Source organism: Dicentrarchus labrax, unplaced genomic scaffold (genome assembly GCF_905237075.1).
Source record: "Dicentrarchus labrax unplaced genomic scaffold, dlabrax2021, whole genome shotgun sequence".
In the NCBI taxonomy this organism is placed as follows: domain Eukaryota; kingdom Metazoa; phylum Chordata; class Actinopteri; family Moronidae; genus Dicentrarchus; species Dicentrarchus labrax.
The window spans coordinates 13,528,785-13,810,509 of NW_026136720.1; the positions used below are offsets into that span (position 1 = coordinate 13,528,785).

General features: G+C 40.5%; 4 protein-coding genes and 1 long non-coding RNA gene across 7 annotated transcripts; 4 read left to right on the forward strand and 1 right to left on the reverse strand.

The window, feature by feature from the left end:
* The first annotated feature begins 45,227 nt into the window (after positions 1–45,227).
* roraa (RAR-related orphan receptor A, paralog a) lies at positions 45,228–225,770 on the forward strand. 2 transcript variants are annotated; one of them, XM_051381895.1, is made up of 11 exons: positions 45,228–45,712; positions 164,177–164,206; positions 210,473–210,558; positions 212,079–212,220; positions 214,619–215,014; positions 215,647–215,768; positions 215,874–216,006; positions 217,027–217,134; positions 218,118–218,228; positions 218,427–218,539; positions 218,950–225,770. In XM_051381895.1, exons 1-11 carry the CDS (start codon positions 45,559–45,561, stop codon positions 219,112–219,114), a joined length of 1,560 nt encoding a protein of 519 aa, XP_051237855.1. In that variant the 5' UTR covers positions 45,228–45,558; the 3' UTR covers positions 219,115–225,770. The 2 variants fall into 2 exon arrangements, with proteins under 2 accessions (XP_051237855.1, XP_051237856.1); XM_051381896.1 differs by lacking the exons at positions 45,228–45,712; positions 164,177–164,206 and adding an exon at positions 178,162–178,327.
* Positions 46,226–52,284, forward strand: LOC127352981 (uncharacterized). The gene is made up of 3 exons (XR_007881217.1): positions 46,226–46,690; positions 51,740–51,873; positions 51,957–52,284. It is a non-coding gene; the product is annotated as an uncharacterized LOC127352981 (long non-coding RNA).
* A 594-nt stretch (positions 225,771–226,364) lies between the features above and the next one.
* On the forward strand, positions 226,365–237,279 carry ice2 (interactor of little elongator complex ELL subunit 2). Of its 2 annotated transcripts, none has more exons than XM_051382096.1 (15): positions 226,365–226,528; positions 229,344–229,445; positions 229,572–229,935; positions 230,019–230,138; positions 230,229–230,363; positions 230,573–230,689; positions 230,981–231,140; positions 231,567–231,748; positions 231,843–232,671; positions 232,771–232,940; positions 233,050–233,179; positions 234,490–234,574; positions 234,814–234,864; positions 235,454–235,688; positions 236,817–237,279. In XM_051382096.1, exons 1-15 carry the CDS (start codon positions 226,515–226,517, stop codon positions 236,970–236,972), a joined length of 2,850 nt encoding a protein of 949 aa, XP_051238056.1. In that variant the 5' UTR covers positions 226,365–226,514; the 3' UTR covers positions 236,973–237,279. The 2 variants fall into 2 exon arrangements, with proteins under 2 accessions (XP_051238056.1, XP_051238057.1); XM_051382097.1 differs by having other exon boundaries at positions 236,820–237,279.
* Positions 237,280–237,442: 163 nt separating this feature from the next.
* On the forward strand, positions 237,443–243,157 carry LOC127353106 (annexin A2). Its single transcript, XM_051382098.1, has 13 exons — positions 237,443–237,590; positions 238,274–238,331; positions 238,445–238,538; positions 240,409–240,503; positions 240,619–240,732; positions 240,914–241,004; positions 241,261–241,340; positions 241,428–241,487; positions 241,864–241,957; positions 242,080–242,175; positions 242,377–242,435; positions 242,698–242,820; positions 242,916–243,157. The coding sequence occupies exons 2-13, from the start codon at positions 238,284–238,286 to the stop codon at positions 242,973–242,975; spliced, it is 1,014 nt and encodes a 337-aa protein (XP_051238058.1). The 5' UTR covers positions 237,443–237,590; positions 238,274–238,283; the 3' UTR covers positions 242,976–243,157.
* A 29,255-nt stretch (positions 243,158–272,412) lies between these two features.
* On the reverse strand, positions 272,413–275,839 carry foxb1a (forkhead box B1a). The gene has a single exon (XM_051381710.1). The coding sequence runs from the start codon at positions 275,451–275,453 to the stop codon at positions 274,512–274,514; it is 942 nt and encodes a 313-aa protein (XP_051237670.1). The 5' UTR covers positions 275,454–275,839; the 3' UTR covers positions 272,413–274,511.
* Positions 275,840–281,725: the final 5,886 nt, after the last annotated feature.

The window sequence follows — 281,725 nt, forward strand, 5'->3', positions numbered from 1 at the left end:
TTTATGTAGTTACTCAGTGCTTTGTGAAAGATGGGAGAGTGTGGGGGTTGTCCAAACTAACAGCCATGAAAGAATTGACATTTTATCAGTTTTGTTTGAGTGCAAAAGGTTTGTTAAGTTAGGTTGTCAGGCCAGGTGTAGCTTCAAACCCACACTTCAAGACCAAGACCAAGGAGCAGTATCTTTGGCTAGCTTTGGGCCATGGCAACTTTACTCAACAAGTCTTCTCCGCTGAGATGCTGGATGTCACTGCTTCAATTGACCAACAGAGGTAAGAATTGCTTTTTTGTGTCACCTTGAATATCTTGAGTCACTGTTTTAATTTTGTCTTGTGGGTGTTTTTAGTGTGTTTTGGTGTTCGTTAGCGCAGCAGTGCTGCTAGGTAACTTCTTGCTAGCAGGAAATGCTACATGCTAACCGCCCATTTGTGTTTATCAAGCTGCTGTCTTTAAGTTTGTGTCAAATATTTGCTTGTTGTTGTGTTTGGTTTCTCTCTGGTTTCTCTCTGGTTTTGTGGTTGTTTATGCTTTTATGTTGTTGAATTATGTAGTGGTGAAATATACTCATCTTCCACTATTTTGGGTGTGATGGGCTGAATCACTTGAAGTTGAAGTGATTTTGTGTTTTTACTTTAATGTTAGTAAATAGTAACATGTTGTGTTGTCTTCAGGGATTTCTTTTTCGTACACAGCTCATTCACGTTTAATTTTCTGTAATATTTTTTTTGGCATATGTGGGTACTTTAGTCACTTACATTTTCATCACAAACTTTTTAATTTTGGGTCACCCTGCTGTGCTATTCTTCATTTCACACCTTTCACAATATCGAAGCTCTTGTGATGGAGTTTATGTTGCTGCTACAATCATTGTCAGATACTCATTATTTAAATTAGAGCTTGAGCTAATGATTCATGAAGTGGTTAATCATTTTAAATTTCAAAATAGTGAAAAAAAAAAAGTCCATCAGAATTTCCCAGTCCAAGTGGCATCTTACAATTGCTTGTTTATAACTATAATATACAATGATATAAAACTGAAAAGAGAAACAGTAAAATGCTCGCATTTGAGATATTACAACCAGCGAAGGGTTGACATTTTCCATTAATTTGAATGAGTAATCAATTATAAAAATGGTTTTTGATTAATTTTCTGTCAAATAATGAGCAACAGTTCAACCATAACAATTAATCAACTAATTGTTTCAGCGCTACTTGATGCACCCCAGCCTGCTCCTGCATTTTAAGCAGATTCCTGCGTTTGCTTTTTATCCATTTAAATGTACTTGATTCCCTACAATGATGATGCTTTGTTGGGAGATTGCCGTATGGTTGGCAATGCCCTGAGTGTCCCACAGATACATATGTAAAATATGCATAACAGTAGCTGGCGTCATCCTCTGTATTTAATGTCTCTGCTGTGCTGAGCCTGTTGTATGCTTATGGGGGAGGAATGAGGTCAGAGCCTAGATGGTAACATAAACTCTGTACATAGTCTCTATTCACATAATTACAAATCTGTTCCATATGATTTGCCTGACTGACTATGCTGTCATTTTGGTGGCCTCATTTAAGTTGTCAACATGAAGAGGTTTTTTTTTTTTGCTTTTGGTTATTGAATATTTTTTTTAATTTGAAAAACCTGACCTACCTGTCAAATATACCATTGTTTTTAGCTGGGTGAACAGAAAAGCGTATTACCTAATCATAATTACTTATTGTTTGAGTTCCTTATCTATATTAGATCTTATCTATAGTAACTTTATGATGTTTGATCGCTGTGGCATGTATTTATAGCCAGTATTTTGCAACAGTGGACTAGCAGTGAAAAGTATGAACCAAAAGATATCTAAAGCAGCTGTGGCTGTAGACTGATAGGGGTACAACAAAGCCCCCATACAACATAGTCTCCCTCACCACACTGTTTCTGTGAAGTGTTGGATAATTATTCGCTTCATTTGCTGTTCTGCCCCACTGTCACAATGAACAATGGAAAAAAAATGTTGTTTTGATTAGCAATGCAGACATCCTAATCTGCTGGAAGCATAGTGAATCACTACTTTGCCTCTCTGATCAAAACCATAATTGATTCAATTGCTGAATCATTGCCCCTAGTTTCTCTCTGAGAGCTACAATACTGCATGTTTTCCGCAGCTGGGCATCCTTTTGCTTCATGCAGTGAGTTGAAAGCGAGAGTTTCAAAGGCCACAAAGCTCAGATCTCAGCAGGGCACATGTTTCTCACCATGTGAGGCTGCATGTGTTTGTACACATGTCAGTACAGTGCAGAAAAAGGGCAAGTGTGTGTTTGGGGGTCATGTATTTCCAGGGTCCTATGTTCCCCAGAGTTATATAGCACACAATGGGAACTTTACATAGGGTCCTATGCACATATTTTGGAGTTCTGACACAGATTAACTGGATTTACTAAACTCTGATGCTAACAAATCTGTTATCACTACTCTCCCTTTATTATAAGAAAAGTGTACAAAACATTCAGCTAGATGCTTGTAAAACTTCTCTGTGAGTGTTTAAGATGGGCGCAAAGAAAACGTGATTGGGGACATCCCTACCTTAAAATAATATTAAATCCCTGGTACACATTAGGCAGATATTGTTGTTACTTTGTTAAATTAAAACTTGAAAAGAAAACAAATGCTCCCTGGACTGAAATCATTACTGTAGTTGCCTCTCAAATCTGTTCAGTTGAATGTTTTCAGGGTTTTATGACAAGCATCAGCTGATGACATTTTGGATCTTTTCATTGAAGACATTTGGCATGTCACAGTGGAAAAATCACAGGTGTTAATGAAAAATGAAAGATGGCTGAGTTCAGTGGAGCTGCTTCAGTTTCAGGGTGCTGGTGTTGTGCATATTGGCTCACTGGGACAGTTGAGTGGAACGGAGCCACCGTTACTTTACACACCTGTGTTTTTTGTGCTAAGTCAAAGTGTCTGCCGTGAAAGAGGCCTAATCAGCTTACAGTTGTTAAAGTGCCGCGACTCTCATCAGTCTAAGGAAACAAACTTTGTCAGCATCAGGCGCACTGTGAGAGCCTCAGCTGTACTTAGACTAACTGTGTCTGTCTGCCATTCTGTGCTAAGCAGGTTGTGGGTTTTTTTGCTGAAAACAGCTGTCTGTTGGAGCTGAAAACAATGCTATGAGAGTGAACCATAACAGTAAAATTATGGGGGGGGGAAATGAGCTGAGAACTACAAGCTATAAAGCCCTGTAAAGCCGAGTGAATCTGCAGATTCGGATGATAATTCTCTATAGCTCATCACTGCTAACAGCCCCTTTCACATTGTTTTCCATTAATATTTGCTGCATATTATTGTAAAAATCTTATAGCCTTTTTAAATCAATTAAAGTCGACCATATATTTTTTATTTAAGTTCAAATGGACAAAAGGATAAACCATATGGGGATGAGCTAATGGGAGGGGGACACATTGGCTGGTGTGGATCTCATAGTTTCTTAGAAAAAACTTAAATGAGCATTCGTAAATACAAAACTGTCTGCTGGTGTTATCTGATATAAGTCATCCTATTAGGGTGAAACCTCCTGCAGCAAGCCTTTTGTGAAGGGGATGTAATTTTAACTTTACCACATTAATGTTCTGTGCTGTAGGTGAACATGGTCCTTAACTGAGGCTCACATTAACATTAAGTGACATGAATGAGTATTGCTTTCAGTACTGAACTTGAAAGAGTTCAATACTGAATATATCTGGTCTCACTTGTGTCTGATTGGTCCTTATCAGCTACACACCCACACTGCCACCTCCTTGTTCTCCCAGGGTCAAAGACACATTGTCACAGTTTCCATGTCCGGTTTTAGTGAAGTCAGAGTGTAGCCTGCGGCCCCGCAGCCTTTTAGTTCTTCAAAAAGGAAATGACCTGCATCGTTGCCACATCAGGCCCACTTGTAACACACTCTCTTTTGGTCCAAGAAAATCTGTATGTAAAGTATTTGGCTCAGAATAGCAAATGACCCCCAATTTGGCTCAGAATGTTCCATTACACATTGCTACCGGTAATTACCTATGTTGTTAGTTACGTTTGAGTACATTTGACTGATCCTGAACCAAGCTAAAAGTAGAGTCTGATGCTTATTGATGAGAAACATTATTGCTCCACCAACTGCTGTATAGATTAAGTGATTTACTGAATTTAAATGTATTTGAAATGTATTGGTTTATTTTTTTTGGCACTCATTGTGATGAATTTAATAACCTAGACTCTATGTTGAGCTAATTATCTCAATTAATATTATTTAGCTTCTGGCAATGAGTTCATTGTCAATATAGTCACCTCTTAGCAGAACCTACTGTGAACATCAGTACAATGTGAGCAGGGAGTATGAACTTCAACAGCAGCTTGATGTATGTTGCCATCTGCTGGTGATACTACCTCAACTCAGTCTGGACCAAAACCAATTTGTCTTTGTGGAAACCTGGTGCACAAGGCACATATGATGGGGTCTTAAATATACTCTAACTGCCCAGTAAACATATTTTAAAAGGCTTAAATATTATAAAGTTCCTAAGTTTGCCTTTTTTTAATTTCTCTTCCACACAAAACCAACCCCATGTACAGGCACATCTGCTCTTGCACATATACAAACAAAGGCACAAACACATAGGCAGGAATGGACATGCAGCTGCCTTCCCACTGCACACAAATGCACCAACCAACCAGGGATCTCTTTATTGATGTGTGCAAATAAATAAAGGAAAACTGAGGAATGCTTGACTCCGTTGATTTACCCTATGCACCTCAAATATCTCTTTATTCTCACCCACAGCAATTATTTACAAGTGTTTACTCCACAACATGAAGTATAGTCTCGGCAAAGAGACACTTGTTTACACCCAATCATAGGGACTGGTCTCATGAATGTTAGGATACACTGTGTGAGACCCTTTCTCTCACCATGCTATTTTTAGTAGACACCAATGCCTTCCGGCAAAAATCACATGAATATGGATAGTGTGCTCGGCTGTACAGAGTGGTTTGCAGCGAGAGAGCAATGATTCAGACTGACAGCCTGAACGTACTCTGTGTGTGTTCAATAAATACTGGACCAGTGCTAGAGTATCATGAGGCTTTCAAGGAATAAAAAACACAAGATTTACCGGATACTAAACATGTTCTTTTTAAGAGGATACATGTCATTGTTTAATTTCTTTTATTACTGATTTAAAAATGACACTTGTCTTACTTGTGGTTTATGTTACTAGTTTTCTTGCACCAGTACCCAGTCAAAGACTATGAACTCACTTAAGTCTTAATTACTGAAAAGGTTTCAAATATAAAAATACGAAAATCACATTTAGTAGCACAAAAGACAACCACAACCACATAAAACATAAAATTCCTCAGTTGGTACCACATTAGGGTTTTGCAGCTTCCTGCAATATTTTTATCCTCCTCTAAAGCACATAATTCTTGTGATCATTAAAGCTTGTAAAAATAGCACCACCACACAATGAAAGTAATAGATTCATGATGCAGAAATGTATTATAAAAAAACGAAAACAATTGAACACTAATTTGCAATTAATTATTTAACATGGGAAGTAAGCACTAAAATATTGATTGCATTTTACTATAAAATACTACTACGTATTCTTAATTAATGTTTTTTGTTTTTCCTGTGAGCTTATTTTCTTCATACCAGAAATCCAATCATTCATTATTTGTAAAAATAGCAGAGTGCTTGACTTTTTACTTTGCACCAGTCCTAAATGTATCTGGTTTACTTCCCATCACTCTTGTGCCAACTAACATGTTCTAGCTTCCTGTCCTTGACCTGTGCATAGTTTGCAAGTCAATATTATTCAAAGGCTGTCTATGGTTATGCCTTTAAATAGGCCAATTTAGGCTTGGAGCACATGCATCTTGGAAGACAGGTTTATTTTGGTGTAACTCAATTTTTCTCAAGTCTCCTTGGCCGTCGGGATATATCCTTGAGAAAGAGGCCACAGGCATCTGTACTTTTCTAAACATCTAAAATCAAGTGGTACTCAGTGTAGCAAAAAACCCACAGTGTCTTCCTTTAATAGATTACAGGTCCTGCAAGTTTAGCAGTGTCCAGCAGAGAGTGCCCTGACTCTGTTTAACACTGGATTGCTTAGCACCAACCACTGGCTCAAACTAGCAAGGCACATCCTGCATTTCACAAGTTAGTGGATCAGATATCTGTAGTGAATTATTTGTATTATGAGCATGTATGCAGTAAGAGAAGAGAAATGAAATATGAGAGGCAGTTTGCTTATTGATGCACTGCAAGTACTTGTTGTGTGTCTAATTATGTTTTTCACACCTAGACTACATGTGTGCTCAGGGGAATACAGTATTCACTTAGCAAATCTAAATGATTCATTTGTCATGCAGTTTAAAGCCCAAGGCTATGGTAAATCATTTGCCCAAAACATTTTACAGAAATCAGTATCATGGCTCTGCTGGTTAATAATGTTTCAATTCCACTGATTAGCATTGACTTCACCTAGGGAACACTAAAGTGTCTCCTAAAGCCGCAATACTTTTCTTTTCTTGTCTTTTCTTTTCTCTTCTCTTCTTTTTATTTTATTCTCTTCTCCTCTTCTCTCCTCCTCTCCCCTCCCCTTTCCTCTCTTCTCCTCTCCTCTCCAGCATTCCTACTTCTTATCTCCTTTATTCTTATCAGCCTTGCTCTCTTCAGCTGTCCTCTCCCCATGGAGTGGTCTTGTTCTCCTCACTTGCAGATGATGTGGTTTGGAGGGCTGGAGCTGATGCAAAGTGACGTGTCTCCCCATCACAGGAGTGGCGCTGAGGCTGGGCCTCACTTCCCCCGCACTGGGCTGTTTTTGTTCGCCGCAGCTCATGCGGATAATTTGCCGGGATGCAGTGGAGGGCTGTCACAAGGACTTGGCTCAAGGGGTGTGGGAAAATAGCAGAAGCGTCTTCCATGCTCAAACCCTGCCTTAATGATGAGCATTAAATATGAACATCTTCTTTGTGTAAGCGATGCATTAGGCGCCCTACATGTCCCTCTCCTTGCTTTTGCTTTTTCTCTCTTTTGGCCCCTTCTTTCCCTCCCTGATTCTTCCCAGCCTTGTCTAGAGTCTTGTTTGAGAATCAGTTGAATAATCCGACTGACAAGCAGCCTTTAGGTCATGGCATCTCTGTTCAGAAAATATTCTCAATTCTTTGTGAAAGCAAAGCACAAACACAGCTCTGTGCGACTGAGCTAATGTTCCTCTACGAATGCAACTGGAATGACTAGGGAAACAACAGTGGCTTTGTCTTGGCATCCTTTACCATTCTCTTTACAGTATCTACTCGAAGGCTTTGAATGTGATTGCCTGATGTATTGTATTGCACTGTAACTCTGCTGTGTTTCGCGAGTACATAGAACAAGTCTATCTTCGTAGCACTGCTCCTATTGTCGGACCAGACCAAATGATAAATTAACAAGCAGAAAGCTCCTTCATACCTTACTGATCAGAGACAGCAGTCCCAGTTCAGTTGAACAAGTCTATGTAGAATTACAATGACAGTTACAGATAAAGTGATCTCAGGGAACTAAGGAAGAAAACACACCACCCTCCCTTAAAATAGACCTCCCTGGGTACTGAAGCAAAGGACAGAGTGACATTGTGAATGCTAACATCTGTGCAGAACCTTGCAGTACCAAATGCCCCAACCCCAAGTTTGAGCAGACTCTACCGTCATCCTCTAAGGAGCAGCCATTTTGGAAGGCTCTCCCGGCACAGATGTTGCATATTAAAATGTAGGGCTGTTTAAGCAGAGGAAATGCTGTGGAGAGAGGGGGCTGCTCCTCTGTGGGCCTCACCTGCGCCTTCATCCGAGAAGCCAATCCAAGAGAGGGTACTGTCTAACCAACCAAAAACAAAGTGACATTCAAGATAAAGTCACCCTGCCACCTCTTTGACCCTGGGAGTCTGTGGACAAATTATTTCACACATGAACATACCTTGTTTACAAGACAATTGGCTCACGTGCTGATTTCAAGAAAATAATTGCTCTTAGATGCACTTGTAAACCTCAGCCATATGTATTGCCACAGCTTGTATAAAGAGTAATAACTGTATTAGTCAACCACATAAAGAGTCAGTTCTCTCACCCTGGCTGACCAGTGCTTGCGTAAACAGACAACCAACACTTGCCCTACAACGTCTCTCATAAAAAAACAAACATTGTCCACAAGATGGAGATATTCACCAGTTTAATGCTGAGCTCCCACCTGGCTCCACATGAAACAGACAGAAAGAGGGGAGAGAGAGCCTGAGTGAGTGAGAGAGACACAGAGGGAGAGGGAGAGATGCACTACATGGCGTGTGACAGATTGTGTTTGCATGAGGCAGTATGTGATGCCTGTATAATGTTTGAGTGTCTCTCTTTGTTTATGTGTACAGTGTATGTGTCTGAGTGGGTGTGTGTTTTTGAACAGTACAGCGCTCTTTGGCTGAGGTGCTGAGGGGGCAGAGTGTGCTAACAGAGAGGTTGTGAGTGGTCCCTGAGCTTATTGGCGGTGGTCCCAGGGGCCCAGAGCAGAGGAGAGGTCAAAGCAGGTCGGCTGTCCTGTGTGTTGCCGGGCCCCGCGGCCCACTGTGTGCTGGGGAGGGTTCAGGTGTGTGTCGACCTCTTGCTCCAGCGGGCTGTAAGTAAAGAGACTGGGGTCTGCTGTTCTTATCCAGGAGGCAAGCTGCTGCTGCATGAGGCCTGACCCGGACCTAGAGAGGCCTTTATCCTCTTCATCCCACCTTTACCTCCACCTTTAGAGCCTGTGGAGGGTTCAGCAAATCCACAGTCACCACCAAACTTCAGCATAAAAAAAACAACCAATAAATGAATGGCAGTGCTTGTAAAAATGCTCCAACACTAGTACTACTAAGATTACCAGTTATAGACAATATAGAAATAAATATTCATATATATTTTACATTGGTTGGAATATGTAACAATATTTAGTAAAAAAAAAAATTCAATTCTTGAAATTTAGTGCCAAATACTCACATGAAAATATATTTGTGCTGATGTGATTAGCAAATTAGTTGATTATAGGATTGACAGAAAAAGATATAATTTTGATAGTTGGCTAATTGTATTTATAAGGGAAAAAATGGTTAACATAATCTTGTTTAAACTTTGTGATGATTTACTTTTCTCTCTGTTTTATACGATATTATTATACGAGATATTTAGTTATGAATCAATAAATCAGAACTTTATCAAGAAAATAATCATGCAGTTGCACCCATAATGAATGTTATATGAATATTCACTTACAAATAAGCCAATAGACATGCTTCATTAGTCTGCGGTATCACTGGATTGAAATCACTGGATTCTCTTTTAAATTGGATACAAACAGAGAAACAATTGTTCTCTTACAGCATAAAGTGCAGTACATTTTGATGCTTTATGTCATACTATGATGAAAATAGAGGAGCCATTAAAAAATGAAAGAAAGACTGAATGTCAAAGATACCAATCAAATTCATTCTTGTCAGTGAACACTAAGCTCCAAAACATCATTAAAGAGGCTAGCTTGATCGCCAAGAATATCTTTGCAAAAAAGGCCATTTCTCTCATGCAGCATAATGATGAAAAGCCATCGTAATGATGCTACAACTTTGCTACTGCATATTCTTTTATGTGGGGTGCAGTCATATTTTCTCCTCTCTGTCATTGTGTCTTTATATGAGTCATTCAAGGATGCCAAGTAGCTAATCCAGAGAACTGTCAGAATAGCTTCTATGGACAGTTGAGGGCACACACCTTGTCGATGGGTGCATTAATTAAGACGGTTGCTTGAAACCACTAGCAATTAATGTACTGTATCAACAAGCACAGTGCACCACAATAGTGAATGGTAGCCAAATGGTATTACTGCAATGGCACCTGGTCCTCAATAGGCATTGTTTGGCTACCTTTTGTGCCCATGTAGTGTGACATATTGCCCTCAAGCATTGACCATCTGACCAGGGAGAGGGCTTAAACGCTAGGCTAATAATAGGAGAGCATAGCCAGGCAAAGGGTTCTAGTAATTATGCCCCACTGTGGGACATGATGGGTGAAAATAGGAGAGGATAGGGCTAAGAGAGAGAAGACAATAGTGATGAAAAAAACATTGCAAGTGAGAGCATCAGTTGAGTTGGTATTGCACACCCCAACTCAAGAAACAACCACTTTTTCTGATGCAAGAGGAAGACAGTCAGAACAATTAGGAGGAGGTTAGACTTAGAGGTTAAGATGGCAAGGACAGTCCAAGTAACTGAACTGGATCAACACACCTCAGCCTGATGTGGGAGAGTAGGGGTTCCTGGTCAGTGCGGCATACATGTTCAAATCAGGCATTAAACGTGCTAGGCCATTTCCAGGATCTGAAGCCAAGGTCTTGGCAAGAGGCTGTCTCTCTGGGTTACACAGACCTGCCCTTGAACTCAGTTCCCAGGGAATAGACTCATTCTCTCTTGAAAAGTGGAGAAAGGAAGCTATTATCTGACACAGCCTGTGGAGGAGACGCTGGGCGATGATAGAGAACTCAGCCAGGAAAATGAGGCCGAAGCAGACCACCAGACCAAAGTTTGTTTGCACAGTGACTTTCATATTGTTTGTGTTTGTGTGCATGTTTGTCCGTGCACGCTCTGCTGTGCATGTGCACTTGTGTGTGTGTGCTTAATTTGCAGTATCACAGTGTATGTGAGCCCCTCACTGTGAGCAAAGGAAGGATGCAATTTACATTTTCGTGCACATGTACAGGAGTAGCAACAAATAAAAACCCGTGCCTAAAAATAAAATGACTTGAGAATTAATTAAAGTCAGAGAGTGTGCAGCAACAAACAGATGTGTCCTATTTAGGGCTAATATCAACTTTAGCTAACTAGTGTAGGGAACTTGTGATTGATGGCGTCTGTCACTGTTACAGCTCCAACATGCCTTAAACCTATCCAGCGGTTGCACAGCACCCAGATACACAATGCCTGATCTTTTATTCCTTTATTCAAATCCCATCGATTGAATAGAGTGATCAGAGGCGTTGCCCTCTCTGGAAGAGCTTAATCTCTCCCTGACACATGGAAGACTTGCTGGACTTTGATGATGCAGCCGCATATCCTTTTGGGCTTTCAAACAACTCTGCGTGCGCCGCTACCTCCGTCAGCTGTCTGGAGAACAATCATTCAGTACAAAGCACTGTCAAGGCTTCAGCAAGCAGAAGCTTCACCCCGCCAGCCTCTAATTCACCCCCCTGCTCCTCACCCGGCTGCAATGCACTGTGGGATTGGATAACCAAATCCCAGATGCAATTAGTGGTGCTTTCAGAGGCCATGGTTTAAGCAATATGCTGGAATACTCCATTGTGCCCCCGTGCACTGGTTACTGGCAAATTGGAGTTTCATCAGATCCACTGTGCTAAAGACATTTACAAAAAGCTAAAATCATGGTGGACAATTCACTTTGTTACACTCATGGCGCTAAACAAGAGCAGTCCCGAGGATTTTTAATTGATGGGTCTATTGTTTCTTTGTACTCACTAAGGATAACATAATTACCCTGTTCATTATCCCTCTGCGGTTATGTTAAAGAGTTTATCTGAGCCAGTGCAAATGGTTCTACAGCTTGCTACTCCTTCTTCACTTGATGTTTTTATGGTATGGGGTCTATTGCATGTATGTTTTATGGCATCTTAAGGCATTCGTCTTGAAAGAGTTAGTTGGGCACAATGACATTCGGTCGATACCGAACGAACAGACGATGATATATTTATCCCTCAAATAATCCTCAGGTCTGACTACTTCTCCATTAAAATGATAGATTTGACTTGAATAACACCCACACAGCAACGGATGTCAGAGCTGAAAAATGAGCCCGTGTTGTCACAGCAGGGATAGAATGTCATCTGTGTATCAAATGTGATCATCTTCATGGGCTTGCGGTTTGTGTGGAGCAGTATGTGCTGTCTGGTAATGTCTTGTGACAGCCACACAGAACCCATCCCTCACGGTGTTCCCAGATCTACCTGGGAAATGACCATCCCCATCAGACCGGGCCTGTCATCTACTACATGTCAATGTAAGGCAGCCTTACATGGTCAGATAGGCTGTGTGTGTAAACAAAGGCACAAACATTCCTTGGCTTGTATGCTCATACACATGAAGTGTGCACTCAAAAACAAATGCATGAGCAAGTGTGCAAGCATATATGGGCTTTTACAAACACAAATAGATGCACAAAGGCACGCAAAATAAGTCAAAACAATACCAACAGAGTGTTGCACAGCTGGGACATAAATGTCCATATTTAATAAACCAAAACTATTTAAATTGCTCATATAACATCCAACTAAATGTAAAAATGCTAAAAAGTTATTTAAAGCGCTATAGAACTGTGTGAATGTGCCTCAGTGTGTTAGATGACTCCTTTTCTCAGCTCGTACTAGTAGCTGTTAAATAAATACATATTAATAAATGATAAGACAAATGCCATAAAAAATCTAAATGTTACTGTTAACTACTGTTTCTTAGTGCCATAACTGATTTGTTCATGAATTTTGAAAACTCCCATGTAGTTTCCATTAACAGTGGTCCTTTTTTTAGAGTTTAATATGATCATTAATAAGTAACTACATTTTACAGTGACTGCGTTCATTTGCATTTGTGCAAGCAAAGTTTTTAAACTGCTAAATTCTGATAATTTCGGTGGTCATTTATCACATCCGCCATTATCATTACTTTTTGCACAGCTGTTGACTGATATAATTCTAGTGTCTATTAATTATTAATCAGAACCCAAATTAAAAAAAAATCCAAACCCACAATCAGAAAAATGGAAAATGAACAATTTTGTAAGTTATTAAAGTCTAATAAACAAAACACCTAAATGGCAGGGCAGTTCATAATATGTGATTACTCTGCTGTCTGTTTAGTGTTAATTGCTGGTTTATATGTAATATATACCAGACAGCCAAGGGCTTTAGATGATCATGATTGTATCTGAACAATAAACTATCACAGGTCAAAGAACCATCGCTCTCAAATACCTGGTGAATGTTATAATAATGTTCAACTGAAAACTAGAAATCCTATTTTCTGTAATGCAACAGGGGGTTGTTATCTTGAAGTCATAATTGTAGGTTGTTTGTCCAGCTTTTGTCATTTTTTTCTGCCGAGGTTTATTTTCTGATAACACATCTCTGAAGCTTCTTCATTTGTTCTATAACAAAAGAATGTTTTTAAGCTATTAAAAGAGCAACAAAGGCCACTTTGCTATTCCCCACCAGACAAATGACACAAAATTGGATGTGCAAAAATTCGTATTCATCTTGCTGTTTGGATTTTGCACTGCTGATCATATTTAAACAGGGCTTTGAACAATCTGCACTTTTTTCTGTCAAATAACTTTTGCGCATTGTGTTGGATCATGCGAAACTAAAACCCCATCCTATGATTGTGTGCTGTCTACTTGGGTTGAGGGGCTTTACAAAATAAACTAGCTCCTTTTGGTTGCATTAGGAGACAGAAACTTTGCTGACTTGCACACTTTCGAAGAGAATTCTACATTTGTATGGCTGAATCGATACAATTAAAATTGCCTTTTGCGTTAAGCAGTTCGCCTTCCAGCTCAAAGTGGGGACCTCAGCAAAGTTGTTGTTTTCTCAGTCTACACCATTTACCTCAATTCTATCATCACTGACAACCTGCTTGCAAACTTCAAGGCCAAGTGTGCATAAAACAAATCATTTCTGGGTGTCAGCAGATAATGTGGGGTAGTGATGCAAATCTGTTTACCACTTTTCTTCCAATACATTAAAGGTGCTTTTGTGTTGCGTGCTTTGACGGCATGTCATAGAGCAAAGAATATGTGTGTGTGATGTGTGCGTGTTTGTGTGAGAGAGACAGAAAGGCAGAGAGGGTGATTAAGTGGGAGCTTGTTTATATGCGTTTGCTTTAAGTGTGAGCAGGTGGATTTTGAGGAAACATCTGCTTCCTTTAAGTGGTTTTGAAGTTTATCTGCATCACATTTCAGACTGTGAAGTGAATATTGGGACTAATTATGATTAGTCTTAATATTGTGTGTATAGTGCTACAGAATATAAAGAATGTCATTACCCTTTTGATTCCATGTCTTCACTCATTATAAATGCACCGTCGGTTGAGGATTTGTCACTGTTGCAGCTTTGACTTGCTTTTTTTTTGCAAATTGCTAGGTTGGGTGATTGTAGCATGGATCTTTTTAATTTTGTTTTGATGTAAGTTCAGACAACAACACAGGAAAGTTGTAACAAAGCTTGGCTTGTGGTGCAGCGTCTCTTGCTGACACTGTTTATCTTTTCAGAGCCTTAGTTCACCCTCATGTTCAGCAGCCCACTCTTTAATTATGATTAGGCTGTTCACAGTTCTCACCCTCCTCATCGCTCAATTACAGCACAATATTGATTTGTTCCTGGAGAAACCATCAAGGATGCCCAGCCAGGAAATCACTGATATGCTCTCTAATATGATAAATGTGTTTTAATCCAACGTTACATTAAAATGCCATCTTACACTGCTATTAGTCACTAAATTAATGATCAGAATTAACTAGTTTGGCAGTTGGAACGAGACTGGCCCTTGATCCCCTGTTGTTGGTCATTTTGTTCTAAAACTTTGTCTTCATATCTAGTGAACCCATTTCTTTAAATGGAACTTATGGTAAAACAACAATTTATCTTCACCCATAACAGAGGGATCTTTTGTTGCTTTGAGTTTAAACACCCTCCCTGAGGTACACATACAGTATAAATAGGATCCTAGAGTGTACTACATTTAACTGCAGTCAGTTGGTTATAGATATCTGCAGTGGCACCTTAACTTGAGTGTATCATATAGACAGAGTACACAGGCTTGCAGGCTAGCCCGGCCACAGAAAGAGAGCATGTGGCAGTGTCAGCAGCCTAGTGCGGCATGGCCAGGTTTCCTGGGGCGAGGGCTGTGCTATGCTCCATACGGAGGGCCTGTGCTGGGAGCCCGGGGGCCATGCAGTCCCAGGTCAGCAGATGGGCCTGTGATTATTATTTCCAGGCCTGTCTTACCTGACCACTTCCTCACTCCGTGAACAGCTGTTTCACTCGCTTCACTGAGACGCTACATGAACAGCCATTTTTCTTCTGTTCTTTACTTTGTACATAGTATAAATCTTTACTGTGACCCTGCTCTGGGCTCCATCCACCTGTGTCTTACCTCGGGCAAAAGCTCCCCTGGAGGATTGTTTTTCTTTTTTTCCTGGTCTTTACCAACCCGGGGAAAAAAAAGACTATTAGGATTGTTTTCCAGACAATGGAACACAAGAGTAAACTTATCTTAATTTTTTACCACCAGAGCCTGCTGTCTGTCTGTGGCTTTGGCACAATGTTGCTAAAAGAAATAAGAGGCATTTTAATGACATCCCATCATCCACATCTGCGCCAGTGACTTTTTATACTGTTTGGGTTGATATTGAACATTTATGGTGACAATCATGAGGATTGTTGAGATTTGACATAGAAATTTTTTATTTTGTTTGCTCTTGACAATGTGTAATGTCAATGTGCAATATGTCATTCTAATCTTTCAGAATAAGGATGATGTGTCACAAGTTGTAAGAACATGCCATTTCTCTTAGACTTTGTCAGGTTTAGCAATCACATATTGCAGACTATGGTGCTTTTGGATGAATACCCTCTTTAGTCAACCAATTCATCACACTGCAGGGAATATTGTTCTACAGCACCTGGTGTTCGGACTATTTCTGTGCTCTAAACACTGTTGGTACAAACCATTTGTTCTCCATCCAACAATGCTTGCAAAGCCTCATTACTGCTCCATTATTCTTGGAAGATTTTGCTCCCATCTTAAATATTATTGTTATAGAACAAATGATTATGGTTATTTTCAATATGCATTCTGTTTGGAAGTTCAAAAAGGGTAATTCACTTTCACCATTATTTAACATTATTTCTGAGTGGATGTTGGACGGAAAAGTAATTGTCCATGAACAAGGAGTTAGGGACAGCTACAGTTCTAAAGGATCATAAACTTGAAATGGCTTTTCATGAAATATTTTCTGAACTTTTTGAGCAGAATGTAATATTGGACATCTCAGGCTTTGATTCAATATAAAAACAGACACAAACAGCCTTTGGTCTGAGAGAACAACATCAAAAGTTATATCTACATTGCTCTGCAATCCAAGAGAGAATTATTTTCACTGAGAACAAATGGTTTTAGTAAGTAGTTTAAAAGCAACAAAAACAAACTGGAGGGAAACATTTAACCAGGAACACAAAGAGAACTGCTGAAGCAGTTTTAAGCCCCTCAAATCATTCAACATAGATTCGAGCGCTGAATGAAAGAGAGAATCTGGCTTATTTATTGATGAAAATGAAATGGCTGAGAAAGGGGATTTCTTTGAAATGCGCAACATAAAATAATAGATTTTCTCAACTGTATAAATTCTAAATCCAAAGAGATAGGGGGAGGAGGCAGAGAACATTTTGACTATACTAACTCTGCCTGCACTCTCATGAAAAAAACGCTCCTTGTTAGAAAGATAGGGAATACACCTGTAAGGTCAGGTGGCTGGCTTTCAACATAAGGCCCCAGCCACTGAGCTGTTGATCAGACACCTCTTTTCACACAGCTGGTACTTTTAGATTCCCAGCCCCTCCCTCAAATCCCACAGTGTGCTCTCAAGGAAATGTGTGGAAATGAATTATGGAAATTTCTGATGGGAAACTTGGTGCATTAGTGTTTCATTTAGCTTGCTCGTATCCTGAAGCGCTGCTCCAACCTACGAGGGACAGAGCTGGAAATATAACTCTCAGCGGCAGGGAAGCCCACAGGGGTGCGTCTCCCAGTCAGGGCACGGGCCAGTCGATTTATCTGCCAGTGGCCTGGGCCTGTCTGATACAAGCTCTCTCACAGGTGGATTTATCACCGTTGCCTGGAGCTGCAGGCCTACAAACTCAATACAGGCCTCCATTTTTTATACTGGCTAAGCACAGCAACCTCTGCTAACTCTCCTCAACCTCTGAAACTCAGGATGCACTGCTCTAGACATGTTTTATTTGTGTCAGTGTTCCATTTTGAAGCTTGTTCAGAAACGTTAATGGGAAGAAATACTTGTTTTTTGGTATTATATATTTATTAGTGCACATCTCGAGGGTTGAGAACCAGAGGGGCGTAAGTGACATTTGACCAGCTTTACAGGAGAGCCAAAACAAAATTAATAACTCTTGATTGGTTTAGAATTCACATGTGCCCTTTGTCCTTAGAAAGAGCTCATCAAGAGCTTTCATTTGACATGTATAACTTATTTTTGCCCAAAATGTCACTTACACCCCTCTGGTTCCCACTTTGCAAATTAATTTGACAGATCTTTGCCTTTTATTAATTTACCAGTCTATGCTCTCTCCTGGTTATACTAAATAACGAGATTGGTCTCTTAGCATACATCAAACTAGGGCTGTGATGGTTGGTAGTTCACTGACGAACCAACACTGAATGTCTGAGATTATCTAATATTGATCAAATTTTCCATGTGCAGTGATGATGATAATGAGCTCGACCCTGCTGTAGACATCACACGACAGCAGTATTGTGGTCCTGTGGCTATTATCACAGCCCTAAATAAAATGTTCTTTAAATTGTAAAAAGAACTTACCTTAAATGTTCTTTCGTTTGTACCTTTTTTTTCTTTTTTTTTGACTTTTTATGGATTTATTTGATATCTTATACCTGAGACATGACAGTAAATGAAGGGAAAAAGAAATGAGGAATGACATGCAGCCACGTCACCCAGGACGTTGCTGTTGTTAGTGCTTTAACCCCTAGGCCACCAGGGTGACCGTCTTTGTACCATTTTTATCAATTTATTTTTTAATTAAACTTCAAATAATAAATAATAAAAAAAACCACCATATCGTTAAAAAAGCCATACTATTGCATTTAGTTGATATTCCCTCATTACAATGAACATGTGAAGTTTATTCCCCTCTTTTGCTTGGCTGAAGTTGTGCCACCATTTAGCACTGTGCAGGTAGTGTACGCTGAGCTTGTTTATAGACTTTTTGAGGTTCTTACCTCATAAGGTGTTAACTAAAAGTTTCAGTTTTAGAAACTAATAGTGTGTTGAGCGTTCTTTGTAGAGTTTGTAATTGTATTGATTCCAGGTCTGTGTATTTGTGATTAATATGTATTACTTTTTCAGTAAGTAAATTACAATAAACCAACCAACCCTTGTGTATTTTCCATCATGAGAGTTGCACAAATGAGAAATAAATGAGGACAATTAAAGTACTCCTTACATAATTAAATATGCAAAAAAAGTTAACTACAAAAACAAAGCTATAACAGCCTGTTTCACCAATTTGCTTGTCTCCTGATACTGCAGGCTGTCATGAGACAAACATTCCAGTACCTAAAGGAATTGCAGAACAGCAGCAGCAAGACAGGCAAGCATTATTTATCTTGACTAAACTAACCTTTAATGGATGACCATTTTCATGGAATAATAGGAAAGATGTCAACATGTTCCCTCCATGACCAAGGTATTTGTGAGTAAGCACAGGGGATCCTGCTTTATGTAGTATCTCGGCACAATGGCAACACTGTGGACCACTGCAACCTGTTGCTCTTGTCATGACGTTAGACAGTAAACAAGCGTGTGCTTTTTGGTGCTTGCAGATCTTGGTGGATCAAGAAGGACATGCACATGCACAGTCTCTATCAGTTTGTTCATAAATCTATCACTTCCTGTGCAACACTACAATTTTGTGCATCTGTTCTTCAGTACACCATTCTCATTTTATTTAATATTTAAATATTGCTTAACTGAGATTAAAGCCTAAAATAAATTAATTTAATCATACACTGGAGCACAAAAGGTTAATATACCTGAACTTTACTCCTGTGAGTAAGCTACACATTACATTTATCCCTTAGTAGCTTAGAAATATGACAATTTACAGCTAAGACACAATATCCTGTGTCCTATGTCTCAGTTACTGAGTAAAGTCTGCAAGTGAAGACGACTCTGTACTTTTTCAACAAGCATTACCATATACCACTGAGGGCTCTGTTGTGCCCCTTATGTAAGTGTAAAAGAGGAGAGGAGAGAATGAATTTGCCACAGGTGTGAGTTTTCCCAGAGAGGTTTGGAAATTTAAGACCACATAGACGGTGTGTGTGTAAGAAACCCCTGTGTGGACAGACCACTCTGAGGCATCACTAGCAGCACTTGCAGGTTTGTTGAGAGACACAGGACTACAAGAAATTGACAGAAGCAGTTTTTTTTTTTAAATGCTTTAATCTGTAAACATTGGTAACATTGGTAAAGAAATACAGTACACAACACCTTCAGCATTGTACTGCTCAGGGCTTATAATTTTACCATTTAAATTTTTACTTTGCTGATGTCATCAAGGTATTGTGACTAAAGTCGTTATCTGATCATCTGATGGGCTGGCTAAATCAGCAGATACAGTTTGCCTATCACTGCAGAGGGGAGGTTTGTTGAAAATGCCTCTTAAAAAAGCAATGAACATTTTATAAAGGTTTTACTGTGGTAAATGGGTATCCTCACTCCATATTCTGTAGGGTGCTCTGTAGGATTTTAAATCACACAGGAGATTCACCTCTTATGAGCATTTAAATTCTTTCCTTCAGCACTGTGCATTACAATTATTTTATGGACTTCTCAGTGTTATATTATTACCCAGTGAGGGCAGGACCTCTCTGTCTGCAGTAAAACTTCAAAGGTCGAAATCGATTGCTGTAGTGTTAAATAGACGGTATAACTAGTATAAAAGCTTTATGGCCATGCCAGTTATTCATCTTTTCATATTAAGGGCCTCATATAAAAAGGAACTCATAACCTTGACCTTACTCCTGCTAATGCTGCATATGGGTGAGTTTTAGTCTCCTGAAACTTTAGAATTTGCGTTTGCTGTAGTCTTTACAGCAACACTATATTCTCAACTGTTCACATAAATGCACCGTCAGCTTGATTCTGATAACAAATATCTGTTTTCAGAAACACATTGTAGTAACCAACTGGTCCCCATGTAGGAGGTAAACCCTTCGGCCAGCGGCAAGCTGGTCCCAGCCTGCTGGCAGCAGCAACAGCGTGCCCACTTCATGCTTGAGCCACACCTCCACTCACAGTCCGTCACGCCAGCCTGCAGTGCATACCTGGCAAACGCTACAGCGGCTTGCCAAGGAAGATTTATACCTGGTGTTTGACCTACTTGAGTTTGCATCTATATTAGTGAAGGAAAGGGCTTGGTTGTGGGGGAGAGAAAGGTCACAGAGATCCCAGGTCTTCCTCTGATGCATCAGGATGATGGAACTGGCTAATTTAATGAGCAACAGTTGTCCCCTTGGCTGCTACAGATGGTGCACTGCAGCTCAGCTCAAAGCCGTCTGGAAACATAGCCTTCACAGCACACATATCATCCACTAACATAGGCTGGCTCTAATACTGTACAGGTGCAAAGTGAATTTACTCCAAATTGGTTTCAAGCTAAAACAAAAGAGTAGAGTTTATTTTACTATTATATGTTTAAGATTAATGTTTATAAAATTCTTTCTTTTTGTTCAAAACAACAACAACAAAAAAAGCTTAACACAACATCTGCTTCTGATTTGCTTGCTAGTGTTATCAATATTTCCCTCAGCTTCCCCTTTAACCCCTTAGACAGCCACGCCACATATGTAACTTTAAACAAAGAAAGACGGCTGTCAATATCACAGAGTATATTCTGTGTGTTCAAACACATCAGTGAAACTATGTACTCTATGTGATACCCATGAATTCTATTACATATTTACAAAAATACATTTTCAATAAGACATATGCTTTTGATTCAACATGACACATCTGGTGACTTTTTGATTTTGACTGGAATTTAGAATGCAGCTCTGTTGATTTCAAAATTGCTTGTCCACATAACAGCTTATAGTTTGAATTTCCAAAAGGAGGAAAGAGGAAAAAGAAGAAATTCCATTAACTGATGAAAGTTCTTTGGGTTCGGTGGCTGCTGAACTTAATGGTCTCAAGTCCCAAAAATGATTTCTAATATTCTGGCCTTGCCTTTATGCTGCCATAAAGAAAAAATGAGAAGAAAAATATCTTTCTCATTGCAGTTGCACCTAAGAAATATACTGCATTTAATTATTTGAGACATAATTGCTTTCCCATGTGCTCCTCTTGGATGTATGTGTATATTCATACAGAAATAGATTTCACATCGGATGTAAACCAGTCATACCAGGATATATGTTAAGATAAAAGCTGCATGCTTTGCAGGTGCTGGCACATTTTTGTTCCATTTCTTGTTGCTTTAAAATAAAATTGTGTCTAAGAACAGGTTAGTGTTTGAAAAAGGCCATACCATTTTTTGTGTAAACAAATTGACAGTATTTTCTGCCCTTTGTACATTGTTGGAAACATTTAGCATTTTGAAATGAAAACTAACTTTGTGCTCCAGGTCAGAACAAGTGCATAGCACTTTATAGCAGTAACACATCACCAACTGTATCACAGATTTTTGTGAAACTGTATCATATTTATGAAGAAATGTTTTATGGTTTTCCCTCTGATGTCCTCCGGCTGCTCTGCCTCAACTCTCTGTGATTTACAGCTTCCTGACAGTAAAATAGCTGCTGTAAAATGTTTCTGCTGTTAGCTAGTTAGCTTAGATGTACAGCCTGGGTGTCCAGAGCACCGGGGCAGTGATGTAGACCCCTGTGACGAGGACGTTTTCAGGCTTTGGATGGGGTGGGGGAGGGAAATGCTGACAGAAAGTGGTGGTGTTATGCCAGAACCAGAGCTGGACAAGCGGGCAATGTGACTGGGCTCAGCAGCCTCTATGGACATAGCTAATAGCAGAGGTAAAGAGACCTAAGAGGACAATAGAGGCAGCTAAGAAGAGAAAATGAGAGTGAATCTGCTGGACAAGAGTAAATCTGGACTGGCTAGCGAGAGCTTCGTGAAATGAAAGGCTGCAGACAGACGCTGAGTGGGCCTTTTTGCTGTTGGACAAGGATGTAATATTAGCTGGCATGCTACGTCTTGTGTTGTTGTGCTTGCTTGATGTATGGCCATGTTAGCATGGTTGTCGACCCGCTAGTTTTTGATCTTAAGTAATGCAATCGTAACAAATGCACGTGTATTTACAACAGTAGTATTGCATTTGGGGCGCCAAATTAAAACAAAAAAACAAATCTTACATAATGTTGCTTTAAAGTTATGATTATTAAAGTTAGAAGTTGTATGTGTGTATTTAAATCCAATTATAAATAGATTTTCTGATGTCAAAATTTGTCGAGGCAAAAGGTAAAACATTATAGTGAACAGTAAAATTAAAATAAATTACATTTGTAGAAGTACATTTTTAACTGCAACTGGGAAATTGTGTGACCTTAGAATCAGGATTTTTCTTCATTTTAAAGTGTTTACTTTCTTTCCTGTATATTACATTAATCCTCACTGAAAAGTTCATGGCACAGAATGTTTTTCAAATAGTTTTAGCTGCCACAACAACAGCAGTATTGTTTTTTTCAATGGTAACATTAAAACACTACAGGTAAGTCACCTGGCACTAAACCTAAAATAATTTGATGTCTGTGGAATGAGACGCAAGAGAAATGTGTTGGTGCGCTGGGTAATTTGCATGATAGAATAACCTTCCTTGTGTTTGGTAGGAAAAAAGAGCTAATGTATTCAGTGTATTTGTGGTCATGCTCTTCAGTTTTTTATCACCTAGAGACTAGCATTAAATCACCTCACTGGGGGAATGAGTCGCAGGAAAGGAAAAAAAATGAAGCAGCTTCTGGATCTAATGAATTCCTGGGAGAATAAACACGCCTTTGAATAAAGCCCTAATCACGAATTAAGTGGTTGTTGCCATCGTACCTTTGTAGAACATACCCACAGACACGGACCTATGAATGTGTGTGTTCAAATTATTTCCTCAGCTCCAGCAACAATGAAAAAAAGATAAGAGGTAAGCTACCCAGTCCTCAGCCAGTCCGTGCTTAAAGATAGGGCAGGGCTCATTTCCAAACTAATCCCTTGTTTCAATCCCCGCTTCATTTGCTCTGTGCAGACCGCAGCTTCGAGGGTCAAACTAAAATAACAGGGAAGCTGTCCATGCCGCACGAAGGTCACCTCTGGCTTTCTCTCTTTGCAGTTTAGATCCTCCAAATAAGCATTGTGATATAGCATTATGATAAATTACCTGATATACAGTATGAAAATAGGCTCACTACGAACCGCCTGTTAATAACTGAGTTTTTTTTTCTGTATCAATATTGGCCCAAAGACTTGCCTCATTGAACAAGGTAGAGCCACCAGTAGAACAAAGACTGGAGTAAGTTTTTCTCAGTGAATAATCCCACTGAGCCTTCTTTGAAGGAGTTCTTACACCAGGAAGGTGGATAGGGCAGATTTTAATCAATACAGGAAAACAAGGAGCTCAGGGGACGTGAGGAGCCTACCAGTCAGGATGAAGATTAAACACCTCTGTCTAAAACACACTCAGCTCATGTCAGAAAGCCCGGGTAACTTCAAATCCATCTATCAAAATGGTATCAAACTGTGTTTTTCTAACAAAGCAATGTTATATGACATGTATTCTCCCCTACAGCTGTAGGTGAGCAAGTGGATCATAAATCATAGCAGACAAAGCTCAGCTTGACCTCTAAACGGTTGTATATCAGGCTATTCTGATTCAGTGTGGATGTCTTTTGGCCTCAATAGGTACACTTACTTTATTTGAGCTTTGAACAATGCAGACTTAATCCCAGAGGGTTTGATTCTGCATAACAAACAATCTCTGGTTTTGTCCAATGTCTCTTTCTGTACTTTGCTGAAAAGTCATAGTGTGCTGCACTATTTCTCTAGTCCTACAGTGTACGTAATAGTTATTTTTTGTATTTAAATGAGCTCATGGCAGATTTTTTTAACAAACTAAGCTTTCAATGCAATATTTCTATTAGTTAGTGCTGGGTTATATATTGGATGAACCTGTATACCGCCATTTCCTGTATGATATGAATTTTTCATATACGACCATAACGGTGCACAGTTGAACCAACCAGTGTAACTTATTTGTGTCTTAATTGGGCAATAGAACATCTGAGAAATATTATATATATATAGAAATATATGCTATTATAGTGTAGTATTTTATGCCAGTTTATATGTATATGTTTTTGTAGATGGCACAATATAAATAGATAACATTCTGCAAAACACATGACTGTTTTTATATTCCATGTACTTCTCCTGACAGTTTCCACTATAAACCTATATAAAGGCCCAGTCATGCAAACAAAACTGTACCAAACAAGCAAAAAAATAAATGAAAATAAAAATACCATGGAACTGTCAGAATATATAAAACAAATTTTTGTTCATACTGCCCAGCACTGCTTTGAGTTATGCTCAATATGCTAAAATAGCCAGAGTGGATGCATTCATCAGACTGAAAAACAGCATTCTTGGGGAATATAGGGCTATCTCAGATGCAGTGATGGAGGTTGCTGTTTTGAGGGACTTTGCCCAAGCACAGTGTTTTTCTTTTGTGTTAATTAGACACTCCCAGTCATGTTGGCTGCGAGGCTGGTTTTGCAGTGAAATAATGTCTTTGATTAAAAGACCCAGCACTCATGAGAAGGCCTGTGTGATAAAGCCACGCTCAGTCGGGGGACCCCCAGCTCTCTAAAAGCAAACTCCCCCCCCCTTTTCACCTCTTTCCCCAGACGAGAAAAAGGAAAGAACAGAGTTGCCTGAAGTGGCCATGCTGCTCATTTCATAAGCAGCCTCACCACTTTGACTCATTTAAGAAGATGAAAGACAGTTACTGTAATATTTGAAGCACTGGCCACAGCAGCTGAACAACATGAGAGCGCTTCAGAGAGACGTTTGAGTGTGTTTTATGAGCTACACTGTATAAGAGTTTGCTGGCTGGAGCATGAAATGCTGCACAATGAGAGAAGCTAAGGCTGTCACAGACCCATCTTAGGCTGAGAAGACTTGGGCCTCTTCTCAGAACTGTAGGTCACAGTCAGAGGGCCCGGCTGAATAATTGATCAATGAATGTGCAGTGAAAACAGAAACACAGCTTAGCACTATATTTCCCCTCTCCCCCTGTAATGTGCATTGAATCCCACAGATCCATCAACTACATGCAAAGCTTCGCTGAGCTGAAAGGCCTCCAAGTTCACTTCAATTATTCAGCATCCCTCCAAGATTATGAATTATTGAGCTAAAAGTATGTTCCATATACAGCCATGTACTGTAGCTTGCTGTAGACAGCACCCAGTCCGTAGATGTGTGGGAGATCTGTGTTGGTGTGAAACAGCGGACAGACAGGAACTATTAAAGCTTTGGATGGCCACAACTGTAGATGATAGCCTAAACCTCTAATACCGTATTTAGCTGGCTGAATTAAAGAATGATTAAATCAATAAGACTGTTTGCAGTGTCAACCATTACAGTCTAATGGGGGGACCAAGCATGAGGAAGCACCACACCTTCCAATTTATTTAATTAGGTAAGCAGTATCCAGAGTGGTAGATTCATAAGTAGACTCATTTTTCCCTCCACACCTTGTCAAAGTTCTGGGCTCATGAGTCTGTGTTCTCTTCAGGGCTGAGAGGAAAGTTGTGTAGTTTTAGCTGCCATCTGCTGACAGCTTGCACAGCCAGCTTCGGTCCAATCACCCTCTCTGATGGTATGAATTGTGCCCAGGCCTCTGATGAAGAGTTGGGTTCGCTTTTCTTGGCTTGAGTGGAGGAGGAAACAGATGATACAATTAATTATCAATAGGTCCCTCAGTAAATCAAAGCCATTTTGGCAGCCTATGACAAAAAACCCACTGAACTGCCTGCGAGTCTTCGCCATCTCTTCATTGCCCATTCTCAACAACTGCTCTCTGGCCGCCTGCCTCCAGTACAATCCACAAGGTGTTTGAATAGATTGTTCAAATATTTTTACTGTTGATTCTTTCTCCCTTGTTTTTGAATATGAAGGCAGGTTTGTCTGTGGAAGAGTGGAGAACCACTTGACTGAGTGCATTCAACTCTCCTGCCCATCACCCAGGCTCTAATGAGCATTGGCTGTGGCCGAGGCAGGGAGGCTGATAGTAGCTCATTATCTCCCTGCCCATGCTGGCCTCTGTATTCCTGTTTGTGGTGACTCTCTTCTTTTCTTATTGTAGGGTAAACATTTACCCAGCGGAGACGGGCCTTGACCATTAGGCGCTGGGGAGCTGTGGTAATGGAAAGAGGACCCACTGGAGTTCTGCCCACCACCCTCCTTAACAGAATAACTCACTCACGCTCACTTTGGCATGAACCTTTTATTGGAATTTACAACTGTCTGGGGAGTATTCCTCTGCAGAGGTTGAACTATGGCTTTGGCCTTACAAAGGAAAGGCCATTAAGTGGCATTTTTACAAGCCCAAGAAAGCTAGATGGACTTCATGGACAAGCCATGCATTTTTAAACTGCCAAGAAAAAACGTGTTCACAGTGTTGTTAAACATAAAGCAGCAACCACCTTTGCCACAGAGATGTTGGTGGTCGTTAGTGATGACATTATAGAGGTTTTATTGTGAAAAAGATCCCCTGATTATGTTTCATGCACACAGTCTTGGTGAAAGCTGACAGACAGGTGATTAAAAAAAGGGCTCAGTTGTATGTATTGGTGTTGATATGTGTCATCGTTTCTCCTGCGGTTTAAGACAATATGAACATGGTGCTAACTGGTAAGCAAGTAACCGTTTTATAGATGAAGATTGTGTTTTCATCGGCTCCCCTGCTGTGTGTTGGAAAAGCAACACATGTGATAGTGATGGAGTGTGTGCAGTCCTTCATCCTTATATTAGGGACTCTAGGGGGAGGAGAGGGGTGAGCTCTCTAGGGTAAGAGAGGCTCATTAGGCAGCCACTGCCTCCCCATAACCCAGCTGGGTCTGAGTGCCAGCAGATTGGGCAGCCATCTCTCTCTTCATCTCTCTCCTCTCTCCCTCTTTATCCATCCACTTTACACACACTGAGCTGCCTTTTTTTGAGATTCACAACTGATTTGTGCAATCATACACTGACTTGGTTAATTACGTGTAAACATACGTATATGATGGATAGCATAATTCATCGTTAAATGATCAGTTAATGAGGAGGGAAAAAAAGATAATGTTCTGCTTCTGGAGAAGTCTTGTCTGCCTCCAAACACTCACGTTGAATTCATTATATCTTTTCGTAAGACATCCAAATACAGTTTTTATGATTGCGCATAAAATGTAATATTTAGACTGTGTCTTAAGTTCTTTTTGCTCCTCTTCACACGCACCATTAGGAGGCAGTCACTTTCAGGGCAAGTGTAAGGAATGATTTCTCAAGAAACCACTGGTCACATGCTTGTTAGTGCGCTGATGAGCCACTTTTCCTCCCTTCATGTTCTGGTAATTATACACTCAATTAGCAGCCTCTTTGTGTCTGTTGCCTTAAAGCTAATATTTTATTATTGATGCCCTTGCTATTACAGCTTAGGTGCACAAGCTTATTGAACTGTGTTGTGCTGAGTGAATTACAATAGTCTGAAATTAGACGTTTTGTCATCTGGTAGACTGTCCTTCATCCAGAAGGTCTGAGTTCAGACCCTATGACAGAATACATCCATCCTTTTGAAGTGTCCTTGAGCAAATGTGTGAATCTTTACCAACCCCAGCCCCGCTGTTCTGTTGCTGACCCTGTACCTTGACCACTCCACAGGGGGGAGGCAAGCAAACAGATGAACTTCCAATCTCACAAGACAATACAGTTTAATCTTACTGAATAGATGTGAAAACAGTAAAAACACTGTTATTTCATTTGTAGCCTTCAAAGAACCTTAACCAGGAATTATGCTTTATGCAGCAGTGGTAATGCTTGGGGGGTCTGCTCAAATTAATGCCTTCCACTTTCCAAGGCTGTGGACAGCCTGTCTTCAAATTTAGGCTGCTAAGCGGGAGAGTCAAATTGGAATTCCGATTCTATTAAGAAGTCATGCCCAGCAGCAAATAATGCCAAATGGGCCCAGTGCAATGGGAAAGAAGACCATTATAGAGGAAAAATATTAAAGCACTGCTGATCTATTTGGTGAAGATAAACTTAGCATATGTCTCCCAGTGCTGTCTGGCCAAGGCCTGCAACAATGAAGACGTCTCTTTTGGAACTTGATTAAAAAGACACGTTAAGATCAAAGTCAAACGGCTCCCGAGCGCTGCAGATGTGATGAAATCTTTTGCAGCGAGAAAAGAATAATACATTTCTTTGATAATAGCTGTGCAACATGAGACAATGCATAGTCTGTTTCAGCAGTTTTATAATTAACAAGACACTGGAATGGAAATATGGCCTGTTGTTGTATCTAAGTAGAGAGAATACAAGACACTATCTGGACACATTGTTAGTGTTGTGTAGCATCATGCTATATGTTCAAGGGAGACACAGAGAAGCCATCATATTACCACCTGCAAGGAGATGCCCACACATCCCAATGCGTCTATTATGTTCCCTATATGCAGCTCTTGTCTGTCGATTTCTCATTTAAAGCTGTTTGGCTCCTGACAGTTCATCAGGTTCTCATCTCCGGGCCAGGGATGAGCCATCATCAGACCACATCAGGCATGGAGAGGCAATCACAGCTGGGCCTTTTTTAGTCATGGTGTGTTCTCCCAATGACAAGCCCACTGGCTGTGTGTTGGTTCTGGGCACATTTGTCTGCCTTCCTCAACTGTGGAACTTCTCCGAGGTACACAGATAGAGACGAGTGGAGACAGAGAGCGAGTCAGACACATCAGGGTCATTCATCTGTAACAGTAACCAAGCAGTGTATCACACCAGCCCACTACACTATCAGCATGCGCCATGCTGAGAGATATACCTGAGGACTGTCATACTGTCTGCAAAGCAGCCCAGCACCAGGACCCACAGATGGCTCATTCTGAGTAGACGCAGACTGGTCTATCATTGCCTTGTCAGAGAGATATGCCACAGCTACAGTTTGTTGCGCCACAGATCTGGTCAATCATGTAGAGCGCTGAAAAGATGCACAGGATGGCTAATCATTTGGCCTGTGAATATGTGGGATGCAGAGAATGATTTATACTGTGACATACAGTATTTCTATAGGCATTTTCTCCTGCATTTGGGTAGTTCCAGATAACTTTTATCCTATGGAAACCATTCAATTTATGTTGAATGTATAACTGGTAGTGAGAAGAAATACAGAAATGGAGCTGTTAGAAAGGCCTTTTTTTGTGTTTTTCATGGAGGAAAGGTTTCGGGCACTGATTTTAATATTGAACTGTCATTCCAGTTGAGATCTGACAACATGTTTGTGTGTTGTATATGCACCCAAAGAAAAAGTCAGCTGCCGTATGAACTTGGAGGCCTGAAGTTTCTGACCAAAAATGTAAATGGTGTCACTGTATGCACTGAATTCAGTTTATAGTTTATAGTTTAGTAGACCAGCATTGGTCTTTTAATTATGAGAAACCGGTTAAGATATCATCCTTACACAGATATAAACATGTCAATAAAATATTTTTAGTGCTTTATTCTCTTTTGATCATCGACAGAAATTCGAATGCATGGTGTATATCAGTAGATTCTGCGGTGAAAAGGTTTTTACTATTTCTATTACCACAAGGTTTATCATTTCTTTTCCTTGTAATAGAAGAATTCAGCTAGAGCTGAGTCAAAGAGGGAGGCTGTAGCTGGCAGCTACGTCTTTTTGCTGGCAGACCATTCTATCCGGGGCACCACGGGTGTAAAGGAATATTCTTTCAACTGGCTTATTCATGGCAACAGGAATATACGTTTGCAGGGTATCAAAGGTTTGTGTAGACAGCTAAAGCCAAAGTAAGATTTTTAGCACAGTATGGCGGATAGCCAGGTCACTCTGTGAGCATGTAAACACAGTTTTTATGTATTGGGTGGTCTATGTTGTACAGATCAGCCCCCCAACTCCATTACTGGTGCTATAAGAAGATGGTGATTTACCTGCTCAGGCAGAGGGAAGGAGCAGATATGAGGAAGAGATACGAATGTTGTCTGCTCTAGTATCAAGTCCTAATGTGACCTGGTTATTGTAAATTGGGGAAAATTACATGTTGTTTATTGCAATGGGAATATAATGAATTGTGATTATCTGTTGCTATCAAGTATTTGTATAATGTTGCATTTGGGGTTTTAGGCAAATTAGGGTTTCAAAAGATAGGCTTTTTTTTCTTTCTGCTTACTATATTTACTGTTCTATTCTTTTAGGGCAATTGCACCGACTATCACAGTATTTATTTTGCTGAAGACTTCTGGTAGCATCAACATGTATTGTACTGCTGAAAAATTAAAATGAAAGAGTTACAGACTGAAGCAAAAGTATTCAACAGAAATCCTGGGCTTACTGTGTTTGTTACTGTAGCTGTGTCTCTATTAGTTGAGTTTAAGGGACATAAAAAGATTAAATGTATGGATTGTGTATGGAATTGTATATAGTATTGAAAATAAAGGAAATCCATATGCAACAGTATGGTTGTCTCTCTTTCTACATATTATAATTAAAATAACTATAATCATATAATAAAAAAAGTATAAAATCATAATTTCAAAATTAGAGACTAGACTATTTGTCAACAGAAAATATTGTTACGTAAATGTATTTAGTTTCATACATTGTTAGTGTGTTTTCTTTCAGGTTATTAATTTGATGGCGGGGTGCTCTGGAGCTTGTCTGGCATCACTTTATTATGACCCTAACCTTATCATACCTGCAGGGAAAAATCTGAAAAAAAATGAAAAATCTGAATTTAATTGGTCAGTGATATAGTCTTGTAACATTGCTATTACATCCACCCATTGTCATTGCGTCTCCGATCGCATAAAAGCCGGCAACGGTAACTTGAACACTAAATAGGATCATTTCTGAACAGAGAGACAGTTCCAAACGGAGTTCCACTTTCAGAAGCCACCCATTACTTGTGGAGTGACTTCTTTGTGTAGCTACCTGGGCTCCGGGTTTATTTTTACCCTCCCTACGTCCCTCCTCATTCTTTAGCAGCTTCAGGAGATGGCGTTAGTTTGGCTTCATCTCTGACAAAAGATAAATGAGCTCTGGGTCTGTGGTGATCCACTATGGCTGCCAGGGGGTTCCAAAATAGCAAACTATTTTTCATATGGAGCGAAGTGATATGGAGTGCGATGCAGCAGGCGCTAACATTTACCATATCATAGTATGCGGGAATACATTTCATTCTTTCTTTTTTCTTACTTTTACTTTCAACTTTCTGTTTATATTGGAGGGGTGAGAACTGTGGCAATTAAAATTGATCAAGTATGTGCTGAGAGCAAGCTCACGTTGTTTTTTAGAGGGATCGTGGTTTAAAAAAAGGAAAATCATCACTAAAGAAACAAATTAAGTGATTATCTAGGAAGAAATGATTCAGCATTGTTTAAAGTATTTTTAAATATATATTTCAAATACAAAAAGTCATTCTTTCCTCTGGTCTCAGCATTCATGTGATATTCTCTTTCTCCTACGCTTGTAACAATGTGTAGTAATTAGGGTGGATTTGCAGAGCAGCGCAGTTGCTTTGATAGAATCTCAAAATTGGTCATTAATCACCTTCTCACCACGAGGCAGAAAAACAACAGTGATGTGTTTTCACAGGAAAAAATGTCCTGTGTCAACAGGAGATCCACCAGCGCTCGCTATCAGCTGAAAGAAACTTTCCCATTTAAATGAGGAGCTACAGAGCTTCCGAGGCTCTTTGAAGAGATGTGCTTGGCACAAACAAGAGCGGCAGCCTCTCCTGTGTTTTTAACAGCCGAAACATCGCTGACACCTGATGGGTGATCAAACACAAGCCATCTCTCCCTGAATCCTCATGGGGGCTCATCTTTGTACTCCTCTCTCTACAGATAAACCTGCAGACCACGCTGCTGGGACACCCCTCCACTCAATATTTACTAAAGGCTCGATCACCTGACTGGATGCACTGTATTTGTAAAGGCAAATACATTTGTTGGTTTTGCAGCATTTGCACTCTGACTACAAGCCTGTCAGTGCTTTGGATATAACGCCACCCACAATGATTCAAGTCCCGCTATAGATTTCCCCCCTCCAATATTCTGAAGGGATGAGTTGCCGGCTAAATCACCTCTGGGTAGAAACAAGCCTTGATGCCTCAGGGGAACAGAGAGGGTTTGTGGGATGAACTCTTAGTGGTGCTCATAGAGAGGTCAAAGTTATCCCTGCTAGTGGGACTCAAATTTTTCCTTCCTCATCCATGTCTCAGTCCTCCTTAATGATCCATCCGTGGTGTGGTGTGTGCATACTCGTTAGAGCTTTATTAGCATGAGTATTACAGGACCGGGCGATCAGACGAAGTCAGACTGGCCACACAGGAGATGTGCTCTGTGAGAACCTTTCCTTGTCACTGAGGTGAGATGATTTATGATTTATTTTCCAATAAGTCCCAGCCTGCTCTGTGCACTGGGCCCTCCTGTCAACAAACGCAGAGCACGACTATCCCTCTACACCTTCCCTCCCACATCTAAAGTAGAAGCTTCTCCAGTGCTTCCTTCCTCTGTTGAGCCAATTTAGGAAGGGCTTCCATGGTTATTAATACAGCTTATTTGTACATGTGCATGTTTGGTAATTGGAACAAGGGAAGGGATGGTGGCGAGATTAAAAAGCCATGAATGACAGAGCTCCAGTGGTGTTGGATTCAGGTGGAGGCTGGCAGGCTCTGCACACCTGGGCCTCTAGGCAGATGGTGAGGGTTGAGGGTTACATAACACCAGGCTAAGCCATATGTCTCCCAACCACACAGAACCTTTAGGAAGCCCATAGTTCGCCTCCGAATGCAGTCCATGTGAGACCAGAGGGCAAATGTGTTCTGCTCCCTGATCCCAGACCAGGTGTTGAGCGAGTTGCTTCTCTGTGCTTCTGTTGTAAACATTGGCAGCAAAACAGCTAATTATTGGATGGTGGTGCATAATAAAGGTAATGATCATGAGTAAAAGACACTGCCAGGTCTAATGTCCAGAGGACAGTTTCATTGTAAATAGTGGTCTAGTAAAAAGAGCTTGATTACATTATGCTGAGGATATACAGTAGCTCAGGTCTGATACTGTTATTGTTTCAATAAAACCCAAATTCATGGAAATTGATCTGGGTAGTATTTTAGTCAGGGCTAATTCCAGTTAATGTACGTGCCTTTTTAACATTCAGTGCTATTTACAAAAAGAAAAAGAAAGGCTTAAGAGGTCTGTTTGAAAAAAACTTAAAGCAATCTCCTGGCTTCTCCGTACCTTATTCTCAACTAATTATCCATGGTAGATTTCCTCATTGTGATACAACTGCTTGACAATACAAGGCTTAAAAATACAAACGCAGAGTGCAAGTGCACCATATCTCACACACAAACACTTTCAGAGTGACATTTGAGACATTTTAGGATAGTTATAATGCAGAAATGAAGCATCCAGAGGAGATTAGCGAGCTAAATGGGAAACAATAGACGCTGCAGCGGGACAGGAGGATATGATTCTTCATTGTGTTAATCACAGCGGAACAGCCCTGTCGTCTTCACCAAACAATGCCATGGTGATGCTAATGGCACTGCCAACCATGACTAAGAGTGCACTCCAAATGATTGATAGCCAGAATTATATCAAGGTGACTTTCAGTCAGCTCCATCAGTTTGTTTAGTTTGATCGATAATAACCAACGCATCTTAACATAGACATGCTTGCCACACAAACTCATTCATCAGCTTCTGGTAATTATCTTACACTTTAATTTGAGTTTTACAGAGAGAAATATTTCATCCTTGTCTGTCAGAGGCATGTTAGATAAAATATCTGCAGCTGGGAGAGCCATATGAAAAGGCATTTTATTTGGTGTTTTAATCTACAGTAATACTGTCTGTTTCTCCAACGCAACAGTTTGTCATGAGTATTCCCAGTCCGATCTCCAAAGGGGAACACTGGAGCTGGTCTCGTCCACTCTTAATGTGGATGTATGAGCGGGTCAGGCCAGCTGCAGAGACGAGAGCAAAGTCTCTGTCCACTTGGCCCACTGCCCCTGCCTGCGCACACAGCGCAGTGTGCCCACAGGCTTCAACAACAACACACAAAGAGTGCCCCATGTGCTACATCACAAATGAAAGATCAAACATCAATGTTCACCATAGGCTCTCAGAGCAAGCTGTTAATCACAGTGAATTTAATGTGTTCCAGTTGAGAGATCACCCCGAGAGTACTGCACTTAAACTGTCTCTTTTCAGTGAAGAGTTTTAGTTGTTTGTTTTTTTTAATGTCTCCACATAATAGTGTGTACATTATTGCACTGCCACAGTAGAATTGGATGAAATGGCACATAATGGCTTTCTTTTATGTTGTGGGACTCTCCCCTGCGTTATGTTGTAGTTGCACTGTGTACATTTTGGTTAATAAAGAAAAAGTCCCATGACACACATTCTGCAAAAATAATACAATGTGGAAATTTCATATTAAATTTTTCAAGGAAAAAGAGTAGGTTTTAATGCAAATAACTAATGCCTCTTATCACCCTTTGTCGAACCTGAGCATTTGCCAAGATGCCCACAACGGAGAGTTCAGATATCAAATATGAAAAGACAGGGCAAATCCCAGAACGTGGCAACAAATAGCCCAATGGCAGTGACTCACCTCTTTGAGAGGCTTATGCAAACCCAGGGGGAAGGTGATGGATTTTTTCCCTTACCTACAGTGAGCGGAGCAGATGCTGGAGAAAGATTCTGGATGTCACGAGAAGTAAAATATGAGTGCCGGTGTGTGTGTATGTGTGTGTACATGAAACACTAGTTCGCAGAGTTCTGGAGTTTCAATAACTTCTGAAATACTTGGAGGGTAAAAAAAGGATAGGAGACAAAGAGATTACACACCATCATGGCATGAGGAGCTGCTCCCCAAATCTTTCAAGTTAAATTTGTGGGCTTGAAGTTATATTTATTGACACACTGGAGACAAAAGGAATTTGCAACTGCATGTAGATAAATTGAACAGAATGTTATATTGAAAACTGGCATTATACAATGATGTCCAGGTGAAATACTGGGAAAGGAAAAGCTATGGAAATATGTAATATGTAACATAATAAAATTACAAAAATAATCTAATCAATTAATGATGAATTACGTGGTACAAATAACAAATATTTTGCAAGGAATAATACTGTGGTTAATTACTTTTTTTATTAGTGATAATCAGCCTGGTTATTATTACAACTTGTTCACCTTATCTGAGAATATTACTAATTTAAATATATTGTAATATACTGATTTGCTCATTGTGAATGCAGAAATGCTTTGTGTCTTGGCGCATAAGTTGAAGTGAGCTTGATTAACTCGCCCTGTGCATTTTTTTTTTTGTAAAACACTTAACTTTTCTATTCATATCTAACAATTTTTCAGCTCTGTTAATGCAGGCATTGTTTATTTTGAAAAGGTCATTAGAGTTGTGAAGAGAAGCGGGCTGTGTAGAAATGATTTGATTGAGGTAGTAGAGGTGGCTCTGGCACAGTGAGTTATGGACACCCAACAGAGAGGAGCCTCTTCATTAGTGGAGTGATTAAAATTGATGGGAACCTATGGAGCTCCAGCTCCCCTGAACTCCCTGGAGCATAGCTCTCATTCTGCGCTCATTTATTTGGGACTTTGTGTTGATCAATAAAAGGTGCCTGCTGCTCACTATGGGGTCTGGCTGGGGAAAAAACCCACCTAGGAAAAAGAGAAGAGACTTGTTTTGTTGTTGAAGACAAACATTACCGAACAATTCAGGCTTTAGAAAACCTTGGGGAAAACGACAGCTTTGGCTGTTGTCTCTATGTAATTTTCTTTACAGGCTGTCTATTTTAGTCTTGGTGAATTTTAGACTGACGTCTAGCAACCCACAGTTTCCAAAACATAGTTTCCAAAACTCCAAGTTTGGTCACACTTTAACCTGAATAAACACATTTTAAAGAGAATGACAACACCGTGATTCATTAATTAAGCTTGTAAACAAAACACTTTATGGGTGCATTCCTTCATTAAGGACTTACATTAAGGCATTGTATTGATTGAATATTCGTTCGTCACCAGGTGTGTGACACTGTCCTCATGATTGCTCTTTAATTACATGATGGTGTTGATCATCAAGGATGTGGACAATGAAAATCACAGCAAATTAGCTTTTGCGTTGAAGTTGTTTTTACTCAGTTTCTGATTAGATGACACACATGTAAATCCCAATTCTTTGAATTATTAGGAATATATCTCTTTTAAGATGATTATATCTTGGTCTGTTGTGAAATTAAATTACCAAAGTAAATCAGTGCTTTTCTCTAAATTACAAAAGATTTACACAGAAAACATCATATTGATTCATGGCATATTAATTAAAGTTTGCGCAGCCTCTGCGGACAGAGTGATGCACTTGAAACCATAGTGGCTAAAAGGAACAGGAATTAATATCTGTGTGTTGGACCAGAGCCAGATAATGGGCAGAGATGCTGAACAGAGTCCAGATTCTCTTTGTCTGTGTCCAGCACTGCTCATTAGAGTGGCGCTGTGCAGCTCATGGCCCATCGCTCCCCACTGCTATGCGGGGCCTTGCCCAAACAAACACAGATGATGTGAATCACATGTCAGTTTATTGCAGGAAATAAGAGTTTCTGCAGTGTTCAGGGTTTGCAACACAATATACTAGGGAGCTATGACTTAGGTTCAGCAAAGGTTATTTATATTTATTGAATTTTCTTATCAGCACTGTTGTGTGTTCAAAACTAACATTGTTATCTGATTAATTTCAGTTCTTCTAAGATTCATTTTGAGTGTTCAATATGTTGATTCTAATTAGGGATTCAGTGATCTGATACACTTGATTGCTATCTGCACCAATACTGACCTTATGAAATGGATCAGATAATAACCAGACATGACCGATCTACATTAAATACTCTTTCTTAATCACTGTCATTTCAAAGGTGGAACAATATAATGTAATAAACGTCCTAAAACAAGATAATTAAAATTTGCACAAGCCTAAAATTAATGTTGGTATATTAAGGTCTGAAGTTATAGTAAAAGAAATTGTCTGTTTGCCTTACACATAGAAGAATGATCCCAGTCAGTTCTGCACAATGAGGGATACAGATTTGATGTATCAGATTAGTACTCTTCAACAGCGAGTGTAAATGAGGGGTCGGTGAATCACTAATTGGAATTAATGTTGATATTACATTCCACAATACATACTATATCAATTATTATTTCAAGCTGTGCAAAGTAATGTACAGATAGTACTTTGTTTGTGATGGACTTACCCATCACTCCACATCTGTTGGCTCTATTAGACCCCAGTCATGCATTGTATATATTGATTATTTATTTTATACTAAAACAAGATTCATGTCTACATTCACATGTTAAAAATACAGCAGCATCTTAGACAACAACCTAACAACCCAACAACCCGTGTTTAGTGACAAAAAACATATATAGTATACAGTATACAGTATATAGTGCACACTATATTCAAGTAAACATGCTGTGATTTGTACCTTGTCTACTGAAACAAAAGTATTATAATTTAACCAGAAACCATCAGGGATCAGTCAAGAGCCAGACACATGATATAGACTTTTTCCAGATATATTGGTATCAGACACATTTAATGTGGCTAACAAGAAATTGCAGTACGGGAATGCTAGATATATGTTTGAGGTCATTTAGAAATAGTCACGCATTACATAATTTTCACTGACAAGCTTATTTTTCAACAGTGAAATGTCCTGCCCATTAGACATTAGCCTTTTAACCTTTCAAATAACATCAGCCTCAAAAATCCAGTATCCAGTTGGGCTATGGAGCTATCCAGACCCAGAATTCTATTGTTCACATTAATGCTCCACAAAGACAGACCTTACCAAAGACCACAACCTACACTATTACTACAACATTAATAACAATCCAAAATGAACTTAGGCTACGAATCACACCATTTTAAAATATCTATTCGAATATAGCCATGTTTTTTCGAATATACATCAACAAAGCTATGTATTATGGGCTATTGTAGTTCTTGAACAAGAATTATGGTATTCACAATGTTTTTAATCAATAGATTATTAACATCAGTGCATGTAGCATTTCCTTTCAGGCTACTTTTTCTCATGGATTAGCAAAAGTAGGATATTCAAGTTGAAGGTTTTGCTGAGCGAGGATGAGGAGATGGAGGAGATGATATAAGATGGCTATGGTTTTTTTCAGAACAGCTTCATCAATCCTGTATACAATATCTAATTTGCTCTTTGACTACCTTTTACCTGCAGCTGTATGAGCTTCATTTAAGTTTTACAGCCTGACACTGAAAGTGAGCCCAATGTACTCCATGTACACTGAACAAATAATTCCACCGAATTAACTCACATTTTTAGTGAAGAAATACAGAGTTATTATGATTATTATTACAAATCTTTCGATTTTGGGGAAGCACTGCTCAGAGAAAAACATATCGGATAATTAAACTTGGGTCCTAGGGTGTATTAAAGTTAGTTTTGAGGTAACTAGATACTATCTGAAGTGATTTCAGCTTGGTCTGGAGTTTTTTTTTAGTGTGCCTGCAACCTTTGATTGTGCTTTATTACAACTAATGAGGCAATTGGGTCCTGCCCTTGTATAAGTTTGTTTTAATGATTTTTTTTTTTTTTCACAGTGTGGGTTAACTCTGAGGTTTAAGCATTTGAACTCCAATCTTGGCAAAATTGTAAATTTGACATTTGTACACACTTTCAGATCTGGTCGAAAATGATGAAATAAACATTTGCCACTCAAAAGCTAATGATATCTAAATTGTGAATAGAATTTAACAGAATTAAAATGACTTCTTTTGACTTGAGCCCTATGATTTCTCTGTGTGGACATTTCACCCTCCCTTGCCCAGCGGATCCAGAGAGAGGCAGGCTTTGAGGAAAGTCTTTTTGTGTTAAAGCCTTTGAATATCTATTCTTTATGATCTCTATTCCCTCTGCTGAAGTTCAGAGTGTGCGTGAGCGGAGGAAGGGGAAGGGTGGAATCATAACACTGATGATGAGATGACACCGAACATACTTTGGAGAGCATTTTTGATTCTTTACACATTTTCCTAAACTCAGACAAATATATCCAGAAGCTATCACTGTATTCCATAAGCTGGTTCGATGAATAATGGTTGTTATGACAGGGAGCAGTGTCAATCAGACATGATAGCTTGAAGAAGTAAAATAAACATGAAACAAGGCGAATAAAAAGAGAGTTATATAAAGCTCTCCTTGATGTTCAGCATCGTACCTCTTTACCCCTAGTGTGTCTGTTCTATAATGGCACAAAGTAGGGATAGGTTGGTGCTGTCTTTTTCATCTCTCTGCCTTTTGTTAGTATGTTGAGAGAGGCAAAGAGAGAGGGAGAGTGAGGAAGGAGGAAGAAGAGGAGGGTGCTGGGGATTGGACCCAGTCCCTGCACACCCAATTAAAGGAATCTTCTGCTCAAAGACAGTCTGGCAACATGTGTTCTGACATTTGTCTTCCTGAGTGTTGTGATTTACGGTACCATGGAGCTAAAGGCTAAATTAGCAGCCGCCCAACTTCAGAGATGGAACAGTAATGTCGGATGGGCGAGAATTGTCAGATAGGATCAGGCAGTCAGTGTGCTACTGTCTTGTTTTCATCATCACATGCAGCAGTATAGTCTGGCGACCATGGCGCTTTGTTGACTGACGAGTCAAAATAATGTTTGCTGTAACATAAGATCTGCAAATTATATTCTGTGCAGTTGTTAACAGCATGTTAATCAACACCACATCAAGAAAAAGACTAAACATATTCATTTGCATATTTATCATATCTACCATGTTAAATATAACACATTTCTGGATTAATCGTAACATTAATATGACCTATATGGCCGCTATATCTCTCAACTGCTGTGCCATTATTTTGAAATTAGAGATACAATCAGAATTCATTTAAGTGATTATACATACACAACCATTTTCAGCATATTGTAGGTTTTATGGTTAATATTTGTAATGACCAGTGGACCCCCACTCGTCAGTAGTGTCAGGTGAACTTACTTGTGTGGCTACTGTTATTTACATGTATACATGCATACTGATATGGGTTCCTACTGTATGAAATACTCTCTCCTGGATTGTTTTTTTCCTGCGAACATTTAAAACATAAACTCTAATCGAAATCCTTCTTCCCCAGACACTGCTTTGATCTCTTCCTGTGGGACCTGTTTGTGCCACACAGCATTCTCTGATAAGCCTTAGAACCGGGCAGCCATTACACTAGTAATTACACAAATACAAAACCTTGACCTTGCACTTGATTTACCTGACTCTGTGCTTAGCCTCAGAGTTAAACTTCTGTAGGCGTTGGGCGCATAAACTAAAACAGACACAGTGATACACAATCTTGTACGCACAAATAAAAAACTAAAAGAAGGAAGCCTTATGCTAAATGCACAGACAGTAGAGTTTCTGTGGAGTTGCAGGATGTGCCATCCCAGCAGCCGGTATAGAGGTGTGATCTCACAAGGTGAGTGGATGCTGGAGGAGAAGGCTGCCTTGCGGTCAGCAGGGAGGCAGCGGGCCTCAGGGAAAAGCTCTTAACTTCTGTCAGGCACAAATAACCACGCCATTTTTCACCTCCTGATTTTTAACTGAGAAAATCACTCCGGTCCCCAGTCATATGAACTCTACGCACACGCCATGAGTCAATTCTAGCTCTGACAGCAAGGAGTTCACTCTAACCCGCCAATCTTTAGTTTTTCTGTGTTGCAGGGCCTTTTTTCTTTCACACTTTGGTGTTTTTAAATAATGGGCATAATATACCCATCTTAAACTATAGACTGTATGTATGCATTACTCTCTAATTATAGTATCTATGGGGATGAGTATAGTGTGACAACTCTGGCTGTCTTGAATTCATGCTTTTGTGACCAAGAGGCTACAGCATTACTATTTATGAAAAATAAATATAAATTGTCTGTTACCTCAGAAGCATCTTTTTTAAAATTCTCAGGTTGAAGATAGTTCTGAAATTACTGAACAGCATGAAATACATAATTGTTATCAATGTAAATTTCAATGTTCGTTGTAGCTTTTGATAAGGGTAAAGGCAGAACACTCTTTATTCCTACATCTTTGTTAAAATTACATTGAACAAATGAGTAGAAAAGGCAGATTTAAATAGTGTATTACATTCAATCACATGAATGCGTTCATTATTTAGCTTGCAAAGGAATTCCTCTTTACAGAAATAACACATAATGTGTGCAAAGGAATTCCTCTTAATAACACAATGTGTTCACATACTATGAGTGTGGACACAGTGATCTACTGTGGTCAAGCTGCTGCTAGGTGGTGCTATTGGTAGCACTGTCTTTGAGGGAGAGACTGCACACTTAGAGTGAAGCAACACTGTATTTACCAAAATCATGTAAAACCATCTAGTAAGTAGCTATCCTGCAGTTCAGTTTTTATATTCCAATGCATTACATGTAAATACTGTACAATATACAGTACTCACACACGTTTGCTGAAACAACGCCAACCAGCTGCCTTCCAGGTCTTCACGCCTGAGACACTGATTCCTAAAGTGAAAATATATAAGAGAGGGTGCCCCCGTACTTGAGTATATTGCCATACATCACATCATTTAACACTTTGAACTGTCAGAAATGTGTCACTCTGTCTCTCTCTTGATACCTTCATCTGTCAGAGTGAAATCATAAATACAATCATTTCCCCAATGTTGGCTCTTTATTCTGTCAACCGTTTCAAAATGTGACTGTGCCTCTTCATTTCCGACGCATGAATAAGTGAAAGGCCATTAATATGTCTCTTTCATTACACTCTGGCACTCTGCACTGCATGAGCATGCAAAGAACTGTGTTGGCTGGGCTTGGGTTCTGATGTCCGATTTGTAAGGCAACAAAGATATGTCACTATGTCCGCATGAAAAAAATTTGTCATTCTGAGAATTCATATTTTTGTTCCTGCTGTTTAAAGAGACAGCTAGTGGAGTGCAAGGAGACGAGTAAATGTCATAAATTTCATAGATCTGCTTTAAATTATGAGTAAAATGTTTGCTCTCGTCTGAATGAATGACTTTTCTGTAAACACAGCTGAACTTATATAGAAAATGTATAAATTATTAAAAATTCATACATGTAAACTTCTGTGCCTGATAGTGAGTTTTAAACAAACATTTTCCCAAAATGAACTGTACAAACATTGTGAATACCGGCCAAATGGGTCAAACTTATTTTCTGTGTGTTTTGTTTAAAGATCACCCTGTAGTCTCATTTCCCCCCCTCCTCTTTTCTATCGCCACTCCCAAGACAAGATTAGAGGGGAAACTCATCAGTCTCCTTGGCTGTTGTCTGATAAACTTTTTATTTGAAGGGTGTCCTGTCTGGTGTCTCTGGTGTCTTCCTCCAGTGCACTCCTGATTTGAAATATAGCCTTACATAATGAGGGAGAAAAATAGAGCGGTGTTGCACCCCTGAGCCGGTGTCAGCTTAATCAATCATTTTTAAACACAGGCAGGCATGCTTACTCTACTCGCTTCACATCCACCACATCCTTCCCCTGTTCAACAATGTGACAGCAGCATAATTCATTTTAACTCAAAAATTAAACAGGCAGCATCAAACTTGTCCCGGGATCCTTTTGTTTTAAACACAGCACAGTGTGTTGGTCTGAGTGTGTTTATGTTGCTTTTGTTAGTGCATATATAAACATTACAATAAAAAATTAATTTCTAATGCTTATCTAACGAAATGCGTACACACATGTAAGGAGTGTTTAGATAAGTCAATGTACATTTTAGAGTTACAAGTATTGGTGTCATACCAGACATGCAGACATGTGCTGCTTTGTGTGTTTGTATTTTTCAGAGATAAAATTGTGAGTCTGCTTGCAAATCTCTAGTTTCTCAGCTTGGATGCTGAACATGCAACAGGCGTGGAATGGTAGTGTAGGGTTCACACGGTCAAATTGCAGTGGGTCAGGAGGTCAGGGAAATTTGGAGGGAGCTAAAGCTGAGCAGAAGGAATGGAACTTGGCCTCTTCGCTTGGCAGTGAGAGATTCCTTCTGGCTTTCTGTCAAAAAGTTGTCCTTCAGTGCAGCACAGCTCCAATAGTTATATCATTCTACATATATATCTTGCTACATGCAAGGAGTGCAGCACCTGAAACATGAAAACATGTGACTAAAGTTAACTTAAAATACTACCTGTTTCTTGTTCTTTTTTAAAATTACAATTTAGCATATTCAGTATTTTTACATAGATTAAACATCTCACTTTAATGTGGTCATGTTTTTGAATCATCCACACCTGCACATGCTCAGTGAAGCTGAAATGAGTTGACTTAATTACTAGACAGCAGCATTGTAAACCAATGTACTTGCATCTCTCACCTTCTGTCTCAGTGTCATTGTTTGACACTATTAACTTGAATGTAAATTGTGTCACTTCACTAATGTGAAGTGTTTATCAAGCTTGAAAACAAACAAATAAATGAAAGGTTAACACCAATTACAAAAGCTGCACTTAACTTTAGTAATTATTTTCACTTTGCCAACCAACTACATAGCTAATCCGACACTAAGCAGAGGAGATCAAATCTAAGACACTGGATCCAAATAAAGGACAAGATGAGCAGTTACCACAGCTTTTAAACAAACAAACAAAAAATATTGGCACAATGCTAAAATGCTAAATACAAAATACATTAAATTTCTGCCAATTTACAGTATGTTCTATGCGGGATGTGGATGCAGTCAAACACATTAACATTTATGTATATAGTTTTGGCCATGTTTAGTCCATGAAAGAAATGGTACGGTAATATAGAATTAAACCACATTAGTTGCAGACATGTGAGCTTTGAAAGAGACAACTGCAACCAGATGGTGTGTAGCATCCTTTCTGTATTTTAAAATATATTAAATTAAGTATGGAGTTTGTTTACCTTTAAAGGAAGGCATAGGCCTACTGGTTTCAATCAGTGATCATCAAGAGGGACAGACTTGTTAAGAGGATGTTGGTAATTCTCATTAAGACAATCCTTGAACATTTGGATACAACCTTGCATAATCAGCCTAATTAATATTAGTTTACACATTGTATAGAGATATATAGGCCTAGTATTTAAAGAGATAACACCTCTCCTCTATGCTTTGATCACTTTGTAAATTCATTAGTTTTGGGGCATAGTGATTTATTTTCCTAAATTCCGGACCTCCCTATCAGCAGTCTGGCTCTGTCAGGAGAGGGCAGGACCATGTCAAAGTCCACGTGCACCGCTTTGAAGAGGCGGGGTTCCGCCTCAGCTTGCCCGCTGATCACATGCAGAAAGCATGGTGTTTGTAATTGCTGCGCAACAAGCTGCGCGCGGACGCCGGTTGCCGGAGTGACGTTTGATGCCAGCTGTATCTCATTCTCTTCAAACTGCATGTCAATCTTTAACTTTGATCAGGCAGAGCGGAGACACGCAGGTTATTCCGCGAGCAAAGGGAAGAGTCGTCTCATGTGCTAGAGCAGACTACTCAGAAATGCAGTGCGCTCCTCCCACAGGACGGTGGAGACGACGACGATGATGATGATGATGATGATAATGGTGGTGATGATGATGATGAAAATAATGTAGAGCGCTCTGTTGAATTCTTAGACGTGAAAGTTGAGTTGTTTTGCTGTCGGGAGTAGCCCCACAGACCGCTATATGCTGCAGCCAGGAATGGCATCCACAGTGAATGAATTAGCAGTAAATAATCCCTGTACCTCTGCAGCCTTTGACTCTGAACTTGCAACCATAAAGAAAAACGCTATTGTGTCGTGTGAATAGAATATGATGCGAGTGATAGTGGCTATATTTAGCTGGATGTGATTTGCAGGTTGTGAATAAATCAAAACAACAACCACAAGAACTGCAGTTGACTTGCAAATCATATTCATGTTTTGCAGTTTAATAGCCCAATAATATGGTTTAGATGCATGTTATCATGGTGTATTTTCACCATTTTGGCCAGTTTTCAGTTTTAGCACAATCTGCCCAACATGTAAAAAAGATAATACATGGATGTACACAAGTGCCGAGCAAGGTCAGACAAATAAAATATTTCCATTCCCATGTAAAACTGCGCAGGGTCGATCTGCATGGATTACTTTCAGGCCTACATCTATTCTTCGGCTATTGACAACCTCTCCCTTTTCAGTGTGCATGACTGGAGCTCTCACTAGCGCTGCTAGTGGACAATCAAACCTACACACCCACCTCCAGACACACTCGCATTTCTCATTTCTTACTTCTAGTCTAAATTAGATAGCAAGACGTAGTGTCGGAGCTCACAGATCGCATTAGAATTAGTTTCAAGTACTAGCGGTAGTTAAACAGTAAACCTTGAAATTCAACATGGAGTCCCCTCCAGATCCAGCGAGCGACCCGGGCAACAGCGCCTCGGAGCCGGCTACCCCGGTCAGGGAAACCCCGGTAAACCTGGAGTCGCTCCGGAAAGCGGACCATCCAGCCCCGGTTCGAAGGCAGACCTGTTCAAGCACCAACAGAGGTAAGCGGACCCTATTTCGCTTTTTACTGTGTGGGGAATGGAGACCGATCGAGGGTTTTTTTAATCAAACTTCCAAATGAATTAAATCGTTTCTCCAATAAATAACAGCACGCTGTCTAAATTCACCCAACCACACATAGACAGGGCTGTTTTATTTAGTATCACCGCGGCTTTTTCTCTCTTTTTTTGCCCGTTCGCTTGTAATTAGTGCCTCGGTGTGTGTTTGCTGGTGTTCGGGCTCCACTGACAGCTCAAATCATAGGGGGGTGATACGGTCACAGATGTCACATTTACTCCGGCTGCAAGATAAATCAATTACCCAGCAACTTGAAACTGACCAACGGGAGCTTCTCTTCGTGCCAAAACAGGCCAACCTGTCCGCTCAAACGCGATATTGTCAAAGTGTCAAAAGTGAACTTTTGGAGACTGGGGGGGCTAGTTTATCGATCAGAACCCCTTTCTCCATTTGAGAGGACGTGTCCTCCACTATTACAGACACAGCGCACAGCGATTTTCTAACATCTTTTCCAGCTCACAATTTTTTTATTCCTGTGGGCAAAAAGACGCCCCAGCAGCTGGAATTTGTTTAGCTCTCAAACACTGTTGCAAGTATGGAGGCGGTTTGCATGCCTTTTTTATTTTTTATTTTTGCGACTAAACCTCCACATGATCACACAATAAATAAAAAAAACTGAAACAGGCCTATATGATCAATTAGCCCCGTTGGAAGTCTGTCTGTGTTGCTGCTGAGGACCAGTTCATTTTACATGATTTATCCACCACGTCCCGTCCATGTTGTACAGTACAGACAGTATTTAACCACACCCCCTCTCGGCTGTCTCCAGTGCAGGCTAACCGGGCTCATCCAAGTTCAAAGAAATAGTGATTTTCTCTGCTGATTCTCGTCAGGCAGAGAGTTGGTGCATACACACGACACTCAGGCAAACGGCGTATATTTGACAATTAATTCATTGCACGGTGGGTTTTCTTTTTTTTGTGTGTGTGTGCGCACTCTTCCTGTGCGCAAGGGTATATTTAGAGTGTGATATGGTGAATGTGGAATGTAAGCTGGTTATGTAACAGGTTTAGCCATAAACAGAGGCGCGCAACTGAGAGCAGAAATCATCATCGCAGATCTTTTTCACTTTATATACAAGAGCTCACCCACTCCCCATGATCACCACGGTTGTTTAATTAAAAAAAAACCCACAACCAGTGCACTTCAGCGGGTATTTATACTCCACTGAAGGGAAAACTGTGTGACTTTGTGGGTTGGCACAGCCGGAGCACTTATGTAATAGCGGGGCAAAGACAGGTAGTAGTTGGGAAGCTTCGTGGATTGATTTCTTTTTTTTCGCAAGTCTGACTTTGAGACACTCCTAACCTGCTGACCCATATTCACCCCACCCTTTTATGCACAGGATTAAAGTGCGTCTGGGAAAGAGAAAGACAGGAAAAAGAACGCCTTCGGTCTGTTATGTAATGCTGAATGGATGAAAAAAAAACTTGTTCAGTGGGAGAACCTCTGCAGCTTTAAAGGAGTTTCCCTGCACTGTAACTTTATTTTGACCCTTTTCAAAGAATAAGAACGATTATTTGAGAGTGTTAGCAGCAGGAGGCTTGAAGAAAAAGTTTTGAGAACTTTTTAAGAACTTAGATTTTGTACTGCAAGTCATCATTTGTCTGAAATGGGTTGTGAATAGATTCCTAAATTCTTTCATTGTCTCATGTGTAGTTTATATCTCAATGTGCATTAGCCGTTTCGTCGTTTTAAAAAGACTGTGGTAACAACAGGACATTCATTTTTATCTTTCAGAAACATTAAGAACTGTAGCTTTAATGTGCAGTTATAACTTAAAATGTAGGAGTGTGTTTACAAGGCATTATAAAACTGCCACAGTCAGCCTATATTTTCTTTCAAGGACGCTTAACTGGGTTCACCAAGCAGATTCTTTATAAATGTCATAATGTACAAATATTCAGAACATTCCCCATGCAGGAAAGCGGAGGAAAAGTTTTGCTGCCATAAAGAAATGACGACTTAATTGTTTTATTTAATAAAGCATCGACGTGAAAGTGCAAGTGTTCTGTTAATAAGTAACTGTGGTTGTTTTATTTGCGTCGGCACAGTTCAGTGCAGGATTACTCAAAAAATAAAACAATAAAAAAAAACGGCTCACTGTAGTGTTAGACATTTTTTAGGATTACAGTTCTACGCTCAGACTCTGACTTTTCAGGCCAGCCGCAGAAACCAACATCTGAAAGGCAGCAGACACTTGCTCAAGCGAAGTTTCCTCTCTTTACACCAGCTGTATTAGACTTTCTGAGGATGCACATTTCTTATCCTGCATGCAGAGCGTTTACTGTTTTAACCCTGAGTGCTAATACCTTTTAAGTAGAAAGGGCTTACTTCAGCAGAAGCTCTGCTGTAAGACTTGAGTGGGTCAGAGAACAGGCCTTGGAGGGCTGTGGATATCATTACTGGAAAGAAGAAAGGGTGTTATTTTCATATTGCAAGATCCCTCCGTTCGCAAATTTGGAAACAATCAATATTAATGGCTTGGTTATGTAAGGTCATGGTCTGCAGAGGCCTGAAACCTCGCAATTGCACAGGGAAGCTTTGAAGCCGCAGATCTGATAAGAGCTCTAGTGTCCTGGATCCTCTGTTAACATGACTTTGTTTGAGTGTCAAAAGAGTGTGTGTGTGTGTGTGTGTGTGTGTACAGTACGTGTGTGTTGCCTTACTGTAGTAGTAGATTTCACTAAATGACACGGACTACTATATGCTTGTGTTCTTACGGCGCACAAATGCTTGTCATTGTCGTTTACACTGACAGTGAGTCATCTGAACATCATTTTGCCTTCATTGGGGAGAAAGAGGTGGATGCTACTCATGAAAGACAAAAAAAACATATGTTGCTTTTGACATTGTGAAAGTTCTCACCAGGTAATGTGCACTGTGGTTTCCTACAGTGGAGAATATTAGAGTGCGTCTTGCTTATTAGCTTGCCTCAGTGTCATATCAAAATTGAATCTCCTTTGATCTTTTCATACAAAATACCAAGTATTGTTTTGTTGTTAAATGTTGGTTTCATTTTGAGAAGCAAATCTTACCTGATGCTGCAGTTTTTGTTGCTAATCCAAACTGAAAAGGAAAAGTATAAAAATATTCAGTCTTCTCTTAATGAACACGTAACCAGACTTTCATCCAGCAGTTTTATTTTTGGGCAGCGGAATGAGAGCTCTCGGCTAGAGTGGCAGCATTTATTTAGTTGTTGTTGACACAAGACGGATGAGGTGCCGAGACGCAGAGGCTTTTAAATAAAGGTTTTACACGAAATCTCAGAAAGCCAGGAGTTGGCATTGGTTTTGCACGCCACTCGAGTGGACAGCGACATTGTTGGGGCTGTGGCATTCTCAAATTCAATGAATTAGGGCTCTCTGCCCGCTGGAGAGCATGAAGATACAGGTATAGGCTTATAGCTGAGCCTTCAGCTCGGACAGATCCGGCAGAGGAACTCCATTAGGTGTTTCTTTTTTTCTGGCTGGCTGCCTGTAACATAATATTGAGTTTCAGTCCTCCTGCGTTTTCAATTCTTATGTCTGGGTGAGCTGATAATATCATGAACTGTTTTATTGGTACCTGTCAGACAGTTAACATTGTTAAATGTTAACAATCAGCCTATTTGAAGTCAAAACTGAGTATTTGATTTATTCACATAAAGTTCTCCTCAGAACATGAGCCAATTCAACTGAAAAAGATGAGGAGTATTTCTTCGATGTTACGCTGAACTGTTGCATAGGCGGTGACATCTGCTCCTAGCTTAGACTTTGGCACCGATACCTTTGTTATGAGCTTCAAAGGTCAAATTACATTCGAGCAGCAGCATGCTTATCTAAAGAGGATGTACCTGTGAAATGTCAACATAACATCAGGATTAGTAGTTTAATGCGCACTGATTGAGATTTCGTCATATCAGGTGTGATGCTCTTTCTTTCTCGCCGTCAGTTAAAAAATAATAAGTAAAAAATTGTATAAAATAATGAGACATGGTTTCGGCTCAAATTGTCCTACTTACGTATAAAGCGCTGTGAATTGCTCTTTAGTTTTTAGGTCCCATGAAATGAAAAATCCTGCTTCTCTTTTCCTTACCCCATTTCCCTCTGTGGATTGTTTTGTTCTCTATTGTCATTTGCCAAAAATGTTAAAAGCGTGTTTGGTTATTTTTATATCATAAACCAGTTCATTGCCAGTAAAGTTTCAATAAAATGTGATCATTGATTTTACACATACAGTCAATAAGTTTACCTTTGTAATAAAGATAATTAGCAGTAGTAGAATAATACAGACCAGAAACCTTGTTTCCATTTCCGAAAGTGTATCAGTTGTGATATAAATGACTCAAATTAACTTGTTAAGTTGTACCTCATGATTTTAAGTCCTGTCTTAATACCCTGCTTTTGGGGAAGATTACACTGACAAAGGCAATTTATGGGCCCTATTAAATCAAATAGTTTTCGTGCTTTTTAAATAGCAGACATTTTAAGCGTTTTAGCTCCGCTAGTTCAGCTATAGTGCGAGGACGGTTAACCACGTTGGTTTAGTTTGGTATATCTGTGTGGCATCTAGGGGGCACTAAGAGTTTTAAGATATTTTTTTGTAATTTTCATTGGAGCATTTAATCAGCCGTATCTACGAACTGGAGGGCTTTCAAATCATGCAGTAACCTGTGATTGTTTTCTGTATTTGATATGAGGGAAGCTGAATGAAAGGACTCCTGTGGATTGTACTGTAGGAAACTGCCTTGTACACACACTGCTGGTTCTCCCCAGCCAGTGAAAATTTACACACACTGGCAGGACGTTGCTAGCTGTTAACTGGCATACCATAGCCTGAGTTCTCAGCCCATCACGCTTTCTGTAAGTCTAAACACGAGAGCCAATAGCTTCGAAGTTCACCATGCTCAAATATGTATGCATTTATATCAATTATCAATGTATCATCATTTCATTGCTTCATTTAAATTCTGTGTCACCTAATATAATGCAGAAAACGTGATTTAACAAGGTTGAGTCCCTGTGCTTTCAATCAATACAGGAATTTTAATTATAGTACAATGATTGTACAAGTTGTTAATTGGTGCTGACATATTACCAAACAGTGTATTACACAGCTCAGGATGCACACTGTAGATGCAAATGTATTCCACAGATGTTTTGGTTTAGCTGGATTTTTTTTAACCTGTAAATCGGCTTTTAAGTTCATCTGGGGTATATTGTAGGCAATGCAATGCAATGCAAGCCCTAACAGGCCCCTATATTAATTAAAAAAAGTTTGGAAATGTCAAACTTACCCTAGACCAAATCTGAAAGTTTTATTCTTGTGGGACAATTTATTTTGGAGTTTAAATCACCAGTGGCTTAACTGGGGCTGGCGAGGAAGTTTCAACTGGTGACAGACACCAGATTTGATGTGAAATCTCCAGTGGTGAATGATAGCTCAGATCTATGGCCCATTTACAGAAGTTTGTATCTTAGATAGAAAAGTCTGAATAGTAATGACCGGAAATACTCCAGATGCATTATTGGAGGGCGTTAAAGGCATCTAAATTTAATGTGGTACACTGTGACCTAAGTACTGGTGCCGCTTGGCTCCGTGCTGCTCGGCGCTTCTCTGATATGAAATGGGCCCCTTAGAAGAGGACTGGAGGGAGAGAGGTGGTGAGAGGGGTCTAGAGGATCACTCAGAGGAATTCTTATGTCACATCTATGGCCAAGCCTTTTACATCTCTACCAGTGTGGAGGGTGCAAAGCTCCCAAGCAGGTAGGTAAGCCCCTCGCACTGAAAATCCCAGTACTCAGTCAGGAACTTTGACCAGCAGTATCTTTGAAACCATCATTCCTGTGCTTCTGAACACAATCATGTTAGACATACTGTACATTCACCTCATGTGTGTCATGTCATGTGAACCTAAAGCCGTTGGGTGTCAACATGCTTAGAGAAAAAAAATATTTTTTTTACCACAGAGGCTTTAGTGCTTCATGCAGGCTGGAGAGCACTGACATGTGTTTAACACTTGAGAGAAAAATCAGGATGATCTCCCGGCAACGGAGGTTCTCCCAGACGTTATGTGCATGTGCACGCTTTAAAACAGGAAGAGGTACGGTTGTAAAATCTAAAGTATGTTATTCAAACGGCACACCTCGAGAGCCTCTTAACGGTTATTTATCTTGCTTTCTGTAGGCTAAACGGCCCTCACGGCACCTCTTAAGGACTCTGTTTAGTGGTGGACTACGACATCTGACTGAAGATGAAAGAGATGAGAAAGATGAAAATGGAAATGTGTGTTGCATATTGTAGCTGTCTAGCATAGATGAAGAACAGTAGGAAGGCAGAAGAATCCATGTGCTTTCTCCTTTGTTTAGAGTGATAATAATGTAATGCTGTGTGCAAGTGTATATTCTCAGGATGTATTAAATGTAATCAGAACAGTCTAGACTAGAGATGGTGGTCTCAGGATTTGCTGAAGCTATTGGTCTCTTGTTTCAAATACATCAGTCTGGATGTTTTATCTTGTGTCTACATCATTATTTTACCACATGTGAAGTTATTGTTATTCGTTTCCTCAATTCCCTCTTCAACTTTTACAAATAATTTATAAATAATATAGTTGCAGGAGCAGAACACTTTTTCTGGTGCCTGTACTTTTTGATTTTCCTTTGGTTCTATCACACAGGATAAGGTAATAATACCAAGGAAAGCAAGGCATGCATATCACATGCTCCGCTGCAATTTTCATTACATGAGTAATGCTAGAGTATTACTCAACAAAGTTTATTTGTCACCTGAAATAAACAAAAAACTTTTGGAGACAAGCGAGATAAAATAATTTCAAAATCAGTGTCATTTCTGTTGGCTTGATTATTTATATTGGAATAACAAGCGCAACTTAATCTCATAAATAAAAAAGGGAGAGATACAGATCCGTCCCCTCCAGGTACAGCCGCCACTTAATCGAATTAGCTCCACTCTCAGGCTTGACGGGCTCTTCAAACACCCCTGGTGACTTCTGAGTGCCGATTACAATCAGCTACTATTTTCAGCCTTTGATTAAAATCTGGTGAGGTTGGACAGAATTTTTTTGAGCGCAGAACCAACTAATTATTAACATCGCAGCCCATCTCTCTCTTTTTTTTGCCAGTTACAGAGGGCCAGTGGGCTGGAGTAGTTAAACAATACCCATAAGTATTAATCATGTTGAATCTATTAGCTTCTTCTTATTGAAACATCTCACACTAGTCAGTTTGTTGTCCAAACACAGATATTTGTACTGACCTTTGAGTCATTGGCTTGAATTTTTGTGAAATCAAAGAAACTTTTGTATTTGTTTCTAGAGTAACATTTTGTCTGAGTCTGATAAATCCTAACACTATAATCTTTGTTAAATAATCTAGCTGTTAATACAGATTTCCTCATCTGGCAGACAACAATGATGAACACAACTCTTTACTCATAAAATAATAGAAGATGATCACAATTGTTCATGCCTCACACAGTATGTCATAGAATCATTGTAATGTGCTTGTCAAAGACAATTCGGCTCTTTTGTTACTTTCAAAAGGCAGCTTTTGAATATGAATAAGTCACTGATGAATATTTGGTTCTCGCGTGTCTGTGGATTGATTGCTTTAGGAGGCGTACTAAGACGGAGTGTGGCACGATGGGACTCGATCAATGCAGCAATGCTGCTGCTGTGCTGCTTTCTGACAGTGATTGAAAGACAAAGTTACTCTTCACCATGTATGATACATGAATCCTGCTCTCATTAACTGACAAATATCATCTGATCAATCAATATTTGCAGCTTTATTTAACTAATGCCATACTTAAGAGGCAATAATTAACGCCATGCTGGGTTGTTAAAAGCCTATTTTTATGTGACAGACAGAAATAGACATACAGAAATAGGAAGATGAAGGCCTTTGGTTGATGTTGATAGTGGCGTATCGTGCAGACCTTCCTTAAACACTGCACTATGAACTTATGAAGAACTTATCTTATAACAATTCCTGTTGCTTTCAAGTTATATTAATTTACAAAACTTTTTTTTGTTGAATCTTCTTAGCCATTATGAATGACTAAAAAGTATTTGGGTTATTGCTAGATTAAGGACAGTATTTAAATGGAAGTTCAGAAATATCTACATTTTGAATTACTGTTGACATAAAACCAACCTTCATAAACTTCTTTTCTCTACATAAACTATTTTTATTCAACCTTTGTTGAGGTTATACGTTTGTTTGAGTAATTGAAATATAGTATGAAACAGTTTAACTGAGGGAATATTCATTCGATGTCATCTTCTGTTAAACAAGTGTGGCTTGTGATGCTCATTAATTTCTGCTTGCTCCACTTACAGTGTTTGGGCTCTCTTTGCTGGCTCAGTGCCACAGCGTCTTCTGAAAGAGCCACTTCATCTCTGTCAGGGGCAGGTGGAAATTTGCTGCACACTTCTAATTGGACAAAGTGCCTTTCAAACTCTGAGCCATCATACACAGATCAGATTATCATACAGACCAGGTGTCAACAGAGGTTTTTCACCTCCCTCTTCCCTTCCTGCTCTCTTCTGCATCTTTTGGTCGACTTTCAGATTTTCTCTGTGCTGTGTCGCTTTTTAACGCTTAGTGGCCCAAGGCATAGTGAGCTTTGTTTTATAGATTAATTACAAGAAAGTATTTTGACTTTGGAGCTCTTATTGTATACTGTAGAGCAACATTCAGACAAAAAACGTCTTCTAAAACTGGGAGAGATCAAAGTTATTTTCAAGTGATTTACCAAGTTGCCTGCTCAAACATCCTAAGTTTAAAGCAATACTTTGGTCATCTTTAGTCTCAACTATAGAAACATTTTCAACAGCCAGAAGGAGAATGTGAGGCTGCAGGCTAGCTCACAGGGGGCTTTAAGGTCTGCAGTGAAGCTCTGGGCCAGACCTCACGCGCTTGTAAAAGTAATCTGTGAAATCTGCAGATCAATTCTTCATATAACAGGTAACCAGTGAAAAGAGCAGAGCTCAAGTGATGTTATTTTGTCTGTTTGAATCACTTAGAAGCATAACTGCTAAATTTTGAAGGAAAAAATAAAAAAATGTTGGTCAAAATGCTTCAGGCCAGTAGAGTATATAAAACTTTGTATAAGAGACGCACTTTAATCAATGGCCTTTAAGGGTGCTGTATATCTGTGTATTGTCAGTTCAAGAGTAGAAGGAAATATTTTTTTTTTGTTGATATGAAAAATATGAGCCTGTAAATGGAAAATAAGATGGGGCATAAAATTGAACCTTGAAGAGCAGCCCAGGTAATGTGTGTTGAAAGATGGGAAATAAGTATGTAAGAGGTTCTGTACACGCTGAACAGATTACATTAGGTGTTGTTTTTCTTTACGTGACCCAGTATTTTACTCTGTCAATTTCAGCTGCGTTGAGCGCCAGAGTCTACAATAAGATCTAAAAGGATGAACATTGAACAAATCTGATTTTTTTTATTTTAATAATGACACCTGGGCTGTTGCTCCTCTGGCTCAGGTTAGCAGTGGAGCACGGATGTGGAAGCAAAACTTGAGGAATTATTTGAAGAATTAAGTGGCAAAACAGCAGTATCTCATTTTTATCACAGTATCCTTTGATAGTGGAAAGGCTAAACCAGTTGCATATAGTGATAAATACATTATCACTACTCCTTTCACATCAGGCAAACATGGCAACATTTTGGCATACTCAATTGCTTATCTTGTCTGCACGTCGTCAGCGCAGATGTATTACCCTGTGCTGATTTGATTCTGGGCAAAGGGAAGTGGACAGGAGAGATTGATGGTGGTGTCCCCAGTCAGACAGATAACACCTGATTCTGCCTGCAGGGGGTTGGTCTAGCACACTCCTCCCCTGCACCTCAGATGCGTCGAAGGCTGTGCTGAGGAGGTGAACCGTTCCTTCACTCAATGCAAATTCAGGGCCACATTCGGAGATGATCCCAGGACGATTGAGCCAATGTGGCCCCGAGCACTCTGCACCACATGATCCATGCATCAGCCACACCTGGGAGAAACCCACACAGGCATGGGGGTCATTTGTTTAACACAGGTGCATCATGTATCTCAACGCACTCAAACAAGCGCGAACACACACGCACGTACCCACACGCTTGAACAGACGCACACATGCCTGAATGCACACATACACGCAGATACACAAGTGTTAATGAAATGCTGTCTACATGGTCCAAAAATGTCTGCAGTGTTGCACCTTTTGTTATGACCTGTTGTTTCTGTCACGTTTTACGTTTTTGGAAGACAAAATAGGGAATATACTTTAGAAATTTGGTACTTTAAGAAACTGTGTTCAAAGGACTGTGATGTACTATATGTAGTTTTGGGTGTGTTGCATTTTTTAAATGTAATTACTAATATACTGCTTCAATATTTGGTATCAGCAGATATTGTAGTATTTACATGTCATACTGGATTCATATTTTGAATAAGCTTATGCTTTCTTCCCAGTGATTAATAGTCAATTCACAAAAAATAAGTCAGCCACAATTTAATAATGGATGAATTCAGTCATTTATCAAGCAAAATCCCAAACTTTTCAAATATAAGGAGTTGCTGTTTTTGTCTGTTTTTTATCTTTGGAAATTTGCATATCTTTGGGTTTTGGTCTGTTGCTTGAACAAAACAAGCAAATTGAAGACACGTTAGGCTCTGGGAAAATTGTATGCCCCCCCCCACTACTTTCTGACATTTATAGACAAAATAATCAAATAACCAAAAAAGTAATTTAAAGATGAATTGATAATGAAAATAATCATTAGTTGCAGCTTTAGTATAATTTAAAGAGTAGAATAAAAACTATAAAAAGTAAAATGCTCTTCATATTGGCATAATGCTGGATTGTTCTCTGCTCTGGCTGCGCCATATGGACACAGAGGGCATTTAGAAAAGACTTTGCTCTTTTTGCTTTAAAAGCTCTTCTGGTGCTATTACATAATTTATTATGATTTACCAACCATCTCTAACATCTAAGTGTCTTATGATCCCCAGGAATCAAAGTATGCTTCCATCCTCAAACAGACATACAGTGTAGCAAAACAAATTTTCTTTTTTTTAATTCAATAACAAGGTGTGCAGCACAGGTTCTCAGTGTGTGAAGCAGATGGTGAAAGGCTAGTGTATAATAGATCTCAATATTAACTGTAGCACATGCTGGGAGTGTTGGTGGATGGCACACAGCAGAGTAAAAGAGAAGCAATGACCTTCTGTCCCATCATTTACCCCCTCGTGCCCCCCATACCGCTCTCAAATTACTTTGTTTTAGCCAATTAAAGCAGCCGGCTGAGCATCAAGCAGGCTGCCATTTTTCGCTCACCTGGACCCATGTGACATTATCGCTCTGTCATCGGGAGAGATGGCCGTAAGTGGGAATCCTCGGCGTGGCACCGTGCCACCTTAGACCCCACTGTGCTCACTGAGATTAATGCAATGATTCTCCCTCCATCTTGCAAGAATCTCAGTTAGCTCTCTCACCTGTTCGCGGTGATAGCGCTGCACACAGCTCCTCACTGCATGAAGCAATAAGCAAATGACTGCGGTGGTTATAACACGCTCCAAAGCAGACTACAGATATACATCTAGTGATATTTCCTGTATTACCCCTGGTACCAAAAAAACGATCAGTTTCTGAATGTGCAAAGAATCTATTGTCCTTAAGTTGCCTTGTTGCTGATCAAGATAGCATATGCTGAGAAATGGTTCTCCATCCAAATCCTTTAATGGCTCAATAATAGAAAGAAAGACGGCAGACACAACAATACCATGGCACGGGATGAGTGAAAGACCGGAGTGTGTGGTGTTTAACAGCCATACGAGCACAGATTATGTGCTTGAAGGGGCTGAATTGAGTGCCAGCAGTGACAGTTGGGCTGGGAATTGAGTGTGCCTGGGACGTGCGGCTTGACTCCGCTCGGAAACACCACTGGGTCCAGGGCTCATCTCTGTAGTCCTCTTCCTCCCTCTTCCCGTACAGGCATTGTGGCCTGCCGTTTGCTCCGCTTCACCAGGGGAATGGACGGGCCCCTGCTCCCGCTTGATGAGCACTCACTAATGGCTGCTTCTTTGAAAGCTGACGGGCTCATTTGAGGAGTGTCTTTTACTTCCCTCCAGCTTGCCTTGGCTGGGCATTCGTCAGGCTGCCTGGCTTTGCTGTCCTGCCCACACGATGGTGTGCCAAGGGGCTGAAACGTCTGTCATTTGTTTTACTTTCAAATAAAAGTTGATGATTTACCAATAAAAAGTAAAAATAGTCTTTTGATGATGTCTGGAGGCATATGGAGAAAGTGTTGCAATGGCGACATTTTCAGCACTTTGTCAGAAATAACAAAAGGCGAAAGAGATTTGTCTTTTTGCTTTTGTGTATCTCCTCTGATAAAGAATTGTGTGGCCATAGTTTTGTGTAAAGTGACCAAGTACGCATTGAAAGTGTGTTAGATATTAAATATGGTTGAGGCGGCATTACATTAATGTCAACAAGCTTCTTTAACATCTGATTCTGTATCAGTTGTGATGGCTTGCCAGAATGCACTATGATGTCATGAAAGGAAGCAGAAACAATTAAATCCCCCTCGTTCATGTTTTATTTAAAAAAAGGTATTTTTACTGTTCGACTTCACAAAAAGAACTCCAGCAGCAGTCTTGAAGATATGTATTCTTAACGCAACTTAAAACTGGGAGGTCTTTAATAACAAAATAAGCAGCTGTGTTTGAAAGTGGGCCCCTTGACAGTTTCCATACTTATCACAGGCTGTTAGTCTTCTATAGTTCAGAAATATACACAAACCCAGCAAGTATGACAAAAGCATCTACCGTAAGAAGAGAGGGAACCAACTGCAGTCTTAAAAGTGAGGAGTAGGCTGGTATTTTTATGAAGACACTTAACTGTGGATGATATGTCATACCACTTCTCTTGATGGATCAGTAAAGCTGCCAGTAGTCTGGTTGCTTATCTTACTGCTACCCTTGACCACTGGCCTGTCTTTTCACCCCAGAGGGAGCCATTGGTCCTGTTGCCCTCCTCCTCATTGGCGTACCAGTCTCCAGCTTCTGGAGACTCCATTAGGAAGTTGGAGTCGTCCTTGGAAATCACCTTTCTGTAACTTCTACTGTCTCCACTCTCTCTAGCCCTCTCCCTCTCCCACTCTAGTTCATGTACACTCTTTTTTTTTCCCCCACTTGAAACTAGGGTGAAGGTCAGAATGGCGAATTTGATATAAGAGCTGACGTGCTTCCGTGGAGCACCTTGTCAACTCAAAACAATAGGTTTGCAGGAGCTGTTATGCCGAATAAAGAATGTTCGCATATTCCCAGAGAAATGTCCTCCGCTAGACATTCCCAATAGAGATGAGAACATTTGTCTGCATACATTTTTACCGGTGCTGGCCCAGTAGAAATTGGAGGTTGAAGCAAAATGAATTAATTTAACATGTGAGCAAATAAGTTATTTCACTTGGGAGATTGAAAAAGTCATCCAATTTGCATTTTGGAACCTTTATCCTTGTGATATTTGATTTGGTCATTAAATGCTCAAATGGTCTGCACTGGTCCATCTTATTCAGCTTTGTGTTGATGTAAATTAAAGCTCCTGTTCAAACCCAACATATAATGTTGTAGCTTTATTAGGCTGCACATAATGTCTGTGAAGAAGTAACAGATGTTAGCAGTTGCATAATGGCAAGAGAAAAAGCAGCTGGCTGTGGTGCTGTACAGCGGTGTGATCAAATACTTTAATTTGATCTGACCTCTTTGTCTCAGTGGTATCTCTGAGCTGCCTCTTGGTAGGAGCTTACAAAACAGTGTCGTCAAACAGGTCAGGATGAATAGAGACAAGAGCCAGTCAGGTCCAGTGTGCAGTTGAATATACTGCACACTGGAGCTGACTGTATCATTAGTGAGGACATGACAATAAATTAAGTTTAAGTAAGGTTTTTTTCCATAAATGGCCATTTATTATATTTCTGAACACGGTATTGATGTATCCTGTAAAGTAATAAAAAGATAACCCTGATTAGGAAAACGTGTAAAAAATGGACTGATGGATGTTAATATAGCTGCTTTATTCATTTCCATTGTCACAGATCTCTCACCAACCAGTTGTCACAGGCAGTTTCATCTCAAATTAAATTCATTTGGATATGACATTTTAATTGGAACACCATTCCCATTAATTGAACAAATTAGAGAAAGTCTGCTGGGGGAAAGGTAATCTCTGGGAGAGATGATTTGGAATTCACAATTTAGAATTAAAAATCAGCTGCTCGGCTTTGTTTGTGTGGCAGCCAGTTTGCGGCAGTGCGCACAGGCAGCGCCAGTGCTTGAGGTCTCGGCGGCACTCAGGGCTCACATTGTCTTCATTAAACGCGATTAAGGAATAGGTCAATTTAGTCTGCTTGGCTGGTTGGAGCCGTGCATTTCCTCCTATGAAATGTCTTTGTCTTTGTCTGCCCAGGCTCTGCGGGCTCGAGCAGTCACTCGAGCAGCAAATATGATCCGTCACTATTTTATGCATGTTTACATGTTTGATTGAACGTCTTAGTGAGTCATGGCAGTATAGTTTTAAATGTTGTCATTTAGTTTTTTATGGGTGTGTGAATGTGTGTGCGTACACATGTGTTTGGCTTTCATGCCTCTGTGCTCTGTTTCAGCACGCATGCTGCCTGGCTGCTGATGAGTTGCTTTCTGATTAGCAATGAAAAGCGCTGTTCACCCCGCAGCTTGAACTACTGTAAGCAATTAATTACGCTAATAAAAATCACCTTAAAATTTGCGTGGTTGATTTCATAAACATATGTTGATACAGAAATGGTCCCCCAAATCAAACATGGGGTTTTTGGAATGTTTAAGGATGACTAATTGTTCATTTTATTAGTGGCTAAATAGAGGGTTTTTTTTTTTTTTTGCCCCTGTTGTTTTTTTTGTTTGAGAGGATTCACTGTTGCTTTTAGGAAGTTCAGGTGCCACAAGTGTGTGTGTGTGTGTGTGTGTGTGTTTACAGTCTCTCCACATTCATTTCTGTTTAGAATAGAGCCTGTGTTGATGCAGTGTTTTGAAAGTGCCTTCCAGAGAGAACATTGACACTGACTATATACAAAATGTGTTGCAAATTTCATTTTAGGGTGGCCACCTGTCAATTTTGGTAGACTGGCAAGTTGGCCAGGAAGTCCTGGTGCCAGGAGGAGCCAGGTGTAGATAAATGTTGCACATATGTCATCAGATTATAAAGGAAATTGTCTATTCATCCTGCATATGCAGGACAAAATGCTTACTTCTAACAAATTATTGCTACATTATTCTCTAATTTTATGTACATTGTTCTGCAGTATCAAACGAGATATGTGTGTTACGTACTGCATGTACAAAAAAAGAGAAATCTCTGTTGCCCTTTTGCTAATATTTGTACTACAACTTTGCAAAAGGCGCCTTTTGAAATTTCAGCTCATTGTACTTCACCCTATTCAGATCATGTGGTTTCTCAGATACCACATTGTTATGTGTCAACAGACCCTACAAGCACCTGTGACTATGGAACTGGATGCTGAACCTTGAAAATGAAAATCAAAGCACAGTTTATTCTGACTGAAACAGTATTTCAACAAATGTTCCTAAATTGAAACACGCTTTCCTCTGATACGAATAAGGTAAGGAATATAGAAAAATAATATCTTGGACTGTCAGGATGTACAGTCGTGGTCATGTAAAGTGGTTGAGAGCCCTAATTAGAGCTCTCTATAGGAAAAATGTAGAGGGAAAGCAGAGGATAGGGTGTAAGGAGGAAAGAGAGAGAGCCAGACAGAGGGGGCTCCTAGATAGTGGGGCCAGGGGGAAAAAGTTCCCCCATGCTTGTCAGAGTTTGAGCAAGTTCAGAATTGATGGAGCCCACAGGCAGCACTGCTAATTTTAGTTGAAATCACCTAAGTGGTTTGGCTAATTTATCCAGGCTCCTCGGCCTCAGCCCGTGGTTTCTGGCTCTCCCCTGCCTCCCCCTCCCTGCCAGATATATCCACAAAGCGTGAAGGTACCAGGAGGTGACAGTGGGAACAGAAGGGTATTTTGTGCCCAGCTGATTTGTGGAGCACTGGGTGGTTTCAACCTGTGTCATACATTTGGATATTGTTTGACCCTTAACGACAGCCCAGGTTCAACCATCTATTTCATAAAATGATTTATACCACTCTGTATTTAATCAAAAAAATGAAATTACATTTTAATTTTAAACCATATGAAGAAAAATAGATGCAATCACTGATATATCTGGTATCTCCTAATGATGTTTTATATTTCACATTCCCGATATTTCTGGATTTAAATATCAGGAGATGACAATCATTTTAAATCTTTTTGAGAGGATGTAGCCAGCCAAGTCTGATTTTGTGTAATGATGGTCTGCCAGCTGGATATGCTGAACATGTTGAAGCTCAACAAGCATCATTGCCGGCTTTTGATTGTTTATTAACAAATCAGACGGTCCCATCCTTTGGTTTGGGATTCAAAACTAAACTTAAAATTGTCATGAAGGCACAATGTCAGCATAGATAAAATGAATATCTTGCTTTGCAGGAATTCAAATTCTGTTATATTCTTAAGCTTGTAGGCTAGAATTCAAATTGCAAGTTATGGCTGCGTCTGGGATCCTGGATGTGACTGTTAAGGTTATTTGATTTTAGACATTTGCATGATGAAACCGGAGCAGGTTGTCTAAACAAGTGAAATATCATAGTGACTGAAGTACATCAAAACCGTCAGACGTTGTGAGTTTCTTGAGTGTGAAGCAGCATGGATATGCATGCCAAGATGTTGCTTGTGTTTATCTGTTGCTCGACTCAAGGGTTTGTAGGGAGTAATTAGTGTCATACTTGCTCAGTGGGTCCTGTTCACTTTAAAAAATCAATGAAATGGCTCACTGTTCATTATTAAGTGACAGCTCATAATTGAGAATTTAATGATGTTAAATTACAGCAAGTTTGTTATGTATTTAATAAGTAGTAACAACAAATGGTATCTTGTTAGGGAGTTTGTTAGACAAGAAGCTTTCATATATAAAAAAAAGAATCTTGCAACTTGGTCACACCTGATGTGACTTCACACTAAGTCATAACAATAAAGGTTCAGTTCCTCATACAGTCAATGTTAAATACCATCTGTACTTGAATTATTAACCTAATCTATTTTTATAATATGGAATATGTCAAATATCATATGAGAAACCTTGTAAGGTTTTTTTTAAACCAGATTGTGTTAGCAGCATGAAAGAAACACTGAATAGCTCACCAGGCCTGTGCAGTCATCCATTCATGAATCAATCATTTTGAAAGAAAAGTGCAGCCAAAACTGGGAAGGCAAGGGGATGTGGCAGCTTTGGTTTAATGTTACCTTTGATGAAAAACACTCAAATTAATCTAATAAAAAAACTTTCAAAGACATTATGAAAAGCCCTCCTGTTTTCTCAATATTTAATTTGCAGACAAATTAAATATTAATTGATTTCTGGTCTTTGTAAGGAACAAGTTAACCCCAGGTTCATATTCATCACAAAAAAAGCACTGGGGCTGTCTTGTATTTTCTTTGGTATGGGAGCGTTACAGAATATGGCATGTATGATTAGTTTGATTTATGTGAGATGATATGCATTTCATTAACTGGAACTGAGTAACAGATGATGACAAAAGACAGATAAACGGATGAAGATAATGTTTCAGTGTTATAAAACCATTAGGTTATATCACCAGCTAGATAAATGTTTATTTAATTTCTTCCTTTTTTTAAAAAGAAATATTTGAATATAAACTGTTTGTGTTTCCACATAGAGTGCAGTTTCTTGAAAAAATTATTTTCAGAGCAGTGAGCAAGAGGAGATGTTTGCAGTCTTGTGTGCGAGCCAGCAGTTTTTGGCAGATGAATGTAGGGGTTTTATGTGCCAAGCACCTGGTCAAACTGCAAACAATGAGGGGCTTATGGATTCTCTTTATCCAACGACTGAGATGATACCTACAATGTTAGAGCTCTTATGGGCCCTTTTAAGAAATGCTGATGCACAATAATGCTCAGCACGTCTGGATGCTATAGAAATGTTTCTATGCTTTATATACTGTATCTAGTTGGGAACTCCAGAAGCTATACAGCATTAACATATTAATGTTTTTTCATCTTACAAGGAGCATACTTTTGATGTATGTTATTTACATTTACTCACTGCCATCTAAACAAAGAAAACAGCCTTCAAAGCTTGTCAAGCTAGTTAACACAAAGGTGAAGCATCATCTCTTTTTATACAAAAATGTGAATGAAGAATTTATGAGTTAAAAATATGATCTTCTTAATGAGCTGATGCAATGGTGATATTGAATATAGGCAGCTTCGAAATATCTGCTGAACTGAGTTTCAGTGTGGAGGGTCTTGCTTGAGTCTTTAGCAGTGATCTAATAATGAGTTCCACAGATGGGTTTGTTGGCTGAAGCTCTGCTGAGTCCACCGTGTATGCGGTAGAGAGTGTCAAAGTGTCTCCTGTGCAGGATCATCTCCAGGTTTGGGGAATGGATGGTGTCTGCCAGACATGCTGGCAGTCAGTGGGCCTTCTCTCCTGCACTACCTGGGCTGGAGCTCAGCCAGGGTTAATTATAGGGGAGCTCCAGAGTCTTGTGTCACTAAGGATGCTAGACAGAATATTGTCATACTGCCATGTCCTATACAGAAAAGACAAGAGTAAGAGCACACCTGCTCAGCCAGAGTTTCTGCAGCATTTCTCCCTTCCACAGTCATCTCACTCCAGGTCTGAACTGAACAGTTGCCAAGAGTCAAATGGCTAGAAAGATTTGTGTTTGGTGGATAAATGAGTAAAAACACCATAATACATTAACTGGTAAATCATATTATAATCATTTGAAAGGATTACTGGTGTGTATTTTGATCCAGTGTGTATCATTTAGGAGGATCTATTGGCAAAAATGGAATATATTATTCATATGTGTTAATTTGTATGTTTTTATTAGTGTATACTATTAGTAAAAACCTGAATATTTAAGGAATTGTTGTGTTTTTGTTACCTTAGCAAGGACAAACCAAACACTGGTCTTAGATAGAGGCAGATTTCCTTCTGCACCATAAAACGCACCGTTATCAGAATAAAATAATGGATTTCTCATGCAGAAAAAACACTTATGTTTACACCCAGAGACAGTGCATGGTGTTGTTAACAGACTGACAAGTAAAAGGAGAAAAACACACAAGGAGTTGACAGTGGATTGTTACCAGACCATAGAGAAAGTAAGAGGTTATATTCATGAAAATAGACATATGGCTCAGAACCAATGGGAGTAGTTTTGCCTGCTAGTGCAAAAGTATTGCGGAAGGGTGCAAAATTGATTGTGAGAGAACGCAAAATATTGTGAGGTAACAGATCACATTTTGCAAAGGAGTATTGCGTATTGCGTAGACATATTGCGAGGAAGTGCAAAAGAAGTCCTCATAAAACTATTTTGCTGTGACCCCTGGGGGGCTGTGTGAAACCTGGTGCCTACATTACCCACAATGCAATTTGACCACCAACAGTTTGATTATAGATTCGGGTGTGATATGTTAATAGCGGCTAACGTAGCCTCGAGCCGCTAGCCTCAGGCAGAGATGAGGACCAGGGCATCAGAGATTCTTTTCATTTTTAAGGTTAGTCTTCAAGCCCGACCAACCTCAAATGACATCATTGAAGCAATTTATCAGACTTCATGCTGCTCCCTCTTGTGCCACAAAAGCTTTTATGCAACTTTTTTTTTTTTAAATATGTAGTAGTACCTGCCAAGACCTGTAAACAGACTTTGATGTATAAAACTGATAGTTTACTGTTAAGCGAGAGTAAAACTACAACTATGTGTTAGACTGGCTGCTGATTGGCAAGTATTAGCAACTGGATCATGTTAAATTTTCCTTCTACAAACTTTTAAATACACACAAAAACACGTAGTGTGTCTATTTATATTTCTAAATTGCTAATTTCTTAGAAAATTATTGGCTTGGCAGGTACTTCTGGATGTCCATCAGTCTGATGGTTCATTCAAATCTTTGGTTCAGAGCAAAGTATCTGGACTACTGCCGGCAAGATTGCAATTAAGTATGGTGTATATTTCCCCAGTGAACGATTCATAATGATTTTGGTGGTCCTTTGACCTTTCATAAAGCGACATCATAATGTCAAAATTTCTCCTTGACCAACACTTTCATTCTTAATGTCTTAATGACCATCAGGCATCAGGCCAAAATATCCATTTGAACCGAAGAAACATTAAAAGATTTCATATAATACACACATCAGCGCCAGCATAACCTCTAAGATATCAAAAGCTAACTAATGTCAAAAATGTACATTTGTTGTCTCCAGAGAATGTTTTCTACTTGTACACAAGAACACTGTCTTCCTTTTGGGGAACACAGTCAGGACCTTTACTTTACCACCACCCACAGGCCACGATTTCTACTTTTACATAGCATCTCTCAATATGTAAAGAGCAGATTAGCATTAACATTACTGAACACTGTCATATTCCCCAGAGGAACTTTGTCCATTTTGATAATTGCATGACCTTCTCTCGGGCGCTACCTTTGCAGTGTTTTGCACAAAACAACCAATGGCCCAATTCCAGAAAATAAACCATAATTGATGTTGGTTATTGTTTCCTGTTGTCCCCCCTATACAGAAAAAAAATTACTTGAGCTTGTATATCCTGTTATCTCAGGCCAGTAAAAAACCATTGACAGTATATATAATGGATAGAGCTTCTGGGTCTGTGAAGTGAAGCCAATGCAAAGTGTCTTAAACCTGTATTCTATGTAATGGCCAGCAGGGAGCAGCTCTACTGGCTGCAATAAAACACCAATCCCATGCAGTCTTATTGAGAAATGACCCGACTTCTCACTTAATTTATTAGCTCAATAAACTGTTTCCAAATGAGTTTATGGTCTCAATCGCTAGTTTCAAGGCTTCTTCCATACAGCATGATGTTCATTTTATAAATTATGGTCCAATTTAAAATAAAATAGACAATAAAGCAGGGTATGCTTTTGGGTATGTCTTTCTAGGTTCAAAATTGGCTGAAACCAGTTGAGGTTCTTAATAAACAAGCCTTAAAAGTTTTTGATAGGAAATTGTTAAATCACCATTATTGTAAGATATTGTCCAACCGCTTAAGTTTTGAAAAGCTCCATTCTGAGAAAATGAAAAGAACCTTTCGATCTGCTCTAAACTCAGATTTTAAACATCCTGTGACAGTGGACTGCCTTTGCAAAATTTGCTTTTTCCTTTACGGCCATCAAACTTTGGACTATGCTCCTACCTGATCTTAAAATTTCCACAGACTTATAGTAATAGTAATAAAAAAAAAACACAAGATATATTTTTTTAGTGGCTGATTTTTCATTATAAATTTGCATATTCATACTTTCCACAGGAAAAACACATCTGAACTTTGTGATTCAGTGACCTGTTCTCCTCTGCCATTCTGAGGTCACACTTTACATTTTTAGCCCCCCTGGCAGTGAGGCTCTAAGAACATCTGTATGTTTGCCACTAACACATTTGTATTGTGGGATTTAACGAACATTGCAGCTCCTTAGGGCTACTAGTGGGGCAACACACGTTTTGTCTTGTTTAATTTATCAGCACTTGTTTGTGAGTCAAAAAGGTCATTCCAAACATTGCTACTGTTTACTCAAATGTTTCCTGTTAATCCAGTGGATCCAACTTCTCCAACGAGATCTACTATAGCTGCTTAAATTGGTTGGCGAGGGAGACAAATTTGTCAGCTGAGAATTTTCAAGGTCTTTTACAAAGTTTCCCAAAGTGAAAATCTAAAAGCAAGTTGTGCATCTATCAACTCTCATCTGGCTTTTCTCTAAAGTAAAAGTGTGTTACTTCCCTTTTTTTTTACTTAGACAAGTGTCTAGTCATGGCAAGCTGGTGCACACTGGCCTAGAAAAAAAGAACAGCTTGTGTTGCTGAAGTTTCCTCCCCTGTCTAGTTATTTTTAAAATGCCCCATTTCCGCCATTGTTGTGGCATTGTTTTGACCTTACGCAGAACAATTTTCCCCAAGTCAAATTAGCTTTCACCATTCAAAGAAATGTTGTAATATAATGGTTTGACGGTTCTGCCTGTGAAATATGAAGAAATGGAAGGCCGTGCCACTGGGGTTAATAATATTCCTCCTCTTCAACAAGTACCTTGGGATCCTAAGTGTCCTTGAAAGCAAACGGCATCTCACTTATACTGGGCATCTTGCAGCACTCATGGGTAATAGCAGTCTACTTCCCCAACTCTGTGCACATTGTATAAGGTTGATTTCTCATGCTTCCACCGCTGGTAGCGTTAACAAAGGTTGGTGGTAAAAAAGAGGATGAACGTTTCTCCTAAATATTTTCAAGCTTACTAGAATAATAACCAGTGAAGATAATTGGTGGAATCCTTTTCTTGCTATTACTTATTATATAATCTTCCTTGTACATGAGAAAAAGCATCTTCTGCAAGAGATCAATAGCAGCTCATCAGTCTTTCGAATGCACCAGCGTGAGAACTAAAGTCAGCCTTCATGCAAGTCAATGAGCACCTGGAGTGTTTTTCCCAGAGGCCGCTAAGTGTGCATAGCAAGGGACTACCAGGAAACTGCAGCAAGGTCTCACAACCTGCTTTGATAGGACAGAGTCAGAGAGGCTTCGTGTGGAGATGCTGGGCCCTCCGAGGTTTGCACCACCTGTTTGTTTCCCTTCTCCTGAGCAGCACAGATCTTTTACATGCCTTTGTGTGCCCAGCCTGCTGGGAATTGGGGGTGTTAGATACAACAAAAAAGGTGACTGAGGAGTGCCGAGTTCGGGATTATGATTTATTAATCTGCACTCCTTTAAATTCCAAGCTAACGGTGTGGGGCTGTGATGCACACTCCGGGGAGTAATCTTAAAACACAGAACAATTCAAATTCACCAAAGTCCTGTCTTTTCTATCTGCTGGAGAATAGACAATATACAAGCACAGTGCAGCCAAGGGACACGAGGAACAAAAGCTCCAAAGCCAAAAGTTCAAGAAGTGGATGTCATGGACAAAAAACTCAGAGGTTTATCTTTCCTAGTGAACTATATTTTAGTACTCAAGCAACAAGCAGGGCAGCTGCTCTATATGGCTTTTTACAGGAAGCAATTCATTTTAAAACCTATTGATAGCCCACATACCATAGTCCATTTGCCATTATTATACCAAATGAAGAAAAGCTTCTGGTATCGAGTTTTTATGTCGCTTGTGGTTTCATAGGTATATTAATTTAGAAGTTGGGTATGATTACAGTTAATTCGGTCCCACCTGAGAGACTACAAACACAAAAAAGTCAAAGTCAACTGTTCTGGTACAGTAGTGGCCTCAGGTGTACTTTTCTACCGTGGAGATTCATCCAGCAGGAGAGAAATATTTTTTCTGCCAGACATTTCTTTGGCAATCTCTCACTACTTGACTTGGCTCTGAGTTTGCATGTACCAGCCCAGCCAATAAGGTGGTTAAAGAAGCAACAATGTTGAAGCACACACGTTAGGAAGTTGTCAGATCATCATTGCAACTTTTTTCATACGACTGACTCTCATGTTAGTGTGTGGCTTTGCAAGAAAACTATGTTAAATGTTAAAAAAAAAACATATTCTCAAGTCCATTTTAGATAAGCCTGTAAAATAGAAGGTGCAATGTGAATGTGCAAATATTTGGTCCTCGCAGCCCATCCTCCACAGCAGATTCTGTGTTACCATCTCCGCAGAGCTGTCAGCTGCATGCCAGATCTCACTCTAGCTGCATATGAAGTCAATTATGTGCAGCCATTCCCCCTTGCTAATACATAGATGTCACTTAGAATGTATTTCTTTCGGGGTTACTTTGATATCTTTAATATGAAGGCCATCCATCATTACAGATGTTGTGGTTTCCAGCCTGGTGTGTCAGGCAGTAGTCATGAAAATGTGGTGCATTTTCTAACAGAGCCAGCACCATATGCACAGTGTTGGTTTTTATACGTGTGTATGTGTACGTCGGTACTGCATGTATCTCTGTGAGTGAACAGGAACAATGAATGAGCAGGGAGACGACAGGAATATCTCTCTCATTTTAGGCATTTTTGGTATTAAAGAAATCTGTGCTGTACTGTCCTGTAAAGTGCAGGACAATTTGTTAATATTTAAGATACTCAAACTGCTCATCATTCATAATTGAGTAAAATAAATGTTTATATAAACTGTAAGAAAAAGCTATGAGGAAAAAAGATGCATAGATTATAGCATAAGTATATTGACTTTCCAGTTTGTGCCCAGCTGTAAACTCTGTAAAGGTGTTTTTAGCTATTGAAATGATCACTTCACTAACAAGTTGTACTCATTGTGTGCCTCAATTTTGCTTTTGTACTGGCTGTCTGGGATTTCCTTTTTAAGTGCTGTGTAAGTGTAAGGGCAAAACTGCTCCTCTGTCCATTAGAGCAGAACCACTATCCTTCACCTGACAAAGTTTGGGAAAGGACACGGATGTTTCCAGTCTACTTCATAGAGTTCAGCCTAGCTCTGCCTTGGGAGCCCAAGTTTTGCGTTTGAAGAGTGGATGTGAGGGGTAAATGGGACGGGGGTGATGGGCCGGTGGGGGTCTGTATGAGCGGACACGGACGCGGGGATGTGAATAGATGGTCTAAAATAAGAAGTAGCCCCTTGGTCAGAGTCGTGGCAGATGGAGGCTCAAAGAATGAAATGATGCCAGCATTCTTTGTGCAGTCTGGTGCCAGCAGTGCACTCGATGGACCGCTTGAGACCAGTGTAGGGCCGATGTGATAAGACAGCTGCCTTAGCCTAACCTCCACAAGGTCATTTTGGCCAGAGTAGAGCACCGCGCGGATGCTGACGGAAAGACAGATGAGTTGAAAGTATAACAAGTCATGATTTTTAAACTGTGGAACTTGAAAGATGCGCTTCCTAAGAAGCATTATTAAAGTTCTCACAATTTGTAGTGAGTTCTGTTATCTGAGATAGGGAAGAAGTTGTATTGGTTATGGAAGTTTTAAACATTAGCGCACTGTTTCTGAACTATGTTTTAAATGAGCTACCCAGTATATCAAAGCAAAAATTAGCATGGAGAAAGTTTGGAGGTGCTAATGACTTTGACTGTCCCTGTGGAAAGGCTTACTGTTCCAGAGAAGTTGTAGAGTAGTGTGTGCGTGTGTGTGTGTGTGTGTCTGCGTTACGGAGCGAGAGTAGAGTGTGATTCACTAGTTAATAAATCATGCCAGATGAGTTTATCATGGAGATACAGAAGCTCCTCTGGGTCCTGAGCTAACAGCGAGTATCTGGGAGCTGGTACAACACATGATGAAATGCCGTTGTCATGTATATCATTTTTATAGCCCCTAACTTTTTACCTTCATTGCTGTCAAAGGGGCAGGATGAGTGACTGTGTATCAAATATACCAATGTGTTGCTTTAAGGAGGAGCCGGCTGACTTATCAAACTGGAAGCATTTTGGCTCTTGCACTACATTCACTGCCACGGCACCTTAAAATCAGTTTTTATCAGCTTAATCCGGTTTGATTATCTGCTGGCAACAAATTAACTATTCTTGTTTACTGTAATTGAGTTCTTCGAAGAGTACTTGGTAATTCTGCTGAACTTTCTCATCTTTGCTTTCACATGGGGCATTGATATTATCTCCCCAGTGTGCATTGAAGATGCTCTTATCTTTATGCAGCTGATGCAGCTTGTCATCCATTGGGGAGTGTACTCGGATAATCACCCTTAAATTGACTTGATGGGTTTTGACTCGGTGACTAAATAAGTAACTTGTAACAACATTATTTCAGCATCATGCTCAACTGAGAAAAGATACCTCGATCACTTCAGTAATCTTTTCTATTAATTTATCTTTAAATCATATTTCTTGGAAAATCTTGTTTTATTTCGAGGAGACCAAACTCTTTGGAATGACTTTGAAGGCAAGAACGGGCAGTGCACCATTCCTCCTGCGCTCCTCTCAGGGAATAAAAGTCAGTATAGCGGCTATCTCAGCTAATGACTTGGGAGAACAAACCTTGGTCTCTTAACATCTAAGACTTATTATTTTTAGCTCTGGCCAATGCTAAGCTTATCCCTCTTACAGGGAGCACGTTTTGTGATATCAGATGTGGAAATTAAAGCTAAATGACTTAAGGGGAAGATTGCCCACACTGCAAGTAGGCTACTCTGACCTTCAATAAAGCTAAGCTTGACATGCCTATTTCCCCCCTTTTTTGCTCAAGTCTTTTCAAATCAGTGAGCTTGTAACATGATGGCTTGGTATGAACTGCCATCAGTTTTCTACATTTCTCGAAGGTCTGTTTTTGCTGGAGTTCACAGGACTTTCCCCGATTTGCTAAAAATTGCCTTTTATTCCCTTAAATGTTTAAACTTGATGCATTCTGTTTCGTATTAACATTTTACCACTAATAATTTGGAATGAACTATTACACTGTTGAATGACGCACATTGCACATGAGTTTTCAGTTGATCAGTGTTTAGATAAATGGATTTGAATTATATATTAGAAACAGCACAGTATAAACTCTAGAGTACAGAGGCCTTTACTGTTTTGTCTGCTGTTGAGTTTTGTTTGGGCTGTTTGTTAGTTTCTTTTTTTTTATCCACCCGACCAGCATCGTGGAGGTAGAGATGTAAAGCACATTTCTGACTAGACTGTCGGTGTTTTACCGGGATATGTGTCCGTAATTATGCTCTGGCTTTTAGCATGGCTTAACATGCTGAGAACGGTTACATAAAAGAAAACCATTGCTCTGTCCAAGTTTCTTTATGTTATTACTCTTTATATCCAGTTAGGTGTGATTGAGAAACTAAGACAAAGATGATCAATTGATTGGTAAAATGTGTGTGATCCTTTTTATACACTCTTCTAAATCACAGAAATCTCATTTAGAAGTTATCTTTTATACACATGTTGGGTGTATGTACTTGCAGTTTATTTTGTATTTTGTAACACCTCAGTGGGTGGACTGGAGGGACTATTTTGAGTTTTTATTTTTATATTTTTCTAATGTGCCCACTCTCACCTCTGCCTTTTGGTTCGCAGAAGAGCTCAGAGCTTCAAAGTTCCTGCCGATGTTTTTGACTCCTTCTAGTAATGAGTTGAAGTACAGTACATAAGGGGAAAAAATCTCAAGATGCTTTTCCAGGGGGCTTTGGAATACTTTTGGTAAAATGTTTATGATGCCAAAGACCAGGGCTGGCTTCTCATTAGCTGATCTACCCGTTGCAAGTGTTACAGCGGCATTAGTCTTTTGGGTTAATCTTCAAACGTTCCCATATTTATACCCATCAAATAGCAGTGACTGCCTGCGACACCCTTGTGTGCATTCGGGGAACTTGCTTAGTTAAACGCCACAGAATAAATGCAGAAATGTGAGCTAAACTTGACAAGATCAAACACACTGGTGAATGTACAGACGCTGGCCAGTGTTCTAAGTGTGCTGCATTATTCATGTTCTCCAACATGGGGTTCCTAATGAGAGTCTGGTGGCTGTTTTTGGAGTTAGAGCCATGGAAATCAGTGTGACCTGTACTTGGGTACTGTGGACAAAGCTTTGCATTTGTGGTGCAGTGAAAGTGGAATTAAAGGCCAACCAAGTTCATCAGCACTCCAATTTAGAAAGAGTTTTCAAGTTCTAGAAATCATTCACATTCATCATAGCCTTGCGTCTTTTTAAGTTCATTCCGCCTTATAATTCTTGGCACATGGGTGTAATGTCACATCAGAATAATGGATGATGATAATAATTTGAAGTCAGAAATAAGAACATTCTGCAGTTTTTCTCTGTAGTAATGCTTAGTTTTTCCAAGAATAATTTTTAACTTAAAAAGTTTTCTTAACAGCGTAATAGGCCATTTCATGATATGCTGTAGACTTGACACTCCCAGAGGGTTGCTCTCACATCAAGCAGCTAGGGCCTGTGGTTAAATGCAAAATTTACTGCTAGCATTGTAATAAGCCAGTGCAACAAAATAAGGATTATCACCCTGTGGCGTGCTGGTTCAGTAGGAGGACGCTGAACCAAAGGCTGAGCATCCATCCTATTAACACCACATATCCCTTGAAGAGTAAGCAGCAGGCTGCAGCTGAGCATGTTGTCTTCATCCTTGAATCAGAACTAGCAATAACATATTCAGACTGAAGGGCCTCAATTAGACACTTTAAAACTCTGTGTAATTGGTGTCTTTCTGCAGATTGCCTGTGGATATGTAGTGCTCAAATTAACACAGCCTAACTTTATGTCTGTAGTGCTGTGATTGTCATGCAGTGTAGTAGTGGCAAGGTAATTTTTATACTTTAGCGTGTGCTTCGCTCTGTGGGGCACCTCTGCTCCGAGGTCCTAGTTAAACTGTACTCATGATACAGAACTGCATCTACTGTATGTATTCTATACTGTGTCTTCATACTACACATTAAATCAAATTCATTTCAAGATTTGTTGGTTAACCCCTGGCTTACTTCTAAGGAGCTACACAGGATAAAAATGTTACATAAAAGTGTTTTTTCTTTTACTTCAAAGCATTTCGATATAATTGTTTATGTATTTTCGTGAATAGGTAACTGTCAGTTGTTTTTTGCCAGTATTTTTTCTGTGTAACGCAAATACCAAAAATGATCGCACTGCGGTTTCATGAGGCAGGTGCGTAAGAGCAGGATGAGTATCCAAAAGTCGAAAAGATAAATTCCTGCACACTATTTAACTTTGAATACAAACATTTATTAGCAGTGTGTCGATCCTGGCAAACATTAATTGACTGATAGGGACTTTTTCATTGCTATAGTTAGAGGTAAATTGTAGGTTACTGTCAAAGCTGTTCAATAGAGTAACAAAACCTGCTAGTTCATCAGGATTTCCCTTATGAATGCTGAAGATGTCATCTACGAATCTGTACCATTTTATGATCTTAGGCAGATGTGTGTTCTGTGATCGGTTAAATAAGAAATTCCTTTAAAAAAACCCAACAAAAAAATGTGTGTAATTAAGTGCACAAATTGTGTCCAGACTGGTACCAGAAACCTGCAAATAGAAATCATTTTTGTAACTAAAATAATTGTATGTCATGACAAATTTGGGTAAATCAATAATGAGTTGGTTAGGAGGGTTAGATGTGTAGTTGCCATCTTGCAAATAGAAACTTAAAGACTCCAAACCCCCTTCAATGGGGTATGTTAGTGTGATAAAGGCTTGTGATGTCAAGAGTTAAGTCTTCTCAGTGAAATCAGTAGTGTCCTTAATGTAGGCTGGAAGTGTCTGGACAAAGGGCTTAATAAAAGAGGCCACAAACTTAGACAATGGAGACAACAAGGAATTTGTCTGTGCCACAATGGGATGGCCTGGGGGATTAGTGAGTGATTTTTGCACTTTGGGCAAAGTGTATATTGCGGGCCATATAGGGTGCTTGCAATATAAAAAATCAGAAACCCAGCTTTTCTTTTTAGCCTCTACTACATATTTCCCTCTATCATAATTTTACTTTTTATAAAACCTGGCATCAGACATTTGCCTGATGAAGGTCTAGGATCGAAGCGTTGCTAATAAATGTTTGTATTGCAAGTTAGACAGTTTGTGCGAATTTATCTTTTCTACTTAATCAAATACCAAAAATCACTTTAAATCCATCCTGCTCTTAAATATAAGTTGCAAGTGCTTTTCATTGCATATTACCAGATCTTACCATCAGTTTGAGCTGCTGCGATGCTGTTTCCTTCCTACATTTACTTTAGATGCATTTTCTACACAGTCTGAGTCTAGGCATGCCTTATTTCCTTTGCTGCATGCTGCTTTGTGGTACTTCCTCTTAAATAGAAGGATTTTAATAATGAATAAAAGAAAACATAGCCAAGCTATTCAGTGGTAGACATTCAGAACTGGCTGTTGGTGTGGAGGCAGAAATGACTCATGTTACTGTAATTGACACATGTCTGGCACATCCATTCACCAAGGTCAGGTAAACTGTGGAAACTAGAGGAAATGATTTGGCATCCCACAAATTGTTTAATAAGCGATCACCAGTTACAACACTGATGGGAGACATTGATGGAGAACAATCAATAGTAGAGGCTGTGAGAGCTGGGAAAAAGGTTTGGTTTTGAATTCAGTAACAATTAGCGTTACTGCCAAGTTACTGTAAGTGTTTGACCTTTCTGTTATTCTAACAGTATCCATGAGCACCTAGCTACAGTATGAAAACATCCTGGTCTTTGCAGTCAGTGCTGTTTCCTCTGTCAGTATAGCAGCCCTTTGTCGCTTCACTGCGACTATGTAGACAGGCCTGACTGCTCTCCAATCTAAACATGTCAGCTTCACCGTGTCTTTTCCGCAGGCACAAGCAGCCCTCTGTTAGTCACTAAGGAACAAACACATGCGTAGCAAAGGAAAGCCCCAACCTCCGCCTCCAGAGTTTGAGTCCTCTCAGCTTAAAGAGCACCTCAGCGTGGCTACCAGACCCTCCCAGGAGGGACCTGGTTAGTGCCCAGTACCTGCAGAGCCCACCAAAGTCCCAACAGAGCCCCGCAGTTGGTGGCTGATGGGCTATGTGAGAGGGCTTGTCACACTCACCCTGGTTAAGGAGCAGCTGGGGGTCCAGTTCAGGCAGGCTCTGCCCATGTCTTTGTGCCTTCCATGCTGGCAACCTTATGAATGTTTCAGTGAAATGCTGTGAGGTCTGCCTGGAGAGTCTGGCCTAATCCTGCACTCCTCGAGCCATGCTGCTTCACCTTGCCACAGAGACACTGCTTCTCATCGAGGGGGCTGAGATGTGGTCAAGCAGATGCAGATATTGAACTTCCTGGGGGCTGCTTTCGTCTTCCCCCCCAGTGCAGAGAGAAGCAGGTGGGATTAGAGCACTCGGGCATCCAGCCTTCTCTCTCTCTCTCTGACTGTTAACAATCCCCGTATCGAAATCCTGTCAGCACAGTGCTTTGTGTTTTCCATTAGCATTTTGTTGTGGTGTGCATCTTGAATGGCTCAGTACGCTTCTAGAACCGCTCAATCTGGCAGGCGTCTTAAAAAGGCGATACATCCAATACTAATGAGGCTGCTTTCATACTAAAACTGCATTGGCACTTTTGTCACTTTACAATTCCGCTTTGTTTTCCCAACCTCATTTATTTGAATCATGACAAGTGGTTTGCGGTTGACAAACTGACACGAGTAATACTACACATTAGAGAAAAGCAATTGCCTTATCAGTTCTGGAAACAGCCATTACTGATTCAGTACACCGTTAACAGTATTGTGGCATTCAAATGTTATTCATGCACAGTCAGCAGAGGTGTCTCTTTTTCTCCCTGTGGTCATTGACTTGGGCTTGTAAGCTTCCTGTTTCTGATAATTAAAGGTGAAGTGTGTGTGCAAGGGTGTGTGTAAATGAAAGGGAGGCTAGATCATGAGTATGTTGCTCGACTACAGACTCTCCTGTGTGAGTGCAGTGGTAGCCTTTGCCCTGTAGAAAGCGCTGGCTGCTGCTGCTGCCCACTCGCTGACTAAGTAAAGGCTACATTTGCATAATTATCTGTTTAATTGGCGGGCTACTGCCAGAATACGGTCCTTTTTTTGTAAGCTGTGGAGTCCACACTAAATTTGTTACAAAGATATGGGGGTAGAGATTACAAAACAAGCAAACCGCCAGCTCATGGCTTTCTTCCGCTTAACCTGATAATCGTTTGTGCTCATAAACTCTTTTCTGCCCACACACATTTTTGTGCGATAATTTGCCAAATTATTTTAAAACAATCATGTTGCTCAGAAGTGACAAGAGTATCCGCTTTGATTAGGGACTTTATCACGTTACTGAAAATAAAATTAGAGTTTTAGGAGGAGGAAGGAGTTCAGTAACATGTAATGTACTGCTAAATGCAGTATTTCAGTGCCAGCGACATTTCGCTCGGGGCGTGCAAGCAACTAATATGTTGTTGACATGAATAGTAATAATTAAGAAAAGATGTGAACTTTTTAGTAGTTGTGAAGGTGATTGTCTTTCTGCTGAGCAAGCAACACATGATGGGGGTCCCATCTGCGTTTTACAGTCCAGTGACAGTGGAAAAGCATTAGTGCCCCCTCCCCCTTTCCCGAACCCTTCACATCCCCCCATCTCCATCCTGTTTTCATCTCCCAGGCTTCAGCTGCGGCCCTGTGAAATGCTCTACTGCTGAACAATTAACTGAGAGACTGTGAACTATGATTCATGTAATTAATATTTTGTGCTGAAGAAGTGGAAGAAGGATTGAAAAAAAAAAAACATAAAGCTAATTTTAATTGAATCAATCCCTGGGAACAGGTCAGAGGAGCAAGCTGAATTTATCTCTCCTATCCGATCCCCACTGGCCTGTACAGACATAAAGGTGTGCGTGTGATTTGTTTTTCTGAATAGTGTTGTAGACACTCTGAACATCCCTTCTGAGAGACGGTATTCAAGTATGCACTTATCTTTTTTCTTCATGCTGGCTTTGCGTAGTGGGAAATGCAGTATTTAGGAGGAACTATGGGAGAGATTGTTGAATCAGTAACTTTGTTCCATATGACACCGCCTCAGCTCTGCAGGGTGTTGTGCTTTGGCAGTCTCAGTTTCCTTTAGTGGCGAAGCTCGCGCTCACTCTGTGTGTAGGCTATCAGTGGTGGGGAGAGGGCTCCTTTGAAACTGACTATAGTACGAGTGTTTGTGCCCACTGCTGCTGCATTTGCTGCGCTGGGCAGCCTCTGATCAGCCTGAGCCTTGCCTGCAGAGAGCTGGCGCAGCCTCCAATCCTATTCTATGTTCAAAGGTAAAGCAGACCTCTCATAGGCCCTGTCTTTGATGTGCTCTTCGACACCATAGTCATATCTCTGCCACTGCACATCTCCTGGCAGATGACAAGAGCCAGTCCCAAAAAAAAAAAAGACAAAAAAAAAACTTAATTTGCAAGTCACAATGCATTTCTACAGACATGGTTCATATTCAATTGCAGGCCTGTTTCTTGAGCCTGTTGGTATTATTTACGAGAAGAGCACAACAACCGGTAGCACAAAGTGGAGAATTAAAAGGGCTGCTGCATTTAAGCCTCCAGTGCTGGTTGGTTGAGAAGCTGAGCCAGGATTAGCAGTAGAACAATGGTTCCCTCACAATGAGCATCCTCCATATAGCACATCACTGTATCTGCTGCAGATGGAAAGCTCACCTATAAGCATCCGAATTAGACTGAATGTACTCTGTTTGTTCATCAATCATTGAATTGTAAATGATTCAAGTGCCACGTTATGTATCATTTAATCTGATATACTGCCCCTGGCCAAATCCCCCCAACACTCATTTTGCAGATCCTCCTATAGTGTGTAAATTAGCTGAAAATAATGCAAATGATCTCAACAAGGTGTTAAATTTAACATCACCCAGCTTGTTATGCGGTTTGCCTAAGACAGAGCACAGAACAAATTAAATCAAATACATTTTGGCGCAAGAGGTATATGACCACCATAGGATCTCTGAGGAATATCTGTCTTAATGATTTATACCGCCATAAAGACCTCTGAGAATTAGCAGTTGAGGGTGATATTCACAGCGTCGTTTCAGTGTTGCAAATGAGTGTCCCTTGGATGCCTAATGGGCGGAAGAGGAGCTGTGAAAAGTGAGGAGATGGTCCTTTTGCGGGCTTTGCCGGGAAAATGATACCAGTTTTGAGAAAGGGGATTATACTCCCTTGTTTTTTAGTTTGCTGAGGAGACAGCCTAAACACTTGGATTTGGTTTTCTGAGCTATCACCTCAGTCATGAGGTTGAGTAACTCAAGCTTCGAGCTTGCGAAGAGTGAGTCAGTGTTCAAGGTTTATTTATTATTGGTTGCCATGAAAACAAATCGCCGGCTATTGAATAGACATCTTTGCTCACGGACACACCCACGTTACGGTGCAGCTTGGATAAAGTCAGCTGCGCCTATACAGTGATAATGGATATACTGTAGATAAATTGACGTCTGTCCTTATAATCAGAGGACATCTTTTTTGGTTCCTCAGGGTAATATATTCACTGAGTAATCAGGACGATGTGTGTCAGTTTTGATCTACTCCATACTAAATGCTTACCTTGCTTGCTGCTAGACAAGTTGTCATGTTGGGCTTGTCTAAAGGCTCGACCATCACAAGGGGGATTTCGAAAGAGAGATTTGTTGCATACCACACCCATTATCTTTGGTGGAGTGCCAAAAATTACAGTTTTGATGTGGAAAAACACCTTGAAAAGCAGTAGTTAATCCTCTGTGATAAGCTCTTTGTCAGCTGTTCATGTTACAGGAACAGTCAAGAGAATCCAATCCTTACACACATACTCAGGATTATAGCAGGTTTTGTTTGCACGTTGGACATAAGATTGAAATAGATCCTTCTAAACGAATGGATCTTTGCCAAGATGGATGATTGGGTGAAAATATCTTCCATCTGATCTCAGGAATCATTTGTAGAATACTTAATGTTGTTACACAATTACAGGACCATATGGTTATAATTTAACAACCTTCTGGTTTGACGTCAGGTTATTGCTGTTTGCATCGAAACATCATGTTTATGTTTCTGAGAGCTCTGCTGTTCAGATACTCAGATATTCAGAGGATCACCCATCTGTGTTGGTCGCCCTCAGCATGTAGAGTGCACCGGTGCCACTCAGGATAGAGATGAGGTGCAGCGCAGCATTGTCCAGTATTTGAATGTTTACAATAGCTTACAAATGGTATCGCACTAAACAGCTTTCGGGCATTTATCTCACAGAATAACTCAATTCACAACTTACTGTAGCTGTTTGTTAGCATGAATGTGATACTGACAATAATCTGACACTTGTTAATTTGTTATGTGCCAACTGTCATTATTGCCTTTACAAGTATTTGATCATCTCTAAACACCCCACATCAGTATCAATCTACAGTTTGTACAGTGAGTTGACAATGTGCCATGCACCTGAAAGGGTTGTTTGGTTTTCTCTTGCTTACTGTAGTGAGGTCCCAATGACTAATTGGGTTGTCTTTAAAAATCACTTAATTCAAAACTGACGTCACTGCATGCTTAGTTTCCAATGTGTTCTGTAATGCCACAGATGTGGGATCACCACATCAAAAGACAAAGCCTTCTGTCTGCCAGTGGCCAGCAACTTTGACAGGCCCTTTTGCAGAAATGGGATGACATCATAGACCATATAAAAATATGGGTGTAGTGTCTTTGATGTCAGTCATAGTTTTCTGAATAAAATTGAGGAATGAATTCACTGGCATGTTTGATAAAAACTTTGTTATTAGTTATGTTATTAACTATTTAAAATGTGGACAAAAGGAAGGAAACCTGGTTAGGGCTACAGTGGAATAAGGCAGCATGCTAACATAACAAAACATGCCTCTATTTAATCTTTAAAGGACCATTGTGTAGGATTTAGAGACATCTAGTGGTGAAGTTGCAGAATACAACAAACTAAAAACAACCTTTAGCTAATTCTTTGGTTTTATGGCCAGAACTCTACGACTGTGGTTCACGCTTCCCACTCTCAAGTTAGTGGAGACCAAGACAGTGCTAAAATGATTAATATTGTACTTGCAAAAATGGATGCTCTATCATCTTTATAAAGTGATTATATGTTATTAAATGTTACTTTTACAGCAGGGTCTGATGCCCCCAAGTGGCCAAAAAAACTGTTTATTGCAGCCTTAATTAATATATTTGCCCACAACACACACAGTACCAAAATAACAGCTAGAAATATTCAATTAATGGTCCTAGGGACAAGCTGAAGGAATTTTTTAGTTGACCTCAGTACAGTCAGATTTTTCTGAGAGTCAGTATCTAGTGACCAGGAATTAAAGCACTGGCATTGCATTGCAGTCCAGCAGTGGTAGCCCCCCGAAATGACCACACAAGGTAGTAAAGAACTTTGGGCATGAAGGGTAAAATTTCAGTCCAACAAAACGCATTGTACTTCTTTTCAACATAGGTGAATATTGCCTCAACTTTATCTCTTCCTCTCTGTGCACTTTCTCAAGACTGCATCTTGCTTAATGTATACAGTATACTACTTTAGAGACCAAGTTATTATTTTGTGTTTTCATGTTGCATCCAAAACGGTGATATAAATTAGATACACAGGTGTAAAATTTGTTCGGTGATCAAATGTATTGACATACCAGCATGCCTTTGTATGCTCAGCAATCATCATAACAGCAAATAATGTGAAAAGTTACCCCTCTACTACATCTGTTCCATCTATTTTATTACCGTATAATCTCCTGGACAGAGTGGAGCTTTGCAGCGACCAGCGCATTTAAACCCTTTGGAACCAATTGTAGGAGAAAGGCTGTCTTGGGATGCCCTCAGTGGAGAGCAGCTAGGCTCATTAGTTAAATCCCCACCGTGGGCTAATACAGCCCTCTAGGAGTGAAGGAGAGAGGGGGAGAGAAGAAGACATTTCTTTGACTCCTTCTCAGGGGTTTCTTTCCCACATTTTCTTGCATGCATCAGCAGTTAAGAAGGTGATGCACGTCGCCAGTTTTGAAGCCGCCTTCAGGGTTCTATTGAAGTCCTTCATTGCGGGGTTTGCTGTGCTGGGTGCTGTGCTGGTGGTCAGATGAAATGAATCTATCATGATCAAATCGCAAGTGTTACACTTATAATACAATACAAAATACAAGAATTTTAAAAAAAGGCTCTCTCCACATACTTCACATTTTGAGAAGGTCCAGTCCACCTTGAGGATTTCTGACACTGAACAGAATATCCCAAAGGTTCTTCAGAAAGTGGTGTATACATGCATGCAATCTGACCTTTTCCATTAGTAAGTGAGAGTAAAACTCTTGTTTTGTTCATAATGATTGGGGAACTGGAGGCCACAATGCAGGCAGGTCCCCACTTAACCAGAATTTATCTTTTTGGCAGTAAGAGGAGGGGTTTTGAGTGCTGTTATCTATGGCCTCCCCCTTGAACAAGTAAACAGCCCATTTATTATTAACTCAGGTTTAAGGTAGAGCATTAATCCTCTCTGACAGTTTGCCTACTTGTTAAGGCAGCCAGTTCTTCCTCCACAGCAGATGGCTCTCAGCTGCTGTAACTCTACTACGCAGCCCCACTAGATAAGAGCTGCAAACCCGAAAGTTTGTGCTGCATCGTCTCGATCTGCAATAAGTTAATGTAATGCAATTACACTTATCATATTTAAAGGTGTAACTTTTTGGTAATATCAAGATACCATGGTGACTGTTCTTTAATGTACCCTGACACGTGTAATTCTGGGGATTTTGAACAGCCCCTTTAAAGATATTTCATCTCCATGTGAGTCCGCAGCACCAGATTCTTGGTAAATTGAAATGGTCACTTCAAGTACACTTCATCATAAATTTCAGACACTGGAATTGGCTGTGGTGCTCTCCCATTGGATGACATAAAGGTTGGCCCTTCTTCACTTTCCCTGCTGTTGCTGTTGATAATTGCACAAGAGCTCCCGTAGAGCCAGCTGTTGAAGTGTGTCCTGACTTGAACTTGCAAACTGAGTCACCCTGAGTCTGGCTTGTCGGCCTTCTCTTGGACTTGTCAGCACAAAATCCCTTTTACTGGGTGACAGTAGAATGACGTGTAGACATCTCAACAATTCAACAATCCAAGGTTGTTTAGTAAAGATACATGCCATGTCTCCTTTTGTCCACAGAATAAGGAAGAGAATCTCTCCACCCCTGCTACCCTGTTCTCATTCAAACCAACACTTCACCCATAGTGTAAATACTGGCTGAATGTTTGTGCTTACAGGGCTGGTTTTATGGTTGGAATGAAGCAGTTTTGTGCAAAATATGAGGGGATGCCTTTCTATGTTATCAGCGAGGATTCAAAACCAGGAAATTCTATCAGTAGACAGGTTAAAAAGGCAATGCAGACTTTAGTACAGTGAAGAAGGGGATATCTGTTTGCTCTCCATCAACACTGTAGCACATGAATCAATGGAAGCCTGTGGGAATCAAGTGTGAAGCTGGGAGAAAAAGAGGCAAGGGAGAGAGGGAGGGAGTACTTTCTGATTTGAAGGCCCTGTCCTTTTTTTTGAGTAGTGGTAGCACTCCCTGTGTGACAGTGCAAGTCCTCTGTGAGGAGAAAAAAGGTCCCTCTTTTTTGCCTGTAAGAGTGAAGAAAGAACTGACAGCAGAACTAATACTAATAGTTTATAGCTTGGAACTAAAGACAGATACTCCAGATATCTGTGAACTATAGTCTGTCTTGACTTCAGTTACTCCAACATCTGGCTCAGATATCTTTTTACAGCATCCAGTTTACTTTGGTGACATAAACCGTGCAGCAAAATGATCAAAATGTGACACTGCAGAGACACACAACAATTTTCCACCTCATACAGCCTAGCAACCCTGACTATTATGGAATATGCAAGCGAAAAATAACTGAGTGGGATAAAAGTACACAGTTACAGTATTTCTTCAGAAAATCTATACTCTTTTTTTTTTTCCTGAAGTATCTATACGTTTTTTTGGAATCTCAAACAAGGCGCACAGCAGAAGGACTATAATAAAGAAATATTGTTTGATTTTAATGAACGCAGCTCTAATTCCCTCTTCATCACTGATTATGAAGGAGGAAACGTATCCGACCACTGCTGAGATAAATCAGCAGGCATAAAGAGCCGCATGAATTACGACATGAAGATAATTCTGTCATTCTTTCGGCTGTTTCACACATTAATTTCTGCTCTGTTGGTTTTAGAGAAAGAACGTGAATGTTACACAATAGAGTATCTGGTTCAATTAAGCAACTTTTTCCAACTGAAATGTACTTTCTCTAAGCTACTATAACACTTCAATACTGCCGTATTCAGCATTCATGCCATGGCAAATATAGAGGATTGTCTTGTACAAACAGTTTTGCCCAAAATTGGGTCTTTTCCAAGGTTTGAAGTTATTCATTCAGAAGTGCCTTGGTATTGTGAGCACACGGTGGTTAGCTATCCAAATGAAATGGAATATCTTTTTTTGTGGGGAAGTTTTTTTTTTAAAAAATAAAAAAAAAAAAAAAAAAAGGGGTTTTTTTTTTTAAGGGGGGGGGGAAAAAAAAAAAAAAAAAATAATAATAACAAAAAAAAAAAAAAAAAAAAAAAAATTTTTTTAAAAACCCCTCTCCTTTTTTTTTTTTTTTTTTTTTTTTTTTTTTTTTTTTTTTTTTTTTTTTTTTTTTTTGTGTTTTTTTTTTTTTTTTTGTGTTGTGTGTGTGTGTGTGTGTGTGTGTGTTGTCTGTCTCAGTCTGAAGCTGGCTGTCCCTGCCTGCACACAGCTCAGACCCTGCTCTGATGTCACCAGCAAGGTCACATAGAAGGCACTATATCCTCCCATTCAGCTCCAGGTTTTACCCAACCCTTCAACAGCCAGACCCACACTGCACAGCCGATGAGTGTTTGTTTGTGTGTTCATGCGTGGGCGTGTTTGTGTGTGTTATAAAGAAAGAGACAGAGAGAGAACTTGAATTTACATGAGTGTATTCACAACAACTGTGACACAGTGACAGCGTGTGTGCAGGCGAGACAAAGACTGTTTACATGCATACCAGCGCACACTTACATCTGATGATGTTACTCATAACCTCAGCCTCAGTCAAACTGTGACGCTGTGTTTATGTACCATGGCAGCCCGCCACGGTGAGATCATTACCCACCATGCTAAATATATTTGTTAAATAATTGTATTTATATTCTAAACGGTCTGTCTAAGTAAAGAGGCAGGCAGGAGAGCTAAAACTGCAGCGTGGTAAATGTGTGTGGCTATTGCGTGCAGAACTTTTCCTCATCATCACCTCAGCTCCTCAGTCAGGCCAGACAACTGAGGATCACGACGTGTGAGCACCTGTAAAACTGCAAGAACAATAAGTAACTAATAAATAGTAGAGGTGGAACCAACAGTTAATTTCATTATTAATTTAACAATTAAATATTTAATTCAATTAAAAATGGCCATCAAAGAATGAAAGAGTCCAAACTAAAATGTTTTACATCTGTATGTATGAACCTACAAATGTCGAAACATGGTGGCCTCTATATATAATATAGATAAAAACGGCTTGTTCTAAAGCAACAGTGGAAACTGTTGGGTCTCTGTGAATAATTTTATAAGGAGTACAATCTAGACCTGGTCTATTTGAAAAGTGTCCTGAGATAACTTTTGTTATGAATTGGCGCTATACAAATAAATCTGAATTGAATTGAATTGAACAAAAACACAACTTTTTACTTTCATTGTGATTTTACTTTCAGACTCAGGAAAACCTATGACATTATATTCCATTTCTGCCAATAGATCCTCCTACATGTTACACACTGGTCCTATCACTTGTAACAAAACAAACTAAAAGTAGTGGACAAAGCTTGGTAAACACAAGGTGAATTCCATCGTTTGCGTCGTGCCTCTTTCCTCAGTATAAGACATGATACTATTTTAATGTAGACAGCTTATTAAAAGCTAAGTGTGGTAATCTTCCAAAAAATTCTTAGTGTCAACAAACTGTATCCCCTGAAAATACGAATGTGTCAGTCAGTCTTTTAGTATTTTACGACTCCCCTACCCTGTCAGCCCCGAGACCATTCTTTCCTACTGAAGGTATTAAAATTTAAAAATGGGTCACAAATATATACAGTACTTACGGTTGTACAAAGGACTAAATTATTTACCAAAACAGCTGTTCATTGTTGGTTTTGGTAATTTCATGGGATATGTTGACAATATCACCAAACTTATCCCAAGACTTAAGACTAGTCACAAATGTTTGAAGATAGATAAACTAAGATAAGCTTTCATGTTTATATTAATATGCTTTAGATGTAAAATGTGTAAATAACATGCAAAGTATGTGACATGCATTACATGCAAAGTAGTGATAAACAAAACAAAAAATACTATGATAATGATAAAATGGAGAATTATGATACAGTAAATGTGTAAACGACTAAAATTTCCTTCATAATTTTCATTAAAGTGCTTCTTTTATTGCATAAAAACTTAAAACTAAATACTAACAGTTTCATTTCTAAGAGTTTAAATATCTTGTGCTCTGCAAAGACATGGTAGTGTCCTTCAGCTCTCGCAGCTTACTCATCCAAATCAACAGTCTACAGCCACTGAGTGCATTAGAGTGTCGGCTGTGCATGTGTGAATGTGTCAGGAGAGATAGAGACTGAATTTTTGTGAGGCAGAGTGCATAAATGTGCGACACCAAGTGTGAGTGTACATGTGTGAGAGTGAAAAGGTAGAGAGGATGCATGTGTTTCAGTGTTAGTGCAAGACTGTGCGCGTGTGTGTACATACTTGTCTGTATACAGTATAGTGCGTGTGCATGTGTGTGTGTGGGCCTGCTCTACACTGCGCTGGGGGCCAAAACACTAGAGATTGCTTTGATCTGGATTCTCTGTGTCTCGTCCAATCACAATCATGTCACCAACTCCCCACGGCAGGACCGCGGCACTCATTCATGGTGCAGAGAGAAGACCCTCCTGCATGTTATTACTTTATATACACTTCATTTTACAAGAACTATGCTCACAAAATGGCTTCATCCATATCCTACAGAAGCCTCACAATAGTGATGGACAAAAGGATTTTACAGTCACTGGCAGGCATGTGACACACAACCAGATACATTCACATTTAGAAGGTATCTGCAATGGCAGATTTGTTGGTAGAGACAATACAGCAACAAAGGTATTAAAAAAAGTTTAGGCATCACTGCGTGTAGAGGAGTCTATCACTTAGAGGAGAAGCATGTCTCTGTAATCTGAGAGGTTTTAATTTTCTCCCACAAACTGGAAGGAAGAATTTAACAACCTACAACACTGAAATATTCATGTCCATTTGACACTTCAATCACCCTTAAAGGTCTTTTTAAAATTTGTCTTGCATTTAACTTCATGATGAATCACACACTTTAAACTGCAGCCTCTTGACTGTTCTCCTGAGTAAGTGATGCAAACTTCTGCCTCTTCTCACATCTGAAATGAAAGAATGAAAATTTTCCAAAAGGTGATGCACGTTTTAAATATATTTTATTTTATTTACAATTCCTTTAACTGACCATAATTTATCACGAATGGATACGTTTAAATCCCATTGTAATGTGCAAATAAAATATGCTTGTAATGCAAGAGACAATTCATGTTTTGACTGCAGGCTACAAGAATGTGTTTTTAACATTCATATGCATTAGACCAATATAGCTGCCTCAATGTGAAAGCACAGAGCAGTATTTGTTTAAATGACTGTTAAAGTTAGATGAAAAGACATTGTAATCAAAATGGATCATGGAATTTAATGTCTTCCTTCTGGCTGTTTTGAAATGGTTTTAAGGATTTTTCTTAGTCCAGCGATGAACTGTCTTTTGAACCAGTAAGGATGTAGCCCAGATGGTCTAGCCTGTCAACATAAATGAGACATTTCAATGCAAACTGGTATTGTACAGTAACTTCAACTCATGTTACATTTTTTAATCATCATTCATTCTTCATGGGTTTTGCATGATAAAAAGTGGACCGATGAGGAGATGGTAAACTTCCTTAAATTAATACACAAAACATAAATGTTGCATTTTCTTAACATTTTACATTATTTGATGTTTGACTGGAAGGGCTGTCGCAATAATCGCAATGGTGAAATTCCGTACTACTGACCGCAGGCCAATGCCACAACTGCACGTGACGTCACATCATCTTGACATGTTCAGTATTTGTTTTTTAAGACGGCAAAGCATCTCAGAGTGGCTAAGTTGAAGAAACTCGACACAGCAGAAGCTCTGTCTGAAAAACAGCGCAACCGAGCGCCAACCTCCGTGGCTGGCAAATGAAACCAACAATGGAGTTAACAAAACTGCAGTTCCCTGTGCGGCCACTTGAGGCTGGCTACGGAAGTGATCAATCTCCAAAAGGCCCAATGTGCCACATCTGTGTCCTGCTGCTCGCCAGTGTTACAGCTTAGTGAGTGACCCTGTTGACTGGTGACTTTATTTGGCTGAAAGTTGCCACTTAACAGGGTCACAGACCCAGGAGGTAGGAGGAGAAGGATAGCAGGTACAGTACAAGTAGGTATTGAGATGAACCATTATCCTATTGTAATACTACTCTTAATATTCGTGTAAGAGTAGTAGACACGCAATAATTAATTTACTTTTAACAATTTTCTCGAGATTTGGTTAAAATTTGCTTTACATGTGTATGGAAACTTGACCCCTGTTGCCTTGACATTGTCAGTCTCACTAATTTATATAATGATAATGATAAATTAAAATCAGCCAAACTACACAGCTCCATCTGGTGGACAATACAGATCATTTCCGAAAGAGCGCAATGTTTGGTGAAAGTAAATGATGAAACAGTTGACCACTGATTTTGTGTGAAGTAAAACATAAAACATTAGTGCAGAAAGAATGCAACAGTGGGACTTTAATTAATACATCTGTGCATGTATGCAAATTTTATTTGGATAAAATAAAATCATGGAACAGCAGCCGTATTTCCTGTGTTGTTTAAGTTTCAGAAGGTGCCACTTTGCTTCTGAAATTATATATTTTCTTGAATTTAAGCAATAGAGTAATGGAGTCCAGAGAGTGACAACCTGGCAGAAAGACAAATTTGTTGATAACTGGCGTTGACACTGAGTGATGGGAAGCAAAAATGTCTTCTCCCATTACCTTTTGGTATTGAAATACATGTTTTGTCTTATCATTTATATTCATTGCAACTGCAACCCTTATTCATAACATAAAAAAAACAACCTTTACATTACCTGACATTGATTACTGGTAAGCAAATTGTTTGGAATAAAAAATATATGGCTTCTTATAACCTTAAGTCAAATATCCCTTATATAATAAAACTTTTATTGCAAAATAATAAAATATAATGGGCTTTTATTATTTAAAACACAGTACATAATGTGATTTTACATTCAGCAAATTAATCTGTTCATGCTGTTAAATATTAAGCTGTGAATCGTCTCATCAGTTCATTTAATTTTCCTACACACACCAAGCCTAACATTGATGATGAAACAGCAAAATAAACTGATGCCCTGTCCAAGCACTGCATTAGGCCTTTTTATTGGACTCATATTATATGATCACAGGAGAGCAATAGCCTGGAGCAAATTGATTAGTTCAAAGAGGCAGTGGGTAAAAAAAAAAAAAAATCCCCATTCAGATGGCTCCTTGTTGCCAGAGACGGGGACCAGCGGATGATGAACGCGGACTGAAAATTCAGCCCAAACACCTGTCTGACAGCAACAGCTTTTGCCCACTAGTGTTAAACATGTGGGGGTAAAGAGCTCAGGAAACGAAAATGCAAATAAAACAATAATGCCTTCTCCCTGCTTTGCAAAACAGAGAGGGCTTGCATCTGTGGGAGGGGTGGGATGTCTAACAAGAACTAATGCTGTTTATGAAAGCAGAGTTTTTGCATCTAATCACAATGTCTATTCCCATGGGCCTGCTAGTTCTTCATGCTTCCCTTCAGACTGGTAGAGCACCTCTCTTCCAGGAGCGCTGTATTTTTAGGATGTTGTGAAGCTTCCTCAGCTGCATACAGAATGAGATGCTCGCCTTTAGGGGGATGTCGAGTTTGAAGATGATGTCCTTTGGATTTGATTAATTCAGTAACGGAGAGAGAAGCTGTCCCTGACTCAAAATAGACTCCCTTTAAATGACTATATTGCTGTTGTTTTCTTACTTTTCACTGTTTGGTCTCTTTGCCACTTATCAGCATATCACGACAGGAAGCAAGTAAAAAAATAAATAAGTTGTAGGGCTATCAGTGACGGGAGCCTGTTTATGAGTGAGTCTGCTCGTGTGCGCGTATGTGTGCACATGCATGTGTTTTGCATTAGCATGGAAGAATATGCTCAGCCCAGAGAAGCCTGTCGCCTTCCCGGCAGAACAGCCTTTTTTTTCCCTTCATTCTTCTCTACCATGCAGCTCTTGTCTCCGCTGCTGCCACACTTGTCCAGAGCGCAGCTTTGTGAAGTTTAGCATCAAGGCATACCTCTCTTCAAACCTGATTTACTTGTAGTTTATTTTTTTAGCATTGTAGTTGTTTTGTTTTTGCTCATAATTGGTGATATTAAAAGGAAATATTAGGTGCAGGTTGTAGACAGCATTATGGCTGCCAAGGTAGAATGCAGTCATTTATTTCAGATGAAAACATCCACGCTAAACATCCACGCTGACATACTAGAAGTCTGTTTGCAGTTGTAGTAAATTGTGTGTAAATAGAAGATTTTAACGTCAACAAAATAGTCCACAGATGTTAAACCGTACACACTGAGAGCTTAGTCACTCTTGCAGTCAGTAGTTATTCACAAGAGCTTTGTACTGGAGATAGGTCTGATCCATCTCCATCAGGGGCTATCTCTGCTTAAAGAATATATAATAAAAAAAAAAACACCCCCACTTGATACTAAAAAACTCCCTTAAAAGGTTACGATAAATCTTCAAAAAGCATGTGTACCAAATCAGTATGTCAATCATGTACTTAATATTCTGGCTCATTTAGCATCTTGAAGAGAGATTAATGACATGAACAATCTTTACAACAATCCCCCAAAGATGAAAGAACTCTCAAACAAAAGCACATGCGCTACAACTTTGATTTAGTGCTTTAATACAATGCTAATTAGATCACATGCAGTGTCTCCTCGTGAAATCTTCTCCCATCGTCTAATTATAACGGCCAGATATGCCATAATGGGACACATGTATTTTAAATCAAAGCGGTTGTGTGACAGAGGAGGGCGATGGGGAAGCAACGCTGACACTGACACCGTGTACGGACAGAGTGGACATTAGCTTCATCGTGTCCGTCAAATTGTGACAGTGCCACCCTATAGCTCTCTGAATAGAAGGGAGGCTGCTGCTGCTGGCGGAGTGGGAGGGCTAATTGTGTGTCTATGACTAGTGTGCAGCCCCGGGATGACTAATGAAGAATCCTCAGCTTTTGAACACGTCGTTCACCTCCTTCAGCACTAATTAATGGCTCATTGGAGGAGGACTGAATTTCACCCCAGCCTTTTTCACCTATTATCCACTACTTTAACATAGGCCTCCTCTGCATACTGAGCATGTATTAAAGCAGTCAGAGCAATGTAAAGCCTCCACTGAAAGTCTTTTCACAAAGTGTGTTTTTCTAATGAATTAAAGATGGCTTCCTTGCTCTCTGGCTGGTAAACACTGCTGTTTGCCGCATAATCAGCATACGGATTTATACAAATGAGTGCCGTGGTTAAATTCAAAATTCAGATAATGGTTGAAAGTGAAAGACATTAAAAACAGTGGATGTGGCATCAGATGCAGTTGTATGCTCGCAGCTCTTAATCACTGTCAACTTTTGTACTTGTGCTCTGTCTTATCAGCGGTGAGAAATGATCAGACATCCTGTTTTGTATTTCCATGAGATGTTTTCTCTACTACAAATCCTTCTTGGGGTGTGTCAGTGTGTGGGCCTCTGTGAATGGGTTTATCTGTACCGACGGTGACCTTCCGTTGTGCAGGGTTGATATGGGGGCCGTGAGCTGACTGTTGGAGAGAAAATCACAGCTGGGAGTGGGAGAGTAGTTCCTGATCTGACAAAAAACAGCAGCTGATGTGAAAATGGCTCAATTAGGGCAGCCATAAACTCGTTAGGGCCCACGTCGTGCCCGCCAGGGCCGGGGGTTCTTTATTTGCCGCTGTGGTTAATATTGCTTCAGCACATTAAAATGTGCAGTTGATGGGCGCTCAGGAGCCCTGGTTGTGTCAGAGAGTGCTCTCCTGGTGGACACTTAAACAAAGAACGAGCCTACTTCACTCCCTCAGCAGAGGTACAATTACCAATGCTGTTTTTCCTGGGGAGAGAATAAAACATGGTACGGTGCTCAGGCTTTTTCCTACAGGCTAATAGAAGGGTTTCACTCCTTCAGTTATACAGCTGGCAACATGTCAGCAGCACAACACGCTATCCGGTAGCCACGGATCAAAGCAATAGTCTTAAATCATGGGTTTTGTCGCTGACAGGCTGTAACAATAAGGGTCCTTTTTCCTCCGCGTCTGTCTGCCAAACAACTGAAGTAAGCATACCTTTTCTCATGCAGAGCCAAGATGTACACAGACAGATGATCACAGTGACGGTTGGGCAGCCGATAGCACTATCCTCCGGCTGCAGCCCACGTTTGTGCCTCTGACAATTAGACTCCAGGCTGACAGGGGAGCATGGTTCAGCCACTGAGTTAAGAGACTTTGTCAAATGTGTAGCCCATCAAAATGCACGGGCGGCCCCAGCTGAAGTCAGTCATCCCCTATTAACGATGGCCCTATTAGCTCCTCCCGTGACCTGTGAGCTGGGAAATGAAAGGCGTGGAGGTGCAGTCATTTATATAACCAATGTCAGGGTGCGTCGGACATGGACACCCCTCATCTCCCCGCGCCTCATCAGCCTCTCTGATCAGATGGGGATGCATAATACATCAGACGGCCAGTAAGTGGAGGAAAGACATTCATCACTGTCCACCTTTCAAATTAGATCCCACAGACGTGGCAATCAGTCAGACGCATCAGTATTCAGTCCTAGCTGAAGGCTCTCCTGCAGAGACATCCCCTCCATTACAGCTTTACAAACCTTACTTTAGTATAACAACTGCCCTCATCGCATCATCTGTACTTCAAACAATAGTGTTTTTCCCTACATTGGCCTTACCTCCATTGTGTTAACCTGCCACTGATTGCTTGTACAGATTTATGGATATGGGAAAAAGGCGAAGAGACTTCCAGGAGAGTGTTTGTGTCTTACGAGGCTATATTTCTATTTAGCTTGTCAAAGAGATGACTCTGTGTCTATCAGGCATAGACCAAGCATATGAAAGTCGTGGTTTTGTTTGAATGTTTCCCATCTTTCCCCCTGGGGATTGCTATTACTTATCCCTATTTGGTAAAAACACATGGTGGATGCCATGCTGTAACAGATTATGTTTCTGATTGTTTACTTATTATTGTTCCATAAGTGTTCTCAGTGTTGTCTGATCAAAAAAAAAGCTTGCCTAATTAGAAATGTTCTCTTTTTCTTTCCTTATGTTGCTGTCCACTGATGGCGGCCACTTGCTTCTGTACATCAGGTAAGGCAGTGTTTTCATTTATTCCTTTGTCTATCCACACACTAATAAAATGTAACTAAACATTCAGTTGGCAAAGTTAACTTTTTCAAACATGAATTCAAATTAATAGTTTTAAAATGTTTTATTTTCTTAAGCACTATAGGAAACATTTGGTTATTGGTTTGTGACTACACCTCCATCCACAAATGCATGTACAGTGTGTTTTCTTCCTTTTGAGAGTGTATATATATTTCATACCAGGTAAAACATAAAGTTCACTGGAAGATGTGTCATCATGAGTAGTCCATTATGAAATTAAGGGCTTCAAAGAGCATAAGCTTTAATTCAAACCCATCACAATAACATTAACACATTCCCAGAACTTTCCCTGGATGTTTTATCAGGCTAATTCATTTTGCACTGAGCTCAATTACTTCAGTCATATTCCACTGGAAATTGCACAATAATTGTAATCTGCATGCTCTGTTGCGGTGCATAGAAGGTTCTCTCGCCGGCTCTGAATCCATGGTTAATTACGTCTACGTCAAACCAATCTCAGCACTTGTTTCTGATGTATTGAGCAATAGCCACTCTGTCTTTTGGTTTTCCTCATCAATTAAGACAAAAAAGTGCAAAAAAGGACTTTCCACAAGTCTTTTCCATTTAGACCTCAGGGAGAAGGCTTTATTTAGTCTAGCCAGTCTGTAATGCGTAGCTTCTGTTGGTCTTGACTGAGGTGGACCATGATGCTAAGTGAGTCTCTGTCTATGCCAGAGTGCTGAGAAGCAGATGTGCTGGGCGATCAGCTTGAGCCTCTGCCACAGCTCCTCTTCCTGGATGTTTGGTTCTGTGGTGTCCAACTGTCAGAGTTTCCCCGGGGCTGCTAATCGGCTTTTGGAAACAATTAGTTCCATAGCTGAGGTAGTCTGTTGTGTGGTTGGATTCTGCCTTAGAGTCTTCACAGCTTTTGCTGTGTCATTGGGAGCTAACAGAGAGGATGTAGCTCCTTAGAGTTAAATGTTTGTTTCTTCTTTTTTCTACAGTGTGAATTTAAAGAGTTAGACCTCTTTTTCAAATAAAAACATTCAGGTCCACATGATCTGTTGGTGAAAAAATAGTGAGATGCACTGTAGGCCCCCAGCTTGTTATTAAAATAGCTGGACAATGTAACCTGGTCTCTGTGCAGTGACTTGAAAGTATGAAAGCGTTGAGGCTGCTCTTGGAGCAGCTTGGAAGGTCTCCTCAGTCTCCTCTCATCAGATGTCTGGCTTTAATTTGTCTCAGTGCGCCTGAGGAAAGGTCATGATCCAGATGCTTTCACCCTCCTCTACTGGTCTTCAGCTTTCCACGAGAGGAAGAGAGAGAGAGGAAGAGAGAGAGAGAGAGAGAGGGGGAGGAAAGTCCTAGAGTTCCTGCCTTGGCTCTCCCTTGTCTCCCAACCCACCCCCCACCCCCCCACAAATGTACATGCTCCTTTATAATGAGCGTGTCTGTCCGACAGAGTGGTGGCTCATTTGTTGGTTTGAGGGAGGGACTGGCTTGGATGATCAGGGACACCTATGGATGGCTGACGGGATCTACATACTCACTGTAACACTGAGGTGATTGAACAAGTCCCAGAGCGCACCTTGTCTATGGGATACTTTTTCCAAATTCTGACAGTTGGAGCCCATCCTCTCCTCTCCTCTCCTCTCCTTACCTCTCTCCTCTCCTATCCTCTGCAGATCAACATTACAGTGTGCACAATATGTTACAATCATATCTTTTTTTCTTGTGCACTAATACAGGGGTGAAGAGGTGTGTAGTAAAATTATTTCCCAGTTTCACCATTTACTGTGCACTCTTCATGTCTAGGCTGAGCCGAATATTACACACAAAAGATTTAGCAGTTTGTTAAATGTATTTTTAATAAAAAGTGTGTCTCAAAAATGTTACTTTTGCAGAAATGAGTCACTGTGATCATAATGTGTCTCTGTTAAGAAAGCATCACATGATGAGAATATCTGGTAGATATTGCTTCTCACCAAAGCATTGATTTGTGCAATCATAGTCAAGTCAGGCATTAATGCTGTGAGGAACGCTACAAATTTCAAGAAAAAGAACAATGAATACTAATAGATAATTACAATCACAAGGTGTGTCACACTTGTTTTAGCGCACAAAATTAGATTGCGTACATCAGAACAGATAATTGATGGCAACAGGGGGAAAATGTTTTAATGGGCTCTGACCTTAAGGCAATAATTGATTCAATTCACCTCATCACAATTCACTAATTTCTGCAGGAGAAATAGCTGTGGGATTTTCTATTTTATATGAAGGGGGGGTTTGTAGATGGCTGGAAGCGCACACAATTACTCACATGGAAGAGCCCATGTTAAATGAGCTTAGCACTCAAGAAACAAACCTCAGAATCTGCCTGTGCAGACTGTAGTGTGCATGTTAATCAATAGTCATGATTTATTCAATGAAGTAGCTGTCAGGAAGTGGTTGTGTGAAGTGTGGAGAGGCTGATGAGAGACACACACTGGTTTGTATGTGTCCACAGAGATGGAGAGGTTTTGTTTTAACCAAAGCCAAGAATGAGTAATGTGCAGATGTACTGAATGTAAGTGGCAAATTACTGTATTAGGACATAAAGTGTCTTCTGATATGATAATATTTGCAAGATCATGTACTAAGTGAAAAAGGAAATTCTTTTGACAGTTTACTTCTCTTCGTTTCACTGTGCGTGCTTGCTTCTGCAGACAGTTCATTGAGGGCATCCAACCACTTTCTAAATTGGCTTCTGATTCATTTCTAATCTGGTAATGTCTAAATACTGCCTTTGGATCAGGGTTTCACTAGCTATGTCCCGAAAATAGAGTGAAAAACAAGCGGAATCAACCATGTCTGTGTTTGTTTGGCCCACTCCGTTCAGGGCTCTTGCGAAACGTAACCAGCGTGGCATTGACAAAGATTACGGCCCCACAGGCCACAGTGGGTGTGCAGAAGAAAGTGGCCTCGCTCTGGCAGCTGGCACTGAAACCTATATACTTAGGCACAGTGGCATACGCTGGCACACAGCAACATACACAAACACACTCAGACACACACACACACACACACACACACACACACACACTTGCAGCAATAGAGGCAGACTTACATAGCGTCAACAAGGGGAGGGTCAGAGTCCAAACATCCGTAGTAAGTGTTTGACTCAGCTCAACCCCTCACAGACAGACACTTTTAATGGAGTTCTCCCTCTCTCTCTCTCTCTCTCTCTCTCTCTCTCTCTCTCTCTCTCTCTCTCTCTCTCTCTCCACCCTTCACTCTGAATCCAGACCAGACGAACGCTACCACCTCTCTCTCACTCGCTCTATCTCGATAGTTGCTTCTGTCTGTAGACAAATAGAAGTGGGAAGGGGGAAATTAATTATATAAAAACCACCACACTGCCTCTTTAAGTGGGGATTAGAAAAAAAAAGAGGAGTGCAGGCCAAGGGAGAAGAGGGGGCTGGTTGGGGGAGTGTAAAAATAAGAAGCCCGGCAGGAGCGACACTGCAAGGTCACCTCTGCTGTAGTGTCGGGCCTGTCGGATCGAAGGCATGGCTAAGGGGTTGCAGTGGTACGGACCGGTCTCCCAGGAATGCTTCAGGAAGATCTCCTGCCATACCTGAGGCAGCCGCTCATTTATCTGGAATGCTGCGCTCCGACTGCTAACGACCAGCTCAAATTGGACTATTTTTTCCCATTTGTCAGTTGGCCAGCTGCACTGGCTCAGCTGCGCATCTGTGCGGAGGCAAGGCGTAGGACAATGAAAGTTCCAAACTCATTTTTCTCACTTCTCTTCATTTTGTGTCTCTCTTCCCACAGTTGGGAGAGTTTTCAGTATTGTTGCTGCCTGTCAGTCTAAGTAAGTCTCCCCTGGCGCAGTGTTAATGGAGACGAGTGCCTTTGGCATGTGGCAAGCTTTTCCTATGACATTTATAAGGCCCCTGCACAGCAGGGGTTCTCAGTATGACTATAATCTGTCTGTTGTGGAGGATATTTAACATTGTATGTGAGTTTTCTCCAGTGGCACAAGTGTGATGTTTTAATGAATAAAAAACAATTCTACCCTGTATGGACGACTCATTTTAAAATGATACAGCAGTGGACAGTTCAATTCAGTACAATTTTATATAACGCCACATAATAGCAGTAGATACCTCTTTTCATATAGAGCAGGACCGTACTCTTTATTAAAATAAATAATACCTTCAGTATAGTGCAGTCCAGTACAACACTACAAATTACATAAACTACAAAAATCAATGTTTCCAATAGTATCAGTATATTTTATCACAGTAAAATAGAACATACAATAGCAACATTCAACTATTAAAACATGCAATGCAGTGACAGGATGTAGCTGTCTGAAAAAATCCTCAAACTATACAAGCAACCCCACCTGACTTTGTTCATTAAGAGGAAATGAGAGGTTTTTCCACAACATTTTTATCATTTAAATGAGCTTCATCAAACAGGTCATTAATATGGAAATTACCCTCCTTTAACTTTATTGCAAACCCCTTCCAAGCCCAGTGAACAGCCAAATGTTACTGTAGGTTTACACTGACCTTTTACTTTTCAAGTTATCTCCCAGTGTTATCTGATTTAACTGGGTAGATTATTATCCTGCTTTGCACAGAATCATGTTGTGAAGAATCCCGTTGTGCTTTGTAAAATTAATGTTCGAAAATTTTAATTCATAAGCAGGACATGTGTGCCATCCATCCCTGTTAAATATAACCCTGTGCACCAAAAAACACACACACACACACACACACACACACACACACACACACACACACACACACACACACACACACACACATAAGCTATACTATATATATATATATATATATAACTGAAATGACTGTATAAATCAAACAAAACCTTGTATTGTATTTTACAAATGTTTTGCCAGAGAACAAGGCAAAAAGGTGTCATATACAGTACGTCAGTGTTGATTTGAGAGTTGAGAAGCTGGAAATAGACCCACCTCTCCTACACCACTCACACACTCCCCTATATTAAAAAGTGTTCTGATTATAACTATCCCACTGTCGGTAGTTTATTTTTTTTGGCCACGGTACAGCTTGGAGATGCTCCTCTAGTGCAGAGGAAAACCACTGACCGGTCTGGAACTGGCAGAGGCAAGTCAGTCTGACAAGGTGTGAAAAGAGTCATGATCTTCTTCTCTCTCCCTCTCAGATCTCACTTTGATGGACTGCTTTGTAGTGCAAGGAGCTGGGCAAGTGCTGCTAAACTACATTACAATATATGGCGTGTTTGCCCAGCAGGTGCCATTTCCCTCTCTGCCATAATATGAAACACTTTGAATTGCCAGCGCACTGAATGCCAATGTCAACTTAGGCATGTAGCTCACAGACCTGCTCTTTAAAAACCTCCTGCACCGCCCGGAATAAGGATCAGTAAATGTGCTGCTTGTTGAGTTCAGTTGTTATTAAGGTGATGTACTGAACTTTATTAGATAGATAGATAGATAGATAGATAGATAGATAGATAGATAGATAGATAGATAGATAGATAGATAGATAGATAGATAGATGGCATCCAGCTATAGAGATAGTTTTTGTATTTACTCAAGGTCTGTCTTTGTCTGTCTCCCCTAAATTCAGTGGAAGTCAGTGGAAATGTATTTGTATTACTCATAGCTTTGAAAAAATTATGTTTAAAAAATTCAACAGCAAAATTTCTTAAAAAAAAAATATATATATCTCTGACCTCACTGTGAACTGCTTTCACTGTTTCTTTGGAAGAAAGGAGTTCCAGTGAAAACTGTTGACAGGATGTTCTCTGGATTGACAGGGATACTGATCCTGAACAGATGCGTAATTGTTAATTTTTTGTTCTTTTATGAGTCATTCACCTCAATTGAAGTAAATTCATTATTTATAGCCCAAAATCTCCTATTTGCCTTTTTTTCTTAGTCTGTCAACTCTGTAGAGTAGACAGGAGCAAGAGTATAATTACAGAATGACGATAATAAGACAAGCCATATAGTATTAAAGTTGAACTCAAATTAACAATTATTTTGCTATCCTTATCCCTATTGTTTTGGCTTGAATTCGTTGAATATTAAAGTCCATTTACAGGTCCTCCTAAATGTTTCACACTGGACCTTTGAATATTTATAGCTATGTTTTCATTAGAGTATAATCACCTAAAAATAAAAATCGTGTTTCTGTTATTTTAGAATAAGACGTTTTTATCTACAGAGAGATGGGGTCCTCCTCTAAAGAGTGCACCAAGTTAAACCACCCTGTTTCTACAGTTGGACAGAATGGACAGACGAGGCACCGGGTCTGGATAGGGCCTTTCACATTTTTCCAGAGTTTTCCTGCTACCGTAGTTTGGAACGGGAGGTTGAGGTAAGGGTGTTGTAATCTGCAACTACACCCCTAGATGCCACTAAATCCTACACACTGGTGCTTTAAGATGTGACTCCAACTGGATGTCCTGGATTATATTTCATTGTCTCGCTGGCACTTTAAACAACACAACCCCGCCAACACAGCGTCCTGTGTAAATGCTAGCCTCTGCTGTTGTTTACCTCTGATGCATATGGGACTCTTTGACAGGCAAGCTGAAACTCTGTCTGTCACTCAGTGGGCAGTGTAACAGAAAGGGACATGTCATGTGGAACCTTGTAATGCACAAATGAATGGTGATATGTGACGACAGGACAAAGCCACTGAACACACCTATGACTGGCTGCAGGCTACTCTGTAGAGGCAGGTGAAATGCCTTAGCCATTGTTGTTTAATGTTATGTGACATTGCTCTTTGCTTGTTGCTATCAGTTCAACTGAGCAGCAAGCTGGATACATAAGCTTCTGTTATCTTTGTCTGTGTTATTTGTTAGCTTTTGGTTTCTCTCTGTAATATGTGGTTTAGGCATAATGAGGGACTGTAGAAGTGGTGCTTAATACTGAGCATCAAGGTTAATGAAGTCAACATGCAATTAACTCAAAGCAGGCCTTGGTTGTACCCTCTTTGATAATAACACTGGCCATTCTTTGTGTTCACAGTGTCAGATTATGCACCTTCTTTACTTCTTAGATTCCTTAAAAAGCCATGGAGTGAATATACTGCGCCTTCTATCAACTTTGATGTCAATAACTCACCACAGGATCCTCACAGATTAATTAATGTGATAAATTCTTTACAAAGGCTAAGTTTCCGCTAGATGAATACAGTGCTTCTCAAGTTCAGGGAAAAGGCCAAGATTTTTTCAACATTCTGTAGGTGTTTACCAAATAATCCCACACAACAAGTGAAGCAGAAACTTAATTGTAACTAATTAGCTCCCTAGAGGTTTAATTGGATCTGCATTCTTTATTCCCCAGTTTACCTGCAATATGTAAATCCTGTTTCCATGTTGAGGAGTGGGGGAAAAAAAAAACGCTAGGGTATGGGAGGGATCCGTAAAGGGAAGCTGAATTAAGTGAAGTTGAAAATCAGTCTTAACAAGCTTAATTTCTGTCTTTTCTGGCTCTCTTCACCCATTCGACACCCTAGAGCTGTTTCCAGCCGGTGTAATGTAATGTGCGTTCACTAATGTTAGAGTATGCGTCTCATCTTGGAGGTCAGGTAATAAGAAGGCTTTGTTTTTCGCTCAGATTAGTTGCTATCTCTGGATTGAACGTGACTTTGTAGACATTCCTATTGTTGTGTGGAAATGCTTCCTGAACTAACTTGGAGAAAATGAGGAACCTGTCTCTGTTATGTTTTTAACAGCCTTTTCCTTTGAGGGAATGCTGTTGTTTCTTTTGCATGATTACCTAAAATGATGAAGCTCTAACTGGAGCACCACCATCTGTCCACCTTGACTTTGGAGTAATTTTTTCTAGGCTAGGACCCTTTCTGTTTTCAGGTTCATCTGCAATGTCCCAAACTGGGAGTCGGCTGGTGGGACATTGTTCATTTTCCTCTTGACAAATTACGTGATGGGTTAAAGGTTAAACAAGCTATGCTACTGCCAAAACAGGATATTACTGTTTTTTCTTTTAGTTTAAACTCCCTCAAATCGCCAACCAGAGAACACAATGAAAGCCTATTCATCCCAGACCTTCCACCACAGTGCCGACAATACTGTCCATCCTGTTTTGTTTCTATAGCAACTGCAGCTCTTAACTTGGCCTTACCAAGCCTGAACAAGTATAAAGTTGCTAAACTAGTAGAAAACAGATGTCCGTGGACTGTTTGCCAGATCCACTCCAAAAAAATTTTTGTTACATGGCTTTATTCCGTTTCACAACACTTCATCGACAGTTTCTTTCCAAGAAGGTTCAAATTTCACTTTGAGGAGTGACCTCGTCAGGGAGGTTATTTAATTGAAAAGCACGCTTTGCATATGCCACCCATGAAAAAAAAATCTTTTTTGTCAAAAATCTGTAACACTTCACTTCTGCTTTGTCAGTGTTTGCAAACACGAAAGCATAACAGGGAGGAAAAGAAGTCTCATGGAAGGTTGCAGTGGCAGTAGAAACAGGAACAGGGTGTGGAGCATTTAGCCTCAGAGGGTGTTACATCACCAGACTTTTCCACTTTTCCATCAGGCCACACATACTTCACCACAGTGAAACTCATATGGCTAGAGTCACTAAGCAGACTCTGGATTTTGGTCTAAAATATTAACAGAAGTTTGGCTCAAACTTTTGGTTGACATTTGGCTCAAACCAATTTTTTCACAAGGTGAGAAATATGGTGAGAATTTAAAAAAGCCCCAAGCAAAGTCATCATATTTAGAAATTCATTAAAAATGATATATTCCTCATACCTGCATGTATACATTATATATGGAGATAGGTCTTGTATGTGATGCTGAGAATCTGAAATCGACCTGGCCTGCACATATTGAATGAGCTATCCAGATTGAAACCACCCGAACTCCGGCTTTGATGTGACGGTGCTAACCACTGAGCAACTACTGGATAACACAGACACTATTATCAGATATTCAAGACATTAAACCAATAGAAGATGAAAATTATATTATTGATGTTTTCAATCAATTACTTGAGCAAGCAAAATGCAGTATGGGAATTGTCATATTGTGTTGAAACACCTGTTAGATTTTTAGAGCGTGGGATTTTCAGTACAGTATAACGCACAAAATATTCAGAATAGTACAGGATACATAAATCCTGAAAAGTGTTCTCACGTAGTAATATATATTTTAGATATCTGTACAGACATTAAGCATTAAGCAAGACATGCAAGCAGCTTTACCACAGTGCCACTGCCTGCTTCCCACTTGCACAGTCATTTTGGCAGGTAAAAGTGCTGACCTAACACCATGGTATAAGAAAAATCCCAAATAAAACCAGATCAGTGCACAGCTGCTGTTCCTTTTAAGGAAAATCACCAGACTGGTGTGGAATATTACACTTAGAAAATTACACAAATTGCAGGAAGACAAGTAGAGTATTCAAAGAAAGCATTGAAAAAAAACTGTAGTAGGTAAAGAGCAATGGACAAAAAAACAAAACAAATGTAGTGATTCAGTGTATCAGCACACACTCAAATATCACTCATTAAGTTTATCGAGCCACTTGTCTCGCCCTCAGATCTTTCAAAGTTGTAGAAATTATCTACTTAACTTGCTGATTAAAAATGTATTGCCACAGGGACTGCAAACAGTGATGTATTTCTGTATGGACCCCCCTGTTGAAACACTACTGTCCTTGTTTACTTAGTATTTTATTTTACTTAGCGTATTTTAGTGACGTGTACTTTCTGAGCTTTTAATTTAGGGACATGGTGTAACAGCCAAAACAAAATGTTTATAAAAATTTTGTGGTGGGGAAAAAAATATTATTATTAGAATTATTATCAATGTTATTATTACTGGTAGTGACAGTAGTGGTGGAACTAGCAGTGGCAGTGTTATATTCTACAGATGAAAGTCTGGCACCATAAGTGACAGAGTGGTGTCATGCCTGCCTGAGAAGGTTCATCATGAGCTCTAGCAAAGCATGTCAGGCATGCAGGTGAAAGACTGGAATGTGATTAGTCTGTCCTGCAGGATTGTGATAAGAGGCCACAGTTCATGCATATCAGCGAAGGAGGAACTATTTGACTCAACTCTCAAAAAGTGAGACTTAATAAAGACTTGCTAAAAAAGTCCAATACGTGTTCAAGTCAGTCACATTCCATTTGCTAATTGAGCTGCTAAATTTGATTGGATATTGCATGCCTCTGTGAATGTCAATACCTGCTGTTTGTATTCCACACGTTGCTGATAGCAAACAGTACTCCTTTTCCTCCTCTAGAAAATAATGATGGACCTCAAGGTTCATGCATAATGCAAAGGCTGTGAAAATAGTGTTTCCTGAGAGCAAACCGCATCGCCTTTGGACTTAAGTGAAATATAACCTGAATTTGACATTTTCTAATATCCTACACCAAACTTTTTGTTTCAAAGAGATAGGGGCGGTAATTGCTGCACCAGAAGAAAGACTGCCGATCCTTCTGGGTATTGCGGGTGACTGTGGGGACAAGGCAAGATTGGAACATGGTAATTGCAAAGACAAGGGCTGAGAATAAATGGAAAAAAAGAGTTCTTTACTGTCAGATAGAGGAAGGTCAGAAGCACAAGTGTATGACATCCATGCATGTTACAGTGTATTATTCACAGTGTACACAGGGGACCGATACCTTTTCTTAGATATCCAATTCATCGCTTTGCTTTCTGACAAAGAGAGGAGATGATCTCCGCTGAAGTCCCCCCCGACTGCACTGAAGTAACAAGATGTGATACAAGATGCAAGGATGTCAACAGCACTAGGTCACAGTGAATATCAGAGCAGGCTACAGTATGCTTCTTTTTTCCCTCCCAAATCATTATTTCATTATTTGATTAATGTTTCCACGGTGTTGTCAGAATGCTTATACATTTCCTCAAAGATGAAAGACAAACAGGGGCAATTTATTTCTCCAGATTAGATATTGATCACAGCTAGTGTGCTGGGCGTCAGATATCTTCCCTGAAAAATGAATGTCAAATGCTAAGCATCACTACTTTTTTTATTTTCTCTTTTTTTCTATTATTAAGGCAGTCTTCACATAGAGCATCATAACCATGTGTTTTTCATGCTCTTAATAGAAAATGTCAACTTTTCTGTTAGTCATTCTCTAGCAATAATTTAATCTTGTTGATGTGATCATGTCTGATTAGCCCTGTTTGTATCTAGTCCCACTAAGTTTTTTTCAAATCTTCTCAATAGTGCTGTCCAATTCCGAGACATAAGAGAGTGGACAGGGAGCCAGCTCACTGGCTGGAGGCACAGCACACTACATAATGAAGAAAGAATGTCAGAGGGAAATAAATAGGACCAATGTCACAAGCAGCTTCCCTGCGTACAGACTGGGGGTTTGGAGTAGCCCCCATCTCCATAATAGACAGTTTGAGACAACGTTTATGAAGATTGTAAAGAGAAATGGCAGCCCATATTCTCTGAACAATGTAAAAAACTCCTTTCTGTTGTTGTGTTGTCATATCTGATCTATTTGAGATGATGACTTTACTGAAAAGAGTGAATTACGTAAAGACCACCAATGGGAAAACAAAGATAACGGTTGAAAGCTGTGCTGAAAGATTTACTGACATAGAAGACAAACAAGTGTTCTCATATTAGTATTAGTAATACTGTTTTGTATTAGTACATATTTGTCCATTACTGAAATGTTGGATCAGTAAAATTCAACCAAACTAGACATTTATGTTGTTTTCATGTTGTGATAGACAGTTTTAGGAGAAAATGATAAACAAATTATACTGTGCATATAATAAGTGTTGGAATTTCCTTTCAGATGTGCAGCCGTTGGCCAAGGACACACTCACGCTGTCTTCTAAATATTTTCTTTCTGTGTCTTTCTGTAAGAGATGACAACAGCAGTGAAGTCATTGTTGCACAAAGGGACCATAAACACCGTGATAACTATCAATTATGTTCCTGTGTGTGCCCTAGCATAACTGGGTCTTTAGCTACAGTACAGTAGGTCATTACAGAAATTCAATCCCTTGGAATTTGGATTCATTAGATGTGCATTCTGTGTGACCTGTTCAGTTGAGGATTTTAGACAGGAAGTCGGCAGAGTTTTTCTCCCAGTTGTGTTTGTTTTTTGTCTTTTTTTTTCTCTCGCAGTGACTGCATAAAATATTTTATCTGGTCACCCTGTGCAAGTTATTTAACAGTTGTCATTACATATTTTACCATATGCACAGATGTAGTAGTAAGGTCCATGTGGTCAATGTCACAGCATATTTCTCAGTAAAAAATAAATCCCCCCAGTTTAACCCCTATTTGCTATGAGTGTGTACTTCATCGTCATATCCCAAATTACTTTTCACCATAGTTGCCTTTTATTCCATGCAGTCAGGGAAAACACTGTTGCTTTGTATTTGGTGCCAGTGTAGCAGCTGAGTGCGAATTATCTCACTGATTCTGTCAGGGTAAAACAAACAGACAGAAGAGCGAGACATCAATTACTGTAGCTACTCCAGGGGAAAATAAAAGCATTGGAATCTAATGAGTGTATTGCGTTTACCCTGCTGTTATATAATTTATACCCTGTTAACCCATCCATCACCTCCCAGCATACAGTTAACTACAAGCTGAGATCCCAGTGCTGTTCAGCTACAGGAAAAAAAAATCTCGATATGGCATTCATCTGTACTGTATACCAGAAATTCTCATCATAACATCATATGTTTTGTATGCACTCTTCTCATAAACACTGGTGTTTACTTGCTTAGTCTTTCATTTCATGCAGATTTTAACCCTGCATTCCTGAAGTAATGCTTTTGACTTTGAAAAGCTCCTACACACCAGAGAAACACAGCTGATGATTCGCACTGCGAGCTGTGCTGTGAGTCACTGAGGCTTAGCAGGATCTAGTGCTCTGACTCAAACATGTGCTGCCAGGGATAGAGGCTTTCTCCCCCACTTTTATTGTCTCACTGCCACAATGCTGCCTCAGACAGCCATCTCCAACCGAATCCCTCGTCACGCAGAAAAAACCTAACTTGTCCCTTGAGTCTGTTACCTCATGAACACAGGCCAATCAGACTGTTGACTGCAATCTGAGCACCTCAAGTGAAAGGGAGAATATCTTGGATTCTCTCCCACATTGTATCGCGTTAGGTGACTGCGTGTTGTCAGGAGAGAGGTGTCTCAGTGACAGTTGTTAACGTTGTGAAGCTGAGCCAGCTGCTTTAACGGAGTTTGGAGTCCAGTCTTAGTTTTGACAGTGAGAAATTTACCATCTGGAAAATGAAGGAATACGACTACTATATGATAATGAGGGGAAAATATAAAAACAGCAAGGCCACAACTAGCTGGGCCACACAAAAAAATGAATACAGATGCAAAATAAGCTATATGGAGTTAACAGAAAAACCATGACAATCAGTAACGCACACTATATGTTCATTTTTTTCCCCAGACTGCCATTCCTTTCTGATCTCTTCCCCTTTGCCTCAATCATTTTCTCCCCAACCAAGAAATCCCTCTCGCTCGCTCGCTCCCTTTTATCACCACCGAAATTCATTCAACATGTCCGCTTATAGGCATTCTATTATTTCTTTATTTATGTATTCCACTTTTTATTCAGAATCACATGTTAATGAAGAGCGTCATTATCAACCTTAAATATTTAATTTTCCGCTCTGTGTCTGCTTCCGAGGGAGGCTGACTGGAAGAGCAGTAGCGGCGAGGGGGGGTGGTGGAAAGAGTCGTGCTGTAGCATCAGCCTTATCTGCATCCGCTGCTTTAAAGTCAGCTCCAACCAAAGCACGAGTATAGCAGTATTTTTCCACATCAGCTCTATCTGAAGTCCAGTTACGAGCTACTATTTCTAAACACCAAAAGATCCAAGACCTGCACCTATACTGTCTAATTTTGGGGTTGGAGGGTGGCTCTAGATTCAGGCTTCAGTATCGGTCTTTGCCCCTTAGCCCCATCTCTAAACTCCATCCCCAGCCTCAGCATTAGCTCCAGAGAGGCTGAGTGCCCTTGTGATAAGGTGTGAGGCCTGTCTGCCTCTGACTGACAAGCCTGCTCTCACCATGCCAGTGCCTGCTGCTTGATAAGAGAAAATGTCAGCGTGATTTTGGGAAATGTCATTTATCGCGGCTTTCTGGCCGTGTCTGTAACCCAGACTGATTATGGTTGCTGGACATTTATATCACTGGGGGTGGCTTGGAAAATTGTACAAATGCTATGTTTTTCTGTGATAACGGCACTTAATATCCCTTTTGCTGTAATGGATTTGATTTTGTTCTCTTACCTCTTCTCCCTTGTCTGAATAGTCTCAACATCATATGCTGTACTTGCTAGTTTATTTTATGAAGCCTTGTATCAGACACCATCAAAGTGTCTGGTGTGTGGAGGCGTTTAGATTGGGGATTCACTCCACACCCAGACAAAGACTTCCACCGCTCTGCGTATTGTGCAGAATCTATGAGTTGAAGTGTGTGTTTGTGGTGTGAGAGGAGCCCCAGATTCAAGTGACAATCTGCTAGTCTTTGTCAGAGCGTGTGTGTGGGCTGCGTGGTGGATAAGGGACATCTTGCTGTATTATTTAGAAAGACAATCCTCCCCAAAGATGAGTGGGTTAACAGGAACCATTAATTGGTTTAGCAGGATCATATAGACTCTAGTTCCGGCTTAGCTGCAAGGCGGAAAATGCTTGCGTTGAGATGTATTCAGAATCTACTGCTTGTTGTTATTATTATTTTTTTATGCTGTAAATGCTTGCAATGTGTAGATGGACTATTTACCGTTTACTTTTATGCCTTAGGTTTTGATTTGTGGATCCAAGATGAAGCAGAGCTGAGTTTGTACTCACGTCATCACTTTTAATGTCGGATTCAAAACCCAAGCTGTCATATATTATTCAGGGAGTTTTCTCCGAAGCACTTCACTATAGTACTGTACCTCTGCTTGCTGCATGATTCTAGGAGCCATGCAGTTCAGAAGAAGGGTCTATGATTCAGTGCTGTGTATTTTTTCCCTCATTGTTGACTCAAAGTGACATTTATGGGACACACTGATAAAGCAATTCTTCCTGCTGCTCAGACCGGGCCGGTATTTTCAACAGATTTTCTCATTCATTTGTATTCACTTTTTTCAGGGAGACCCAGGCAGCCTTTTGTGATCCACAACCCCGAAGTAGACTGAGACAGAAAGAAGTGTCTTTAACATGGGCTCCCTGGCAGCCTCTTGGGAGCTTAGTGAGAGTGTTGTCCCCCACTCTTAACCAAATTTATTGCTAGTCTGACTGTGGAAATCTAACAAAGGCACGGGTCCACTGTTCCCGGTATATTTGTCAAATCACTGCACCTGTGAGAGTCCCTGCGCAAGATGAATTCTAGGTTGGAGCGTTCGTCCAGGAATAAATCTCTCTCTTTTTGCATTGTCTTTGTTTGGGTGAGCTGTAGGCTGGGAATGAGCTTTCCTCGTCACATGAAGTGGAGTTGGTGAAAGCCATGATAAATGGTGCTCTTTGTTGACACCTTCATTGGGTTATTTATGGCTCATTAATTGAAGTGAAAAGGAGACTTGTTGGCGCAGCAGGGGGAGGCAGCGCCAGGCCTCCGTGGCTGTGCCTCAGAGCGGCCCACAGGCTTTAGGGGAGACAGAGAGAGGGAGAGAGAGAGAGAGGTGGAGAGGCAGCCATCCCTCTCTCACTTCTGTCTGTTTCCTGTTTGCTGTGGAGAGAAAGGCAGACAACCCATTCATCAGGAATGGATGGGGAGTGAAAGAGGAAGACAGGCATGAGAAGCCAGCCTCCACCATTCCCAACATTTCAGTTTGCATACAAGAACCTAAGGAGTGAAAACACTTGTTTGTTGTAATAAATGAGAGATGCTTATTTGAAATAGACAGTGCAAAGAAAATATTCAAATGGAATACAAGTTTATATTTAGCATAGTTGAGGAAAACTTACGATTATGATTGGTTTTAAGAAATGTAACCAGCCGTTTAGAAGTCGGGGCTTGTTGCAGAGCAGAATTGTGCAAAAAAATTTGGGATATTGTGCATGTTTTGACACAGCTGCACTCGGATTTTGTCTGAAATTTTCGATACCTCGTCTTTTTGCCCCAGCCACAATTTCCTTTGAACGCTTTGAGTCTTCCGAGGAGAAAGAGCCACTTCAGACATAAGCTCATGAGCACACTTGATTAACAAGTGGATTAACTATGCTCGTTTCATGGGATGATGTACCTCAAAGCACTTCAAAGGCCATGCCGAGTGCCCATGAGGTGCAGTAATGAGGGGTTCTTCTACACAACGACAAATTTGGTGGCCTCGCTTCATATGAACCTGATCATTTTCTCATTTTGTGTGCGTTCGCTCCTTTCGGTCTCCTGCTCTCTGCCTGCTCTGTTTCTCCTGCTTCCTCTCGCACTTTTTTTTCCGCCCCCTTTTTTTCTCTCTCAGTCTCTCATCTCATTCCACCTTCTCCATTGCTCCCCTCAGATTTCCTCTCATTGATCCCCTCTTTATTTTGGCTGAGTTGAGATTTAAGATTCCTCCTCGGTCATGTACTAGGTTATCACTATAGCTGTGGTTTATCTTTAGTTATTATTTACCCTTTTAACACTCATGTTGTTTGTTTTGTCCAAAAAGTAAAAAACTATAAAGATGACCATCCCCAGAACCAGTCATCATTTGTCTGGAAGTTGCCAAGCTTTTTGGTGTCCTTGAACTGCTCGACTCCTGTAAAGCCCACTTTTGACATCTCACCGCTGTCACAGCTGTCAGTCAACTCTCAGTGACGCCCATGTCCTCCCACACTTCTACATCTCTCAACACCTGGGCTTCTGCCTCAGTTTGTATGAGGGGAACATGTCCTGGCCTGTCATACACTCATCTACAGTGCAGTTTAGGAGGGAGAGGGGGGGATTCAATTTTCTAAGTGGCATAGCGTCCTCCTGAGAAGTGCTGTGAGGTTTCTCTCCGTCTCCAGCAACGGAAAGGCATGTGCAACTCTGCCACAGTGGAGTAGCCCGCTCACGTTCCACTCTCTATCTCTCCCTCCCTGCATTTTTATTATTTTGATCTGGCAAGCACATGAGAGATAGTAATCTACACTTCAATTACATCGCACAAGTCATCAGATGCTATCTTGCGCTGGTGATAGAATGTGCTCTGAGGCAGCCCAGTACCACTGTGAAACAGCCCCTAGAGAGCCACAGTCTCTCTCTCTCTTTGTGTGTGTGTGTGTGTGTGTGTGTGTGTGTGTGTGTGTGTGTGTGTGTGTGTGTGTGTGTGTGTGTGTGTGTGTGTGTGTGAGTGAGAGTTCTATCTGTGTTTGTCTTTGTGTGTTTGTGTATCCTTGTGTGTGTGTGTGTGTGTGTGTGTGTGTGTGTGTGTGTGTAAGAGAGATGGAGAGAGCTAGAGGAACAGAGCGACTAACAGACCGACAGAGAGACAGACTATGTGAACTAGCTCTATTTATCAGTATAACACACATATTTGCCAGCAGGGTACAGTATTTAACCTCGGTTTGTCATTGCACTGATTCTTATCATTACATTTAATTTAGTTTGCAATGAACAGACTGTGCTGTAATAAGAGGAGGAATTTTGTGCATCGTTTATCATCTGAATTCCTGATAGTAACCAGCAGAGGGCTAATACATACGTGTTTTAAGGTCTTTGTCTTCCATGAGCTTTCATATGATTTATTGCAATGTTTAAACTGTGCCGCTAAAGTGAATTTTATTGCCATTCACAATTTTTTTTATTCCCATGAAGAAAATTTGCTGTTTGTATGTCCAGAAAATATATTTATATAAATATATTAATTTTCTCTCTCTCTTTTCGGTGCGGTGTCCTTCCTTGCTTGTCTTCATCTGATCCTCAACACATTTTAAAGGTAAGTGCTGTAACCAAACCACACATCAACTAAACTGCTAGTATTTCAAATACTATATCAACTACACACTGTGCCACAACAGGACAGCTAGTTACTTGATATGTTTGCTTTTTGATGGTTGATGTATTTGTCTAGTTTTAGCTGTAGCTGACCAGTTTTAATACTATTTATTTTAAACCTGAAATGTATTCCCTATTCTTTAAAGACAAAGACAAACAAGGTAAGTGGGCAACATCACCAGAATACCCCGAGTGACACAGTAACGCATTATATGTTGTGCCAAAAGGTTAGTGATCATCATAAGGGAATGCACTCATTTATACATAAATTAATATATATTCATGTCTGTGGCCCTGAGAAGTGGGAAACTCTTCTGCAAATGAAAATGGGGTTACATGAGCTCATGTTTAGCCTCAGTTTCATCTTGCAAATCCCTTTACTATATGTGTGTGTGTGTGTGTGTGTGTGTGTGTGTGTGTGTGCGTGTGTGTGTGTGTGTGTGTATAAATATATATAGCGAGAGATACAAAACAGAGTAATCATTTGTCCTATTAATTAATTAGTATATAGTTGTAGGTAGGTGTCAGTCTTTGTCTTAAGCCCACCACCTACAGTTGCAGTATTCTTCCACTGAGTGGCAGGTATTCAGTGCTGATTCTCCTTGCTCCCTAACACCGGCAAATCAAGACGGATGGCTGGATTCCATAGTTTTTTATCAGGCCTTAATGTGCACTTATACAATGACAGAGAACTCTCCTAGAGGCAGACAGACCAATGTTTGAGAATTGAGCTGGAAGGAGATAGCACTCTCTGGGCCCCACCATTTTCTTCCATCAGAGAGTCTGTGATGTGAGGCAGCCCTGGCAGCAAGGCTGTTTCTCAGGTAGGCACGGCGCTCTGCGCTCTGTCCTGCCTTTCCACTCCTGCTGAAACAGCAGCTGGAAACCCTCACCTACTCTTGCCCCATTAGGCACCACTTGACGCAAGACAATAGATGTGCAATTCATTGTGAATCACTTTGTTGTCTTTCTGAGACATATGGCAGGACTCAAATAGTTACGGCCCTTATTTTGATCCCTGTACATGTTTGTTCACTTATGTCCTCCTGTGAAGACAGTTTCTGATGTAATCTACAGATTTTAAAGGGTAAGGGTATTTATTGAGGACTGTTGCAACATTAAGCCAACTGCCTCGAACTGCAGTATACGAATCTAAAAAGCTTCTTCTGTTTTTAATCAGAGAATTGACTGAAACACTTGTACACAGCTCCAGTCTGTTTCAGGGGATGAGGTGGCAATAAAAATTTGCTCCCTGTCTTTGTTTGTGCGTTATCCGCGGATAAAAGCGCCTTGATGTTTGCATATCTAACCGAATGAGAAAATGTAAATATTTTCTACCAGACGTCTTGAGCGGGACTGCATGTGGTGAAGGTCTCCAAAGCACATTGCTGTCTAAATGAGTGGTTATTGACAGACCTTTGGTGTCATGAGAATCACATGTTGTTTGAATCTCTGGTACACTAGCAAATGTGATCCTCTCTGATGGTTGCATTTGAACTTATTTTGATGTCCCTGAGCATTAAGGGAAGTGACAGCTTACAAATAAATCCATAATTATCACATCTGAAAGCCGCCATCCCAAACTTTATTTGCATACCCAACACTTGGAGGAATGTGGATAATAAACCCTGAGGGTCTCCCAGACTCTGGCAAAGTCGCGGCTGTCATCTCATCAGCCTTTGGGTCTTTCTCAGAAGCTAGCAAAAAGGAAAAGGCAGACTGGAGTGAGACAATACTGTTCTGTTAAAAAGAGGCTACAGTAAATGGGCAGCACTGAGTAAGGTTCAGCAGAGCACAAAAGGAAACTGAAGGACAAGATTGTTCCCATTGTGTTTCCACTGTGTATTTCCCCACAGAGCAAGGTCTGCCAAGGCCCTGCGGGCTTCATTTCACCCCTTCAAAACCCAACATATTTCTTTGAGTGTCCTGAAGATAGGAACACAATGACTGCCTGTAGAATTTCATCTTAATTCTACCTGGGAACACAAAAGACTAATCACAGCCATCACAAAAGCGCTGTTCCTGCAGCCCAGTGTGTGATAGGACAGGCTCCGGCAGCATAAAGGCTTGGCCCTCCAGAGAGCCAGGAGGCTGGAAGAGGCAGTCAAATGGGAAGCAGAATAGGCCAGGCGACACCCAAGATTATGTCTCCTCCACAGTGTGGGGAGAACACAGGCCTGTAGGACCAGACATCTATCAGAGGAGGTCAGACTCAGGGGCGAAGCAATAGAACAGTAATAATTTCAGAACACATGATGAGAACAAGAAAAGTTAAGCGATAACAGTCGTGTAATATCATACTTTACAGAGGATGTGACGTTAGAGGATAATGAACAATATTCCCCCCTCATTGCTCATTTCATAAGAGATGACTGATTATCACAATTGACTTTTTATCAGAAGTTGTTGAAAAGTATCAGAGTGGAAATGCAAAACACTTGAAGTTTCTCAAATTTTGTTTATTTATGTGCCCTTCCCTACCCACCTCCTTGCTGTGCATCCGACATGATGCTCACAGAAAAAAGGCCTACAGTATATTGATCTAAGAGGCTGGAGAGAAATAAAAACCTGTGTTTTAATATGTTTAAGTATAAAAGTGGAGAAATATTTTCAGTTGACTCTGTAGCTCCACCTCCCAAACAGATATCCCCCTCTGTGGCTCAGCCTCTGTACCTCCCCAAAAGGTTCAGCTAAAGCTCGTCTAATTGGTTGCTGGGCTTTAATTAGCCTGGCTCGTTTGCATGGCTGCCATTAGGAATTCAAATGGGGTGGAGTGATAGCTGACATTTCCCCCTTACTCCCCTCTTTCCAGAATCCTCCCCTCTGATTCATCTCATCTTCATTTCCCCAGATCCTGTTTTTAAAGTTTTATTTAGGGTGTCATTTATTTAACAAGGGATTATTTATTTAGCGCATCAAATCATTCTGGAATGAATATTTATATATTTGTGAGGGTTTTAAATATTTACATGGTCTCTCCATTTCTAGTTTTGGAGCCACTGTAATGAGTGCTGTTGTTGGATGTCAAGGGGAATAACAAGACCGGTTTCAAAGTGAAAAGTCCTTTGAATATATTTCTAACTTAATTGGTATGAATCTATTATCAGGCTTGATGCTCTGATCATAGTTTAATTGGAGGTATATTATTATGGAATGACTTTAGTGGTGGTTAATGATATTTCATTCGGCTGATGATATTCATTTGAATGGCAATGAATGATTCATGTCAGGGGTGGCGTGTGAAAACACTCGGCAGTGCCATGACCCCATGTCAGCTGCTCTAATGCACTCAGACTCCTACTTGACTAAATTCCATTAATCCTCAAAGAAGCTTAGCCATTTTTGCCCTGATGCTCACTCTCTTTCTGCATCTTGTTTTACAGAGACACCATTGTGTAATGGTGGCTTATAAAAGAGGATGAACATTAACAGGGTTGTGTCCCCAGGACTTTAACCACTCTTCCACCACTCGATCTGTCTGGTGGTGCACTGCAGAGGTCTGAGAGTGCCAGTGGTCTAACCAGGCGACTGAGACTCACTACTAAGTTTACAAGTATCGGTCCGTAGGAGAGTGTTATTGACAGCAGCTGCAGGCGGTAGGAGACGAGAACACAGAGTGCGGCAACATGACTGCTGAACCAGGAAACGCCTCTCCACACTAGAATCCCCCCCCCTCCTCCTCAGTCTTAATGACTAACCAGAATGAGAAGTGGAGGAGAGGAAGAGCCTGGAAGAGCCTGATTTGTTCTGCATGCTAAATATGGCCTGTAATCTTTATTCCTCTGAGTGCCTTATTAAAAGTGAAAGGAAGATGAAATCCCACCAGCCAGCCCATCCTTTCTGCTGTTTATTAGAGGGGCTTTTCCTCTGTTAATATTGAGGTTATGGTAACCTTAGTGGTGATAGATGCATCTTGTGACTTCAGGTAATAATAGCAATGATTGATTCCCACCTGAACCCTGGAGGTGTAATCTAGCAGGATGGAAGAGATAAAGTGGCAGCCAGCGTCTGAGAGATACACAGAGAGGCAGATTCCATCCAACAGTGCTGTTTATCATCCAGCAGACAACAGCGCCTTGTCAGAATTTATGATGTTTCCCCTCGTCTCTAATTCATCATCCATTAACTACTCTTTTCTCCCCTTAAATCCATCTCTATTTGTTAGTTTTATCAGTAAGGTTAGGATGAGAAATACCTGTGTGTTAGTTTTTGATTCGGCAGGAAGATTAATGCGATTTTTGACTGCAAGTGTGTCACATCAGTCAGATCTGATTTGATAATCCAAGTGAAATTCTTTCCGCAGTCGAAGAGTTTGTTGTCGTCTAGAAGCTGCAGTGGCACACAGTTGCTATCATTTGCAAGAAGACTTAATATAGTAATTTATTTAGATTATTGCTGGGAACGCATTTAAACTGCAGTTACATCTTATGGCTGGAATTCTGCAAAATACATTAAAATGGAGGAAAAACAAAAATAACCATAAAACATTTCTTAGCAATCAACGCAGTAATATTCAGAGCGCAGCAGATTTTGCATTATTTCTTTACCTTGCCCTTTCTGTGCAGCTGGAATGATTCCCACTCGTGAATATTTCTATCATTATGTAAACAGATAACCAGAATCATAGAGAATATGATCAGCATATTTTTGTGCCTGTATTTGCATTATGGTGCTTGTGTTGGAGCACTAATGAAGCTCAAAGACAAGTGGAGTCCTAGATAATTTTTTTTTCTTTCTTTAAGCCCCACACCTTTCCTGTTGTAGAGCTGCATTAGATGGCACATCTATTATTCCATTAGCAGGTAATTAATGACTCTCATTTGTGTAACTGTTATTAAGCTCTTTGAAAGATTGTTTGTGTTCAGATGAAATGAAACACATCCCAGAAGCCATCCATTGTGGCGGATAGATTAAAAGAGCAATAAGGCTCTTTGAAAAATGATATTTTATCAACGGTAATTTTTCACCGTACCTCAGGGGCAGCGATGACAGGAAAACACTGCAGTCCTCCTTCATGTTGATATCCTTTTTTTAGTCAAACTACCAGGGGAGTACACTAAGTGTGATTTATTCATCCCTTGACCAGTAAAAGGTGTCAGCCAGGTGAAAATGGATGCTGGGAGAGTATTGACAGGAGAAATAGCAGTGCAGTTGTCCTGCTCTGTCACAGCATACAGAGGAGGAGGGGGGGTAACATGTCCTATACTCTCTAGTTCACATCTGTCTGACTCTCATACAGCGTGCCTTAAAAAGTCTATTCTCTACTTCTGAGGAATTTTTTTTCATCTTGCATTAAAAAGTAATAATTGTATGTATATTTTAGAGAGTTCTGTTTTTTCTCCAAGCTACATATTCTATATGATATCATAATTTCCTAGGTTTTTTTTTTTTTTTTTTCTTTCTTTCTTTCCTGGAGTGCATTGGATAAATCTCAGACGGGAATCTGATTTCCCACATGAGCAGATCAAATTGTCTCTTTTGTTCATGGTTTCTATCTGCCAATGTAAAAAGATCGAGGTTTCTTTTTTCTTTTCTTTTCTTTTTTTCTTTTTTTTTAAACTTATTGAAGAATAGGAGGATGGGGGAATCAAAAGCAGTGTGTCTTGTGAACAAACACCCAGCCTTTCCAAAGAAGAAGCTGTGTAACACGGGCACTGGCATTCCACAACTCCTGCTGGAAAGGCACAGAGCATCTCCTTGGGATTTATATTTAGCATTTGCTATGCTACTTATAAAATATTTCATAAATAATGTGAATATATTAGACGGGGAGAGAAATGTCGCCAGTCATTCCATATGCACTGCCATAGCAACAAGATGTTCCGCCTTTATCTGTTTAGGGCCCATGATTCTTAAACTGTTCATTGCCCACGTTTCTTTTTTTAATCAGAGTGTGTTTGGGATCCCCTGCAGCAGGGATCTAGATAAAAGGATTAACTCTGCCTCTACTAGTTAACCACGTTTAGACTTTGCCAGGCAGGCCCTTAAAATGAAAATAGATGGATTTCAAATGCCTACATCAATGTGTTTTGATTGTGTGTCATCAAGTATCATTAAGCAATACATTTATCAATTTATCAATAACAATAATAATTGGTATAGCAACAACTACAGGATAAAAACAAGAGTTTAGTTAACTTCTCATTGTAAAGATGCATATTAATTATGAAAATATTTTAATTGTAAATAGCAATATTTTGTGACATTTAATTTAACTCTCTAAAATTCACATTTGCTTTTTTTTTCTTCTTTAAGTAAGCCATCCGTCAGTTTCTTGACAGTTCATTTTTCCTGTAATAGAGGTACAGTGACTTTTTTCGACATACCAAAGATGTGGATTTTTTTAAAGGGGGGGGTAAAAGAAGATGGAGATGTCTGTTCTGTCCAAAAGCACTAGTGGTTTAAATCATAGCCTGGTGAGGGTTTCAAAACACAGGAAGCCTTGACCAAGGTGGAGGCTGGTAGAAGATGGAAATCTTTCTAGCGGAGAACATCCATATGTATTCATTACTGGTTTTGATCCAGCAGGCCTTGTTGGATTCTGGAAGCATTATGCCGGCCGCTGCTGCACTCCCGGCTGGGTAACACAGTGTAGCAGGGAAGCGCTGGCTCCTTTGTCACTGCTGTTAGCATTAGCCAGAGATTTGCATATATTTCTCTTGGAAGCATTAAAGGAATACAAAAAAGACTAATTCACTATTGAAAGTCTCCCTTGCAAGATTAAAAGAGTCCCATTAGAAATGTATGACTGCTCATGTAGTTTTTATTTCATTTTTCATCCCCCCCCCCACACACTTTTCTTGGAGGCTTTGATTATTCGCCAGGTTGGCAGAAAAAAATAATAAAAAGAAATGGTACAAAAAAAATTACAGCTGCCATCTTTTCTAATGTTACTTTGTTTTAAAATGCACTTGCATTTTCATCATGGCAGTAACTCTTTCTCCTCGGGTTATCTCTATAGAAAACTAAATTTTGGAAGGTATCAGATTCATTTTTTCATCCTGGTGTTGCTGGAGCTGACTTGTAATTTTAAAGTTGATATGTTGCTTTTGCTTGGGAGGAGGCAGATTGTTTAACAAGAAAAAAACTAAATGTTTCGAAGAAAGAAGTAACAATAATGTTTAATTTTAAACATTTTAGGGTAAAAATATTTAAAAGATAGTTACAGTTAAAAGATTTGCTTGTTGTTGCTTGATGTGCTTTTAAACTTTTTTTCCATCCACTGCTCTGTTCAGTACCGTAGCACCGGCCTGCTACTGCCACGGCGGTACAGTGTGCCACACAGACGTCTGAATGAGAACATGTGAACAGCATTCCCAGAGGGAGTGCCCACAATGCTTATCACTCTGACCTGAATTCTGTGACGACAGACAATTTTACAAACAGCTGGGGATCAATCAAAGCCCACTTGAAATATGCCACCTGCCACTTTTACATTAGGAAGCATGCTGTTCAAAATGGAACATTTTCACTTGTATTTGTGATTATTTTACAGGCAAAGTTGGTCTCCTCATGGGGCCTCAAGTGCCAAATGATTTATTCCTCCCCCCACTGCCACCTCCACTCTCTAGAGCTGTGGTAAAGGGGTGGAGGGAAAGGGGTAAGATTTACTTTAAGTTGTCTCTAAGCCTGGGGATGCAGTCAACAAGGGAAGGCTAGATATAGTATTTGTATTTAAGCTAAAATCCTGCGCCTACCACTTACCACAACCCCCATCCCACCGCAGTTGTTGTCTACAGAATGTGCATGAATTTATGATGCCATTAGTTTAGACACTTTTAAGGCAAAGTAAATGAAATCGGTAATTTATATTACCTAGAGGCAGAGAACCCTTTTTCATAACATGCAAGTTTGCATGTTAGTAGGCTGAAGGTTCTGAACTGGCTCCTCTCGGGTACTTTCGGCTCCTCTACTTGTCCCCAGATTTAGCTAGGAGTCACTCCTCTCCCAGCAGGTGTCAGTGTTAGTACTAGAGTTAAAAGAAGATGTCACGGTTAAAACACAATGGTAGACAACTTTCTTGATCAATGTATTGTCTTAAAGCTAAAGCATTTACATGTCATTAATTGTTTTAAGCAACAGCAGTTACTCGACAGGTGGCTCTGATGTTGCACCCCAGACAGGTGAATTCAACTTGTTGCACAACTACCATCTTTTCTACCTGTACACGGGCAGATTTTCCTTTTATAGTTCGGTAGAATCTCTGCTGCGATGTTAAGAAATCACCAGACAAAGCTGTTTCCTTGTATTGTTAGTCAGCTGGGTTGTGTTTTTTTAAAAGAGTGTTTGTGTTAGGTTACAATGTTTTTAGAGGATCTCAACGGGAGAATGCAAATTCCAAGTCTCCAAAATACAAATAAGGAAAGAAAAAAAGAGCCTCAGAAATTCACAATAGTTCTCATTACATGTCTGTGGTTGAATGTGAACTTCTCATTACACTCAAAGAAAATAAGGCAAACATTTCCTCTGGACCACATGCAGCTTTCTTGGGCCCAGTCAGTCGTGTTGAGTGTTTCTCCCAGACAACCAAAAAGTGGCAGGAAAAAAATTAGTGGAATTGAAGCCACAGGATGAAACAGATGTGTTGGCTGTGGTGTTAATTTGAGTTGTTTTAGCCAGACTCTTAACTCTCCTGAACACAGTGAGCTTGGTCTTCCCCCATCTGGTGTGTAGAGTGTCAGTCCTCCAGAGTAATGTTCGACACGAGGTCAGCAGAACACCACAGACTCGCTACATATGCTTCACAAACTGTTGCTGTTGGTCAGAAGAACATACATTATAATCCAGATTAAACCGGATAATTAGCTTTTTGTGAGCCATTAATTCTGGCAGGTGAAGGGGGCAGAGGGGGGTATAAATAATGTGGCTCTGTCTTGTGACACGGTGCTAAAAAATGGGCATCTTTCCAATAGCTCATTTCAACTCTTCTAAATTGGCCTCATTGTAGATGAAATATTAAATGGCCAGCCTGGCTATTAATGCTGACTTTTATGGATTGGATGCTGTTGTACTTAATATACCAGTTCAGTTGTCCCTTTTATTCCTCGGCAGTGTCCTGTCCTCCCTTGATGTATTGCACGAGGAGAGAACCCACTGGTACACAATGGGGTTTCAGCCCATGTGAAGCTCTCTGGCACTGGTCCAGACTGGGAGTGAGAGAGCGGTCTGAGCTGTGTTATCTGAACCGTGTTCTCTGCTTTCTAGCATTGCCATCAATAGGGACCGTTTATGCTGGTATTACACTTTGGAATGTATTTCAGCTATCTTCATTTAAAAAGTAAATAGATAAATAAAAATTGAAGATGAAGAAAAAAGTTGACTTATTGAAAGCAATGTGAAATTAGTTTTTGAGAAAGTGAATGGCAAAACAATTTGAAAACTTGGCCAAACTTTAATGACGAAGAAGAATACGTTTTGATTTCATCAATACATACAAAATATACAATATACTTTACTTGTTGCATTCTTTTTTACTTGTTCCAACACTTCAGCTAATAATAAGATATATCTAAAACTAATGACCAAAGTCAACCTCAGCTGTACTTGCTAACTTGCTAACATTACCATGCCGGGCCACGTATAAACAGGTACTTGTTGGAGAAGGTTTGTAATAACTTCTTAAAGCGATAATATATCAATTTTGCATTTCTAGCTCGTCCTGCTCCCCCAAATGGCAAACAACAAAAACAACCAAACAAATGCACTTTAAGTATATATGTTAACATTTATGTATAAACAGAGTGCAAGTTACATGTACTGTGAAATTTATGCAGTTTTTTGGTTTGTGAATCACTTGTCCTTTACACTTTACACAGCGAAATGACTTGTGTTTTTTATCCTAAAGAAATATGTGATACATTTTATTAGTTAGTTAAAATCGGTTCCTGTCTTGTGTTACTGATCAGGCTCTTATACTGCTTTAGCTTAATTGCAATGCATTTCACCTGTAACTTCATTAATAAATAGGCTTCATGGATTGACTCCACTTTATAGTAGCTACTTTTTACAAGGAAACTGGTGGATTACAGACAAAAGTGAATTATACCGTAGGTGCATTCCTGTGTTTGACAGGCTATTGTGGTCCACAGAACAATGCTTGTAACATATGCTGTAAAGATTCTCAAAAACATTATTAAATTGTTGTTGTGAGCAGAGAATAGATAATTTCATGCTTCAGAGGATGACTGAAAGTAACTTCGTGCTTCCAATTAGTACAGATGAAGATGGTATTGGGAGACTTTTTTTTTTTTCTTTGATTACGCTTCTGTGAAATATGCATCATCAAGACTGCTCAGGTGTAAAAATGCTGTTATCATTAGGTGTATTCACAACCGGATGGCATGATTTCCAATCAGCTTTGTGAAAAAAATAAATAAATGTTATTAAGCTTGAGTAAATGAAGTAAACATATTGCAATAAAACATGGTTTTAAGATGATTTCCTGAAGCTTTTTTCTTTACCTGTTACAAATCAATATTTATTTGTTAAACACCAGAGGAAAGCAAAACATAAACCCACCAAGAAAACCCTGCCTTGCACACTCTCACAAACCATACAGACAAACAAAAACAATCACTTGAATGTTGCTGCAGTTTAAAATTTTAAAAGATGAGTCTAAAATTATGGCTTTAAAATGTTGGCTAATACCAGAAAACTGAATTTCCAAAAAGTAGATATAATGCAAATAAACCTGAATGACAGGGCAGCAAAACGTAATGGCGATATGTTGCTATGGTGATCTTCTATTGTTTAAAGAGATTGAATCAAATGAAATTAAATGAAATTATTTTGTGTATATTATTCTGTCATGTATTACCCATTAGCGTCTCATTGTCCAGATTCCCCTTGTTCTCCCCTTGCGTGAGGGAGCTACATAACATCTTGTTTTAAATTTCATCGCGGAGGATGGTAAAAAGTTAAAATATTTTAACTTTGGACAGCAATGCCATCTAGCGTTATCATTGCCGGTATTCTCTGCCGGCCTCACCTAATTTTACTGTGCTGCTCCCATCCACTAACATGATATCCAGTTTGCCGTCCACTGTCTGTCTGATTCCATGTGAATGCAGCATCAGTGCTCAAGAATTCAATATTATATTTCAGTGATCACAGACAACATAACACATACTCCAGTTGTATGCGAACCTACCCCAGAGAAAGATTAACCTTGCGCTATATATACACCATGATACAAATTGTGTTTGGCTTAAACAGAAAAAAAGTACAGGTCAGCTATAATTCTGTGGCGTTCTGGTGGAAGAATTATAGCCGTACAGGAGTGCAGGCAGCCTGGGCTCTCCTGAAGAAGGACGTCCCCCTCAGCATCATCTACAGTGGGGGAGGATGTGGCTGTTTTCTGCCTGGAAGGAAGATGTTGGCCAGGGACCATAATGCCTGCAGCCGCTAGCAAAGCCCCCCCCCCCCTAAAATATTCATCACATAACTTTTCTGTGTGACTATATGTTTTTAGCAGATGGTTACATTTTTGAGTGGAGAACAAAGTTGTAAAAGGAATATGATTTCACTTGTTGCCATGGGAACAGAGATGGATGAAGATGTTTCATGGTTCACTGGTTGCCTCGTCTCTGCTCGCGTGTGTGTGTGTGTGCATGTGTGTGCGTGCGTGTCTGGGTGAATCCACACATGTCTCATTTTGTCTGTATGCCTTTGAGTGTACATATATAAGTATGTGCATGTATTCGCATAAGGAAGGGCTTTATTTAACTATTGAATTTGTAAGTGAGGAACAGATTTTGCTGTCACTTAATTTCTCTGAAGGATATTATGTTAAGTTGCTCAGTGAAAGGTCAGTGCAGTTCCAAGAGAGGATCATTTCCTAATACACTATTACAAGAAGTATCAAGCTGCTAGTATTATAGAAATAATAAACGCTCTTGTCAGAAGCTCTATTCAGAGCATGATTTATTTTGCTCTGCGATGGTGAAGTGGTGCTCATTTCACAGTGTATTAGCTAACTGTCTAAATAGTGATGATTCAGTAGCATGGCTACTCATTTTCACATGACACATGAAAGGGAGGATCTGTCGATAAATGCGACAATAACAGCAGCCTGAGTTATCTTTTGCCGTTTTTTAGCTACATTTCAAAATGAGTGTTCTCCCATTCGAGTGGAGCTAATTAGATTGTGTGAGTTGCATGATATGGGGTCCTACACATAAAAGCCTTGCTGGTGAGATGAGCAACGGTTGCCTGTACCCCAGACAGTGCTGATAGTAGAGCCACTCCTTTAATTCCACTCTCAAAAATCAGATCCTAATTGGGTGTCTGATTTTAGTAACTTGTTCAGCAATTTAAGAAAATTGCTTTTTGAAATGTAACAATTTCAGTGATCTTAAGAGTCTCATTTCTCATTCTGTGCACTCCACAGAGGACCGTCTCTTTTCAGGCCTCATCAGGCAGTAATTGAAAGGTCCTCCTTCGTCTGTAAACCATTGACCCCATAGAAATTATCATGCAGTTCATTTGGAAGCATGAAAAACAGTTTTTTCAAGCAGATCAGGAGGCAGAAAGAAGAAAGAAAAAAATGTTCTGTGGGTAATTGTTTAAGATGGCGGTATATTGAGTTTTTGCTTATGTTTTCTAAATTGAGTCCCTGTGTTGCACAGTTGAGTACTCTTACCAGAGACCATAAAACACACATAGGAATACACACATACATCTACATGTGCAAGCACACACATGCACACACATAAACCTATTACAATTTATTAAATCTAACTTGGCAGTGTGCAGCTCTAAGGCACCAGGTGAAGAATGTAGTTATTAGAGGAGGCACCTGCAGTCTGAGCATGGAGCCTTTTATTTTGCTCCTCTGACAAAGCGGAAGACAAAATTTCCACAGAGGCATGTATGAGTGGTGAAGTGTAGCTTAATGGGATGGTTTTATTCATCAAGCGAGGTCTGTGCACTCGTCCACTGCGAAGCTGCCTTGAGGGACAGTGAGTGATTCCGACCACTCAGCCTCATTATGGAATCATATTAATATTTAAGGGGTTGGAATTGAGGAATAAAGAGGGTAATTGATAGCATCAAAATGTAAGTGTTTGAACCCTGCTACAATATGTGCTAAAAATGCAACTAAACCAATACTCCTTTTTTAAGTGATAAAATTGCTGAGTACAAATCTAACCCTTGAACCCAGTTGCGAATGGCATACACGGTCACAGACAGGAAAAGTCACAAATGACTGGCTGATGAGTCGTGCCAAGCAGAGTAGATTGAGTCATAGCATAAATAGTGGTGTTTTTCTCCCTTTCTGCAGCTAAAGAGCCACGGGCCATCTTTTTTTTGGAGAAGGCATGGCAGAGGGAAAAACAACACAGGCCTATTTGTTTTCATTTCCTGTTTATTTTAATATAGATAACCCCACTACACAGGGTTATCTAGATTAAGTACTCAAAAAAGGACTGTAACCTTTAAAGTCTTCAGTGTGTTTGTGTGTGCGCATGCGTGCGTGCGTGCGCGTGTGTGTGTGTGTGTTTTAATCAGCTGATTAGACTGTATGGAGGGAAAGTGACATGTAAGCATAAATGAGTCTGCAGGCAAGTAGACTGTGAATGATAATGATGCTCAGGAGTTCTACTTAGCATAACATAAGGGACTGCTGCTTGTGCTCATGGCATTCTTCAGAACGTAGTCAGTGGACTTTGTTACAGAGTAGCACTAATTAGGCTTTACCACGTTTAGCCAGCGGCTCTACAAAAACCACCATTGTGGCTCGTATCTGGATCTTGTGCATGATTTAGCCTGAACATTGCATCAGCCGGTTCTGGGGATGAATGCTAACTTATAGTGTTACCTGTTATGAGAGCAGCATATGGAGATACAGCAGTACAGGTGCAAGCAGCCTGTTATTTGATTGTTACCTAGAGATTGATAATCATACAACAAAGGCATCATGATGATGTTCAGTCTGGACGCTTTTTAAATAGAGAAGAAAGAAAAAAACGCCAGTACACAGACAGATTGTTAACAGATGCCAGTGCACCTGTAGCTCCTAATCGAGTTCATTTTCTGTTTTAGGGGGAAGAAAGTATTAGACAGGCAACAGGCCTGTCGTTCAAAAAAGGATAAAATAATAGTGAAATATAATGATGGTATTAGTAAGAAAATAACGCAAGAAAATAAAGTTAATCATGATAATAAACAAGATGTACATACTAGAGATGTTATCTATTTAAATTAGCATCATACTTTATTAGGCTTGCATGAAAAGATTTGTTAATATTCTGTGTAGTTAAAAGAGGCAGCAAGTAACCAAACATAATTCCTATAATATTCATGAAGTCATATGACCTTTTAATCTCACGCCATACTACAGCCTTGTGTGCCCCTGTGTATTTTATAGCCCAAATGAATGATTGCTTGATGAAGTCTTACATGCTATTCATGCAATTGTTTAGCAGCATATAGGTTTTGTCAAAGCAAGTGAGCGTACATGCTAATAAGACCTCTGCACAAGACCATTTTTATTTTTGCACACAAAGTATAAAAACAAACACAAAATGACACCATTTCATGTTTGATCACATGTTTTCTTTGTGTTGCTAATAGAAACAGTGGGAGTTATGAAGAACGTAGTAGTAACTATACAAAGGCTGTGTTGAATGAGGGATGTGTGATTAAACAGCAGGGCCTCAGAATACTAAGACGTGGTGTCTATTGCCAGAGAAAAAAACATTAATGCACTCACTGCAGCCAGTGAATTTTTCTTGTGGAGTGCCTGTGTTGGTATAAATAGATAGCCAATTTGTAAAATCGTCCGCCTGAACATAAGCATCTTGGGCCACTCTAATTGGTCAATTTCCCGCCTGTATTGAGTGCCTAGATTGATTTATTGCCTTTTTTAAAAGGCCGTGGGGACCCACAGAACAGCTGTGCCAGCCGTCCGTGCCGGAATTGTTACGAAAACAAGGGGCTGAGTGCTGAGCGTCGGACAGCAGTCACGGCAGCAAACGGCGAGTAGAATGGAGCAGAGCGGCATTGGCAGACAGCTGGCAAAGACAGCGTCTGCTGTCTGGCACCACTGGAGATGCAGGATTTATTTCAGCAAACACTGCTGAGTGGAGAAGCCCTGCCCTGGTGGAGATCTCTCCTTTTCTCACACAAACACACAACCAGGAATTTGCTTGATTACCACAATGCCTTAATCATGTGAGAGCCTTTATGATTGGAGCCAGAGAATAGACATTTTTCATGTCATGATATCCCCCTCCCCATCCACTTGACATGGAGAGGGCTCAGAGAGAGCGGATTTGAGTGTTCTGTCTCTCGGGGCTTGAGTGATAGCTCCCCAACCTGAGCATATCTCAGCTGAATCCGGCTGTTTGTGAGCAATCATAGTGATTTACTCCCCTGCCTTGTATCTGGTTGAAACAATTCCATCACATGTGAGATTTAGAATAATATATCTACTCTGCACATGTGACCTGTCTGAGCTTTGCAGTTTGTATTTATGAGTTGGTATCAGAGTGTATTTTAGTCTTTAGAAATGTGAATGGTGATTGCCGTCTAAGGCAGAAAGCAATGCTTAGGGAAACTGTTTTGGGAATGATGTTTTTGCAAGAAGCTTCTCTTAGGTGTAACCTGCAGTGAGTTATGACCCGTGTGGGTAGTAACGAAAGTGTTTGCTCGCTATGGAGAATGTTTGAGTGACTGTGTAAGTGTAATGTGCGTCTGCTCTGTGTAACCCAGAAAAATGCTTTCTTAAATACAAGCACATGCCTGTATTTCCTCTTGCCACAACACATTTTTTCCATCTGTTTTTTTCCCCAACCTTTTTGATTACATTAGTGAAAATACTTTCCTGGTGGATACGAGACATCGTACACTTTATTTCCAAGTGTTTGTTTTAATTCCAAAAAGTAATAGTGAGGATAGTTGCAAATAACCCTCATTGTGTGGTTAGGTACTGTAGCATTCACTGAAACATTTGAGATAATCCACTCCATGTTGAAGCATCTACTATAAGCATCCTAGCCCAGCCATTGACTCTGGTTCTCTTGTGAAATGTGAGAGCAGATAGCTAAGTGTCTCCTTTTTGAACTGTGATTCTTAGAAATTCCTGTATTTAGCACTGGGGATTGGGAGCCTGAGTCTTCCACAGGCATTTGAATGCACATTTCGTGAGTCCTTCACTAAAGGCAAAAAAGAGGAGACCAAGAGGGAGAGTGTGTGTGTGTGTGTGTGTGTGTGTGTGTGTGTGTGTGTGTGTGTGTGTGTGTGTGTGTGTGTGTGTGTGTGTGTGTGTGTGTGTGTGTGTGTGTGTGTGTGTGTGTGTGTGTGAAAGAGAGAATGAAAGAGAGAGAGGGAGGGAGACGGAGAGGGAGAGAGTAATCGCACAGTCTTCATCTAGTACTTAACTTTAGGAAATATGAGTCTGGTTGAAGATGAAAGGGACTTAATCTCAAATGCCTCAAATGCCTCTCTCCTCTACTCTTTCTCTGTCTGTCTTTCTCACTGCCTGCTGTCCACTGGGACTGGCCCATTCCAGCACATTGGAGTGCATTATGTAATCCTCTCCAAGTCTCCACGCCCTGCAGTAATGGTTTAATTAGGGGAGGGGGAGGCAGGCATCATGGCATCCCACCTGCCATCACTTCTTAAACATTCACCAAGTGATTTTCACACCAGAGACACCTCTCAATCTATCAGTAGTCCTCCACACTCTTTGATAAACACTGTCTGATTGATATCTTTTTAAGCTGTTAGCATTGTGCCTGCTGATGCATACCGAGATGCAGAGTTAACAGAGCTTGTCTGTTCATTGTCCCCCGTGCAGCTAGTGGCCCCAGCCTCCTATCCTCTTTCCTCTTTCTCCAGCAGACTCTCTCTCTCTCTCTCTCTCTCCACCCCACCCAGTCCCTAGCCAGCCAGCCAGCCAGCCAGCCAGCCAGTGCAGGCGTGCTCAGTCTGTCAACACTTCCACAGCACTTGGAGTGTTTGAATGGAAACAGGAGAAACCGTACAGACTTGCCAGAACAGGCCTCAGAAAACAGGGGGTTAATATCAGCGAGGGTATGATGTAACTCGGTCTGCCACACTTAAGCCTTTCACTAGCTGACTGTGTTTTAATAGATACTCAGTTCATTTGCAGTTGTGTAGATGGTAAACATTTTGAAATTGTTAAGTAAGAATGTTTATACGTGTAACACTGTGCAGGTTTACATTAGACATTGAGGGATTTCTGTTATTATATGAGGAAACACAAACCTTCATTTGTATTGCAGTGGTCTAAACCACCAGGCTGCACGCACTGTATACAGAAAAATAATTACATCATTACTAGATTGTATTACTATATACAGTTTATAATATATTATATTATCGTTATGAGAAGACCAGTCTTATTCAAACCACTATGACTTGGTGCAGTGGAGCATTATATATGATATTATGTTTATTGGAAAGTTGCTTAAATAACTTTTAAGTGATTAAATCGAGCATCTTGGCTTACTTAACATTATGATTTTATAGTAAATAAATTACCTACATGCTGTGTTCTATGTTGATTTATTTATTACAAAGTAAGTAGTTCAATGTAAAAATTGTATTTGCTCAATTAGTGGTTCAGAGTGCAGGCATTTATGGGCAGAAAAAAAATTAAAGTGACTTGGCATGTAGTAGTGAAGTTGCAGATTACAACCAACTGAATAACCACTCCCCTTCCATGTGTGTAGTAGAAACTACGGTGGCCACGCAATTTTAAAAAAATGCAAAAGGCCCTATATCTAGAACCAGATGGCCAGAAGACGCATTCACTCTAAGTTTACAATATTAAAGTACCGTAACTTCATTATTAACTGAATTACAGTTACCTTTTTTTGGGGTCCTGATTATGTATGTCAGTTAGCCTGTGTGTAGTTGTAACCTAGCCCTGATTTGTGCCTCTTGTGTATTAGCATGCTTTCAGGTCACAGAGTTAACAATCGGTTTCTGTAAGAGATAATTCAGTGATGGTGTTTGAAAAACAACCCAGAATGTCATTTAAAAACCCATGCCGCTGTTCTCACTCTATTTTCAGAATACTCAGACTCTCTTTTAACCATCTGGATGAAAAAATATTCTGCCTGCCAAATGATGAAAAAGATTTTTTAATCCATTATTTCCTATCCAGGGAGAAATATGTAAACACTGGTCAAGAAAGCAGAATAAGACCCTCTCAGACATATACTGTTGGTAAATAATGATCCAAACCTGATGTGCAAACAGGTTATTTCTTACCTTAGCTTATTGTCCTGAAAATATTTACGATCATTTATTTTGTGTATTACCCCGTTCTGTTGAAAAATGATATCCTACCTAACTGAGTGAGTTAATATTATTTAAATAGAAAGTGAAGCAGTGCTGTTTGACTGACTGACTGACCTGACTTTAACTCCTGCTGAACACATCTTCTGCTGTAGGGAAGAAAACATCTTCTTACAAGTTTATTTCAGTTCCATCATTCACCTGGTTTGTTTTGTGTACATGTCTGCTGTCTGTGATGGGGGGGGGCGGGGGGTGTTTCTGTGACAGTAAAACAGTAAAACAGGAAAATACTATAACTGAGGAACACAAGGGGTCACAATAGTCCTCAAACTTAAAATTCCACATGTGGGCACTTTATTTTTTACACAAGAATGTAGAAAGCCACGTGTACAAATATTTCTCATCTGCCTCTTCACATTCTCACATCCTTTATGTATAATGCAGGGTATTTGTTCAGGACTGGCCAAAGAAAATGACAAATTGTAGATCGTTCTGATTTCACTGAACTTGAGTGCTCATGAAAGGACACCTGGACCGCATTTGTGGTGGTTATTCCTCACCAATAAACCTGGAACGTTTTACAATTTCAGCTACCGTTTTAATACTGTATAATCACAAAATTGAATTGTGACTTGATGTGACTTGTTTACGTTGGTGCACACTGCGGTGAGCCCTCCAGGGCTCTTCATGTGAGGGGTTTATCAGTGAGTGACGAGGCCAGCCTTACCCCAGGGCAGAAATCTGCCTCTCCCAGGAAGAGGAGACTGTCCTTGGGTCAGGATTCACTCTTCTCCGGGCACAAGCATGCACACATGCGCAAACAAAACCTTTTTGCATAAGGTTTACAGCGCTTCCCTCACTGTTCTTGCTATCCTAAAGGGCTGAATAGAATTAAGCAGAATTTGATAATGACTGAATTAAAAACTGTGGTTGAATAAATGAAGTGTGTTGTGTAGCCATTAGATGATGGGAGCTATTATGTTAAACGTTTTGATTTGTGAAGTGGGGTGTGGACTTGCTAATCCAGAGACAGTTGGGGATGCTGGAGGGAGGAATCAAGCCATGCATATAATATGAGAACATTAGGTTGATGTACACAGACGGGTGCTTCAGAGCAAGAGAAATAGGGATGATCGATGAACTCCAGAGGGATAAAATTATGGATATAAAATGAGCTAAATCACCTCATAAAGCTTAAGTAGATCATAGATATAGCTGTGTTAAAAATCCACAAAATGCCAAAAACAGATCAGTTTTTGTTAACCTACAGTTTTATCTGTACAACTCTGATCCCATTTCAAAGTCTTTCATGTTACAGGTGAAGGTTGAAAAGCTATATCTATTCATAGACAGATGTTACTGTGTTATGGCTTGGCCGAAGCAGGCCAGTGAGGATGGAGCATTTCTCCTCAGCATTTTCCAGGCCTGACTGCCAGACTCCGTCTGAGACTGATAAATCACCCTGCCCCAGCCCTTCTCCTGTGTTTTCTTTTCAAATGTAGAATCGATGGATTTTTCCTTCATTTCATTGACCTGTGCATAATGGTGCTCTCACTCCTCTACCATTGGGAAGGAGCCCAGCGCTGCAGACGTGCTTGCCCAGGCAAAGACAGGCGGCCTGGGCTTTGTGTTGCTTATTGTTCAGCCTGGAGAAATTAATGTGCTGTGAAATTAGCATTTTATCTGACTGCAGATACAGTAATGGAGGCAATTAGAGTGCAGGGGAGAAACAGTGCTTGGGGTAGTGGAGAGGTAAGGGACAATCCTCGAGCTGCAAGGAGCCCAGCGGAGAGTTGCACAGCCGGCCTCACAGATAACACAATCACCTCCGTCTGGCGAGCAATGCAGTCTGACTAGAATGTCTGTTGGTTAATAAAGAACACATTTGTTGTGTGAAATGACACTGTATCGTTTTGATTAGCTAACTCGGAAACCACACTGAAAAAAATGACTGTAATGAAATATCTTTTATTCATATGTTAGCAGGAAGGGTGATCGTTTTATAAATTTCAGGCTAGTGCTCTACTTTAGATTTTTACCAAATTCTTTTTTTGGGGGGGTGCGGGGTGCACAGCCGACAGAACGGATGGCTGAAATTGTTTAATGGGATGGGGGTGAGGCAATGAAATCAGTGCACATTTTGAGCTAAGATCATTTCTCATCAGTTATTTTCAGACATGACATTGTGTATTTCCAGCTGCAGGGGCACATTGTCAACTCTCTTTATCACGTCTCCAGATTGAAATTGATCTCTCCGATCGAGAGCCACGGGCAAGGAGATGGACCTTATCAGATGCTGAGGAGCTGCCAGTACGCTATGTTGTCACCTGAAGCCTCGTAGATTGTTTATTTATTCTTCAAAAGACTCTCTGATGTGATGCTGGAGGGGAGAATCTAACATAATGCTATGTTGAATTCTCTGAGCTCAGAGACAATCGTGGCACCAACCTATGATCCTGTTCTGGTCTGCTGAGGTTGTACCTGTGTCTACAGTTTGCCCACACAGCGTTATTAGACACCCATACTGTTATTGCATTCCTGTGTTATAATGTACTTATGGAACTGTATATCCCTCTGGCTTCCTCCGAACATCCTGTCAGGGTCTGAGTCAAATATTGACATAGCTTATAGTTACAACTGAAAAAATGTCTTCAAAGTTTTTCGTGTGGAGAATAGATGAAGTGTTCTCTCTTTAGTCCACATGACCTCCTGAGCGGTTTGTTTGTTTAGCAAGAGTACAGTCAAACAGGTGCACAAAGACTGCTGGTGAAGAAATCCTTGAAGTATATTTTTCATTACAAAATAAAGGTAAACGGAAAACTGGGTTTTTAAAACAAAAAATACAATTTCAAAATTTCATATCTGTGTAAAAAATAAGAATAAATCCAAAAGTCCTGAGTAAGATCTAATAAAAAAAATATTTTTCTTGCATTTCACATGCGATTGTAAGAGTAAATATGGCAATATGAACCCCTTTCTTGTTATTATTAATTCTCTAATTTTCTGCAAACATGTGAGTTCAAGCAAGTGTAACAGAAACTTTCTTTTTTTCTTTTTTAAATCTGTTGGGGCGAAGCCAGCCACCCACCTCCAGTCCCCCCTCTGCTTTTCTGAGTAAAGACAGCATGACTTCTGCAGTCGGAGGATCACGCCCAATAAGAACATTATCCCAAAGAGTGCACTGGGCTGGCAAGAGTCTGAGATAATACCCCTTCCTCTTAAACTCCACCAGCTCCAGCTCACAAAGTAGAGGCAGAGACAGGGAGACCTTACCAAATGATACCCCACAGCACCCATGAAACCAATTGTTCCCCCGCCACCTTATGCTTTAGGGAGGAAAGCGAAGGGATAGCTGGATGTCTGCATAATATCCTTATTCTCAAACATGAGGGTGTAGTCGGTGTGTCCATTAGTGTCAACACACCAATGCTAAATGGGCCTTGGCTGTCTTTTCTTTGTAGGTGGAGAGTGTTTCTCTGTCTGTGTAGACCGTGGTAGTTGGTCCACAGGGTATTATCCATTCTGATTGGGAGGCTGTGCTGCCTCTGAGGAGAGGGAGATAGATGAGGACATGCCACAGTGCTGAGGTATGTGTATGATTAGAGAGGCAGCTCTGATACCTGTCACCGGCAGCATGTTTACGTGCTAAATGATGCTGATCAAATGGATGAGTGCCAGCAGTGCAGCAGATGAATGAGAGGTCTTAAGCAGTCATTTACAATATCTTCGGTGTGAGATTAGCCACATTACACAGTGATACTTACGAGCGACACCTTTGTCAGAGAGAGCTCATCTTGAAAATACAAATGGGATTCCTGCAGCCCCGTGCTTTTCTTCTCTCGCTTTCTCCTTTGCAGCTCGTCATTGTGAGGCGAATTGAAAGGCTCTCTCCTTATTAAGGGTAGTGTTGAAGTGGGCAGTGTTACGCAACTGAGTTATCTGCTCAGCAGCCCTGGCTTATGGCAGACAAACCCCTCTTCTCAGAGCCTGCGCCTTCTCTGTGCTCCCTCACTGATCTCAGACCAGGTGTTGTGGCTTAGACTGACATTCAGCAAGGGGACCGAATCTGTCCCGAGTCCAGCGTAATCAGAAGGCTCCAGGTTGCACGCAGACTTGGCCCAGGGCCTCACATCTTGTTTTAGTTAACAACACAAGCTGAATGGCCTGTTTACAATCTCCACAGCAGGGGCAGAAAACCTCACTAAATCTGTCTGGATGGCTGTCAGATGTGGAACAGATGTGCTGAAATGGAGGAAATTATGTCACTTCTTTTTCCCCTCTCTCATGTTACCATGATGACTAAAGAGCCGTGATCAGGGTGATGTGATTACGCCGAGAGAGACACTTACACTGTGGTGACAGTTGTGCCATGTCTGTGTTTTCTTTAGCGGCTTCACAAGGCACATAGCAGGGGCACCGTTCCTTACGTGCATCACAATGCCCTCTACAGGTGTATGTTGGTGACATTCTTTTTCCTGATTAGGACCAACTAAAATGTAGAAAATCCTACATGTTTTAAAGTGACAAAATCATAACTCCTCAAAGACAGCAGATGGAGTGCTTAAAGTCACAAGCAACTGAATATCAGTAAAGGCCACCTGGGTAGAAAAATCCTTGTAAACATTGTTTTTTCCTGAAAAGGAACAATAAAGTGGTCGGCCAGTCTGTGGCAGCATTAAAAATGTACACTGTCAAAGGTAAAGGAACAGTGTGCTTACTTTACCTCAAATATTTATTTGCTCTCATGGCCCTTGAAAGCTTTAACGTGGATTGCTTGAAGGGGTAAAATATAGTGTTGTGTGTGTGTGTGTGTGTGTGTGTGTGTGTGTGTGTGTGTGTGTGAGAGAGGGAGAAAAGCAGAGAGCACGAGAGACAAAGGTACCTGGTCACACCCTTCTCTCACTGAGGGCTTCATTTTGTGATGCTGCATCTCACTGAGGGCCATGCAAGGAATCAGAGTGCACTTACTGCCAGTGCCCAGGGACATCCATCACAATGGCCGCGATGTATACAGCCATATATCCATTAAGATGAAAAAGAATATGTTTCTAAACACTCACTGGGCCTCCTCGTCTCCTCTCTCCTCTGTCCTCCTGCCTGTGACCCGGAAATCAATCTCAGTGCGCCATCTTGAAGGACATCTCAATTCATAAATTGCATCTGGAGGAGAGAGGAGGGAGGAGAGAGGAGGCTTGCAGGAGGAGCTATGAGCGAGGATACACAGGTGTATCCTTTGCAGAAGTCTTTCAAATGTTTTTGGCACCCTAAACGTATAAAAGAGGCGTGACACAATGCTGGAATATACAAACCATGCTGGGAGCGCTATACAGATGTATTGATAAACTGTATTAGTTACTGAAGATGATCAAACTTTCTGCCCTTCACTGTTTGTGTAGCGCCTCGTAAGGCACTGTTTTAATTTCATTCCTTAATGACATTTCACCTGAATACAGGTAGATACTATGGTAACAGCCAAAAAACTCCTCAAATACCAACACTCACATAATAATAGATGGTGAATTAACAGTGTTATAAGTCAGTGTTTTATTCGGCATATATTTAATCCACCAGCCAGTACTTATAATAATTATAATAATTAATAAAAAAGTCAAAATTGTCAAAAGGTTTATATTTATGGATTATATTGCTGCCGAATTGAGAAGAAGACTGACGACATGTGACACACTTTATCTTTTGCTCCTAGAGTTCTGTGTTGTTACGGAGACGTAAGACATTGTTAAAATGTCATATATTTAAAGGGAGTTTGGCGCAATATATGAACATTAAAAAAATTATATTTTTATATGCAATGCAATAAACTAAGTTTTATAGTGAAAGAGCAGCTTTATTGGTCATGATTAAATAAAAGTGTATGACATCCGTAGACTACATTCTTGTTGCATTATGCCATGTTGTCAATTGAATTAAAATATATAGGCTAATAATAACACTGTTATTTCTTATCTAACAGAGAAAAAAAGACAGCGGTAGTCTATAAGAAAACAATGGGCAGATGATGCAGCTGTGCAGTTGTTGACTCTGAAGCAAGGACATCTCATTTTGTTAATTGCCTGTTGCCTCGACTCCTCTCTCCTCCGTGTCTCTCTAAGATGTGAGAAGAGGAGGTGAGGATGTACAAACTGGGAAAGGAGAAAGGCCTTCTGTCTCTTTTGGCATTTTGTGTACAAACCCATAGCTCTTCCTGCAACATCATTCATCAAACTTTTTTTTTCACTGGTACAAATTGTTTCTGTGTTTATCTTTGACAAGTGTGTCGCATAGCGCTGACTTGATTAGTTTATTTGTTTTAATGCATCTCCTGCCTCTGTCTGCTTATGGATGAGAGAACTCACATTTGCTAAACATGTGCAGTGTTTCAATTATAGTTATAATTTACCTCATGCACTGGAAGGGGAAGTAGATTATGAGTGCATGGAGAGATGAGATGGTTTTTAATGAATGTTTGGTGTATTGGCTTGTGCATGTTTTTCTCTCATGAGCTCATGTTTCACGCACTGTCCCTGTGTGATCGCTACAGACAGGCAGACAATGAGCAGACTAAAAGACCAGACATAATGACAGTACTTTTTACAGTGAAAAAAAAAGCATATTTTTAGAGCTTACTTAAGTTTTAATTAAAGTAATGAAATGGACAATAAGAGCGTTGTCAAATTTTTTTGTGCATCTCTCTTCCTCTCTGCACATGCTGACACTTTGAGATGTTTCATTTTCAACAATGAGTCTTTTCCTCTGTCTTTTGGATATTCTTAAATCTCTTATCTTATTAATCTTTAAAAAAAAGAAGGCTTTTTGCCGCAGGCTGCAGAAGAGGAATTTGTGTTTAGTGGATTCCTGTTCCCAGATGAGGAGAGCTAAATGAGTTTGGAGGCTTCCTGAATGCTCTATAATTGTGATGAGGCTCTGTTCCTCCGAACAATTAAAGATGCAGGAGCCCTGTCTCTTTTGAGATCCATCCCAGATCACTATCGTTGAGTGTTCCCAGTAAATCACACACACGTTGTAGCCAGATGACCACCTATCTCTTTCCGCTGCCCAGCTACTACTTTAAGAGGAAATCTCAAGGTCGGCATCATGCCCAACGCTATGATCAATTTATTACTCGCTGTCAAAGCATTAGAGGGTAGAAATAGAGGACTTGCCAGTCTCCCCAGTGGTCCAACCCCCCCTTTCCTCCTCTGCTCCTAGTCTCACATAGCAGGCTTTATTTGTCCCTTCAGAACAAAGCGGAGAACAAAGCTGCATAGCCGTCTGGTCTGTGGAGCTGTGTGGCTATGCTAATGTCTCTAGGCTGGTTTGAGTCTTATTGAATGGGTGAGCAGAAGAGGTAAATAAGCGTGTCTGGATAAGAGGTGGGGGCCAGTGGGTGAAAGAGATGAAGTAATAGACTATTCCAAGGGTCAGCCCATGTGAAAACAAATATTTATATAAGTGATTAAAATACCCTCCTCACATCCCGCCCACTTCATTTAAATGAGGAACTAAACTGTAAAACGATTCATTTCCTAAAGGCAAGTGTGAAAGAGAAAGCGGGAAGAGGCATTTGTGGGTGGAAAAAAGAGCAAACAAATAGTGACGTAAATCTGACTCACTCGTCTTTTGCCTTCACAATGCAAAGATTAGAGCAGCAGGCTCTTTCAGGGATGCAGATTTCATCCCTTGCTTTTCTTAGACTTTCATCCTCACAGTGACGAGTCTGTGGAATTTCACACTGTCACAGCCATTTCTACAAAGGGTCAGAATGGCTAATCTTACTAGCAATATTGCTATATTCATTCATTTTCACCTCTAAAAATATATGTGATGTTGTTTGTTGAGGATGCTTTGATAAAATAGCAGAGCTACTGGTTTTATGTACAGATGCATAATGAAGTGGTTCTAAATCTTTGATCAGAAGGAGGACCTCACTAAGTCTTTCTTTGTATTCATCAAAGGAAACGCATAATAATCCCTTTTGTGAGTTTGTATCATTCTTTCAACTAAGGGGTTGAATGCATCCACTGTATGCAGGCTGGGCCTTTCAACCTCACGTAGAGCAAGATGTGTGAACTCTAGATTTAGTTTTATGTTATCCTCGACAACGTCTATTTAATCAAAATCCTCATATCATCAAATCTTGTGATTTCTTCGTATGATAGGCGCAACAAATGGATTCTCAAGTCAGTTTTAAACCGTGACCTGTGGCAATTTGTCACAGAACCAATCAGGTTTGTCTCAGTCATCTCCTCATCTGATAACGGTGGGGAATCCTGAGGTGCAGACACTTTAACACGCAGCTGTCTAGATCTGTGTCCTGCTCTAATTGAAATCAGGATGAGATAACATGCTCATTATGGAGGAAGTCTGAGGAGATGGACTCGAGCCAACATCCCTGCTAAGGCTTTGCCTTGATGTAGTGTTGATGTGGCAGGCTTGACCACTTTTTTTATCAGAAATCAATGTCTCCAACAGTGTAGTATTTCATCTCACAAGGCATCGGCAGAGGAGAAGTTGAGTCTGTGTGCGAGTGTCTCCAGTTGCATCTGAAGCTGATTAGCCTATCATCATCTAGCAACTACATTGTTCCCAGTGTACCGCTGTTTGGCTGCTTATTTTGATGCCTTAATGAAAGCTCTGTGCTGAGGTATAGCCCTGTTAACAAGTCTAGCAAACAAGTGGATTGTTAGATTGCATCCTCAATCCTCCTGTTGTCACTCACTACATCTGGATCCTCAAAAGACCAAACTCCGAATCAACAGAATGAATCATATCATCACTGACCTGTTGATAAAGAGATGCCAGAGATGGTTAATTTGAATGTGTTTAGACACTCTCTTTGCAGTTACACTCTTAATTAACAGCATGTCAATTTAAAGTGTACGTTGTACATTAAAAGTGATCACATCCTAATGTGATTACTAATCAGCTGTGTGGTGAAGACAATAGGTCAGTACTTTATTTGTGCAAATAAAATATAAAGAAGAATTTAGTAGTTTGTTTATTTTAAAGTTAAGCTCATCAGCGGTAGCCCTATGTTTATATGTGATAAGACAAAGACAGTTATGTATGTAAGCATAAAAATACAATTACTTGTAACCATTGATAGTTTAGAACAATTCAATACAGATTCCAATCAGAATTTTTGTTTATTTTCGCCTTTTCTGTTAATTAAATTGTCTTCCTTGTTACATTGTTTGCTTTTTCAGCTGTTAAACCTTGTAGTAGGTAGGTTGTATTCAGTAAAATAATAATAATCTTTCTTTCCTTATGTATTGTAAGTACTTAAGACATTTTGGGAGGCATTGTGAAAGCTATTGCACTTAAAAGAGAAATACTTCATTAAGACTCCTAAAGCTTTTTTAGTAGTGTATTTAGCCTATGTTGTGCCATTTACTTTCTGGAAAATAATGTGTAAAAGTGTACTATCCTTTTTTAAAATATAGCATTCTTTGTGTTACAGTAAACTATATTAACCCATCCTCTCAATAGTATAATGAAATGCTGATTACTGCTAATGGAGTGATGGAACAGGGCCTCACGTATCCACATTGTGAAATAATGAGTGTGGTCACTCACAAAGCAAAACACCGCTGTTTACTCAAACCAGGTTGTCACAGAAACTATTGATTCTTTCATGCCTCATCATCCGGGATAATTACACAATAGGGTTCTCAGATAAAGCTGAAAGAAATATTCACTGTAAAATATGACTTTATTGATAGAAATCCAATATATTGCCACTGAAACACTTATGGTAGTGTTTTAAGCAATACTGGATTTGTTGCACTGCAGCACTGCAGTATGTTGGAAAGAGTAGATGGGCAATAAGAGAGCTGCATTATGAGCTCAGCTTGGGAAAGTCTTTTGGTCTATCTGATGTCAGAAGGAATTATTTCATTTCCTCCATCTAGGCCCTTTAGTGGTCATCAGGGAGCATTAGACATGGCACTGCAAATCCCTCTGACTTTGGTGGGGCTGCAGCTTTGCTTGTCTGCCTACACCTTAAGTAAACTCTGTCTGTCTCAGCGTGGTTGATATACAATGTTGATACGTAGGTTGGGTTTACTCTATATATCTAAATCAGTCAGGTAGCTTAGTGATAATGAAACTTGTCCGTGCAGCAGCTCTATTAAAACTGATCATCTGCAAGTGTTTCTTACATGTAGTATTTGCATTCTATCATATGTTTACATAGCAGCATGGTTTCTTTGAAACTTTTTTGCCGTTAACAAAATGTAACTTTAGGAAGGTGATTAATCTAAAACAAATACTTTATTGCTAATATTTAATTTTATATTCAGGAATTGTGAGAACATTTTATTATGTAAGCTTGCCACAGTATACCTTTTAAAGAATAAATACAGAACCTGGGACCTTCATTGCAACGAAATATGGGTTTGCCCATATTATATAAAAAATGAGCGTAAATTACATAATGCATGTACTTTTTGACAATTTTCTCAGCACACTGTATCCCACAACACACACCAGAGGTAGGGACAGAGTCAAGTCCTCAAACTCAGAGCAGCTGTGGTGGGAAATTCAGACTCAATAAGCTTGAATCAACACAAGACGACCTTATGAAAGTGAAAAAATTAAATAAATCAATGCAGTCATGTTGCATTAAGTAAACATGTGGGTACAGTATATGTCAATTTATTTACATGTATTGCATCTTTAGAATTAAACCCTTACAATGTCCAAGTAAGTTAATATAGCAAGAACAATGCTCAAATATACCTTATTATCATTCACCAGTATTTTATTCACCTGATATACTGTATATTGCATTTGAAATGCATTATAAATTGTGTCATAATCTTTCAGCATCCAGTCTATTAATCTTGTCGTTCTGTAGTCTGGCTGTTATCAAGAAAGTAAACAAATGACTTGCAGTGTCCCTTCACTTCAAACCTTTTGTCATCTTAATACACGCTGTTACTAAACGATTAGATGTGTCGTCTCGTCTCCGTGACTGTCATAGGAAAAAAAACATCCTTTTTACATTATTTGTCAAGTCGTTCACAGCTGGTGAGTGTGGAACTAGCTAAGATAATTTTCACTTGCTAATATGCAGCGATGACAAGCTTGTTACTTTGTTTCACATTATTATTCAGTCCTCTATAGTCTGTTGTGAACGTGAGGCTGATTAAGTTGGACAAATGCAGTAAAATATGTTGACAGCAGCACCACATTTTCATGGCACAGAACAAGCGAGGCCTTTCTCTGTTCGCCTCCCCCTGCTGAGTTTTCATCACGCAGTGGAGACCACTTCTAATACTACATTCAGATGGAAACAATTGGGCAGGTTAAACCTGTGTTAAAGGTTGATACGAACGGGGCAATACACTGTATGAATGCTTTCCTAAAACACACCCCTGGGGTGATATACTTTTTCTACCGTTTGAGGCAGCCACTGGTTTTCATCAATTTTCTCATGTAAGAATTAATCAGTAGAGTGCAATGCAAACTTGATGTATAGTGTGATTACATGAACTCAAGCGCAAATAGATTTTTCTACTGTATGGAATATAATAGAAACCAATGACTGTATATCGCTAGTACATTACATTCAAAAGTCTAACTATACAGAAAGGATTTGAAAATGGTCAGCAAAAATGTAAAGCATACATAATTTATAGTTAAAAAGCAAAAACTCAGTATGCATTGTAACTACAGTTGCAGATTTGGGACTGTAGACAGTAAAGGCAAGGTATTAACCTGTGACAGCAGTCTTTTACTGTATGAATGGATCAAAGGCAGTCAAACGTGCACTCAGTAGACCTGCATCGTATGTGCATCTGCTGTATGAAAGGGATATAAAAGTATCACAGCGTGTGTACTGTTTCTGCCTTGCATGGTGGCTATTGGCATTGTCTGCTCACAGTGGAGCTATGGGGCTCTCATTGCCTGTAGCACTGCTATAATCCTGCATTTGAAGAGGATCTGTTCAGGGGACTGGAGACAAAGCATTCTGTAGAGGGTATCATGTGTCCGCCACCAAAGCCCAGCTCCCTAGGCTGCCCTCCAGGGGGGTTTCCTGTGAGCTGCAGAGAAATCAAGGTGAGGGCAAAGTGTGGTCTGTGGGGTTTGAACCTGGCTTGTGTGAGGAGCCTCAGCATTGGTCCAGGCAGGATGAGATCACAAACCACCACTAGTTTGGTCTGTGTTTCACAAGGTCGATACAGTGACTTCTGACGTGGTTTGTTGCATTTTTTTTTCCCGCAGCAATGCTCCACTGACCTACTTCCTTTTAATCCCTCGATGTGACTTTAATTGACTAGAGGGAGGGGCAGGGAGGAGAGAGGGGTGTGTCTGTGTGTTCTAGGAGGGGGCAGCGGGTGCAGGAAAGGGGCAGGGTAGGGGGTGTTGAGTGAAGATAGGGAACATAGGAGCAACCAAGAGAAAGGGAGATTTGAGAGCTTGAGTGATTTCCTGCTGCCACTGCCGTGTTCAGGCCACAAATTAATTTGATTCTGTTATGTAACTGTAATCATCATCCTCTCTAATCACATCAGTGGCTTTGTGAGACACCCAAAATAGAGGGATTGTGGGCTGCACAGGGGGCGGGGCCAACTAAAGGGTCTGGCTCCTGTGGGCCAAAGAAAATAAATGGTCTGGGGCCCAGCAGCAAGCGTCTAAAAAAGACAGATGTCGCAAATGACAGGGGCCGCTTGACTACTCAAAAACAGAATGGGATGCAGTTCCCCAGAAAGTTTCAATGTATTTAAAACCACATTGCATTCTGAACCATATTGGCTGACAGTTACTTAATCCAGAGGAATGCTGTATATTGAGCTGCCATTAGCAGTCCATTTAGAATCACACAGTTGTTTTTGTAACGATTTCATTATATAAAGGTATAGTTTTACATTTTGAGAAATGCACTACTTTCTTTTTAGAATTAGATGACTAGATTGATATCACGATTTATTTCATATCTGTATTCTAGGTCTGCGCGATATGGTGAAAACAGCATATTGCAATTAGTCTGACAAATATTGCAATTGCAATATGATTCACAAATGGTGTGGGAAATCAGAAATGTCATTGTCACTGATAAAAATGATTAAAACCATGATGATGTGAAATGTTTTGGGACGTGTACCAAAGAAACATGTTTTCTTAAATCTAGAAAACAAGATTTGTAGTCCAGGGCGTCTTTGTAGCACTTCAGTACTTCAATATAATGCTGTTTTGTCACACATTTGACTTTTATAAAAAGAAAATTCAACTTCTGTTGATTTGCATATTGCACCTGGCCATGTTGCAATTTCAGTAATATTTTGATTAATTAACTAGTTGTTTTTACATTTCGATTTTGTACCGATTAATTTTGCATTCCACGTGACTTGGAGGTTCATAATGAATCGACGTAAAACAACACAATTAGCATCTGTCTGTTGGCCAAATTTAGTCCATGACGACCATTACAGTGAATAACCTGTAGGTGAGATTCCCTGGCTTAAGAAGTGTTGGAACACTGAAATTTAAAACACATTTCACCAACTAACTACTACTAAGTGCACATATTTGAATGCACAATGTGTTTAAAGAGGCACTTCACACTTAAACATGCTTTTTTTTAGCTGTAAACTAAATTATATGACTTTACTGTTATGAAGCAAATCAATGCTGGTGTTAATATTAAAAGTATCTTAAGTTAAAGTTAAGTTCAAATTTATGAAAAATTGGAATTCCATCGGTTGAAAATGGCTCAACACACCAGCTACTGTTTTAAAGGTTCACTCTTAACCTTGCAAGGCCAGTGATGACTTAGAGTCAACCGCTTGGGACTACTTTACGTCATGAAATGTATATAACAGAAGTGTTCGCCCTCTAATCAGAAATGGGCAGCCCACCTCCCTGGCCCCCACTGTTGAGAAGGATTCTGTGATAGCACACTCATTTTCAAATTTATTCTGATCGAGACTCTTCACAGGGGTCTTTGCTAACCCTCTACTAAGTATTTTTCTGTTTTGTTGCCGTGGTTCGGAGATGTGCTTTTGAAGGCTGTAGAAGCACCACCGTACTGCATTCTTTCTCTTGATGATGATCCCATCATAACCAGCAGGGCTGGACAGCTACGTACTTCCGTGCCCCACAGACAGACACACCAGAGAGCCTCGCATCCTTTCTGAGCCGCTAGCTTAGCTCAGCTAACATTACAACACAGGTACCAAACAGAAACTTTTACAAATGGCCGCGAATGTGCTTCTAGTGACTGTAAAAGCTCCAGCGGACTCTGATTGATAGTACTTTATCATGGCTGGTTAGCTCGCTTAGCTCTTTCTATCAGCCTTACTCTTGCTGCACTGAGCGGTGGCCAGTCTGTCGCTCGCTCTGGTCGGTGTCTTCTTACATCCCACGTCACAAACTTAGTGAAAATGAGACCCCACTCTCTCAAGTGCTTGTCCTCTGCTGCATTTCTAAATATGCTGGTGAGGGAGGAAGCTAGCAGAATTTGGGCTTAGTTACACTTTCACTGTCATGCTGAAGACATTATATTATACCACGACAGTGGAAAAAATTGACAGGTTGTAAGCCAGATGTATCAAGTCAGGCCCTGCTTTGCTGGAGAGAACAGGAAGCACTGAGCCATGTCTTTGTATTATCAAAGAAATATTTCCTGGCCGGCAATAGATGGGCTTATGATAGACCACTGTTCCTTCATTTTCCGGAGTGGACAGATGCCAACAAACATGACTGCTTCTGTCAGTCGAAAAGAGCGTGATGTACATTGTCTTTCAGCTGGCTGACTGTGACTCCTGGGACCCAAGTTGTTCCAGATGGGTCAAAGGTTAACTGATTTGGTGAGGGTTGTCTCCGGGGGTCTGATTGGGAAGCTGAAGGCCCCCGTGAGTGTCCTCTGTAAAGTGCAGTCCTGTGTCACATACTGACACATTCATGTTTGGCTTGAGTACCATTGGGTCCTCTGCCGTGTCCTGAAAAAAACAAACCTGCTGTCTGTGAAAAAAAAACTCTCACCATGTCTAGTCCTTTGTTCTCTACCTGAGCTGGATGAATACAGTCATGGTGAAAGTACAAGTGGGATGCAGCATCAACAGAGGTGTCTCGCTTCCTGTATCTATTGATTCTTTGTGATTGTAGCCTGTTTTTTTATTTAGTCACCGGAACCTAGATGACAGCCTTCATCTAGACTCAGGATACAGACGACCATGCTTTGTACCTTGTTAGTACACAGCTATGTGACAAATGCACATGGTCCACATGGCTTTTGCTTTGCATCAGAACTGCCTGTTTGTGTGTCATGTGTTTGTTGTTGTGGGAGGGCAGGAGGCTTGCGGTGTGCCTTCTCCCCTCCAGCTGAAACCTGTCAGTCCCCCTGGGGAGCTGGGCCCAGGTTTACAGGACAGCTGAGGCAGCCCTGACAGCCCGGCTCATCTCGTTTGGAGCAAGGCATGCCGCTTTGCCGCTTGCTGCCTGGACAGGATTTGTTCCCTTCCTGCCACTTTACATCCACAAGCTCTACATTTAATTAGAATCACTTGTCATGTCTCGTATATCACCTGGGCCTCTTGGTGTCAGCTGTCAGCCAAAGAAATGCGATAGTTATTCATTGCTCTGCGGAAGTGTAACAGCAAGGTCACAGGACAGAATGCACCTTGAGCTAACTGTACTTAATGTTCATGTGTGGCTGCACAGCATGTGTGGTGTCAAATAGAACAGATTTCTCAAATTAAGCTCCTATTTTGCATCCTCCACAAATTAGACTATTAGATTATGTATTATGTTACAGTAAGCCACATACCAAATTGATGGAGTCAAGCTACAAGTGCAAAGCTAATGGTAGTCGATGAGTGGGCACTGTAGGGTTGAGTGGACTTTTAGAGGCTATTAGTGGCCTTAGTGGGTATTGGCTTGTGGTGTGGCTTGGACTATCTGAGATTACTTTCTGTGGAGCTGACTGAAGCCCAAAAAGCGTAATGGTAACCAGGCAACCATGTAGCTCCAGGGGCATGCAAGCACTGCTTACATGCTGTGCTAAGATAATGCATACATGACGGATGTAATAACCGCTGACCTGAGTTCACATCTGTGTGGCACTTGCATTTTTAAATACTGTACCCACCAGACATGTCTGCTCATTGGACACTCACCTGCTTCTGCCTGGTGTCTGTGCAGGCAGCACCATATACCATGTTTGTTTTTGCTTTGATAATGTTGTCCCTGTCACTTTAAATGCTGATGTTTTTTTTTTTTCTAGTCCCCGTCTCGTTCTCTGTCTCCGTCTCTGTCTCTGTCTGTCTGTCTCTATCTCTGTCTGTCTCTCTCACTCTCTCCCCCTGCTATAACAGCCTGGTTATATAACTCCCTTTTCTTTCTCTGACATCCCAGAGCTCTTGCAGTCAGCTGACAGCACCCAAATGTCTGCTGGTAAACACACTGCTTTCTGTCTTTTTTCTCTCCTGATTTTTCTTTTTTCACTTCCTCTTCACCCTCCTACTCCCTACTCCTCAGCGATTAGGGATTGATTCTCTCCTCTGTCCCTCTGCCTCCTCTTCCATTGGTTGGGCTCCATATCCCCAGGCCAGTTTCCACATATTAGCACCCGAGGCCAGGGGAGGCGGGCAGATACGCATTGCCTGCCATGGCCCATGGATCCTGCAAGCCAGTGAAAAATGAGCTTTGGAGAGGCAATAAATTGCATCCAATTTAGAGATGAAGGCAGAAATAAATTTCTCTTTTCTGAAGTCTGAAGAAAGGGAAAAAAGCCCCTAGATAATTTCTGTTCCATCTTTTTTATGTGAAAATTTCTTTGAAATATCCTTTTTGTGTTGTTCATAAAATAATTATATGTCTGCACTATAGATTGTCTTTTTATGTTTCAGCAGGTTATGAAAATAATCATTCTTGTCTCTCCTGACGTGTTTTGCATCTCGTTTGAAATGCGTTTGAGTCATAGGATTTTGAAAAGATACATTTATCAGACATGATGTGGCACACACACACACACACACGCGGCTCCCCCTCCCTATTTCTCATCATTGCATTATCCTAAATGAACTGTCCAAGAGGCTTAGGCTCTCTCAGCTCAGTGCTGCAGAAGTCTGGGAGAATGAGAGTGTGTGAGATAGTCTCAGAAATGATGAAAGTAAGTGTCTAGTAATGACCACATCAACTTTCTACCTCTCCTGTTTACAGCCAGTTCCCCAAATGTTCTCAGAAGCCTCCACCACTCCTTCATGGCACCTCCGTAAATGGCTCCTGAAGTAATGGAGAACTTAGCAAAAACACTTCAGTCTGTAAAGCTTGCATCAACAGTATAAGCCAATGGAGAGCCTATCACTCGTTTTCCCTGTGGTGATGTGCAAGCCTCCTATTAGTCTCTGAAGCCCAAACTCCAGGCAGAGATGTTTCCCTTTGTGTTCAGGTAGAGAGTGTTGTGTGCCAGTGCTTTCCTGTGTATTACCCGGCCTGCCAAAAAAACAGTGGAAGAGACATGAGGGGGATACACTCTGGAGAATTGCATCCCATTCTGTTTTTCTTTTCTTTTTTTTTTCTCCAAGAGATGTTTCGTCTCAGTTAAAAGGCTATGTTTCTCAACACCATTTCAATGTGCTGACACCCCAACTGTGAGGTGTTGAAATTGGCAAAAAACATTGTCAGCGCACGGTGTTGTGGTGCCAGTGAACTCCAAAAGTACAACATGAAAGGGGTGATTTTGTGTATGTTAGAGTGTATTTACTGACAACATCGCCATGCTGTTACTCATCACTGACTTCACCCTAGGAGATGAATAATGTGCAAATGGGCAAACATTCTTTGTTTGCTGTACACTCTGACAGTATTTACTTTGGATCACATAGTAATGTTTTGTTTTGCAGCCAAATAAGCTCAAATGGATTTACAGTTCTAAGCTTTAGCTTGTTATTGTTATTTTCACACTCTCTGTGATCACTAATGGAAGAGTGATACATGCTATATGAAAATATAAAGAAATACAAAATTGCACTAGCAGATAGCTTAATCTGAAGTTAACGCAGCGTGTATTTTAAGTTGCATTATGTCAACAGTTTTGCTGTCTTGGGGCTGATGCTGCAATGTACCACACGCTTGTGCTGTTCATCTAAGCAGGCAGTTAGCTAAGCTCAGCTGATTAATAAATAACCATGCCATGGTCTTGGATCAGTGCACCTCTAATGTGCTCAGACTCTCTGCCTTGTTCCTGTTGTGTCTATATTCTGCTTGGGTTCATAAATGCAAAGGAGGGGTGGGGTCTTTCTACTGTCTATCAGCATGTCGTAGGGGCGTCTCAGCATGTAGTCATCAAAGCCCGCTGTGGCATGAGCTCCCCTCATACTGCCGTATTTGTCTCTCTACATGGCCAAACGCAATTGGACGTGAGCTTCACGCAGCTCAGCCCCCCCACCACCCACCCAACCCCCCTGCTGTCCTCCCCTCCCTTTGCTTGTGTAAATTATGTAAGTGCAGGGGAAGCAGCGCTGATGAGGCATACAGTAGTGACATTTCACTAACCAGGGTTGTGAGCAGCACATGCGAGCCTACTAGCCCGCCTGGCATGCCTAGCATGGTCTGCTCCTCGCATCAGCTATACCAAATGCATTTTTAACTGGGGTTTTCCAGAGCCGCCTGGCTAGACGTGGTGAAGACATGGGGGTTAGTGGGTTCACATCGCTGACTGTTCTCTAGTTAGGGGCTGACATCTCTAAATGTGCTGTCTGTGTATTGTGTAGCCATGCAGGGGAATTTCTCCCTCCACAGCTCAGACGAAGCTCTGGCTCTGTGTTCAGCCCCTCTCATAAAATAACAATAGAGTCGCACTTTAAAACGCAGAAGACGAGCAGTCGGCTCCAAAAGAGGCATGCTAGCAAGACAGATGGACTTTTATACTACAGCTTTCTATATGTATTTTGTTATTGATTATTTGATATTTAATTGGAACATTTTAATATTCTACTGCAGATTTGTATCAAGCAGCTTCCCACCATAGTGTTAGATATCTGTTCTTACAGTTATTTTTGATTGTGTCGTCTTAATATTCCTTTAGTTCTGGAAAGCTGATATTTTGGGCAAATAACTTACTGTATGTAACTGTGCTGAGCAACACATACTCCATCTCCATATGTATTATTATCTCTCTCATCCATGCACGCACATACATACAGCAGCCTAGAAACACAGATTAGTGATGACAATTAGTCTGTTGATCAATTATTAGAATTAGAATTAGAAAATTAATCAACAATTCTTTTTATCAGTTTATCATTTATTAAGAAAGAATATTAAATATTTACTTGTTCCAGCTTCTCAAATGTGAGGCTTTTCTTTTGTTATGTTAAGTTATATTGAAAATTGAATATCTTTGGGTATTATATGTTTAAAAAAAAGGAAATTTAAATGCGTAATCTTGGGCATTTTTCATTATCACATGACATTTTCAGACTATTTTAAAATGTAAATTTTAAATGATTAATCAATTAAACCAAAAATTGCTTAAAATCAAATAAACACTTGTTAGTTGCATTCCTATTGAATATATCAGAACACAAGTCACAAGCCACATGTAAATAACTCACCTATTCCATCATCATCCTCAACCCACTCTTTACACTCAGCTCAATAACATGTAGTTCATCTCCTCTTTCTGTTGGTGGGACCTCTAACTGTGATATGCCATAACAGGTGCCAATCACCTGTCGGATACAGTTTCCATGGAACAACAGGTTCTTTTACCTCTGTTGTCTGGCCTGATGTACCCTTGAGTCCACCTCACCTGCTTAATAGCCAGTCTTAACAGTTTCTCTGTTGTCGCTCTGTAGATTGAATAGGAGGTAAGCCCTATTCCTGTCTTTCTGATCATCCACACAGTCTGTGAATTGCTATAAGTAAGTGTGTCCCATCTGCCAGGTAGAAATCAATAGGCGCTTTTCACGCCATGCTGAGTTTGTCTGGCTTCTGAGGAATAATTAAAAAGCCAGCTTGCTGCACACAACCATGATGACTAATGCTGTTTAAGGAATGCCTCTCTTACATAAATCAATAGTTCTTATTTCTCTCCCCTCCTTTCCTTCTTTCACACACACACACACTCTATCTCTCCTTCTCCTGTCTCTTGCTCTTTCTGTGTATGTTTGTGTGTGTTTATCAAGGCAGAAAAAGTTCTCCTTTGTGCTTGTAGGTCAGTGTGTCACTGTGCCACGGCCATGATGCTTACGCATTTTGACAACCTCTAAAGTAACCCTCTAAAGCAAGACACACGCAATAGATTCAGTTGTAACACATGAATGTGGTAACTGTCTTTAGGTTTGTAGCTCTATTTAACCCTGTAGGTCAAGGCCAGAAACAAAAGAGTATAGCCCCCACCAACCCCCACGACCCCTTTAAAAAAAACCCACAGAGGCTGAATAAATACGTGTGAAATAATGTATGGTTATGAGTGAGCACCATGCACACCTCCCCACCATATTAGGTTTTCATAATTGAATAAAACATGGAAGTGCTCTGAACATCCCCTCGGAGAGAAATGGCAGTCACTAAAGCATAGAAGCCAACTCAATAACGAATTGCAAATGAATAAGTGATGAGAAGCAAACGAAGTGTGGTATATGAGAACAAGGGGGTGATTTACTCTAAAACAATATTTGAAACAGCAGGTGAATGAGGGGCAATGATTACATTGTAAAAGGAAGGTGGTTTTGAAGTGGTCGGCCTCACATGAATTACTGCTGGGCTGAGTTGCTTCTGTTATTTTGAAACGGTCCGTTTTTGAACCAGGCAGAATATAGACTCAAATAATATGCAGACCTGACCATAGAAACATCTCTGTCAACCATATTTTTAGTTGCAGACACTGTACACACACATACACACAAAAAGAGAGAGAGGGAGACAGAGAAAAGCTGGGAAAGGAGGTACGCTGTGAAATATCCTGAAGGTCCTTGGCAGCATTAGAGAAAGGCCTGGGAGGTTAGGAAACATCAAATCAATGCATTGTAATGTGAATTGACTGCTGACTTTGATCATCTGCCTTGGGAGTGCTTTAGCATTGAGTGCTGTCACACTGGCTGGGTTAAGCAAATATGGCATGGGTTGAAATGGAGAGAGATGGGGAGGAAAAGACAGGTTAGACTGGGAGTGAGAAAAAAGGGATATGTGATGCCTGGCTATCATCAGAGAGTAATGGGCACATTAAAATTCAATGTCCGCTTGGTAAATGGCATACTGTGGATATTATGCATAGTTAAATTGATTCATAATTGCAGATAGTGAATATTGAGGATGTGTTGGTTCTGTGCTGTTGTCTCTGAGTGCTGTGTATCTCTTTCTTTTTAAACTGTAGTGGTAAGAAAAAAATATTTTAGGCCAGGCTGAACTGTATTGCTGGGCAGACAGCTGATACCCCTCCACTCAACCCCCTCCAAAATGATGGGTCAGCCGTGCTTAGTGTCAGAAGCTGCTGATATCCTAGCTCTGAAAGTGGAAATGCCTTAAGCCTTTCTCCTATAATGGAGTGGCCAGTCTAATCTTGCCCTCTCTGAGTGAGAGCAGGTAAGGAGGAGTTTTTACCACAACACTCTGACCCTTCCTTTGCTACTCTACTGTCCAGATTACAGTGCAGTGCAAGAGTGGCATCCTCGTTCTTTTGCGCTGTCCCTCAGCTGCACCATTCAGTATCCTCAGGAGGGTGTCCCTCTTACATAAGGCACACACACAGTGGGAGGTTTTTGTTTTGGATTTGAAAGTCTTCTTTATGTTTCTGCTGTTATATTTACATATGTCATATTAACATTTGTAACTGTGACAATGAGAGCTGTTTGTCCTCTTTGCCAAAAAAAAAATCATAGAAACATTGGCAAACTGAGCGAGATGAACGTTGAGAGCTCAGATGGAGTTTTTGACAGAAAAACACTGCGTGGTTATGTCACTGTGACAAAGAAAATACGAGGGAGGGCCAATACGTACAGGAAGAGAGTGATTCCTTGAGTCGAGCCAGAGCAGCAAAGAGAAGCCCAAAAACCTCTCGTCACTGTATGAAAAGAATAGCAAGACGACCCGTAGGTATTGGGCTGCTAGGTGCATCTCCTAACAAGCTGAGTGTTCAAAGGCTTTTTAGTGCTCTAGAGAACATGAAAGGCATGTTTAAAAATTTAAAAGCCCGATCTGTTCCAGTGCTATGGAGCGGCAGAGGGAAGCAGATTTTTACGTCGCCATAATTCCCTAGTTGCTTGCTTTGTAAATTAATTAAGATGTTTATGACAGCTGCTTGCACCTAATGGAATGCTTATAGACTATGCTATTAATTATTACTGCTGGCCAGGGCTGCAAGCTTTCATATTGCTGAAAATGTATGGCTGTGGCTGCAGTATAGACCCGTTCCCCGGCCTTAACCTCAGACCTCTCTTGACTTTATGATTGCATTGCAGTGTCAGGGGGCTGTCTGTGCCTATGTTGTGGATGTCTGTTATGGGGCCTTTTGTGTATTCTTCATGCTCTTAATACCATTTCTCTGGTCATCTACACCACAGTGTTGTCATTTGCATAAAAAATAAAGTAATGTAGATTTTTTTTTTAAAAAGGGTAATATTCCACACCTTTTTGAACACCACAGGGAAGGTTAGAACTGCCTTTGTTATAGGCTAGTATTGTGATTCCTGATGCTGATTGGATGTTTCCCCTGTGTAAAGTGCAAAATCCCTGCCCTCTGTCTGTCCTCTGTAACCTCGCTTGGCTGTAGGATGTGTTATCTTGCTGTGCCTTCTGGACAAATGCCCTGTTTTTATCATGTAACACTAGGAGTGTATATTAGTATTGTCATCTTCCTACTTGATAACCAACAGCCCTTCCTGTTACCTTGTCCAGTTGTTAGTGTAGGGCAATTGTACCATGAACTGTAACTGACCTCATGAGCCTGGAGGAAGTTCAGAGGTTTGCTCCCTACTGTTAACTTGGCTCTGGAGTGGAGAGTTGTTTATGCTTTCAGTAAGAAAGCATAAACAACTCTTCACTCCAGAGCTGCTGTTCCTATGAGTGTGCAAATGCTAGTATGGCTAATTATAGTTCCTCTTCCTCTTTCATATGACTTCACCACAAGTTCTTCCTCTGACATTGTTATGCAATGGCATAAGAATAACTGTATTGACAGCAGGAAGCTTTGTAGCAGCAAGATACAGTAGGCAGATTTTTTAGATATATAATTTTTAAATCGCTATATGAGCCTATCGTTCGATTTTCAATTGTGGTTGGTGATGTGGTTAAGGCATCAGTGGTGGAAAGTAACTAAGTAAATTTACTCAAGTACTGTATTTAAGGTACTTTTATTTCACTGGAGCATTTGAATTATATGCTTCTTTAAACTTCTACTCCACTACAATTCATAGGGAAATGTTTTAGTTACTGATTACGCTGCAGATATGAACCTGCAACAATATAATTTTACCCTCCAATACCTTAGAGGGTAAATACCTTATCTTTTGATACATTTTTCTGATAACATTTACAACAGAACTCCAGAACTGGTAGTGGTATACCACAAGTGGTTTTGCTGCTTTTACTTAATCTGAATGCTTCCTATAACACTGCAAAGCCTACACTTAGTACTACATTTAACCAAGACACAAAAATGTAATAAAGATGAAGAAGGGTTACAAGCACACATTGTTTTGGTTTTAAAGTGTCACAAGCCAAAAAAGGTTGAGAAGGTTGTATATAATTATATGTAAATGAAGAACAGATCATATTCCAGTGATTCTCAGCTGTCTAGTTGCAGTCTGAGTGGAGATAATCTCTCACAGCCTATGCATCCAGACAGCGCGCCCTGTGGCGTCAAGTTACCTAAGAGTCAATGGGACAAATAAATAACGCAACACGGCTCACTCTGTTGATTGCACCATGTGAGGTAGGTTTGTACCCCTCTATCCCTGCAGAAGGGAGGCATCATGTCTCTGCTCTGCGGAGCTTTATCCTGTGTTATCCTCCGATTACATTTACATAGAGAATGCAGCGGGGAGGGAGAAGGCAACAAACTGAAGCACGCTCCACCTGCACCACAAGAGGCGATGTGTGAAATATGTATTCAGTCTTTCATCAACCTCTTTATCTGCTACGCATGGGTTATCCTCGTGTGTAAAGTCCTCTGTTGTGTTAGCTTTGAAAATGGAGGAGGAAACTGTGATCTGTGTTCTATTAATCATAGTCCAGCTCCATGGCTGTCCCGTTATCACACATGTGTGTAATTACAGGGTATTTGTGCTTTAAGCATGGCTCTGTTGCCTGGAAATGGAAGAGTGGCTCTACTGATGAACTCCCTGCTAATAGGACTACCTTTGATCTGCATGGAGCATGGAGGGCTTACAGAACTCGCAGGTTTTAATTATGAAATACATGAAAAATAGATGCTGCACTAAGTGCCGACCATGACTGCAGTGAATCACAGTAGCAGCGCGCTCACTAGTTTGCCTCTGCTTTTCCTTCCTTTATGTCTTCCAGTGCTCAGAAAATACCTCAATCCCTGTCTCTCTGACTCAGTTCGTTACTGCGGAGGAGCAAAAAAAACAAGTCCATGATATTAATTAGTGGATTGACAGACATGTAATTCATCTCTGAGGAAGTTTTCATTACATGGGAGGCTTCAGAGGGGCAGTTTGGCTTATTGGCAAGTGCTAAGACCAGACCTAATGGGGCTGCAGTTCCCTCCCTTTTGAGCAATTACAGCCAAGTCCTTATCAGCAGAGCCACGAGTCCACTGTTGTGGGACCTTGACTTCCAACACACTCACACAGAGTGATCCTTCCCCATAGACCCTTGTTCATTAGACAAGTGCCTGCTGTACTGTACTTTACAGGATGAGAATTGAGACTGAATGAGTGATGGTAATGAAAGGGTTCCAATATATGTCTGAGTCAGCCTTTATAGAGCTGATATTAGCTGAGATTAGTTTGTCATCAGGGCTCTACCACCCCCCTCCTTCCCCCTCCTCCAGTGATTATACAAGTAGACTTGTCTGTACAGTCTATTGACAGACCTGGACAGCTCTGGTAACAGATTGTCACCAACTGTCAGAGCACATATCAACTTACCTATTCTAATCCCATCCTTTATAACTACTATTCTTGAGATGATATGAAATGCATACTGAGCTCGGACAGGGGAGTTGAATAAACAAATCTTGAGCAACACTCCGTCTGTTAAAATGACATTTGCAATAACAGCCTACCGCTGTGGTTTCCTGAAGTAGAGGGCCTGTGAATCATCCTTTGCAACCGTGCATAGACACAAAAGTGGGAGAAAAACAAAACAAGTGAAAACAAGCAATTTCAAGCAAACTGTAGATCTGAGATTTTCTTTATTTAATTGCAGAGTGCAGCGCATTGTGAATATTTAAGCTCTTCTGAATAGGTTAGCCCAAGGGGGCACATCTCTATTGGCCAACTGTAATACTCTTACAACCCATTATTGTAAAAAACTGCATAACTGGAGTGTATGCCTCAGGAGCTGTAGGTAATTGTATTCCCCCTTTAGATTTTAACCTGTGTAGGGCTAAGGTAATATATTGTAATGTGAATAGAAAGTGTTGTCTCTGGGGATCGTTACTGTTGTCTACGAGAGGCAGAGCAACCTCTAACCTCTACATTGTAATAATGAGAATTGTGATGTATTTTTCTGTATACATTCTGTAAATGAAAAAATATAGAAAGTCATAGATGAGGTTTTTATGTAATTACCCCACTTGAAATAAACAATAATCTGGCAAGCTATCTATTTCATATCTCTAGTTAAAGCCTTTATATATAAGTGTGTAAACACACCAAGTGGTGGCCTATTCAGACTGCTGTCCAGTGTAGCTCAATAACAGTAAGTAAGCCAGGGTGGTCTGCTGAATGTGGTTTGTCTTTATTTATGGTGCGGGCTGAAAGGCTATTGGGTTTCATGTGTGGTTGAGGCTGGATCACTGGGAGATTACCGCTGGGCTGGGAACCGCCAGCACCGAGAGTACACAGAGGCCTGCCTGTGCCCCTGGCCTCACTTTGACCAGCGCCCAGGGCCTTCCTGCATCCGTCAGGCCCCCTGGGACCAACTCGCACTCAGAGGAGAATTACTGTATAGTACAGCTAGAGCCAGGATCAGAGTGAACAACATCAGAGCAGCAGAAAACCCTAATATTTTGGATTTTCACCTGCAGTACTGTTCTGAATCGCAACACTAAACAACTGAATGGAATGCCTCAGTGGTTTCTGGATGAGTGGTTCCTTGTTTAGTTTGTACATGTTTTCAGAATTTTTCCTCCTCCGCCATAGCTAACCTTCACCGGCCCCTCGGAGCATGTTGCAGATAAATACTGAGCACAGAGAGAGCTAAATGATAAATATTAGTACAACACTGATATGAACTATTCCTACTCCTCAGAATAGTCATTAACAAGAGGGCTGTTGGTGCCATGTTAGAGCCTTTGAGTCGTCTTTGGATCTTGTCATTTTTTTTAAGCTCTCAGCCAAGTGAACCTGTGCGTCTGTGTCTTACCAATAACAATAGCTCTTATCGCAGCGTTCCCTGTGGTACAATTAAAATTCCGTCAGAGTCTTCAATCTGCCTCCCAGCCATGCCTGCTGTTTCTCAGCCCTCCTGGGCCACGTCAATTCCTCTGCTGCAATGTATAATTCACGAGCCACCAAACAGCACTGAGGACTCACCTGGAGACTCACAGGCCCAGCAATGCAGAACTGCACAGGGCGGGGGGGAGATGTTGTACATGAAGCCTGGGAGACATTTGTAGGGGGCGAGGTGCGTGTCACATGGTACCTCAAGTCAGCCAGGGCCTCTATGATCTCAGGGTCACCCTGATAACATAGCTTCTCTACTGGGATCTTCCAACTTCTTGTCTTTCTCAATAAGGCATGTATGCTTTTATTTTTTCCTGCCCTTTCTCCTTTCGTCTTCTGAAAGACAATTGTGGTGTCCTCTAAAACTAATTTGGATGTATATCTTCTATTTGCAGACAATTCCATAGCGATGCATTGAAGTAACCTGTGGAGTCTCGGAGTGGTTGCTTTTAGTTAAAACCAATTAGAAATGACCAGAAATAACAGCGCCTGGAGACAGAGAAGTCATTTTTCTCTTGAGCCTCCCCAGAGAGTTGGCCTCTCCATGGATTAAGTGTTTTAGTATATTAGGGGGCAGCTGATTAGAATCATTGTGCTTTTTTAATCATTAAATTTTTGCACGTATAGTTTATAGCAGTATAATAGCTAATAAGGCTAAGTATGTCACTGCAAAAGGGAGGATTGTTTAAATGACTTTGTGTATGAAACTTGGCCTTCACAAAGACTGCCAAAGTTAGAACAGCACAGAGGTCCTTGATTCAGCTCATCCATCTTATTTTATGACTTTTGATGAGATGAGCATTAATGCAAGAGTAACCTTGCATCATATATTTGTACTTTGGCTGTGTTTTATACTGTCTGACCCACCACATTACTTTAAGAGATCTTTTTAAATAAATGTATGAATTGCCTAAGCAGACTATCAAACAAGTCACCTACTGAATATTCTAGTTTCCTTCATGCCTGAATTTATACTGTGTTGAATTTCTTAAAAATACAGCACCATAAATCAGAGCAAAACATGTTTCCTAAACAATTGAGACTGCTTTTGGAGCTCTGTGATGGCTAAGAAGAGAAACACATTAATTGTTTCTAATTATTTTCTCTCAGGAATGTAGCAGCAATTTGTCAGTCGGGCAGGCGGCAGCAGTCAAAAGATGGACTACTGAATGTGGCTGCATCTATCATTCTTAAGATGACCATGGCTTAGGCACCATCATTAACCAGCAACCTCAGGAGTAGCCTAAAATTAACAGTCCCGTACAACTGCCATCATTAAGACAGGGCAATAACCAAACCATCTCATTATTATCTGATGGGTTTTTCTCTATCAAAAAGGCCTTATTAACAGTAGACAGTGTATACTGCTAGCATTCCCAAGGCCTATGGTATTGACCCGTAATTCCAGTAGGTGTCTAGCTCGTCCCTCACTGGGCCCTCACTGGCTCTTCCTGCAGCTGGGTCTGTTGCACCGGCTGTGTCCTTGTGTGCGGCGGGCGTGCAGCAGTGGCATGTGGAGCAGGCGGCAGGAAGCGAGCCTCCCTGTCTCCCCAGACTGAACAGTGAATGAGGATAAGTGAGGAGCGCCAGTCAATGAATCAAGCAGCAGGAAGGGAGCAGCCAGGGGGGGAGTGTGACGTCCCCACGGGAGAGGCCTCGCATTAGGAACTTCCTCGTCTGTGTGTTTCTGGCACAGGTTAAATGGATCGCTCCCATTAGCGCGCTGAGAGGACAGCTCCATTATATGAAGGAGACTGTAACTTTGAATGTCACGGTGCAACAACCCCAGAGCACGCCTCGTCTCCCAGGGAGGCAGGGTGACAATAACCATCCATGATAATCATTCCCTGTCAGGCTTTAAGGAACCTGAAATTATGACGTACAGCCTGCCATGCGCCTCAGACTTCATTACAGCGCTGTCACTTTGAGTCGCCTGCGATGGCACGGTGCTCCACAGCCGGCTGCAGCACTGTGGCTGCCAAACCCCAGACTCACTTTCCTCCTGTCTAAGTGGCATGTTTACAGGATATGTGCCCCCCTGCAGATAGATGTGGTGGAGGTTAACCTCAAGTCATCTGCACAGTGCCTATCTTTCTCTATAGCATAGAGAATGTCTCACGATAACATGTGCTGAATTGTTTACCGATGCAGGGGAAACTATGACTGATCAAAGGCTACACAGTGACAACTGTCCCTCCTTCCATTGTGACAAATGGTAATGTTGAAATTAGAATTCAGCTGCAACTTCATACAGACTACAGACTTGTCTTTTAACTTTGATTCCTATGATTACTGAAATAAATAATGGCTACAAAGCAGATGGACATTTATAAAAGGCGATCCTCAAGTTGTAACCATGTTTATAGCAGCCTGTTTGTCAGCCAAGGAGAGCTTCACCTCCACACTGACCTCTGAACCTGCCATCCAGTGGAGAAGACATGAGCTGGCAGGCATTGCCAATGTCAGTGCCCAGAGCTAACTCCTTCTTTCTCACTGCCTGACTCATTCATTGGCTTTGTGGCCCCTTCTCCTTGCCACCTCCAATCACAGGGCTCTGAATGACACATAGAGGAGGAAGTGGGTCCACTAACCCGCCCCTCCTGCTTCCTCTAACCTGCATAGCAACAGGCCAAATGAGCGTTGCTGATGTAAGTGGTTTTCTCTCTGCACCTTAGAACATATTGTGGTAGGGAACCTTATCACACACACACAATGATACTCAAATTCAAGTTTTGGCTGTGTTGGCTGTTTCTTTTTGAAGTTTGAAATTTACATATGACTCATATCTTTCTGTGAATCTGGTTTTATTGATCTTAAAGACCCCCTCCACTCAAAGATGTTTTTCTTCTTGTTCCTACAGTTGGATGTTTGAGTTTCACTGTGCAGAATGATGTATGTGCAGAGTTTGACAGAGTTGGCAGCATGTTTTCACCTTAATCTGTTAAAAGTTTCCTCTGTGCTTACTAAAAATCAGATATCAAGGGGCAGGCATATGAGCATGATTTGTGACATCACAAACAGTCCAGTATGCTACTTATGTGAGTGTGATGTAGAAACTTGAAGCCACCAGTGCACATACACTGAGATTGGACTTAGGTAGGAGACATCTTGTGTCCAGCAGGAAAACTTTAGAAATTAATAACATTTGAATATTCATAGATTATGGAATTTTTAATGAGGTAGAGTACGTGTCTAGTGGAGATTTTTATAAACAAACCATCTAATGGTATGCTGTGGAATTTTTGAGCAGTAGGGGCACCGTGGAGAAATTATTTGTTGAGATGCACACACGAGCATACACTCTCACACCACAAGCGTGGGTGAGATGGTACACGTTGCTGCTGACTGCAGCAGTTGGGTATTGCATATTGACAGTTGATGTCAGTAACGTGCCATAACAGGTAGCAATGTGGACAAAAAAGAGAGGAAGAAGGCGGCCACTGGACAATTTAAACAATGCAGGTTTCAAAACAAATTAGCACATTTTCACGAGGTAGTAAATGCATTCGACATGGCCCTGAGGAAACTCCCAAAGTCCAGTAAACAAAACTGTGTTTGTTTACATTGGAAAATCCCCAGGGTACCTTTACAGTAAATATCCCTCCTTAAATAGATTTGACTTTGTGAAGCATTCAGATTTGGTATGTTCATTCAAGTGAGGCAATAGTTACTTTGTATCAGTCAGTTAGTATCAGAATTACATTGTAATAAATAAAAAGAAACTGTTCCTCAAGTCAAATTTATGTTGGTCTTAAGCCTTTAGAAAATCTGAGGTGTAGAAACATGATCCTTCACAGTACCAGATGAATTGTTCCTTCTTGACTTTGGCAGTTAAGTAACCATGGACAGCAGAACATCTTGTTGTCAGTGTGGTCTGTGTGGCTAACCCTGGGCAAAACATATACTGTATACATACCCTCATTCACTTCCTGAGTCATAAACATTTTTGTTTATATCTTTAAGATCTTTGGTCAAACAAGGGCACACGTGAAACAGGTCAGAAAAAGACAAATACAGGCAGCAAGCAGTAATTTTGAATTCTGTCACTTTTTGCACCTTCTGTAAGTTATGGACATTTCATATGAAATAAAGTACCTTTAGATTAAATTATATATTTTGTCTAATTGTCACCAGACTCCTCTTGAATAGTCTGAGAATGTCTGTTTTATGTGTCTGTAAAAGTCGTAGTGTAAGATTTGACAAAAAGCCAGGAAAAAGTTGCTTATAAGCTATTTCCTTCTAATACAGTTTCCACTAAGCGCACCAGCTATGTTCCTTACATGGTTTAAGAAGTTGTCTTACCCATCAAAACAAAGAGCCAGTTAACTCCTTAATAAAGGCTTTTACTGCTGCCTTGTGTTACAGCACCTTGACACCTCTGCTCCTTAATGGACCATCAGCTTTTGCTGGCTTCCATGTCATTTGCTTGAAGTGTAGAATTAAGACTGGATCACTGTTTATTTTCTCCCTGCGTAATGTCACAGTTGGACAGAACAGAGGCTTTTGGCCCTGAGCACTGGAACAGTGCTAGAGCTCCATCACAGACTGCTGGCCCCTAGGTGACTGTTTTCCCTCTTTCTGCTCAGTGGAGTTGATATCAGTTATGTGTTTCTGTGTGTATGTCTATAGGAGGCTGAAGGGCTTATTTGTTTTCCCCCTCGTTGCTCTTTGACTCGTTTTCCCTCAAACGTGTCTGAAACATTGTTATCTCCGGCCAGACGCCTTTTTCACAGAGAGTTATTGAATCATGTCAGCTCGCCGTCCCCCGAGTTTCAAATGCAAGCTGTAGAAAAATTAGCCATTGCTTCCGCATGACAAGTGGGATCTATTAGTGTGCTATCGCCCTGCAAAGCATGAGCATCCAGCGGGCCGCTGGGGACCACGGCTGGCTGTGCGCTCGTCCGCGTCAGGCTCCTGGGGCATTAGAGCAATGTTGCAGACAGGAGAAGCAGCCGGAGCCCCAGCAAGAACCGAAGTGGCTCATTCGGTGAGTTGACACCCGAAGGGGCGAGGAAGGGCAGCATGTGCAGTAGCAGCAGAGCTCCACCTCAGCCTCAGCCACGTCTGACTCACACTGGTCAGTCTAAACACTTGTTTGATAAGCAGTTTGCAAATACACACACCACTGCTTGTATCTCATCTATCAGATTTTTTCTACATCCACCACTATACATTTCTGCATACCATACATCTCTCAAACCTCACTGTCAGATTGAAGGTTACAGTAAACTGGTGAGTTTCAATTTTACGAAGTCAAAGGATGAGAATAATTTAGATCCTTCCTGTTCTACGCCTCAGTGCTCATTTAATTGTAGCCCCCGCTGGCTATTATGTTTGACCTTACTTCTAGATCCAGCATGAATCCACATGTACAGAGGGCTGCACAGGTTGTCTCACTGATTCAAATAATTAACATCCAAATTCAAAACTACCTACCTGGTTAGAATACTGGACTCTTTAGTGGGCTGCACCACAGGCCTTTCTTGGAACAAGTGCTGTTAGAGTCATGTCATGTCGACCATGTCATAGCACAGTAACAGCTTCGTGATATTGTCAATGCCTATCAACCTATCAAAGCATTTGAGATCATGGATGGTGACATTTTCTTGAAAAAGTTATCTTTCTAAGTTGAAGATTATTTTTACAGTGAACTTTTTTATGGTCTGTCTGGACGTAATTGTTGTTGTTTGCAATGGTACAAATAACAACTCTTAAAGTTAGTAAAGTAGGGCTTTTCTATTAGCATTTTGGCCGTGCCAAGTTGTGCCACCTCCAAACGGGGCCAAGACCCTCTTCTCCCCCTCAAAATACATGCGAGACTCAACTTCTGTTTGTACAGGAGAGCAGATAGGCAGTCTCTGAGTGTTCAGCTGTCTGTACTTTTGTATCTTCTAACTGAATCTCTGTGGTTTGAAGTTTAGTTTTTCTACTGTGTTCCTGTTTGTGCTTTCAGAAATCTGCTTTATTTTTATGTTTCAGATCGGTTTTTCAGCTGTAGGAATTGTGTTTAGTTACTGCTGATGAAAACCCAACACTTCTTGGTTTTGCTGCTTCATAATAACAGCTATTAAATAACAAAATAACCAGAGATTTATATTGTGAAAAATGTATAGGAAGTTAAATGTTTATCATCGGAGCAGAGTTAGTTCGCGGCTTTTCTATAAAACAATAATCTATAAAATAAAACACTTTCTTTTAATTTAATCTTGAGCTCCCTTGACCATCGCAAGTCTCTCCCTGTAAAGACACGCCTTCAAGCTAGTAGCCCTGTTGTTGTGAAAATGCAAAGTTAGTTGGTGCTCTGTCAAACCAAGTCTGGCAAAGCCGGCACATGTGTATGGAAAATTGCCAAAGGTGTAACACAGGGGTCTGTGTTGAGTCCTCTTTCATTCTGACAATATATGAATGATATGTATAATGTGTGCCACTCCACATTGTAATGCACCACGTTATATGGCACCATAATGAATGAAAAATTGAAAAAGTGGATGCTGCTTTCAAGATCTCTAATTTGCATTTCACCACTAATGGTATCCAAATAGTAAATTTTCTGAGGTTCTGAAATTGACAACGCTCACTGTTGTCTGTAGACATAAGCCTCTCCTTCGACTTAAAAAGTTCAGGATTCTGTGCATCACAGTGGACTGCATTGCACATTATGGTGATATATTTTTCACTCGCCATTGTATATTTTTTTCCAATCTTAAGCTTTAAATTCAATGATCAGTACAAATGAATTTATGTAGCAACCTTTTTTTTTTTGCAGAAATCAGGCTTTGATCTTTTAAATGTTTGTGTAATTGTTTTCTTTATATTCTGACTTAATTGGTGTTGTGTATGTTAATTTGTGTTTAAATTATACTTTTGTTGTATGCTTTCACATACATTTTATGTACACAGTCTCTTGAAAAAGAGGTCCCAATCTCTGAGACCTGTTTAAATAAAACATTTACTAACTAACATTGAGGTCAAAGTGCCCCTATCCCACTTTGGGCCACAGGCCTGGTCATGCACTCAGGCCCAATCAGTGTGGCTGCTCAACACACATTAGCATTCCAAATGTTGTTTGTTTTTAGTATAATTTTTCATTCATTGCCCGCAGAGAATAGAGTTTCAGCCACCTTGTCGTGAATGTTGATGTAGCATGGCCGTAGGTCAGACACCAGCCTACACACATAATTGCCCTCTGCCTGCCACGTCAGTGACCTTGGACAGTCACAGTCTGTTTCGACCACAGGGTCTACCTCTTCATTGCCATCATCACTATCAGTTAGCTACAGTATAAGCAGAAATGTAAATTATGGTTTGTGCTGGGTATTTTACAGTTGTTTTTCATATATCTTTTCATGGTTTGTTTGTTTTGTCTTTGCAGGTATCTCAGTAACAAAGAAGACACATACCTGTGAGTACAAAGATTTTTTTTTTTATTCCTCTTGTACTACATGTTTAAGGCTGTTAACATGTCATTTAATTCTAAGAAAAATTAGTCAGTGTAGAGGTTACAGTGGAAATTAGATCATTGTGTTTCTATCTATGTTGACTCTTCTTTCACTAGTGCGTATTCACACAGTGTTTCTGATTAGTATTGTAATAAATCAATACCTTCAATTAGATCTGTGTCATCCACTTTCACTATGTCGCATTTCTTCATCCTGGAGAGAATATGGTGATAACCCCAGAGAGGAAATTAAAATGCTATGCAGTCTTATGACTGTTTGATAAACTTGCACAGTTGAAGCAGACAGTGTGCTGAAGCACTTCTTTGTTTTCTGCAAGGCCTTGCAGCTGAAAAACACGGATGTGGTGTTGTGGTGGTTTGTAACCTCTGAGGGTGCATTAACTACCAAGAGTTTGTATTGTTCAAGTACAGATCATATCACTGGAATTGAAAGATACAGAGACAGTGTGCGATACATGTCTCACATGTGAGATGCAAGACTTCTTTGTGCAGTACAACAATAGTACACAGGCATTGCCTTTTCTAACCAACACTGCCTTTTCAATTTCATTCTGCTCATGAAGAATTGATGAACAGTCAAACCTGTAGAAATCAATGATTTCCAAGAGATTTGTACTGTATTTTTGACATGTGTGAAGTGCAATCGAAAAGGCATGTAAAAACGCTTTTGTGTTGTGTACTACAGTGTGTCTGTGTCTGTGTGTACATCTATGCGTGTGTTCATACCCCACTGTGTGGATGGAAGAAACTAGCCCTGAAGGCTATCCTTTTGCTCTGATCACTCTGATGAAACTTGTGGAGAGGGACGGCCAGAGGGCTTTTCTGTAAGAGCGGTCGGAGTGCTTCAGATTGTGAGAGGCTGTGTCTTGCCCTGTAAAACACCCTGGCTCTTTCCTACATCAGACAGCAGGGCAAAGGATATGATCTTCTTATGCTAGACAGCTCTACCTTACTCAAACAGCCCCGTCAAAACAGCAGCATGATTGTGTGTTAAGCTATTTGCTTGTCTGGAGGGGCTATGGGAGTGTTTTTTTTTTTTTTTTTTGATGTGTGTGTGTGCATGTTCGTGTTTGTGTCAGGATATCTTCAAGGTAGAACAGAAACGCTTTGACCCACCATCCACCGCCCCACTATCTTAATTAGTAAGGCGCTAAGCACCTCTACACCGGAAGGGGGCTCAAATCAAAGAGCATGATTTAAGAGTCTTGGGTTCAAAGCCCTGGGCAGAGACTGGACTACGCTGTCTCATTTCAGTGAGAAATATTCAAATTGTGTCCATGTGAGGAAATCAAAGTAAAGCCCCTTAACAAGTAGTTGATTGCTGTGCCTCAAAGACAGGAAACGGCTGTAGAACCTCGTCAGAGCTGTGTGCACAAGAAGACGTTCAAGGGCCAGTTAATGGTCATTGAGATTGTGGAGGGAAGGTCTTTTTCAGAGAAGGCTGGTGATTATATGGCTGGTGGAGTAATAATGAGGGAGATTGCTCTGCCCTACATGGTTATAGTCAGGTTGTAGATCTATTTCTGTTCTCAGAGTGAAAACATTGGCTTCCCCACTACACCAGTCCACACTGCTGGCTTGCGTGTGTGTGTGTGTGTGTGTGTGTGTGTGTGTGTGTGTGTGTGTGTGTGTGTGTGTGTGTGTGTGTGTGTGCGTGTGTGCGTGTGTGCGCGTGTGTGCGTGTGTGTGTGTGTTTAGGAGGTCTTCCCAGTCCAACCCAGACCACAGGGATGGGCCGTGTCTCTGACTAACTCCCCACTCTGCCTGAGTGATCAAACTGCTGGAAGCTCCCTGCCATGCCTGTCCCCTCATCAATATAAATTACAGGGGCAGCTGTTCACTGGCAGACTCCTCTCCTCTCTTCTCCTCTTCTCTCCAATCCTGTCCTCTTCTCTCCTCTCCTATCGTCTCCTCTCTCATCTTTCTTTCCCTTACTTTCCTCTTCCATCCACCCGACTGGACTAATCATTGAGCCATCAGAAGGTGAAGTATTCTAAAATGAAAACAGATACTTATATCATTGTGCCAATGACTGTGATGTACTCTCCCCATTCTGGCTGGTAAAAGGACTTACGTAGATTTACTGTCTGTCTGAGGCAGCACCCTCTCTTCTCTCACTCTGTCTTCCCTTCTTTCTTCTTTGCCCATAAGGGGCGGCCCCACGCCAACACTTTCTGTACCACAAGGCTGTAATTCTTAGCAAGAAGTCAGCTGTGGTTTTCCTGTACATTTCACTGACAGTTTTATACGTGGTCTGTTATGTGGACTTTTAGTATCAGTTGATGTATCCCTAAAACTTCCTGTTCCAAAAAGAAATGACAGAAAAAGATTTAAGAAGGCTTAAATTTATTTTTTTATTTTTTTCTCACTTTGATGGTGGACACCAGATATACGCCATCACCTTCTCCTACCTCAGCAAGTCTGTGTTGCTTCGAGATGAGTTTCTGTTTGGACCTGTTGAGAGAGATGGTGTGGAGCTGAGTATCAGATGCAGCAGCTGATTACACTGAGATTAGACGTCTCACCTCTAATCTACCATCAGCCGTCTGGGGCTCTGTCTCACGGCTCAAATAGCAGAGAGCTAGCTAACACACACACACACACACACACACACACACACACACACACACACACACACACACACAGGTCGTGTAGCCAGGATGCTCTTCCTCTAACAGAGCAGATCTCCTGATTACCAAGAGCTAATGCTCTCTCTCTCTCTCTCTCTCTCTCTCTCTCTCTCTCTTGCAGCTGTAGATGTACAATGAACTAATTGTCTGACTGACTGTTCAGGCTATGATACACAACAAGAAAAAGACTTATATAACTACATTAAGTTGCATATTTTTTACAGTTTGCTTTGTAAAAGACAAGATAATAATACAAGATGAATTGTACATATGTCTAAATAACACTTTTTTATTTTTTATTTTTTATTAAAATACAGTGTTGAAACACCAAAAATGTGTCCTCAAATATCACCAAAGACCTGAATTTGCAGTTTTCAGAAAAAATGAAGAATCACAAAGGAACACTTCACTATTATTCAAGCACTATTCATGCATTGCTATTTGTATTTGATTTCATTATATTTCACAGGTGTTTGTGTTATTCTGCCAACCCCCTGTATTAATGTGTACCATATGTAGTGTGTGAGAGTTTAAATTGGAAATAGAGTGGCCAGAGGGAGGCAGTAGTACAAATGTAACTCCAGGAAAAGAGAAAAAGGAGACAGACGAGGCTTCCTCTCTTCAGTCTTACAGATACATTGTAGAGAGTCCCAGTTTTTTTTTTACCCTATATTTATCTCCATTGTGGTGACAGACTCCTTACACTGATTGAGAAACATGGCCTTGCTCCTGCATCTTCATTTATTTGCTAGCAGCTTGTATTGAGTTTCTCTCGTCAGAGATCTGCACTCACATAGTAATAGTACAGCCAATCTGTTTTAAAGGAACCAGATGATTTAGATTCTTCTGCACTGCCTTAGAAACACAGTGCAGAGTTACACTGAAATTAGTCATCAGTCATTGAGACTCCGTCAAAGTTATTATCCCAGGGTTTGTAGATTTCATGCATTTGTGGATTTTAACTTTCTCTCATAAAAGAGGTGTCGTGTATATTTGGAAAAATATGCTAACAGCATTATTAATTCTAATAATGCTCTCTGTGTTCACATAGCACAATGACAGCTTTTACCCCTGTAAAGCATCTGCTTTACCTCTAAATGACATGGCAGATCCCGCATGGATTTCTGAGTTGTAGAATGGTAATACATTGGCTCTGTGAGATGAGGTATTTTTAGTTAATCAAACATGAGATTTATGGACCTTAATAGGGCTGTACATTGCCAATTTAGGAGAATAATATGTCCCAGTTGCTGTCTAATTTTGCTTGGCAACAGGCGCACTCCTGTGGAATCGCCCAGGGCAGTGTGAGTTGTCTCTGCATAGCTCAGTGTTCCATGCTCAGTGGTTGTTTGAAGGTATTTCATCACATTGTTGCCTTGATTCAGCTCTGTGGGGATTTGTTAGTTGCACTCATGTGGGAAGTGCATCCAGTACATTGTTAAGCTAGGGCTGATAATGAAGATCAGCCAGCCAGAGTCCCCTGAGCTACGCGGAGAGAGATAGTCTAGTGAGACGCACAGCACAGACATAGTGGAGCAGGACGAGCACACACAGCAATACACACAGACACAGAGGAATCATCAGCACAAAGCATACAACACTGAACCGTGCTGTAGTGTATTAGAGTCAAAAACCTAATACAGTTGAACATACAGTACATTAGATTATTATCAAGTAATCAATAAATCTTATATGCTGTTGTTCTTACTGAACATTATTTCTTTTTTAAGTTTGTAAAATTGGCATTATGTATATATGTTGTTTAAGCAATATTGCAATCATTTTAATGTTGTTGCCTTTTTTGTCAGAATTGAAATTGACAATGCAGGGCCCCACTAAGCACAGCCGCTCTTCCTGTGGAAAGTTATTTGATTCTCAGCATGGTACTAGAACTCGTTGTTTCCTCTTTTCCCAGAGCAACATTGAACGCTTAAATTGACACAATCTTTTTCTCCCTCTGTACTGTAGGTTATGTTTCATCTTACTCTATTTGTTTGTTCCACAAAAAGAGTATTTTCTTTTTGGACATTTTGGTTTAATCTATAATAGACGGCTATTTTTTTCTGAAATAGGTCAGTGTAATCACAACAGTGAGGGATGGACAGTCACTGTAAAAGGGAAATCAATAGAGCTATCTATTTGTCGTAAACCAGGCCAGCATGATTTTTCTCCATTTTTCCTCTGCTGCCGTACTTTTTCCTCCCCAACACAATATGGCAGGCCCTCATTTTTCAGTAAAAGCATTATGTCTGCCATTTTGTAAAATTGCAAATGGCCTTTGTACATGCACTTTCTTTGCATACGTTTTTGTGGGTAAGGACGCTTCTTTTTATCACCTCCTGGGGGCCCAGGGTGTTTTATAAGGAGAAGAGTGGTGAGGGGAACCATAGGGGTGCACGGCAGCTTTTTGTGGGGGTACTCTGCTTTTGTTGGCTCTTAATCTCGTTCTTCTCTTGGTGCCGGCCCTTTCAGAGAATTTGAGCCAGAGCAAAGAGAGGCCTTGTCAGCTTTTCCTCACCCTTTCCCTTTTGTGTCTCACCAAAAACTGAAAGGCCCTGTCTTGAAGTGTTGTCAGACCAGAAAACAAGAGTAAGTGACATGTGACAAGGACACAATGCTTGGATGGGCCAGCCAAAGTAAGTGGCCGCATCTGCTGTGGGCGATTTCTCTTCTGCCGGCTGTCTGCCACCTCAGGTGAGAGGGACCAGGGAGCGAGGGCTGTGCTGAGATGGTGGCGTCTGCCAGGCGAAGCAGTTGGCATGGCTGGGAGGGCACGGCCGGCCTCATGCTCGCTGCGGCACACAGTCAGCCAGCCTTTGCACAAGCGCAGGTTATCAGTCACTCATCAGGTTTCTGATGCCTCATCACTTTCCCATGGTGTACACACACTCAGCGCAGGACAAGAGTGTCAGCATGTAATGAAAGGTTTGATTCATGGAGGGCGACAGAGGCGGAGGTCATGGAGCTCCTCCAGATATGATCCTGACTGATGCTGATGGGGGAGCTTTAAGAAGGGGGCCATAATTAAATGTCCTTGTGCCATCATCAAGTTCCTCAATCGCCGCCATACACATACACCCTCCTCTCGTACTCAGAGCTTATCCTTCTGACCAGCATGTATCTGATATTGATCGTTCTCACTTCTCACTGAAGTGCACTTTGAGACTAATTATACTAAACTCAAGCGGAGCAAAAAAGAAATCTATTGTCAGAAATATTCCATTATGGATATGAAAATTCTGATGCAATATCATGCATGAATAAAGGCGGGTAAAATTAACATATATAATTGAATTCCTGAATTATTCAGAAGAATGTTGTTGAATAAACCATGCTACGAGTAAGATGCTCCCTATAATAAAATTCTTTTGAAATATCTTGTAAGCACCATTTCAAGATCAATAATAATCGTCACACAGAGTGCATCAAAGAAGAAAAAAATATTTTTTTAAATGTGTTGGGACAAAACACAACAAACTAGACTGTTTACATACCCAGCATCAAATGTTTATTGAAACTCAATTAGATAAATTTGAAGTGAGGATCATATGTTTCTGACAAATAATGTGGTTCTGTTAAGAAACTAAAGTAGGAAAAAAAGTTGCATCTACAGAGAAGAAAGCAGAAGTGCTCACAAAAGCTCTTGGTGATATTATACATTGACATTTGTGCTGATCGCATTGTGCATGTTTTGTTGAATCTGCTTTATTAGAGAAATTCTGTTTTTTCCACGTTGCTATTAATTTGTGTTTCTGTGGGTGTGCAGCACGAGAACAGAGAGATGTGGTTAACCCATTGTGAAGTTAGCCGTCATCATTAAGATTCTACAGATAACAGGCATGCGGATTTCTACTGCTCAGCATTATAGGATCCCAGACATCAAAGGCAGGTTTTCATTCTACTGTGTCTGCGGCAGGGTGAAGAAAAGGGAAAAAAAAAACACAGGAAAGGAGATATGGAGTCAGGAAAATAAGGCAGATTTGGAAAAGAGAGGAGAGCATGTATAGCCTGCGTACCTGTGCAAGTCAGGTGACACAATGCACTATAATGTGTTTGCTGCCACAGAGGGGTCCCTCCTGCATAGTTAGCTCCTTGCTAAATTGGTGTCCTCTCTGATTAAGTGGCACAGTCCTTAATAACACCGTGGCTGACTGCAGGTTGTTTCACTTTAAAGATCATGTTCATTTCTCACCATGGTCATTAAAGTGTAGGTCTGCGTAATTCAAATCAATTCACTTATGGGTTTTGTTTTTTTTACTGTCTGTATTTTTTCTCCTCTCTTTTGTGTAACAACATTGTCAGCTCATACTTTCATGTAGCCTCCTTTTATATCTAATCAATGTAAATGTACTGTCAATAATATTTTTCTTGTAATCTTGTAATATTATTTCCAGTTCTATTACACAGATATTACAAAGAAGTTCCCCTTAATTCAGATTACATTCTTTTTCAGCGTGGTGCCATTATGTTTTTGCCATTACATCAGAATGAGCTGTTCTACAGTGAGAGTATTGAATGTACAAGAGAGAGAAATATGCTGTTCTCCAGTATTGTGCTGGATTACAGAATCAAGGTCGACTCACAAGACACAGAGCAGCATTATCCCTTAATCCTGTGTTTTGGTTTCAAATAGCCTTTTTACACCTAATCTTCACAAGTAAAATGACAAACATGAATACTGAGGTAGGTATTTAAATGTGCATTACCTGCAATGTTAAGGTCAAAGGCTTATGCTGACTTAAAGTGGCTCTATATTTTGTGAAAGAACAGACGATCATGTGTTTGCCACTTATTTTGTTGCGGCTGTATTACAGAAGACTACGGAGTCTTGTGATGAAATTCCCTCAGGCGGTTTCAGATGGATAAGTCTGGGAACTTTTCATCCAAACTATGAATCATTTCTTGTTTGTTTTTCTATTTTTTGGCCTGCTGTACTTGGGCACTGGGAGGACAAGCTTCACTGAGTCAACAGATATAGTGAGTACACCAGTTACAGCACCGAGGCAGTGTCTCCCCTTGACCAGGCTGGTCTTGGTGTGTCCGTCAGGCTCAGCTGTGGCAGAGCTGGAGGAAACTTAAAGGTGCTGTGAAAGACTAAAAGTGGGCCAGCTGCTGCTGCCTCCTGTTGACCTACCTTGTTCAGAGGGTCCAGGTACAGACTGATGACAGGACTTCTCCTCAGCGGACCACATTACTAATGTGTGAGGGTGCAAGAGGAGCACACCCAGTGATGAATCACTCCCCTGCACCCATGGCATCCTCATAAGTCAAGAGTAAAAGTGTTGAGAGTGCGCTCAGTAAAAGAGCTCCTTCGTCCCGTCCACCATAGAGAAACTCCATCCAGGCCTGGCGGAAGAGGGGAAGGGGGAAGGCTAAGTGGTGCGCGTCGCACATAGCCTGAAGATCTCCCTCAATCTTGAGGAAAACATTAGTCCCTCCAGTGGGTCACTTGTATTTATAAAGCTCGTAGAACTTAGGAAAAGTTACTTTCATGCTTGAACAGAGCTGCTTTTTAATAAATGAGAGTAATCTACATTGCGTTGATCTGGACTGCCTCACCGGACCAACTGCATTACCTGAAGTCACAGAGAGAACATTAAATATGTGTTAGTTTAAGCTAAAACAGTTTTCTTCTGAGGGTTTTTGCGCTGAGCAGTCACAGGAAAAGGCTCTGCCTCATTATTCATTTGGTGTTTCAATAGAAGGAATAGTGGTGAAATTGTCATGTCTAAAAAAAAGAGGAAATATTGAGTGATTTAATGGTTTTAAAATATTTTTTTCCTTAACGAAAACAAATGTATGGATGCAAATCTTGTACATCATAGTTTGTTTTCGCTGTCTTCTTCTTTTCTTCTAGCCTTAAGCCAGAAGGTTAACTATTTTAGTTTACACGCCTACCTCCCCCCAGAGCTGATGTCGGGCTATATTGGTGATGTTGGGGGAGTGTGCAAGTTTGACGCTAGGTAATACATCACACACTCCGGGGGGTCTCCCTGGTATGCTCCTCAATAATGAAGTTCATTCGTTAACTTCTCCCTCAAAGGCCAAGTTCCCCTGCTGCCCTTTTCAACAACCATTGCAACTCTTACCAGAGTCACCCTACCAACAGAAAAAAAAAACCCACATCATCATGCTTTTCCCCTTGACAGGCTCAGTGGTTGCCTTTGCAGGGCATGAAGAATAAGCAGGTCCATTACCAATCCCTCATGCCTGGTTATGGCCATAATTATCACAGGGAAAATGACCTGCTCTGTTTGGTTTGCTAGAGAGGGGCTGCGCCTTCCTAATCACCTCCTCCTTCCCTCCTGTCGTCCTCATGCCATGGAGATGGAGCTGGTTTTGGGGGAGTCTTGCCAGTTCATTAGAATTCACAGGGTTCCACCTCCCTGCCTAGCCAGGCTAAGCCTCTCACACAGGCTGCCATGCCTGCGATAATCTCCCCTCCTCTTTCCCTTTCGCTCCTTCTCTCTCTATCCTCCTATCCTTTTCCTTTCTGTTCCCAAAGGCAGCTTCGCACAAAAGAGATGCAGTGCAATTCATTATTTAATTTGATTCCTATTGATCTATTGAAAAAATGTTCCATGAGATATATGATAGCACTCCAGCAGTGCTGATGATCTCTCTTTACCACTGCATTTTCATCTGATAACCAAATAAATAGATTTAACCCAGCGACTTAAATGACAACCTTTATTCAATGTATATTTTTTTCAAGGCTGTATCAATCAGTTCAACATCCAGTTCGAGTGGGCACACTGTAAACACTTTTGTTGCTTCTGAAGTGCCCAGGGACAGAAAGAAATGGCCTGGCAATGCACTTTAAATATAGCAGACACATAACAGCAACAACTAAACTGCCACTAAACAAAATAGTGACTAAAAAGCAGCTGAGGGCGCTTGGTGTTTTTCACTGAAGTATTTTCGTGCTTATCGTATTGTTCACAGCCTCTTGTCACCTCTTCACTTATACCTGCAAGGGGTCATTTAATGTGGAGCAGGTATGCAGGTCTGCCTTAAACGATGTGAAGCTTGGTCAGTCCATGCAGGACAAATTGGCTTTGTTACCATGGTGACACAGTAGTTGTAATTTTTTTTTTTCTATTTGACAAAATTATTTGAATCAATTGATTTTGAAATACCAGAGGCTCTTATTTCTGTGTTTATTTAAAAAAAAAAGATTTAAATTTAGCTCTACAAATAACTGGCAGTAAAACAAAAGGCTATAGCCTTGTCAACTATTCACTATAAGTACTGTGTTGTTGATTCTGATTACATGACAGTTGACAGGTGTGCACTTCACCTGTGTAGGAATGATATGCTTTCATATCTCTTCCTTTTGACCCTGCTGTTCTATAAATATTGTGCGTGTGTGTATGTGTATTGAGTGACAGATTGAAAGAGAGAGAATAGTGCTGAGCTATGGAGTGCTGTGCATATAAAGGATGAAGGGCAGGGTATATAGTCATTAATATAGAGTCATCAGATCACGTAAAAAAGCACAAGACCTACCTACAGTGGCTGTCTCACTAGACTAGACTCACACACTCCATGAAAAATCTATTAGCTATAATGAGTTAACTGCATTTTCGGTAGCTACACATTATACCATAAAACCCGGGCACAGCAGCGGCACATGGTATGTTTTTAAACTCTCACTGCTCTTATTTAAACCTGTCTTTAAATGCAACCCTCCTCTGTCCTCTGGACATAACCCAATAGTGCCCTCTATTTTCACAGAAATAGATATTCCCTTTGTTGTCTGTGTGATTTATTGAAGTCTTCCCACAAGTGGAAGCCCCCAGGAAATTGCCTGGAATGGCCCTAAATTGGTTTATGATTGTGTGGTGTGGGCCGGTGCTGTTATGGTTCTAATATTATGCCCTCCACTCCTTGGCATCTATATTAAATTGATCTGTATTGTTTTCATGGAGTGCCTGTTGAAGCTTGTTAATTCTACCACTGCTTCAGGCTGGTGGTGCCGTTCCAAACACCCAGGTGGCTCTGTGGTGGAATATAAGCCTCAGCTCTTTAAAGTACCTCACAACAAGATTGGGACACAAAATGAGGAAGTGCATAACTGTCTATTCCACGGGGTCAGAGTGCAACAGCACACACACTACAGGTTTGAGGCCAGTCCAGAGTTGTAAGAGTTAACATGGATCAGCTGCATGGTGAGTATGTGCGTGGAATGGCTACTGACAGACTGCTAATGAGGCCATTATCAGCTCTGGTCCTCTCCTCTCCTCCTGGGGCACCAGCGGATGCTCTGCACCTCATCTCAATTGAATTCCATTCCACAGGGCTTGTTTACAGTAAATACATTTGCTTCAATTAATCCATGAAGAGTGTGAGACACATGAGTGGGCTGGTCCCAATGTACAAATTTAGTGTGTTGTGTCTGGTTCAGCTCAGGAACAGTAATGCGTTGACAGAAGCTCTGTGACTCTTGGAGCCATTGCAACTTTACTATCACCATTTCTGTTTCATATTCAGGAGTTTAAAGAAATGATTGACTAAAGTGATGCTAATGATTGCTCCACGTCAGTGATCACCACATTAATACTCACAGACATTTGACCGTCAGTGCCTTTGTGGCTTAATCAATGCCCTAATGGACAAGTAGCAGCATGGTATTGGCATACTGTCACTGGTAATGTGGAGCAGTCAAGGGAGAGTGTGATCAAGAGCAAATGAAGCAGCTTTGCTGGAAACATTTCTCCTTAGGGAGGCCTGGGCTTTTAAGCACAATTATATACTGTTGGAGGCGCTATATTTGTTGCCGAGTTGAAAGGATACAACAACAGCAAAATTGGTTTTATTAGTTTTATGGTTTTCTTGAAGGGTAGCTCACCAAACATTACAAAAGAAATATATATTTTTTCAATTATGTCTGTTGGTGTTTGGCTATGCAGAGATTGCTACTGCTGGCACAATACAATAGAGATGACTGGAATTTTGGTTGTCATCCTCACAATATTAAAAAAAACCTTTTGGGCATTTTATTAAATGGCAACAGTAGAGAGGTGACAGGAAACGAGGGGACAGAACAAAAATCCCCAGCCAGATTCGAACCACGGATGTGGTTTTCACAGGGACTGTTGATAGAAAGTGGGTTTTTTCTGTTGTTTTTGTTTTGTAAATTGAGTAAACCAACCCTTTAAATGTGAAAGTGGATGGAGAAACAACTCAACTTTGGTGACAATAAACTTTTGTCTGTCCTGATGCAAAAAGCCACTTCGAGCAGCCAGTTTCATAATTCTCCCAACCTGTATGATTCGCCACACAGATTCTAAGCAGACAAAACATGTGCTGCTTCCAACTTTCCCTTGAGATCGTAATATGGATGTTATCCTCCCCTCAGATGTTCTTGGATAACTAGCCAGCAGACTCAAACCCTGCTATCATGTTTTGTTTAGTTTTTCCCTTAACCATAGCTCAGCGTTAAGCCACAGTGTGTCGAGCCACCGTTTGGTTCTAGAGAGACTGATACAGCAGCCAGTTTCTGAGACACGACCACAGATAGTGGCAGTTAAACATGTTCCTGCGTAGGCCTTGGCCCTGACTCATCTGGTGAACTTTGAAGATCTTGTGGGAAGACACCAAACATTGAAATGAGACAACTGCAACATCACATTGTTTTGAACAGTTTACCAGGGTCTGTCTACACATAGTTTGTATACCAGGCACGCTCCATTTGATGCTATCAGCCTCTGAATGATATTTTGTTCATTAGACGGTGTGCAATACGAGACCAGTGTTGACACAACGTGAGTTAATGTGTTTAGTGTCTCTAATGGATCATAGAGGTCCTAATGAAACATTGTCATGGGAAGATTTATGTTGCAAGCTGCCAAGTCCTCATTTCCATTTTATATGTGGTTAGAAGTACCTTTATTCAATGAACAAAACACAATAGACGGCGTCAAATTAATGTAGATATTGGGTGTGTAAAACAGGAATAAATAAATATAGTTATATCTTGCAATCGCATTGTTAATATGAAATTTTTACCCTGTGGAAGCCTCATAGTTCTGTGGTAAAGACAGTGCTGCTGTAGTGTTATTAATATTTAAAAAATTACAGTGAATGTGAAATGAACTTTTAAAGTGTCCAAATTTGAAATATTGGTTATATTTTTTAATATTTTTTCCTTTTAATTTTTAGATTTCAAATATTACAGCGCCTGAAACCGAAGCTGTATGATGTTTGTCTTGTAGATGATATGAGCGCCAGCTTATTCATGGTAATGCCAAATGCAACGTGGTTATTGGCCAAGGCTGGATTGCACTAAAACCAGAATATTGTATCAGAGAGAGGCAGCTGGTTAGGAGTCAGAACAGATTATCATATGAGAGAGGATGAGCGAGGAAAGGGGGAGGAGAGAGAGAGAGAGGGAGAGAGAGAGAGAAAGAAGGACTGGAATGGGAAGCAGGGGGCGAGAGCGAGGGGCACAGGATGGGAGAGAGGGAGAAATGATAGCGAGAAACTCATCGCCCGGTCGCTGTGGGGTGGAGGGGATGATCCAAACCCTTCCGTCACTATCTCCCCTTCTTCACCTGTCAAAAAGAGTGTGTGAGAGCCCTCGGAGTGTGTGTGTGTGTGTGTGTGTGTGTGAGAGAGAGAAGAGAGAGAGAGAGAGGTAGAGAGAGGGGGGGGGGGCATGTGGGTCCTCTGAGAGGTCAGGGGAAGAAGCTGAGGCTCCACTCATCTTCTCTCTGTGTAGGGCCCACCGCTGCTCGCAGACATCTGGCCTCACACTGATCACTCATATCTACAGACAGGGAGGAGGAGAAGGAGCGCTTCAATCTTTGAGCCACAGAAAAAAGAAAAAAATACAGATCTCCTCTCCATCCTCTCCACTTGCTTCCTCTCTGTTGTTTCCTCAGCTCTTTTCCCTCCTCCACTCCTCTCTCATCTCGTTTTATCCCCCTCTTGGACTTTTTCTTTCTTGCTTTCTTTCTTATCCTTGACATTGCACCATTTTCAAAAGCAGAAAAACCAAGAGAGTAGAAGGGGAGGGAAGAACAAGAGCGTGGAAAAACGTGCTGTCTGCTAGAACTGGTTCTGACTTTATCCTCGCACTGAAAAAAGATAAGCCACAGAAGATAGCGAGAGTGTGCTGTGTCTAGCAAGCCGGCATACAAGGCTCTGACTGCAATCAGTGGGAAGAGGGCCAGCTTCCCTGCCTGAGCTCTCAGCGCCCCTACTGGCTGCATGCTGTGCCAATCAAAGGCTAGTGGGTGGGGAGCAGTCGAACATGAACACTGATGTCACAGTCACATGGATTCTGGTGTGGTCATGCTCGGAGGCTGAGAGACAGAGCTGTGCTGGCCAGCTGCTGCTGAGACAGCAGTGGAGGGCTTTGCGCTGGTGATAGTTGTTCTCTTATGGACTCGAAGCTTAATGATGTATTTTGTGATTTCAGCTATGAAAGGTAAGAGCAAAATGCATGCTGATCCTGCACCCCGAGTAACAAGTAGGGAAGTACGGCTCCGCTATTCATAGCCTGCCAACTCTTTGCATTTCATTTGCAAGGCATCAGTGTGACAGAGAGAGAGAGAGAGAGAGTGTGTGAGAGAGAGATGAGGGGAGGGAGGGAGGGAGATATACAGTAATACTGTGCGTCTCCAATGTGTGCAAGTGAATGTAGCTTTTTCTGATTTTTCTTCTCATGCATGAAGAGAATTTGTTTTTTTAATTCAGAAAACTGAGCTAGGATTCTTATAAAAATCTATAAAGGTGTTTTTCTTTGATTTGATTATTGTCCATATGTGTTTTTATCACTGCTACTGTTGCGTGGGGTGGTGTGGAAACCACAGCCGGTGTAATCTTTGCACAAGACAAGAACAGCTCCTTCAAGAGCAGAAGTTTTTTGGCATGGATGCGAGGTAGCATGCAGAGAGGGTGGGGGGCAATGGGTCGGAGAGAGGGTGCAGGGGTGGGGTGCGGGGGGGCGTGGGGGGTTACCGTCGCTATTTCTTTCTTGCCCCGTCCTTAATCCTGTTGTTCCAGTCCAGCAGACGTGTCTGTTCCGCGGGAAGATGTGCGTGGCAGTGTTGATCTAGGGTCGCAGACGGGGCGACAAGGCACTGGCGCGACTGGCAGACTGTGATTCTTTGAGTTGATACTGGTGCATGTGTGTGTGTATATCTGTGTGTGCGAGTGTGTTGTGTTCCACTGACCTATTTTTTGGGTAGTCGGGTTTACATGCGTGGCCATGAGAGCAGGACTGGGTCCTCCCAGTCGCTGTGATGTTGATCTAGTATGCTTAATCCCAGCTCTTCCACCCCCCTCCATCATACAGGCATACATGCGCACACACGCATCCACGCAGACAGACAGTGAAAGTGCATTCAGACATACAGTACAGCGCACACTTCTCTCATGCATGCCTGCGCACACAAACATGCACATAATCATGCTTTTCCACACACGTGAATACACTCTCATTCTTCCACACAGAGACATGTGAACAACCAGATCCAAACATACGTGCTCATATGCACTCATGATACAATCAAATACAATAAGCATGATGAGGCAGAGGCAGCTGTCATTTTGTGTTTAATGTGAAATATCAGTAGTGGTCATTTGATGGAATACTTGCTGCTTTTTAGTCTTCCCACCTGTGCAAAAATAAGTGTGTTTATATGTATAGTTATGTGTACATTTGTGCTTTTTTAAAATCATATTTACTGTCAAGACAGAAAAAGCATTGGAGCATATTCCAAAAATGTGCATAAATTAATAATATACTATATATTAATATATACAAATAGATATAAAGTGTGAAATAATAATGTTTTTATCAAATGTATGTGTTACTATTCATATTAGATTCATATTAGTAATATTCTTAGGAACCCTTCCAATTAATCAAAATTTCAGTTTATACTTTTTTCTTCTATTGGTCACAGTGTGAGAACTCATTTATACAGTAATTTGTGAAATTGTGTGAAATTGAGAGGGAGTTCAGTCCTGTATCTTATTTACATTGAGACAAATATGAAAAATGGCCTTTGACATAATGTCCTTTATATGCAATTTATAGTGAAGTACTCTATAAAGTCACATATTTTTGAACAGAATTGAGTGTCTTGGACGATGTAGCTTTCCTATGGCTTTTTAAACTATGTTCATTCTTCTCTTGAGTCAGTGTAGTTTTTTTTTTTTTGTGAAATTTATTGACTTTCATGTATGATTAGAGGTGAGGCTCACTCACATTTGTTGTATTCGGTCATCAGCAGTTAACCTGTTCAGTAGCCAGTTTATTTGCCAGTCTCCATGTCTTCTTTTTAGCTCTGTCTGGTTCTCTCAGTTTGATAGGAGCTGCTGGTGTCATGATAGGATACTGTGACAATGTCAGAAATTAAATTAAAATGTGAACAAGCTGTATAATTGGAAACTAATTTAAACGGCAGTAGTAATTTCTTCCTGAAAGTGGTCAGTGAAATGGATGAGCAGCACAATGGCTCGCTGCCTTGGCATGTACTTCCTTATTGTTATGTTAATATTGTTACATGTTCATACAGCACGTGCCATCTTTTGGGAATTTTTTTCTATTGTTTTTCATACTGTACACTACAAAATAATGTAATATATCATACAAAATATCCCTATGTGTCGCTGTGGCTTTGTCTCTACCCTGCACCCTCCTCTACCCACATCTCCCTCTCTATTCAGACTCTCTACCACACCACTGCCTCTCAAGTACCTAATTACCTGTAATGGAAACATCCCTCTCATTACCCCATGCAAATTAGCCAGCCTACTCAGCACAATTAAAATGAAAATTCCAATTACATAATTAAAGAAAGTTGTTTGATGTGTGGATCAACAGAAAAAGGTAAAAAGTGCGTCTCATCCACAGTACATATAATTAACCCTTCAAAAAGAGCATTATTGTGGCGAGGTATATACTGTATGTTGCAGCAGTGTTTTAAAATTGTCAAAAGAAGGGCCCAGTAAGCCAGTACAGTGCATGCAGACTGCACATAAATATGTGATTTAGCACAAGTGTGTACTAGACTGTAAAAAATGTTCTGGGGCCGTAGAGAAGGTAAAGCCAAATATCTTCTGATAGGCGCTTTAAGGCTATGTTAACAAGGCTGTAAATATTTGCTGTAGATTTGGTACTCTTTGTCTCTTTCTATCAGTGGCCGATTGAAGTGCTCACTACCCAGTGCTGCAGGCACTCACACATTAAAGCAGAGGTTAACAAGATTGGCTATTATCCAGTTAGGGACTGAGGACATGATGAGCCAAAGTAAAAATCGCCACAGATTAAGGGGAGGCAAATATAGAACAAGTCACCTGCAAGGATTTAAAATAAAAGACCCAATTACATGGAAAGAATATTTTAAGAAGTGTTCTCACAGCTGATGTTAAAAAAATATTTATTTTTAATCTGCGATTAAAATCATTCTAGTTTGAATGTTAACATAATTCCAATATCAATATGAATAATACAAAATTAAATTTTGTAGAAACCTAAAATGATATCTCATAAAATTTGCATTTTTGAAATATGTTTTGATTAAATTTTACCTTCTCCAAGGGATGATTTACATGTTACAGTCAAAAAAGATCATATCTGAGCAGAGGCAAGACAAACAAGAGTCACCCTGACTGACGGAGAGTGTGTGCTTTAGCCCTCTCTCTTGCTCTTAGCTGGCTGAGGAAGTGGAATGGCGTCCCCACAGGTTATTAAAGTGTGTGAGGTATGCCAGTCTGTGCTGTGCACACTCAGACGAACACCGTGGCTGCCTGACTGTGTGTGGAGGGACTGGTTAATGAGATATTGACTGCCCATTGAGAGCATGGATTTTTGATTTGGCTCTATAGAAGTTGGGAGGATAGGGAGGTGCACTCTGGAGAGGAGTGGAGAGGAGAGGAGAGGAGAAGAGAGGAGAAGACGAGAGAAGCCTAGTGCTGGGCACGAATTTCAGAATTTGATATTGTTCTAATTTTCAATTACCAATAGTTAGTATAATTCTAGTAAGACTTTTGAAATTATTTTTCACTGCTATGGGCCAACCTGTGCTTAATAACATATATAACAGAATAGATTATCATAATCAATCACATATATGCTGGCTACAGCAGGATTTTTAACATAAAATAAATACCAACTAAATAAAATGAATGAAGAACTTAAATTCTTAATCTGCATAATGCATATAAAAACAGTAAATTATTTTACAAAACTACTTTAATTACTATCCATGCTTTAAAAGGTATTGATACAAAATTAATATCTTCTCAGCATGGAATTATTGATTACTGTGGAATTGATTTGCCCATACAGTAAACAGGATAGTATAACAGTGAAAATGAATACAGTATTTTTGCAGCCATATCACAGCCTGATATATAGTTTTTATTCTGTACAAATATTAATCTATGACTTCATCCAAGCCATTACCGGGGTGCCAGACAGCTCTGTCAGTCATCTTGTCTTGTCAGTCACACCTTGTGGTTTTGACAGATTAGTCCAATCACAGGCAAGGTTAAATGACTCTCCTGTCCTATGCCCAATCAAACAGTGGGGAACAACAAACAGCAGCGGCTCAAGATAACCATCGGGCTACATGAGATGATTTTTGTTCATTCTGAAACATTTGCACCGAGTTCAGCCAGGGTTCTCCATTTGGCTTCCCAGTCAGGTAAAACACCGAGCTAGGCTTAGTCAACTTAAGAGTAATTTCCTACTTTACTTCCACTCAGTATTTCAGGAGTCACTTATAGATCCTTTGAAGTGTCTCTCTGTCATGCAGCATTTAGCTGCTGATAGAATACTTCCTCTGTCAGCACTCCTTAGATAATCATATACCACAGTCCATGGAGTTAAAGAACATTTTTACTTTCATTTTTTCCCTCTTTCTTCCTGTAGCTTCCACTGTGGATTATGTACAGAGAGTAGAGACACAGAAACCCTTTGCTTTACAATACTAATGAATTATCTTTATGGTTTAAAATACTGATGTGCAAATTCCCAGGGCGGACTTGTATACATTATTAAAAAAATTTACAAATACATAGACTAATGATGAAAATACATCCCTTTAGCCTCACATGCCCTGTTTTACCCTCATAGGCTTTGCCACTTGGGGTTCAGAAGTTAACAGTGTTTTAAGAGAGTGAAAGGTGAAGTTTTTTCCCCCTGTACTTTCATTCTGAGCTTGTTTCGTACCATTGGCTTTTTTCCTCTGTGGGCCTCTGGAGGGCTGTCCATTGGCTTTTTGAAGTTGCATCAAAGAGGAAATGGGGGAGAAAAAGCATTATTGATTTTGCGTTTTGTCTGACTCAAACACTGAGGACAGAAAAACACATAAGGAGTTAGGTGTTGGCAGTGGGGAAGCTCCGTCTCTTGTGTGTGAGCCAGAGGGAGACGGGGGAGAAACCGAAAAGAGGTAGAAGGTGAGGAGGAACGCCAGACAACACAAATGCATCTCTCCCTAGAGTCATATGTCCTCTAGTTTCCATCATTTCTCCTCTCCTTTCTGTTCTTAATGGCGGAGTAAATAAAGCCCCATTACTGTACGGCTGGAGACAAACCTTTGTCTCTCCCCGCCACGTCGGGTAGCTTTTCCTCCTCCTCCATCAGGCCGGTGACTCCCGAGCTCTGACAGCACTCTCCAGTTGACCTGCTTTTCCATGAAACACCAAGCTGCTCTCTTCTCAGTTGTAATCAGATCTCCCTGCTAGGCAAGCATGCCGGCAGCAGGCAAGAAGAAGAGTATTGTTTGTGTGGTTTATCACCTTTATCCTCCTCCTGTGTCAGCCCAGCAGAGGTGAGATGAGAGTGGAGTACTTTTCTGGTGTTAATGTGACCTAGGGTGACTAAAAAGGAGCTCTCAGTGACAGCCGCTGATAAGAGTTGTCACTGAGAGTATGAAAGTAGTATGGCTTACTCAGCACTCATGCTATAACCTATATCGCATAGCCATGTTCCATGAACATCATTGAGAATGATTTCCTAGGTTGCACATATGACAGTCTGCGGAATTTGTGTTAACAGAAAAGACTGTAAATAGTGATGGCGTTGCCATTGCAGCAAAAGTATGCTGTAGAGTCAGGGAATTAGGAAGGGTCAGAGGTCACAGCACACTAAGTCACACTCCCCTCTGCTCCATGGAGAGTGACTGTGGCATCTAGGGACCCTGGTGGGGAACAAAGAATGAAAAATGAGAGGTGCATGGGATTTTGATGAGATGAGGGAACAGGCAGCGTTATAACAAAGATCGTCACAACATGCGCTCCGCCGCTTGATTACAAAAGGGAGAGAAGTGTGTGAGGCGTTTGATTACATGTCCCAGCAGAGGCCATTAAGGGTTCTACTTGTAGGATGGCATCATTTACACTCATCTGATCTGGCGTCTGCGCTGATGAACAAACAAAGATTGTGAATCCTCCTGAGCACTAGGGGGTGCTCTTCAAAAAAGACAAATAATATCAATATCTGTACTACAGAGTTTTGAAGTTGTTGCAGTCTCCTAACTTCACTGTCAACACTGGTTCCATGTCACCACAAGGCAGCAGAATGTAATAGAGCGTGATTGAATCTCCAAGAGGGACCTGTGCAGGCCCGAGTGAAAACGAACTCTCAAGGTTAGCAGCATTAGGCCCTCTTCGCCCCAACAAAGATGCATGAAAGGAATTTCAACATCATAAATAACAAAGAAAAACAGCCTTGCCAGAACAGTCTGCTTAAGATTGATTTTTATGCACATGCATTCATTTGAAATAAAAGAAATGCTGTTTCAGTGCTAATTACAAAGATGAAAGGAAGTAGAATGTGCAAGGCAATGAACTTTGTTTAAAGGCGCAGCACATGGCTTTTTCAGGGACATGGTGCTTGAATGAAATCCAACTACATTTATGGACTCATAGAATATTATTTGAAATTGAAACTGCATTTACACAGTTGATATACAAGAGAAAAAAAGATGCGCTCCTTTGTATGTGTCAGGCTCAACATACTCATTCAGCGAGTCAGGCAGCAGAGCCAACTAAACAGTGTGTGTCCTAGACAATGGGTGTGTGTGCATGTTTCCCAGCTTGAGCAAAGGGGTTAACTGGCTGTGGAGAGATCCTTGACCTATCTGAGATGAGCCCCCCGCCCCCTCTTGCAATGTGGAATATCTGATTGCTGATTATGAGTTTATTCCCCATCGTGCTGAGCCTTTTGCATGTCAGGATCCATTCCTCCCCAGCTGAACTGATTAAGGAGCTGGAGATGATGCTACAGCTCTCAGCGATTGCTGAAAGACTCTCAGAGAGCCTGGTAATCTGGAGTGCAGCTGGCAATCACCCACCACTGACTTTTTTGGAGGCTTTTGGGTTGTTTTGTTGTTTTCAAGTGGGTTTTTTGGCATATTGTTGTCTTTGTTCCCCTGGGCTTCTTGTTTCTGGATGAGAGCTTTCCTAGTGCTGAGCACAGGTCCTTGTCAACCTGGCTGCTCAGCTCAGCCTAGTCCAGCCTCAACAACAGCAGCATCAGCAAAGACCCTCGCTCAAAGTCTTAGGATGTGCTTATGATCACCCTCTTACAGGAGCCTAATTTGGGGGGGGGGGGGGTCTTCATCCCTGATGTAAAAAAGCTCTCTCTTTGCTCATTTTCAGAGCTCACAGAATCCCGCGCATGGGACAAAGGCATCAGATAAATTGAAAGAAATAGCTCCTCAAAAAATGTAACCTCATGTAAACTTTTAAGGGTTTATGTGGCGTTCAGTGGATTTCTGTCACAAGGAAACAAACAGTTTTCTAGCAAAAAGACTGGCACGACTGCTTTATTTGCTTGCAGGGATCTGTCGCTTAGTTACAAATCAGCAGCTGGCGTCTCTAAGTTTTGTTTTTGTCAATAGTTGGAGGCGAGAGGAAGACAGTCGTGTTCCTACTGCGCTGATGGCTGTTTTAATGCCTTTAATGTGTGACTTGGGGCAACAGAGGAGGAATCTGCCCAAACAAAGCATTCTCAATTACTATCAAAGCTGTACAGCCCACTGCTAATGACGTCCCACTGTCAAACGCATCACCCACAGTTTTACTGCTTATTGCTTAAATGCTTACTGTAAATGTAAAACCCTTGAAAATACAATCAAAATACTGCATACTGTACCAGTTAAGACAAAAATATTTTTATATGTATATTTTAGCAATATTATCTGGTTTTACACAGGCTCAAAGACAGATACACATAGTTTAATAAACTGAGGCAGAACACTGTCATTTGCTCTTGTGTATTTGTATTTGAAGTATTATTTTTATTTTTTGTTACTGTTCCTGGATCTTCAGTCAACAGTAGAGCTAATGGAGTTCCAAATGTGACACCATCAGTCCCAGTAAACAAATGGCCATTGTCTGAGCTCCGCTTCCTTGTGTAAATGAAATGTTTTACGGTGTTACACTGCTGCGATGAAAGACGCCAAACATGTTCCATGTGAGAGTCTTAACCACAGTGTCTGAGAAGTGATGTGTGGGAGTCGACTCCCAGACTGTGTTTGTGTGTGAGTCTGTCGGAGGATATGTCTTTTGTTTTAATGAAGCAGGAAATCTTCTTTGTGTTTATAAAATTACAATTTTTACTTTTACACATTTATGAAAATATCTATTGCATGCTACAGTATATTTAAATATTATTATGTTTTACTTTTACTTGCTGCGATCATATCCAAAGCTCAGGGTCTTCATGCTTAGATTGTGTTTCAGTGATATTTCTTTGTTACATAAAGCACAAAAAAAATTCCAGCTCTTAACATTTCTTCCCATTGTGTACTGTATCAGCCTCATTGTTCTGTATCATATTAGCTGTCACCGTGGATAAACTAAAGGTAAGAGGACAAACAATCAAACACATGTTGTGAGATACGTAAAAGAAGATTTTCCTCAAATTAGAACTACATTTGACATACCTTGCCCACTTCAGTGGGTAAGGAAGTTCGTTTTTTTTAAATCTTTTGACACATGATTACATCGGGCCTTTCTGCTTTGATCTCAGCCTGGATTTTTTTCTCTCTTTCTCTTGATGTGGGATTATTATAATTTATACATAAGGGATTTTGTTTTTTTTCTTGAGCCTCAGCAAACTTGAGTAAACATAGTATACATAGTAGATTAACATTGTATTCATTTACACATTCTCATTAGCAAGCCCTAAGGTAATTAATCAGAGACTCTGGTATATAAGGAGATGGACACCGTTCAAATAATTTATTCCTTTCTACTCTTACCGAGTGTGAGAAAAAGTGTCTGTGATCAATTCCTCCCTTAGATGTAGCTCTTTGAAGACATGCAGTGTCTTATGAGAGCACCACCACAGTATTTATTCTCTAGAAACTGAAGGCTGCAGACCTTGCATATACTGTACAAACATTGCTCGGCATTGTTGACTCTTCTTAATAGCCCACAATTCCCCCTAAATATAGGAACCTTATAACCCCAATTAAACCCATACAGGTGTAAAACATTCACTGTGTTATGTTGCAGCACTTCAGCATCAGGTTCAGAGTTTGCAGTTTACTGTTGATGTTCACAGAAAATGGCCTAGGTAATTACTTTAGAAATACAGAAGACCAGATACTAAGCTTTGTGTGCCTTTGTTGTGCCTTGAGATATGAAGATTGTTTATTATTACTCAGGCACCTGAAGAACAAATTTCTTGAAAACAGAACACGTCTACTTAATTTATGTATATGCATTTAATTGCGCAAATAGCAGGATTATGTGAGGGCCAGTTTTGGCCAGTTACAACATCTACATTTTTTTAAATGAATAAATAAATGTAGTAAATGCAGTGTTAAAAAAAATAAAAACAATATCTGGCAATGCTAGCTGACGTATATTCGTTTTCCCATTAAATGCTACCATTCAAGGTTCAGTAACATGTGGACAGGTGAAGCTGGGGAATAAACTGCTAACCCTGTGATCTGTGGACGACCCCTCTACCTTCTGAGCAACAGCCACACTTACCAAGATGATTGATTAAATTTTCACTGAATACACACATGTAAAGATGCTTCCTTATGGTGGTAAAGTAAAAAGTAGTTTTTCTTTCAAGTGCAAGGGTGTGGTGTAAAATGTAATTTAAATGGTACCCAGAGTAGTGCTACAATAAGGTTCTAAATTAACTGGCTCAGTCTGGTGCAAAGCAAATGTGCCAGTGATCAGATGTAGATGGCTTCATTGCTAGCTAATTGCAACTATTGTAAATGCATTGTGTTACTACATAAATGTGTCTGGAGGGCAGTCTCAGTCGCTGATTGAATAATTAGTGGCTCCTCTGTAAATCACATGCTAACTGTGCGCATTTGCAACCGCAAATTGATCAAACGTCCTGAAAAGCGTAGCTGTAGATCTTAACAGTTGTCATATCATGTAATTAATGAAGACGAACTGTAAACCCAAACTACATGTCTTGGTGAACTGTAAATCAGAAACTATACACATATCTGTGTCTCTTTTGGTCCAGAATTTCAAAAGATTCCAGCATTGTGAACCTATTCTTTTCATACATACAGACATTAACATGAGCATGTTTAGTTTTCTATGAGGTGAGATCAGCTTCTCTCTGAGGCAATCTAGAGATTGTAGTTTGTATTGTAAACTGAATGTTATCCATAGGCAGCAGATATTTTATGGCTATTACTGATGTATGCTCATAAGATAGATTTGATGTCACAATAGCATATCCCTTGAGCAAACACAAAAGCCTCCAATGATGAAGGGTTTATTTTTAAAACTACAGGAAAGGCTTTCTGCAGATTAATTCCAGTGTATGGTTCCCATTGTGGGAGAAACAAATTGGGCTTTACGGAATTAGTGTGTTTGTTGCATAAATCTCAAAATCTATTCCTGAAACATACGATAGTGTTTAATGTGATTGGATGCTTCTTCGTCCCTTTTGAGCGAAAATGGAAGCAAACTTTCCCGACTGGATTAGAGCTTGAGGTACAGCAATGATGGCTCGGTGTTTCTCCATTGACCCAGGTGTGTTGTCTAAATACAATATGGATGTGCAGGGCTGCCTGTGTACTCCAGTGCTGGGAGACTATTTGCTGAAGGTCATTTGGGATCATAGCGTGCCATTAATAATTCCTGAAAGCATCCAACATCTCCATCTGTTCTGCTGCATCCATCGCTCCACTTCAAAGACAAAGGCAGCATCTGCAGGTAAGCATTAAACCTGCCTCCAGGCTAAGATGTTGGAGGTGGGATTCTTTGTTGAGAGAACATATCTCTGGTCATCAGGTCATGCTGCTCATATATTAGCCAATGAATGTTTGTATGGTTGCTCACACAGCTTGAACCTATGAACACATAGTTACAAGACAAGACTTACAGGTGAACATTTACTGTGTTCTGTGGCTTGTGTGTATGTGTTTTTCAGCTTTCACTGGCGGAATCCAGTGGATATGTGTGGTACAGTAATTCCACACATGCCCTTGCAGGCTACCGGCCTCTCTACAGGGATGCAATTACCACCCTCCATCGAGTCTAGCCGGTCAGCTTGACAAGGTGTTACCGGTGAAATTATCAAAGCTGATTTTAAACGACGCATTTAATTACGTGCATTGTGTGTAGCTCATCAAATCACATGCATTCACCTGTGCGCCGGGCAAACAGTGCAGTAAAATCTAAACAGGTCTCAATGACAGGCCCACTTCAGATACGCAGGAGTCCTGCAGGGAGTAAATGGATGTTTGGCAGTGGCATGTGCTACCCAGGCCTGGTGGGCGCAGTGGGCGAGGAGGCAAGTGCCTGGCTGAGTGAAAGATGGCAGTGTGCAAGGATAGTGTGTGCACACAGCTGAGGCTGTGACAGAAAACAGTGAGAGTTCTTCTCATGCTGCTTCATCTTCCCCTGCCAACGATAGATCTCCCTTTTAATTTTGTTAATAGCACGAGTCCAGCACTCACGATGGAGTCAGAACAGTATAGAAAAAGCTATTCCACCCAGTTTTTGCTCAGATGGAGATAATAATAAAGATGTGTTTGGTTTATTTGGAAAAAGAGGAATGGAGAGCTTAGTATGAAGATATTTCATAATTTAGTGTAACATAGAGAGTACAGCGCCTTATTCGATGAAGCTCACAATTATTACTGCTTCACCCCTCACATGTGGTCTGCTGATAAAGCACCTGTGCCCATGAGTAACTCCACCATCTTTCAGCCGGGGGGCTCTTGTACAGTACTGTAGGGCTGACCAGTGAGTCTACTTGAATCACCATCAGCTCCAAACTGCTTAGCCTGGCCAATTTGAATTTCACATCTCTGCTGACTCATAACCCTGTCAGGACCTTTCTTCTTTATCATGTCTGTGCCTCCGGTGGACTCTCATCACAAGCAATAGGAATTAATTATTCAGATTAGAAACCGAGCAACAATTACTGTGATTTTTGTCAAAGCCTTTGTTTTGGCTTAATGTTGATATCTGATCGGGACATTACTGCAGAGCCAAAATTGCCTTTGAAAGCAATTATTTTGCTGTATTTATTCATTCATGACATTTCAGCGGAAGTTAATGGCTGTGTCAGAACAGGCAGGAAAGTGAGCAGGAAACGATTTTGGCTAATGACACACTCTCAAAGTAGTCAGGTAAGAGTGAGTGCGATGCTGGGCCGACCACTGCACTGGACAGCGGCTCAGATCAACATGATAAAGAGGGACTGATTGAGCTCCGTACATCCACAGGAAGCTGAGCGTTGGGGTTCAAGGTTATCTGGACAAATCAGACTCCTGTTTCCATTCATCCCCTCCTCACCCACCAGCCAACCCTTCCTGGGCAAACCAGCAAATTAGCAATTCTGATGTCTGCAAGCAGGTCTGGCAAGGGAATGCCCGTGAATCCTAATGCCATGATTAAACTTTCATATCCATCCGGGGGAAGTGCTGCATATACAAAATAAGCAATCGCTTTTTATTTTTCAGCACTTTAAGTAAGGCTGTTGAGATGGGCAAACATAAACCCTTCAATAGGGTTAAATGGGCTGAGGTAGGTAGTGGGGGTGGGGGGGGTAGGGGGGGGGTCCCTCACTCAAGTCTTTGTCTCTCTTCAGTGAATATAATTAGTATGGAAAATACTTAACATAAGAAACTGTATTTGATTTAACATGCCGCAGTACTGTGTTGTGCATCTGTAAACAGGCCAAACCCATACTCCTCAGCCATAAATGTTACTACTTGGTGTGGATTAACATGTTAAATGGTAATGTTTAGGGAAATGGAATACCCAGGCAATGTTACGCTTCCTTGGCCGACCATGCTGAGTGGATGGGCGAGAATGTGAGGGACAGGGAGTCTCAGTCCAAACAGCAGGCCAGGCCTGGATGTGGCCATTATGTAAGATGGTCTTATCAGGCTCTACCTCCTGCTGAGCCACAGCATAGCATCCCTCTGCTCCCCCTTCCTGGTGCTCGCAAAACATGGGCCTTCATTAGCAGGGCTAAATATCCCCGTTCTCTGCAATCTCTATCATTTCTTGCCTTGAGGCAATCCGATAATTACCTGTTCTCATTTCCCCTCCTTCTGGCCAGCAGGGAAGTGTTCTGACTTGCATTAGTTTGCATGAAATATTATCAGAATATTGCACATTTCTCCATCCTGCAGCCTCTGACACAAGAAATATGGAGTCACAGGAGCTGTGATTGACAGGTGTCTGTCTTTCATGTTCCTCTGAGAATAGCTGCTTTGTTCTAGAGTTACAGCAAGAATTTTGATGGAAGGAAGAATGAGTTTGTAATGTGTATAAAGACTTTGTTGCTTTGTTTAACCTCTGTCTGCCATTATTTCCGGGCAGTATTGTTATGCTTTGCATCGCTCTTTGTTACCTACAGTGCTGGTGTAAAAGAACTCACAGATTTTCTGAATTTAAACTCATCAGTGAGTTTCCCCCACGGAAAAAGTATCAGCATTAAAGTCGAGTAGCATTTTCCTCTCTGTGAATCGTGTGAGGGTTTAGGGAGAGACTGACTTGTACATAGCATACAATGCCTGGGAGGGGAAGGCTTCTTGAGTGGTTATGGTCTTTGTTATGGTCAGAAGGCCAGGAATTCCATCCAGCTGCACATATTCTGCCTCATATTATTCATTCCTATCTGTAATAATGTCCAACGGCTCTGGATCAGGAGATGGATAAGCTTTACCAGTAAAGACGAGAAGCTCCACTCAACCTAACCTCTGCGGTCAGTAGAAGTCATGTATGATACCTCTAATAAGCAAGAAACTGCATCTGATCTTAATATGATGCAGTACGTTCTCATTTTCCTGGTATAAATGTCTGCAGCTGGAACACAAATATTGTTGTTTTTAGAAGGAAATGTCATGCGTGGTATTTGGCAAAATGCATCTGTAATTTATGGCAACGAACCACAAACGTGACAGTTTTTGCCAGTCAAGAGATTGATTGTAGCTTATTTAAAAATTTCTTTAAATGTCATTCATGAATGTATATTGAAATTTTAAAGGAACTTGTGTGTGAAGCAGTGGATCCCTCTGATACGGAGTTGTTGTTGATGCATGAGCTTAAGCCCATTCAGTGTCTCGACTTGCTGTGGGAAGCAGTGATGATTTTGGACTTTGTGACGGTCACTTTAATCTCTAATGAAGGCTCGTCCCTGGCTCTGCTCAGCCCTCTGATAGCAGAGCAGTCGTAAACAGGCCTGTCAGGGGGATTGCAGCGCTAGCAGTGCAAATGGCAAAGAAAACCCCAGGGACCAAGCCATGCTAGCATTATGGTCTAATTCAGATATAGCTTGGAAAAGACATGAGAAAATTCTTCTACTCTGCCTTGCTAGCTTACTCTGTGGCTGAATCACAGCATACCTTTGAACTTGCTTTTCCCTTTCCCTTTTTAAAATACTCACATTAGTCCAGGTATGAGTTGCATTCCTATGCTGTCAGTTGGTCAACATATCCCTCAGAACAATCTGAGTGGAAAATAAAATACCATCAGGCTTATTTCAGCTGCAAATAAACACTCAGCTTTTAAGATTGCATCACAAATTGACCATAAAATTTGTGTTTCTAAATTCAGTCATGCCATGTTATAGCATATGCTCCTTTTAGTTTTACAACATTACCATACAAATGAAGACAATTTCATGTTTAACATTTAGTTCGAGATGTAAATGTGTGCTCAGATGATTCTGTGAAACTGATTACTGGTTGCTCTGTGTTCTGACACATCCTGTGCTCATGCAGCATGTGCGACAGCTGGTTAGTAATTAGAATAATCTTCTCCCTGGTAGTGATTTAGCTTTCATGACTGCAGCTTACCTCAAATTGAAAATAAATTTATAGATAAATGCCTTTGCTGTTCCAGCAAATTATACCGCTGTAACTCAAAGGAGCCAAGTTGTTTATTTTGGTAGTAAAAGAGCAATCAGAGAAAACAAACAAAGCGCTTTATGAGTGCTGTCAGATTAATAATGATGCTACCCAGCGGTGATGATACAAACGATTATTTTTCAGCACACTCTACCCCACCCCATCATGGTAATTATAGATACTATATCATTATTATATCAAGTATTCACTACAGATTATCAAGATAATTGAAGCTTGCTCCAGGATTGCCAAGTTCACTGTGCTGCCAATGAACTGGGAATTACTGTGCAGGAGAGAAACACACATTTTGTTATCCACAGCAAACTATAGCTGAATCGGTTTGGTGTGTTCATGTTCACTCTCTATTTCTCTTAAGTGAGCACAGTTAAGAGTGTGCGTACACACAAGGATACACACACATACACAAAAACATCAGTTGACAGTGTTAAGATGAGGCTATACATGTGATACATTGTTTTTCTCCCAGCTTCTGTTCTGGTGTATCTGGGCAAATCCCGTGGTGATGAGGCGTAGAATCTGTCATGGAGAAGGCATAAGCCTTTCATATGCATAGTAGAGATAAGAGACAGCCATTTTATCAGGCGAGCTGTCGCTCCAACATGCTTGCGCGTTATGTGTCCCCGGGAGCGCCTCCAGAAACATGTCCCTTTAATGACACGGCCCGCACTCGCCAAGAGGACGCCCAGTTTGTTCCGAGTGCTAACCTGACAATTATGCCAATTACACCAGGCAGCAATGTTGACAAACACACCAGGAGAATTGCTGCAGTTGATTGGTAGCTGTGTTCCGAAGTCCCCTTCTGTGACCTCTTCTGTAATTTAACTAGCATGGAGGAGAATTGCAACGGGTTTTCTAGAAAATTCCCCAAGCCTTGTGTTCTTTTGTAACGGGGTGATGTTCGTGCCAAACTGAACAAGCAGAGAAATGGATCTTGTGTGTCAAGAAGGCAGAGAGAGAAAAAAAAATCATTCTTCCTGCTAGTTACCACTGTATGTGATTTGTTTTGATCCATAAAGAGTGTCGCATTTCCTGCCGGGCCAGGGCAACATGTAGAAAGTTGTTGTAGTGGATCATATTGCCTCTGAGGATTAGATGCCAAATACTGACCCAGCACCATTAGCTGCTACTTATGTAACCCTTAAAGAGCACTGTTGTTAGCACCTGAGTATGAACCTAAGGTGCCCATGAAGTGAGGCAGGAGACACTGCCAATATGGAAGCATATTAACAATACAGTGGCTGCTCACCTGCTACAGCATGAAGTGTGAGTGCTTGGTTAGAATGCATAAAGGCTTTTTCAGCAGGTTTTTTGAGCAAGAACAGCATTGTACTGCATCAGCCTATTTGCAAAAAAAAAAAAAAATACAGTTTTGATAAGCATGCATCTTTTGAAGGAAAAAAAGATTATCCCTCTTTTATTTTGGTGCACATTAACTTCCAAGCACAGCACATGATTTTTTAATTTCTGTCTCAGAATAACATGGCTCTATATGATTGACATAGAGATTTGTCATTTCACACCAAATGAAGTGAATCTTAAATAAAAAAATCACACACTGACGTATTGAACACCCTGAAGTTATTAGACCGTATATTTTGCCATATTATAGCGTACTACAGTATTTCCTGTCAAGTCCTTAGGTTTTTTTGCTGAACAACAGATTTTTTTTTCTCTCATACTGTAGCAGTTTTTAGCTGTGATACAACACCTTGCAGGGAGATTTAAAGGCAATAACAACCGCAGATTATAGTTTAACACCAAGGTCAGGAACTATTCTATAACAGTTCACTTGAGCTCCAATCTGGTCATGTAAGCACAGAGCTGAGAGCAGCTGAGGTTGTGCCACGAGCGTGGTTTGTGTCTTGAGTTACCTTAGAGCTGAAGTCAGACCTGGTCAGTCTGAAGAGTCATTGCCCCGCTGAGAGCATGCTATATCTTTTGTAAGAGCACAATAACACACAAAGGCAAGCATGAAAGGCTGTTGCCTCTGCTGGCCTGGTCGACGTGAACAGAGTTCGGTCCCTGCATGTCCCCCTCACTTCTCTTACATAACTTGCCGTTAAGCTGGAGTTAGCAAACATTAGAGGTCAGCTGGTTATTGGGACAGTGGAAATTTAGTCATTCACTGGAGCACTATTTACAATAGAAAACTAAGATTGTTGTGTGATGCAAACAATGGTTTTCCTCTTTCTATTTGTTGTGAGTTAAAAAAAAATCAATTTTTGGGTGTATACCTTTAGTTCATATTCCATACAATAGGTACTGGAAAAGCTCAAGATAGAGGGTGTGTTGAATGTAAAGCCTGTAAAACTAGACTGATTCTGTCCATGTCTCTGTGTTACTGCTCATCCACCCCTTTGTTATGTTCTTTGAATATTTCCATGCCTTGAGGACATAATGTTTTCCTATTACGTTATCGTGTTAGTGCAGTCTAACTAGTGCTGTCTGTTAGAAATGTCTGATGTCCCATCACAATGAGATGCAATGATTTACACCTATGTTTGAAGATTCTGGGGAATCCATTAGTGTCCATCTAAATTACATCAGCTAAACCACTGACACCAGGCTGCAGTCCACTGCCAGCTCATTGATTAAGAACCGTTTCCAATGGCCTTATGTAACTGGCCCTTTGCATTAGTTCAACAATGTTGCTGTTCTCCTGTTAGTGGCGAGATGGGCCATTTGTAAAACACAGTTAGATTTTTCTCTTGTCAGAGAGAAATGTCTAAATGAAATAAAAGCTGCCAAGATGAAGCACCACATTTTTTTTAACCCAGTGACTCACCTTCCTAAATGGGGAGAAAATAATGTAGGAACAATTGTAGAGGGTAGGCGATGTAGCGGATTTGTACATGATGGTACTGTAGCATGCCGTACAAAAAGCCTCTATCATTCAGGAAGTCAGAAAAAGACATCACAGTGCCCAATTAATAACCACGAAAAACAACCCACACGTCCGTGTGATTTCTGAGATGTTTTCAAGGCATCGTAATTATTGACAACGCATGTGAGAACCAAATTTAGATTGCCGTTGGAAGTCTCCATCTTAATTCAGTCAACTCTTTTTTAACCCCCCTTTGATTTTGATAAAAGAAAAAGCAATGTCAATCAGGTGAACTAATGGGAATGTGCATTTTGTAATTCACTCAAAGGGAATGGTAAATTGAAAAGAGTTTGCAACCTTTTAACACACACACACACCAGCGCTGACAGTCAAGCTCCATTATCTGACAGCTGGAGAGGTTAAAAATAACTGTGCTCGCAGCAAATTAGACGTATCATTTGGCTTCTAAGTGAGAGATGAATCTTTGTGTGGATGCTCCTGCCATGCCGTGACACAGGGGCAATATATCAGGCTGTGTTTGCCTGTCTTTCTCATAAACTCCAAATGGAATTGTAAACAGATGAAGCAATTTTACACCAAATGTATTCTCTCTGAGTCGCTCCTATGCTACAGTGAGAAGCCCAGCTACCATAGACATACGCATTTCTGCCCCATGCACTCTCAAGCCAAAGTACATAAATCATAATTTGGCCGCCTGTAGGGTTATTGCTATCGCTCAAAGCCAATCCTCAAAAATGTTTTATGTTGCTTTTTTATCTGACGATAAATCTGATGTTATTGCACATACGTGGGGAGGACTTTTCAAGATCCCGCTGCCTGTTATTTCTCTGCTCCGCACATAAAGCCAGACTCAAACACATATAAACACACAAGGATGGACTATATGAATCTCGATTCTGCTTGTCACAGTCAAGTTTTCCGTGTCATTCAATAGCACCTTGCCCACTTATGCATGCATTTTATGTAAGGTGTCGAAATGTGGGGTGTCAATTCCTGTTTAAGATCGTAAAAGTGTAACTGTGGGATCCTTGTTACTGTAAGGTAAGTACAGAGATTTCCATGGGAGGCTTAGGTGACAGCGAAGGTGTAGCGTTTCCTCTAAATACCTAACAACATCATTGTTAATTCATAGCTATTTAATCACTTACTAGAGTAAGTGCAGGAAGGATGATCTTTGTGTCATGTTGTCTCACAAGGTAATCTCTTGTATTTCCTTGCTTAAGACCCACGCTCTAAATTTGTCACTGACTGCATGTAGCCGCATTCACCCCCCGAGTTTTAAGATGAGTTTTAAGTCTGCATATTTACTGAGCTCAGTGTGGCCCTGACTCAGTCTGCTTGACATGATTTATCTCATCCAGCTTAACTGACAGGTATTGATGTGATACAAGGATAAATGCAGCAGATTGATGGAATTAAAGCCTACCCTATTGTTCCCATGCTGTGCATCACTGACACATGTGAGACTTGTGTCTCTCATTAAAGAAAATAAATGCTTCAGGCATCCTCCCTGCAAAAGCATCAAGTTTGTGTGTGTGTGCGCGTGCACGTGTGTGCCCGTGTGTGTGTGTGTGTGTGTGTGTGTGTGTGTGGGAAGCTATCTCAGTTGTTTTCCCTCTCTATAATCTCTCCCTCCTTGCACAATGGATTTAGCCTGGCCTTGAATGGGAGAGAGTACAAATTGTAGCTGACTCTAAACAGACGAGCATTCACCTTGTTGACAGAGGCCTGGACATGTGATCACATTAAACAAAGGGGCAAGGGTATTGATTATTTAATTAACTTTCAATTGTTGCTTGTGAAAAGGACAGGATCACAACTGCAAGCATGGCCATGCCCTGTTGAAGCATCATTGTGTTATACCCGTGGGCAATCCCCCTAGCTTCTTATATGATGCATCTAAGCCACTAAAGAAATCTAATCTTAACTATGCAAAAAAGAGAGAGAGAAGCTTTCTCCACTTTACGTGCACGGCAGGCACTTGGCTATGCATCTAAATTTTAGAGAGCTAGTGTTAACTCTATATTTGGATTCCACTGGAGTGGATTAAGGATTATTTACTGCAAACCCACGGGATTCTCAGAAACATAAAAGAGGAGACTGTTTGCATCCATGCTATACAAATAATTGCAGGTTTCAAATCGAGCGTAATTTCAAGCACCAGCTATATGGGAGAGTGTGGGCTTTGATGTACAAATCCACAATTCATGGGGGATTAGCACCCCAAAGGTTAGCAGTTGCTAATTACAGGAGATTGGTTATACATATCTAACAAGGCAAGAAGACAGCTTTAATAAATGTGAGGATTCATCAGGAACAAGGATAAGCGGCTGTGATAAGCGGACATGTATTTGAATCACCATAGACTGATACCCTGTAATGGCCTTCTGCGTACAGTGAAAGGACAGAAGCACTGTCTCTCCTATTGTCTTTACAAACAGCATACCTTGTGCGATATGAGATGCATTTGTGAATGCAGATTTGTGCAATCATATAAATTAACCTCTCAGATATTCTTCCTGTGTCTCTTACTGCAGCAATTTCTCTTTTACTGTATTTTGCTTGCAGCATTCAGTGCTGCATTACCATAATCCTTGGTTCCCTTCCACAAACCACCACTGGCTAAATGAATCTATTATTTTTGCCTGGAGCTGTAAAGATGCAACAAAATGCAATGCATTGAAGGGAATGAAACTTGTGATAAGCTGCACATTTTCTCTATAATAGCCTGTCTACAACAGACTCCTTACCCATAGTTGGAAGTATCACTGCACTTGACCTTTAATAATCTGAATGTTGTAAGCTTAAAAGGTGCTATAAAACCCTAAACCCTTCCGAGAAAAATAATAATAATTCAATTCTGCACACAGTCATTTAGTCAAGTTCCGACTTGCTGGCCCTGTGCGTTGTTGATTCCCCTGACCAACAATAGCAGACCTGGCCAGTGTGGCCTTGTGTTTTCATATGGCCCTAAATTAAACATGTCCGAGCCAAGGCAGGCACTTGCTCTGCCGCTGGAAACGCTTTTTCATCTCCTAATGAATGTGCCTGAGGGGGTCCCACAGGGGGCTCCACTTCACCCCTCATTAGGCGGGGTGCTGCCTCTGCCTTCATGCTGAGGAGCAACCTCCTGGAGAGGGGCCTCCCACTTCATCCAAACGTCCCACGCTCCCCTGCCCTGGACCAGTGGACTGCACTGTTCTCTCTCTCTGTCTCTCTCTCTTCTCTTTCTCATTCTCTATCTCTCCCTGTCTATCTTTCCCCTCGCCACAAAGCAGCTCATCTTATAGTCGCAGACCAGGGATGACAGGGATGAGAGGACGGTCCGTGCTCCTAATGTCATTTTAATGGCCTTGTTTGGTCTGTTGTGATAGTGATTTATTGCTATACACACTCTTGTAATGTCCTCCTAGATGTCTACTTGACTGTCTTTTTCACAACAAGCCAGAGATAAAGTTGTTTTACACCTCATAATGAGTAACGGGTTGACAAACTAATCAGAACTGCATTGAGATCTCAACTTTCTTTCAACCAGGCTGTCTTTATTATGGCCTCAGAGAAACATGTGCGGAAAGGAGGGCCAGACATGTTGTGTAGTGGCCTTGGTCAGCAAAAGAAGGAAGAAGTGGAGAGCTGAAGAACTGTGCAGGACAGGCACAATGTCCTGCTCTGGCTCAGAACTTCCCTCCTAATGCAGTGCTACAACTACCCACTGTCATGTGGAAAATATTGACAGCTTCCTGTCGTTAAGGAAGCAAGAAATCACAGACAATTCCTGGCTGTTGTGAGACAGCAGGGAGGGAAAGAGGGATATACTGGCTGTCAGCTGACTCTTAGAGCCTTTGGATGGCAGCAGAGCGGCTGAAGAGCTGATTGTTATTCCACGGCTTTTGGGATGTGTTTATGCAATCATTAATCTTGGCACTTGTTTATTTGCCTGGGATTAGAGCACCACGGTGCATTCACCGGCAGTTAGGGAAGCTGGTTCACCAAAAGGTAGCAGTGAACGCTGAGGTCTTCCACTGTAAGCAAAGCGTGCAAGGAGGGAAGCATGCTTTGCGCATGGCTGCTTAATCCTGCCATGTTAAACAAAACCAGGCCAGTGTTTGTAGGACTGTGAAAACAGCAGTGCAGGGGGAATGTACCTCACGTGCTGTAAGCAGTCTGTGAACTCTGTGTGGCAGTAGACACTCCTTGTGCACCCCTGTTGTCTAGGAATGCCTTTCATATGGTCTGCTACAACTGGAGGAGAAGGAGGAAATTTGTTTCCCAAACAAGGAGCCTTGTTTTAAGCCTGGTGACAGTGCATTGTTGAGATAACCCAGTGGGTTTTTAAAAAGGGTTTTACAACCCCAAGGAGAGGAGGCATAGAGATACAGGTAATCCTACAACTTACTAAAATGTCATAATCACCAAACTTGGAGATAAACTGTTTTCACTGTGCCCCACCGTACATCGATACAGTGGAAGAAGTATTCCGATCCTTTACTCAAGTATCAGTAGAAATACTCATCTAGTCGTGTAGTTGCATCTATCTTGCTTCACCCTCCTCATCCAAACACAAAGGAGAAACTACAGTGGCCGTGAAATGGGGGATAAACATGAACGGCCCTATCTAGACCAAGTCTTTGGTTTAACCGTTATGGACTACTGTAGAAACATGGTGGTTCAACATGGCATCTTTAGTATGAGAAGCCCATTTTAAGGTAACACAAACACAACGATTCTTATTTTCCGGTGATTATGAAAACAGAGTATATTATATTCCGTTTCTTCCTAAATGTTAACACACTGGACCTTTATTATCATCAACATTTACTTGAATTATCAAAAGTAAAAGTACTCATTATGCAGAAAAATTGGTTCCTTTCAGTTTTTTTGTATTATAGATGATGTTTGATGTTGAGCTCATTTTAAATACTTACTTATATACTGTTGAGTACTTCAATCTGCAGCAAATGAAGCAATTCTATAAAATCATCAAATGTTTGTAACGTTGCTGTCCTGTGAGAACCATATCCCTCCAAAAAGTCATCTTTTCATTAGCTCAGAAAAACAGCCCCGTTTTCAGCTTTGTGACAATGCATTTTCCAGCTAATCCAAAAAGTCTGAATAGAGTTTAAATAGTCTATTAAGCTTAAGAAGCAGGATCATTTTCTCAACCCATGGGTAGACACTTTATTAAAAACATTCAAATTCACAATCACATGGTAGATACATGGTTGTCAGGACTGGAAGGCCATAAAAAATTGCAATCTGAAAAGCAACTAAAGCTTAAAGTTAAGTTTAAAGTATTAGATTTAAGTAGTGGAATAAAGGTATTAAGTTGCATAAAATGGAAACAGATGAGTAAAGCACCTTGAATTTGTAGTACTAAAAGTAGTCAAATGTTGAACAAAAAGTCAATTTACTTAGTTACATTACACCTCTGGGTTGATATAACTATATTAATATATAAATGTAGTCTGCTGCGATCCCATTAAATATAACACTTAAGCAGGCCATTGACATTCATGATACTGCCAGGAGCAAAAAGAAATAATCAGATTGATTTTTTAAACGCCTTGCAAATTTCATTACTAGTAAATATTTTACATGGTCACGATCATAACTTTTCACTTTAATAATTTTGAACATTTAGTGGCATTGAGGATAAATGATGCATGGTGGAAGTGTTGGCAGTCACTTATTAAGACGGTAATAGCCAAGGGCACTATATATGGATTAGATAATGGCTCTATCTCACTTGAATTTGCTCTCTGCATCTGCAATAGACGGCCAGATAGTAGCTCTGACGTATGCGTATCTGTGTGTATGTATGTGTGTACACCTAAAAAAGGGCTCACATGAGGTGAAAACAAAAAGTGGTCCAGGTAAAAAAAAGAAAGAGTGAGCCCAGTGAAGCAGGCGCTTTGAGAAAGCTCTTCTTCTAGGGCCCCATGACACCGGTGATCTGTGGAAAGGTTGGGAGCCTCTAGTTTCAGCTCTATCAAGCTCTGGATCTTTGAGCAGCAGGATTCAGTATCCCAGCTAATGTAACAAGGCTCATTTGTCTCAATCACACGTCCCTGGAAGTATCGGCTGGCCATTGATGTCATTCATCTTCCCTGTCCTTGCCTGCTCTTTTTCAGGTGATGAAAACCCAAGACCTTCAAGCAGAATGGCAGAGGTGGTGTAAAAAGTGCTCATCAGCCCAGCCATAAAAACCCTTAGACAATAACTTTCCAGATTTCATTTAAGGTAGACAGACAAGTCCAGTAAAATAAAAAGTAAAAGCACTCATTATGCAGAACGGTCCTCTTCTGAATCTTATTATATTGCTGGGTTGTAACTTGTGATGCATTAATGTGTAAGGATCAATTTAATATTAATTGTGTGTAGTAAAAGTGTACTAAGTATAAAGTAGGGGTCCCCCAGTAGCGTCCCATATACAAAGGCTGAGTCCTTAACACAGTGGCCCAGGTTTGATTCCAACTTGTGTCTCTTTGCTGAATCTCATCCATCTCGAGGAGGTTGCTCCTCATCCATCCTCCCCACTTTCATGTCACTCTTAAGCTGTCACTATCAATTAGATACTCAAGTCAAGTATAAGACCCACAGAAGCTGTGTATTTCCAGTACAAATGAAGATTAAATAATTTCATTTAAAATAATAAAATATATATATATAGATGTAAATAGCTTTTGTGAATTTCAAGTTTCTTTCAACAATCTGGTATCCATTATATAAGGAATAATTTGTCATGCCCTCATATATAATAAAAATTAAAAGAACACCGCAATTTGAACTAAACTAAATATGTAGCAGAAGGCATCTGCACCTTTACAGTTTACCTACAGTTAGTATTTACCTGCAGTTTACCTTACACATTAACTCAAGCATGGCATTGTGATACAGGCAAAATCAAGGTTTCTCAGTTGCTGAAGGATAATTGTTCACTGACACACTCTTGTACACTCCGTACTCCGTGTTCTCCATATTTTCTTATTTGTAGGGATATTGAATGACATTGCTGTCATGATGTGTTTTGTTTCCCTCGCAAAAAATTGATTTCAAATGTTTTGGAATAAAGTATACTACTTGATCTATTAACACATGTGCTGCGTCCCTGCACAGAGCTGGCTTCAGCTGATGTCAGCGCTCCAATGGAAATACTGACTCGCGCCATAACTGGAGGCTTATGTCGAGCTCCCCTCTTCGATGGAGCAAATCAAGATCATGATTACTATCTGGCCCGTGCAGCCAGTCTGCGTTGTCTGGAAACATGTTTTCCTAAGGAGACCACAGAGGGACAATTACTGTCAGCTGAACTATTCAGCCTGCTCTCCATGTGTGTTCTGGCTGTGTGCCTCTGACCCACTGACCCTGAGCAGCAGCATGAGACTGGACCTCCAGCCTCCCTCCTCTTTTCCTCCCCTCACAGCCCCACTACTCTCCCCAATATCCACCGTAACTGAGGCACCCAATACACTCTTTGCAAATGTCTTAATTCTCATATACTCTGTCACCCCTCTGGCAAAAAGACCACACAGGAAGTTGTATGGATGTAAGTTTTGATTTCTTTGTGTGAAACAGTAGAAAGATCCTTTTCAAAAACCCACAGCAAGAATGCTGGTTGTCTTACAGAAATGCATACTAATACAGCAATTATAGCAGGAAGGAAGTTGGACAGTGTGGCAGTAGCAAATTCCCTGGTGCAATGGAACAAGGCTCTTTGTTGTTATGTAAAGGTTTTTGCGTGTAATTGCAGTGGATGTTTTGAAGAATTCATTATTTATATATTCCTGTGTTTTTCTTAAGGAGGCACCTCGGCTGCCGTCCCTACAGGGAGATTGGGGTGCTGAGAGGTGCTTAACTAAGGCACTGTACCACAATGGAGGTTTTAACCATTGCCTACGCAGTTAAAGTGGTCAGACTATGTTCAGAAGCATCACATGATCCTCAGCTAAATCTTAGAATTCAAACAGCAGCTCCTGCACCAGTCAGTCAGTCGGCCCTGTGTGATTTCAGCCTCAGTGATTTTGAGTTTTGGTGCATCCCAATGCCTTACTGCACAATGCATGAGTAAAGACAACAATGCACAAGCAACTCTGAGTCAGACTTAGGATGTAAAAACTTCTATTTCCCTTCAAAAATGCATGTCATTATAATAGAGGATGTATCACATTTGAATTTGAAGGGGCCCAAACCAAATGATCTAAATAGTTAGACAAAGCATGTAAATATTTGCAACACAGATTTTTTTATTCAGCTCTCATGGCTCTCTATGACTAACTAGGGGCTGGTAGAATGCATAAGTGAGTGCTGTCTACAGATTGCATTTTGCCATCAGAGTAAACAGTGTGAGGCTTTCTCCCTCCCGGCACACATGTACGCCCGCATGCACATGCTCGCACACACACAGAAGGGGCGTGCCCTCGGGTCCCCAGCACCCGGGCACAACTTCACTTGTCACTGCAGTCGCAGACAAGGAGGGGTAGGGGAAGATGGATAGAGGGAGGTAAGGAGTGATGGGGAGAGAAATTTAAGCTCAGGTGGGGCAGACAAGGGAGGGGGAGAGGAGTGCCGCACACATGCTACCCTTCATGGTGCTCGTCTGCTCGGTAAACCTAGGCTTTTGTTGTTTCCCCTAGAGTGCAGGCGCACAGACTCCCAGTCAGGAAGCTCGTCAATCTTTGCCATAACAACACATAAATTAGTGCCCAAATTACTGTTACGCCGGTGGAGAAAGAGACATGGAGAGAGATGTCTTATGTTGCGGTTTGGGAATACATCCTCCACTCTCCTGCTCCCCCTCATAGAGGGTGTCAGAATGCACTTCAATAAAACAGTCAAGTAAATACAGGGAGAGACATGAAGAGAGAAGCACTGCTGTGTTGTACAGGCATCTGGAGTTGGGCAGTGTTGAAATATTAATAGGCCTCACACACAAACAAACACAGAGATGTACGCTTGAGTTCATCCAAAAAGCAGCCCAGGGCGATGGTCCAGACCTGTGCTTTAGCAAAGTCACTGCACTGCTATGAAAGAATAATAGGGAAAGGCTTAAAGAGCCCATCTTTTGAAACGGAAATATCTCTTCAAATATAGCTGGCCTCTAGTGAAGGGGGATCACAGCTTAGGCAGCTAAATGATTGGGGGGGAATTAGCAAGAAGCAGCATAGAGACATCAAAATGTGTCAATTATGTCTTTCCTTGCTTTAATCCCTCTGGTCAGAATTTTTTCGATGACTTCAGCATGTTTACAGGTTGAATGGAAGCTGTTTAAAGTGATGATATATAGAGTTTTGGTCTGCAGGTGAATTTCTGTACAGCACTGTGTGCTTTCTTTGTGCTACAAACCAGCAAATGCCATTAGAACAGCTCTATGGTAATATGCCAGCAGCCTCCGATCCCTAAACAAATAACACATTTATACTATTCCGCCTGTGTTCCGTGCCACGACTGTCCTTTGCCACTGACATTCAAATAACCTTTCTTCTGCTGCATAAATGGGAATAAAAAAGTATTGTGTTGTGCGACTTCACATGACAGCAGAGCCCTGGCAGATGAAAAGAGCCAGAATTCTGATTCCAGCTCTTGTTAGGCTGTCGTCTCTCTACAGCTAGATCTGACTGTCATGGGTATCTGTTTAGAGAAGACTCTGTTTATCAACCGACAGCTGATCTCCACCGCCAAATGGGAAGTTCGTGTAGCAAAATGAATTGCTGCACTTAATGATGAAATAACTTTGCTTAGTGCCATTTGCAAGCCAGTTCAGTGTCCCTGGTCTTTGTATGTTGACCATGTGTAAATGCTCTGTTTTTAAGAAAATCTGCTTTTGTTTAACAGTCCTGAGAGTCGGCATTTGATCCTCCATAAGCTTTTGTTTGGTTTTGTTGCAAAATATTATAAAATGAGAATGTATTACCACAGTTTGTCTGATGGTAGGCGTATTGTTAATCTGTTCATAATGCTGTGCCCTGTCCAGTTCCTTACATAATCTCTGACATGAGCCCACTGGCTTGCGTCATTCTGTCATTGACAGCTGTCAACACAACACGACCAATACACACACTCATATATACACACTCAAACACACACCGCCATGCACAGAAAAGCAAATGTGTTTTTCCTCCAACTGCTTTGCATGCTTTCTTTTGGAATGATGTGCATTGTAAATGAGCCAATGGAGAAAAAAAAAGATCTGCATATAGAGAACAGTATAGAAACCTCGATTTCAGACCTCATTTATTGTGCGCATCTATCATGAATCATCAGGCCATGAGAAAATGATTTAATGGTCCAATCGAGTAATGGGTTAAGCTCTCAGCATTATGACGGTGGCCTGGGCATGGGTCTGTAATGTAAGGGATAATCTTAATCCTTCAACGTTATGTCAGTGGTCCAAGGGTTCAGTGGGAACAGCCAGGAGATTTTGACGGGTGTTTTTCCATGTTTGCAAAAGCCTGTACGGTTTTCAGTTTTATGCTATTTTGTCTATGTAAGCAGCAGGCTATATTGAAAGTGTAATTTCAAAAAAACAGGAATAAGAATAAAAAAAAACACGAATTAAAGAATAATAAGCAGGAACTAAATAAATTGTTTTTAATCTGAAAACAGTATATCCCAGTATAGCAGGTCCTCCTCAGTGCATACTAATAGTTTTTCATTAGGAATTTACGCTGACTACCAGAGTATCAACATTTCTAAATATTTATTCATAAATACGAATTATTAATAATGTATTTATTAGCCTCACAATGTGAATGTCTTGTGAATTAAGTAATACTACATTTTCAGTGCAGAGGGAGGAAGTTCTGTGTCTGACAGTGTCTGTCTATTCAATGCTTATAATAAAATAAACTACGACAGGGCCCCTGTAAGCTGTTAGTGTGCATTTGGCAAGTGTTCTGGGCGTTCACATTTGACTGTCAGTTTCCAGCTCTTTGATAATATAGTGTAGTTTTAGCAGTGGGTTGATCTCAGGGCTGTGGAGAAGACAGTGAAGGGCACTGGGTGAACATGCAGAGGCCTCGCTGCCCTATTGTACATGTGCTCTGAGTGACACGTCATCCCCTCAAAGGGCCTGCTAGTGTGGTGAATCAGTGTCCTTGAACTGCTCAACCACAGACAGACAAAGAACAAGCTTTAGCATTCGGCTTGACTGTCTCCTCTCTTTGCCATGCCTTTTGTCCAAGACACCCACGCCAGGCTGCAATGTTGCATACAGGAAATCAGTTTTGAGCCGCTGTCCGGCCCTTATGGTTATGCTCGTGGTGTGATTGTGCTGTAGTGTGATTCGCACATAATCTTGGGGTCTCAGCAGGTGTCTTTGAAGTGGCCTGCGTGCAGAGGCCATCTCACAGTGCTGTGAGGAGCGGCAGGCTGCTGGGATGGGCTTTAGCATGGCTGCCCGTCTAACTGTGCCTGGCTTTGATGTCGTAAACAGAGCAGGCAGGGCTGGCTGGCAGGGAAGCGGGCAGGCAGGCAGGCAGGCAGGCAGGCGCGGTGAATGGGATCAGTGGCACTGCGCTGGTCAAGCTCAAGCGAGCCAGCAGCTGCCCGTTTCACACCAAGAGGCAGTTAACACCGCAGCTCATGTCAATAGATATTGACTGCCAGATTTGGGAGTGCTTATACAGTAAGCACAGGCCTTTTTGTTTGACTGACTCTCCTGTGTGAACTCCTGTTTAAATCATCCTTAGTGTCTGAAGTGCAGCTTAGTGTACCCCATGATCAGTCATTCAAGAGGGCAACTTGCACAGTCATACAGGTATACAAATATTGACTTAGGCTGATGGTGTTGGTGACTTCATGGTGTATTTGATCTCCATTGTGTCATTGCTCTGTATTTATTCTCGTTGACCCCCCTCTCTCCACATCTTTTTGAAAGCAGCTTATCACAGTGTGGAAATAACTATATGTTCAGACTCTCATACAAGAAACTACAGAGCCCGTCTCAGCCGGTCCAGAGACAAACCCTTTTTACTGTTGAGTGCACTGAGCATCCAGGGGCTTGTGCAGCGGTGGAGTGAGAGGGTGTTAGCTGGTGAGGCTGTGTGCACCCAGGGCCTTCCTGCTGCAGATAGGGCTTTGTGAGGCATGCTCGTGTATGTGTATGCCCTGCCCGGCCTGGCACCCCCGCGTCTCTACTCCCACTGCTTTCACCTGATGTGGCACAGCCTCTGTCAGGCCTGAGCGAGCGCCCAGCCAGCTCCGCTTCTTCAGGAGAGATGAAGGCATCTCACAGCTATGCTGTGGGGGTGGGGAAGCTAGCAGCAGCCTAAGCCTGGAGCTATCAGAGGCTGGAGCTCAGAGCCAAAAGCCTGTAGGCTGGATAGGGTGGGTGGAAGCTTGGCTTAACTTGACAAGACAACCATAGCCACAGCCCTGCACTGCCACCCAATGGCTGGGGCCTATCACTACAACCTTTAGTTCACCATAACCACAGCTAGTCATAATTACAGCACGCTTCAGTTGTTGTGAGTGCATGTCAGAACAAATTATGTAAGTAATGAGGCTGAAAATGCTAAAGGAGTTGAAACACACTGCACTGCTAATGCTCATGCAGGGAGAACACAAAAACAAACAATAGAGTGCACTCATACAGAGATAGACCTAACCGAAATAACAAGCAACTGTGCACAGTAAGGAAAAGATTAATTATAAATTAACCCTCTCAGTTAGGTAGTCAAAGCCCGCCTCCTGCCTGGATTTCACTCTAATCTGGGCCGACGAGGTGCAGTGCCCTCTATTGTACGTGAGAATCACAAATCGCAGGAGGTGTTGTCTGGAGGAGAATTAATTGTGCATGTTCTACCACTCCCTTTTGTTCATTTTACTAAAATGTAGGCTAATTCCATGTAAACATGGCCGGTCTTGTTGACTCCAGCAGCGCGAGGAGAACAGACACAGATTCCTGAATGAATAGAATGTGGCTCCGGGGTTAGTGGATTAGAGGCTCTGTGTTAAGGGCCTCTCCCGGGCATGCCTCGGGGACAAGGACATTATCCACATGACACATTACAAGCTCCTAGGCAGATGATTAAAATGGGCCGGGATCTCTGGATTGAACCCTAACAAAAGTACTTTTGATGTGATCAAACTAGTTTAAAGAGGTTGGTTGTTAAGGTGTACAAGGGATATTAGAAGCTTCTAGTCTTGGGAAAAGACATGAGGCTCGATAGTAGACAGTTAGGCCTGGCTAGAGGGGAGGGCCTGATGTAACACTTTGACATAGTGAATGTACCACCACTTTTTAAAAATTATTATATTTTTTATTGCATCTTATTAAGGCAAAATCATAATATTCCTCCCCTAATTGGTATAGACTTGTGTTGCAATAGCTCCGTGCGCTGTGATTGGTTAGCTGCATGGCTGGTTGGAGAAAACCATTACATCGTGAGAAAATATCCCGCAGTGATCTTTCCTCGATTTAGATCAGATAGCGGAGTTTGTCTGGCGCTGCAGTGCACTGTTGGGATGGTGGGACTGAGATGTTGGAGATGTGGAGGAGGGCTGTGAGATAGAGATCTCTGGGGGGAGAACGAGAGAGAGAGAGAGAGAGAGGGGGGGTAAGACAGAAGGGGAGGTGGAGGTGGAGAGGGATGTAGCATCAGTGGCTGCAGTGATAAAGCTGAGAGCAGTGGGACGAGCTGGGAGTTCTGTGTCTCTGATGTCTGTGTGTTCTGTCTGTTCTGTTGTGTTGCCCTGTGGTCTGCTCCTGAAGAGAAGGCCAACGATGGATGAGGCCTGTCCTCTCTGTGCTTTTGTCCTCTATGGCGGGTGAATCACAGGCCTGTCAACAGCACAACACCACAGCCAACCCCCCCCCCCCCCTCACCAAACACAGTAACTGCCACCGCTCCATCCAGCACAGTGGGCATGTTATGATACTTTGTGGCTGCAGAGGATTTACTCCTGAGGTTTTTATGGTTTTGAAGTTTAAGAGGCTTCATGAAGTTAAGTTTTCCAATAGCGAGTATGTGCCCTCATGTGGCTAAGTGAGCCTTTGTCATTGCACAAGGCTAGTAGTAGTGCTACTGTGGTTTGGCTGGGTTTTTCCTTATGTAAATTGTGTTGAGGATGCAAATTGACACCATGTCTACATTAGCTGCTTGTGAAGACTTAAAATGGCCTCCTTCACACACACAGACACACACACACACACACACACACACACACACACACACACACACACACACACACACACACCATTTTGTAAATATTCAGCTAATGCTCGGTGGAAGTGAGGATTCAAAAACCACCGGATGAGATGCTTTTTAGAAGCACAGAGCTCTTTCATGTACCAACATGGATCCATGGTGAGAGTGTTGCACAGTGACTTGTGACAGCAAAATGTTGATTTTTTATTTTTATTTCTTCCATTTCCTTTTCTTCTCTGCAGCTCAAATCGAAATAATTCCCTGCAAGATCTGTGGAGACAAATCATCAGGCATCCATTACGGAGTGATAACATGTGAAGGCTGTAAGGTAAGCATCAAGAGATTGAACCTGTGTGTCATGGGAGGTTGTGTGTGTGTGTGTGTGTGTGTGTGTGTGTGTGTGTGTGTGTATGTGTGAGGGACAGGAACGCTGAGGGGGAAAGACGGGAGAAATTGAGGAAGTAAATAAAAAGTTGCTTGCTAGGAAAAAATGAAATTGTTGCTGAAGTTTTACGATGATTTGGAAAGAGACTGCGAAGTGTAAACACACAGAACGTGATCATGAAAGTGGTCAAGCACCACAGAGTACATCACATATAACCACAATTAGTAGGACAAAGTCATTCCTCTGCCTTGCTCTTCCTTTCCCTCCCAGGGCCTGTCTTTTCACTGTTTTTTTTTTTGCTTCTGCTGCAGCCTGCTCTTCTTGAAATAAAATGATCAAAAGGAGAGTGCTTTGAATTATAGCAGATTGTTGGCTGTTTGCTACAGTGTTGCTTCCATTGAAGCCGCCTTTTGTACTGTTTCAAATGCACCAGCCATTCACAGTGAGGGGAATTTTGTGCTTAGAGTGTATTCTTGTCCCTGTACTTGTCACCAGGCACATCATTAGCATTCCTCAGCCAGCCTGCACCTTTGCTGTTTGCTCCTGTGTGTGTGTGTGTGTGTGTGTGTGTGTGTGTGTGTGTGTGTGTGTGTGTTTGTGTGTTTGTGTGTGTGTGTGTGTGTGTGTGTGTGTGTGTCTGGGGGGGGAGAGAGAGAGACAGAGAGAGAGAGAGAGAGAGAGAGAGAGAGAGAGGGGTTCCTTTCAGCTGCTCTTCCCAGTGCTCCTCTCCCTCACACAGGAGCTGCAAGGAACAAAACACTAAAGAATAAACTGCTGAAATCTATCTTTAATGATTGCTAATTAGTCCAAGGCAGAGAGGCCTTTAATGATATGTGCGAGTACAAAAGTTTGGACCATAAATCATAGCATTATTAAAGAGTGCTGCTTGTCACTGGCAGTTATAGCCTGTTTCCATAATGGCTTCCATTATAAAGCAACTTGGCAGCTGTCAGCTGTTTTCTTGTAATTAAACAGCCAATGAGCAGCTAATTAAGACATATGTGTATGGAGCAGTAGAGTGGGGCATGTTAATGATGTGCTGGAATCAATTCATTAAGTCAAAGGATGAGGAATCCAGTCGGTGTGCATTCGCAATCCTTTAGCACTGCACATGCCAGTGCTGCGTTAATCAACACTAATAACCCCACTGAAGAAAAATACCATCCACTGTTATCAGTCCTACCCAAACACACCACCCTCCTGCTGTACACACTGGTGAAATACAGCGCTCTCTGAATGGCAGATAGTACATCCAAGAAAATACCATCACAGTAGTGTTATTATCTATCTCTTTGGCAGAAGTATAATAAAAATATAACCGCTAGGAATACAACTCATTATTAATCAGTGATGAATTTTTTTAGCACTAAAACATTATGAAGACATTATGAATTGATCCTACAGTCCCAGAACATGGTTTGTCCAGTAACCCGATGTGTTTCCATGCCCCTTTTCCTGTGCAGGGCTTCTTCCGGAGGAGTCAGCAGAGCAATGCAGCCTACTCCTGCCCCCGTCAGAAGAACTGCCTGATCGACCGCACCAGCCGCAACCGCTGCCAGCACTGCCGGCTGCAGAAGTGCCTGGCAGTGGGCATGTCACGAGATGGTAAGTGCTTGATGGAAGAGGTGGGTGGATACAGCAGGGTGCCATGGTGAGCAGAGGGAGGTGAGGAGCCCAGGTTCAAGCCCCTGTGTGGGCCAGAATCTGCACTGCTGAAGCTTCTTTGGACAAGTGCTTCGGGCTTGCTGTTGTGGACTCTGACCTTCCAGGAGAGGAAAGAAGTTCCTCATGGGGATCAATATATTTATGTATATTTAGGGCTCATTATTTGCTACGAGAAACAATCCAGGAATGTATCTGTTTATTTTTAAATTGAAAGAATGAATGAAGGGGATAAAATCAATTACACAAAATACAATACAATTTTACATTACAACCACTATGTAGTGCTTCTTGTTTTTCCTTTTTTTTTTACTTACTTAGAGGGACTGATCAGCAGCTAATTTGCATTATCTACCCATTTTTCTCTGTACTTTCTATTACTGGAAGGTTTTCTGAAATGTGCTTGTCACAAGATCTTTGCAGTAAACTACTGTGGTCAGCATCTTCTTGTAACTGCTACTTTTTTTGGGGGGGAAAAAAACACACATAACTCTGTTGAAACAGCTTAGCTAGCTAGCAGCCTTTCAGTTGCCATTAACACCTGTGTGTGTTAATGATAAACTTGTACTGTTTGTCATTATTGTTATTCGCTTGTTTTTATTAATGTTCCTATGTTGATGTGGTTCTGTATATTATCTTAGTCGAGACAAAGAAAACACACAGATAATGACTGCCATTATTCTCAGAGAGACATGATATATTCTAAGAAAACTGTGACACGAACACATGTTAAGACTTCAGTCGGTGTTCATTGTTTGCCAGTAGCAGGTGAGTGCTTTGTCTGTGGGACTAATTTGTTGCTTTGATAGAAACTAGGTTTGATGAAATAGGAGGTTGTTACAGGTTGTCATTAGTGCTGCTGCAGCTGAGATGCAGTAATGGGAGCACACAGGTGGGGATGTGTGCTGGAGGGCTCCTGCTGAGCCAAACTGGTCCAGACTGGGCTGGCCCACACTGGGCTGAGCTGAGGAGATTATGTCAGAACAGAGCAGATCTATTATGTTGTTGTTGGTTTTTTTTTTTGGTTTTTTTGTAAAACACACACAGGAATGCACACAGACAAGTGAAAAACTGAACATACATGCACAAGAGGCTGGTACATCTTTATGCACACTACTTTGCTCAAATTCAGTTATACACATGCATACATATTCATGAATGTGAATGAACACAGAAGTACATTAGCACTTGTGAGTACCATTGCATAGCCACACACATTCTCACGTGCACATACACGCATGCACATATACACGCGCACTCAGGACAGACGAAGGTGACTCTTGCCTTCACTCAACACACCAGAGCCCATCTGCCTGCACTCTCCTCTGCGTCGCTCCACTCGCTTTCCACTGTGCTTAGACAAACACACACATACACACACACACACACACACACACACACACTGTGACCGGCTGACATACTGCCAGGCCCCCAGAACTCTGGCCAAGGAGTCTCATTCTCAGCACCACTGTTTAGTCTGGAAACCTTGACACAGGAGGCAGCAACTTAGCCTGTCTCATGTTTGAGTGGCTGGTAAGCTGTTAGTCACTTCTCACTTCTTCCTCTGTTCTTATGAAGCAGTTCATTTTTGTTATAATTTTACTGATCCATCCAGAAATGTGGAGATTTGCTTTTTTTCTAACAGTGTTATCTGAGAATATGATTGTTCTGTACTGTACTGTACATCAGTTTGGTGGAGTTAGTGCAAGCGTCTTTTGGTCTTATAGTAACATACAATTTTACTACTAACATAACTATTTTAATAAGATTGGTGGAGTGTTACTGTGTCAACACACATTGACAAATGATCTCACACACAATTTATAGCGAGTAGGGATTTAATCCTCAGTTCAATCAGTGTCCCTTGTTATCTTAACAAGTCATTTTGTATCAGTCTCAGCCGCCATGATTACATTTTTCTTCAAAGGAGTAACAATTTAGCATGAGATGTTTAGTGCAAGATAATTTGATTCATTTCCAGAGCAGTTCTACTGCTTCAGGTATTTTCTAGACATCAGTATTGGTATCACTCATGAGAGTAACTAGGGAGACTGCTATATTAGAATTTTAAAAAAGTACACATGATTAAGGAAAATTATTGAAGTAAGTCTATTTGTGTTGGTAACCTAAACCACTGGTAAGATTTTAAAATTATTTATAATTTCTGAAACATCCACACATCAGCTAAGGTATTACATATTTATGGAAACTTATTTTACTGTATGGAGAAAAGCCACCAGGTGCTATGTATAGAAAATAAACATACACCAGTGATTCATTTAAATTTGATTATTTGTGATGTATGACGAGTTTAACATGTGTTTTGTCCTGCTAATTGCAGCGGTGAAGTTTGGCCGCATGTCAAAGAAGCAGCGAGACAGCCTGTACGCCGAGGTCCAGAAGCACAGGCTGCAACAGCAGCAGCGTGACCACCAACAACAGCCTGGAGAGGCGGAGCCGCTCACACCTAGCTATGGCCTCTCAGCCAATGGCCTCACAGAGCTCCATGACGACCTCAGCGGCTACATGGATGGTCACACCCCCGATGGCAGCAAACCAGACTCGGCGGTCAGCAGCTTCTACTTGGACATCCAGCCATCTCCTGACCAGTCAGGCCTGGACATCAACGGCATCAAGCCGGAGCCCATCTGCGACTTTGCCCCCGGCTCTGGCTTCTTCCCTTACTGCTCCTTCACCAACGGAGAAACCTCCCCCACCGTGTCCATGGCTGAATTAGGTAAGGAGCAGGAGAGAGGCAGGGGGAGACAAGAGGAGAGACAGCAAAATGGAGGAGGGGGGAGAACAACTCAACCGTGGGGCAAACGACACAAAGGTTGCTTAAAATAGCAGGAGGTTGGAGACTCATCTCCAACACTCATTAAAAGAGCCTCTTTTTTGTAATTAGTTTCCATTAATTAGGGCCAATCAGGATCCAGCAGGGCAGGCGTCTGGGGAAATCATTTTTTTAGGCTCCCCTGTGCCTAGGAACTCCTTTTAACAGATGTGTTTTCAAAACCATTTAAATTCTTATACTCAATATTTCTCTCAGAGAAAATGTGACCTTTGTTTCAGTGAGTAACATGGTGCCCCTCCTCCTCTCCATGCATTTGTGTCATAACTAGATTGGCTTTGCCTCAACCTTAAGTTATGAGCTTCCTGCAGGCAGTAAAAGGAAATGTCAACAAGCCTTTTCCCAGTCAAAAAAGCCCACGCGTATCCGCCTCTCCTCCTTCTTGAAAGCTCAGTAAATAAATCTGCTTTTCCTGTGGCATATTTCATCAGTGAGGTCCTCACTTTCACAGAGCCTTGTGAGTTACATTCAGATCCTAACTGTGATCTTCTGGGTTTGTGACGATGGTTGTATTGCAGAGCACCTGGCCCAGAACATCTCCAAGTCACACATGGAGACATGTCAGTACCTGAGGGAGGAGCTGCAGCAGATGACCTGGCAGGCCTTCCTGCAGGAGGAGGTGGAGAACTACCAGAGCAAGGTAACTCGACCACAAACCAGCCTGCACTGGCCTCTGCAGCAGTTACAGTAATCAAATCCATTGTTTTAAAGCAGATAACCCATTCTCTTTCCTATCTGTTCTTAGCCCCGGGAAGTCATGTGGCAGCTGTGTGCTATCAAAATAACAGAGGCCATTCAGTATGTGGTGGAGTTCGCCAAGCGCATCGACGGCTTCATGGAGCTGTGTCAGAATGATCAGATAGTGCTGCTGAAAGCAGGTATGACAGCCTGTCAACATGGCCTGCTGCCGTCAAACTCACCCACTACCACCACCACCACCACCACCACCACCACCACCACCCCCCTCTGGCATTGTCACAAGGGCGTAGCTGACCTGACTGCACAAAGCCCTCTTCTTCACACGCACAGACAGTGTCACAGAAAGGAGACCCCACCCTGCCTGTTTCCTCTCTCTGTCTCTGTCGCTCTCTGTTTTCCTCTTTTCATTACATACATAGCAGGGATGGACACAGCGTTAGATAAGCAATGTGTTCCTGAGCTCAGATAATACCTATCATGACGGCTGCCATTTCTCCCTCTTTTCCCAGACACAGACGATGTCTACTTTTTCAAACTGCTCTCATGAACACGTACTTACAGAATATTAAATGCAGTTATGGCTCTGTGCACACTGTCACCCATATTTGTGTGTACATACGAATGCTCACACACACACACGCACAAACACACAAACATACGGCACATGCAGCAAACAAACGCCTCTCCTGGGTCTTTCCCTGAGTATTATTTACATTAGCACAGCCAATATGAATAATGAAATAAAGACTGAGATCCCTTGTCAGAGGTGACATTTTAAAACAGTAGCATCTCCCTTAGAGGCAGTAATGGCTTCTGCTACACTTTCTTGATCCTCTTATCCACTCCCACAGAGTGGTACAAATTGCAAAATGGAAAAGATTCCCGTACCTATCTTGCTAAATAAAGGTTGAATGAATAAGCACTGTCACTACTGAATGAAGCACAATTTTTATCTGGCATGTCGTTATGGAAGAATAGCCTTCTGTCTATGATATTATCATCTGCAGAGGTGTTTTTTTTTTTTTTTCTCCCTCTGACAGTAGGCTTCTTTATTTCAAAGTGGTTCTGTTACTCATGTTGTAGAAGAACAGCACAAAGCACAATCATGTGTTTTGCATCCCTGACTGATGTGTAAGTGTTAGGGGAAAAAAAAGAAACAAAGCTCAGATTCAGCATCTTGTTCCTGTCTGTCTCCACAGGCTCTTTGGAAGTTGTGTTTGTCAGAATGTGCCGTGCCTTTGACTCGCAAAACAACACAGTCTATTTTGATGGAAAGTATGCCGGACCTGATGTGTTCAAGTCATTAGGTAAGTGGAGTGGGTGTATGTGTGTGTGTGCTCGTTTGAATGAGTCTGCATGTGTGTATTTGTATGCCGCTGTGTTGGTGTGTGTTTCTTACAGTGTCTTACTCCTTTCCTCGGTGTAATAGCCAAAATTAGAGTCTGCTGTTCTGTTCTACACACTGCTGAAGGCCTGGAAGCAAACTCAGAGCACTCATCCCTGCCTCACCTGGCATTGCTGTCTCTGCAACGGTTATTTATGGTAGAACAGAGACGTTAGTGAGGCTCTGCTGCATATGGCTCCTGTAACTGTGGAATAAATAAAGCCAGACGGAGTGTCTTTAGGGAGAGCGCTATCAAAACCATCATTGATAGTCTGACATAAAACATCTCAGGCAAAAGCAAATAGCATTTGTGTTTGACTGCCATGATATTAGTAAGACTCTCCACCACGGATTTTCTCGCATTTCCAACTGCATTTTGACGGAAGTTTTTTTTTTTTTTATCGTCCCATAGTGGCAGTAAAAAATCTGAATTCTGTTTCGTGGTGCAAGTTTACCAGTCCTTGTAACTCCCTGTTTGCAAGTGCGTATGAGTGAGCATGTGTATCTGTCCCAGCTTCGAGAGTCCCAGTGTCCTGTGTGTTCTGTACAGAGGGGTCCGCAGCGGGGGAGGCAGAGTGATGGGCTTCCCGAGCCGCGGTGGCATCCGCCTGTCTCTTTCTATCCCCGATAATTGATTTAACTAAAAGCCTCAATAGTGACCTCATTTTGCCTTGCATAACACCACCCAACTGCCAAAAGTGACTCGTCTGGGAGGCAAAACTCAGTAAAAGCATTGCCTGTTCTGCTTAAGACGCTCCCATGTGCTGTCAGCATGCCGCTCTTTTTCATTCCTTCCCCTTCCTCTCCCCTCCCTGTGTGCCTCTCTCCCAATAAAGATCAAGAGTGAATGTTGTTCTTTGGTCTTCCTCATCCTAAGCCCTCTCTCTGTGTCCTTTGCTGTGGCAGGCTGTGACGACTTGATCAGCTCCGTCTTCGAGTTTGGGAAAAACTTGTGTTCTATGCACCTGTCTGAGGATGAGATCGCCCTGTTCTCCGCCTTTGTGTTGATGTCTGCTGGTAGGTGTCACTCACAGTGCAAAGGGAAAAAAAATGGTAGACACACATTCACCACAACAAGGAACGCTGTTACGCTCCTGTTTTTCCTCTATCAATTAATAACTTATATTAGTGGCACTGCGTCATTACTTTTCACGTAAGTCATGTTCCTGCATGTGTTTGTACAGCAACAAAAAGTTGTGATAATTTACCTTTCAGACCGGTCCTGGCTCCAGGAGAAGGTGAAGGTTGAGAAACTCCAGCAGAAGATCCAACTGGCCCTCCAGCATGTGCTGCAGAAGAACCACAGAGAGGATGGTATACTCACAAAGGTACAGTGTGATGCAGCACACAAACCATCCATTAGCCCTTAAAGTGGCTGTCTGCTAAGCATGCTCTCCCCTCGTAGCAGTGCAATCTCCCACTGTTTAGGATCTGGATCAGGCCATCAACCATTCTTTGCACATTAGCCTAAACTAACACAAATTTCAGGGGAAGCATTCGTAATGTTACATGAAATGCCTTTTTATCAGTAGAGGAGTTGCAATTTATCAATTGTACCAGCTCCATAATATGAAGTGTCAACTTTTCCTCGTGCCTTAGCGCTTGTCTCAATATTTACAAGTCTGTTTGCCCCTGTGTGAGAAGGAATACACTGTAGGGAGGAATGTTTTTCACTACCATTGCTCCATGTCCTTGCTTCCTTGTGAATCTAAACAGCCTGTCTCCTCTCTCTCCACAGTTGATATGCAAAGTGTCGACACTGCGAGCGCTGTGCAGTAGGCATACAGAGAAGCTTACAGCTTTCAAAGCAATATACCCAGACATTGTGCGTGCCCACTTCCCCCCCTTATACAAGGAGCTGTTCGGATCAGACTTTGAGCAGTCCATGCCCGTTGACGGGTAGCAGCCCTGCCAGGTGCCAGTGTGCCCACCGTAGGGGAATGTGGAGGAGGAATCTGAGACACTTTATTGGTGCCCTGCACAAACCAGAGCGGACAGATGGCACGCTGTTCAACTCCTTCTTTTACATCGAAAGGGGAGGGCTTAGGGAGTTGATTCTCAAGGTTTACTTTACTGAATTTAGTTCTCTTTGGAAGACTTGTGGGACCCGACACCCCATGGGACATGAAGAGGAGATAGGGACAAATAATTTCTGTCTGGTTGAACTTGACCCTCTTTTGCGCATTTCTAACATGGAATTCATGATTCACTTCATTTCATTCATTCATTTTCACCAGTATTTATTGCATCACCTTCATTGAGTTTATCTGTGCATCTGACTTGTAATTGTATAACCAATTAACAAGTCACTTTTGGAATTGAAATAGTTTTAAGATGTCTTTAATGAGAATATAAATCAACATCACAATTTTTCAGATTACACTCCAAAACAGTTTCAGTATTGTCATATTTAAAGTTTTAAATAGTCTTATCCCTATCTGTCCCCAAACTGAAATAAATAGCTGATAAATGCGCACATTTTGGTCAAGTTCAGCCATTTTTCTCTTGTGTTCAGTTGTATCTTTTGGACGCAGTTCCTGGAATGAAAACTCACAGCGACTTTGAGGGAGGGTCTGTCGGCATGGTGATGCAATCGGCACCTCTCTATGGACAATCGTTAAAAAAAAAAAAAGAAACATAGAATTCTGGTAATTCTAATGAAAAACGCAATGATTTTAGCTGTCAAAGACTCCATCCACCATTGTTGCATAGTGAAATCATGTAAGGCCATCTGCTATTAATCCTTCTCTGGACAGGTGCCCTGGAGAAGCACAGGGCACCAACACAATGAAAAGGGTCCATTCCACCTGTTTTATAATGTACTACAGGGTATATGGTCATAAGTACTTACTATACAGAAAAAAGTAATGTTTATAGAATCTATTTTAAATAACATGTATGATATTAGTAGTTAGACCATTCTTAATTGTTGAATTGATAAGGCACTTTTATTTACACTTTTCTTTAATTTAAGACTTGTATATTTACCTAGTGATGTGTTGCATGTGCACAAGAAATACAAGTTGAACCATGGTCACAGAGGCTAGTCCTGGGAGCTGCAGATGATACTGGTCTGGAAGTGTAAGGGCTGTCTGTCAGGATTGCTGGTGTGGCTGCTGGTTGGTGAACAAAGAGGCATGGATGAGAAGACATTTTAGAGAAGCTCTGTCACCTGTTACCTCAACAACTGCCTGTCAGACACCTGTCAAAATGTAGCTCCTATACTCCTTTTAGCAAGTATGGACACATAACAGTAACAGCCAACAAACCTTCTAGTGACGTTACAGTCTCGTGGGTTTCTTGATCTTTCTTATGAACAGACCTGGATTGAACATCATTTGTTTAAACCTTTTTGTCTAAATAAAAATATTTGGTACAAATTTTACTGTGAAAAACCTCACATATTATGTGAAGAAGGGCACAAGAAAACATAAAAATCCAACATTATTGCAGCCAGAGCTTATAAATCAACATTGAATAGCCCTGAAGCCAGACTGGAAAGATCACACATGGACTGTAATCCAATTGTTCCATCTAGTGGAAGGTATAGATACAGCAAGCGAGTTAACAGCCTAAGCCTGACAAAGATGCAAGGTCTACCTAAAAGCACATTCATGAGCCTCTGTCAAAATGTTTTGAGCATTTTTTGTTGTTGTTTTTGAGTGACTTTATTTGCCTTCTCACCACAGCCTCAGCCCACCAATGCCACAACAGGACACAGAAGGAACAGTGAAGGGAAAGTGAATATTCAAAGCCTTGTCTGGTAGTAAAGCTTCTATTTTTGTAACATGTTTTGGTTAATAAAGTCATGAAAGAGAACGAGGGAGAGAAAAAGATGTCAGGTAGCACTTAACTATATTCCCGCAATAATTAGACTAGCTGTTGTTTGTATGATTAGGGGAGAAACATAAAAATGGTAGGACAAGTGCTATTTTCAGAATGCTTTGTTGTTGTGTTTCCGTTATGTTGAGTGTGTCTTTCTTGTCAGTGTGGTAGTAAAGTGGTAGAAAAAAACTCTGGATGTGCCAAACAGTAGTCGTTGCTTCCGCTTTCCAGTCTACTCGTCTATAATGTAGAATGGATTCCTAAGACATTCCAGCAATCTCTGTAGCGGCTTCTAGAAATATCTTTTAAAAAAGAGCAAAAAAAAAAAAGAAATGGAAAAAAAAAGAAAAGTGATATCCCTTTAGAAACCCAACAAAGCATGTTAATACATCTGTCACCAACAGCAACATAGAATCCAGTTGTTTGTCTTTTGTTTTCTGTTTGCACACTATCATTCCTCTGCCGTGCAATTTGCACAAGGCGTTAATGCCTTGTGCTGTCACCCCTCAGGGACGAGTTTCTTTTGCGCTTTCTGTTTTGAGAGGACATTTGTTTGTACTCATTAGGTTTAGTTTATGTTTTTTGTCAGTGATTGAGATTAACATTTGAATATTCATCACCGAGTGGTTTCCGAATTTTACATCATTGATGTCCATTAGGGGCCTCCAGCCACTCAAAGACCACCACTGCGCCCCCACGGTCAAGTTCAAGAAAATGTCATTTGTAAAAACAACAAAACCCCATCGCTTTTACAAACCACAGTTTTATCAGTACACAGCATATTCCTGTCACACAAAAATCTGTTTTGGTTTCAAATGGTGTCATCAGGGTCTTAAAAAATGATAACCCTCTTTATTAGAAAAACCAAATATTCTTATGCAATACTAAATCTGTTGTGTTTGGGTTGTGGTATATGCTGTACCTAAGTAATAATCTCTGTTATGATCCAATGCTATTTGGATATGCACAAGCCCTCTACGACTAGTAAACCTCAGTCTCCCAGCAAAAGAAAACCCAGTCTGGAACACTGCTAGACAATCCAGGTTGAGAGGCCCAGTGGCCTGGCAAGAGCAGCGAAGAGGATGAGGTATGAACGCTCAGGGAGGTAACAGGTAGACCGAAGAAGCAGCTTGCTTTCCTCTGGACAGTTGCAGAGCATTTGATTAGCTCTGTTGTGAATTTATGAGGTCTTTAAAATCTCTTCAAAGCACTGAGAAGAGGTAGCATGGCACACTGAACGGTAGTTACAGCACTTACTGTTCAGAAAATGATAAAGAGATGGAGATTTGGCTGATTTCCTGTTATTTATTTGCAAAAAAAAAAAAATTTGGTTTGTTTCTTGAAAATGATTCCGTTTTCTTAAGCTGTTGTAATATTGCTTGATGGTCACATAAAACAGTTTTTCTCAAATATGATCAGCGAAGGTCTACCACCAAAACGGTTCTCCTCTCATAAAGTGAAAATTTGTTTTTCATTCAAGTCTACATGTTTGAGTGGCATGTAATGTGTTCTACAATATAAAACAAGCAATATGCCTTGTGTTACAATTACGGGTCTCTACAGTGCAGTCATCATCGTTTTTTAATTGACTTTATTCATTCAGCTGACTCAAACTGATAAGGTTTACTCTCAGTCTAGAACAAAAAATAATAAAGCCCCATTAATCTGTTTTCATCTTCTTATGTACTGGTATTGTTGGAAGGATAGCAGAAAATGGTCATCAAACACATGAATACTTGTGTCTAACTAAAAACTGCGCCTTCGCACAGGCCTGTAAAGTGATGTCCTTCTGTATATTCTCACTTGAGATATCCCAATTTACTGTAAGTAAGGGATTGATGCTACGTGTGCTATTCAATCAGTGTATAGTATTCAGTAAAATGTGCTGGTCCTTCTGTCTCTGCTCTGTTGTCTGTTTGTAAAAAGCAATAGTGTGTGTGTGTGTGTGTGTGTGTGTGTGTGCGCGCGATTGTGTGTGTATGTGTTTGTTCTCGCAGTGTGTGAATAAAATAAACCCCAGACAAGGCTTTAATAATTACAGAGGGAACAGGGTTATGTGGAACGAGGAGGTCTTGATTTTATTTTGGGACTTTTTTTTTTTTTTTTTTTTTTTTTTTTAAAAGGCTTTGGAATTGCTGAGCTTGATCCATCCATAAATAGGTGTAGGTTTTTAAAAGCATGACATAATGCCTTCAACAATTCATGGGTCTGCAGGATGCTGTGAGGCAACATTGACCAGCTTCACAGTGCAAACATGCTTCGCTATCAGTTCGGACAGCACGGCAACAGCCTGAGCTGAAATGAATTGGAGTGAATTCTGGACTGTAAATTGTGAAAAATGAGTCTTCTTGACCATACAAATTGTGAAGATCAGAGTTATGTCACGCTTAAAAGTTGTGCTGGAGTGTCGGTGTGTTACCCAGAATTATGAGTCAGTTGTCATATTTTAACATAACTCACTTTCCAAAGCACAGCTGATAAGGATTTATGATTAAAAATACGTTTAAGAATATAGTTTTAAAAAAAAATTGAAAAGCAACTTTTAGCCATAATCGAATGTCAAGCAATAATATATGTCTGTGTATTATTTTTGATTCTTTTGTGCATAATAGTCTTTGAACATCTGCATGTAAATACACCTCTTATTTATCACTTTTTTGGTTTTGTTTTATTTTTGTGTTGATTTTGTGGATGTTTTTATGTTTCATCTGTATATTTGACCAGTTCTGTTCCCAGGTGGAGAACTAAGAACTTGACATGGCCTGTATGCTGTATATCTTATTTTCTCTCTCTTTCTCTCTCCCCCATTCTCGGCTGTTTATTCACCATATTTAATGTTATTATTGATCACATGTATAAAGGTAGCTTTGTAATTTCTGTCTGTATAGGTAAGAGGAAAATACTGCTACTAAGGCCTACCCAGTGAAAATATTTATCTGTTTATCAATTACACCATATTGTACGATAACTCTGTTTCTAGTTTGCTTCCCTCCTTTAGGATTAGTTTGATAGCGATAGGGTGTGCTGACATTTATTTTGTGTTGCCCTAATGTGTGGTGCTAGGTAAGTTAATTTTGTGAACAAAGTATTGATTCCTAAGCCTGGCCACCCTATTAGTCCATTCATTTCATTGCATATTAATGTATTATTGATATTAGGACTCAATAAATAATAATGATAATGAAAATGATAGTGGTAAAAATTACCCAGCCAGTACCTGTATCAGTGTGCTCGTCTTGGGATAAGGCACTTATTTCCTTCTGACTTATAGCAAAGCTAGTATCTGCTAATTAACAAGCTATTTAAGGTTGCTTTCCTGGTTTGTGGAAAAATGATAATATTCAAACTGAAACAGCAGTATTGTGTTTTTTCTTTGTCTGATTGTAAAAACCACTCACTGAGGCTATAGTTTGTCAGGTTTTAAGATACTAAATATTTACCTCTCTTGCGTCTGCATAGTTCTTCACCTGATGCAGGGAAGTGGTGCTTGGATTTTATTAAACAGAGCCTCGGTATGCTTTTGTTATTCCCCATTTTAGACTATCCTGAAAGTGGTTTCTTCAGACCAGTGGCATAAACCTCTTGCACCACATGAAGTGTTACAAATGTACATGAAAGAATTGCCATTTGAGGACAAAGTTGACCTTTTCTCTCCACTCTGTAGCAAATATCAGTGAGAATATGCTTGCAATAATATACAACGTATCACACTGAGTGCCTCTCGGTGTAACAAGATGCATACGTGGTTTTGATTGTCTTTTTTTGTGGTTTTTCCAGACGTGTACTGAAGTGACAATGTATTTTGTACATGAGGATGAATTCTCACTCTCACATGCTTCAAATGTTTTTTCAGATTCTTTCTTTTATGTGATGGTAATCATTTTCACGTGGGTTGATGCACTATGTGAAAGGGTTTCAATGTTTTGATGGTCCGTTTTGAGTGTACATGTCACATCCCTCACCTTATTTGAGAAACACAACTGGAAAGTTTGTTTCATGTTGATCTTGAATGGTCAAATAAATGGTCGCAGAAAATATTACACAAAAGTTCACCTGCACGTTGTTTTTTGTTTTTTGCATAGGCAAAAACTAACAGGCAATCCACTTTTCTTCGTTTTCTGTTTGTTTTATATCAGCTCCTTTCTTATTTAACGGAGAACAGAAGATTTACTAATGCATTGTATGTCAAGTATTTGTATGTGTTTGTAAAAAAGGCATACAACACATCTGGATTTCTTTAATGTTCTGTGTTCAACGTACGCTCAGTCGGTTGGGGTAACGTGAAGGGTGGGTGGAGCACGGGTCGATTCTTTTTTTTCCATGCAAAAGCAGTACAAATTATGGGAAAGCCGAAACTAGTGTGGTTGTCACAAATTTCTAAGTCACACGTTTGCTACTGATGTTAAAATGGGGACAGATGATCATGTACCTTTTTATCCAGCTCTTTTGAACTCTCTTTAGCAGGTAGTCTATTCACAAACGTAGTTTTGCTCCTTCTTGTCTGATTCTTAAATATGAAAATAAGTATTTTGATTCATTTTGTAAATACAGCTGTAAAGAAAAATAAGAAATTTAATGTTGTCTTTTAAATACTTTTCATTCTAATATGAATGTTGTTATATTGTACTTAGAAACTGTACCTTTAATATTACCTTTATTAAAAGTGCATTGGACACATCGATTTTAGATGTGCTTTATGTGCTGTTATCCCATAATAAAATTTACCGCTTGTAATGGGCTTTATTTCCTGACTCTTTATCTGTCTCTGTTGTCTATTCCCTCCCAGCTCACTCTCTTGTAACAAAATTAATCAAATTGCTAGTTTTTGATTTACAATATTTTTTTTTAATTTATTAACCGTCCTACTTAGTGTTTTAATATTTAATCAGAGTTGGTAGACTCACTCCACTGGAAACTGTTCTCCAAATTATGTAATTCAATTCAACTGGCAATAAAAATCTGAGCAAAGTTAGACTTTGTTGAAGAAAACATAATAGTCCAACATACTATTACAGCATATAAACACCCCTGGCCATATAGCTACACAGTAAGATAAATATTAAGCCATAGGAAAATGCAATTGTGATCATGGCATATATCAAATATAAATTCAGTACATTAATAACACAATGCCTGTCCAAGAAACATTTTTGGGGCATTTTATTGGTTGTAAAGTGTGCTTTTGAATCTATATCTATAAATTATATATGACATTGAGGGAATGATTTGCACCGACTCAGACTAGGTCTGGTTTATAAAATGAACAAGGTCATGAAGGGGGATTACTTTGGGTGCACACTGTAAACAGTTTGCACTGTGACACTGATTAAATCCAGCAGTTGGCCGTAATGCAGCGCTTGCAGGATTCCAGCCGCCATAAAACCAACAGAAGAAGAAGAAGAAGACCGTCACCTGTCAAACGTTTGCTAACAGGCTAATGCTAACGGATTTGATGCTGCCTCTCCTGTAGTGACAATAATGGAGCTAGTGTGGTAATGTTGTAATATGTTCGTTGTGTTTTGTGCAGAATGCCACAGTGGTAGATCTTTAGTGACATTAGCTAGTTAGTGCTACCACCGAGAGTTGTGTTGTGACTAACAGATAACCTCGCTAAGCTAACCAAATGTTAGCTTCTTGTATAATAGACGTCGCCGCTGTGTCATTAATAGTTTTTTGTTTTTGTTTAGTTACTCGTTTTGCTGTTATTAATGATTAAAACACAAGTCTGTAGCGGGGAAGACCAAACGAGAGAACTGCGCTGCTAACTGTGGCTAGCAGACAGTCAAGCCACATATAATAATAATAATAATAATAATTATAATAAATCACCGAGCTTTTTTTAGTCGTACGAAATTTGTGGCGTTGTTTTTGAACAGTGTTCCTAAATATCCAGACTAACTAAACAATAATGTTAGATTTTAACGACGTTACGATAACGTCAGCTTGTATTTTGAAGGTTGAAACGGGAAGTTGTGTGTTTCGGTTGCTTGACTTGAAGCTGTGTAACAACAGACACATGGTTGTGTGAGCCTGGTTAACTCCACTATCACAACACACAGTAGGACAGCGTTTACATTGAGACATCCTATAGAGCTGTGGGATAGATTTGATTGTCACATAACATGAAACACAACACAACAAAACACAAAAAATGTTATATATATAACATACTTTGCTATTTGAAACTATTTAGGAAGGACATGCATGGTACATTTTAAAATTGTACCAAGTTGTCTTTGCCAGGTTGAGGACAATGAAACTACAGTTCAATACTTTCTCCCCTCTGTGGATCACCAGGTCATCAAAACACTTCACTTTTTGAAACATTATTAATGTTATACAGAAGATCAATCCAGTTAGTTTAACCTGATTTATGTTTATATCCTCATATAATTTGTTTTTGTAGTTGAGTTATTCATGAACAATAATGCTGTAATCATTTTTACTTTAAAATGATTAGTAAAGATGAGCATTATGAGTTGGTGAAAGCCAACCATATTAAATACCACATTAAACGACTATTTTATTAATCATGTATAAATATGTTATTTACAGTGCAATGCAGGCAGAGGTCCATACACACAAAAGGGATTTAAAAAGTTGGTATTGTAATGAAACTGAGTTGCTGAAAATGGTTGTGACAAACAGGAGTTACAGCAGTGATAAGTGAAAACTTTCTTATAACTAACTGCTGTATATAGTTTATGACTAAACTAATGATACTAGCAATACTAGCACTGAGATCAATAATAATAATATTACAGCAATAATAAAATACCACAATCAAAGATTTAAGTTCTAGCTGTTATTACTAGTATTGAGATTCAAGTAATTCTCACCATAATGGTATTGCAGTTTAACTCAAGCCAGTCCACCGGCCTTACTGGAAAAGCAATGCAGAAAATGACATGTAGAATACAGATATAAATGAATATTATATTATATAATAATAATAATAATAATAATAATAAATTAATATTACTAAATATAAAATATATGTTACTTTATAATCTGTTATAGTTATATAATTATATTAATAAAATTTTGTAATATAATTATATAACTATAACAGATTATAAATTAACAGTGGGCACAGGTTTGAAATTGCTGCTCATCAGTCCATCTGGAACGGTGGCACTGTTGATAATAATTAGAGAAAAACTTTAGATACTGTGGTGTGGACTAGTTCTTTAGCAAACAGGGATGGAGGAAAGAAATCATAGTTTCTATCTGCGTTAAAGGTCCAGTGTGTAACAATTAGGTGGATCTATTGGTAGAACTGTAATATAATATTCATAGGTATGTTTTCATTAGTGTATAATCATCCGTCTTTATGTTACCATGGAATGAGCTGAGGAAAAGAGAGATGACTGGAGAGTGGAGAAGACTCTTCTCCACTCTCCATTCATCTCCTCCTGGCAGTACTCTCCCCCATCAACGCTTCTCCCCTCTTCAGGTCTCTCTCTAAATTGGTTTGTGCAATAAACATATTAATATGGCCTGAAAGAATCAAACTCACTGTTTGCTTCCATCAGGCTTCGTCAGTCCTTATGATAGTTGTAGTCTAGTGCTGTGAGCAGGGTTCTGGCCTCAAAGGCTCGTAGGCTGAATGCTGAAAGCTTACTGGCATACATTAGTGTGTGATTCTGGACAGACTCAAGGTCAGCTGGAGATCTGTAAAAAATAAATATTTGCAAGGGACAAGATTCTGTAATTGTATTTATTTAGCTTTGTATTCTCCCAAAAAACAAAACATAATACAGACAAATAATTGGATATCAAAGTTTCTAAAAATATCATGAAATAATCTGCTCAAAATTAATCAAAATTGCTTCCTGCAGTTATTGTGTTTACTATTTGGGTTCATCGTACAGTTCATCAGTTTTTCTGTACTGGTATTGTTATTCATTCAGTATAATATTAGATATCCATAAAATATCTGTTGCCTCAATGATAGAAAAGTGCTTTCTTGTGGAGAAAGATTGTGAATCACTGCCCTATGTGGTGGGGAATTAGCACCAGCTGAATATTAGTAAAATAAAATAATAAGACACAAATGAATGATTAACTATTAATGGTTGGTGAATTTGAACATTTATCTGTCGGTGGCTGGTGGATGGTATGAATTTGCAATTTAAAAAGTTAATTTCCCACCCTGGTACCTACCTATCAACACTCCTATCTTGCATAGCAAAAGAAATGCAAATCGGCCCCAGGACAAATAAAGGGCAGTGCAGAAACAGTTATGAATGTATGGGTACAAGACATGTCCTCTAATAACCATATATTTTCTCCTTTTAATTAAAGGGAGGACCCTCCTGTCCCTGAGGCTCCTTTCTTTACCAGAGAGCTCTATGACAAATATTCCCTTGCACCTAATATCAGAGAACTGTGGGCCTTTCTCCAAAGGTATGTCAATAAATTAACATATTAAGAAATACATCAGTTTTGGGGCATTTTTACTGTGTTTTTAAAGGGTAACTAGAGTGTTTATTTGACTTGTTCTTTTGCCCTCATTTTTTTCCCTTCCCGAAGTCCTGTAGAGAATTCCAACATAAAACAGGAGGGTGATACTGGGGCTGTACAAGCCTCTTGCTCTCCCTCCACCTCCACAGAAGAAGCCGCAGAGTTTAAAGACAGCAGTTGCATCAATAAGGAAGAGTCCCGCAGGGACAGCTGTGATAGTGATGATCCGTGTGCAGACAATGCTGCAGAAGGTGCACAAGAATCTAAGGATACCAAAAATTCAAGAAAAAAGCTCAAGCAAGTTGAGAAAGAGGCAGATGCTCCTTATCCTGAACCCAGACTGCCCTTCCCCTGTATGTCAGGCCTGTCCAGCAAAGAGCAGAAGACATATCTTGACATTTTGAGGAGTAAGAAAAAAAGTTCTCTTCCACAGGTACTAACATTCTCTCCTTGATGGTATTTTAATTCTGCCAGTCCTTGTGTTGCTTCTTCAAATAATCTGCTCTCATATTTTAGAGATTAAAGGAGCAAGTTAACAATGAAGTGATGCACTTCATGCGGTACCTGCAAGATGTGGCCAAAATATGTGCTGAGGACTACAACTTCATATCACCAGGAGCTATGCAATATACAGAGGTACTGGTACTACAAGGATTGCACTTGTCATCAGCTCTGTTAGATGTGTGTTTATAAGTATTACACACAGAGCCCTGGTTTGTTTTTCAGGATTTCTTCAGGGCCTGTTTGGAGTGCATTAAGACAATTCCTCAGGTTTACCAGATCCATGAGATGACTAGTTTGACAGGGGGCACATTCAACCCAGGTCTGAAGCTGACCTTTGAAAAACAGCTGCTAATCATGGTAATGTACCTTTGAAATGCTACTATCACACGTGAGCATGTTCCAGTACCAGATGTGTAGGATTATCACTGCGTATATTTAGGTTGTTCATGAATGCCATTGTCCACTTTTCTGTTCAACCTTTCAAATTGAAGTGTTAATTGCAGAATCAGCCATTTGGTGTTGATTCACTTCCTTTATTTCCATATTTGTATCCTTTATTTCTCCAGGGCAATGTGGATATTGCACACCACAAGATGGTGCCTGCTGACGCACAGCTTGCATCGGATTATCAGACTGTTTCATCAGAGAATCCTCCAGCTAAAAAAGCTAAGGACATGCATGCTGTAAGCAATTGTCTCACTTTTTTAATTATTCCAATAAAGTAAGTCACAAAGATCTTTTACTGCCAGAATAGGATTCATGGCCGCAGGTCTATTGTGACTCCATTTCAGCTCTTGCAGTTTTCACAAAAGACACCAGAGGGTGTTCATGTCTAGCTCAGCAAAACCAGTGCTAATTGTGTTTCTGAAAAATGGCAGGTCACACACTGTACTGTCCACTAAATCCAATTTATTGTAGAAGGTTGTGTACAGTAGATGTTCTTGTAGTGTGACCTAGTCTTATTTTCTCCACAGCCAGTCAGCTGTGACAGTAATGCAGAGAGCTTGTGTGCTCGTTACGAGCCTCACGTGTGTCTGACTCGAGATGCCCTGGTCAGGCTGCTGGACAACCATGGTCCTGACTTTGGAGAGCAATGGGAACTACCTGTTTGTGTCAAATTAAACCCAGGAAAAGGTACAGCATTTTAATTCAGCCACATTGGCTGTTCTGGTGGACGTTTGATTAGGGCCAATTTAGGCGTTGCTTCCAAATCATGGCAAACATGTCCCCAAATAATCATCCTATTTTATCCTGTCAAAGCCAGATATTAGAATAAATATTTGTGTTCTGAATAATACACATACAGTAACCTATATCTTGGCAACAAAAAACTACAAAACCTATGTTCTAATGCACCAAAGTTACATAATGACCCCGGAGATTTACCTGGCTTCATTAATGTTAAAGAATATTATGTATAGTAATTTATAAAAACAGAAGCATACACTAGGAGTTGCTAAATAGCAATGATATAAGAAAGGGCTATGACACGTTTCCGAAATTGAAATAATAGTGTGTAATGGCCTCATGGGGCCACTGTTTCTCACCTTTTAATTACAGGCAGTAGTCAGAAGAGGACTGTATACATAGACTCACCACTTCTGAAGACTGAAATGACAGTGAGAGAGAGGAGTCATATCTATCATGAGGAAAGTTTGAAGCTTTCCATCATGAAGAATGGGAGTAAAAATGTGTTCCATGTAATGACAGAGCTTCCAGTGAATGAGGAGCAACTCTCACCGGTATGTTGACGCACATGTGGTCCTATACATGGCATCATGTACATGGCCTTAATTTGTCAGAACAATGATTCTTTGTTTTCTGTTTCTAATTCAGGAGAGCTCAAAAAGAAATTTAGTGTCTTTTGAAAACAACGGTCTTGACTTTGAGGTGGACCTCACTGACCTGGAGACATTCGGAGAGATGACACCCCATAAAACCGCCAAGATGCAGAATGAGCAGGATGCATGTGTTAAAAGTAAAAAAGCTACAAGTTTCCCGCCTTTAGATAAGAATAAAAGATCCAGTGAGCATCTTGGAAACAGCAGCACTTCACAAGAAGAGAAGAACCTCTCATTGACAGATATGGATGATCCCATAACAAATGAGACAACTCAGCCAGCTGTGAGTGAGACCACTGAACCAGAAACTGAACAAAGGAGACTGGACTCTGCTCAGGAAAGTGACAAAGACCTAGCTTTTATAGGAGACTCGGATGATGAGAAGTTGGTCATTGATGACTCTGTGGTTATGGCTACAACACCTGCAAAACAACCTACGCTTCAAAACACACCATGTTCTGTAGACCCGCTGATGACTCCTGTCTCTGAGTCTGTACCTGTAAATTCAGAGTCATCTTCCCCTGAAAAAGTTTCAAGGCAGAGGCGACAATCCAAAAGACTAAAGGTACCTGGAGACCAGCTGAGTGAGATTCTGCGTATGCAGACAGCCATGTTCTCTGCCAATGACACAGCCAAATGCTCCATCATATCCCAGGGGACAAACTCACCCATCAAATGTGTGGGACCCTCAGTTCACTCCCATTCAGTGTCTCTGGTTAAGCCCTGTGTGTCCTCATATTTAGAGAGAAACCAGAATGAAGAGAACTGTGCTGCTCCTCAAGGATCTGTCCCAGTGTGCAACATTGCTTCTACAGAGCACAAAAGTTAGTGTCAAATTGATTTCTATTCTGTGGATTTGTGTCTGTGTGCTTAATTAACATACAGTATGTTATTTAACGTACTGTAACGTACCCCCGACACAGAAATACTGTCAGAAGACCTGCAGGCTGGTGCGGAAGATGAGCAAGATTACAAGGCTCCAGAGAAAGGCAACCTGCTCTACAAACTCTACAGCCTGCAAGACTTGCTGCTCATGGTGCGCAGCTCTATCTCACTGACCCATACCAAAAAAGTAGACGGCATCGGAAACCAGGTATTCATGTTAGTTTATACACATCCTCCAGAATTCATTTCACATATTAAGTATAAAATGAGTATATGCAGCAGTCCTACTTCTGTCTTTTTTTCCCCTGCCCCAATAGTTTGTGCCAGTACATGTCTTGCCCAAGCTGGAGTATCAGTTGAGTTATGGTGTTGAGTGTCTAAGCAGCAGTGAGGCTTGCCAGCTGTGGACGGAGACATTGCTGCACTCCAGCACTGTATGCTACAAAGGTAAAACTTTTATAACTTTTACCTGCAACTCCACTCTTTCTAAATTTAGTGAAAATCAAGACAGAAATGTTCCCAAATTTCTCTCAGCCCTTGTGTAATATGGAGTATCCCTTTTAGTCTTTAATTTTTCTACATAACTGCCAAGAAAGTAGTCAAAGTAACATTTATGTGGATAAAACAGGAGAAGTTTCTCTTTTCATTTCCTCACAGGGTTTAGTGAGTCCACATTGCAGACCCTCCCACAAACCAATGGAATAGTCTTTAGATGACTCACCATCCTGCTGTGACTGTGTAGTGATTGAGTTTACTTTGTTGCCATAACTACAGCCACACTTGATTGTGGGGAATTACAAAGAATGCAGTGTGCAGAGCTCAGCTAAATGTTGTTTTGAAGCTTTAGTTAAATTCCCCTAATGCATATTGTCGACTTACGTGTGCTACTTACCTTTAGCTCAAGATTTAGCGAGAGACTCCATCCTTTTTCTGTATTAGGTTCATTGATTTGTTGACTTGTGTAGGTGTTGGCTGGGAATGTACGTCATTATCTACCCAGCATAAGGAATTCTTTTTCGTTTATCGTTGACCTTTTGCAAAAAACAGTCTCTAAATTGTACCCCCTTCTAGTCTGTTAGCATAGTTGACGTACTGAGTAGGATCTTCAGCATTACTGTCACTCCAACAAGCTTCTATACTGGTTCCGTATAATCAGCTTTTCTGCTATAAATAGTTTTGCCAAAAAGTGGATATAACCCTGTATTAGTCATCTGAGACACTATATTTTGTTTAAAGAGAATGTTTCAGTTTATACTTTCATTATAAAAAAAATTTCAAAATCTCTTACATTACATGAATGGCCAGTAAGACAACAGTGATAACATTCAAGCTTTAACAAAACAATATGGAATATCTTACATTATTAATGGCATTCTGCAACAGCCACAGCTGATAACAGACTTCCTTCTTTGTTTAGTGCTTCGTAGTTCATCATGTGGTTTATCATGTGGCATTCCCAACTGTGTATTTATGGCTGTGGTTGCAGGCTCTGAAACAGCCCATAATTGAAGGAAGGCCCAGTTGAAATAAGCAGGCATTACAAGCTGGAGTGGGAGGCAGAAAAAGGAGACAGGACCAACAAGCATTTCTTACCACCCACTCAAGCTTGTAACAACGCTGGCAAATCATCACAGACTAATTACTTTGTAAGCACTAGGAATGGCATTGATGATGAAGTGAAGCTCTTGATGTGCACGCTCATTAGCTCTTGTTCTTTTCTCAGTGTATCTCTTGCTCTCCCTTTTCTGTCTCTGTAGCTCACATCAATGCACACACATCAAAAGTAGCTCTGTTGAGAAAGCTGCCTGACGACTGGAAACAGAACATCTCCTGTGGGTTCAAGTGAGTGTCGTTACAACAGATATGTGCAGATGATTAGGATTAACCCAATCGCCCCTGTATGATTATGTTGCTTAAGAGGCTGTCATGTAGAGATTCAATCATTTTATCATTAATCCAAGCCTTGTCATCAATGGTTGTTATCGTCACCTCTGGTTTTGTCATCAGAATTAGTGTTGAAATTTAGATCCCTACAAAAGAAGACAAGCTGTAACTTGGTGATGTTTCTTTTCCATACACAGGCCATCCAAGTCACTGAATATACTGCACCACCTACTGAAAAAACTAACTGGGTAAGTTGTTAAAGATATTCATTGTCTTCGTTCTGTTTGGAGATTATTAGTGTTGAGCTCTTGGCAGGATCTGATCCCCTTATTCTGCAAATGTATTATCTTGTAGAGAGAATGTTAGTCTGGGCTGGCTTTACATCTTTTGATTTAATGCAACAGTTTTTTTGTGTGTTTTATGTCTTAAAAACTGTAAAAATAAAAAAATAATCCATGTGTATAAATGTGGTTTGAGAAGGGTTGGGTCTTTGTCTTAAACTCTTGTTTAGTTAGACAACATCTGTACATGAGTTGTCTGAGCACATCTGTCTTCACGCTCTGTTGAAGATGATGAAATTATTGTTCAGTCAGGTCTGACAGCCGGGGGGCTAAAATATGACGTTACTGTGTCTTCATGTTTGTGTTGGAAGGTTACACAATAGATTACTCAGCGACACACAATAGATGTGTCACCTTCTGCTTTCTTAAGGCTCTGTACACCTCCATTCCAGTCTTTTGGCAGGAAACAAGAAATCTCTAAAAAATGCTACAACATGTTTCAGTGTGTGGGTTTTTGACTTTAACACGCCCTTGATGACTTAATTTGGTTTTCTAGGCTAGGGGAAGGACAGTACCTGATTGCGCACAAGGCGGGGGAACCATTTGTGACCTTATTAAAAGCAGCTAATGGGAAGTATCTGAGTCGGGGTGCATACAACCTGCAGGAGTTCCACAGCTCTGTGCCACAGCCGCCGGCCTCCGGCCTCGTGCCCTGGATACCTGTTGATCCAGCTGTGTTTCTGCCCTTCCACCTGAAACACGGCCGTATCCCATGCACCTTCCCACCAAAGGTGTGTGCTTGTTTCATGTCATCATAGTTACTGCGTTGATATATGCAATGTGAATAAGTGTGACAACAATGGCTGTCATGGTTGTACAAATAATGTCAATGACATAAAAGGTTGTTGGAACTATTAGGAAGTGTTTATTGGGTAATGTCTAGAAAGTCCACACCCTTCATTAGAAAGACACACACACACACACAGGGCTAAAGATAAATAAAATGCAGTCTCCTACAAAGTTGTGGTGAGCGCAAAGCCCTAGGTCCTTTTCTTATCAGACAGGCTGAACCAGCAAGTCCCTGCATAGTTTACATGCACAAGCCCAAAACTAACAACAGGGACAATGGAGAGCATAGCAATATCTGCAACAGCTTGGCAGGCTTATTGGCGTAGACCAGGGGTAGCAACCTGCAGCTCTGGAGAGCCACATCCGGCTCTTTAGCACCTCTCCAGTGGCTCCCTGTGGCTTTGACAAAAAAAAAAAGGATATGGAAATGAAACAGTTTTCATTGATTTTATTTTTTTCTGAAGTTATTTTTACATTCTCCGATTGTAAAAATGTCTAGCCTTTACACAAAGAATAATAAAATTTTTTTTTAAATGTTTCATATCATATTTTTTCATATTTCATATTCATATCATACCTTATGTCCTGTCCTGGTGCCTTTCCCCCTGTTTTTGCTGAATGCCAGTATTGGTGGCTATTGAGTATCTCTATCTAGGCTAGCAATAGATGCCAAGATGTATTTGCTTTCAACACCAACACTGCTAGCTTACCAGTATATGAAGCAAGCAATGTGACGATAAACTATTACATAAGGCTCAAATATGTTTTGCGACTCCAGAGAAATTGTTTTGTTTTGTTTTGTTTTTTTTTGGGCCAAATTTGGCTTTTAATTGAAAATGTTGCTAACCTCTGGTGAAGACTCTGAGACATTCATGAGATGCCTGTCTGAAATTCCACATAGCAAAGATATTTCAACTTGTGAAACCACAAAGGAAAACAATTTCATTTGGATTGCCAACATTTGCCCCACTAATGTTTGTACTTCTGAGAGTGACATTTTAAAAACATTGTTTGAGATAAATGTATGATGCTACTTGAATTATTTACTTTTTACCTTCCTTTTATCCCAGCAGACAGTGCAAGAGGGGTCATTGCAGTCCAACAACCACGGAAGTGGGCAGTCAAAGAACAATTTGAATGCCGTAGGAAACGCGAAGAGGAAAAAAAAGAAACGTGCAGCCAAGCGTAACAAGTATATTAAAAAGCTAATTCAGAAATCCATTTAATAGCTCATGTCAAATATCATGTCATTCCTATCATTTCATATCATAGATTAGGTGAGTCAGAAGAGGAGCTGGATCTGTACTGCTAAGGAAAGGAAAGGAAAGGAAAAGAAAAGGAAGCACTGACAATGTCTTATGATTTCATACTAGAACTATGTTATGACCTTAAATATAAATGTGAATATAGAGGCACTTTATAGAATCTAAACCTTTTTTATATTTTTATTTTGTTTAGAGATATTTTTGTTTGTATTTTGCAAATGGTAAGGTTTTGTACTAACAGATCAACAATAAACTTTAAGTAAGAATACTTAACGGAATATGGTTATTGTCTGTAATGCACACATTTATAATGGTTTCTTGTCTGGACTTTGTGAAGTTAACTTCTGTGTTGGAAAACTTTTACAAAACTTTAAAACTTTGAGCTGCCTTGCTTGAGCTTCCAGTTACTTCTTGTGGACTAGGGTGGAGTCATGAGTGCATGGAAAGGGGAGGGAATGTGAGTCAGGGGAGGTGAAAGGGGAAGCCTTTTTCTGTGTCAGAAAAGTTAAAACTTCACACCCATTCTACCTAAACATCGCCTGGACAAATCTCTGCATCATCTCAAGTTTAGCAAATTAGGTAAGTTCTGTTGTCTTTATACATTTTAATGTGGAATAATTGAATCTGTATTTGGGATTAACTTCTACACTGTAGGGTTTAAGGCAGGCTTGAGTCATGACAAGTGATTTTCAGACTATTTCCATTCAGTTTGTGCAAATGTTTTGTTACTTTCTTTCCTTGAGTTTTGGTTAAATACAAATTAGTTCCTGCTCTGCAGTGTGAGCTCTTTAACCTGTTTTTCTTTTTTTTTTTGTTGTGTACATGTGAAATATTCAGTTGTCGGACCAGACTGGTGTACAGTAGCATTTTCCAGGGTGTGTCTCTTTGGGGTTGCTGTTAAGGATGTGTCATACTGAACAAGGATTTAAAAGGGTTACTGGATTGTCACTGGTCTTTAACCATTTTACAAGAAACTAATGCAAATGTTTTAAAACAATGAAGCCAGAGAAGCAACTATTGGTGAAAATGGATCAAGTCTCTTGCAGTGATTTGATTTTTTTTTTTTTTTTACCTAAAGCCCCAGCTTAAATGAATTAAGTTTCTCTGCCTCTGTTTAGAAGACATTTCTCTGTAGGCTCAAGTGATTATATCATGAGACACAACAAACATGACCTGTTGCATTGTTAAGCTCAGACTCAAGTAAGTAATAGGATAACAGTGAGATTTGATTACAAGACTGTAAATTGTTGACACTTTTCCAGGACAGTCAAAATGGCTTTGGTGTCAGAGTTTCTGGGGCAGCTGTCTCTCAATGTTGGGGTAATATATTCTTTTCTTCTTTCTCACGCATTACATTATTTACACCAGATACACTGTATACTGTTTATTTTAAGTTGCATCAGTTCTATCTCTAACTTGCTTTGACTCCTCAGTCCTGTGAACCCAAATACCCCACTGTGGTACCTGCTGCGGACTTCGACCCTGACAGAGATGCTGCCAGAATAGAAACTGCTATCAAAACCAAAGGCAAGATATACAGGACTGTACAAGTTACTCAAAAAAAACATTGCTTGGTTCTGCAACTTCTCTCTACAGATGCGTGGCTGGTATTTGTGAGTCAGCATCCTGGCTTAAAATGTTTTGTCCATACTGGGAATACCTCCAAGTCTGTACCTCAGTGCTGGCAGAGCTGCTGTTCTGGCCACTGACTGAGAGCTACTGGCAACAGTCTGACCGCTAACTCTTCAGCAGTCCACCATTTTGTTATAATGAATAATATGTTCTGTGTGGAGTGATGTTTCTTTACTTATGATTGTATAAGGAGGGGAAAATACCTTTTGACCACGTCATGTGTTAAAGCAAGCCAACTTTGCTGCCAGGCACGCTTATAACTATGTTTATTCTTCAAAATACACTTGAAGACTAATTAAAGCTAAATCCTTAAACATTAAATGTTCAAATTATTCCAGATCTGCTGTATGACATTTGTTGGCCTCCACCATTTTTAGCCCACACAGCTGAGTAAGAGTGAGATCATCTCTTTACTCAAATTCTTTCTGTAAGATTTGAATCTCATTGTTTACTTAGTTACTAGATCAGCAAATTAATAAATTTTCTTTGGCACCAAAGGTGAAATGTTATAAAAGTTATCATAGATTATTACAGATTAATCCTCCAATATATATATATATATATATACAAATATAAAGTCAGAATTTAAGCCAAAAACTCTGTCAGTTGTGTTCTCGGGACAGTCCTGACACAATGTCATGCAGTGGTGGATAAAGTATTAGCATTAAAATATACTTAAAGTACCAAAAGTAAAATGACTCATTATGCAGAATGACCAATTATTATTACTGGAGCATAATTATTGATGCATTTATGTGTAAATTACTTTGGTGTTGCAGAAAAGGTAGCGCTAATTTGCACCAATTAATATCCTGACAGGTTGCTTAATCTATTGTAATACATTATAAGCAATTTGTTCTGAATCTGAATCTACAAAGTAACTACAGCTGTCACACAAATGTAATGGAGTAAAAACAATATATTAGTAGAATACTTGCCTCTGAAATGTAGAGGAGTGGAAGTATAAAGTAGCAGAAAATAGAAATATAGAATATAATATTAAATATTGTACCTCAAAATTGTACATAAGAGCAGGTCTTGATTAAATATACTTTCCATGTCATGCATCACTTTTGGATGAAAATTAAATTTTTATGTCTTCACGTTGGCGGCCGGAGGCATTATGTTTTTGGGTTGTCCCATTATTGTGAACATGATATCACAGGAATGCCTCAGTATAACTTTTTTAAGCTTGGCACAAATGAAATGATTAGAATTTGGTGGGCAAAGGTCACAGGTCACTGACCTTACAAAACACATTCTTGGCAATAATTTCTGTGACCATATTTCACAATCAACTGAACAATGAATTGGTGACATATTTTACTCAAAGGTCAAATGTCACTGTGGACTCAAAATGACCTTGACAAACACATTTCTGGTCATAACTTAAGAATCTGTAATTATAACAAAATATCACACAGATGGCATACAGCAATGCAAGTGATGACATTTTTTAAAGGTCAAAGGTCAGCTTCACTGTGACACCATAATGTCCTGAAAAAAACATTTTTTTTTGTTAATTATTCAACACCATAACTCGGGAACAGAAGGGGAGATTGTGACCATATTTCCCAGTTGGTCGGACAATGAATTGGTGACACTTTTGACTCAAAGGTCATTGTGACCTCAAAATAGGTTTTGAGCCATAATTTTAGAATTAATTTGCCAATTCCAGATTTAACACACATGTTGACTGGGACTGAGTCAATTTTGTCTAACTTGATATGTGTATTCTATGTGTCTTTTTTTATTCTAACATCAGGAGTGGATGAACAAACCATCATTGATGTCCTAACAAAGCGGACCTACGCACAAAGGAGAGAGATTGCTTTTGCATATGAACGGAGGGCAAAGAAGGTACGGTGAGCCTTGACAGAAAAATCCCAAATTCTTCCCAGCTCTGATTATGTGGTGGCTCTAACAGTAAGAGACACTTTCAGTACATTCAGGTAACACTGTTGTGTTTTTTTAGGACATGATCACAGCCCTGAAGGGTGCGCTGTCTGGCTCTCTGGAAGCAGTGATACTTGGACTGATGAAGAGCACGTCCCAGTACGATGCCTCAGAGATCAGAGGATCTATCAAGGTAAAGGACGTGGATCGTATTAGTTGTACTCGGCATCAGTAGATTCAATTGAAGTCTTACACTGCCCTCTACTGGAGAAATGACTGAACTTGCTCTTTGCTACTGCCTGATCTAAATTTTAATTGTGTATATCCTAAAAGATCCATGTATTAAAAAAGTAATAGTCTTTTTTCTCTCTCAGGGCTTAGGAACAGATGAAGAAACGCTGATTGAGATTTTGTGCTCACGCAGCAACGAAGAGCTGGTAGACATCAAGAAGGTCTACAAGGAGCGTAAGTCTAAAACATCCCATACATTGACATAAAAGGCTGGAAATACTTAGTAATGTATAATGCCTCACCCCACTATTGTTGTGCTGTCTGCTTTCCATGCACTATGAGGCTATTGTGCAACCTAGGCACTCTGTCCATCAAAAGCCTTTTGTCCTGTCTTAAACATTCCTGAACCAGAACCCTTGAACAGCAATGTGGTTACTCTGGTTATGCAGAAAGAGCTAAATGCCTAAACTGAAAATATTATTTTCCACAGTGTTCAAGACGGACCTGCAGAAAGACGTTAAAGGTGACACTTCTGGGAACTTTGCTAAGCTGCTCTTGGCTCTGGTGGAGGTAAGATTTGTTAATGCCCGTCTTTATGATTCATGTCACTATACATACAGTTGAAACTGACCTGAGTCGTGTCTTATGTCTGTGCAGACCAAAAGAGCCGAACCATCTGCTATTGTAGACTATGAAAAGATTGATGAAGATGCCAGAGTAAGTTGTCCGGTTTATTCATTGGTGTTCACCTCTTTTTAAGATCACTATTTGTTTGGTATTTCAAAAAGAAGCTGCTTAAACATCAACAATTAATTTACTTCACAAGTTCAAGACTATAATAGTAAGTCTAATTTTAACCAATGTCATACGTACGCCATTTCACTTCACTGAAAGTCACTGAAAACAGTTTAATGTCTGAACAAGTTTAAAAATCCTGGATAATTTTGTAAAACTGAGTGCAACTGAATTTTCATTACAGACTTGGATAATAACACTTAATTTGGGTTTCATATTTAAAAGGAGTTACAACGCCTTTATGTCACGAAGGGTCATGTAGGGACGTGTTCATTAGTATTTTGTTCATTCAACTCAGGCTCTCTATGACGCTGGTGTAAAAATAAAAGGAACTGATGTGGCGACGTGGATTTCCATCATGAGTGAGAGAAGTGTACCCCACCTGCAAAAAGGTAAGAAAGACAGACAGACAGCCTATTTTGTTTTGGTATCACTGTTACAAAAGTATTTTTTATTAACAATTTGTAAAATGTACCCATTAACAGTCAGTTAATCAGTTTTCTCTGCTTGCTAGTGTTTCAGAGGTACAAGAGTTACAGCCCCTACGACATGCAGGAGAGCATTGTGAAGGAAGTTAAAGGAGACTTGCAGAAGTCCTTTCTGGTGCTAGGTACACATGTATTTGATCAGTAATTCATATTAATAATGCAATTTACTACTTGACCCTATTTATTCAATATCTAAGGTAAATATTCACCCCGTAGGCCAATTTTTGTTTAATTTCGTTTAATAAATCACAAAATTACAAAAGAAAATGATCTGTTGAATCCAAGTTGTATTGTGGATATTCATTCTGTTCTTCTTTTTCCAGCTCAGTGCTTTGAAAACAAACAGCTGTTCTTCGCCAAAAGACTGAATGAAGCCATGAAGGTAGTTACAGTGCTGCTCTCGTTCTTCATGTTGAAATGTGGCTATTTTGAGGGCCAGACTGTTGTTTTTGGGGTTTTTTTTGTTTTTTTGGGGGGGAACAGATGTAAGAAGTACATCGGCTTGTGAAAGTGCAATTTTGCTGCAGGAGCACAGAATCCAAAGTTGGCAAAAGTCATCTTACAATGGTGTTGCATCAGCTGCTTTAGTTAAGTTTAGAGCATGTACAACTAAAGTAAGTGCTGACTTATGCTTGTCTGCTCAGAGTAAAGGAGCAAAAGAGAAGATAGTGACCAGAATTATTGTGTCACGCTGCGAGGTGGACCTGAAGAAGATCGGTTGTGAATACAAGACCAACTTTGGACAGTCTCTGCAAAAGACTGTTCTGGTAAGTGAAGCGTACAGACTGCCCCTGGCGTATTACTGATTTACATTAAGCCTTGTTCTGTCATGCAGCCCCTCTAACCTGCTTTGGTTCTGCAGGAACACACCAAGGGAGACTACCAGAAGGTGCTGCTCAGCCTGTGTGGACCGGAAGAATAAAAATGAATCATCAGTATTTTAAAAGGGCCTCACTTTCCACCACTGGAAAGTTGCAATGGAAAAGTGGGCTTATGATTATCACACGCCCATCATTTTCTGCACACACATTTGAATGCAACATTCACCTGAAGAATCGCTTTTACTTTTGTTATAGCAAATGGCAATAAATTTGCTTTGTTGTAGTTTTGTTCCTTACTTTCCTTGCATCACAGATGGTTTGTTCTTACTTGAGGTTTGCTTAGATACCCATTAGAGGGCGCTATAGTAGCATTAAAACGAAGTGCAGAAAGCTCCAGCTGTTCTGTGTCTCAGGGCCTCCTAATATCTGATACCTGCTGAGAAAGTCAGAGATGTTAGATTTTTAGATATAATTAAACATTTGATCACAAATGCCAAATTTAACATTCAATTATCATTTTTTTTCCTAAATATTAAGAGTTGTAAATTAAGTAAACATAAATAAAAGCAGCTATACAGATATTTTATTTGCACAAGGTGTGAAAAAAGAGCTATTTGCAGTTTGGGAATTTCAATAGTCTTAAAATGATTGTATTTGAATTTGAAACTTCAGCTACGCTATTCGCAAATTTGAAGATTAAAAACCTTATGAAAACGCATGAAAGGATGATCTATGCAGCATCTTTTCATGCAAAGAATTATGAGAAATCTTCCTCATTTTCCACTATGAGGTTCCATCAAGATGATTTAATCATTAGTGTGTTTTTCTGTGTTTGTTTGGTGCTAATATTTTAATTAAAAATGTTAATTTTACCTCTGGCAAATATGATTTGCATACCACTAAACAAGCGTCTATACAGTGTGTTCCTGCTGTTTAGTTTGTGGTCTCTCAGGATGAAATAACCACCACAGTGTTGTCAAGGCATTTCTACTGAAGTATAAGAAAAAATGGCCCCAAAAGGCAAGATCAGTACTGCTGAACACAGCAATGAGGAAAAGAGCATAGACTTAATAATCTAATGAAAACAAAGTGTACCGTGGCTCAAATATAGTAGAAGATCATTTATTATTGTGAGAGAAATTGCTGGATAAAATAATGCTCATGTCTAATATTTTCACTGGTTGAGTAGCTGATGGGAGAAATGGCTTAAAATTTTAACAAGGCATTAGATTTATGATCATTTTGTAATAATATTGATGAGAACATTAGCCCTTTGTGATGGTTTATGTTTATAGGCAATAAAAAAATAAAATATAGTGTAAAGTAAGGTAAAACAGTATTTTGCAAAGCAGGGAGTGAGATTTATGCTTGAATATGGTGACAGATTAATCTCTGCATCATAAAGAGGAAAGTACCACCATATTTTTCCCTTTTTTATATGGATGTACAACATGCTGTTCTGTTCAAGGCCAGCCCGTAGGGACCTCCAGCAAACCCAAGGGGAACTCTCTTCTCAATTGAAACGATGCAATTTACTGTCCCAAACGCTGGCACTTCATCATTCAGAGGACTTTAACCCCATGAATGTCAAACACAGAGCATGCTGGGAAGGAGATGGAATACTTCGCATTACCATAACAACTAGAACCAAATGACAAGCACTCTGATGCCTAAAAGGTGAAGAATAATACCATATAATCACCTAATAACATTTGAATTTGGGAAGAGATTTTTGATCACTTAATGTTTTTAATGATCTAAGATAGCAGTTAGGGGCTAGTGGCCATTCCCAGCTGTCAGGTTGCTGCATCATGTTGGTTTCAGACTTAAAGGTCAGACACATCCTGTTCCTTTTTCTAATACTTGTCCTAGTTAGATCGAACATGTGGAAAGCCCCCCCTCCCTCCTTCACCTCAGAGACAAAGCCCAGGCAGTGCTGCAGGCAACCAGCACCATTAAAGTTTCACAGTACAGATGTATAGCTGCTGCCGGCCCGCCAGACATACCAACTGCACGTTGGGAAGGTATTAGTTTGTGCTTTTTATTAATTCATTGCATTGAACAGAACTTGCAACTTAGACAACCAACAGCTTCTTAACGTTTCTTCTCATCTTTCTCTCCTTGACACAGCTGAACCCCGGCTCAGAATTTTTGTGCAGAGCACCAAAGGGTGTTTAATTATAGAGTAGCAGGCCACCAAGGTTTGCTTTTAATTGTGTGCATCTGCGTGTGTGTGTGTGTTTGCCTGCAGCTCTATAGGTCGCAGGCATGCTCTAAATGAGAACTCCTACAGGCTGAGCTGGAGGAGCTGCTCCCTCAACACAGCTACCGAGCTGAGAGAGCCAGAGTTTGATTAATATTTTCTTAATTATCATTATTTAATTCAGCAAAACCCCAGCTTCTTCAGTGAAAGCATGGCCTTTGTCTCTATGATGCTCAATATCCTGGCTCGTTAAGGGCATGGAGAGATCCTGTATATGGTAAATAAGAGGTTGTGTCTTATGTTGCTGCTGCCCCAGGGAGAGTTGGCACCACACTGAAGGACATCTCCTTCTAAAGAATAACGCTCCGCTGATGTTTCTCTGCTCAGACCGCAGAGCCGGATGATCCTCCGCCTCTGGCATCGTCAGGCCCGCTTCCTTTTATGAGGCTCAAACTGAGACAACAGCACAGGCAGAAGAGTGCTGTGCACTCGTCATGCCATCAGGCTGCCTCCTTTGTACAGTAGACTGGTAATTGAAACAACATAAGAGAGCCGAATAAGGCCTGTCTCCTCCTGGGTTCTGGCTGCAGTCAGTCCATCTGCAGACAAAAAAAAGACATATCAAGAAGTTTATAAAAGAGCTTTGTGTACATGCAACACAATTTATGTCTTTGAAGAGTTCAGCTCCTGTCATCATGAGAAGCCAAAAAGATTCTCAAAAAGGTTATACTTGGTGCACACTATGAATCTGCTGCTTCAGTTCAGCCGTAGTTCTGATACCGTATTTACACTTAAGGTGCCGGTTGCATTAAAAAGAAAAAAAAAGATGATGCCCTGTTATTAATTGTACATTGTATCAATCATTTCTGATACTAGTCACAATCCAGTTTGCTACAAAGCCTGCCTGGAGATATAACAAGACTTTTCTATAGTTTATCAGATCAGCAGTATTTGATGCTCAGGGCTGGACTGGATGCTGACTTTTCTCTTTGCTTGAAGCTTCCTTTCTATTGCCATGTGCTGAATGAATGAGAATACCCTGTGGCTGGTTAACGTACACGCTTTCTATCTATATCCACTATCTCCGCTTCTTCAGTTGGCCCATAGAGACGGCCCTCATCCCCTGTGTCTATTCTGCTACTCGCCGGTCTGCCCAACGCGCAAAAGGGAATTTTCTGACCACATTTGCAAAGATTGTTGTGATCCAGTCAGTTTGATCAAGTGTCTGACATAGATTATGGAAGCACATGGGTTCTATAACATACAGGATGCATGTATGCAAACTGTGTGTGTACAGTTTAATCTTTTGATGGGGGCTGTGTGGCCTCCAGCCAGATGCACTAATGATAATTTTCTGTGAAGTGGTTGTAATGGTCTGGCCCCAGCTTCTGCAGCTCCACCGTTGTTTGCACATTCCACTGGATCAGTTTGGGGTGTGTATTTTGCAGCGATGGTGATAATATAGCAAGAACTGCAAGGACAGGGACGGTCTTTATCAGGGTGGCATATTAATGTTTATTTACACCATGGCTAATAAGATGTGTGCTCTGCAGCAAGGTGAGACAGAATGATGGTGGGTAATTAAACTGCTTTGCTTTAGATTCATCCATTATCCATACTCAAGTCTGCATACATAATGTAATAATGTAAAATAAGGCTTGTTGCAGCAGTGGATGAGGTGACCATTCTGAGGTGTTTTTAATCCTCGGAGCATGGTGTAAATCAATATGGTGTGTCACTGCAGACAAAATGTATAGAGATCGGTGTGATAAATTTGGGAATTGTCAAAATATGTGTTCAGAAGCAAGTGAGATACGACCCTTTACATAAGGCAGTTTTGCAAGAACACAAACACACTGACAAGACTCATTTGTGTTTCCGTGTTGGGCTTTCAACCTCTAACCTGTTGGAGGTTCGGGATTGACTGAGTGGGTCTGTAATCCATATTGTCATGGTGTTTAATCCCATCTACTGAAGGCAGGCCCTGTCACCAGTGTCCTTGTCTGGCTGGCCACTGGACCCTATGTTGCACACATACACGCACACACAGAGACACACACAAACACAGCCTCACCTTCATGCAAGAGATTGAAATCAGCTAGGCAGACACTCAAGCATGAACCAAATGTCAGCGACAAGCCACAGGGAGAGAAGAGGAGCCCATGTTAATTATTACAGAGAGAAATCATACTATTTCACCTGCAAGATATGCTATCTAGGATATCGGTGGATCATGAAGTCATTTTCTTTTTTTCCCTCCTGGGATAAACCAAGAGGAGACACAATTTCAATGAGTAGATCTTTAAAAGCAGTGATTAACTTTGTGATGGATGGGGTTTTTTCCCCCACAAGCTTTTGCTTATCACTTTATGGAACTGTGTTGTGTGTACTTCTCTAAAGTGTATTATAATATTATAGCCATATTATACAAAAAAAAAAGGTGAGTAAATCCATCGGAAGATCAGCAAGTTAGAGATTACTGCAGAGTTCTTTTGTTCATCAAAATGTCACGGAATTACAGATATTGTTTGAAGCCAGACTGTGAAGCTCTGCCTCCTCTGACAGGAGAAATGCAAAGTTTTGGAAAGGTGTCTACAAATTTCTTCCCTCTGCAACGCGACCCTCTCATTTGATTTTGAACATGCAGGAAGGGGGGAAAAAAACCCAGCTTTCTTCTTCTTCTGACAACACGTTTCCCATGTGACACTTAACCTTTGGAGATTTCCCATTCTCTCTGATCATTCACTGTTTGGTTCATGTTAATTAACCTTGGGGCACAGCAGAGAGTTGCAGGCTTTGAAGCAGAGGAGAAAGAAAAAAGCAAGAAAGAAGTAAAAGGAAAAATCATTTTATTGTTTTCTGTTTCTTTATGGCGATTAATTTCCCTATCCGTGTGAGAGTCTTGGTGGTGCCAGTGAGGATAGTGAGTGGCGTGGGTGTTGGAAAGGATGGAGCATGGTTTGTGCTGGGGTTTGTGTCCCTGTCACCGTTCGTCCCTCTCCCTGTGAGGAAGTTGGCCAGAGCAGCCTGACCTCCCTCAGGTGGCCATGGATATGGAAATCAGTTCAAAAATAGAACACAAGATGGTTTTCATAGCCTTCAGCTCCCCCAAAGAAAAAAAAGGATTTTTTTGTCTATTTCTTTTCATTTCTTTTTGGCTTCTGGCAGAAATGGTCTTTTCTGTACTTGCTTGAAATACACAAAGCACAGTTTCTTGGTGAAAAGTGCCACTGGTGGCAAGTAGAGCAATATTGCCTGAGCCCAAAGAATATGCTGTGCATGTGAAATTATTTTGTTAACCATTTCACTACTTGTGTCCTCTGGTTAGCAGGGCACTGTGGCTCAAAGTAAAGAGCATGATCCTAGAGTGTACGGCAGGATCGAACCTCTGGCCTTTATCTCTCCTGTCAGCAACTAAAAATACACTATCCACCACAGTCAGGTGACAAACAGTACATTTGCTCTGGTGTCTTGAACTCCAAAAGGCTTCTCTTTTTTTTTTTACTCTCTCCAAAGCACCTTTTCTTAAAGAGGCAATGGGTTGAAATCCACCACTCCAACAACAGTGGAAATATTCATGAGGAAATTGCTGGAGAAGACGAGCCGCAGTGGCAGCACAACCAGAGGCTTTTTTCTCCAGGTTCTCGGGGCAAATCTGTTCCTGTGCTTCTATCTGACGCTTGTCTAAAGCACGTAAAGACAAAGACAGGAAGTATGATTAGCCATGGAGGAGTGTAGTGCTCCCTCCAGGATAAGTCTTGAGGTGGGACTGATCAAAGCTATGCCCAGAGACAGAGGGAGACTGAACCAGCACTTTTTCAATGGCTATTTCTGCCTTAAGACATGGGAGGAGGGGTGTTCTATACATATTTCCCTTTCAACGCCTTTGCCGGAAAGTTGTTAATATTTTGTTACAGAACAATAGGTTCAACAATACTGTTAACCCTTTCATTGTTAAACTGTAAACTATAACTGTCAGCGTTATAGTCTTCTGAAAGGCTCATAAACTAGATGTTGGCAAGAAATCTTATATGATTAGAACTCTATAATCTTGATGTACTTAGTGTATCAGTGTCTGAGAGCAGTGTTTAGAAACAGAAATCCTATGAAGGAATTCTTCATTGGCTTATGCATTTTAGATGTTTGCACATTTTTTTGTAAATAATATGAACCCTGACTAGATTTCGATCACTCTAAATGTCTGCAGTCTGTCCAGGTAATTATATTGTGTGTCTCTTTATTGTTGTGTCTTGTATTTCAATGGTGCGGTCTTAAAGATTTTATGATTCCTACATCTTGGGTGCTAGTTACCCCTACTTTAAAACACAGACTAAGAAATGCCGCATATGCCAACTTTACTGGCTGCACGTCCTTTCAAGTGCACCCAGTGTCTTTTAGTCGGGGAGAAAAAGAGATGCAGGTATATTCATCCGGCCTCGGGGTTTGGGACTGGAAGTACAAGGCGCTGGCTGATAATTGAGACGGACAGAGTGTGATGAAGGGCCTTCATTATAGATATGTTTAAAGGAGAGCAGACCTCTGTGAGACTGGTTATATCAAAAGGGCAGCTTTGATATCTGTGCCTCAAACACTTATAGGTGTTGTAATGACAGCCGCCTGCTGGTTTGGATTTCATTGTTTTTTTTTTCTGTTGGAAGTTTCTCCACTATCATCATCAATATTTGATTTTTCTTTATGCAGTCCCTGTATGCCTATATACACCCTCATCCATGTGCACACTTAGTCCTGTCAGTTTATTATCTCATGTATGTATATATATGTTATATATGTATCTTTTTATAGTATATATGTTACCAGTTCTTTTCTCATTAACATGCAGATGAGGAAAGTAAGGCAAAAATATTCTTATTTATCTGATTATTTTTTGTTAATTTACAAACTGAAGCTTCATATTCCTCCAGCTAATCTTTAGAGCAGAACTCACACACTGTTTATTAATGTATTGTTAACATTTTGGCAATAGCCAGACAACCGTCAATATGCTTATTCATAAAAGAACAAATTTGAATTTCTGCCTCGGCCTGTAAGCCTCTAAACTAGGAGACTAAATATATACTTACATTTTATTTCAAAGAGAAAAAAATCCTCTCTGGCAAAAAAGACTGGCTATGAAGAACTTTACTCAAGGATAGGAAGCACATCATTAAAACGGGGGAGAAATATTAAAAAGGGGGGATATGAAAGCGTGAAGATCTACTCGCCTTTGGCTACTCTGACTCGCTTCAAAAACATCTTGAGATCTTTCCCTCCCTCAGACCTGCACTCTCCCTTGTTATTTGACTTTATTTGCTGGCTTCACACTGATTTGAGCTGTGGAGTTTTCCACTAAATAATCAATCACATAGACCATCATAAAGGCAAAAGATTCCTATAAGGAGACTCTTTTACTGCATGCAGCATAAACACAAGAGTGAAGGGCACATGTGCTGAAGTCCCTTCATGTCTGCTTGACACCCCAGAATTCATCAAAGTCTGCTTGTCCTCAAACGCATCCCAGAACGTGGCCTGCTTGGCCTAATTATTATACACAGAAATATGAATGCTGAGGGGAGACACCTTTATAAAAGTGTAGGTGTGAAGTAATTACCTGTTTTTTGCTGCCCTTTATCTGTCTCTTTTCTCTCATCATCTGTGACATGGACGGGTGCAGCGCTGTCAGCTCGGACCAAAAGATGAGCCATGAGTAAGGGACATTAACACATTACTCCCACTCCCTCATGGATAATGGAACAAGGTTTTCATTTGAATGATAAACAAAATGACTTGGAGACACTGGGAAGATCACTGGCACCTGCCCCTCCCTGCTTACATGCAAAGCTGAGTATTATGCAAAACAAGGGGCGAGGATTTTTGGTGTCCCGTGAACTCATCTGTGTATCTCCCAGGCATGTTGCACAATTATGAGTCAGTAGAAGTAACTCCACCTTGCTAATGTTATGCAGTGTTGTGTTCACTGTCCTTTTATCAGAGCGCGGCTACTTTCATCTGCAAAGTTCTTCACCAAATCCTGTGTTCTTCAGATTAGCATACACTTGTAACTGAAGGCCTTAATCAGAAACAACAAAGCACAACGGCCTCGGTGTGTCCAGGGTGATAAATAATTCTGGACCTTATCAAAACAATCAAATCAAAAAAAGAAAAAAATTAAATATTGAAGTGTCAAAGTACACAAAGTAAATATACATTCATTTGTATGGGAAAGAATATTCGGCGGCACATAGCTGCAGTGCTGTTTATTTTCATTTATGAAGACTTTCAATTCAAAACAAACTGAAGTTATTTTAGTTTATTTTGTTGCCAATAAACAGCTGGGGGGAATGTTGTTCTGCAGTGACGCTCTGACTAAAAAAGGTATTTCAAGTCTCCTGAAATCTACAGCGGTGCAACTCACATAACACCGCCATGCTTGAAGAGTGACTCCTCAGAACTGAGTCTAAAAAGGGAGCATTGAATATATATTGGTTAACATCCTTTAACGGCAGCTACAATTAATGTGTGAAGCTGTGCTTGAATCCCACTTTGTGCCATGCACCTGCCAATCACGGTGTTTGTAGAGCTAGATCACAGTGTTGTTTTCCTACTGTATTCAGCTATGTACTTACTTCCACTCGTGTAAAAAGATTGTATTTACTGGTCTTTTGAAGATGACACGAAGCTGCGCGTGCTGTGCAAAGACTCACAAATTGCAAAAAGGAAAATAAGAGGTAAAAAGGGAATGTGAGGTTGGAAAAAGCAAACTGTGTCTTCGGTACTGTGTGCATGTTTGTGTGCGCATTGAAAGTCAGGCAAAGTATTCCCACCCTTCAGTTGCACAGATTTGGTGAGTGTGTGCCCGCTGCAGCTTCATCATCTTGTGGAGAGAACACTGACACCTTCTAGATTTGACAAATAGTGTCCTCGTAATGATTCTGAATGTCACCTGAAACTGAAAGGTGAAACTCATTTAGACAAAAATATATTAGTCTTCTCCAGAATCTGCCATTTGGGAGAGTCTCACACCTCTAAGATCCTACACAAAGTGCTCTGTTTAATTGAGCATCCATTTTCTCTGCATGTCTGAAGATGCCTTTGGTGTGTGGTTTGTTCTACAGGGAGTCTTAGCAGTTCAGGCTTCACAGATCTCCAGTGGTTACAGCAGTGTATCCAGAGAGGTGCCAATCCAGACGTCTCACCACCTTTCTGAGACAGAGCCCACAAGGCATAGGCAGGCACAAGTCCCTGGTTAGGACATGCTGCTGTCTTTTATCAATGTTGACCAGCTAGACTCCTCGTGGCTCTGTCGCAGCTGCATCTGGGAGCTTCTCTAATCCCTCTTCTTTGTCATCTCAGGTCAGTAGATGTACTACATTTCCACCTTGAGAATTATGACAAAGGAAATACTCTGAAGGTATGTAAAGAGGAAATACTCTGAACCTGTGGATTTTTTTTCTTTAGATGAGTTAAAACTTGGTTTTCTCCGGAGATGCAACAGAAACTGCGTTCATTTACCTGGAACCATCAAAGAGGACAAATTAAAGTTCAGTTTGTCAAAATCATCCTGACTCAATATAATCTTAGTTGACATAATTTAAATTATTTCCAGGCAGCAGCAGGGCGGTGAGGATTAGAAAGATAAAACATAGGCTTTAATGTATAGGCCACTTTGCTAATTAGATGGATTAAAATGTGCTCTGCGAAGGGAATTAATTTACAAGTGAATGGCAGTTAACATGCAAACATGTATAACAGATGACACAAATCCCTGAGGGTATTCCATGGTTAGTTTGGTACAATTTAGAAATTACACAACTCGTTTACTAAATAACAGCCTCATTTTCCCCTGAACTGCATTCTTTAGTGCCTCGCTGTCAGATGTCTTGAAAATAGGTTAGTCTATTCCAATGAACGAGGCCTCCTGGTAGTACCACTCACTGCAGTAATAGATAGCCATTTATAATTCATGAGGTGGCTAGTCCCCCAAGTTAATTTTGCCCAAGGCACTGTTTACTTCTGCTTTGTACTTTGTTTAAAGTCAGTTGTTGACAACTCTTGTACATGTCAAACTATCACCGCTAATAATTGCTTAAGGAGATAGAACTTTTGCAAATGTTGGTTCCACCAGAGGTATATTCGCCTCACCCTATGCAGAACTTCTTCAGATGAATTTTTGATTCATCTCCTTCTCGCTCTTGACAAAAAGTCCTCTGTAATTCAAAGCAATAGCTGTAAGAGAAATTATAAAAAAGAATAATGTAGTATGCACTCCATAACATCCTAGTTTTCATGTGAAATAGAAAACGTCTCTCTTCCTCCCTCTCCTCTCCACACCACCCCCTCTCTCTTTCTTTCTTTATCTCTGACTTTCTTCTTTTTTTTTTTGCATATTGACCAAAGAGGGACTGCGCTGGTAGACGATGACTGTCACACTCTACAGATTGACAGAATCTATTATAGGAGAGTTAGGGCCTTGGGCTCTACCTCTGTGGGTCAACCCTGTTCCTCTCTCTGTGCAGATAGCGACATTCTCTCAATACAAGCAGTCACTTGATTAGTGCCAATTATCCAGGCTGTCACTTTCCCTGGTGAGGGTGGCCCAGGATGCGCCCCGTCCCCCACACTTCCCGTCTAGAGCGGACGTGCACTAAAAGTCTGCACTCATAGCTGTAGGCTGTGGGAATGATTTCGAATGCAGAGATGGGGGGAAATAAAAGAAATGCGGGAAGCAAGTTCTGAGTTTGACAGTGTGATAGCATTGACTTCCGAGACAGTTACAAGGGGAGTGTCATTTCTCCCACAAAGACGTCTCCCCAGGGCTGCACTATCTTCCATCAGTCAGTCAGTCACCAGCTAAATATTCAGCTGTACACGGTCTACAGGACCCAACTGGGTTCACTAAGGTATACAAAATTCACTTGTAAGTCTGTTGGTTTTAGTCTAAACCAGAGGTACTAACTTTAATATGAATGTGTTCAAATGTAGCACAAGCATTAACAATAACAGTAATTTGTTCTAGAGCATAATTCATGTGGCTGAGAATAAATTTAGGCAACATTTGGAATCCTGAAGGAGGAAGGCCGTAAATCTGTGGAGCGAATAAAATCCAATCCAATCCAAACATGTGTTAACAGCAGACGCCAAACCTGAACAAACACGCCAAACAAAGATGGGCAAAGTTAAGCAATGTAGCCTGAAGAAATGGAAATAAATGCAGTCATTACAATCAAGTAACAAATTTAACCAAGATTTTGTATGGGCCACTAAACAAATCTTAATTTTTGTGCGTTATAACTGTGTCCTCTGTGCTTTAAACTCTCTTTATTTAAATACCAAAAGTCAGATTTAAATCATTATCCCACCTGCACACAGGTTTTAGCCTCAGTCTCTCTGCAGTCACCAGTTCTTGGCTGCACTGCTGCACTGCACTATTTTTCCTGGTTCCAAAAACACAATCACAGTATTTTCGAGCCACTCTTTAAACAGCGCTGTGTATTTACTGATCTATTTCTTACTGCTTTTATGTTGTTACTGTGTCTCTTGTAACTTCTCAGTATTCAGCAGCAGAGAAGTGAGACGCAGAGCTCCTCTAAACAGCAGAGGTTATCCTCAGCATGGATGTCTGCAGGGGAGTAAACACCATTGGAGCGCAAGTGAATATTTTGTGTGAGAGGATATTAATTATTCATGCCCGCTTCATTGTGTATGATGATGTGTCAGGATGTTTGCCAATAAACAACAATATTCCTTGTAGGATTGATCCAATATGAAAAGTTGTTGAGCTAGTTCCTCTCCGTATGAAGAAGTCTGACGAATGCAGTATGTGGGAGAGCTGGCACTAGTACTTATTTATGGAAATATCAATATTGTATCATAATACCGTATCCTCTCCTCTTAGTATAAACAATACAATCAAAAGGGTACTTTAAATCTGGACTGTGAGAATGGCAATAATATGAGGATTAAGGAAAATGTGAAACCACTGTATACAAAGCTGTGTAATCAAATTGATTTCAAGCAGGGAGGCAAACTGGGTCAGTGTGGTGCTGGGATTGTCTGGATTGGCAGAAAAGTACTCACAAAAGAAAACACAAAAATACCCTGCACCTTGTTTTGAAGTGTTTATTCTGCTCAAACGGAAGCGCTAACTAAGTGTGACACGCCCCAGTGATCCGGCTCGTCATTGGCTCATAGCGCCAGAGTCATAAGCCTGGTGTGTCTGCGGGGGGATTTCTGCTCTCTTTCATGGTAGCTGTGCCCCCGCCACCGTCTCTCTGTGACGCCCCAGGGAATACATCACCACACGGGCAGGACAGCAGGCCGGCATGGGCGTTATAATTGCCATCTCCTCCTAGTACACATTGTGCACTGTGGAGCACGGTGATTAAATCAAAAAACTCCTCTGCATCCCAGCTCTTTACCTTGCAGGCAAAACAGCAGGCTCCTCTGGGATGGGGTCATCATGGCCCCCTCTGTGTTCTGTGATCTCTGCAAATAGGGAGGGGGGGATACAGACTGCTCACTATTAGGCCTATGCACCACTGTTGAAAAAAAAAAACAACCAAACCATGAAGAACGTAATGGGTGTTAAAATCAAGATTCGTCTAAAGATTTCCATATCCACAATATTCAAATGCAGTGTTGAAATGTTGGATAAATATTTGAATTAGTGAAAACTAAGAGCTGAGGCTGAACAATAAATGGCAATTTCACACTTTGGAATAACACAGCTCTTTTAATTAGTATTAACATTTCTATTAGACACTTCCCTGTTTCATTCCTGATTAAACACAGTCAGTCTGAACACATCCTCGATCATTAGCATCCTGATTTAAACGTGTCTGTGATCATTAAAATACAGATAACTCACCTGAAGCCATAAAGAAAATTAGACCTCGGTTTTATACAGAGTTATCGTCCTTGGACAACCTGCACACACACACGAAACAGACCATTATCACTTGGGTTAATGGCTTTGTTAATTTGAAGACATTAACAACTGCTCGGCTGTCCCCAATGAATGTGTCATACAAGGCAGGCCTTGTATTGTTAAATGGGTTGCTAAGTAGATTGATTCCTTAGCCGCAAAGCGCAGCAGTGATGTAGGCAAGCAGGTTAATTAAACATTTACACACAAACACCCAACAATCTATTGTACTCTTCTAATTTATGGCATCAATATGCACTTTCATCAGGATTTTTCTGAGAGAGGCATATGTTTGCTCGCTCCATCCTAATTGGCACCATGCCGGTTTTACTGCGCTGCTGTTTTTGAGAGGTGACTGGGACTATTGAGCTCGCTGCACTCACCCATAATAGGGACATAGCAGTCCCTCCACTGTGCAGGGAGACACTCAGATAAAGATTCAAGCACCTGCACCCACACCTCCACCTCCGCTCCCTTTCATCTCCGGCACCAAACACAGGCAGAGGAAGCATAAACACTGATTCCTAATCAGCTCTTTCTCTCTCTCCACTGCCTCCACCACTCAGCTCTCTTTAGCGCACACACAAATGCAAGTGTACACATTTGTACACAAAAGTGCACACCCGCAGTCCACCACAGAGACTTCCTCACAAGGCTCTGATGAACAAATGTAGAAGTGAGCGCCACACCTCTTCCAAAAGAATTTTCTTTTTCCTTCTTATTCTGAAAACTCTTGGGGTCATGAGGACGGGAAAAAGTTCTTGCTTTTTTGTTATTTTCGAAGAATTTCTACGTTTGTGAGTGCAAAGTGGGATTTGGGCCAGAGGCGTCGTTGGTTTCTATCTTTCATGTATCCTCTGCTGACAGAAACCGAGCTGACAGGAAGGCAACAAGGGAACAATCAATCACCTTTCTTTTCAACTTGCTTTTTGGCCCACATATGTGTTGGTTAATTTGTTAACACTGGGGTTAAAAAAAGCTGCTTTTTTTTTTACTTGTCTTTCGTGGTTGTCTAAGTGATGGAGCAAAACACTCCTGCACTGCAGCAACAGTGAGCTATGATGAATTCCAATCATCACTCCGTATGCCAGGCCTCATTAGCTACGGATGTGTTTGCTTACAGCTTCGCCTAAATACCTCAAGTACTGGATGCATGTTGTTTTTCTCTCCCCTTTTAAGTTCTCTCCCTCACTTATTCACTCACACACACACAAACACACACACACACACACACACTGGAAAAGCCTTTAATACACTTGCCAACCGTGGGCCCTTGGTAAGATTCCTTGAGGGCGATGTGTATCCACAACAGTGTCTCTCCCTCAGACATGTGGCATGGGTAAACAACACAGTTAAGCCTAAAACAATGTGTGTCCCTGATGACTGCAATTATTTATGAAATCAAACACAATTCAGCACTTCGCCAAGTGGGACAGCTCTCCAGATCACTCAACAAATCTCCACTCTTTACTGCTCATGATAATCTTATAGTGAAATATCGGTTATTACAGAGAGCATCACAGTCCTGGTAATCGATTCACTGATGTTTGACTTGTGTTGAACATAACCATTTCTTTATTTACAGCATCCAAACCAAATGGAACATGTGTAAACTATGCAACCCCGAGGCCATCCCCATTCAGGCTGTCTTTGTGGATGATCGCTGGCTAAATTATTCAACCTGAGGTGTTATTGCTCCTAACTGGAGGAGCAGCTCAGAGTGAGAAATGCCAGTGTCAGGACAGTATGCATTCTCTCGGGGCATTAGCCTCCAGTAAGCAGCTGCTGCAGATGGTACGCTCACTTTGTCATCCACTTTCTCAACACGCTGCTCATGAAGAGCAATTAACTAACAGCGCAGACAGACACGCTCATTTCATTTCCAACAGGAAAATTACAGAGGTGGACTGAGGGACGAGGTCATTCATCACACGGGCGCCTCTTCATCTCGCACTCTGGACTTTAAAGAGTCACAGGACTTAAATCAAACAGTCAGCTCTGCACACCTTTTAACACAGCCAGTCAGACAGGTGGTGACAAGCTGCAGGAACTTTCCTCGATGTTAAGGTCACTGACCTCTGTCTTATCAGTCTTTCTCTCTCAAGCTGTATAATTTTAAAGTGTGTTTTCACCTCCTGTTTACTTGTAAGTACATCAGCGCCTGCTTGTATTTCATGTGTGAATTTATTGCTTCAGTTTATCATAGCTAAGTATTAGTAATAGCTGAATGCGAAAAGTAGAATAAAAGTACTCATTTATAAGCACCAGGATTGGTTTTATTTAATATTCAGACAGGGAATGCAAGATATTTATGAAGTGTGGTAGATTTTTTTCAAAGGTTTATTTGTCACATACACAAGTAAAATGTGTAGTGAATTACAATGTGATGTTCTTCTGAAGACTAAAGGATTAGAGGAAAGAAATGTAAGGGGTACAATTTTAAGATGAAAAATATGAATATATGTTTAAGTAAATATGTCACAAGTGCAAATATGTAATGTGGAGGGGAATGCAGAGGATTCACCAAAGAGGATATACAGAGTTCACCATCCTGTGTTTATGTTCATGCTGGCATGCTTAATTTTTAATCCCCCACCAGAAACAACACAAACATACACAAAAAAAATATTAATTTGTAAATAATTATTCTGATGTGCACTCATAATTTAGCTAACAATTAATCAAAGGAAGGAAGACCTGTTTATGCAACATCGTATGAAAATCTGTAGACCAACACAGTAAAGACATACCCTACGTTTCCACTGCATAGATTCTAACCCCATAAATCACAAGCAGAAGATAAATATGGGAGGGCGACTAAATTAAATGGTACTTAGCCTTGTGAAGTGCACTGTAATAGATCTAAGGAGGAGGTTAAGAGAAACAAGGAGGTGTGCGTCCTCCCTTCTCCAGCCAGCGGTTGTAACCCTCAGTGATCTCCCTTAACACAAAGGAAACCAAAGATCATAACAAGACCTACAATACGGGAAACATATCTCATTAGCTGCCTGCATACCTCTCCCATCATCTCATAGAGCCCTCCTTGGGAATATAGAAAGAGGGCTTTGTCTGCTCTGTCCCCAAGCTCTTGTCAAAATCTTCTTAATTATGATTAATTACATACGCATAAAGATTTCCTCTACCAAGTATACAAATAATAGAATGCGCTCACTAAACACTACATTATTCATTAATTATAGGGATGTTTGCTGCAAAATAAAATTCCTGCTGAGAATGTATTGCTTGTCACAAGAACAATGTTTTTCATATTTTCACAACGACTTGAAAAACATATCCATTTCTTAGCAAAGTGTGCCCTAGCTCCAGGCTCCTCTGCATATTGGAGCTTTTCCCTCTGTGGGCTCAATTGTTATGGATGCTGTTTATGGTGCTGCTATGACAAGTGTGAAGGGCAGGCATGGTGAAAGATGTATCGCTTGCTTATCTGCTCAGTGTCTGAATATGTTATAGGATTGTAAATGACCTCCTATCATGACACAGTCTCACAACAAGCAAAACCTTTTTTTTTGTTTCCTCCGTTTGATTCTCTATGATAACTTTTTGACACAAAGTGACAAATACTGCTCGGGAGCCTAAATGTCTGTAAATTCCCTCAATTTGTGTGTGCGGTGGTGGTTTTTGGTGGTGGTGGGGGGTTGTTATAAAACACTTCTTATGAGATCAAATTATTTTTTTGTTTTGCCAAAATTCCCACTCATGATAGAAGTTTTTCATAAGTTTGTAGAAAGTCGTGGAACGAAAACAGCTAACTGTGAGTTAAGTGGCAAGAATGAGTGACAAGAGGCAGACTAATGATAAGGTTTATAAGTTTTGATAGTTTTTACGGCCTTCTCGTGGAGCTGAGGCACATCACTGAGATGTGCTCTTGAGCTGCACAGAGAACAATATGCCTTTGAGACACACTCGCTGCACTGAAGCAGCCTCGTCCTTCCGCCTCTTGCTGCATATGCTTTATAGCCGACAATAAACCATTTTAGTGCAAAATAAATTGGGATCCTATTGAAATGCTGGCGCTATATATGTCATCGAAGACATACAGTTATTTTTTAGCAAAGCTGGAGCATAGTTTATCATCATGTGAGTGCTGTGATGGGTCTGTTCCACATCATTGGCTTCTCTTGCTTAGTTAGATTGTGAAGGTCAGAGTTCTCAAGCCTTTTATGGCTGTTTAACTTTGGAGAATTATCACATAGGCAAGACTTGGCTGATATATGCTGCACAGTCCTACCTCAGCATATAGTCTCATATCCATACTGCTTTTTGGGTAAAGGATCCAAAGCCATTATTTGGATCAAATCTACAGACAAAGTAGATACAGTGGCCTGACCTTGCACTGAAACATTTGCATTGATGTCTTTCGTTGACAAATAATATACATGGAATTTGTATTATACTAAATATAATGGAAATATGGTATTCCACAAATATGATCTTATGGTATTGAGTGTATCTGCGTTTGTGAAAATTACATCTTCTGAGGGCAAAACAAGGATCAGTCATCTATTTTATGATGTAACACATATTGCCTGTATATCCTCAATAAGCAATTAACAGAGACATTGTATGTTTGTTTGAGCTCGTACATCAAAGTAAAGTGTATGTTAAGTAGTCGTAGTAGTTTAAAATCTCAACATTTATGCACATCCCCATAAAAACATATTGAATTCTTCAGACTGCCTAATTAGTCTGTCTTTTCCAATTAATCTGTACTGGTTGTGTCAAAAGAATATCTCTGCCAACATTTCCTAATACAAAACTTGGATTAACATCAGCCCTGGAAAAACATATTTGAATACTGACATTTTCTGGTACAGCTATTTGGCTCTAATTGCTTTGTTGAGTTTTAAAACTTTGCAAATATAATTAACACCCCCAGTAAATGAAAATGGTATTAGCACATTAGTGCAATCAGAAAATTACCATAAGAAAAGAATAAAAGTTTTCCAAATGAAAGCTTGAGGGGAGAAGCCTTCTCCCCTGAAACGGCAAGGTGACATTTTATTTCCAACTCTTAATTGATGTTCTGCTGATTAAAGCACATTTTATGCTGAGGACCAGGGGGGCTCTATTTCTGTAAGCTATCCGTTTGCAGGCATGGATTGCAGCAGAGTTACAAGGCTGAGCTGAACCCCAGATCTGTTTTTTTGTATTGCATCAGAGATCCAGTTTCTTCTGGGGAAGCTGCAAATAAAACCGCAGATTTAAAGAGCAGAAAAGTATAATTAGCTTCGAAACACAAGTTCTGTTTTGTGCAGAGGCTGGTAGCAGAGTGTATTTGTGGTATATTATATAGTCTACATGCTATTGTATTGTAAAATTGATGATATTAGTTCACTTATAAACAACCCATGCCATTAATCACAGTACAATATTTGTTAGAGCAAAGCAGACTAATAATTCAAATCTGCAGCATAACTTATTTATGCAAGTGTACAATTGATAAAATGCCAGGAAGGAGTAATCTTTTAAAGCACCTCTTACAAAAACCTCTTTGTCAGAATAATCAACACAATCTGCATAATTTACATTACTTACTTAGATGCATGTACAGCCTGAGCTTAAAGTAAAGAAGTTTGTTTTCTCATGTTTGTGCCTATTAGCCACAAATTAATTAATCCACCATCCAAAACCCAATTAAGCCACAAGCTATATTAATACATCGCCCGTTTCCCAGAATGCAGAGGAAGTACCACGGAAGCACTATTATTTTCACAAACATAATCACATTTTGTTGCAACAGTTGCGCCCACGAAAATGCCCGAGTTTATGTTATAATGTATTCAGAAGGCGTTGGAGCTGTTTGGGTAAAGGAGTCAAACCTGAGCAGGGAGATGATTTTAAGTTCATGCAGGCTGATTTATTTTCTGCCACTAGGGGGAGAGGTGCTCCTCACAGGTCTCACCATGGAGAGCAATAATATGCAGCTATAAAGTACTGATGAGGCGGCTCAGTGAATACTTATGAAGAGTCCTGCATTAGATTCACTCTCACAACCTTGGTCATCTTATTCAAAATGCTCTCACTCTGGTTTATAGCCCATGTATAACGACACAACCCAAGCACCAATCATATAATTACCAGCGTCTCAAACTTGAGTGTTCATTCAACTCGGGGTTCCTTCAGCCTTTCAGATTCCTCTATCCATCAATGATGTGAAAAACTTCAGCTCCTCCATTTAATATTGTTTGTTTTGTTGTTTGTCAACACAACAGAGGAGATGTGCTTTTCTAAAGCTCAGTGTTAAAGAGGCACCCCAAAGAAGAATACACACAGTGTTGCCATGGAGCCCATTGATGTGCAAATGTTTTCATTTAAATATTTTTAAGAGGATCAGCTCAGATTACGCCAAAGTTTGACAGAGATAATTCGATGGCTTGTGTAGCAGCTTTGTTTGTGGAGACCATCATTCAAGGCACGTCAGACCACCTTCACAAGCCACATAGCCTTTTTAATGAAGTTTACTTTGAGAAATAGGCCAAAGCTAGTACCTTCTCTTCATGCTAGGTTATATTAGGGACTCGGACCTCATTGATGATAGGAGTTTATATTTTTAGTGATGCAGTCCAGAGAAGCTCGATGAGGCTTAAACACAACATACCGTACTATTGCAATTTCCTGCTTGAAGAAAAACTTTAAGTTAACACACTTTCTTACTCCATTTATCAACTCTGGAAGAGAAAAAAAAGTGCCAACAAGCCGGTATAGTAGCATCTAGCGGATATATTTGCTCTTTTTCTTGCATTATAGATAAATGCACCATGGAGACCCCCCAGTATTTGGGACAAGGGAGAAGAGCTTAAATATTTATGCCTAAGCCTCCAGAGGCCCACTATTAGTAGTAAAATGTTTTACTTTCTGGGGCTGTCACTCTGCTCCGGCTCCCATTAACAACAGGGCTGACAGGGACCTCTGGGTCAAACACTTTGAGGCAACAAAAGGCCCTGATGAAATCACTCAGTGAGACCCAAATTACTTCTGTGTCATTGCTGAACAATATTTTCTCCCCAAAGCATTCCTCCTTCTGTTAACGCCATGACCCCTTCCACTGCATATGGAAAGGATTGTTTGTCTATAACACTGGGGGATGGAGATGAGGAGAAGTTCATGGACAATGTTTCTGGCTGTGTTAGCCCCCCACAAGCAGCGAGACTCCCCACCCTCTGTTTTGTTGTGCTTTGTGAAAAAAGTTGATAAAAACAGGTTGTAAATGGAGATGGGCAGTTGGAAATGAACATGTTGGGGTGGAGCAGTGAAGCGAGAAATCCAAATATACAAGACCTCAAAGAAAACTGGCAAAAGCAGAGAGAGAAGCCTCGGGGATGTTGTGTAGAAAGCATTCAAACAGCAGGAACAATTGATGATTGAGATAATTGTCCAATAATTTTACATTTAATGTTGAGATTGCTGGATGGGCTTTTGTAAAAATTTATAATTAATATTTTCACTTAATTTTAAATTGAAGTAATTTTTTTACTCTATGTTGGCCCAAAAATAAAAATAAAAAAAATGTCTAAATATTAGGTTCACCAGACAGAAAGTATAATATGTGGTGCAAAAAATAAAGAAGAAGGAAAAAGAAAGCAAAGTCTAAATTCAATATTTGCTAAGTCTCTGTTTGTTATGAACTTAACTATTAACAAGATCTAATAAAGTATACTAAGATCTTTAGGAAATCCCTCAAGCTGTATCAACATACACATGGATATCATCCTAAAAGGAAGATTGACAGTTGAAGTCTGCTTTCAGAGAGCTACATAGAGTAACGTTAAAGAGTGGCACAATTGGATGAGCTGCAAACAGTATCAGAAAGGCCTGGAAAGGAATGAGCAGGCAGGGAAGCTTCAAATCCCCTCTCAGCCCTAAGTGGGTGGTCCTTTCACTGTGGGTAACTGTGTAGTCGCCAGGCATTCGCACGGAGGTTTTGAGGAGGACTGGCTCTCCAGACGCAACATTCAGCGTCCCAGGCCCATACATCCACAGAATTAGATTCATGCTACACTGACTTTATTTAAGCTAAGAGTCCTGGCAGTGGCCGCATTAAATGACAGCCAGTTCTCTGGGCCTTTTCTCTGGATTAAAGGATGATTCAGGAGAGGAAGGCAGAATGGCTTAAGAAAGAATTCACTCAGGGAGAAAGAAGTCCATAGTTTATCTGAAAAAAGTAACTGAGACCTGCAGAGGTTGCCAAAGTATATTGAACACTGTGGACATGTGTGAAGATTGACAGCGAAATATGCTGTAGTTTTCTCTCCATACCAGTTTATGTGTGTTAAAATATTTCAAAATAAAATACAATCATGTGAAAGTCATCTAAAACTTAACAAAGTTAGGCAATTACAGTTGCAACACACAACTGTTCACTGCTTTGCAACGTGTAATTCAGTGATTAAATTACATTTGTATCCAGATATTTAATATTAAACATACTCATCTGGTTTCTCTTTTACAAAAGCTGTTATGTGGTTCTTGAAAACCACAGGATCAAATAATAAATGTTAAAAATTTTCTTCACTAATTTCATAAAATTCATAAATTTTTCAGTCAAGCATCTTTAATTTCCTATATACCTTCACAAATCTTTAAATCAGATAAGTTAAAAAATAGGATTAAAAAACAAATAAACCAATTAAAAGGTCAAAATAAACCAATAATTGTATTCTTTTTCCAATCACAATCAATAATCATCAAAGCTTTTTCTGTCAAAAATTCACCTAACTTACTGTAGATATTATAATGTTGATGAAAAAAACAAACAAACCTCATATTTAGATTGTTTCAGGGCCACTATTACTCTAATAGGTAATATTCGAGTGCCACCCAGGCCTGGGAATAAAAGCCAACAGCCTCCACGCCAAGCACATGAGAACTGTTTAAGTTGGCCCCACAAGTCATACATTTGAATGATTTCAAAGAGATCTCCAATTAAAAGCTACAAACATGTCTTTGGAATGCGAACTAACACAATTAAAAGTGCTTCATGAGTGTATTAGAGGAATAAGTTGTGAATTAGCACTTTGAATACACAAGGCTGTTTTCATTCCCGAACCCTTTCACTCATTCAAGAAGTAGAGGGAAAGAGGTCTTTTTGAAGTCAGCCGGTTCTCTTTCTTTTTTTCTTTCTCCAAGCAAAAGAAGATTGAGTCAGCCTAATCTGCTTCTTGTACATTTGAATGTCTTCTGCAAAGAGCTCATCCTGGCTGCTTGATAAAGGCCCAGGTGCAGAGACAGTGGCCGTGCCTAACTTCGTCTCTGTGGGGGCTGTAAATCACTGGGAGGGGGGAAGCCCACCCTTTGAAGATACAAGCTTACTTTCCCGGCTGATTTGTGGCCAGAAGGGCAAGCCCTTTTCCAGCCCTGCACAACGCTCTCGCCAAACCGGAGAGGGTGTCAGAAGGAGCTAGACACATAACTCGCCGATATGCTCGAGGACCCTCAATCAGGCTGCACAACACACACTCCATGCAGTACGAAGCAGGGCTCCTGACTGTCAAAGGTCAAGTGGAAGGAGACTCGGGTGACACCATGGGGATTTAGTCGCCGTCGGAAAAATCGTATGCAAACAAAAATGTTTACTTTCCTCTTATGAGAAACATTGATAATGACTAAGTGTTAAGAACTGCTGAGTTGCAGCAGGAAGAGCCTTTTGGACAAGTAAAATACAAGTCATAACTCTCTTTTTGCCACTCCACTAACGAATAAAACATAAGACAAAGCTGTGAGTCTGTGACCTTTACACTGTATACTTACTTAACATGTGAATCGTAAATAAGGCTTGTAATTGATTCACTGCTCCGGGGCCCAGACATAGTGTCAATCATCTTGCATTAAGGCATTTTCCACAAGATGCTCATCATCAAACTGGTATGAATAAACAACACGAGAACAAGCTGCGGTGTTGAGAGAATGGTATTTAAGATACCACATGTTTAAAAAAAAGAGTTGTGTTTTTTTTTTTTGGCGTATTTTCTTGTCCAGCTCTTTGGTATTTTGGCTTTACAACAAGGCCAGTAATCCATGACACACACATACACACACTGGCCCTGCTTTTCATTTGTCCACTACAGTGCCATCTAATGATACCAAAGAAAAGAAATTAGCGGACCGTTGCACGCTCCCTTTGACTGAGTCATTAAGGTGGCCAGTGAGGAGCTAAAACTGAGCCCTGTGTAGCTTACTGCAACACACAGGCTTGCATTCCTCTGTTTGTTATTTAGATCCTTATTTACACTTGTTGTCAGAGACAGGCTGGAAGCACAGCAGTGGCTTCCTCCATGGGCCGGATAACAATGAGCTGTAGGGAGCAGCCCAGCGAGGCATTTAGCCCGGCCCTGCCCCGTCTCGAGAAGAAGGGGAGAGGAAAGTTTACTGCCTGTGATTCAGAAACTTTCACTCCCCACACATCCAGCCTTCCTGTCCTGCTGATATCTGCCCGACAGTTCGGATATCACACTGTCAAGTGGACGAGTTTCATTTCATGTCTAAAGCAAGTGAACATTTCCCCTTTAGGTTACTCTGAAATCAGAGTTATAGCAACCCAAAGTCTAACTGGTCTAACTTTAATAGGAATAAATTACTTGAAGTGGCTCATTCTCCACATCTGCTCTACTTTGCAGTCTACAGAAAAGAAAGATGGATGCAGCAAACCAACTGATGTTCATTTGTGGTTCTTAAAGTGCTGCCCTTGCTCTTTCATCACATTTCATCATTCTGCGCGTTTGCTAATGAATTTAATGACCCAAAAAAAAAGTAGAAAATGAGAGGAACACCACTTTTTCAATGCATCATCACAAAAACTGCCACACAAACTGGGGCTTCTGCGCAGACAGTTTTTGGAAACTCAACTCGAAGATGATCCAACTGTTTGGGAAACCAATACCATGCCAAGAATAAATCCGTGTTTCGTGTAATGGTGAAATATTCTGCAGCAGGTTAATTTCAAGAAGAAGAAAAAAAGAGTCAACGTGAGATAAAATAATTGTAGCTAGAGGAGCCACAGAGCCTTGAAAGCTTGTTTAATGACGGTATATTACATCATTCCTAAAGAACCTCATTTCTCAAGAGCATTGGTGACTCTTCTCATCGCTACAATTTAGATTAATGAAGTGTGCAACGTATGATAAGAGTACACAAAAATCACAGTTTAAAATAAGTGTTATCTGAGCCTTGTATGGGTGTGCGCACCCATTGTAACCTTTTTGTTTGGCGACTTCCTGAGAAGACAAGCAGTGTGTTTGGAGGTATCAGCAGCTGTGTGCTACGTGCCTCTGATCCAAGCAGCTATTGACTTCCTGAGATTTGAATTAATTACTTGCTTCACAAGAGAAACTGGATTGCAGTGGAACCCCCTAAGAAGTCCACTCATTCTTAGGAAACTGCCCCATGGACTTGCAGATGGTTTCACTGAGATGTGCTTTCCCATAGAGAACAATTATACAGGGGATTGTGGTGCTGGCATAAACCTGGAGCACACAGTCTCCATTCTGAACATTTCAAAACAGCCATAGGGGAGGTTTGTGACTTAACATAAATTAGACCACCAGGGAATGGGGAGATCTGAAGTGGCGGAAGGGCAATATTGCAGATAAATGCACTGTGCTGAGAGCTTCTGCACCACAGAAGAAACAGAAAATGATACTGTGACACCTCAGAATCAGATAATAACCACATTAAAGCCTTTTAATGTTTGACAAACTTGATCACCGCAACCTTTTCCGTAAACATAACCTGATGCTATGCTGGTTTAGTCAGTTCCTCCTCTGTTTGTTTTTCAGTCTTAGAAAGGAAACAACAATGAGAGCAATTAATGACACGAAGAAACAATTACAGTTGGTACTTTTGAGGCTTGTGTGTTAGTCTGTAATGGTTTAAGTTGCTGCTGCGTTTGTATTCGACTTACTTTCAATTGGCCTTGTGTTTGGTCTTGTTAGTGCCACCGGCCTGGTGAAGAGTACACTTCAGCTGTGATGAAGTATCCAGGAACGCTGAGGTTACCAGTGGCTGCTAATTAACCTCACATTGTGTTCACTAACAAAGAAACAAAGGAACAAAGTGGAATTTCAATGCAGGAGATTATCACAATCACAATGAGAGCACTGCCGGATCATGCACTTGATAGGGATTTTCACACTGGCCAGGACAACATGAGATTAGATCAAAGACAGATGAAGTTACATTAACAAAACAATGCAGCCTTGTTATGCAATAACAAGCAGCCATCTGGGCCTTCTCTGGGATAGGAAAGCGCTCTGAGTGCGCAGCAGCTACACCAGAATGATACGTCTTCCTCAGCAACTTCTGCAAGATTGTATTTGATTGTGAGAACTTTATTGCGGCTTTGTTCTGACAGAGAGGAGGTAGCATCCTTCCTCAAACACATCAAGACAAAGAGGAAACGGGCTGTGTGTTCTTTGGCTGGTTATTGTTGCCTCTGTTTCTGTCCCACTGGCTGAATGGCAATTACTGCTGACTTCCTATCCAGCACGGAACCCGAGCCCGCTGAGGGTGCCCTGACCCTGCAGTATCCAGAGGGGAGAGACAGGAGCTGTCAAAACTCACACCTCTCCCTGCTCCCGTGGGGAGTGCTCCTCCAGCTGCTGCCCCACAGGGCCCTGCTGCACACTCCTGCTAATCAGCTCCATCTCATCTCTGGAAGGAACTGGCCCCAAGTGGATGTAGGCCCCTTTTCTCACCTCTGCTATCTCGTGCACCTTTGAAGTCCTGTGTAAGTGTTAGTTTATGGCTGGAGAGGGTACGATAAGATCCCATGGAAAGGTGATGAATTAGCTTTTCGTCCCACATTTAAAAGGGGAAATAGCAGGCTGCTAAAATCCACAGAATCTATTACAGTTCTAGCACCTAACAGCTAAAGCACTTGAGAACCAAAACATTGTAGTGTCAAATCTGTTAAGTACCTTCATTAAAGCGGCTTGTTTGTATTTAGTTGGCTTCCCACACTGAGGTTCTGCACGAACAAGCATTTGGTCAGACACTAGCTTCTTTGAATTAAAAAAATCAATAGAATTATCAAATACCCTGAAAGTGTAACAGATTTACCAGACAAGCCGGGACAGAGCAGACACTTATAGCTCTCAGAACACACCCTTGACAGGCATGCTAATAAACACTGCGGAATAAAATCGGGTTCATCATCAAATAACGCAATGGAATTAGACACCTATGGACACAGCAAAAAGAGTCAAATTCTTCAATTTTAACCATTTGCTCAATCCACTTTAACGATCAAATTTAGAAGTCCATACGAGTCAAATGTTAAATGTAATGGCTGGAGGTCGACAAGCTTGGAGCCTGAAGTTTGATGAATGCTTTTCTGTTGGTTGTCTCACCTTGTCTCAACCCGCCCTGTACTTTCACACACTCAGGAGCCAATAACAGGAGATCCATCTATGTACGGAGGCGGTATAGCGTTGCATCACCTATTGGAAAACGTATGAGTTACTGTCACTGCTTTGTGAAACCAGTGTCCTACCCAAATAAATCTAATGTTATTAGTCAAGTAATGTCAAGTTGGTTTTATTTATATAGTTAAAAATCACAGATTTGCCTTCAAGGGATTCACAATCTGTACAACATATGGCACTCTGTAACCAAAGACACTATTCAGATTGGGAAAAAGTCCACAAAAACAGTTAACTGCAGGAAAAACGGAAAAAATATCCTGAGCAACAGAGGAGGGATTACTGTTTGCAAAAAGGTATTTCCACTTAAAATTACATTTGGAAAAATGTTCCATGAATGTGAATTTGTATTCATAAAAACCTTGTTTATGCTGCTGACAGTGTCAGAGCAGGGAGTCTTTCATTTGCACCTCACACACCCTGTCTGTGACAATATGCATCCTTATCTTCACTAACAATTATCACCCCATTTCCCAGAACCATTACATCTTCTTTACGACACCTACTTCCATTAGAGAGCTTAAATTTCACTGTCTGCAGCTCAAGAATAGGCTCTAAAGCACAACTCTTCAAAATATATATCCCCTTATTTTTGTGATGGGCTGGGATAAGAACTGAGAACCTTTAAATTTATCACATAAAAAAAGTTCCATCACAGTTTATAAAACAGAATCTACGGCCTGCTGTAACTTCCTTGTAGCCGCTGTCTGCTGCAGCTCAGTGGAATTTCGCCGCTGCCACCCGCTGACATAATTTGTTTCACAGTCACCACCCAGCAGCATGAATCAGATGTTGACACTCTAATTTCATGCACACATGGGTGTTTGGCTGAGCCAGCCTTGAATGCTGGTGCATTCCCCTGCCTCTCCCTCCAGCTGCCCACTATACCTGCCCTTTGCCCTCAGACACAGCCATGTAATGTATTTAGCCTGGCAGTCACACATTATGACTGATGATTTAACCATATAGTCTCATTATGATACTGCGAGGACAGGAGTTTCACTTGTAGGATATTATTCCCAAACTGTATTTATGATGTCAAATAAAACAGATGAGTGAGCTCTGACATAAAAAAATCTTATGAATATTAAGATTTACTAGTAGTAGATTGTGTATGATTTATACAAAGGTTTGATAGACTCATAGTATGTCAGATATAAGCGTCTGGAACTAAGGATTTTCATTCACTAGCTCCATACTCACCCGTCATCATGTTGCTCTATTTACCACTAAAATAAATCTGTTTACCATGGTCCACAGCTCCATCTGAAAATATTTGTTTTACTTTGTTGTTTTTATAAAAACTACATGTACTTGCAAGAAATAAAAAAATATAGCCAGTAGCCACGCTTCAGAACGTGAAAGGCTTGTCAAGGATTGACACATTTGCAGAGCATAATTAATGCACGTTTTGTCTATCAGTGATTATTTTTTGCTTCTTTTAAAAGTCAGCACTGACAGTCCGCTTATGGGAGAGAAGAGGAGCTACCTGGTGGTGTTTGTGCATGTCCTCATTCTGTCAGCTCAAAGATCCAGCATAGACTATTTTCAACACTAGTGACCAGCAGGATAACTGTGAACATAAATGCCAAAAAAAAGAAGAAAAAAAGGTGAGGGCAATTCCCAATATCGCTCCTTCACAACAAATCTGACAGCTTCTCTTATGAGTGAGCATAAATCCACAAGATAAACTCAAAAACAAATAAGTTGTTTGTGTGCAGTGGAAGCTGGATAACTGCCTGGGTTTTTGCTTCCTCCTGACAAATATCCAAACAATAAACACATAGTAAATAACACCACCCTGTCCATATCAGCTCCCTACTTGAGGTTAAGTTGAGTTTATTGCGGAGGCCACTGCCTGCATGCATTAAGCAAATCATAAATTATACATGCTAATTACCTAGGGCCTCCACTTTAATGAATTATTTTAATTAAACTACAACATTGGGGTTTTGCATGTGGTCTATATTTCATCCCCTGCCTAAGATGACCTTCTTCTTTGTCTAAGTGGAACATAGTTGAGAGAACAAGGACAATGCAGGCTTGGATTATACAACAGTTCAGTTCATACTGATGCTGCTGAACTGTGGAAGATACTGTATGTATAATGGACTGAAATGGCAAGAACAGATTTTATTTGTATTACGGAAGGAAAGAAAGGCTCAGGAGCAGGTAGGAGGAAAGATTCTGGGACCATGTTTGCAGATAAAAAAAAAAAAAAAAACTTGGTCTGTCAGAAACTGTTATTGTTTCAGGAGTTTTATTCAGAAAAAATGTGTGTTTTCCAGACTATTTATTTCAATTTCATGAGTGTCAGGGTGTCAGAGAGGAGATTCCTATAGCAAGGTCTAGTAAGTGTTTCCTCTCTTTCCCACCTGTTACATCATTTTTAATGCCAGTAGTTTTACACTTTATCCTTTTAATTGTTAAATTAATTTGCATTGTTTGTTTCTTTGAACATTGTTTGCAGGAAAAGCGGAAGGTGTTCACTTTAATTGTAAAGGGAAATTGAGTGCAAGCCAACAACGCCTTCCTTTTGTTTTTCAAGATTGACTTCATACCATTGATGTTCAACATTCAACTACAGGGTGGCAGGTTGTTGTTACTTTTTAGATGCAATTTGCATTTGAATATTGTATTTCTGCTCCAAAGTAGCATATAATACATCAAATAAAAACTTTTGGTTATTGTCACATTTCACATTCTGGGATGACTTTAAAATGAATTACTTTTTATTCCCAAAATTTATTTTCATACATTCATCTATATATTATAGATAGACACTTGTAACACTGCAATAAATATGCTACCAAATAAGACAAAAGTTCACTGAAATCCAAGTTAAAAAAAGATTGCACAAGAATAAATATGTAGTAAATATATATTATTATATATATATATTATGATGTTACTTTTTTATGGGACACATTTGTTGCTGGATTTAATCACCGCAAGGTGCTGAATGAAAAAGTTACAAATGTTTGTTAATGTGGTTTTAATGTATTTGCAAGGACAAAGCCGGAAAAAGAATAAAATCAGATTCAAAATTAAAGCTTGTAATCTGGCGTTGCAGTTTCAATACATTTAATCATCCAGAGTCAGAATTAATGTTAACACACACAAATGCACAAAGTGGGGAGGAAAAAAAAAAAACTAACACTGTTGTCCAAACAGTCCATGGGGGAGGGGTGGATTTAAATTCCAAAAGGGTCTTGCAGCTCGTTTCCTAGTTCCCCAGTCAGCAATGTGTTTGTGAAAAATCAGTCTTTTTGTCTTGCTGAAAAAAAGGCTAAATCTACATTGGTGGCCCAGTCTAAGTTTGCTATTCTTTGCACTTTCAATTCAAGTGAATGAGGGAGAATGAAGTGGCCCGAGACCCTTTATTTGATCTACTCGATTGCATAAAGTGACGGAATTCTAATGTATTTGTTTAATACCCCGAAATAGGCTGTTGCTTTCTATAGGGGAGGCAGATAAAGCGCGTTATTTTAATTTTAAAAACTGATCGAATAAAAGAAAGAGAACTATATTTTGCGGTTCCTTTAGATATCTCTCTGTCCGTATTTATATAAAACCTGTTGAATAAAATTCCCCCAGAAAAACGTGTAAACGCTCCAAATAGTCGGTTGCACGGAGGGGAGGAAAAAAAAATCAACATGACACTTTAAATTCCCTCTGTAACATTTGGAAGTCGAGGATATGTAACAATATGAATTCGGACACTGTATGCAGCTTTTCTTAATGTTTATTGTTGGGCTTAATTGTGTTTGGCCTACAGCTTGATGAATGAGCCCAGTTGTCTGCGCTGTGACCATGGCATCGCAACTCCATGCATCCTAATCGACTGCACGATTCATTTCTCTCCCCACTGCCACTCTGCAACTCTCACACTCTGAAAACATACAGGTCTGGATAGAAGACATATCAAAGTAGTATTATTATTAGTATTATTAGTAATAATATTGTTAGTAATAATAAAATATTGAAGAGTGATATTCGATTAAAAAAAGATGTTCTGCCAGTTGAATAATAACTGTAATACTGTGTAGTAGTAGTAGTAGTAATAATAATAATAATAATAATAATAACAATAATAATACGTGACATTATCTTTGATTAAATCTTCGGAAACATTTTTGATTGTTTACTTCACTTTTAATGAGAAAATATTTCGATGACCAGCTTTTTTTTTTTCCAATTCATTGCAGACTGTTTGCACACTTTTCGAAAGCACGCATGCTTGCAAAAAATAAACAAACAAAAACAACAACAGTAACAACAACAGTAACAACACAATTTTTTTTTAGAATGCATGCTTTACCTAAAAAAAAGTACAAATTTACAGCATCTGATACACATGGTCACCACAGCCTTTTAAATAAAATGCTTCACAGAACATTTTCTGGAAAATAGATATCTAAAACATAAAACTAAAAAGTGCATTTTACAACATTTCAGTATCAGTTATTTGCAATATTCACATCTTGCATTTTGAGGACGTCTCACAATACTAGTTTTCCATTTTGAAAAAATTTCAGTTTGCTTTCTTTTTTTACAGGGATGGTAAGAACAAATCTAAATCCTATTCCTATTTGGTATACCCTTACCCATCATTCCAGTATTAAAAGCAAACAAAAACACAGAGCCATTGCCTCGCAATTTCATTGACATTACAGTGGTCACACGGAAACGGTGCAAAAGGTTTGCTATTTGATCAAACGGAACGACTGCCACGGGAATTACAAGCACTTAAAAAATCAGAGTTGATGGTGCCAAAGCAAACTTCCCCTGGTTCCCCTCCGTGGCTCCACTTTCAACACTCACATTTCACAATAAACTGAAAAATAGAACTATCAAATAATTTATATTTTCAAGAGCAATACTTCGCTGTGCGATTCTGTGCTGGACTTCTATGACAATTTAAAGCGACACATTCAACACATACACAAATAAATCGATATGCAACTGCAACTCGCCTTGATAGTTTCCGACGACAGAAAATATAAACTTTGGAATTGGTAAAAGGGGGGCCTGGGAGCCAGCCAGCAGTTCGTGTTACTTGGGAAAGTTGAGCTGGTCAGTGCACAGCCACAGACTGCAGTGTGGAGGGGCTCGTCAGAGTCTCGCTCGGGGTCGCGGGGCTGCTTTGGCTCGTCGCTGTCTGTGGGGACGTCGGGCTCAGAGACTGTGGAGAGTTTGATAGAAACGCGGGGATGTGTGGAGGTAGCGCCGAGAAACCGGCCATGGAGGTCGGGGTGGGCTTGATTGGCACAGGAATAGCCGGTAAGGACTGTCCCCCGTGACACAGGGACTTGATGGGCATGCCATAGGCACTGTAGTCGCCGCTTGCCATGGAGATTGGGGCCGCCGTGTCAATCACGCTGGTGTTGTACATGTGGGGCCAGGCTGTCGTCAGCTGGTTGTGGAGCGGGTACCCGGCAGACATAGACTGCATGGTGGAGAAAGCCAGACTTCCCGGGACCTTGTACTCTCTGGCGATGATGTTCTCGATGGCGAAGGGGTGCTTAAAAGTTGACGACTGAGACACTCCGAGGTTGTAAGTTGACATTTGGGGAAGGTGTGTGCCAGTGGCTGCCAGGGCGCTCAGTCTCAGCTTGGCTTGCTGCTGGAGGTAATGGGCAGCATCCGATTGCTTACTCGGAGCCAAGTGATCGGATGAAGTCAACACTTTGAACCTTTTGCGGCGTCTCAAGAAACTTCCATTCTCAAACATGTCCCCGCAGCTGGGGTGCAGAGCCCAGAAACTGCCCTTACCTGGCTGATCTGGGCGCCGGGGGATTTTAATAAAGCAGTCGTTGAAGGACAGGTTGTGCCGCAGAGAGTTTTGCCACCGCTGAGTGTTTTCTCTATAATAAGGGAACCTATCCATGATGAACTTGTAAATTTCACTGAGAGGCAGCATCTTCTCCGGGCAGCTCTGGATCGCCATGGCAGTGAGGGAGATGTAGGAGTAAGGTGGCTTCTGGTCGCTGTACGTGTTTCTCCCCGGACGAGGCATCCTCGATATTTTCAGGAAAGGAAAAAAAAAAAAAAAAGCAATAAAAAGTAGTCTCCCTTAATTCCTTGGCGAACGCTTGTCGCTCTTCATGAAAACAACCGCTGAGAAAAGTTTCAACACAAGCGAAGCCGGAGCAGCGTTGTGCGTAAAACAGCCAGGTTTGAGCGCCTCTGCAGTGTGCAGGCGGGCGGACGGTGCACATTTATGGAGTGACGGCCGCTGTAAGTCTTTCTTGCAAAGTAAGTCAGCTTGTCCCGCTAGCAGAGCTGAATAGACTTCATTTGGCGTCCTTGATAAGACGAGCTAAGTGGATGCCTCCATGGCCTTCCTCTAACCATCTGATAGTTTTATGTAGTGACATGAGCAGAAAAGACCCCTGTAGAGGCGCTCCATTAATGTGCCACCTCTTTGCTATCACATGACAATTGCCATGGGAGGAGGGGGCTGGGAGGAAGGCATAATCTGGTTTCATTTACACCTATTTACATGGACACCTTGGGCCAATGGAAATCATTTCCATTTGAAGACAGAAAAAGGGGTGAAAAGGCTCGGCAACCGGAATTGAACTGCGATGGCACTCAGTGTGTGAAGGTATGCGCTAAATACTTCTTCAACGGACTTTACAGTTACAATTCACAAGTAGATATTATGGAGTGTGGATGAACATGTAAATGATTTTATCTTATTGTAATTTAATGATTTTCTGTCATAAAATCGGCTTAACGACCTGTGCTGTTGGCAGATGTTTATTATATATTATCTAAACATGGATTTATTAAAAAAATACTCCTGTCTGCAGTGGTGTGTGTACAGTACTTAAAGTGTGTCATGCATGCTGCTAACCCGTTTTAAAGGTGTGGATTTGAATGAAAACGTCAGCTGATTTTACTGATAAAATATTGCGAAAAGATCCATGTTGCTTTTTCTTCTACCTTAATCACAGTCTAATATTGTTTACGGAATTCAATACAAAATAATTAGCCATGAGCAAGTTTGTTGATGAGCCGGCTATTAGTTTTTCTCAGCGAATTTCGCCCAGAGCTGAGCGAAAGGAAGTAGACGATATGAAAACATCAACACAATGCAAACAACGTTATTCAAACTGAAACTTCATGAGGCAATCGGCTCTATTGTGTTTATGTAAAGAAGATTCAAAAGTACTTCAGAAATGCAAATAAACCCTTGAGGATGGTGTGGTGAAAACTGTATAAAATATCCATAAGTCAATTATATGAATGTGAAAACCAAATGGGAAGCCTATTTTGAGCTATTGCTATTCAAGCTTTTGGCCAGGGCCACCTTTCCGCTTGGAGGGTTTGCAATGCCAAGGACCACACACACGCAGATTTGCTCATAATTTATGCTAATTTCCCCCCATAAATCCACAATGCACCCCATCACCAGTCTGACGGATTACGAAAAGAATCGCATTGCGGGGGACACCGAGCAATTTTCACCCAGAAACCGGAGCAGGTTGAAGAAGAGTGTCCTCCCTGCTGTATGAGGACTGTATAACAATCTAAAACCCCTGAATCAATACAAAAAGAAAAGGAAAAGAAAAAAAAGGCTATTCCGTAGAAATTATCTAATTATAGTAAATGTGCTAAAAGCTTTAATTTACCAGGCTGAGCTATTATTCCAGAAAAAAATATAAACTGGTAAAAAAAGTCACTTTTTTTTTTTTAATGTCAAGTCTGAAACTTCCAGCTGTAGTTTCACTATTTTTCCCTGCAGAGTGCCTTTTTAACACCTGTCATTTCCCATTAATGTTCAGCTGAAAAGGTTTTGTCCAAAAGGAAGTGGCCCAGTCGACCCATCTCAAACACCGCGGATAATGACAACACACTGCCAAGTACCAAACATCTTCTGACATCCAAGCCCATTCATTCATTCACACATTAGAAAATACATATTATATTACTGGCGCTCATTCAGATTGCTATGTCTGTGCACACAAGGCGTTGGCTTTGTAATTCACATAGTTTGTTACGTGCAATAATTATGATTGTGAAATGTGATTAATATGAGCTATTAAAACCGCGCTGCTGATACTGAGGCGCGCAGCAAATCATTTGGGATTTTTATTTTTTACGCATGACTCTTTATCTCACACTGTCTTCTTGCAATGTCTTTATTTGTTTCATGTTTGCATTGCAACTTACTTGCTGCCAAGCCAGTTTGTTGCTTTGCAAGTTAACCTGCAAACACATCGCATTAACCAGCCGAGCCACAAGAGGAGAAGTAAGAGTATTTTTTCTCTCCTCTCCTCTCCTCTCCTCTCACACACAGACGGTGTGGCTTTTTGAGCTTCAGGGTTATGGGATATTGGTAGGCCTTTTGTCCCTGTCGAATGCACACACTGAAAATACCACCATGACTCTGAATCTGAATAGGGTTTTTAGCTGCTCCCAAACTGCTGAGTTCAAGCAGCAGTAGATCAAGTCTGCACTATGTTTGGTCATTTGTAGAAACCCGAACAAAGGTTGGGATAAGCCAAATTGCATTGCACTTGTGAACCGTGCCTCAGCCTGAAGTATCCTTTATAGCAGGAGGGGACCAAGAACAATTTTGTGTGAGCTTTAAAAAAAAAGAGGAGCGAAAACAAAGGGCACTTTCTGAAACATCTTAAAGTAGAGTAGTGAGGCGTGACATTCCCAGGGTTACGAGACACAAAAGCTGAGGTCATGGGGATGAAAAAGAGAATCAAACAGCCACTTTCACACGTCTGCCCTCCTCTGCTGCACCCCCGAACACAATAGGAAACAAATGTTGTTAAAAGAGGATCGATGCCATTCATCCTAAAGCAGCGAATGATAGCCAAACAATATTGTCACACTGAATCGAGTTGAGATATGCTGCCACCCAGACCTGCGGAGAAGGAGGGAGAAAAAAAAATTGCCTTTCAGGGAACGATTAAGAGAAATTTAAAGCTGATGCTCGTTACGCAGCAAAACACGTATTCAAGGGATGATGCGCAAAGTTGAAAATGCTCCAAATAATGCACAATTGATCCGGATTACAACTTTTATTTAAAATTGGATGTCTCTTTAAATGCATTTTTTTCTTCATATTTTTTTAGGCTTTATTTTTATGATTTAAATCGTCTATCACTGTTTTTAAAGTTTATCGTTGGACTTTCTACAGAGCATTACGCTCTGACCGCAGGCAGTGTGTATCCAGGCCACCAATCAACCCATAAATAGACAAATCACTCGCTAGAGGTGAACAAATTCGCGTTTTTAAGACAAACATTTAAAATCCCGTTGAATTATGGGTGTAAATTACCGCAATTTTCTATTGGAGTCGTTTAAATTTTTGCCACGCGGATTATCATTAGCAGGCCTGTAGACTTAAGAGGGATTTGTCATCTACCTGCAGCCTCCGCGTTAAAGACACGTTCAGTGGGAAGCAATGTATAGTTTGCTGTCTGCTGCAAACTGTGACTCTCCAAACCCAACCAATAGGCCTGTGCCACTAATTAAGTCCGTGGTGATTTCAGCCCCCCAGAGATGTTTTACGGTGCAATTAAGGACGCGCTGATGATAAGGTATGAATATTCAGCAGAATGACAATTAATTAGCAGACAGAGGGCTCTCACAGCAACCTCCTCAATGGCAAATTTAGCCTATATGACGGGATACTCACACTACTTAAAGGCCATCTTCACATGCTGCCCCTTCAATATGTTTTTTTTTTTTTTTTCCCCCAGAATAATGAAATCCGAATTAAAGAATCAATCTCTGTGTTCGAAAATATGAATGGTGATATCATTATATGGTGTGTTTTTTGTTGTTGTTGTTTTCTTGTTTATGTTGTCAAACAGCGGGATTATGGTCCTCGCAGCAGACCGCTCCATTAGTTGTTTCTGGGTGACATCAGAGGGAGTACCTGGAAGAAGACCTCAGGACATTTACAACATATGCTCGGATTAAGCTTAATGGTCTAATTACATAAATTAGGCATTCATTATACTGCACATCATCTGTAACAGATATCTCAATTGTACTGAGGCCGGAATTTATAATTAAATTTGTCTGTGAACAGTTTCATCCAATTAAACACTGAAAGACATGAGAAAAGGAAAAAAATGTAGACCAATATAGACCTATTTTTTATCCAGGACATCAAGATCTTTTTTATTTTTGTTTTATAATTTTATTTTATTCTATTTTATTATTTTGGACCACTTTTTTTTTCTCAGTAGCAGTTTCACCCTGTGACCATCAGATGGGGACAGGCTCTGTTACTGTGACTTACTAGTTATTCTGATGATCTTATATCATTTTATATGCCTTGAGTATAATCACATCAGTCACAGATGTTGGATATCTATCTATCTATCTATCTATCTATCTATCTATCTATCTATCTATCTATCTATCTATCTATCTATCTATCTATCTATCTATCTATCTACTGTATTACTATGAAATTGTGTCTGCAGGCGCATGTAAGTGTGTGCCTGTGTGTGTGTAGGAGGGGTGTCCCAGTTCATTGACTCCATATGGTGAGAAACAGCAGGACTGATGAGTGTACTACCTAAGGTCCGTGTTTGTGCTGTCGACTGTAACCAAAACAGAGGCTCCTGACCCCCCCCCTGCATAATTCATTACAGACAAGACAGTGCCGCTCACACTCTCATTTCATCATTTAGCTTTTGATGACAGATGACTTGGTGACAACAAATCATCCTATTAAACAACACATGATACTTAGCCAGCTGACAGATATAAAGAGGAAGGAGCAGAGAGCAAAAATAAAGTCACTGCAAAGATGGTGAGATGGAAAAAAATGTAAATGGGGCGAAAGATGAGAGGAGAAAACAGAATAACAATATGAGTCCGTTTCAATATTGAGAAGAAAATGCAAAAGCCTTCACTACTATACTATGTATTACTGTATAATGAACTAGTTTCATATGAACAATAATCATGGAAATTCTCAGTTACTGTATATATTGTTGTAAATGAGAGCATAATGCAATATTAAACAATGTGAGATCATAATATATTAACAACAAACTCAACAGAAGAGTGAACTTTCACCGTAAAGCAAAAAGATAAAAGGGCTATTATGCACAAAAAAAGTATGAATTAAAGTTCAATCACACACAAAGAATTACCTTTCACAAGGGATAAAAATAAGGTGGAAGGCTTTGAGATCTGTGCAGCTGCACAATGAGGAAAAGATCACATTATTGGAGGTATACCGGGTTTAGAGAGGGAGGATTTTAAAGCTCACACTCCACTGAACTGTCATTAAACACTGATGTACAACCCGACCAGATGACAGGTGACATATTAACTGGAGAGTATAAATGGATCAATACATTGGGTCACTTAAAGTCAAATATATAACCTCCTGAGGTCAGAGTTGTAGGTTTAACCTTAAACCCTTCACCTTTCCTTCTGTGCTTTACTTTCCTATTATCCTTTCATTGTGTTGATTATTAATGCTTAAAGGCAGTTATTATCTATTCAACTTTGACTGTTAGCCCCAAATTAATTACCAGGTTGTGAGGTGCGGGGATTGCAAAGGATAAAAAGCTTTGAACTCCAGGATCAATTCAGAGAAAGTTGACATTGTTGTTTGTTAGCCATGTCCTCGGCAACACCGCCAACACTTCTCTCCTTTGGGGGTTAGCGTGTAAGACGTCTAACTGAGGCAAATCCTTTTTATTGTGAGCTTGTGTGGTTGGAAGGCACGGTCCTTTGTGTGGCTCATGTTCATCCAGACCTTGGCAGTGATCAGAACGCACTTAACCAACTGGGACCAAATGAGGGGCATTTTGTTCTGTCTTTCATCTTATACATCAGGGAAATGCCTGGTCTCCAAGGATGGTGAACAGAGCCAAAGACCAGAACAACACAATACACAATAACAATACAGGAGTGTTTACAACACACACAAACAAAAACACATGGCTGATGCTGGTGACACCCACGGGGAAGGTAACAGAATGAAAAGATACCGCAGAAAATGTTAATAAAAAAGTTTGCAAACATAATCCATGTGTGGACATCCCGTTGTCAAAGTGAGACAAATTAGAACACCTAAATTCAGAACTATCAAGGTGGCTCTTACTATTGGCCTATTGCAGACATATCGGTATTGTATCGGTATCTGTATGGCATCCAATGTGTGCCAAGATGATAAAACATTTTTCCCCCAGTATATAATGCAAAATGCTTTTTTGCATTATTTTATTGGTTGACAATGTACATGTTAAATTATTTAACTTAAATATTCTTTAATAAAGTTATTTGTTTGAG

Excerpts from the sequence above, each read along its gene's own strand:
- foxb1a (XM_051381710.1), bottom strand. The coding sequence starts at position 275,453 with ATGCCTCGTCCGGGGAGAAACACGTACAGCGACCAGAAGCCACCTTAC.
- LOC127353106 (XM_051382098.1), top strand. The coding sequence starts at position 238,284 with ATGGCTTTGGTGTCAGAGTTTCTGGGGCAGCTGTCTCTCAATGTTGGG. Across the intron at positions 240,504-240,618 it reads ATGAACGGAGGGCAAAGAAG|GACATGATCACAGCCCTGAA; the intron begins GTACGGTGAGCC and ends GTGTTTTTTTAG. Across the intron at positions 241,005-241,260 it reads CAAGAAGGTCTACAAGGAGC|TGTTCAAGACGGACCTGCAG; the intron begins GTAAGTCTAAAA and ends TATTTTCCACAG.
- roraa (XM_051381895.1), top strand. The coding sequence starts at position 45,559 with ATGGAGTCCCCTCCAGATCCAGCGAGCGACCCGGGCAACAGCGCCTCG. Across the intron at positions 215,015-215,646 it reads CGTGTCCATGGCTGAATTAG|AGCACCTGGCCCAGAACATC; the intron begins GTAAGGAGCAGG and ends GTTGTATTGCAG. Across the intron at positions 216,007-217,026 it reads GATAGTGCTGCTGAAAGCAG|GCTCTTTGGAAGTTGTGTTT; the intron begins GTATGACAGCCT and ends CTGTCTCCACAG.
- ice2 (XM_051382096.1), top strand. Across the intron at positions 231,749-231,842 it reads ATGAGGAGCAACTCTCACCG|GAGAGCTCAAAAAGAAATTT; the intron begins GTATGTTGACGC and ends TTTCTAATTCAG. Across the intron at positions 234,865-235,453 it reads CTACTGAAAAAACTAACTGG|GCTAGGGGAAGGACAGTACC; the intron begins GTAAGTTGTTAA and ends TTGGTTTTCTAG.